The sequence below is a fragment of the Lathamus discolor genome, chromosome 3, assembly GCF_037157495.1.
Source record: "Lathamus discolor isolate bLatDis1 chromosome 3, bLatDis1.hap1, whole genome shotgun sequence".
In the NCBI taxonomy this organism is placed as follows: domain Eukaryota; kingdom Metazoa; phylum Chordata; class Aves; order Psittaciformes; family Psittacidae; genus Lathamus; species Lathamus discolor.
Window position 1 is genome coordinate 21,330,079 of NC_088886.1, and position 229,277 is coordinate 21,559,355.

A 229,277-nucleotide genomic window follows, 5' to 3' on the forward strand; every position below is an offset into this window, starting at 1 on the left:
GCCATCCCACACACAGATGGAGCAGGAGAGATCCTGAGACCAGCTCCAGCCCCTGTATCTCATCTCCTTCTAAGCCCTCATGAGCCCAGGAGAAGGTCATGCCCCATCTCTGCACAGACATCCCAGCACACGCATCCAAATGAGGAGCACAGGATTATTTTTCCCCCCTGCTCTGCAACCCAAAGAGTAACCCGATCTACTCAGCTGGAAATGGAGCTTTTATTGCATCCCAAGTCATTTAATGTTCCTTTCTATAAAACCAATATTCTTCTTCCCCAGTTTAACAAACTTTCAAATTTCTGCTCTCCTGACGTGCCAAACCTTTCCAGCTTCCCTGACCTTCCTCCCCATCAGACCTGATGGAAAGCAGCATCTTATCAGGCCTGCTCCAAGGGTACCACTACAGAGAAGCGCCACACCACAGCAATCCTCACCTTCACACATTTCACCTCCAGGATGACACAAACCTTAAAACAGTCCCTTGGCAATGGCAAGATGAGGCCATCATGCTCCATGGCAATATTCCCTGTCCATGGCACATCTCTCCATGCCCTTGCTGTGCAGCGGAAAGCTGTCTTGAGAGCTGAAAACCATTGAGACTGTGACTGCAGGCTTGGACAAGCCAAGAAAACCCAAACCCACAAAACTCTGGCTGAGTTCAAGCACTGTGAAAGTGCACTGGCTATTGGGGGTTTTCTGATGCTCAACATAAGGAGCCAAGAGGACACTGAGCAGAGCTAGCAGCATGGAGAGCCCAGTTATTTTTAAATGAGAGCTCAGATTTTGCCACATATGAAATCCATGATGCCTTCAGCCGCACAAATATATCAAAGAGTCTGGTTACTTGAAGTCCCTTTGCTCAGTTCAGTAATAGTATTGCACAGTGGCATATATGGGGAGCTTTCAGTATAAAATGGCCTTCTTTCAATAATTATGTCAGCATTTGTTGTAATAGTAATTAGTAACAGTTAATGTAACTGATAGTAAATACCAGATTTCCGTTTAATAGTGTTAAAACACAACCTATAAAACATGTTTGTGCAACTATACTGATAAATTTCCAATCAGCAACAGAGATAAAATCTGTCCACAGATCCTTACACAAAACTGAGAAGATCCCAGCAGTCAAAAGCAAAATCTGCAGAGGATCTCTGGGGGCAGAGCACAGTGCATCTCGGGAGGAAGATGGTCACTGACTGCAGAACAGCAATGATAAGGACTTGACATCCATCCTGCCAGACCATCCTTTAGCAGCCCCCACTTCCACACTGACCTCTTGAATCCATGCTTACCCACACCTGAGCAAAGGCAGGTGTGGTGCTCAGATGGGAAGAGCATCCCAGTGCTCCACAGGAGCTATTCCCATCCCAAGCCAGTGACCTTAACACACCTTTGTTCTGAAAGCATTTGCTTTGCTGGTACATCCAGGTGTCCAGATGGATTTCACATAGGGCTGGGATACTCCCCAGTTTAAGGATGGAGAAAGCAGTCTTACACCGAGATATACTCCCCTTGACTTCATATTTAAATAAAATCACTAAAGTACTGAAAATGCCCCACCAGCACTACTTGGAAACGCAGGGTGAGTTTGGTTGAATACTTGGAGCCCAGAAGAAAACAAAGCGTTTTCCTCAAGGATTTCCTCCCTCCTCCCTGCTTTAAAATAAAGCAATTTAATTAAAAATAAAGAGTGTTTCTCAGGAGGGCCAGCTCTCTCCCTGGCAAGAGCTGAGGCTGTCTCCTTTCATTGCAACTTCACTGACCTATACCAGATGCACTCAGGCAGCAGCAGATCCTGGAGAGTCCCTTCCTGGGGCAAAGAGGGTGGTTAAACAAGAGCAAACACCAAAAGCATCCCATAGGACTGCTGCAGCTTGGTAAGGCTGGTACATGCCAGCATCTTCTCTCCTTTCCAAACAAACTCTGACTTTCTCCCTGACCATCCAAGGCTTGCATGGAGTAGCCAGTAAACAAACGGGGCAGAAACCAGCTAGCACTTACAATCCAGTACCCAGCTGCACACGGACACAATTGGAGTCATCTGTAAGTAATTAGAAAACATAAACACTCACAGAAAAACTTGGGTTCCTATACTCAGCAAGACCTTAATGGGCTTTTCTTCAGCCAGAAAATCCTTATTACAGCAATAAATTATTAGGTTTTTTTTTCCTAAACCAGCATGAAACATTACAATGGAAAAATGACAAAAGGAGAAACATGCCCATTTTTGGCAGCACTGGCAGGGAGGAGGACAGGGCAAGGGAGCAAGAGCGAGCTCAGCACAGCAGGCGGGCAGGACAGAGCAGCCAGGAGGCTCTTCCCCAGAGCACACTCTTCCCTGGACCCTCAGCCCCAGGCAGCCCACATCACCCATGGGCACAGCAGTCAGCACATGCCAGCATGTCCCCAAGCATACAACCAGCCATGCCACAGCTCAAGCAGAGCCCAGCACAGTCACGTAGGTTCTCTGCTGGATAATATAGCTGAGCTGGGCCCAGGAGTCCCCTGCTCTGCATGAAGGCAGCTTCCTGCCACCCCAGAAACTTGCTGGCTCCCACATCTCTGCCAACTGCAGCCCTCTGCTGTGCTCACCTGAGATAAGTCTCAAGCAGCAGCAGTGTACACAGTCCTTGGGAAACCAAGTTAACAAACTCAAAGTCAGTTCTAGGATAAAGACTGTCAGGGAACAGAGAGGGAGAGACTGCAGGTGGGTCCCTCCGAGCTGTCACAGTCTGGACAAATGGGACTAGGATATGCTGGAAGCTGTTGATGCCTTCACACACATCCCTGCCTGGGCAAACCAGTGCTCACTCTGGCATTGCCCTACAAGTTTGTGTAAGATTGCACATGCATGAGGTCAATGGAAACTAGGAAGGAGCTGCTGTGGTTTGGCTCCCAGAGGCATCCAAAGGAGTGTGATCTTCACTCACCCCAAACAAGTCAGAGAAATTCATGAGAACAGCCTTTCTTGTGGGTTATTCTGGCAGTGGTGGGGCTGGACAGGACCAGAAGTGAGACGACACAGGGTCAATAAAACATGTCAGAGCAGCAGCCGCATGATGCGAATCTCTACGCTGGGCACTCAAGCCTGACCACAGCCTGAGTCAGCCCATGGCCACCAACCTGCCTCCGGCACACTCCCAAGCCTTGGCCTAGCAGCCCAGCACCATTAACCGTCTCCAGCCTGAAGGAGGACTCATCATCTTCCAGAGTGCTTGCACTTGTGCTGCTTTTGGGGGGACTTGCCTGCTTTCAGGTGCAGGCAGCAGCCCCCTGTAGAGCCACCCGTAGGCCAGCAGCCAACCCCAGAGCCCATCCCAGCACCCAAGCAGTAGAGATGCAACAAATCCCATGCAGCCAAACACCAGCCATCCCCCAAAAAGCACTCAGGGAGCCAAACCTACTCCCTGACCCGTTCCTTTTGGCCTGAGCCCATCCTACAAACCTCTCTCCTGGAGAGGCGAGTCTCACCCAGGGTCTACAATTACTGCTGGTCCCATGTGTTAAATGACAGAGCACTTAATGCCTTGTCTTTGGGGCTTCATGCAAACGAAGAGAACAAATGACTGCCGGGGGAGATATGGTTTGCATCATTTAATCACCATTTCCAATAAAACGGTACAGCGGCTCTGCGGAGGGTAAGACAGCAGAGTTCAGCAGATTTTATCAATAACATCGCAGGATCCCTACTGTGCGGCTAAGAGAGTTGCCATGGTTATTATGACAGATTTACTATCACTGTAACTTAATGCACCATAATAAGTATCTGCATAGTTATTATTGTTTTACAATGATAACTATAATTCAACCGCAGCTTTATGACTAAATTTGTAACATTACTACAATGTTCTGGGAAGAATTGGAAGCAGGGTAATTCACATGCTTTCTCAGAATATAGAAAGAAAAAGAGCCCCGGTCGGTGCCTTTTTCTTTCCTTTTTGACTGCTTCTTTGAGAACAATTTTTGTGGGCTGGTTACTGTTGTTTTGGGAGAGGGTACTCTGTCAGTCAATGCACAGAGGTAGCTGAAAAATGGGATTTTTCCACTGCAGAATTGATGCTGGGGAAAAAAAATGTAATCCCAAAAGTCTTTCAACACAAAGTTGCTAAAAAATTCCCAAGCACCGCCAACAGGGAAACAGATACAAAGCGCTGGCAAGATGAACAAAAATGGTCAGGTTTTGTTCAAAGTGGATGACCAGATTGTCATAAAACGTCACTGAAAGTGACCCTGGTAATCAGTGGAAACAAAGCACTGCTGGAAAAGTGTCTGATAACCCCAGGACAGAGCCAGCTTTGTCTCAGCTGCACACCCTCTGCTCCAGAAGCATGGAGAAGGCTCACCACCACCTTGGAGCTGGCATGGGCAAACACCATGGAGCAAAGCCAAATGGCTTCTCCTTGCTGTATGGATGCAGCCCCATAACCTGTCCCATTGCATAGCCCAGCCCACCCCAAGCTCCTGGCAGCCCCATGGTTACACAGTCCCTGTGCCACAACTCATCAAGCATAAAGTACTGCAAAAAACCTTAAGACTGTGTTTACTGGTGCATTAGCCTGCTCAGACATGGAGCGATTTGAGGAACCAAAGCTTCAGAGAAGGACACTTTGGGAGTTCCCTGGGCATAGGACCCACACCAGGGGTCCCCACACCTGCATCCCCAGCTGCTCCTCCCCAGGATGGGGAGCAAGTCCCACCTGGGCTGGAGCCACACAGCAGCTGGTCTCCAGGGGATAGCAAAAGAGAATGAACCTGAAATACAACCAGGGTTTCCAACAGGCTTCTTGCACCCTCATCCCAAAGTTTTCCCCTATTGCAGGGCTTAGCTCCTTCTTGGGTTTCATAGCAAGTGCAATGCTGCCAATTACCCCACGAGTTTATAGGGAAGTCTGGGACTTTATATCCCTCTTTCATTCTGCCCATGCAGCCCATTTCCCCAGGGGCTCTGGGGATGGTTAACTCTCCCTGCATGCCAGAGGCACCTATGCTGCCTAGGGTGAGCAAATTAAAGCCGAAAAGGGACATTTTCCCAGCCCCTTCTCATTATCCACTGAGGAAGGATCCTGAGTCTTTGCCAGTAAGGTAAACCAGCCTGTGCCACCCATCTGGCTCTCATGGCCAGTCTTGAGCTCACACCCCCTGCATACACCCCAGACAACACATCATCCCAGCTTCCCACTATACTTCAGTCTTTCAGAGCCACACTAACGCAGCATGGACAAGTTACACCACTTCTGCTGGCCAGAAGCTGGCCCTGCTCAGAGGAGGCTTAGCTCAGCAGTCTGTGCTCTGGGACTTGGACCCTTTTGGGCTCCCAGATCCATTGCTTCCCTGAGTCATTTATGGTCAGTTCCAATTTCTCATCCAATTTGACCAGGGTTGGAGGCTTCCATATTCTCCTATCCTGTGGGTTGGGACACCAGAGAGGACAACCCTCACCCCATAGCATCAAGTGCCTCTCCCCAGGGCTTCTCAGGTAACAAGCTACTTTTCTTCCACAGGGACTTCAGAAGCGTTCCGTTCTGCACGGTGTCCTGGGTTCAGCAATAGCAGTCATTTTTCTCCTTCTTAGTAGCTGGTGCAGTGCTGTGGTTTTGACTTTTGGCCTGGGAACAGCGCTGATAACACCGAAGGTTTTAGTTGTTGCTCAGTAATGTTTACTCTGACCAAGGACTTCCTGAATCTCATGCTCTGCAGGGAGGAGGGGAAGCCAGGAGGAAACAGAGACAGGACACCTGACCCAAGCTAGCCAAAGAGGTATTCCATACCACAGCACGTCATGCCCACTATATAAACTGGGGGCAGTTACCCGGAAGGCCCAGATCACTGCTCAGGTTGGGCTGGGTATCGGTGAGCAGTTGCATTCTCTTTCCTTGTTATTTCCCTTATCATTACTGTTATTGGTGGCAGCAGTAGTGGTTTGTGTTATACCATAGTTACTGAACTGTTCTTATCTCAACCCATGGGAGTTACATTCTTTTGATCCTCCTCTCCATCTCTCTGGGAGCAGGGGGGAGGAAGGGGGGGAGTGAGCGAGTGGCTGGGTGGTTCTTATTGCTGGCTGGGCTTAAACCACGACACATGGGGAGCCTCAAAGCTTCCCTGCATCATCAGGAGAAGGTGGAAAGGCTGGGAGAGGCAGGACTGATGCTCACATGCCCTCCTTCCCAGCAGTGATGTGTGTCAGACTGGGCTTACATCATGCTCCCCCACCGCCACCATCACCTTCTGCTCCCGTGGCTGATATATGAGAGTAGATATAGGAAAATCTACTCATAAAATTAATGGAGGCTGCATGAACTCACAGATCATAAACTCAGAGGGGTTTGCAGCTTGCCTGTCAGGGAGGGGGGAAAGAGGTGGGCTCAGAGGCAAATTAGCAGAGGGGACTAATTCACAGCAGCTGCCCCATCACATCCCGCACCCCCTCCCCATGCTCGGGAGGATTTAAGGGAGCACAGAACTGAAGTCTCACAAACAGTGCTGGAGCTGGCATCCATCAGCTTGAGGTCAGACTCAGCATGGATGAGACATTTGGTCTGCTCCCAGCTGAAGGATCTTGGCCAAGCTGTGCTCTTAGTGACAGGCCTCCTGCCCGGACCATAAATCATGGATGCTGAAGGCCAAAGCATGAGTAGATCCATCCCATGCTGTGGGGGTTGCAGACAACATGACACTCGTGGGTGGCAGTTTGTAGAGCAGTAGGCAGAGAAGGTCTCCCAGGGTGGTGAAGAGGACTGTGCTATGGTCCAGCAAGATGGACCCAAGTTCTTCAACACACCAAGCAGTGGGTACCACATTGGGTACAAGGCTGATGGTGCTCCTCTCCAGCCTAGCTTGGGAATCTCCATCTGAAACCCTTTTGATACAATCAGGGATATTTGTGGACAAGCTACTGCTGGCTTCTCAACACTTCCTTAAAAGCCATCCAGAGATCCCAGTGTGGATGGCAGTCAGCTCTCCCAGAGCAAACACCAGTACCAGGACCCTGTTTCTCTCTTCATCGCAATTCAACACCAGCACAGAAGGCCTTTGGCCACTGCTTGGACCTGAACCACCTCCATGCAGACCTTCACACTCCTCCACAGCACCAGCCCTGGCACCAGCAAGGCCAGTCCCTGCATTCAGGCACAACTGCTCTATGCTGGGTTATTCCGTGCATGTCTTGTCAGGTTACCTGGGCTTCCCGCCACACAGCCAACAGCTTCTAAGGGAAGAAAACAACCACTACTGCTGGAAAATCTTCCCCCACTTCCCATTTCCTCTCCAAAACATTGACTTTGCCTGGGGAAGGGCTAGCCCCATGGATAGAGCAGGTCTCCATGCATCCACCAGCCTAGCAGCAAGGAAGAGGAGGAGGAAGCCCTTTCCTGCACCAACACCAAGGCAGCCTAGGACTGTCCAGGCACTAAGACCTCCTTTGGTCATTAGCCTTCAGTAGGGAATAGAACTGTCCCCTCCCATCCCATTGGCCTGATCCTGCTCAGGTTTTCTCTCAATGCCAAAAGCAGTTTTTGCTCCTTTCTGTCAAAAACCATCTTGACTCCCAGCTGCTGCTCCAGCGGCTCCTATGACTCACAGGCTCTGCTCTAACCTCAAGGCTCCTGCTTGCCTCCTCTGCTGACTCAGGCAGCCATGAGCACCAGCCCTGGCACCTTTCAAGTGGTTTGGAGATCCAGATAGGGCACCAAAGCAAAGGGAATCAGGCACCATGATTGCTGGAGCACCAAGCCAGCTGCCAGCCTCAGGCTTACAAGGCTCTAGGACACCATCCGGTCACCAGGCTGTCTCACCTCTGCTGGCACAGGGGCCAATCACTAACCAGTAATGGGGTCTAGGCACATCACCTCATACACTTTCTACCTCTAATGCAGCCAGCTGTCCTCTTCAGTGCAGCCCCACTTCACACACATGCATCCTTGTGGCACTGTTGGATCACCCCTGCCATGAGGTGCCCCTTCTGTGTCCTCCCTGACTGGCTGAGGGGGCTTTCAAATGAGAGCATCTCTAAACACCATATCTTCTTCTAGAAGGGCAAAGCCCACAGGGAGGCATTGGAAATCTCATACAGTCCCTAAGCAGGGTGCTCCCCACCCTGGGGATCCTGGCTGCAGCCCTCCTCACCCAGCCCTCACCAATGATCTATCTAAGGAAAGGCAAGTGTTGCTCCTTCCCCTTTTATATCATCCCTTAGGTGGCTCCACCAGCCTCTCCCTGGTCCCTGACTCAGTGACCATCCTGCTTCCAACCTCACCCGCTTTACACAGAGTTTATTTACTTCTCAGGTGAATTTGAATCTCTGGATAAGCCTCTGGGGCAAGGGTCTACCCATTACTCTGGGGCAAGGGTCTGCCCATGAGCTGTGGGTCCCAAAAAACATAGGTGAAAGAGGGCAGGAGGGCATGGCTAGCTCTGAACTGAAGCTGGTGCTTGAACAGAGAGACAGACTTATCGCTTCCCCAGACAGAATCCATAAAGCTCTGATAAATGTTCCCCAAATTCCCACCATCTCTGCTTGCAGGGAAGGGGAGCCGTGTTGCCTCCTGGTTCTGGACAGCGGTGAAGTTGGTGGGGAGACATCTGTTCCCCATCCAGTGAGCAGTATCTTCCTGATCTGCCTCTTAAAAATTACAAGGCAATTTGGAGTTTCTATTTTGTACTTTTGATTTGCCCAAACACCTGAAACATGAGCTCTCAATCCAGGATCAAAGGCTCTCTCTGCAGCAACACAGACGGCTATATCCACTGCCGTATTTATGCATGATTAGGAATGCCTGCATTGGAGAGGAGATTTGGCACGGGTGCGTGTGCTGCAAAGCCTGAAAATCCATCCCCTCCAGAGAGGGAGAAGGGAGGGAGAGAGAGGGTGATGTCTCAGCAGGTCAGGGTTAGTGCCAGCCCCTTCGGTGCAGGGCAGCAATGGGGCGACACCTTACAAAGAGGGTGGCTTGCCTGTGTTAGTTGTCCCCTGTTACTCCTGCCCAGGTCTCACTCCTGCCTGTAGGACTGAGACCTCCCTGCCAGATGGGATCCTTGCTTTGCTCTGTCTCTGGAGGTGGCTGGGTAGGTGGATGCAAAGGATGCAATCCTGGATGCAAAAGGATGTTCCAATGTGGATGCAATCCTAGCACTGTAGGATGAAAAGCATTGGGGATGACACCAGGACAAGTAAAGGGTTAATGGTAGTTAACACAAGTCATTAATGAGCTGGAAGGAAGGGGTCTTCCCAAGCTTTTTTGCTCCAACTTGTCCTACTTTGAAAAATCCCAGACCCTGCACCCCTGTAGACTGAGATTTTGCACCATTTACACTGGAAGAGGTTCAGGCTTGTGAACCGATGGGCCCAAATAACTGCTCCTGTAAATGAGCGTGGCTGTGTTGCTGGTCAATAACCAATTTAATGGCAGAGGATCTGCCCCCTTGTCCAATACCACTGGGATGAATGGGGGCAGACCTGGCCCTTGCAGGGACCCTGGCTCCAGATCTGTGGCTCAGATGGGTTTCTGCTTCTCACCACCGTGAACTGCTTCAGAAGAGCAGGATGGAGTTCCCAGGGTAAGCAAATACTAGGCAGGGCATGTTGTTTATGGGCAAGCCAGGATGTAAAGAAGCCTGCTCCTACACAGGTAGCAGGCCAGAAAACATCCACATGTGTCAGACAGAGGAATGTCTTCCCTTTTCAAATCAATTCAAAACATAGGGAAATGTAATAAAATTCCAGATGCCTCTATATTATGGACATAATAATTTTTAGAAAATGTGTAATGAATCAGCTCAAGTCAAAGTTACCTTAGCCTAAGGCTAAGATACCCTTAACTCTGCCTGTTTAGGTGAAAGCCTCCCTCTGAACTATTCACTGTTCGTAATGAGTGCACAGTCAATTTCTGTTGTGTGGAGGTGTGAATCAGTGCAAATACAGGGTACATTAGGTGGCCCATGCATGACAGAGTCATCCCAGGGCCATCTCAGCAAATATTACCCTCTCTCCCTGCCCCAGGGATCTGTTCTCTGCTGCAATGGAAGAGAGCAGCAAGCCACCCCATCACCCTTAAATGCAAATCCCAGGATGGGCAGGGGCACTCAAGACAACATCATCTCTGTGAAGTCTTTAACTTCTAAGCAAGTCAAGCTGATGGATACAAGTCCCACTTCCCATTATACCATATCTCCACTTATAATCAGTAAATCAGTCTGAAAGTACATGACACATCCTGGTGCTCCTTTATTGGGAAATCTGTTGTTTCGTTGAGGGCTTTTTTGCCACAGTTTCTTCACACATTGAGGGACCTTCAGAGAAGTGCTGGGAAAAGGCACCCAAGAGCTCTGCAAATCATGTCATGCTCATGCCCTGTCAGTTCACAACCATCTTGCATTGAGAATGGGCTGGGAAGAAAAATTGCCACAAATATTTTCAGCAAATTACAAAGTCTTGGAAAAAGCAGATTTTGGTTCTACTGAGAAGTTGCTGTTTTGACAGATGTTTTAAATATTTTTTTAAGAATTTTATTTTTTTATTGAAACTGAAGGAGGTCCTGAAACCAAAGACTGGGCCAAGAAAAAAAACCTCAAAAACATTCTGCTTTGAAAACGTCTAAACAAAACGTTTCCCTTTTTGCCCTCTTCCTCTATTCAACAATTTGGGGAACGGAGATGAATTCACAGAACTTCACCTTCTTGGAATCCACCCTTTTTGTATGGAAAATGTTTTGACCAAGAAATGCCTTTCACGCCCCATTGAGTCTAAGTCCTTTGAAGGCCCTAGAGTGAATTGGTCTTCCACCTCCAGCATCCTGGTGTGGTTTCCATGTAAATTGTCTGAAACCAGAGACTTCCGGAAGGTCATAAATTATAAAACCTGTGTGCTACCAGCTTATCACATGCAGAGCAGCACCCGGGACAGTGGGTGCACCCATGCCCACCATCCCTGGAGCAAAGAACCAATTACAGAGCCCCCCCTCCACAGCCTGTCTCAGCCCCAGCTCACAACCAGGCAGTTCAGTGGCTGTATCCTGCACCCCAGCTTGTTGTAGTTTCTCATGCACTAGTTTGGGGTTCTGGGGCCCAATAAAGATTCGGAGGTGTCAGAGCGAACCTGCCAACTCCTGAGCATCCTGTGGTGCTGTGGCACCTCCTGTGCTCGCTGCCTGCTCAGTAGCATGGCACATGTGCTCACGAAAGGAAGCATTTACAATCTGCCACTGGAAAGTGCGCGGTGTTATTCAGTGGGTAGCTGCCTTCCTTCAACGGGCCATAAAAATCCCATTTGGAAATGCAATTGCCTTGCTCCCCTCCTGCATCACACTGCTATTTAAAGAGGGCGCGTCCGACACATTAAAGCACACGCACACACGCAAAGAGGACCAGGATCTACTGAACCTTAAACCAACCCATACGCCTTCCAACACTAACATTATTCTAAGATGCAGGTAACATGTGACACATTTTCTTTTTCTCTCCAAAGTACAACACCCTTCCCTTCTTCTATCCATCCTTCCCAAATATCAATCATCAGCAAAGACAAGGCAAATGAACTTTTAATCAATAACAGCTACTGTTTCTTGTACCAGGACTGTTTATGATTTAAAAGGGGAAAAAAAATTAAATCAATCCTGATGTGAACATTTTCCCACTTGGAAGAACAGCCCAATCCTATATCAAAAGGTTGGGGGTTTTATATGTTTTTAAAAGGTTTAAAAGCTAAATTAATTTTAAATTGTTTTTACATATCTTGCCTATAGACAGAACCACATCACATGACGAGGAAGGGTGGTCCATGGTTTATTAATGTTCCCAGTAAGTACTTTAGCACCAGTCTGTCTGCTTTACACACATTTAATACCGTTGCCATCTAAAAATCAAGACTACTTTAACCACAGTGTGTCTGTCCAGGCGTTCTAGCTGGCAGTCTGTCCCCTTTCCGTCCAGACCAGGTACAACAGACCACTTCTGGTATGTCTGCAGTCAAACTCCACTGTCTTCATACCAGCAGGCAGCACCCAGGGAGTACCTGAGACTAAATGATGGGGTTTTTTAAGAAAGGACCAAAAAACAGCCTAGTCCTCCTGGCTGGGTGTTCCCTGGTCAGCACAATGCTCAATATATGTCCTAAGCAAACAAAATGAAAGATGAAGCAGGAGCTCATTCCAGGATTAAGAGTCCATTAAAGCTCCCACAGGAGATGGACTTCTAACATATCTACATGGAGCTGGTCCCTAAAAAAAGGCAAGACTGCAAGTAAGGCTCCTATTCCTAACTTTCCCCCCACCTCTGAATAAAACCTTGGTGATCCCAGGGTCTGAACAGACAGGAGACTCATAGTTTGTTTTCATCTTCATATGCCACAGCATTTGCAGTAGCTCAAATGGCAGCGTGCTGGCTCTGATTCAGCTTCATCTGAACATGAGACACGAACCCAAATGGTATAAGAAATGGCATCCTAGCTGGGTTCATTTTGGCCCCTTGCAGCAACAGACTGATCTGCTTGCCAATTCCTCAGACCTATTTGTGCATTAATCAGCAGAACCATGCCTTCCCTGTTGTCCCACTTTCCCCATCTGAGGCAGTTTGGGGGGTCCCATTGCTTCTTGAGTGTTGAGAGATCCTGTGGCAGTTTCTCCCTCACCTCCTCCCACGACTGATTCCCCCAGGTTTGGAACAGTGAGAGGAGAAGTCTCGTTTCATCAGGGTGATGGAGCAGTCCAGATGTGACTGGGTCCATGCAAGACAAGCCAGGAGCCGAGGATGCAGCCATAGGGACAGCAAACAGAGGGAGGTCATGTGTAGATATGCCTGAAGCAGAGCTGCACCAATGGTGGAGGAAGGGGCAGGCTTCCGCCTCAAGAGGGTGAGGCTGCATCCCAGGAAGAGGACACTTCCCAGATGGCTGAGGGGAAGCGGCTCAGACATGCATTCCTGAGGGCCTCTGAGTCACTAGCGGGGGATGTCCCAGATGGAGAAAGCAGGAAGTGGCCAGGCTGGCCTGGGACATGCAGTCTGTCCTGCCCATGCCAGCACTGCACAGCTCACAGCCCTCCCCACTCACTGTGGGCACGTGGTGATGCCTGGACAGAGATCCTGTCTGGGCAAGGAATATTACTTGGTCCCCCCATGTCACTACAGATATAAACCACATTTCCTCCTGGCTTTACTAAATAGATCCCCTCTGTCACAACCCTTACACAGTATTTTTTGCCCCCGCTTTCCCTTCTGGATGTGTTGGCGGATGGGACGCATTGGTTGCAAAGGGACACAGAGGCACATGGGGCTGTGGCCACATTTGAAGCCCCCTCTCACCCCATCTGCAAACCAGCCCCAGGAAGGTAGGAATGTCCTTTGCTTAGTTCATGCCCAAAGGACAGTCAGGAGGGAAGACAGAAAGGTGGATTCTGACATTTCCCATGGTACCTTGAGATCAGTGGCTGAAACAGGACTGGGACTTGGTGTTTCTTCATTTCCTGCTTCTTCCACGAGGCCTCCAACCTTTGGTGAACATCTCACACTCTTCTGTTCTCCAGTACTCTCACATCATCCCCATGATGAATGCAAACACCTTCTAGTTGTGCACCAAGGTGAGTACCCATCATGTGCCTATCCCAGCCGAGAGAAGACATCAGGCAACTTTTAGTATTGGAATGGAATAGAATAGAAGAGAATAGAAGTTTCTCCACTTACAATTTTGCCAGACTTTAAACGAGCTCCAATTTTCCATGCTGGGTTTCTGCCTCAGGCTGTGTTTTGTTTTGTATTTTTCAAAAGATTCCATGACTCCATTTCCACCAGCCCTTTGAACAAGGTTTAGGGAGGTCTTTTTTTTCTTTATTTTTTCTTTTGCCCGTGTTAAAATATTATTACAACCATTTTACTGAGAAGCAGCACTGCCTCCAGGCTTGGCAAGAAGTGTCCTTTGAGTGAGAATATGGGCCTTTCTCCATCCCCGTGACAGCGCCCGAAGGCGGTCAGATCACAAGCCTCTGAAACAGCAGAGGCTGGTTGGAGTTTGGTAGATGGATGAAGCACAAAGTCCATCTGCACTGAGTGCTCTCCATCTTCTAATGGGCCTCAATCAATGGTTTCACAACAACACGTTGGCCAACTGCGTAAACACAGGGTACGGCTTAAATATAGTCCTTGCTTTGATGAACAATCAGTCCTGAAAGAGAAAAGTATCTTATGCAAACAAACAAAGGCCCTGCAGAGCTCAGTATTTGGACCAAGGTTAAAGGAGAGAATTTGTGATAGGGGAAATTAGTGAACCTAAAAGCACACACAAGTTTTCAGATACGGATTTTTTCTGCTGGGAAGTACTAATTCAAGTGGACTGGACCCCTCAGTGGCTTTGGGTTGATTCCAGCAGATCCTAGATCCAAACTGTTGCAACAGCAGAACAGACAAGGAAACAGGGACGTGAGGAAGGCCAAACCAAAACGCTTTGTTTGGGGCAAATCGATTAACTTGAAAACTGTTTTTGTTTGCTTCACTGGGAAGATGGATGTGTTCTGCTGGCTTGGCAGAACCTTTTCTTCTCCAGGGCTTTGGCTCTGCTGGTAGAACAAAAAAACCCCGTGGTTATTCCAGCGGCTGCAGCTGAAGTGCAATCCAGGTAACCTTCATGCCTGCAGTAACTTCAGGCTGCTGTGGGACCATCAGCAAGGTCTTGTACCCACAGATCCCTAAGCATCATATGGAGCACCAGCAAAAGCCTCCCAGGTCTCTGGGGGTCAAACCGCCTGGCATGGCTCTGCACAGATCAAGAGTCCACTTGTAGCTGCAGAAACCAGGGTCCAAAATTAGAATTGCCTGGAAATATATGACAGAGAGGGAGAAAAAGGCGAAAGCAGCAGCAGCAGACAAACCAACCCCCAAAACCCAGCTTGGGGCTTCAGGAAAAAATGTGCCTGCTTGAGGAAGGCTGAGCATGGGAGGGAGTGGGGGCTCTGAAAAAGCCAGTCTCCACCCGACCTCTTCCAAAGGGCTTAGTGGTGAACGGAGATGCTTTGTCATACCTTGGCAACTGCTGGGCAGGAAAGCCTCAGCTCTGGAGAGAGCGTCCTGCTCAGCAGAGAGCAGCCAGGTCCCAGAAAGAGATGGCATCCTCAGGCAACAGGCCCCCTCCTTGGGGCTGGGTTTTGGTCCAGATGGTCCTAGCTGCAGTCCATATTTGACAGTCACAGACAGGAATAGTGCTCTGCTCTGCTGGAGAGGTTGTGAGGTGGCCGATGGGTAAAACAGCTGCAGCTTTACACCGCACAGGAACAGGGTCATGTCTTGCCTTTAGAGCAGATTAAATTTAAGACCTGTCAACCTTAACAGCATCTAGGTCAGTTTTCTTCCTCTGCATTGATGGGTAACAAATTTGAAGCCCTGAGGCGTCATTTCTGCACATCATGCTTTTGAGTTGTTCCCATCCCTTAGCATGATAGACCTGTTCCCTTCCTGAGGACGATCATTTTTCAGCCAAACATGTGGTCTTTCACATTCCCAAGTTATGGAGCACACAGCTCACCAAGGGAAAAGGAATTTGGTTTCATGTCCAGCTGACCCCCTGAATGCATCACCGAGCCAGATGGTCATGGCCACTAGCTCCCACAAATGACAATGCTCCAGGCCAGGCCATTCCCCAGGGAAAGGGGGTCACCCCCAGGGAGATGCTGTCCTGGGTTAGTTACTTTCTGCCTACCCAGCTTTCCACTTGCTCCTAAGGGTGGGTGGGTGTGCTCCAGCCATGCATGGAGTGGTGTTCCTACAGCATCAAACTGCTGAAAGCTCCCAGGCTCAAAGGCACTGTGTAAAAGCTGAGCTGCTTCCTAGCCTGACCTTCTCCATGCCCTGCAGGGTTGTTTAGGTCTCAAGAAAACCCCTCAAATAGTAAGTTGAAAACAACATAGCTAGAATAATTGGGCTCTCGGCTTCACAAAACATTTGTTCCGGCCTTTGAGCCTATACTTCAGGGTTCAACCTTTTGATTGTAAATACCGCTGTTGTGGAAACTTGGCTGAAGGGAACAGACAGACTGTCACACACACTGAAATAGAGATGATCATTATCACAGCTTGAAAGAATAAATGGGTATGACTGGGAACAGCTGGTTTTGAACTGTGGGGCAGTTCTGGGAAGGATACACAGTGCTTGCTATCGCACACACTTTCGCTCTGGCTTATAGACCCCTTTGTTCACGAGCCTGAGAGGTTGCAGGGAGCTGTGTTGCTCTCAGGATCTTAACAGATTTGCTGTGGTGCCAGGTGGTCAAACCCACAAGCTTCAGAAGACCCCGCATGCAGCTGGGTTAAGACACGTACTGTTGAGGGGAGTCCTCCTGGCCAAGGAACCCAAGCTGTGCCTAGATGAGGTTATCCCAGAATGCTTCCCAAATCTCAGATCTGGAGGCATGCTTTGGCTGCGTACCAACTCCAGATTGGGTATGTACCAGCAACCCCAGAGCCTCAGTTTGCAGACAGCAGAAACCCAGATGGGAATGCTGGCGCATCTCAATAGCCCCCTACCCTGCAGGGGCTGAAGACCAAGACACAAGGACTGGTTAGCATAGACAGAGCTCAGGTGACCTGTCTGGCCACGTAGAGCTTTACCCCTTTCCTGACTTTCTGCTCATTTCTCCAGCAATAATCAATCCCTCTTATTAATCACAGTCTTGTAAGGTCCCGTAAGGAACTACCCCACCAGACAACATCTCCAAATTTCCAACTGACTTGGTTATAGAGCCATAAACCCCAACTACATTGGTTTCATAGAGGAATGATATTTTTCCTTTTTTTATTGGGATGCCATGAAGACGTAAGCCAAGCACCATGGAAAAACCTAAGTGGATGATACCATCTTGTCACTTAAGGTTGTTATCCCATCACAAACAGTAAAAAGGCTCTATTTTCTGCACACTGCAGCTGATTGACGTTAATTATGTGGCATACTGTGAGTCCATACGGACTGTGTTCCGTAAAGACATTTTTCGATCAGTCTTTCTGGATCCTCGTCCTGCCAAACATCACTTGTTTTTTCACATTGTATTTACTGCATTATTAGCCCAGTGTTAGATTTTTCCCCTGGTCCTCCGGAACTTCCCCAGAGTTCCCAGATTTGTTTAAAAATCAAAAGTAATGGTTCAGAGAGCTCTCAGGCCAATTTGTTTATCCTTTGATGCAAGTTATCTGATCCTGCAGAATGTCTAATTTTAATCACTGCTGTTCAACATGCAGTTTCATCACTGGTAGAATACAAAGTGTTTTATTATCTCTGTAAAGTATGAATGTGTCATCCTACTTCCTTCCAAAGAGAAAAGTAAATGTTGAACCAATAACTTTGTCTCTTCTACTCACACGATGAATATTTTCCCATTATTGTCTGTGATATCATTATAGGATTTGGCTTTTCTTGGTACATTTAAAAAACTCCTTAATATCATCAACCCTCATGACCACAGATCTTTCACTCCTGCTTTTAGCTTCTCTTCCCAGGTATCAGCATGTTCTAACTAATTTCTATCCAGTGCTATCAGATTCCTCTTTTTTTATTTGCCATTAACATGCACCCACATCAGTGCCACCAGCGCCACATATTTACACCTATGATGCTATTTATCTAAATATGTATGCATGTTAAACCTACAATACCACTGCTTCCACCTTCTCTCTTAGCTGGGCTTGCTCATGCAAAACAGCGTCAGGCTTCCAGAATCACAATTACCTTACAGCATCTCACAAGATAGCCTTAAACACTCCTTGATTATCATCCATTCAATTTTGTTTATGTAATTCCTTCTACTCCTTCATTTTACTCCCAATTATTTTCAGCCCAAGGAAGCTGCTCTTTTTCCAGAATCAGGGGCTAGAGCTGGGCACCTCTGTGCTTTTAAAAATATGGTCCCTTATCACTTATAAATACCACTGGCCAGAGCTCTTCTGTGTTTGCACATAGCGTCATGCTCACTGGCAGGGAGACAGCCTGGGGATAGGTTATGGAGTCCTTGCCCATCATGAGACCAGAGAGCTGCATACCTAAAAGGCAAAGGAAGCTGGTTTTGAGTTATGGGGGTGGGGAGAGAGAGATATCTATCCCTCCTCTGCTCCCAGGCTCAAGAAGAGGGGGAAAAGCCACTGGGGACCAAAGACAGCTTTCATCAATTGGGATGTTTTATTTTGTGTTGGCTTTTTTTCTTAAACATCCTTTGTTTTCTAACAATAAATCATATCCTCAGGCAAAAAGCCTTTAAAGGACCGGGCATGGAGTCTGCTTCCGTTCCCTGGCTGGCAAGGCAGGCCACCAGCTGACAGCGGTCATCAATCTGCAACTCAGCGATCAATCCATCTTTATCTGTCAGCACAGGGCCCAGCGAAGGAGGACCTTAGCTGTGCCAGCCTGTGAACCCCTGCTGGCTGTGGGAGCACCCCAGGGTCTCACCAGCGCCGGACCCAACCTCCCTCAACGCCCTCAACGCCTCTCCCCTGGTGCAGGCGCCCACTGTCTAGGGCACCATGCCCTCATGCTCCCCAGCATGTGTTGCAGTCAGAAGGCTGAGAGCACATAGGCTGAGCTGAGCTCATCCTCGGCTCATCCTCCTGTGATCTATCAGAGTGGGCACTCTGCCTCCTGCCCTTCCGAAAAGCCAACACTTAAGAAGGTAAAAGCCAACACTTTAGAAGGTTTGCTATTTTGCAAACCGAGGGTATGACCAACGTGTGGGTACACCCTCCTACGAGGCTTCAGAAATCCCAAGCCATTGTGTTTTTGCCATCAGGGGCTATTTCTGCCTCCTGTTGTTTACTGCACAGGCTTCTGGATTTGCTTTTTAACATTCGTGCTGCCAGGACTCAGCAGTTTATGGTGGCGCCTACGTCTTCTGTTTACCCTCTTAATACTGTTCCCCAAAGATGCTCCATTAAAGACCTTTTCACTGCTCTACCTCACTGGTTATACAGAATATTGGTTGCTCTCCCAGACAGATGGAAGTGGTCCAGCTCATATGCCCCCTCAGGAAGCGGACCTGATGCTCCGTGACCTGAAACACCTTCATTTTACCTTCATTTTACACTTTTTCCCCTTGGTGGTCTCCCTCCCTGCCTGCTTTTGCTTCCAAAATGCAAGGAGGGAACTTGCCACCGCTTGTCTGAACTTTCCTCTCCTTCAATTCCCTCCTGAGATCCCCAAGTTCTTGCTGATCTGAGCAGTATTTTATGAGGGAATTTTGTTCATGCCAAATGTGTCATAACCAATGGATCCCTGCCTACAGTCATCAGAGCCCTGTTCAGCCTCTCGGTGATATGTGTTGCACTGGAGCCAAGAAGACAGCACACAGGCCCGTCATCTTTCTGTCCCCTCTTGCATCTGGCTGGGCAGAAGATCTGTGTCTGCATGCATATGTTTGCTCCATTGGCCGTTAATCAAGCTCATACTCCCCTTGAGTTGCTGGGTCACCCTCTAAAGGGGCCATCTGAGACAGTGTCTTTCTGATGCTGGTGCAGTCCCCAGAACCACACTTCAGCACCTCATGTCTTCCCCACAAACCAGCACAGGCAGTGCCTTGGCCTCTGCCCACAGGTTTCCATGCAGCAGGGAGGACATGGTGTTTCTCCCTGGATCGAAGTCCCTGCTCATCCCCCATCCTGGGGAAATGGCCTCAAAGCTTTGGGCATGTTCCCCTGCTCCCTTGCACTGCTTGGCTGATGACACCTATGCAGCCATAGGAGCCAGAGCCACCATCTGAGATGTGTCATCCCCTGTCTTGCTGCAGTTAGACTGCCAACATCGTGTTTGCACCTCGAGGCCATGCAGGTGTGGGCTGGAGAGACTTACTGGCCCAACAGGGGAGGCCTACCTGGCCATGCCTGCTTGTGCCAAGCTCTCTGCCCCTCTCCTTACTTGGCCAGGAGAAGGTACAGCCTGTGGGCAGACACTGGTTGTTTCGGGAACCAAACACTGTAGCTGCTGCCCTTACCCTGGGTTTTGTGCCTCTGTGTGTTCCTCATGCAACCACGGTGCCCTCTATCACAAGGTGGGGGTCATGTCTTGTGGGGTGGGCATGGAGTTTGTTCTCACAGCTGGAGGCTGCCCGCCTGCCCCACCACAGAGCAGTGAACCTGGCAGGCATCACCCAACAAGCAGGTATGAGATAAAACCCTGCCATGAGTACCCCCAGCCAGCAGTGCATGTCCTGGAATGTCAAGGGTAACTGGGAGCAGATGCTGCCCCCAGGCATGGCTATGGCAGAGGGACTGCCGTGAATCTTTGATATTACCAGCGATGGAGATACATCCTTGCAATCCTCAAGGCTTTCATCCTCACTGGAGCAAGACTGTGTCCCAGGAGAGGCTTTTCCTGCTGAGAGCAGATGAGAGGTCTGCCCTATCTCACAGCCCTAGGAAAGGGATGAGGCCACAATGAGGTTTCCTCCAGTGTTTGCTCTGTGCCAGGGTTAGAGAGGATTTCAGTGTCACAAAAGCACCTGGTCAGGGTGAACATTTCAGGGCTGGGGATGGTGGAGCAGAGGCTGCACAGGGATGGGAGGAGATGGGGTTCCCTCGAGGAAAGGAGAAACCTCCAGCTTGGAACCCTTTTTGCTCCTGCTGGTACAGTTTGGGCCAGGCAGTGGTGGGGGGGAAGATGTGGTGGGGTCTTGACACAGAGCCGCCTGGAGCTGATGTCCCAGCCTCTCTTAAAATGTCCTGGAACACTTGGATTTGCCTCAGATTAAGTCCAGTTGCCCAGGCTGGCGCATACCCATACACGGGCTAAATGAGAACCACCCGTAGCACCTCCTGTCCTCCCTCTTTCTCTCCCGTGCAGGTTCATTAAGGCTTTCCCCAGCGAAAACAGGCTGTGTTTCGGGGGGAACGCTGAAGCGTTTGATATTTTCCACTCTGCGTGTCAAGGGCATTTACAGTCGGCGTCAGGCTGTTCCGTCAGTCTGAGGGAAGCACTTTGAAGTGTTTGTGGTAGAGGCCACATGTGCAGTCAAGATGTGCTGCTGCTCTGGGCTCCCTAGCCTCTCGCTCCCTTTGCATTCCCAGCACCATGTGACAATCAACAACATGCTTAACCCTTTCGCACCGCTGGCTCCTCCTGCTTGGAGATGGGGGACAGGGTCCTTATTGCCTCGTGCATCTTGGTGGCTGTGCCCAGGAAGCCTGCAGCCACCCTGCTTCATTTTTGAGACGCGGCAGCACAGCTTGGGCAAACATGGCTGGTGAAGGTGATGGGGTGGAGCTGGGAGGCCTCGAAACTTCTGGTCCAAACAGAGGATCTGACACTTATCCCCACACATGCTGCCAGGGGTCCTCCTTTGATGATGAAAGTAGCATCACTTGCCACAAGCAGCTGCAGAGCTAGCTCCCACCCTTGCCTGTCCCACAGTGGGACCCAGGAAGCCACATGGAATGAGTCCCAGTGGCTGTGACACACCAGGGATGTCCACAGTGACATTACTGCCAGTTCCTCCAGTGTGATGGATGGCACGCAAAGAAATGGGCAACACTTGGGCTGTGCAGCTGGTGCCCTGGGTCCTCTGGGCACAGGGTTAACAATTGCAGCAGCTTTGCCTTGGAGGCATTGGTGCAAACTGGCAATGTTTTTGAGGAGCTCTGTGCAGGGGCAGTGGTCAGGGATGAAACTAATTTCTTTGTGCAGGACTTGCACAGTAGTCATGTTGCGCTTTGCCATAGCTACAGGCTTTAGGTTATTTTCACATGCCCAGAGAGCATCCTGTAGAGGAGCTCACATGGAAATGAAACATGGGGACTAGCAAGCACAGCTGCTTTTTGAGGGAAGGAGAGTAGCAGCCTCCCAGCCATGCTCTTAGGCTCCCTAAACAGAGTGCCAGGATACAGTGGAGAAGTTCAAGACACATGGTGTCACTGAGTGATGCTTCTCTGCTGCCCAAAAGGCATCTTCTCCCCTGGCTATCCACAGCCCTCCCCCAGACAGGAGAGTGGGCTTCTCCAGAGAGCCCCCCGCCAGGCTTCAGACCCTGCGGGTGGATATTCCATCTTCTGTTGGGAGCCCACGGCTGGTTACTGGGAGCTGGGCTTGGCTCCTACCTTTGGAAGTCCCATTAGGCAGAAACTCAAACTTCACTGCCCCACAAGCCTGTCTCTGCCAGGGGATAAGCTGCAGCCATGGGTTGGTTTTAATTCTGAGCAGATTCAGTCTGATCCATGCAGCTGGGACCCACTGCAGTGATAAAAAGGACATGGAAGGCAACAGAGGAGGAAGAAACACAGTGGAAAAGGCAGAGGCCTTTCTGTGCAAGCTCAGAGCTCAGCAGCTATGAGCTAAGGGGACAGCGATGTGAGCTGCGGAGAGGCAGCTCCCACCCTTTGCTGCTGCCTCCAGCACAGCAGTGGTTTTTGGAGGCCAACAGAGCACTGCCCCATTCACTCAGCCCTGCAACCATGGAGCAGGGAGCAGAGTTGAAGCAACAGGCACATTCCCCTGCAGCACTGCCAGTGTGCCATGGCAGCACGGATCCAGTACAGAAGCACTGCTCCAGCAGCCGCAGTGTTAATGCATGGCACAGAAAAAAATGATCTTCCTTTTCAGTTATTGCATTACAGAGAGTGGAGGCCTGGGGGAAGGGTGTCATTGTACTGGCCCTTGCTGGCAGGGAAGAGATGTCTTCTGGGCTGCAGCTTCCTAGAAAAGTTGAAGCCAAGGCATTATCCAGCATAACTGACCTCTCCTCCTTCCATGAAATCCCCCCTCCCTGGAATTAATTCGAGTCCTGGAAACCCCTGATTTCCTCCCTGATTTCCCAGCCCACAGCAAAGTGTCTAAGTCATCTCTCTCACCAGTTCTCTTCTGTACCAAAATGACTGACTCTGTCACCCAGGGAGGTCTGCGCTTTGCTGTCATCAAGAGGGTCCATCCAACAGCCCCATCTTTGCATCTCAGGGTTTGGGTGTGCATGAGTCTTTTAATGTGCTTTTTTGCTGAGCTGGCACTGGGAGGAGAGGTGGCCTGAAGTTACAGTCTGCTCTTATTCGTCAGACCACTTTGAAATCCTAAATCCTCTAAATCTGACAGGTCAGAATTAGACAAGTGATTCCTAGTGCTGCCCCTGGAGCACCATTCATGCAACCTGATAAAAGTAGGACACGTCCACAAAACTTCAGCCATCCAAACATCACCCACTTAGCCCAGGTTTGTCATCAGCTTGGTGGTGAGAAGAGGGAAGGTGGGAACGGCTGCCCAATACAGCCATGCAATACTGGACAGCTGGAGCAAATGCTGAGCTGGCTGGAGCCAGCAGAACCATGCTGGGATGCCTGGAAGCTTGTGGTGGCTGTACATGGTGGAGATGGTCTCTGCCGTTCATGGGAGCTGCTGCTCACCAAGGGGCTTCAATGCTGAGCCAAAACAAAGCTGAAACTGGGCAGGTGGTAAGGGGCTAGATGGGTTTTCAGGCCAGTTTCCTACAGAAACACCAGTGATGCTCTAACCTTCTTCCTGGGTTTCCTAATCAGATTTGAATCGGTTGGTAAGTTTTGAAACCCATTGGGTCAAAGGGGCAGACATCTCAGAAGCAGTAAATTAATGACAATAAAATACCAAATGAGGGAAAGAGATCCAAACTGGGGGCCCATGTTAAGGGATGAAGAATAACCTCACTTGCATTAGACACCAGCAGGTAGACATAGGAAAAGCTGGCTTCATCGATTTCACAGACCCACTTGCTTTTATAGCTTTGCTTCAGTGCAAAGGGTAGGCTGAGTTTCAAAATCTAACCAAGTTAGTAAGTGCGGATTAGGCATGTTGTATCATTCTTTTTCCAACCCTAAGCTCATCAGGGAAGGAGTCAGAGCTTCCTATGGGTCTGGCCAAGAGTTACCCGAATCACACAGACACAGGGATGTATCCCCTTCTGGGCTGCCCTCCTGGCAGCAACCCCAGAGCGGTCCAGGAGCAGATGCACAAGCCCAGAGAGCAACTCTGCTCAGGGCAGCTCTTGGTGCTGGGAGCCAGCAGTCCCCTGAACTTAATCCTGCCCAGGGGTCTACACTGCTTTCCAAGTGGATGTTGTCGACTCAGTGCAAGGCTGATGAACTAAACCCAATAAAAGGCAGGGACACCACATGAGCAGGAGCCAGTCATGCCTGCGGCACATTAATTTTTTGTAGTTTGTGGGATCTTTCTGATTAGGTTTGTTTTCCATTTCTGCTGGAAATACCTGGGATAGAAATCAGTTTGTCTGGAGTTCTTCTTTTGCCTCCCACATTTCCCAAAAGGTTCACTCTGCTGTCAAACTCATGGCACCAAGGGCAGGTGGATTTCCTTCCACTTTGCAAACCCCATTGAGACTGGTTTTGTAAGACCTGAATGTGCCACGGACCCCAGCTGTCTGTCACGCACCCTAAGATTCATCCCCGTCGGCATACCAAGCCAAGCTTTGATGCCAAGGATATGTGAGATAATTCTGGTTTGGGTCACGGTTGAGGAATGAAGAAGACAGCTTCTCCTTTCTGTGCTCATGACACATTGTACGCGCTTACAGCCCAAAAGGTGCGCACAGTTGCAGTCTGACCTGGTCACAAGTACAAGGTCAGCAACACTTGACCCTTGTGTAGACCCTTTACTCAGAGGATCACAAAGTGGTTTGCAAATGCTTACTTATTAAACCTCACAACAGCTCTGGGAAGAAATAAGAGACACAAGGGAATCGCCTCATTTGCTATGTAGAGGGGTCACTTTCTGGCGTGAAACAAGTATTTAACAGATGAGAACAGTGCTGCTCAACATAACACACCAGTCAGAAATGAAATGAATTAAAATCGTGGTGAATGAGAGGAACTTCAGGCAGGAACAGTGATTAATCACAGTGAAACTTGGCTAAGACAACGGCAAAAGGCGCCATGTGATTTTTATCAGGCTCTGTTAGTGCTCCATTTGTACGCCAGTGTGACAGGTAATACAGCACCCCAGGAGAATGGGACGTGGTGGTAGGATCAGTACTCAGCTTGGGAAGGGAAGGGCTGGGAAAAACTTCCAACGACAACAGTGTGATTGGGGTTGTTGGACATGACCCACTGATGCCCATCACGCCTCAGGCAGATGCCTGAGTGCAGCACCTTTACTGATTCACCAGCTGTGAAATTCTTGCTCCTTGTGAGGGCAGAGACACGTGGCTGTCAGCCCATAACGCATGATACTGTTGTCACCTGCAGTTCATGTCACACATCCCCACCCCTTGCACTGAAGTGCTTTTTGCTTTCCTGTTGCTGAATTTATGTTGTTTCAGGCAGACAAGATGAAGTCTTTACATGCAATTTTGTTTTCTTATGTAACCCCTGCACCTTGAACTGCCCACCTCTCTTTGAACCTAATTTAGAAAGGTCCTCAGCTCAGCCATCCCCTCCAGTAAGCTGCACTTGCACCTCACTTGCACAACATCAGAGGCAGGCAAAGCTACATAAATCCTCACTACTGATGAAGCTCGAGGTGTTTTACAAATAACCCTGAAACTATTGTCAAAGTGGGATTATCTGGAAAGCAAACTCCACACAGTTGCAAGATGTACAGTGCCTGGTCCCCTAACCAGGAACATTCCAGATGACAATACTGGCAAGGAAGAAAAGGTCAGCTTGTTTGCACTCCAAGATTTCACCAGACATGAATTTGCCAATCCTTCCATTCTAACAACTCATTTCAGAGTAGATTGTACAAGACTGAAGGATAATTACAGGGACTGGGAACACTGTGTAAACTGTTGCACCATTTTGCAAATGCTACCAAATAAACTCTAAATGATGGAAGGAGGTGGAGGATGAGATTGTATAACTTGAATAAAATGAGAGGTCACAGTCTTCTTTTTTTTCTATGGACACTGATAGCTCTAGCAATTACCAGTGCCAGCTCATACAGCCCTGTGCCTCCATCCAGCCCACATACCACTCTGAGGTGGCTTTTGTATCCTCATTGCAATGAAGTATTTTATCCCACTAGGGTTTATTATTCTTTTATAGACCGAAGGGCTTCAGCCTAATCTTTCAACAAACAAAAGGAATCTTTCAACATTTCAATGCTGTTGTAATTGGCTCCAAAAATAGCACATTCAGAGACACATTTCTTAAACTTCTCAAGTCCAAGAATTAGCCTTTTTTCAGGAAAAAAAATAATATCCAAAGACCATCTTGTATATTTTTCATATGGCAAATCAAATAAACAAAAGACTAAAATTTGGAAATCAATCTATAGTAGCTTTTACTCCCCCCCATTTTGTTTGCGTGCTTGCTTCTGTGGCTGTCGGAGGGGAGGACAGAAGGTTTACTATTGTTTCGTGAGCCACCACTGGGTGTTTTATAGACCACCAAAGGCCCATGGATCACAGTCTGAGAAACACTGCTTTAGAGATAAATAGGCTCGTCACAGGAGGCCCTTGCTCTCTGCTCTGCTTTCTGGCTCATGCTGTAGCACACTGTGTCATTTTGTCTTCAGTTCCCTTACCTTGCCCACCAAAGGGCACTGGTTGTTCCGCCTGTGGAGTGGGTGCTCTGCACTGCCCAGTTCGTGCTGTCCTGCCCTTGTAATTACTGTGCATTCAGTTCATGCCCCTGGATCCACGCCGTGCTCATGTACTCCATCGAGGTCAGCACCATGGCACAGTACCATTGCTCAAGGGATGCAGAATAATGCCAGCCTGGTCTGCATTTTAAAAAAGACAGTACGTGTCCTCTTGGAGGGGATGAGCTGTCTCCGCTGCTACTCTGTTATCGTAAGCAGCTTTTCTTGCCAGGAAAGCTGGCCTCAGTGAAGCTCTCTCTACGACCCCCACAGCTCTCTCCAAATTTTGCAAGCAGACACCTTGGCACCTCCAGTTGCCTTCAGACTCTGTTAGTGTTGGCTGGCTGGGACTGATAGCTTCCATCTTCTTTCTCCTTGTTTCATTTACTGTCACATTGGGGGTTTTGATCTTCCCTGGAACCAAGTTCTGCCAAAAGCTTTACTCCACTGCAGTGCTCCATTTCACATAATTGCCAGAGAAAGCTGTGCAGTTGGTAACGACTAAGGTAAGGAAACATACTAGATGCACTCAGGATATGGCATTCACATATTGTACTTTCATAAAGGTATAGCAATGGAAATGTTCCTTATTTTGATTGTCCCAAAGCCACAGGAAAAATGGAATTAAGGGAATTGATATGTCTGGGATAGATGCCAGTTCTGATTTACTCACATTTTTACCCTGATCTGAAATACCTTGGTCAGAGATGGAAAAGTTTTATAGAAGACATAAACCAAATCAGGCCCTGAAAGCGCCGGTATCATAGTTAGGGTTGGAAAGGACCTTAAGATCATCTAGTTCCAAGCTAAGAGCTATCTCACCTGGCACAGTCCAAGAAACATAAAAACAAAGGAACTGAGAATCAAGTCGGCAACAGCAGCTCTGTCAGAAATTTCTGCTCTTACTACAGAGGGTTTGGACTTTCCAGCATCACCATGGCTAATACCTGCATTTGCAGTCTGTCTTTTGACCACAAAGTGCCTAAGGTACCAGAACACCAGTGAGTTAGGATGCAGGAGCTGGCTTGGCTCCTGGAAAGAGGATGTGCTTTATCATCGAATCCCAGCATGACTGGGTATGGAGAAGCACAGAGCAGTCAAGGCAGAGTGGTAAGCCCAAAACAGGGTTGCCTTTGGAAGTGGTATAAAAAGAAAATATCCTTGCTAACATAACCTCACCTTCTAGTTTAACCTCCATGTTCCCTCAGAGAGTGCAAACATGCCTGCGCGTATTTTAGGCACAGCAACCCACTTAGGAAGACTCAGATGTAGTGTAAGTCCAATTAAAGCAAAATGGAATGAAAGTCCCAAATTATTTCAATGTGTCAGAGTGAGGAGTTTGCAAATCCACTGTTTATTGCAAAGTTGTTCTGGGAAAAATAATGTATAGATTCCGTCCCACTTTGCTGAACTCCATGTGAGCTTTGCCATCAACTTCAATGGGAGAAGGACCAACACATATAAGCAAGCTTTAGTCACACATTAATTAATTGTGCTTCAGGCCAAATGCATTTGCATTTGTGCCCCTATCCTGCAATAAATTTTCTATAGGAAGATTTCTGTCCCTACAGTGGTATCCATTGAACTCACACCAGCAAAGTCTAACTGCAAGATCCCACCTGACTGTCCAGAAACCCAGAATATGTATCTGCATTAATCTACTGAGATTAATATGAGTTCAATCAAGAGCAGAGTTTGATGAAAATATCTCATTACATATCAAGTGGGGAGGTAGAGCAAAGCTTTTTTTTTAGCTCACAAATGAAACAAAAGATAAATAGCACTGGAGAGGAAGTAGCTTGCTTCTTTGGGATGGCTCCCTTCTTTGGAAAGGTGAATACAGAAACCACAAAATTATTACTGCAAAAATAATCAAAACACAAAATTAGGCAAATATTTAATGCAGGATATTATCCATAATTCTTTTCTTTGTTAAAATTCCCGAACACCAGTGAGGATGAAGTTCTGCCCGCATCACTCACCTCCAACCTCTGTTCAAAACAAGGAAAACAGTGAAGAGCCCTGCTTGACTTACGAAGCACAGTTTCAAAAAAATTTCACTTCTTTCTTTTTTCTTTTTTTTTTTTTTCCATGTATTTGAATATTAAGAGGACGTCAAAATTCTGGTAGCATAAACTAGATTTACACCGGCTCAGTGTGCCACCCCAAAGAAGTGCCCTTGGTCCCTCTAAGGTTATGCTATACACTTCAGCTCTCTGCTCTTTAAGGTTTTCTAGCACAGAGTTACCAAAGGGCAGATACTGGCATGTTTTCTTAAGTTTACTAGAAAGCCAGTGCAATTTATATCATTCAGCTAGAAAGTTTGTTTTCAGTACAAAATACTTTTTAATCACCTCTGTTAAGTCTTTCTACTTCATCCCATATGGTTCCTATGGAAATCACAAGTCTTCCAGAACTGCAAATTCTGTTTCCCAGCCAATGTTAGGAAAACTGATTTTTCCACTACCTTCTCAGATAGTATTTGCATATAAATACTGCTCAGATCTCAGAAAATATACTTGAAATTTTTCTTATTATTCATTATACTGGAGACCTTCCATGTTTCCATAAGCAGCTGTTTTATTTTCTCTCCCTTTCCACATAAGCAAAAAAAAAAAAATCTCCCATTTGCTTCTTCATTAATCCCCAGCTCCTTTTTAGATGCAGTTCTTCTGCACCAGAATTCTTGTTACATTAAAAAAAAAAAAAAATCAAAGAGAAAATAATATCAGCACCTTTTTGGCCAAAACAGCACTGCCCACTCTTGATCTATGGGTGGCTGGCAAGGTTACAAAAGTTCTAGTTGGTCTGAAGAACCAACTATTTTTAAAAACTCTCTATTCAAAGTTGAACAATAAAAATGTAAGTGCTCCAAAAGACATAACGAAGGTTGACAGGAATCTTTGCCACGATTTGGGAACCTCTGTGTTAAGGAAGAGAGAAAGAGTTGCATGTCTTTTCTCTGTGTGATAAGCTACAGTGAGCTGAACAAAAAGTGATGGATTTCCTCACCAGGGTGAATATCTCACATGTTAATGACAGGTAAAAAAGACCTACTGCTTGAGTCAGCAAGAAATAGTAAGGCTACTCACTGCTCCGTATTTCACAAGTGGACACTGATGGTACTGCGTATGCATTCACTGAACTTCCTGGGCTTGTTGCTGGTGCTTTTTTCCACTTCTCCTTTCTTTCTGCTGACCCTCTCTCCTGTTTTGGGGCTCCACCTCACTGCTGTGTACACACTTAGGATAAGTATTCACTTACTTATAAGATGAGCCTGAAACACAGGAATAGACAACATTATCCATTAGGCAGTGCAACTGCAGGACATGACTACAGATGGGTAACAGCACTGTCCATGAAAGTAATGTGCAAGCCTCTGCTTCCAAGTCTTGTGAAGAACCATTATTCACCTGTACTTGGAAGAAGGATGCAGAAGGGGAGTGCAGATGGAGCAATCTGTTTAGCCTGGGCAGGGAGAAACACAGAAATATTCTTGCTCTCCCCTATATGGATCACTTTTGAAATTCCCACTTGTTCTGAACACTGTCCCAGACAAGGAGCAGGCAGACCACAGCACCAGATGAGAGTCACCTGCTGAGATCAAGTGGTGAAAATCTTTTCTGTGTCTGCATCGCTCCTGCAGGGTACCTGAATGCCAGAGATTCATGAACATTTGCAAAAGATTTACTTTCTCAGCGTGATCATTCTTGAGGCTAGCATAGAAAATTAACAATAACATAAATTTCAGCTGTCCCTTTGTTACCTTCTCATGCACTTCAGGATTCTTCAGGATCATCTCAGCTGTTGACAAAGAAGTTCTCCTTTAAAAGAGCAGAAAAATATGGTTTGTTATTGTCTTCATCATGTTGTGAGATAGAAAGAATTCCTGAGAAGATCATCCCCTCTATCCGTATAGCTATAAAGCAGCTACAGCACTAGCCAAGAGCCTGTGTCTTTTCATCTGCTTCATTAGCTAAATTTTAGGAATTTTCAAGGCTTGTTCAGCTAGGAGATGGCTAAAACAGTGCTGGGAAGGGCTGTGGTCTATGGGTTTTGCAGTTGCAGCACCCATGGAAATAATACTCAGCACAGATGCTGGCAGTCATGGGTGAACCTTCTTTCAGAGGAAATGGAGATGCGCTGGGAACCTCCCAAGAGAGCAAAAGAATGCTTCCAGACAGTCAGGTGGAGCAGCCTGCTGGCTCCATCAACCTGATGGACTTGGCAACCTCTCCTGCTCCAGCTGGCCAGGATCCTGGAGTCTGCAAAGCTGAAGGCAGAATTACTGAATTATGGGGAGAAAACAGATAGCTGCATAAGCTTATACACAGTGATACATACATACGTATATATATACACCCACACACATATATTTATACACATCATGGAATGAGCAGCACCTCCTGTAGTAAGCTTGCAGGATATACGAACTCCTAGGAGGACTTAAACCCCTATGCCTTATCCTATAATGACAAAGCTGGTCTCTGTGTTGGGCATATTAACTCTGCAGGAGAGCTCTGACATCTTCCTGGAAGAGATTTAAAGATGTATTTTTATTAGTATTTGTAGAAGAAAGACTGACTAAAAGCTCCTATCTGAAGCTAGCCCAACAACCTCACATTCCCTGGGTTCCTCTAAGTCTGAGTCCTCAAAGTCTTTCTGTAGCAGAGGCCAAATCCCACTTCCAGCTCCATTCTGGGCGCCAGGCTTGCTTGCTAGGCTCCCAACTTCTTCACCCAGAGCAGAATTCCTGCTTACGTCAGCAGTAGTTGGCCAAGAGAAAAAGAGAACAATACAGCCTTTATAGATTAACAGTATTTCAATTTACTATGAATTATGCAGTATATAACATGGCTCAGAGGAGTAATTTGTCATTCTCAGGGATCCTTACTTTTTCTAAACTTTCCTGCTCTTCTTTCTCCACCTTCCCCTTTTTACTTCTCTTCCACTTTGTTTTACCTCTTTTTCTCCTTTCTGCATTTCCTCCCTTCCAACAGATTCAACTCCATGGCTCCACTCCAATCCCTACCTCTATGTTATCTGCTAAAATCACTAACAACAGAACATCTAAGGGGAGATGTATTCTAGTGTCCTGGAAAGGGATGCATAGTGCAAAGAGAGCAAGACTTGAGTAGCATGAAAAATGGGATTGCAAGAAGAGTTACAGGCAGGAAAGGCCTGGGGTACATACACTGGTACAGGAAAAGGAGAGAGCTCCCCCCCTAGCAATGGCTGAAATAATTCTCGACAGCATTTCTGCACGGAACAGTCTGTCCAACAAAAAATATATTTTATAGTCAAAAGGAGAAAAATAAATAGAAAAGTGTTCCATCTTTGGGGTGTTGGAGATTTGATGTTATCTGGAATGAGTGTGTGTGTACATGTGTGCATATGTCACTGTTGGTTTATTACAGAGTGCTGTTATGAAACTTCCCTTCCCATTTTGCATAAATCTTCTTTTTCAGACATGTGGTCACTGGTTTAGGGAATATTTACTGTTAAATGCCTCAGTTTTTGCAGACCCAACTTCTCTTGGTTTCATTCTCAGGACTACTCAGCATAACCAGAGCCTTTGCAACAGATGTCCCAGACGCTGCTCTTAAAAAATTATCCTGACCAAAATTGGTGCTTTGGCTTGTGCGAACTGCTAAACATCATCACAAAGCAGCAATTAGGCTCTAAGTTACTTACAATCTTTGCCTCTTCAAATCTTAGTTTTAGGTCACATGGAAGAATGCAGTTTTGGACACAAGAACAGCACTCACAGGTTGCCTTATTTGTTCAAACTAATCTTTGGTTCTCTCCCAAAAGCCAGCCTCCCATGGCTGCTCATTGTACCAAGATGCCTTCTCAAGGAAGGAGAAATTCCTTCTCCACAGCAAGCACAGGCCTCCTTCACTCCAGAACCTGAGCCTCCAACACTCAGGAGTCAAACACCACCAGTGTTGTGACACCAAGGAGTTACCTGTCCCACGCCAGGACCCAGAAGGTGCTGTGTAACCTGACAAAACTTGACTCACCCAGCTTAATTTCTGTCTAGCTACCAGAACATAGATCTTCTCTTATTAAGTTCTTGTCCTGTCAAGGTCACCTGACAAACAAAAACTTTGTCACTGCTGTAACAAAAAATGTGAAAAAACGGAGGTCTTTGCCTCATCTACCTTGTAGGTCTGACTGTGCTTGTGCATCTTGTTGATCCTGATCCTGGATGTAGGAGGGCAGAGGTGTTCCCTATCACCCATGGAAGAAATCAGATCCAGGAGGTGGTGCCTAGGTCCTCCTTCCTGCAGTGTGCTTATCCTGCTTGCGGAATGCCAAGATGGGAAATTTAAGCAGCCACGCTGGTCCCCATCACAAAATCGTGATGACCTTGTCCTTCAGGCCATTTTCTCAGATTAGAACTGACTATAGGCAGAACTGTTCATGACACAAGCCACCTTATGTTTTCTCCAGGACCTTTTAGAAGACAGAAACAAGGAACCATGTCAAAGTAAAGTTACAAGGAACTTCATTTCAGCCTCATTCTTCCTAAAATCACTGGACTCTTTGTGCCAACATATTTTGACATCATGCTTCTTTTCTTTACATTTTTCTGTTCAGCATAAAGTGATAAGAGAGCATAGAAACCCATTACAAGGACCGAAGATAGTGAAAACCCTTCTGAATCATCTGTTTCAGAGCAGGTCTCTATCTATCCCCCAGTTTTCACTTGCTGGAAAGTTACCCAGCCATATGTTTGAAATTAAAGTCTCAGCTCCTCACAGGCTCATGGCAAATAGTCTGCTTCACCTGGGTCACATCTCTAAAGGGAATTTCCCCAGACTGGATTTGCAGGCCATATTCGGTGGCAGCTCTGACACAGGTATTAGCCATAATGGAATCCATGTCAATTATGAGTTCATCCATTCATTTTTCTGTCCAGGCCTCCCACTCAAATTTCAGAGATCTCCTTCTAAAATGCAATTTGACCCATTTTGGAATGGAGAGAGTTCCTTATTCACTCCATTTGAGACCAATTAGGCTGTTTGATTTGGGATCCTTTATCCCTCAGCACTCTTAGCCTGTCTTTTCCAATAAATGTTGCAAAAAATCCCGTGTCTAAAATCCCTGCATGCTTCATGAACCCTATTTCCTACCCAGTAACTGCACTCCCTTTACTCCTCTTTCACCGACCTGAGTCAATCACAGACTCTGGGGTTACTTTGTGCGTACCAGCTCCATCTCCTCGAACTGCCCTTCAACTTTGTGCCTGTGGAGGCTAGGAGGATGAGGAGGCGTGATTGACTTGTAATGCTTTCTCCTGGCTGATGAGCTGAAGCAATCTCTTTTGTGCCTAACCCACAATGTGAACATACTCTCAGAGCTCACTTTTAATTAACTTCACTGATTTGCTTGAAATATTGATCAAATCATAGCTGCTTCCTTTCCAACTGTCCAATGGACAGTCCAGTGAGTTTGAGAATTCCAGCTTTCAACCCAAGGTGCAATCAGAGACTTGCAGTGACTATTGGAGCTTGAGGTTTTTGTTTTATGTGTTGTTCCCAGATGTTTCCAGCCTCTCACATTCCTGTAGAACAAGCCAATGGTGTGGATTCCAGGCTGATAATGGAAACAAGGTCACAGGTTGTGGGAAGACATTTACCTGTTTTAATTCAATAGTCTTTAGAAGTTCTCCACGTGTTCCAAACCAGAATAGCCTGCAAGGTTTCTGAAATCAGGGTGCACCCACAGTACAGAAATAATTTAAACCTAATACAATGTAAACCTTTAAATGAGGAATGGGCCTCAGCACATACTTAACTGTCATCACAAAGAAGACAGCTTTCCTCATTAGGTGCTCAAATGAATTGTTACAGTAGGTCTAAGACCTGTCAGAGGAAAGGGATGGAATTGGCATTTCCCTCCTGAGCCTCTGGGAGTGAGCCTGAACTTTCAGTGAAGGAGGTTCAAGAATCCAAACCTGAACCTGACACTGAATTTGGCCACTCACCCCCTCTTCCATGAGGCATACCTAGCCCAGCTGAAGGCTTCCATGGCCTCAGGCTACACACGGAGTTCAAAATCCAGATCTGGATTTTGCAGCCTGGGATCATCTCTGACTTTCCCAGCTTCAGAACCGCAATTCCATGTGCTTTACGTCACTTGCCTGTTTGCTTTGGGGGAAGAAAAAATATCAAAAAACCCCAGCCCAGTAACAATCCAAAAGACAGCAGTGTTCTCCCAGCAACATTCCTCGCAGAGCAAGGAAGAAGACAATTAAGCCCAGCAGTACCCACATCCTTAGCCCTTTGGGCTTCACTGCATTTTCTCACTCTTTTCTCTGTCTTTGTTTTGGGGGTTTTTTTTCAATTTTTATCACTTTGGCTCGTGCTGCCTGAGAGGCAGGGGACCTCAGTAGTGTCCTTGAAGTGTTTGCTTAAGGTTGGAGAACACCCAAGAGGTGGTTTTCAAGGCCCCCACAAGCCTCTGAACCCCCACACCATGTGGCATGTGTTGCAGAGGGGGATGGCTGCAGCTGGCTCTGCAGAATTTACCCTTGGGGACAGGTTTGCCTGCTAGTGACGGAGAGGTGCTGGGTGTAAAGCACGTCATCTTCATCCTCCTCCTTTGTTGGTCCTGCTCTGGTATTTGGCTGTGGAAAAGTCGTTGTGCTTCAAGCTAGGCTCTGCCCTTATTCTGGATGATCTCCAGCAGCGCACAGGAACAGTGCTCCTTAAGTTTCCTGAGCCTACAGCGCTGCCTCCTTCAGGGGCCCTCCCTGCACATCCTGAACTGAGGAGCCCTGAAACCACTCCATAGAAATCAGACCTCTGTGTCTTGTTTGCACTACTAATCAAAGGACGCATATCCCCACCTCTGCAGCCTTGTAGAAGCTCTAAGTTAGGGATCATCTCTTTGGTGACAGATGACAGTCAAAGCCCGTGACATGCAGGCTTTGCAAAATTTTTAGCACCGTTACTTTTTATGGTAGGTTGCATAAAACTTACAGATAGATCCAAACAAAGCAACTAGATGACTTTTAAGGTCCCTTCCAACCCAAACCATTCTATGATTCTATGATAATACAGTGTTCAGCACATCCCCATCTTCCTTACCATCACCATTCTTGTACAACCTCTTGAACTTGGGTCAAGGCTTGTGGACTATACAGTCATCCTTTTATGCAGGACTTCATACCAGGAAACCTATCCTGCAGGCAGCTTCATCCTGCTTTTCTCCATTTTTAACCTTGGTGGTTCTTCTCTGAATGCCCTCTGTTTCCTTCCTAACAACTCTTTCTTTTCACTGCCACCAGCCTTCCTCTTCTTTCTTGTCTTCCATTTCATGAGGTTTTTCATGATTTTGAATTCCTTTGCTCTTCCAGAGGGGGTAAAAACATTTTTATATTGGTGATAAGGTAATATTTTGAAAATGAACTTCTTATAGTCATAGAATCATAGAATCACAGAATAGTTAGGGTTGGAAATGACCTCAAGATCATCTAGTTCCAACCCCCCTGCCATGGACAGGGACACCTCACTCTAAACCATCCCACCCAAGGCTTCATCCAACCTGGCCTTGAACACTGCCAGGGATGGAGCACTCACAACCTCCCTGGGCAACCCATTCCAGTGCCTCACCACCCTAACAGGAAAGAATTTCCTCCTTATATCCAATCTAAACTTCCCCTGTTTAGGTTTTAACCCGTTACCCCTTGTCCTGTCACTACAGTCCCTGATGAAGAGTCCCTCCCCAGCATCCCTATAGGCCCCCTTCAGGTGCTGGAAGGCTGCTATGAGGTCTCCGCGCAGCCTTCTCTTCTCCAGGCTGAACAGCCCCAACTTCCTCAGCCTGTCTTCATACGGGAGGTGCTCCAGTCCCCTGATCATCCTCGTGGCCCTCCTCTGGACTTGTTCCAGCAGTTCTATGTCCTTTTTATGCTGAGGACACCAGAACTGCACACAATGCTCCAGGTGAGGTCTCACAAGAGCAGAGTAGAGGGGCAGGATCACCTCTTTCAACCTGCTGGTCACGCTCCTTTTGATGCAGCCCTTGGTTGGCTTTCTGGGCTGCGAGCGCACACTGCAGCCGGCTCATGTTCATTTTCTCATCGACCAGCACCCCCAAGTCCTTCTCTGCAGGGCTACTCTGAATCTCTTCTCTGCCCAACCTGTAGCTGTGCCTGGGATTGCTCTGACCCATGTGTAGGACCTTGCACTTGTCGTGGTTGAACTTCAGAAGGTTGGCATCAGCCCACCTCACAAGTGTGTCAAAGTCCCTCTGGATGGCATCCCTTCCTTCCAGCGTATCAACTGAACCACACAGCTTGGTGTCATTGGCAAACTTGCTGAGGGCGCACTCAATCCCACTGTCCATGTCAGTGATGAAGATGTTAAACAAGACCGGTCCCAACACCAGTCCCTGAGGGACACCACTCGTTACCGGTCTCCAGCCGGACATCGAGCCATTGACCACAACTCTTTATGTGCAGCCATCCAGCCAGTTCTTTATCCACCGGGTGGTCCATCCATCAAATTGATATGTCTCCAATTTAGAGAGAAGGATGTTGTGTGGGACAGTGTCAAACGCTTTGCACAAGTCCAGGTAGATGACATCAACTGCTTTACCCTTGTCCATCAGTTCTGTAGCCCCATCATAGAAGTCCACCAAATCGGTCAGGCAGGATTTCTCCTTAGTGAAGCCATGCTGGCTGTCACCAAGCACCTTGGTGTTTCTGATGTGCCTCAGCATGCTGTAGAGGAGAACCTGCTCCAAGATTTTGCCAGGCACAGAGGTGAGACTGACTGGTCTGTAATTCCCTGGGTCTTCCATTTTCCCCTTCTTGAAAATGGGGGTTGTATTTCCCTTTTTCCAGTCATTGGGAACCTCACCTGACTGCCATTACTTTTCAAATATGATGGCCAGTGGCTCAGCAACTTCATTCGCCAGCTCCTTCAGGACCCACGGATGGATTTCATCAGGTCCCACGGACTTGTGTGAGTTCAGATTTTTAAGATGGTCTCGAACCAGATCCTCTCCCACAGTGGGCCCAAGGTCTTCATTCTCACAGTCCCTGTGTCTGCCTTCTAAGACCTGGGTGGTGCAGTCAGAGCCTTTGCCAGTGAAGACCGAGGCAAAGAAGTCATTCAGAACCTCAGCCTTCTCCAAATCCTGTGTAGCCAGTTCTCCCGAGAGCTTCCTCAGGGGGCCTGTGTTGTCCCTGCTCTGTTTTTTGTTTGCTACGTACCTGTAGAATCCCTTCCTGTTATCCTTAACATCCCTGGCCAAGCTTAATTCTAACTGGGCCTTAGCCTTCCTAACCTGGTCCCTAGCTTCCCGGACAACATCCCTGTACTCTACCCAGGCTGCCTGTCCTTGCTTCCACTTTTTATAAGCCTTTTTTTCCTTTGAATTTTCCTCAGCAGCTCCTTATCCATCCAAGGAGGTCTCCTGGCCCTCCTGCCGCACTTCCTTCTAGTTGGGATGCAGCACTCCTGAGCTTGTAGCAGGTGATCCTTGAATATCAACCAAGAGTCTTGGGCCCCCCTGCCTTCCAGGGCTATATCCCATGGAACCTTACTAAGCAGGCTCCTGAAGAAGCCAAAGTCTGCTCTTTTGAAGTCCAGGGCAGTGAGCTTGCTACACGCTCTTCTCACTGTCCTGGGGATCTCAAATTCGACCATCTCGCGATCGCTGCATCCAAGGCTGCCCTGGAGTGACACATTCTCAACAAGATCTTCCCTGTTGATGAGCACAAGGTCAAGCATGGCACCTCTCTGTGTTGGCTCCTCTATTACTTGCAGAAGGAAGTTGTCTTCCACGCAATCAAGGAACCTCCTGGATTGCTTGTGCCGGGCTGTACCCTCGCTCCAACAGATGTCAGGGTGGTTGAAGTCCCCCATGAGAACAAGGGCCTGCAAGCGTGAGGCTGTTCCTATGTGTCTGTAGAGTGCTTCATCCGCAGGTTCTCCTTGATCAGGCGGCCTGTAACAGATCCCCACAGTAATGTCTCCCATGGCTGTTTTGGACAGATATATGAGCACACATGTTCCACTTTGACACTGATTTTGAAACATTCCAAAAATATAACCAAATACATTTCATATTAGAAAATATGAAATTTCAGAACATTCAAAACCTTTAGAAACAGAACTTTCTCACATTAGAAAAATGTTTAATTTTGTGAAAGACTGGTTTTTCTTTGCTTTTCTGTTCTCCAGTAAAAATACTCAAAACAGGTACTTTTTAGTGTTTGCACAAAAAAAAAAAAACATGTCTTGTTTAAAAATCTTCTAATGAAAAATGTCCAGTAGGTCCCAGAGCTGGGTTCATTCCATGGTCACAATGCCTATTGATGGTGGTGAGGTTAGTTACGCTTGGTAAGAGATACAATGAAGAACTAACAATCGTCCTTGCTGGTTTGTGCTTGTCCCAGCTTTCCTCCATTGCAGGCACCCCACTGCACCCTGATCTGTTGGTAGGAGGCAGCGTGGTGTTAGTTATTTGCTTCGCACCAACCATAACCTCATTTGTTACCCACCAACCATAACCTCATTTGTTACACAGTCTCCCAGGACAATCCTGGGTTCTTATGTGCAAATGAAATATGGCTCTGTTGGTGCAGGCTGACGGGCCCTCTCTGTGGGCAGCTTGCAAGGAAACTCACCCGTGGCATTCTGGCACCATTTTGAGCCCATTACCTCTTTTCCTGCTGCTTCTGCTTCCTCTAGCATTTTCAGTGTTACCGTGGAATGAGGAGTGAGCCCCAGAAGAGGCACATACCTCTTGTCCTGCTGCTGCTAATAACTGTTGACACTTGGTTTTCCACACCTCCATATAGGTGAATTAAGCTTTCTTTGTTGCACAGAAGAGCTCATGCCCAACCATCCAAGCAAAGAGAAACCAAATTCTGGTGATATGTGGATCCAAGGCTGGAGCTTCACCTTTGATACCACAGCTTAAAGCCATCTGCACAAACAGTCTTGGCTCTTCTCACATTGCAGTCTTCTATGCTGCCAAACCTCAGTATTGAATCGGGAGCCAGGCATGGAAAGGAAGAGAAGTAAGAAAAAAAGAGAGAAAAGAACAAGAAATGTGACATGTTTTTACTGGTATTCTAGGGTTTTTTAGGCTTTCAGGTACAGTTGTCTCATTGTGTTAGATTTTTTTCTGTAATCAAAAGCGCTAGGAATATAATCATAGACTCATATATATAATCATAGAATCATAGAATGGTTTGGGTTGGAAGGGACCTTCAAAGGTCATCTAGTCCAAGCCCCATGCAAAAAGATGGGACATCTGAGAGCTTTGAACAATCACATACTACCAATGACTGGTGCCTCATGAAGAGCCCCAAACATGATAATGCATCTCTAGTTAGCAACATCAGGATCTATAACATTTCCCAATCACAGCAGTGAAAAATCTTTCTTGTTTGCAGAGTGAACTTACGTCTCTGAGATAAGCAGCACATCATAACACAAGAGTTCTGAAACGCTTGTCAGCAACCTCTCTTTTAAATAGAAATCAGCATGTTGCAGCAAAGGCCACAACCATCTTGCTGAAAATCGAAGTGATTAATGACAGTAATATGTAATAATTAAAAAATACTCATCGAAGGGGATTGTGAACTGTTCTTGACTAGTGTAAGGAATTGCCCAGCTGGATTGAAAATCTCTGGGATGTTCTTTAGGGATACAGCAAGGGACAGGGGGTCCTGGCCTTTGAATGAGGCTCTATGACTGTATGGTAACAACGAAACACCACAGAGTAATCACACCTCAGCAAGAGCTCTCGTCTTCTGGCCAGAAACACTAAAAATCCTGAGTGCCAAGATCGAATTTCCACGGTCACCTTGCATCAGCCTGACTCTGCTCACACTGCTAAGCGAGTCACTGGTGGTGGGAAAAACAGGCTGTGCTTCTGAAAATCCCCCCTCGGATTTATCTCAGACTGCTATAAGATGTTTCTTCAACTCATGCATCAGCCTAAACATCCATTCTTCAGAAAGGCTCTGTTCTCCATTCAAACTTTGTTTCCCAGCCATCAGAGACACAGGACCAAAGTGGTCTTTGGGTATCCCAGCCAAGACTTTGCCTCACAGCAGATTCCTTACTCCACCATTAGGCCTAAGCAATGTCTGTTAATGCACCATGCCCGAGCCTCTGGTCTCTCTTGCTGGTCTAAGTAAGTCATTAGAAGTCCCCTGCTTTCCTCAGGGCCAGGATTTAACACATTGTATTTAAACTACCAGTGAGTTCAAAGGCCATTCCTGTCAAGGTCAGGACTAAAGCCCTCCTAAAGAAGCCATGAGCAGTGCTAGGGAAACTGAGAAATCTCAGCCTTTGCAAATTTAGCGGAGGAATTTTCCCTTAGTAACAAACCCCTTAGCATCCTTTGTTTTGGAAAGTATGAAAATGTTTCCATATAATTTTTTCCAAAATGCAACTCTCAGGATTCTTACATTGCCCTGGTGCTGAGAAATCCCTCTGCTCACCCCAGCAAAAGGGGGGGAAAAAAGACGGCCCACAGAGTGTCTGAAAGATGGCAGCATCCTCAAGCATCCCTAGCCTTGGGGTAGAAAGCCAAGCCATGTTATCCCTGGTTTTGTCCCAGGTTCCTAGTGCTTCTTGCCAGGTTGCCAGGGGTCTGGCATCTCTAGGGGTTTTGTCTGGATTCTGGGGCAACACTCCAGGTGTCTGTGGGCTTCCTGTCCAACGGCACGATTGAACGCAGCACACAGACCCCAAGCCCTGGAGAACAACACAGCTGGCTGGCAGGAGAGCAGGCTGCACTCCTGCAGACCTGTGGCTGGACTGGGCTCACCAAAACAGAACTACTCTGGAGGATTTCAGCAGTGATGAGGGATGATTTCCTGACAGCAAGGAAATCTGTCCATTAGGAATGCCCCAGACAGTCCCAACCCAGAGGCAGCATGGTGCTCTGGTGAGATGGAAAAGTCCTCTGCACAGCCCAGAAGCTACACCATGAAAGCACAAGGCTGAAGAACCTGCCCCAGGGCTGCTACTGGGCAGACTGTGACTCTTTCCAACCAGCTTACTGCCTATCAAAGCCCTGGGGTTAAGTACAGAGTTATTCTGGCTCTCTCCGCACCTCTGGGCAGGGATGCTCCCTCCTAGGAAATGAATCACACCCTACAGAGAGGCTGAGAAACCTTCCAGAGGTGCCTGTGTGCTGACTCAGAAGGAAAGAGGCTGCATGGGTCCACCAACACAAAACGTCTTAACCAGGGGCTCTGCTGGGGCAGCAGGCTCATGCTGTGTTGGCCCCAGGTGAGCCTTGGGTGCCCAGCCATCCAGCCCACAGTGTAACAGCTTTCCCCACCTCCGCCTTTTTCGCACCTCCCCGTTTCCTGCACCTCAGCATGTGCTCGCACATAAACAGCACGGACAGTGGGTGGGTCCCCTGACTACAAACAGGGCCAGACTCACAGCTCGAGCTCATCACAGATGGCCTCCACGCTCTCCTAACAACAAGGAGAGCACACAGGCAGCGGCCACCACACAGGGCAGGGAGTTTGCTTCACAAACCCAACAGATCTCCAGTAACAAAAAGTGACAGGCCAGGAATCCCTCCAGGCACCTCGCGTGGGTTTTTAATGCAACGTTCAGGCAGAATCTTTGTGCCAGGTTTTGCTTCGAGCTGATTTCTTAAGCACATACACATCCAAGCCTCGGCCTCCAGCCCCCCAACTTCTGCAAGAGCTCTTTCGTATGTAAAGTCCTAATGTCCATGTTGCAGAGCTCTTCTGCACTGTACGGTGGGCTCTGCACAATGCCTGTCAGAATGAAATGGCACAAAATCTGTTGATAAATCATCTGTGGAAGGCTTGAACTCCAGCCAAGACAGATAAAAATAAAAGAAATTAAAATAGTTGTGTGTGTGTGTTTTATGAAGGGAACATTTATATTTTTAAACTAGGAGTAATTGTATTCTGTATCTGAAATGGCATCTGAAAGTGATTTAGTTGAACAATGTGGTTTCTGATTGGTGCTTGAACTAGTTCCAGAACATTTTTTATAATAAGCATCATAAAGATCCCAATTATCTGATCCTTTTTCCTAACATGGTCAGAGAGGATGTTTCCAAAGAAACGCCTTTTGGGTTGTTTTTTTCCCTCTGTGGCACTGATCCTGCAAACGTTTACATGCACATTTAATCCTGTGAGTAGCCCCAGAGAAGTGAACCAAGGCAGCCTTCAGCAGCAGAGCTAGTAGGAGAGTAAACTACTAATGTTCAGATTTGCTAATCAGGGCAATTCATAGACTTTCAGGGAAACGTCTGCTTGTTATTCTGAGAGCTGTTCAGGATGCATTTACGATTCAATAAAGGAGGCCCCAGCATTACCAAAATAATTACTTACTCAAACAAGCCTGTAAAACTCAAGGACTGCCCCAAATAAAAGGAGACTTCCCCCCCGCCCCTCCAGTTTAATGACATAAATCTAGTGAAATGCATCTTGCTGCCATAAAACTGGTTCTACATGCCTTAGCAACCATTGATTTACTAAGTGGGCAGGGAGGTCAGATCCTGCTAGGAGGGCTGAACATATGCAGAGAACTTTTAAATCTGAAAGTTTTGTCCACCCAGAGAAATGGAAAGGAGTTTATATCTTCCACTAACTTCACTCTGCAAACTAAGACCCATAAAGGCAACAGGCAATGCTACTGATTAAAATGGAGCCATTTTGATGATCACTCAGTAAAAGGGATAAATAATGACCCTAAACCTCACTGTCTGTCCCAGGGGGGATTGTCCCTGACTGCAGAACTCGCTTTGCGTTGGCAGCATCCCCCTTGCGCTGTGACCCTGCAGGAGGGCTAGCTGTCACATCCCGGGTATTGCCTTTCTCAAGCATCCCTCAGCAGGCTGCAGGCACAACTCCAGCATCGTGCAGGACACCAGACCTCCTGCCATGAGCACTGAAGAGCAAAACCAAGCATGGATCAGGATGGCAGCAGTTATGTAAGGCGGCATGCTGGCAGGAGCAGCAACAGGGCCTGCTATAGGACAAATTATTTCCTCCTGGCAAAGACAAGAGTCTCTGCCTTCTTCATAACATCTCTTACACTCTTCAGCCCACAAGAAAAAACTGTCCTGAACTGGCTTTGGCTAGGTCCTTCCTGCTACACACTGCAACAGGGGAACCATAGGCTATCCTGGACACCAGGTTTCCTTTCAAGCACCACCTCAATTTCCCTCTGTTTTGAGCAACACAGGTTTTAATGTGCCGCAGAAGACAGTTGGTTGTCACCCCAATACCCACAGATGGCAACTAAGAACCTGCAGAGGTTCTTGTGTTAAAAAGGGCTATTTGTGACATCACCCTTTCTCCACCTTGTTCTCTTCTGGAAGAAGGAAACTCTCCTTTATGTAGCAAAGAAGATACATCCGAGAAGAGGGCAAGGGGAACTGCCAGGCAGTTGTCCTTGTTCAGACTATCTACTATTATGGGAACGTGTGATGGATTAAGCAGCTTGTTTAGCCCCACACAGCAGGGCAGCCAGAGCTCCACCAGTAGGCTTGCATTTGTAGTCAAGAGGAATAAGAAAACAGCTTTAACAAATGCCAACTGATTGCTTGTGGGTATGAGCTGATAGAGACCATAAACCATTCTTCGCAACACTGTTCTTTGCTCTCTGCAAACTCACACTGAAGCCTACTGTGGTTTTGCAGTACTTCACACCTATCCGGCACCCACCTCACCTATAAAGTGTTGTCAGACCAATCCTGGAAGGTGCGCAAACCCATGTAACCCCAAGCACTAAGCAGGGGTAATTACCCTGAGTGTTTGGGTGGGCCTGCAAGTGTCACCTAACTGCAGCAGCACCTAACTGCTCCTGGTTGCTTGGATCATGTTCGGACGATGTGTGAACACAGAGGTGGCCAAAAATAAATAATAGAAGACGCCTTACTCCCTTGAGCACTGAGGTGCTCGTGCCAAGAAGTATTCTCGCTTCTTGCTGTGTCTTTTTGTGGTGGTTTTCCTGAGACTGAAAACACTCTTCCACTGCAGAAGATGCAAAAAAATTCCTGCTGACCTCAGCACTGAGCTTCATCTTTTTGAAGCTTTGTTGCGCCTCTAAGATAATTTATGAGGTGTCAGGATTTTCCAACCACAAATGTCTTGGACGAAAACCGTTTTTACACTACAGATGCCATGAAAGAGAAGCAATGTTGGTCTGTTTTTTCTACAGCACTGTCTGTGTCCACAATGAAGCATGGGTTCAGAGCTCCTGGAGATTATTTGTGTAAGAGTTGTCCGGGCCAGCACTCCACTGAGGCTCAGGCTGGGTTTGATTCCCCACCTTTGCCTCATTGCCCTGATCTTCTCTGTTGGGAGGGGAACTCCCATTTCCTGGTGCTGTGCCACGAAAACATGAGCTTGCCAAGTTATTCTGTGTATGTGTGTATGTGCGCATATGTGTCAAACAAGCCAGAAGTACCAGAAGTAAAAAGATCCATTAACAAACCACATTTTGAAACATCCGCAAGGATCCCCAGATTTCTCATCTGTGGATTTCTTTTCCCCGTGCTTTAGATTTTCGAGGGGAAAAAGGAAACCAACAAAAAACCCCAAGAACCAAGCTTAGCTGCCTCTAATCCAGTATGCACCTCAGTCTCCATGAAAGTGTTCTTGGGACGACAGCAGTATTTCCCTTGGCTGGGATGCCCAGCCTCCTGGCTCCTCTGGAGCTGCAGAGCTGTAGACATTCCGCTGAGTAGTTTGCAACCCTGCCTGCCAGGAAAACCCAATGTCTCCACGGAGAAATCTCAGCGGAGGAGTTTGATACTCAATCAGGGATGGAAAAGAAGGGAGTTTATGCCTCCCTGAGACCAATCCCTTCCCGAAAAAAATGTAAAAGCAAGAGGAAAAAAAAAGAAAAAGAAAAAGAAAAGGGTTCATATTCTTACAGTCATGGGCCTGGACATGACAGCAGCACTGGTGTACGGTGTATTGTTTTTTGTCCTGATGGGCCCAAGTCACGGAGGCTCAGACCAAATGCCTGTTTAGGTCAGTGGGAGTCTATCGACTTTGAATCAGGCCTAAAGTTTGTATCTTAAGCTGAACTTCCAAAAGTCTGGGCACGCTTGCATCTTCTGGTGAGAGGAGCTTGGTTTGGCCTGGCTTTGAGATAGGAACCAGCTGCAAATGTAGGCCTCCAAACGTGTTCTAGGAAAGAGGTTATAAAAGAGCCCCTTCTTGCTCAGTGCATTTATTCCCCGTGGGCCAGATTCTGACATCTTCATTAACACTGAGCAGAACTTTGCTCCAAGAGCAGTCGCATTGATTTGAATAGGGCTATTCAAGAAGTCAGCAAGTACCTAACGTTACCAAGGGTAGCACCATCTAAGGGTCACATCTGTTTGCTTCACTGACATACGAGTTTTTTTCTTCTTCCTGCTCTTAGCACACAGCCACAGAAAAAGCACCTGGGGTTCCCTTCTTCCTGGCATCTCTTCAGCAAAATGCTGTTTGGAGATTCTTCCTTACTGGTAATGTGGTAAGGAGCAAAAAGTGAAGGAGCTCAGCTTACAGCTCTAACAGCTAGAAAAATGTTCCTATAATAAAAAGGAAGCTGTGATCAGGTGGTCAGAGCTCCTTCCTGAGCATTGCTCTAATCATCTTTTGTCTGCTTCCCCTTCCAGACTGAAAAATAATGCCCCCATGCGAAGGCAGAAAGACACTACTGCCTACCTACACCTTTTTGTAGCCATCGCTTCCTAGAAGTCACTCTCTTGTGAGCCACTTTAAGTCTACTGTTTTGGATCACTTTGACAGAACGAGGTAAGGGATCACTCCTGTGACTGTGGATAAAGGCAGCTACCCTTCCAGCACTGTGCCTGTGATGGATAGCATGTATCAGCCTCAAGAATTTTCTGTCGTGCTACCCTGAGTTCCAAGAAATCTCTGAAAACCAGCTTTGAACTAGGCACTTAGACTATTAGAGAGCTGAAAAAATCCCAGATTTAGACAAATAGGTGTACCTGATTCACATGACTTGGAAACACCTGATACCTGAACATTTGCTTTTCTTCCTTCCAGGACAGTGACCAGCTCTTGGCCCCACCTGTTTCAGGGAAGACTAACTGCAGAAGAGCAAAGCAAAGCAAACTCTATCTCCTCTGGATTCTCACACCATTTTCTCCATCAAGTTACCTCCCTCTCATATAACTAAGGTTTGTCCCAGGTAGATTTTTTTTATCCTTTTCCCACGGAGGTGAGGGTATTTGTACTGCGATGTTAGTATAAATCCTCATAACTATTTGCATTATACTCCCTAAGAAACAAGGCTGCTTATACAGAGTGGCTGTGTCTGTAAGGACAGGCCAGACAGTGTTAAGAGTCTCCTTCGAGTTATGAAGAATGCTAAAAGTGCAGCTCCAGCAGGTTAGGATTTGCAGAATAAATGCACATGATTTGCTAGTGTCAACAATGGTACCTGGTAGTTGTGCGCAGTGCTGCAGTGAGCCCAAACAATCCATGGTCCCTTTACCGAAAAGGAGGCAGAAAGTCTCCACACTTATGATAGCCAGCTTTCCTCACCACTTCGAGGAGTTAGGATGAATTTTTAACTAATTTGTATAAAACGACTTCTTTCCTGCCAGTTTTTCTTAGACTTACTCTACAGAGTGTTCTCAGATATTCCAAAGAGTTATCCAAGACTCTGCTGCTTTTCCTCCAGGCATTTACAGATTTTATGTGGGCAGCAAATTCAGTTTCCCTGGTCTCCCTCAGAGAACTAAATCACCAGTGTAATGAGAGTAAGTGATAGACTGTTGTTTGTCAAGAAAGAGCTTCTGGCAGAGGTTAAGAAGAGGATAACCTCTGCTCTTTTAGGTTGTACTCTGAACGAACAGATGAGCAGAAGACAGTTGCCAGTCCATGGAAGCACAAGGTCTGAAATGGAACACTTGAGTTCTGGAAAGCTGCATGCAGCAAAACTGGGATTATTGGTCATTTATAGGTTGGAAGGGAACATAGTGGCAGGACTTGGAAGTTGGCGAAGTAATTCATTTGCATACACTTCACATGCAGGAATGATTTTTACATGAGCCAAATATCCTCAGGAGATGGTTCCTGCTTAAGACTTGAGATCTCTCCCCACTTTAGAGAATGTGGAGGGACAGGGCTCTGGTGTTAAGTCCTGGCCTTACGCTCCCACAGCCCAAAGGCTTTGCAACTCAAGTTCCAAATGTGCTGGAGACTAATATATGTAAACACAAGGAGTACTGAAGCACTTTCTGGAGAGGGAGAGCAGGTTAAGTTGTTTTGTAAGATACAGCTAAAAAAACCATTGTTGCCCTGAGGAGAAAGGAAGGGAATTACATTATTTATGTATTACAAATGCAGCCACTAAGGCATAAACAAAGCAACTGGCACACAACCAGGCAAAGGAGGTTGCCACAAAGTCAGCAGTTTCAACTCAGGTTTCCTGTGTCGCAAACTAACACTTTAATCATCTTCCTTCTCTGTGAGGGAGAAATGAGTATCAGAGAACAGAGTGAGTCTCCACATTTTTCTAGCCCAAGAAAGAACTGTGTCCATTGTTGGGACTAACCCCCTAGGAGGAATTATTTCTATTCAGCTTGTGTGTGTCACAGCCAGATAATGCACTGGGTGGTATTTCCTTCTCTTCCCCCAATCTTTCTCTTTTATGACCACATGACTTCACCCCCTCGTGTGAGTGACAGTACCCATTAGACTAGACTCTGATGCAAAACAGCTGTATGGAGAGAAGGGGAGGAAGGGAGTGGGGAACAGCAATTTGGAAAACAATTAAGAACATCAATTCCAATTCATTTGCTTGGCCAGGATAAGTAATTTCTAAGAGGTAACTTGATCTGTAGTGGACCGAGATTAAAGGCGAACTCCATTATCTCTAGTTTACAGTCTAGAGGAATTTGTTTTAACTGGTTACCAAGGAGGATGCCTGAAAAAAAGGAATGAAAAAAGAACCTTTGCCTAAAAATGTCTAAAAAATCCTCCTGTTTTCTTCTTTTAAAGGACACGCATGGATTTATTAACTCTTCTGAGAGTATGGTTGCGCTGCCTTGCAGGAGGAAGATTTCAGCTTTTGAAAATAGAATCCCTGCCTGCATGAGCTTTGAGATTCATTTTATCAAAATCAATTACACCAGCTTTAAACTGCTGTTAAGATTTTGGTGTAAAGATAGACTAGAAACATGAGACACAGGGTTCAAAAGCAGATTCAGCATTCCACAGAGAAAACAGCGGGGTCTGGAGGAGAACACAGTCTGCTGAGCACCAGGTAGCCCCAGGTTTTCTCCTTCTGGCTTTGACACTACCACATTCTCTTGATGTGAAAGATGATTCCCTGCAGTGCTTTACCACTGCTGTGAGCAACATAGTGGTAAAGTACTTGGACACCTCTCAGAGGTGCTGTGAGACTCCATAACTAAATACCTCTAAGTCCCTTTGAATACTGAGAGTCTGAATGAAGGCACACCATAGCAAGGGGTTGTGACTCAGCGGACATGAACTCCTGTATTCACATTAGCATATGGGATGACACCAACAAGTGAGTATGTGAGCGGGACAGCCACTGCTTTTCTACCATGGAAACCCTAAACTCCAGAGCTCTCCCACTTCACCTTCCTCAGCTCTCAGCACTTTGCTACAACCCTGTGTCTCAGTCTTTACCCCAGCTCCTACAGGCTTTGATCCCTCATCCTTGTTTTGCAAAATATGGTATTGTCAAGAAGCCAAGATATCCTACAACTTCAGACCATCAAAATGCTTCTCAGACCATTGGAGTTATCACATGGAGAGCCCTGGTACTCATTCTGGGCATTTTTCCTGGGAACCCAGAAACAGCAGCTGTTGTGCTTATAGGACCATAGAGGCCACATGAGTCTCTGGATCTGATGTGAGAAGCTAAAGGGTGGGATAAAAGCAGACATGGAAAAAACCATCCATGAGCTGGCCTGAAGTTCAGAGTTGGCCTTGGATCTGCATTTCACTGGCTGGACCCAAACTTCTACCTCTCATGTGCAATTTTGTTTGTCTTAGGGACAAACTGCATTGCTGCCATCATGAAATGGCCAGCCTGCGCTTTATACAGCTGCATCCCTGTTAGCTAAGACTCCAGGGTGATGTAATCGCCTCATTGGAAATAGGAGCTGAAGAATGTGATGTGACGAATTTTCCCGGACCACCAAATAAATTAAACAGTAGGCTCTAAGCCCAGAAAAGTTACCCTCCCAAATAAACACGTCCCAGTCTCTCTTCCTCACACACACTTACCTTCTTCCACATCAGGAAGCTGAACTTCTCATAGACTCCATTACAGACCCAGAATTAACAGGTTCTTCCAGCCAGTCATCATCTCCCATACAGTAATTACTTTGGTATGGGCATTTGAGAACAAGACAGAACTGTATTTACTAGAAATATTCTCTTAGCATAAACTTCTCAGTAGACTTACTTTTGTCTTGTTGCCAGGAAATGTATCTGGGGCCTCTCACTAACTTCACATTTCTTTGATTAGAGGGCCATGAGCAGTTTGTTCTGATAGTTACAGAGAAAACAGTGATGAGAAGAACAGAGAAACTGGAAAGCTCTCTTTAAGCACATCCCCTTTACAACAGCATATGACCATCCTACTCCACAATCCTTCTTGTGACAGCCACACTTCCAAGGGTTGGAAACAAGCAGGGGGAAACCCATCTTGCAAACATGCTTCCCCAGAACAGGGAATGTCATGGTAGATAACCTGAAAACATTTAAGCAACACAGTGCTTATTGTGAGCTCCAGGGTGAAAAAAGGGCCATTCTACAACCAACAGCAACAAGCAATTTGGGGCATCAGCAGTCAAAACTGGGTGGGTGGGTGGGGCAGGAATTTAAGAAACCAAGAATATAGTCAGCCAAATTGGAGTGCAGCCAGGAAACATGAGAGCACCTTTCATCTGCCAAGGACCACCACCAGGTCTGCAGTGACAGCGAATGGCCAAGGATTTGCCTCATGATCTGCTCAAAAACCTGCAAGGTGGGACATGCATATTTCGTGCCCAGGTCAGGTCATGATTACTTCATGGCAGGAGACAAGGCACCTAGCTTCTCTTGGCCTCACTGGTCTGTGTGCACAGCTCCCTGGGTTAATACTTGCCTCCCTCTGGAGGCTCAGTAACAGTTTGATAAATGCCGGGTTCTTTTAAGAGGCAAGGTGATCCAGACAGTGCAAAGTACTTTAGCTTTGTCCTGGAGAAACCAGCTTCCTTCAGAGTCTCAGTCATTAAGACAGCAGCCGTGGTAATCCAAGCTCCTTTGATGGAAGGGGTAAGCAGGGAGATTGCCAAAGGAAGGATTAGCTGATGGATGTTTTGAGCTGCAAGGGTGTCTCATATGGATTTGTGCAGGATTTTCACTTCAGCTGTCCTGGCTGAAATTCCTGTCCTACTGTACCAAGACACTCTCCTTACAGGCCCTGCTCTGCTTCTACCAGCAGTGAGGGCTGGCTGATAGCTGTCATTCTAAGCTCCGTTGTGAAGGAAAGGTACAGAGCATGCCAATGAAACCCAAGCCTCAGCCTGTGGAAAAACTTACTTGTTGCACTCATAGAGAAGTGGCAGCTTTGTCCAGAGAAAGGATTGATTCAGGTGGGATTCCCAACTTGGCTACTCAGTGATACAATACTCTCAGCCATTGTCTTCCCTTCTACAGTAGGGATTACCATATGCTCCTCTCTGCACTGCACCCTTTGAGACCTATGAATGAAAGTGCCATAAGCTCTTTCATGCTTTTAGGCCTGACCTTAAGTAAACACATTTAGAAGGCACAGTTCCAACACATATTCTATGGCAAAAAGTTTCTGACTATTCCTCAATCAAAAGGAGGACCACGATCCTTGGTTTTCTCCTGTCTGTGACTCTGCTTCATCCTTACTAATTACCTTTGTCTTGATCTTTGATTTCTGCCACTCTCTTTCTATGGATACATCAGGCTATTTGTGTGCACTCATTGTTATGGGACAGAAAGGAAGGACAATCTGACAGGCAGGTTAGACTCACTTCTACATTCTCTAGTTACGTGAGAGTTTTCATTTTGAGAGAACTTTCTAACCTTCACGGTACACTTAAGCCTCAAAGGCTGTTAGCAACAAATAAGATTATTATTTCCTAAAATGTCATTATTTGAAAGACAGTCTCACAATCGGGTTTTTGAGGATGAAAATACTCCAGCCTTTCAAGTCTCCTGCTTTCTATGTCAAACATCCTCTTCTTTCCTGCCACCATCTTTGCAACTCAACACATGGTCAGCATGGGGCCACAGCTTCGTTGTGGCTCCTGATCCCAGCTGCTAGATGCTGCTCTGTCCACTCTTGTCTGACAAGCAGGGCGCAAAGCTAGAGTGGAGTATATGCATCTCTCTATGTGCTGCCAGCTGCCTTAGATTTTCTTTATCGCACAGGATTACAAACCCATCTGTAGGTAGGTGTCCACTCTTCTGTCACAGCACCCAGTGAAGCAAGGTCCTGATTGCAATGTTATTGTTAAGAGGCTCTATTGGGTTGGTTTTAGCAGAAATGTGAGTTGCTTGTTTTCCAGAAGAGGATCAGTTACAAAAACAACACTAAGGAGAAAGGCTTTTTTGAGAGCAGGGGCTCTGTTTACCTTGTTAATTTCAGGGAAAGTCATTTGGGAGGAGGGAGGAAGTAGTTAAATCCTTGTTTACCACGCTGGAAACCCATATTCCCTCAGTTTACACAAACAAGAAAGAAAATGGCTCAGTGGTATGAGCACATGGTTCTGACTAACGAGAGCTGGGTTTGTTCCCTGCTCTAATGCATACAACTAAGACCCCTCTTCCCTCAAGGTGAAATTCAGCTCATTTAACATTAGGTATATGGTCCCAGCTGAAGACCAAATCACTAATCAGCAGAGAGAGGATATTTCTAAGTTCAGATTAGCCCAATAGCACTGGATGTACTGAAAAGTCTTGCAGAGGTACTGGCCTTGCTTCCCTGATTATTAGGCAATTGTAATAACTACTTGGACTAAATAGATGAACACAAGATCAATGTAATTTTGCTTTCTGGGGTCCCATGCACACAATGAAACTAACTAGTCCTTGCCCACCTGACAGTGGGGTGGAACGGATTGATGTTGTAATTATTATCACATGCTGAGATTCTGGAGGTCCTAAACACCTGAGTGTAAGCAGATCTGTTTACCTGAGAGGGCAGCAATGGAAAGCAGTCCATGGGCTCCTAAATCCTTTCTGTTTGGTATGTGTACCTGTCCTACTGGTTTCATGGGCTGGTTTGGATCCCTGCAGTGTGCTCAGCCATCTTTTGTGAGGTGGTATTTCTCTCCTTGCAGCAGAGAATGCAGTCTGCTGGGGTAGATGGGCTGTGGCTGTCTGAAAAAACTGCCTGTGCTGAAAGAGCCCAGGAAACGAAGTAATTAGTTACTGATCTCAGCTAATAAGGGCAAAGGCAGGGCTTGCTCTGAAATCAGAACTGAAGGCCCTGTCAGACAGCAGCTTGGGAATCTGCAAGACTGAGGAGAACAGAATGATGGGGACTAAATCGGACCTCAGCAGTAAACTTGTAGGGTGAGAAAGTACTCACTTACTCAGGTCCTTCTGCCTTGACATCTAGACAGCTAGGGATGATACGTAGCCTAATCACGGGCAGGGAGTAAGTCAGACAGCAGAGTGGCTTTACAGACACTATCCAAACAAGAGCCTCTTCAATGGCCTATGTTTTGCTTTTGGTTAAGTGGTCAGGGCTGTCTCTCTCACCAAATCAAGGCAGCCGAAATATGGTTCCTCTGGGAACTTTAATGTTTTACTGAATTACTTAGTTTCTCTTGATGACAGCTGCTTCAGAGTCTCAGTTGCTGGATCCCAGTGGGGATTTTGTTGATGGGGGTTTATTGACTTCTTGTTACCTTGAAGTTACTGCAGTGGTGGGAGTACCAGGTAACTCCTGGAGTCTGTTTATTTTATGGGTTTGATTTTTAAGAGTTTGCCAGTGGTACCCTGAGAAGCCACTTGTTTGTTTAGCAATGCACTCACATTCTGATCCACAAATAAAACTAGCGTGTTATCTCATAAGACTCAACAGAGGGTCAATCCTGGCTCATTGGTAAACCAATCAATCTAGAGTGCAAAAAGAACCCCTTAGGAAACTTGTCATGGCAATCTGCGGAGGGGTGAGCCAAACATCAGTGTAATTTTGTACTCCACTGGGTTTTCAGGTGTACGCATGCCCGTACCTTCTGCAAGGAAAAGGCTTAAAGGTGGCATAATTTCCAGCAACCTTCACTTTGGTCCTTAGTAGAGGCTTTCAGAGTTGTAAGATTTCTTCAGCTGGGGCTGAGCATAGAAGCTCCTCATCTGTGGGAGAAAGAACAGACTTGAATGCATTGGAGACTGGTCTCTCAGCAGGGTCTATGAATTCCTATATGCTCGAATTGGAATTCATCCTACCTCACTTACACACCTAAAAATTACTTGTCTGAACCTGAAACAGTCATGTAGGGTCCTTCTACAGTTGAGATTATGGGATAACCATCACAGGAGGGAAGAAGCTTTCTGGAAGGAGCTGATGTCTCTTTAGTGGTGATCATGGAAAGTCTTGACAATTACCTTAATCTCAGACAAGTGTCTCTTAGATGTACAGATTAGGTGAGAAGCATGTCTTGTGTCCCCTGTGATCATAGAGAAGTGTGACACAAAATCATTTGGTTATCTTACCTGATCCTATGTGCCACATTACAAAATCCTCCCATGCCTGAGAGGCTTAAGATATAAGCAACCTTAATTCAAAGAGGGTGGGGCAGATCTGAGTGGGTTTTACAAGTGAGACATGCCAGGTGTCACCCAAGGGATCCTGCCATTGAGTCCTGGGATAGAGCCAGATTGAGCAGATGACATCCAATGCTGATCCAGCAACAGTTCCCTTGCAAATGGTGCTGGACCATTTCTTTGTGTGGCTGGGTATCCAGATTACAGAGCAGCTGCTGTTCCACTGCAGTAGATGCCTTGAGAAAAGGTGGTAAACCACACATATTCCAAGTACCACAGGTCACCTCGGCCAATACAAGCAGCATATATTCCACATTACATGTATGCGTATACATCTGTGAAACTGTTAATCACGTGTAAACACAAGGAGAGAAATCTTCTAAACAAAGATTTTGAAGCTAGAGCTGTGATTTTTGATTTTCTGCAGTTGATGGTGCTCTATGTTTGTTATTCTGCTATTGGAGGAGGGTGGGAGGACTTCCATGCTGGAAGTGGCAGCGGGAACTGAAGTTGCTACCAGCAGGCTGCCTGTGTACATAGAAGGCTGCTCAGAAAATGTTGCATACTACTTTGTGGAGGCTTACCAGCACTTGTGGCATGTGTGCCACAGTCTGGGAATCTCTGCTACAGATCTGGAAGAGATAGTCTCTGAATCAGGATTTTACATTCACAGAGCACTGTCAGAGGTTAGGGAGAGGGGAACAATTAGTCATAATATACCAACAAATCAGTTCAAATCACTGTAAAGTGGCACAACTGAATGTAGCTTTCAGAAGGACTTCTCTATTGCTCGGATCTTAATATATATATTTAGAGTGAGATGAACGCATGAGCCAGTTTTTCTCCACTACCTGCAAAGAGAGGCTATACAATTATCTTACATGAGACATCTATATTTGTTTCAAATCAAGTGAGATTATTTGTACTTAAGATGTCTACATCTCCCTGAGAGATTTACAAAGACATGCTGATGCTAAAATTTGATTGAATTGGCCAAATGCTTTAGAAATCCCTCTAGATGCCAACCTCCACTGGCAGGCACTTAAATGCTTTCAAATTTGGTCTCCTAGATAATTCTGAAAATGTAGTCATGTGTGAAGCTGAGGTTCCTACAAGCCAAACCTTCAGAGACTTACAGGCACGCAAAGACACCAATACGTAAGCCACAAACGCACTGACAGGACTTCCACAACTTCAAATGCCTCCAAAATCCTTAGCCTCAGGAGCCTCAAAATAACACAACAGGTTAAAATGCTTTTAAATTCAACATCTTTTGAAAGAGAGCTACAGGGAAGAGAGTCTTTCCAGCAATTTTCTGTATTTTTGCGGCAGGCACACACCAGCACTTAGTGCTTTGAAAGGAACAGAAGCTGTATGCTCATGAGCACAGTTCAGCCTGAGCCTTCTCTTTGCAGGACATACTGGGTTGGCCTAATAAGCAAGCTAACCACAACCATGCTGTTTCAATCTGCTCCAAGCACAACCAGAATAAGTTTATGTCTGCCTACAAAACACTCTAGTTCCTGTCATGGCCTCATTTGTGGAGGTGTTAATCACCCACAGCTACCACTTAGGTAAAGCTGTAATGTGAGCCAGATCACACTTCTGTGCCTCAGTTTCCTTATCCAGAACACAAGGATAATGCATGCTTCAAGGTTTAGGGATGTATAGTGTTATACAGATATTGTCATTTATGGTGATGATAAGAAAGTGAGCTTTGTTTGGAACAAAGGTCTGGGAGTGCCTACTTGACATCAATTGAAAGAGACAGGTATTAACCTGTATGTTTGAAATGACAGCCTGTTGTTATTGCTCTCAGATAAACAGAATTACCTCCTCTTAAAATCAAAGGTAATCTGTTTTACTTCAGTGAGATGTGGTGATGTCCACAGAGAACAAATCATTTTTGGCAAGTGGAGGAGGGATTTTCTTGGCAAGTTGGGAGAAGCATCAAAGGAGGAGAAAAGGGATGCAACACAACTGGTTTTAATCACACATAACAGTCAAGTTCCTCTGGACAGGCCTACTGTCTGATATGTCATTGTAAATGCCCTGGGGAGCCTGGATTAAGAGAATGGAAAAAACAGGTGAATGGCATGAAGGTACTCAGGACATTCAGTGCAACAATTGGCAAAGCTTTTGTCAGTTGGCATTATGCAGTGATATACTGCTCCCATTAATATAGTGCCCTGGTACCATGACTTTGATTTTTAATGGGTGTTTGGTTATCCAAGTCCATGCCTCAGATCACACTGCACTTCTGTTTGACATTAACAATGAAGATGCTGAATTGGTTATAGCAAGGATGTATTTTCATTCCCACTGTACAACCACCAGGGAGAAGAGAAACTCTCATATTTCAAGTCAGTTCAGCTCTGAGGTGGTCCGAATTGCTCTGGAGGTGCCAGTTTCTTCTCCTTGCTGTCAAAGAGCCTAAAGTGGCTGCGCCCTAGACCAGGCACACTGCAGGCTGCCTGCATGGGTGGGATACATCTGGAGAAAAAGAGATTGGGCAAATAATTCTTGACAGTACTGTGCCTCTTGAAATGGCTGTTTCCTCTGGAAACTGCTGACTTGTTTCACTATATTTGGGTGCAGTGAAGGTACTGATTTTATTAGCATATTCTGTAGAAAACAAATGTTGTACTTCAACTACTGCAATACCATATAATGTATTATCATCTTACACAAAATGGTAGTTTAGGCTAGATTATATAAACATTCAAACAAGAAAGTCAAATGAAAATTGATATGATCACTTTGGTATTTCTGAAGCAAAATATTTTAGAACACCTGTTCAGCAATATGTCTAAAAATGATGACTTCCAATCAGGAATGAAAGGACATCGGTAACATCTGAGTTGCTTTTGGAACCCGAACAGCATGAACTTTGATGGTTGCAGGATGCACAGTTGGAATCACTGTTCAGCCAGCTGTAATAATCGCTTTCTTACGTTTCATTTGGGTTGCAGTAGCATTTGGAGGTCTACTGTCAGGATACGAGGATCTCTTTTGCAAGGAACATCACATTCATATAATAAAGGTAATAACTGGCCTTCAGTCAAACAGGATAGATGCACTGGACCTAATACAGGGAAACTGAGCATTACCAGGAGTTCTAGTGCAGAAGCAAGCTTTTCTGCACTTTGGCTAAGCATTTAGCTTAGCCACTTGAGCAGTGGTTGCCTGGGAGAAACTTCTGATTGAAGGAGTAATTAGGTATTTTACTAATTACCTGTCAGTGGTGAATGAGGACTTGAGCTTGGAGGACCCTAAGTGTTCTGTGAACCTTCCTTCAGCCAGGGTCTCAATCTTGGATTAAATTTCTGGTAACATTGAGATTGGGAACATCTTAAATGAGCACCAAACAAATGGGATTCAAACTCCCACTGCAACCTGATCAGCTAAAGACTTCTTTAAGTGCATAGTTTAAATAACCTGGAAGTTGAGGCAGAGCAACTGAGTTGATTATCCAGTCCTTGAACATGAAAGATCAACTGATACATACATGATCTCTAAGCAAGATCCTCTCCCTGAAATCTGTGATTCATTATCATTATTATTGTTATTATATACTATGGTAAAGTCCAGAAAGCCCTGATCTTTTAAGCCAAGAATGACCCTTACCCAAATTCATGAACATTTAAGGGTGGCCTACACTGGTTGACTTCTTGAATTAAAAATATATCTTGGAAAAGTGGGAAACAAAATATTATTCAGTTTGCAGCAATCTCATGTATGTAAGCCCTGGAGGGCTTGTGTGTCTTTACTTGAGGTTCATCATGTCACCAGAAAAGCTTTAACATTTTACTGTGGAAGCAACGTGAAACATTAATTTCCAGGAATGTGAGAACCATGAAATATGTGTTTTTCTAGTAAATTGCGATTTCATTTGTCTCTGTTCTCACATAGTTAAGAGACCCAATTTTCATTATATGCTTAAATACATGTATTCTGGAAATTCGTATAGGAAAGATGTACAAAACACAGGAAGACCATTTTTGCCTTGAAAACTGTATTTCACTGGTAACAGTACCAGTCATTTATATTCTACGTTTCATCCTAAACCCCTTTACGTTCCTATATCCATCTTGGAACCATATCTCTCTTTACTGAACGGCACCCACACTGGTGTGTAAGTGAACATATAATATATTCTGCCCTTTTTAGATTTGCATAAAATTGTTTACTTCCTACTTCCACAATGCCATTCTCTCACCATTGTAGTGATCAACATCATTCAGATATGCCTGGCACAGGCACAATTGTACTATGATCTCCAGCAATCCCCAAGTATTCTGTACCATGACAGATAACTCTGGCTGCAAGAAAAAATTATTAAGGGCAAATTAATGTGTAATCCATGTAAAGGCCTTTTAAATATTCTCCTGTTATTGCTAGCCAGTGTTGCTAACTATAGGACTGACTCCTCTTTCCTGTAAACCAAATGACTGGATTTCCTTCAAATTTTCCACATACTCATATGTACATGAAGACCACACCAGGTTTTAGCAGCCTCAGCAGAATAAAAGTATTACAGTAGCTTAAAGGGAATTTGAAGTACTTAATTCTGGGGACAATTCCAAAAGGTAAGTGTTCACCTAAGGTTTTTACCAATGTTATATACTAAATTTACATCCATTACCAGTTGATTAGAATGGAAAGATTAGACAAAACATTCCAGAAGCACCTGTGTCATGGGAACTATAGGTTTCATGGTTATATGACACACCAGAATATTCACCAAATCACCGGTGTTGTCTTCCTTAATGCTACAATTAGTGATGCCACATTAAGAGGACAATCACTGGATAAAATTTGATGGCAGGAAGCCCTCTACCATAAACTGGAAATTCTCAACATATGCAACCATACTGCTAGAGAAGATGAGTTATGCAATTAAAACCAAAACTGGAGATTTGTTATCAAAGGATGGCAGAGTATTCTAAAATCCAGCTGAGAGGTTCCTTGATCTTGTTATCTTCAGGCTTCTATATGAATTAATCTAACACAGATGACAATACTTAACACAGACAATTGTGCCTACAGTCATATGGAGGATGTTTTATAGAACCCCTTTCCACCAGAACATGGAGGTTTGTCATAATGCAACTCATTATAAAGGCTGGTTAGTTTTGCCAGAACAGCATTTCAGAAGAATAAAACATGATAAAAATTCTGACAGGGTCAAAAGAGTCCATTCTAATGTCATAATTCAATTTCCAGAATTTTGAACAAGCCATATTTAATTTGCTTTTTACTGCATTTAATGACATTTTAAGTGCAAATTATTTTAAGAGTCCAATTCAAGATAAACATTTGATTTTGTCTGAATGGAAAAGTCTGCGGTTGTGTGGTTTTCCTTTGAAATTCTCCCTTCTTGTCCTCACTCAGAATGAAGCAGAATTTCAAATTCTGATTTTATTTGCAAGATGAACTTCTGCCCTCCCACAGCAGTTTCTGTGCCTCCATGAGGAGGATGAGAAGCTTAATGTGTAATTTCTGTGAACCATAAGGAGATAGTATTTGTGTTAGCATTTTCAAATCCAGGCTTCCAGAGCTGCTGTTTCAATATAAATCATAGATGGTTTTGGGTTACACTAACACCCTCTGCAGTTTAGTACAGTTGTTAATTAATACAATACTGTATTAGTTATTCTTACAGTCTTACTAGTAACGCCCCATGAAATTCCATTAGCTGCATATGGTGCCAGACTTGTTCTGAATGTGGGAAAGCAAGAAGTTTACAGTGGTATGTATAATACAGAGAAGCTTTCAAGTGGTTTCCACTGTGAACATTTTGAAAAAATATTTTCCAGAATGTAATTTGTGGGGCAATCTTTTCACAAAATTTCAATGCAAACATACATGTATTTGTCATCTAAGTTTTATCCTGGAGTGTAAAAACCGTTATACGCCACTATTGTTCTATGGCAGAAACATCAGGAAAATAAAATAGTTCCTAAATGGAACTAAAATGTAAAATTAATCAGGTTAATGGAAAATTAGGCAGGCTGTCTTACTGTCCAAACTGACAGAAATGCAAAAAATCAACCAAACAAAACTCCCCCCAAATGAATATCTGATGCCAACAAATGGATAAAACTTTTCTTATATTTTTTGTCTAAATAATTTAGAGATAGTGAAGACAGTAAAAATTTGGGTTAGGTTTTACGGAAGTATTTTAATTTCTTGCTTCAGTGATCTGATGATAGATCCTTCTTAAACTCCAAGAAGATTAAAATGCCATAGTAAAAATCAGGCTCATTTGTTAACACCTCATACAGAACACTCCAAAAGGCATTAGCCACTACAGAGACTTCAGACCTAATTATTTTCTATTAGTTTTGTCCAGTATTAACCTCTTAATGAAAGAGAGATCTGACAAGAAGCTCTTAGAAAGGCTTTCAAAAATGGAGAGAATGATGAAGCAGACAGGATTTAGAAGTAGACTATCTGCTGGAGAAGCTGGCTCAATTGTAATTCTCTCCTGACCATTTAAGAGTTGCTGCTATAGAGTTGTAGTAGTAGCAATGCATGTTAGGTGGATTCTAGTAGATGCTTTTCTCCTTCCCAGTCTTGTGGTTCATCCATAGTCCAGTCTCTGCAGTCTCACTATACAATCAGGAATGGCCAGGGCCTTTCTGCATGGCCAGCATCCAGACAGGGACACACTGCTCAGGGAATCCCTCCTGCCTCTCCTCTCGCAGGATGGTGAGTCCACTCATTTCAATGAGGCTGTGGAGGATGTTCAGGTCTCGGATCACACTACTATCCAGACAATCCAGGATACAGCCCTCCCTGGCTACATTGTCCTTGAGAATGATAACACCATTATCCTTCAAGCCATTCTGGCACCGGATAAGAAACTCCAGGAGATCTTTATCAGTCAGATATCCTACAGATGAAAAGATGGAAAATAGATCACTATTAACCATTTAAATTTCCACTTTACATATCAGAATGATGCCTTATTCTGAGTCTCCATACTCTATTTATCACAAGAGAAATTCTAGTCCTGCCAGATTTAATTATGAAATCTTGGGCAAATCAATGAGATCAACCATTACGAGCTCAAATCAGCATTTAGGATCCACATTAGTAGCAGCACCACATGTGGACAGAAGTCAAGGGGAATAGTGGAGAAAATACTGTGTGCTGAAACGTTCTTTAATCCGGTGGTTAAAGTCATAATAAGAATCCGTGGCAGGAAGCTGGAACCAAAGAAATCCATATTGGAAATAAGTGACAACTGTTTGACAGTGTAAGTAATTACCCATTGGAAACTACCAACAGAAGTGATGTTTACCACTTCTTGAAGTCCTCAAATCAAGCGTGGTTGAATTTCTCAATGCATGTTTTAATTGAACACAAGCTATTGGGCTCAGTACAAGGGTAAAGGAATGACTATAACCACTTGTGATACAGAGTAGGTCCAACTAGATAATGTAACAATCCCTTCTGTCTTTTAATGCTACAAATCTCTATAACTTTGTGTAACATTATGTACCCAAAGGAGTTCTTGATCAAAGATTCAATGTGGAATGCCAGACCTTCCAAATGGCCAAATAAACTCTTTATATTACCTTCTACTGTTGTGATTTCTGCATATACCATGTACACTTAAAAATAATAAATTTTTCAGTATGTTATTGGGATTGTGGTTTTTATCCTTCCTGCCCAAAGATCAATACTTCTGTTACGTTGAGAACAGTAGTGCAGGGCCCTGAGAAAAGCAAAATGAGAACTCTCACATGTGAAACATCTAGAATGAATTAACAAGGACAGGTGGTCAGAAACGGAATGATTTTTTTTTTTTTTTAAAGTAATTGTTTGCATTTTCTAGTCAAAATATTTAGTTCTCTTGATGGAAGATTTAAACTTTTATAAATGGAAGTTGTCATTTCAAAACCACATTTTGACATAGCATGTCAGGTTTCTTTAACCACCCCTCCCAAAAAAAAAAAAAAGAAAAAAATCACCAAAGCCAAATACCTTTCAAGCTGAAGGAAAATAGTGATTTCTGTATGAAATGTAAATCTGCATTCTTATTTTTTCATAAAATAACAGCCTGGGCTCAAAAACTAATTCATACATAAGATAAATCAAGATGATTGCATCAGCAATATTCATTGAAGCTCTTGTACACCTAATTTGGAACTTAATGTTTTCTTAACTTAGCTTTTAGCCTACTTTCCTGACAAAACGAGATCTTCATGGTGTTGCTCTCTACAAGACAGTCCTGCCCTTGCTCCACCAGAAAGCATTGAGCTTGTTGGCATATTCCAGCCAAATTCAAGATAGAGGTAGAAGTCTAATTGATACTTAGATCACTATGTATTTCACTGAAATTGATGAAGGAAGCAGATTCAGATCTATTTCTGTGCTAAAGAAAAGGCATATGCTCCCTTTGGTAGAAGCTACATAGCTGATAAGCACAGTCTCAGACAAATCTTAGCTCATGTTGACTTGGATTTGCTCAAAATATAAGGCAAGAGCTACATTTACTGCAGTGATTGATTATTCAAGATAAGCAAAAATACAAAGGAAAATAATACTGTTCTGAAGCAGCTACAGCTATGAAGACCTGTTCTAAGAAGCTCAGTTTCATTACTTTTTAAGACTATGTGTAGAGGACAAGAAAGTGTTCTTGAATAAAACCACCTCCTGTGCTAATCTCTCAACTTTTATCTTTTTGGGTTTTTTTTTTGCCTAGCAAGAAACTTTCACCAGGCTGTTGAGGAGGAGGAGTTGTTCAGGCCTCCTCTTACACTTTAGAATAATGACTTCTTGCCAGCTGAAACTGCACCGTGGACACTTATGTTCACAGATTAAGAGAAAACCTTTTTGGAAGGACAGTTAGGTACTGCTGCAGGTTTTCTAGAAAAAATTGGGAGTGGTTGTGTTGGCTTGGAAGCAGATACTTCTTATATGAAGGGTACTGTGACACATAGCTAAGTAAACCTGTTTGATAAGCATCAATGCATGTATAAGACATGATCTTGTATATAGATACTGGTGATTTCAACTGTGGCTTTTTTCAGATTGTTTCCTGAAGTACCCCCAAGACATCAGATTAAGAAATCCCTGTTGGTGAGGCCAACCCCATGTCTGCAGCACTGGCAACAAAGAAGGAGCATTCCTGTTCAAGAAAACCCACAGGTAAGACCCATTCCTCAGATGTACCTTAGCATGCAGACTACTTGAAAGAGCATGTATGTTCTTCCAGACCTTAAAAAACCCAACTTGATTTGTATAAACTCTGCATGTGGCTGGGGAGAGCTCTCAGGAGTCTCTTGTGAGTTTTAGGAAGCAGTCCCAAAGAACTGAATCTTATTTTACAGCTGCATCATTCTTTTAACATACACTTTAGGCCAGGCTGCACAGTTCTCTCAGATGCTGGGCTGGATGAATCATGCTGAACTAACCTGAAACCCACTGAATCCAGATGACATCATATCTTTGTGGGGCTGGAGTGAATTCCTGGAGGCTTTTGCAGTAATACATCTCTACTCTGTCCTCCTTGCCCTGCAAGTAGTTCGGGACCTCAGCCAGAAAATTCTCCATCATATCCACCAATTCCACACTCTTAAAAACTGGTAAGAGGACATGCTTGCTGATACGACCTATTCCAGAGCCACAGTCCAGGGCGCGGTTGGTGCCAGCTTTCCCCACCCCCTGTGGGATACAAGAAAATCAGTTGAAATCTGAAAAATACCACCTGAAAGATCATAGCATCTCTGTTAACTTCTATGGCCTTTAGTACACCAAGCCCAGTGTCTTGTTTCCTTATTTGTGCAGAGCTGTTGCAAGACTGATAAGAACATGGGACAGTATCAATACAGCTTTGGGTACCTATGTTTGAGTCAAACTGGGCTCCTGTGTGCTCCAGGGTGCTTTTGATGGGACTTCCTCACTACAGCCATGCGTTTATTACTGCACAGTAAGTTTTTGCTTGGTATAAGAAATTACATATTCCGTCACAAACTCCTAGCTTTCTCAGAAGATCCACTGGTATTTGTAAAATCCTTGCAACTTTATCTAGCAAATATTCACACCTCACAATCAACTGCATGGCCAGCTAAGCTTCATTTTGAGCCTTGTAAAGGCCTAACAAAAACGTAAGCATATACCAAATACTGCATGGAAGAAGTAATTTCTGCAGCAAAGAACTCCCGAGCTACCCATGGACATCGCTGCAGATTCACAGCATCCTTGTGACCAGGGTGCAGTTTTCAAAATAAGCTGTGTTTGAATGAAGATGTTGAAGTTGTAGGTAAGTTATGACAACTCAGAAAGTTTGGACTGGAGCATATACAGAATTTCTTTTTTAAGCGTAGAGACAAGAAAGATGATTGAGTAGATTTTGCATAACTGTTCTTTTTTTCTTCATAAATACAATCTCTGGACAGAGATCAGGCATGAAAAAAATGTGGCACAAAGGCTATGTCTATGAAAAAATAATGAGACACTGTAAAAAAAGCTTTATAATGACAGCTGTATTTCACCCCTAAGGCTTCCATTCTAGCTATAAAAAGTCTCTTAAGAGCCTGCTGCTGTTCCGTAAACCAGAAATTTTAAGTAAGTCTGTACATGCACTGATTGTGGGATTGGAGCTCCCCTGGCCAAAGTTATCTGTTAAACAAATATATAAAATGCAAATGTAAACACCTTTTCCCTGTCCCCTGGAACTGAGTGTTGAAGTGAAAGCTACGGGCCAGAGTCCCTGCTGCAACTTCACTGCTCTTAAAGGAAATAAGCCCAGGTTGAGTCTTGCTCTTCCTGTTTACTGGGAGACCTCCTCTCTAATGATCAAGCATAAATCATGTAACTCACCACGTTTTTTGCCCTTGCTTCACTGAATAATTCAGTAGATTATTAAGGTCAAAGGACAGTACCATCAATGACATGACTATGAATAGCCTGGCTGAGCATCTGATTACATAAAGTAACTGTAGAAAGAGCACAAGGACCTCAAAGGCTTTCACCAATCTCTGGGGCTGCTGGTCCCAATTTGTATACCTAGGAAGATTAATCTCCTGATGTGTGCAAGAGTCCTCAAGCCCTTAACCCTACTACCTGTTCGCAGTTAGCCAGAAAATGTGAGCCATTCTTCATTTATAGGCTGCACTTAGAAGCATGTGGTTTTTACTGATGCCCAGTAAGTTACTAAGCTGTAACAAGGATTTTATGAAAGGAGAAGGAACTGTGTTTGGATCATTTGGATTTCCATATTGTTTGCTGGCAGATACATACAGGCCTACACTGATGTGATGAAGTAAAAATCTTTGAGAAAGCTGGTGTGAAGACCAGGATGATCTACAGAAACAATTAACAGGATTAAACAAAAAGCCACAGAACTTCTTTGACATTTGTGTTTCAGAGAACCTATAGCCACAGTACCTCACTCAAAACAGGGAATTCATCTCCCATGATATGTCATGGCAAGCACCTCTGATAACACATCTCCACTTGCCATGGAGGAGGAAGAAAGGGAACAATCATGGGAGATGAAGCTTGATTCCACACTTTTGCTGAAAGGGAGCAAGAGCATGAGGCAGTCAGTTGAGAAGCCCTGTGAAGCACCACGGCTCTGTTTGTAATGAAAATGTTGACATAAGTCCATGTTCAGCTAATATATTCTCAGTTTGGAAGTGCTCAGAGCTTTGACAGGGTATTAACATTTTCTTTGGAAGGCAATCATTTTCCCAAAAGCCTAACTGAGTTGAAAATCAGACTCCTTATTTTAAAACACAGTATAAGTGAAAATTTAAGCCAGAACAGGCTTCAAAATTTAACATTGACTGCTCCTCTGATAACCTGCTTCCCATTACTCAGAATCACTAGCATTTAGGACACATACACACCCAAAAATTCTTCTGTAATGCTAAATAGGGCACTCACAAATTTCCTTAGGGATAAGAGAGCTGTGGAATATGTTCCTGATGCTACTTCAAGTCTTGGAAGGGCAGGAAGGCAGTGTAGATATGCAGGATAAAAAATAAATTAGAGTTCAAGAAATTGATAAAAATCACAGTGGTTTTCCTTCTATTAAAAATATTTTAAAAATCGGGTTTTCAACAACATCTCTTCCATCTCCCTGATCAAACAGAAGAAAATCACTCTCAAGAAGCTTTTCATTCAGCAAGTAACCAATCAGGCAGGTGAACTGAGGGCAGAAAAGGAGAAAGGGTTTAGGGCAGAAACGGAGCTATAAAGTTAATATAATCTGTATTATTTCACACTCACAACTGTTTATCAATTAATGGTTTGTTTTCTTTATTTCTTTTTTTACACATTACCGCTGGATTAGGCACTTGAAAACACACTATGTGGATATCAAGGCTTTAACTGGAATGGACACATTGCCATAAATATGCAATGTTCATTTCATAATATTTATCTGCTGATAACCCTTCAAGTATGTCCGTACCTAAGACAGCCTATAGCTTGTCTGTACAGCACTGCTGGCTCAAGTAATGTTGCTCTTGGTTTGAGTTCTGCCCACATACACATAAAACCTCTTAACTTGAGCACAGTGGCACTTTTAACTCAGTTTGACTTGCCTGGGAAGGAGACAGGCTAAAATATAAATCCTCTCCAATCCCACAATCAGAGCATGTGAAGTCTTTAGTCTTCTCTGTAATTCCTTCCATGTACGCAGGCAAGATAAATTCTCCAATCGTAAAGAAATCTGTAGCTCAATTTACAGTGGTGCTAAGAAATCATGCTAAGAAATTCCACACCTGAAGGTATGCAACATCAGTCATGTAAGGGAAATGTCACTGTGTGGCATTTCCATACCAGCCAGACTAACTCAAGACAGGTAATTTGAGTGGAACTGGGCAACTGTTTTTCAAGGAGCACTAATTTTGACAGAAAATAAAGTTTTGGAAGAATAAAACTCTCTGCAAAATTCGTATTTCAAATCTAGAGAAGAGTTATAGCCAAAACACATGGGAAAGAATGCCAAAAATGTCAAGATACTTCTATTTCACAACTTTCAAGGAAAAAATAATAACTTGTCAACTTTTCATTTCTAAAGAGCATTTTTCATTTTAGAACTGACTTGAACTCTTGAAAAAAAAAGGGAGAAGTTTTTCATAGGGGAAAACAATTAAAAATTAAATCAAAAAGTTTAGTTGATCTGAAACTAATTTTTCTATTTTCTGATTTTGTTAAACTTCTCTTTTAAGAAGAAAGTATAGTTTATATATTATAGGTGAAGCAAGCTGCTTTTTTCTACTTTGATCACCTTATTGGAAAAAAAAATATTCGTAGAGCCATAAACTTGGGAAGACATAACTCAAATTATTTTTACAATAAAGTCACTACTACAGAAAGCCAGCTAATATCTGAGTCTGATTGAGTAGGATTCAAATTGCAGTAGTAAAAAAGGAAAATAAACCATAAATAACATAACCAATTGACTGTATCTCAACAGAGGACAGACTTTAACATATTAAATCAGAATTAGCAAAACATGCAGAGTCCTTTCTGGGTTTGGGGTTTTTTTTCTTGTTTGATCTTGGCCATTCAGAGTATCCTTTCTATCCCTGGCTAATAGCAGGAGTAGAAACTCTGCTCTGGAGTATTCCATATCTGTCATCACACCTGATGCATTGGGTACAACTTCTCTTTGGCATGTGAAACTGCTACAGATTGTACTTCTTTCCTTTTTGGGTCTTGAAGATGAGAAAGCATAATACTGTGGTATAAACCTTCCGTTCAGGAAATGGCATCTGTATGATATCTAGGAAGTGTAAAATGCTTCCCTGAGTACAATCTTATGCACCACTTGCATTCCACAAAATATCCTTAAAATAAGACTTAAGTAATATTTAAGCCAGCAACTTAAAAGTTGCATTTCATTTTTCCTGAAAATGCCATTTTACCATCAGGTTCAGCTGCCTTGCTGAACTTCCTTTGTATTTTTGTACTTTCTGTTTGTAAAAAGCCTGATACAGTTAGGCTTTAAAATGTTTTGAAGCCTTTTTGTATTGGCATTACTACAAATTACTGTAAATGAAAAAATGTAGCTGTTTATTCATGTTTTGCGGGCTCACTGCCCCAAAAGCCTCCCTCTATCAGGTACAGGAAACCTTGCCATCAGTTGCTCTTTGCTGCTATACAGGATTTCTATCTGTTGTTAAGCCACACTCATTTTACATCTCAATCCATTTAAACTGTGCCCTTTTCTATATATAACATCTAATTAAGCTATTGAGCTCTTTTTCCATAGTGGATCATTGAGACTAAAAAAAGGTCATCTGGCTATCCCAAATTTGTACATTTGAGCAGAAAATGAAAGATTTATGGTAGCATTATAAAGAACAAGTCATTTTGTGAACAGGAGAACTTAAGAAATTTGTTTTCCTGTGGCTTTGTGGATTCTTTAGCATCTAATACTGTTGTTGAGCTAATTTAGTAGGCTTTTCCCCTGGGAAGAGGAAAGAACAGTCAGAAAATCATCAGATCACAGCTTTAAAGATTCACAGATTCCCAAAGACATCAACAGGGTTTTCAGAAACCTAAGTGCTAAAGTGCTATTGCTATTGTAGGTGATTTTAAAATCCCACTTGGCATCTCTCTAGATCACAGGTCAAAGCAGACCTTTGAAAATGTTTACAGAACTTTAGAAAACTGCTTGCAAAGGTCCCCAGTGACACTGAAACACTAAAGAAAAAAAAAATTCCTAATGGGTAGCTTATTCTATATACTGCTCATGTTTGGGGTGGGGAGGGGTGGCACAGGGGGGCTGGGTTTTGTTGCAGTATCCTCAGAAATATCTATAAATAGGCACAACAGAAACTTGACATTTAGTCTCAGCTACTTTCCCAAATGGACTGCAGGAATTTGCACAGATAAATCTCCCACTGAAGCCAATAAGGATTTTATCATGAAAGGTCCCAGTCCTGCACTGAAAATTAATCTCCCACGCAAACACAGATAAAAGAACTTGTCCAATCCTCTTTGCAGCTTTGGAGTTTAAGAAAAGGATGCAAAACAGGTAAATAATGACATAAGTCCAGGCAAAATGTATATTCCTGATGATACATGAGCTGGCAGAACACATTACTTGACCCAGTGACAGTCAGTTATAACCTGTGATTGCACATCAAATATGACATATGGTACCATTTAAAATATATCTGATCGGGTATAGTGCATGTCATTTATGACACATCACTACTGTTTCTTGCAGAAGATGGGATTAAATGACTCACCCCAACAAACTTCCTGAGAAACTCCTTGGAAGATTCAATGTCTGTATTGGAGAGCTCAATGTAGTCTCCCATCATGCCCTCTTCTGTGGCTGGCACCTCCTGGTAGAAGTGTTTGGCCCTGGCATAGAACTGCATCTCCCCATTGATAACTTGACTTGTCAAAGCGTAAAGTTTCACTGCAAGCAGATAAATCACTATATTACTGTTAATGAAAGACATTTCTGGTTTAGTTTATTGCTCTGGAGACACAATGGTGAAGATCTATAAAGTTAAATTGAGCCTTCAAACCACCAAACCTCTGTTTCTAAAGCAAACATGGAAGGAAAGGTGCTGGATTTAATCCTGCAAGACCTTGAAGAGACGCAGTCCTCCTTGGGCAAATTCCGTGCCTCTCAGGCTCAGACATCATTTCTGTCATCACACTATCTTTCATGTCAGTGAAAAATCATCTCAAGTTTGAAGTGAAAATGCATGCCTAAGGGAGCAAGGGGCTTGATTTGCTCCCAGAAAAGCTGTGGATGGCATTTATTGCTCTACAGGGTCATCATTTCCGCTATCACAAACCTAACTGTTGTGCAGATTTCCATATATGCTTTCTAGCCATTGACAGCTGCATGGAGAGCACATCAAGAGAGTGTATGAATGAGGCACTCCCTCTGGTTTATTTTTAGTGATACTGTACAATCTGTGGCACTGCAAGTAAGATGAACCAAAGAGCAGATGGTAGTCTCAGGCCTACAAGAGTATAGAGGCGGGGAGACCATTCAGAAGAGACAGGACTAAATTTTCATCTGTCAGATCAAGGAGCAAGATAATCAGTCGGTCCATACACTGGAAAGTTCCTGTGTGCCAGAGCTTAGATGTTTCTTTTCATTGGTTGTCTATTTTGCTGGTAATATACAGCTATTGTAAGTTTGAAGCTGTTTTATTAAAACCTGCCAGCTTTGCTGGGTAAAAGATTATTATATATACTCTTTAAAAAACTGATGCCTGTCCTCCACATCCTGGGTTTTTCTGTACTCCGTGTGCATCAGCATATCAAAAGCAGTTAGTTTTGCAGCTTAAAAGTCTGGATAGAGGCAGCTCATAAACAGTTTGCTTGGAAACCAGCACCCTTGACTATCCTGTGCACATGCAAGTGTCCAGGCATTTTCCTGTGCGTATGACAGGCTTTCCAACAAAAACACAATCACAGGCTTGCTTGTAAAAGCCAAGCAATAAGGAGGGATGGAGTCATACTGGGAACAAGTCTTTGCAAGCACAATCTTGCAGTGTGAGACCAGCTCTGCTGCAGATTCCCACTGTGCTCAAAGAACTGGAAATGATCCAGCAGCAAACACCTTTTGGGTTAATAACAGTAAAAAGGGAGAGCTCCCTACTGACTGCCTACATAGAAGGACTGGGGAGCAGTACTTTGTCACTGCACCTTTTAACTTTCATGGGAGCGCTGCCGGTTGCTGCTGGGAACAGGCCATGCCTTGCTTACAATGGTTGGGGACAGGAATTATGCCCTCCACACAGAGGACGAGAGCTGGGCCAGAGACCCTGAATATAAACCTGGAATGTATTTATTGAGGGCAAGCAAGCTCAGCAGGGAATGATAAGTGTGTGCCTGCCCATCCTCAGCAGGAGAATGACATTTTGGAGGCAAATGAGGGGGGGACAAAGGAAGTAGGATGGGGAATAATTACCACCAAGGACCACTCGAAACAGAATAGTGCTATTGGGTTACACATAAGCAGCATGCCTGGCATATCCTTCATCCAACAAAAGCAGCATTACCAGCCCCTCTTGTCATCACCTGCTTAAGTCAACTGCTGAACGGATACTATTAAAGCTTTAATCCATTACACATTTATGTTATGCCTAAAATTTATACCACAAGAAGCACTGAGCCCAGCAAGGGTCAAACCTGGGAGTTTTACACACTCCACTGATTATATTCACATACTTAGAATAAACCATTTAGTTGGAGAAATTAATACAAAGGGGGCAGCAGCCAATCCCCAGCACAACTTGGCCAGGGTGACTCCCAGAGCCTGGGAAAAAAAGACTCCATCAGTGGCTGTGATTCTTCCAGTAAATGATCTCCATCTTCCCCCCTGGGAATGGCACCATCTTGTTTTCTCTGTGTCTCTATTCTCTGTTTCAGATGCCAGCGTGTCTGGTGAACAGAACTGAATCACTGCATGTTAGATTTGCTAGATCTTCTATGTAAGAGTCCAGTGATTATTTCTAAGCCTTGTTTAATGGACCAGTCAAGGGACAGTGATTTATCCTGTTTTACCACATTGAAGGGAAAGACATTTACAGACTGTCTGCAGGCAGCTGGCAGCATGAACAACAAATAGTCAGAGTCCTCATACTGAAAACATGAGCCTGACCTGAGGCAACACATGGGGACGATATGCTATTCAGGATATCAGATCTGTAGTGTGTGCTCTCATATTTCTCACTCAGAACTAGTATCAGGGTTGCAGAATGCCTGCCGGGACTTGCGTGCATACACCAGCTGACTGCAGCTCCTCCTGGGCCTGCTGGGGCCCCAGAGCTCTGCCTTACGTGCTGGCATTCAAAACCAGCTCTGGGCTTAGCATCCAGAGGGTCTTCTCTATGCATCAGTCTTTGCCAAGATCTTTTTATGCAAGTCTTCCACCTGAGGGCATGCAAGTAATGTAAACAGTAGCAATGTACCCAATATCTTCTCCTGGGGACCCACAGTCTCACTCGTGCTCCCTCAGGGTTACTCCTCCCTCTAATGAATTTGCAATACTGCCTGTCATCCCAGTTCACAACCCAATTTTCCTGATACAGCCAGTTAACCTCAGATCTGATGTGCCTTGCAGCTATGCTTGGCTGCCTCTAGTGGCAGGACCAGAGGGAGAGGGAGGTCTGCCAGCTTGCAGGAACCTACCCTAAAAGAGAAGTGTGAGGAGGCACACGTCCTTGGTGGCAGTTAGTGTTGCAGCTCTGCTCCATTGTACTTCCCTCTCCATCACAGGACCTGTCTGGCCTGAGGCATCTCCCTTCCCATGACCCATGTGGGACTAACTCTTGCATCAGGAAATACTTGTGATGTCTGTTACGGATACACAGTCTGATTTTGGCAAACTTTGTAAACTAGGGCATAGGCACTATAGGATGATGGAGACTGCAAGTCTTTCAGACGCTGCAGGCGGCAGCTGTCTTTCACAAAGTTTTCAGTGTTAAGGCAGGTAACTTGTAAGATTTAAGGTTAGAAATGTGTTTTTAGTAAAGCAAGAAGAAACTTTTTTCACGGTACACTTGGTCTCAACTGATCTGCTGGCAAGTCCCCCAGGTGGAGATGGCTAAAACAAACGCACTGCAAATGCAGGCTCAGAACACGAACTGGCTCCCTAAAGGTCACTCCACAGTCATGAGACATTAATTTTAAGTCTCTTGCCAACACAGTCAGGGTGCAGAGTGGTAATCTATAGCTGAATGCCAATCCCTGGACTAGACAGAGAGTATCTACCTAAGACCTTTTGCCCTGCAAAGTCCAAAATGTTATCTCTAATATTTTGTAATGGATCTGTTCAAAATTTTGTTTCCCAGTGCATCTGGTCTAAAACTCTAGAGAAACAGAACACTTACTACATGAGGCTGGGTGCAACCCCAACCTGCAGTAAACTGTCTTGGTTGTGGGGTTTACTCAGCTAAATTTCCCTGGCAGAAGTAAATGCTGCAAATAATTTTTTTGAAGTTTTTATTTGTGAACAGTATTTTGTGGCTCCAACTACATTCTGCAAGATACTGAACTAATTCCAGTCTTGATGAGTATTCCCTTTCACATGCAACATCTGCTTTGTGCATCAGTTGAAAAACAGTTATCTGGGTGCAGGGCAGAATTCACCTCTCTACTGTGGTCCAAGAACCATTTAAGTTCTGTTTTATAGAGAATGAACATTAGCTAACCCCCAAAGCAGATATTACTTAAAGACACGTGCCTCACACATGGGAATATTTATCTCTATGGACTGATCATCTAAGTTTTCCACCACAAATCTCACCCCACTGGCACCAAGTCCCACAGCCCATGTAAACACATGCATAATTTCCAACATCTGAGTAGCTCCATTAAAGTCCACTGGGCCTAAGGGTATTCACAAACATTTAAGTACATTATTGGATCAGTGCCTAAAGTTACTCATGTCTTTTATTTATTAATGTTACCCTGGTCTGTAAAAGTGACATGTTTCTCTTAACAGGCTGTGATACCAGATATGCTCAGCACATAAGTAAATATGCCTAATAGTGTTTCACCACTGAGCCTAGCAATGGAGTGGAGGAAGCATGGAGCTAGAATAGCTTGAAGCAAGCTTTCTACCTTGCTGGCCCTGGACAGCACTGAAAGTTTCAATGTGAGGCTTGATTCCAGTGTTCTTATTCACATTCAGGGTTAAGCACACTCTTAACTACCTGACTATGTCACAGCCTTGCTGTTGTTTCGGTTTAATGCTGTTTACACAGAGATATCCAGATGTAGTCTTGAAGCTTGAGAAGTTCAGTTCATTTCTGCTCACTTCCACTCTGAACTGAACTGGTAAATGTCATTCTGCAGAGATATTCAGACCTGCCACATTCTGTTCTCTGCATCAGAGGAAGTACTGGTTCACAGTATAATCCAGATTGGAAGGGATTTAAGAGGGCTGTAGTCCAAATTTATGCTTAAAGCAGGGACAGACATGAGGTCAGAGGAGGTTCATCAGGACTTTAACTCAGCTAGGTTTTGAAAACCTCCACTGATGGAGAATTGCTCAACTCCCCCTGGGCAACTGTTCCAATGCCTGACTGTCCTCATAGGGAAAGAGTTTTTCCTTAGAGCCAGGCTGAACCTTGTTTATTTCCATTTATGGCCACTGTGTCTTGTCCTCTTGCCTCACGCCACTGTGCAAAGCTCAGCTCCATCTTCTTTATGATCTTGTAGGTATTGTCAGGCTGACACTTGGTCTCCCTGAAACTGTCTCTTCTGGCTGAACATGCCCCATTCTATTTGTGTCTCTTCATAGGGCATGTGCTCCAGTTCCCTCACCACTCTGGAGGTCATTCAACTCGCTCTGTGTCATTTCCTGCATTGGGAGTTCCAATTGTCCATGCATATGGTCTAATGATTGTTGCATAAAAGGGGATCATTATTACCCTTGATCAACTAGCTATGCTTTTGTTAATACAGCCGCCTTTGCTGCCAGGACACACTGCTGGTTCATGTTCAGTTGCTATGTACCAAAGCCCTAATAGTAGGGCTGCTCCCTGGCCACCCACTGCTGCACTCTTGGTCTTGTTGCCAAAGATTCTTCCTTTCCAGGTACAGGACTTGGACTTTATCTTCGAATTTTGGTGAACTAAAATTTCACTAGGTTCCCACTGTCTTTTTCCTCCAGCCTGTTTAGGTGCCTCTGGATGGTAATCCTGACCTAGAACTTGTAGACAAGTCCTGCCAGTTGGCCACAATATGCCAATGGGATAAGCAAGCACTCCTTCACCTTCCCCAGGTTATTGATAAAGATGTTAAACAGGACAGGTCCCAGGACAGACTCTTGCACTATTCTTCTGACATCAAGATTTGACCATGACTTTCTGAGTCTGATCACCCAACAGCATTTAAACATCTGATTGTCCACCCATCTAGACCATGACATCCTAGCATGCTGTGAAGTTTCTTGCATGTGTATTCACAGCGTGCAAGCTACTCCACAGTATCTGTCCTTATGAACACTTTTACTTCATGACAATAAGCATGGAGTAACAGACATGCTATATGTTCATATGAAGGCTGGATTTATAGTACCTTTTCCATGGAGTCAAACTAATTTGGATAAGATAGTAATTTGGATAATTTGGTGAGGCACTGGAATGGGTTGCCCAAGGAAGTTGTGGATGCTCCATCCCTGGCGGTGTTCAAGCTGAGGCTGAACACAGCCTTGGGTGACATGTTTTAGTGTGAGATGTCCCTGTCCATGGCAGAGGGGTTGGAACTAGATGATCTTAAGATCCTTTCCAACCCTAACTATTCTATGATTCTATGATTCTAAGATGGCAACAAGCTTGGAAGCTCTTTAGCTAAGTTTTAATGATGTGGCTCATGAAGAGCCTGGCAGAGGGGGGAACTTTAATCTGGTAAGACCATTTTACAATGTTTGTTGGCTGGGAATGGAAATTCAATTAAAATTTAGACTACAAAAAGAATATATTTTTAGAAGAATACAGCAGTTTGGCCTGGAAAAAGCTTAATGCTGGACTGATGGATTCTCAGTCATTTGCAGTCCTTAAGCCAAGGTATTATTGCCTTCATAAACATACACTGTGATCCAGTCATACGTTGTAAGCATGTTGCATGAACCTTTACATGAAATTCTAAGCTAGATGTTTATACTGGTACCTTCTAGCCTTAAAATGATCCATTAGTACTTACACTAACAGTTAACACTGTAAAAAATCCTGCTCAGTTTCTAGTATGTTGTGTTTATTTTCAAAACAAATGGAAGAATAACATTTTCACAGACTTCTTGAGATTCCATCAACCTATAGTTGACTTTCCTTCCTTTCCACCTTTCCTTCCTTTCCATCGTTCACAGCTACCTACCACTAGGGACAGGAGTATTTATCTTCCATGTTTCATTTTAAATAGCTGCAGATATTGCTTCATTTGAAAAAACACATCAAAAACTAAGATAACACAATTTTTTTTTTTTTTTTCTTTACAGAACTCATGAATTCTACCTTCTTGATCAGAGTTCTCACTGGGGTCTGTGTAATTTTGAGCAATCAGGTAAAATAATCCACTCACCTAAAGGCATCATTCAAATAGTGAGGAGGCCTCAAGAATTCATTGCGAAGAGTAGTTTAACAGGTTCACAGAATCATAGAATCCCAAGGGTTGGAAGGGACCTAAAAAGATCATCTAGTCCAACCCCCCTGCAAGAGCAGGGTAACCTACAGTACATCACACAGGAACTTGTCCAGGCGGGCCTTGAATATATCCAGTGTAGGAGACTCCACAACCCCCCTGGGCAACCTGTTCCAGTGCTCTGTCACTCTTACAGTAAAGAAGTTCTTCCTGATGTTAACGTGGAACTTCCTATGTTCCAGTTTACACCCATTGCCCCTTGTCCTATCACTGGATATCACTGAAAAAAGCCTAGCTCCATCATCCTGACACCTACCCTTTACATATTTGTAAACATTGATGAGGTCACCCCTCAGTCTCCTCTTTTGCAAGCTAAAGAGACCCAGCTCCCTCAGCCTCTCCTCATAAGGGAGATGTTCCACTCCCTTAATCATCTTTGTGGCTCTGCGCTGGACTCCTTCAAGCAATTCCCTGTTCCACTGACACATCCTTTCCATCTTAAATTCCTACATCCAATTCTAATATTGAGTGTAGGCTGAACAATTCTGCTTAAAAAGTGACATGCTAATGTAATACAGACTCAAGTAAAATCTGCGTTTTAGCTATATTGTCCTGGGGAAAATTTGTTTCTTATTCAGGACTAAATTTTCATGAGAAATGAACACTCATTTTCTGCATCTAAAAAAAATTGTCTTGGCATCCTGGACCAGAGGCTGTCACTGAAATTCAGCTATAAACAAACATTCTGGAAGCACTTTCCTTCCAGTTAACAAACAGGAGGTTAGACAGCTTGCTGCAGAGATAAGGATTACAACGACACCTGAAAAAAAATTAAATCATTACTTTTCAAGCACTTGTCCAAAACAACGCAAAAGGTAAGGCTAAGGACACACTGAATGACAACAAAATCAGTTATCTGGCAACAGAAAGAAGGCATGTCAGCTCTGCTAGTTTCGCATTTGTCCTTCCAAGTTCCAAACAGGTCAATGAAAGTTTTACTTAAATGGTCAGAAAAAAAGGAACCATCAGCTAGAAACCCAACTTTACTTCACTCTTGGGGTCTTTCCCTCCCCCTCCTCTAACAATCTGGGGAGTATTTAGGTAAAACAGCAGCGTACTGAATGAGTCAGAGCTGAGAGAGACTACCCAATGGTTTAGCTAGTACTGTCGTCTCTCTAGCCAGGCTTCTCAAAACAACTAATTATTGTCATTAATGTGCCTGCACTCTACCATCTAACATTATACGCCTTTCTGGAGCACAGTCACACATGTACACAGACACTCCTACACACCAGCTACTCACCCAGAGGAAGCTTTTCCAGCAGATAAAGGTAACTCTGAAAGAAGTCATTTTGGATTGCTTTATGCAAGACAAAGGACATACTGTGCCGACAGAGTTCTTCGTCTGTCTTGTGCCAGCGCGACTTAAAAGCCAAATGTGCTGCTTTATATGCCATGATGAAGATGTTTTTTGCAGGGGTGGACAGTTTCTGTGGCTGGTGCTCTCTGGAGGGCCTGTCCTTCCGAAGAGGCAGAGGCAGCGTTGTTTAAATTGTGGCAGTGTGCTGTCATTCTATATCAGGGTGTGTGTCCAGAGCAGTGCAGGGGGTGGAGGAGGGAGTGAAGGGAGTGAGAAATGCTGGCTGTTGGCACTGACTCAGAGTAATCTCTGGAGTGTCGCCTTCTGAAACAAGCAGGTGCTGATAGTGATAAAGAACTCAAGCAGGAAATTGCTCAGCCGGGGTAAAAGTATATCTATTCCAAGAAAGTGGCTTTAATTCAATTACACTTTTCCTAATCTATTCAGCCTTCACTTCAAAGGAACTCTGATATTATCCAGGATCTCCCATCTCCTTCTTTTATATCTCACAGGGTGATTTTGTTTCTCTCTCTCTCCCTTGCTATTTGTTTTTCAGTCTGCAGCACTCAACAGGAAGGCCAGAAGACAGAACATGGACATGCCTCTACAAACACACTACCATGTGTCCTAATAAACTGTGATTATAGCAAGCAAAGAGAAAGCAATAGATTCAGTTTCATGCTTTGCCGCTGTCTACAGCCAGGGCATGCCATTCTATATACCAGGTTCATTTAATCTGTTTAAATGGTACAGACTATCTCATCAGCAAAGGCTAGCTTGAAGAAATTACTGTCTGAGAGCACAGGTATGATAAAGCCAGGGAAGGGTAACAGCTTTTTTGCTTCAGCTAACAAAATCAGAACAAAATGAGGTAAACTGCCCTTAACAAATTTAGACAAATATATTGGCTGGCAAAGATAAGGCGGTTCAGAACACTACATGAAGGGGGATGTATATCCTAAGCATATCTCATCCCTGAGGAGTATCAGGCTCTCAAGGGACCAGGAAAGACAGGTATTGCTTCAAAACTTTTTCTGCCCCTTGGTAGTTCAGGCACTCAGTGTGGTACAGCTTCAAGCCTCCTGAGTTACAAAGGTACCCAGCAAGGGGACGAAGGTTTTGTATTGACTTCACTAACCTCCACACATTGCACCCATGACAGTATCTGCTTTACAAGCTGTTTATTCCAGCTGTCTGCAGTGTAAGCACACTATAATGCAGCAATGCATGATCAGAAAGTTGGATGTTTCCAATACAAAAGGGCTGCCATATGTCCTGAGCAGTACTGAAAATCCCAACAAACATCTGATTAAGCTTCTGAGAGCAGAACAAAGATGACCTAGCCTCCACTGAGGAAAATCACTAGTACTTCAGCTGCACATGAGGCTAAGCAGCATTGAGAAATGCATCAATTAAAGCATATTTTCCAACATGACTTGCTTCCTTGGAGCAGTCAATCTCTGCATCTCTACTTTGATATTACTTATTAAAAGTACTCAGGGGAAAAAACATTCTTGTGTATTACTGCCTTTCTTGTCTCCCCAACTACCATCCTGTACTACTCATTCTCACCTAACTGCACTGGCACGCTGCTTCCCCAGAGGTTTCAATCCACATGACTGTGCAAACGTGCTGGTGAACAGATCTGTGAATAAATCTTATTCAGAAAAATATACTTATTTTTCTTTCAAGTTGGATTAGTTCCCCAGTCCAGCCCACAGCTGACATAAGGGAATTTTTCATGTGCTACAGTACAGGGGCTGAAACAGCTTCCTGAGATGGCAGTGTGGAGGAGGTAGCCATACAGTCACAATACACAGCGGCCTTACCAATAATGCAGACCTCCCCCCTGTCTCCTGTCAGAGAGGTGTGCTACAGTGGGTTCCATGAGAGCCAAAAGTAATCTAATTACTAAAAAATACATTTCTACGCTTCCACCCCTCCCTGCTCATGCATTCCCACTTCTGGGGTCTCTGCAGAGCCACTTCAGCTTGATACATTAGTTGGCTTTTTTTGTCTGGCCAGCAGTGTGAACCAGTTCAGCGCAGAGCTTAACAACTGCCAGAGAAGTGCAGGAAAGGAGGCAGAAATGTGCAGTTGAGGATGGGTTGGGGTGAGTGTGATCATGGCAATGGTAAGATCAGTTCTACTGCCAAAGTTTGAGCCCTTCCTTCAACAGAGGGCAATGTTCTTCATGCAACCTTAGACATTTCAGCCATCCCTTGAAATAACTCGGTTTCAAATTTCTTCTTGGTTTATCAGAGAAACATCAGGCTCTCTCCAACTAATTTTGCAATATCTGGGCCCATATTACAGTCCTGGGGGTATGTCTTGGTTTTCTCACAAATCTGGCCCTTTGTCTTTGCTTATCTATTTTCAGACACTTGCCAGTTAGTACACCAGGAACAGATGCATCAAGACAGCAAGTTAATGCTTTGGAAAGACATTGCACAAGCTCACTTTGTCACCGACAAAAGATACCCCTAGGAACTCAGAGCCCACCTGTTCTGCATTTGACACCACATTTCGCCACGTTTCAATTTGTCATGGCTGTAGTTTTGGCAATGTCCATTGTATAGCAAAGTGACCTCTGCTCAGAGATAGCAGTGACTCCAAAGATGAAATCTAAGCCCTGATGTGTCCTAGTGGAGTCAAACGCTGGCACAGCACTGTGAAGGGTGCTGGGACTGCAGCTCCAGGGCTCCCCATAGCTTTGAAACTCATGAGATCCACAAGGGGTGGGTTTCTACATTCACTGGAAGGATGTGCAAAAGCAGAAAAGAACACTGTTTCTCCAGCCTTCTGTGCACAAAGTGGAGCTTAACTGTCTTTGAAGTTGTGCATTTGGGTTCCCCAGTGCTTACAAAATGCCTGAGTTACTGTGACTCTAGTGAAGCTTTCTCAGTTTACATCCTCTGAGAATCTGGCCGATTACAATGAATACATACACATGGGAAGCCAAGCACATTTCAGAGTCACTCCCTATTATTTTAATCCCCTGCTACTGATTTCGTAACATACTCCTAGGCCACTTTCCTTAGGAAAAAAGATAAGTGCCGTCATTTTGTGTATGTCTCTATGACAGTCTCATCTTGGTGTCACTCAGCAAATGGAGTTTTGCTCCTCTGAGACACCATAAAACTCATGAGGACAGACAGGCATGGGTACATATCCACCTGTCTTTCCAAGGTACCGTTCCCAACCATCCAACACAAATGTGTCAGAAACAACAGTCCACAGGATTAGTTTTTCAGGCTCTCTGATAACTTAGTGGTGGTTTTGACTCAGAGTAGTCCTGCCCCACAAAAAAAGGGTGAAGATCTACAGAAAGCATCATAATTCTATTTATTCCATTTGCACATGATCAAGACTGTGTCCCTCTTCCAAACAGTTCTATAACCTAAAAGTTAGTGTGAACACACACTTAGGCCTCATACACTAGTGCAGCTAAGTGGGAGAATAACAGCATGAAGCCTTCTAAATCACTTTCAAAGCACTTCCTATTGCTGTCAAAGGTTAGGCAAAAACATAGATTTGTGTTCAAAAGTGCCTGGAAAAGTCCATAGAAATACCAGTTGGTTTTGTTTTATTGTTTGTTTTTCCCCAAAAGTGGATGGTATATTCTCTGCCTATTTGTTGTCAGCATCATCTTAATGTCTTCTGCTAAGAACAACTCACAACTATTTCATATTGTCTCCTAACCCCATGTTCTGAACAGGAGTAGCACTGGTCTACCCAGAAGCTGCAAACAATTCAAGCACTATTATATACCTTACATCTCCATTAAAAAGAAGTATGGAGCTTGAGTATGTGCAAAATGGCACCCATACTACTTGCAGGATCACTGCTGAATTGTGAGTAAACTAACTTCTCAACTTTAGTTTCCCTTCCCAAACAGCCATCTGATCTTTCTGAAGTTGAAGCCAGCTAGCCATCTTTTTTGTTGGTAGCAAGGATGCTGGAGAATATGTACATTTGGGTAAACCGAAGCCCTACACTAAAATTACAGTAGACACAGTCATTGCCTCGAAAAGCTTCTGGTCTAAAGTAAGAATGTGTTTGAATTTATATGGGCAAACAAATAGTTCATATTCTTCCCCTTGAAATCAGTTCTAGGACATCACATTCAGCATAGATAAAATGAAGGATCAGCCTGAGTGGCTTCTTGTTAAAATACCTGCAGCTGATCTTCACTTGGGAGTAGCAGGTTTACAATAAGATATCAGATGGCTTATAATGAGTCACTGCAAGATCCAAGGTAGATCTATTTCCTGGAACATCAAGGTATTTAAAGATAAGTTTGGATTACTTTTATAATAGTAGGTAACTACCTCTCTGCAGATCTGAGCTGCACACGCTACTTCTGAAACACATCAGCTGCAAAGAGAGGGAAAACATGTGCACTAGCTCTATGTATCAAGCAGGTCACAAAGGGTCAATTTTGCCTTTAAATTACTGTGTCCTGCTTAGAAAACACCTGGTATGCAATCTAAATTCCACACGGACAAGTCATCAGGATTGCTGTAAGATGTCTCTTTATCTTAAAAAGGCTTCTATATTCATTCTTCTCCCTCACACTCACACCTGGCATATGCTGTCAGGAATACATCTGGTTAAAGCAAGAAATTTTTATCTTTGACAACAAGTTTTTAAAAGTTCCTGAAAACCACAGGGTCATGTTAATAGAAGAGGCACAGGCTGAGAGCACATATGCAGTTATGAGGGTAGTGAAGAAAAGCTGCAGGTTGGATGGCAGGTGGTAACCCTTACAACCGACTTTGCTGCAGCCAGAAAAGCAACTGCCTGTATTGTTCAGACTGCAGCTTCAGTGGCTTATTCAGAGCAGCAGTGTACACCAGTATCTGGGTGTCAAGCTGAGAAATAGTAATATGACAATGGATGCACTAATTGTCTGACTTGTTGAAGTCCAGAACTCTTAATTACACTCCTCACCCACCTAACTCTGCACATGGGTCTAATTAGACTCAGCAGTCTTCAGAAGTATTACTGTGGAAATAATTTGGTTTTGAGTTGAGTATGAAATTGAGAAAAAACAGTGTTTTGGGTTGACGAGAAACTGAAATATTCCTCTTTTCCCACCCGAAAAAAAAAATAATTGTGTCAGGCCAAACAAAAGGTTTTGGTTTTTTTTGCAGAGCTATTTGTTTCCCTTCTTCCATTTCTTTATTTGTTTACTTGTAACTAAAGTTAGGTAAATTTGGTTTCAGTGTCTTATTTACAAGTGCAAACAACAATAATGTTGTTGTCACCAGTAGGCTAGTCAGTCTTGCAAAATCCCTCTGCAGCAAAAGGACTCAAGGAAATGCAGAGCAGAACAGGTCCTTGGGCAAAGACCCAACCTTGAGATAGGACTTCTGATCTCTCAAGAGAAACCTTGCTTTGAGCCACATTTCCAAAGCAAAGTTCACTGTCTGCAGGTCAGGATGACTCATGTCCTTCAGGGCATATCCTGCACAATTCCCCTGTGCTTTCACGGGTGCAGTCACAGCAGCAATCTGTTATCATTTATACAACTGGAATATAGCAATCTGGAATTCCATCTGAAGCAAAAAAAACACAGCATGTGAGCCCTATGGGCAAATACATTATAATTCATGTAAATGAAATTGGCCAGAGCTTTATCCCGACAGAAGGAATACACAGTTCTTTCCCTCTAATACTTGAAGCTCTGAAGCCAACACTGAATTACATTTTTGAGTGAGTGAAGCCACTCTTAGGTAGGAGTGGGAGCCTGTCTCATCATGCCTCAAGTACAGCGACAGTCACAGTGGGACCCTGATTTGGAGATCCATAAACAGTATGCTAATGTAAATAGCAATATCTGGGGAGGACTCCTGCATGCTTTGGACATGAGGATTTTATTTGGTCCTACTTAGGGACTCTCAGTAGGGCTGGGGCTGAAGGGAAGGAAGGGCAGGGTTCCTGATGAAACTGCAGAAGGGGCTGCTCTGTTGTTCTTGATAAGAAGCATGACAGCTGTGCCCACAACATCTGGTTTTCATTGAACCCTAGTGAGAGTTCCTTGCTGAGTCTCTTCCACCCCATATGTGGTGGTTTAATTGATGGAGCCTGAGAAGGTTTTAGGTCCAGCATGGAATGCTGCCTTTCACTGTGATATGTGACTCCAGATACAGTAAGGGCTGGGCTGCTCAGAGTCATCTTTTAATTGCATTTCTTCTCAATATTGAATTTTGCATATATTGCCCTCTGTTGGTTCAAGCACATGGTAAAACTCCCTTTCTAGGTGGAAGCTAACAAAAATCTCCTTCTGGCTGAGTGGCAGGGTTTGCGGGTTTTGGAAAATGCAGGATCAAGTTAGCCGTAGCCTTGTGCATGTGTGTGTGCATAGTTCATATCCCCCCATAGCTCTGTGTTTAAGAATGCAGGCACAGCTCTTTAACCAAATTGGAAGGGGGTCTGGAGACTGGCTGTCTCAGTCATTGTGGACTGCACATAAGAAGAGAGTTTTAAGGAGTGACCAGAGGGGATAGTGGTTTGCTGAGCCAGGATAAAGAGGATGTTGCGTACTCAGGAAACAGCATGAAAAACAATACAGAAAAGCCTGTGGGAGAACTGGGCAAGTGGGAGATAAGTCTTAATGTCTTTCAGCTCTGGCATGCAACTGCCAGAAATGCTTTGGTAAAAAGTCTCTCAAGGCTTTATTTGTAATTCCAAAGCAAAAGAAAGATGGCAACCCACACCATCAAAGCTCCTTCTGCACACAACACTGACAGAAAAACATGCCTTTCCACTTCCTCTCAGCTGGATTCTTCCTACCTAACGCATACGATTGACCCATCTGCTCAGACCAAAAATATCCTGCCCAGTTATCTTGTCTCTGACAGCAAAGAGCCACAATAAACAGTCTAAACCCTTTAGCTAGGAAATATCCTTTGGCTGGTTCTTTGCACTTACATACTGCTCCCGCACAGAGCCAGACCAGGTATTTTCTTGGAACTCTTTGAAGGCCCAGACATGAAGGCCCCCATCCTAAGTATACGGGCACACACTAATGATGTGACATGCAAGTGGTGATGCCAGGAGAGGACAGCCTTTCTCTGGAGTGTGAACATCAAGACAAAACAGACACTCTGAGGAAGTAGAGGGTGCAATGGGTAACACCAGATCTGTAGAAAGAATTGATATGGGTAGACCATGGGTTAGAGAGACCATTTAGCCTTCTGCAATACGCCTCTCATATTAGAGAGACTGAGATATAACGATCCAGGCTTTCAGATCTCGAGCTCTGTGGACCCCTCCTTGCTGTTGGCTAGGATGGCAAATACGCTGGTGAGGTGGGTAAAGACCCACACTGGACAAGAAACTGCCTGTGCTGCAGGTGGTCTGGAGCTCTGGGACGGTTTGGCCAGCCTATTCATCTGTGCTGTCTGGATAGCCTGTGCACAGAGAGCCTGACTCCTCTCTGCTGCCAGTGAGCTGCACTCTACTTAACTCTCCCTCAGCACTGTCCCTGTCGTAAGTCTCTCTCATCTACCTGGCAGCCAGAGCACACAAACTCTTGAAACTCAATTAACTTTCAAACTCTGCACATCTTTCAATGGTGACGGCACTTGGCCAACAGATCATAAAGTTATTAGAAGGAGGAAGAAGAGACCTGATGAATGCACGGATAGGCAAGGCAAGATAAAGCTAATTTTCTGAGAAAGCCAGAAGAAACAAGGTGAAAGGAAAAAGAGAAGTTGACTCTGAGTACAAATCTGACAAGTGACCTCGAAAGGCCTCTTCCACCTTTAGCTCCTGACAACAAATGGTCTGGTAGAAACTGGAGGTGTGGGGTTGCACAGCAGAGAAATTGCAGGAGGTCAGGATCAGTAAGGAATGTTTTTAGTGGATAAGTATCACAAGCATACTACCCCCTGCATTTCAGATACAGTGTATCTGTGACATTGCTTACTTCCATAGCCTCCATCCTTAATTTGTCTCTGATTTGTATGGAGTTTCACAATACCAGGAATTATGCAGTTAAATCCAGTGCATGCCTTGGAACATTAAACTCAGTTTCTGGAAAACTAAGTGGTAAGTACCAAGAGGCAAGAAAACTAGATTAGGCCCAACCCCTGGACAGCACAAACACACAGGGACATGGGTTGCAGAGATTATAAACACACTTCTGATGAAATACTGCTCTTACACAGTGGAGTGGCTCAAAATGTGCAAAACCCACTTTGTTCTGTACTGAAAGTAGAACCTTAAATTACCAAGGCTGGAAACTATTTGCTTTGCATGAACAATTTCTATCTGAGCCCTCAGACTAGAACCTTTCAAAAGCCAAATGTATGTGTGCTGTCCTTTGGAACCAAAAAATAATCAAGACATGAAAAGTTTGAGATGGTTAAATGTTTCCTCCAGAGGCTGCAGATTAGAAGTCTGGGCAAAGGAGGGGAAAAAAAAAAAAAAAAAAAAAAAGAGTAAAATAAAAGAAGAAACTCTTAAACGACCTGACAAGGGAAATTTAAATCTTATTTTTAGGGGGTTTGGTTATACTAAAGCTCGAAAAATTAAATCCACAGCTGTCTCCAGAGGGCTATATCTCACTAAGAAAGCTTCAAGTAAGTTTATCATGTATCCAACACCTAAACATTGGACCTCAGGGACCACTAGGATAATATTTCCTCTGGATTAGCAAGAAAGCTAGCAAGTGACATTTGTATGAGATTAAGTTTAAGGGGGTTTCTTATTATAAAATGATAAATGAAGAATGAGCATGCTGGGAAGGAAAGTTCTTGCAGTTTGTAAATCTAACACATCCCCATTATTTCTTAAAAAATGCACTGTTATCTCCTAAATTAGTTTTATTTGGTGACATCAGTAATTTGATGTTTTTATGTCTATCATCCTCCCAGTGAGGATCAATGTGTTCTTTATGAGCAATATTTTTAATCTCATAATCCCCTTTATGAGTAATGCTTTTAATTTCAGAGACCATGAGCACTGGCATTGAGACAATATAACATATATGAAAAAACTTCAAGAAAGAAACTATAGGAAACACAGGATGGATCTGGCACAATTACACTGCTTTTCTTCTTCTGGGATTCTTCACTACTAGCCAATAAACCAAGGATATGTTGGAATGCTACTAATTAACTCACCTCGCTGTGCCTTGCCATGACAACTGATATGCTCCTCGGTTCCAGGGAAATCTCATGAACCATATGGGATGGAATACTTAGCTGGGGCTGGGTGAACTAAGGACAACTTCAGTATCTTAACTTTGCAACTGGAAATCCAATAGCAAATTGAGTTATGTACAGAAGGCACAAAATAAAACTTGAACATCTACACAAATGCCAATGCTGAAATTTTGTAGGATAAATCACTTTATATTAATGTATTTCACACTTTTTGTGTCTGTCTAAAATACACATGTGAGGAACAGACCACAGGTCCCCACAGCAAAATGCCTACAGTCTGTAGATGGGCTACAGAAATCTAGCATTATCCTGTTCAGCCCACAAAGCACATCAGTGACAATTGTGTCTTCCAGTTCTAAGGAAAATCCAGAGTTACACACCTGTGTCCTACTCTGTGCCCATGCAGATGCATATGTAGGACATGTAATGAAGAAAAGGTATACATAGCAAAATTGAGGAAAGTGAAATGAAGGGAATTACTTAAACAGCTTACAGATGGTAACTAAATTAGTTGAAAGCTGAAGGATTGTTTTTTCAACACACAGCTCAACAGCATCGTAAAACTTCCAGTATTGTAACCCAGAAGCTCATGAGAAATAGTAATTACCACAGCTGAACTCCTGGGCTCTTGTATTTTCTTACCCACGGGCCAGCCAGACAAGCCCTTGATCCTTCCTTACCCCAGTGCTTTCCAGACTTTTGGAAAGTACAGCTGCTCCTTTACACCTCTCAGGTCTCCTGTTGCCCATCATACACTTTATTTTGAACACCATCACCTTCCTCTTCTGACTGTGTCAGAAGGTGCCCCATACGCTTTGTTCCCATTCCTTCCCTGTGTCTCATAGCCAGCAACCGCTCTGTTTCTGTGCTGCGCCAGGACAGCACGTGGAACCCACACTGCTCCAGAGCTCAGACTGATGGCAAGTCACATCCACTCTTTCAGAGGCATTCTAGAAAGCTCATCAGAAAAAGGAACTGATGGCTTATGTGGAGTATGAAGCTAGTGCTAGGCACTAAGTGCAGCCTTAAGGCTCTCCTAACTGCGAGGAAAATGCAACCACAGCTCCCATGATAACTCTTCACCCTGCATCCTGTCATTGTCTCCCAGCTGACTGTCACATAATACATTTTTTCTTACAACTGCCTCTGTTCTACACACTCTTCCAGTTTCCACCCCAGACATGTTGCCACAGATTGTCCTGGGAAGACCAAGTGGAGTGAAGGGACAAGTGCACTAAATCAAACTGAAGTACAGCATCTGCTTATGTTCTTGATGAGTCTAAAACCGACTCACCATCCACCTGACCCAATGTACTACTTTCTCTATTATTATCAACCATGATGTAAATAAACCAAATTAGCATAAGAACAGAACCCATGAAAGAATTAACTGTACACTCATCATCCACATTTGCTTTCTTAGATTTAAAAACCAGAGGGACTTCCATGACCATCTAGTTGGCTCTTCAGCATAATACGCATCAGTCCCCCATCCCTGCATCAAGACCAGCCTTATCACTACCAAGGATAAGGATTACTTCATCCCCATAAACAATATGAAGTCATCCTTCTCACCCATTCAGCACTGGAAAGACTTCAGCTGAAGTACTGTACTCAGGTTTGAGCATGGCTCTTCAAGAAAAGTAAGGGCTGACTGAGTAACTCTGATAGAAGAAAGGAAGGGTTTTCTTGGAATAACAGCAATTCAGTCCTGGAATGGATTCTTTAGGAAGACTATAATGCACATCACTGAAGATGATATTAGTGATAGGAATAATATTAGTACAAATTACTTGGCTTGGGACAGGGAGATAGACTGAAAAAGGTTGCTTCAGCACAATTTGCTTTGAACCTCAGTCTGTTTGAGCTGGAGCATTTGTTTCACAAAGGCATCTACTCCTGACATAAAGATTGGTAGTAACGGGGAAGCATCCAGACATAAATCCTAAAGTAAGTTATTCCACTGGTTAAGTGCTGTCCTACTAAAATTTTGTGCTTGATTTCAGGTCTGAATTCATCTAGCTTACATGCCTCTCCTTGTGCTTCCACTCTGCTACACTCCTCATGTGCTTTGGTTAAAATTAAGCGAAAACAAATACACAAGTGCTGCTATCTGCAAAAGCAGCACGATTTGCCCTGGTATGAAGAACAAGGCTAGTGGTGTCCAGGACAGTTAAAAAACTTAATGAAAAATATTTTGGCTATAAAGTGTTGCGCAAAATTTATTTTTTTTTCCTAAGGAAATTACTGTTGTCTGAGATATTTATAATCAGTTGTTGAAAAATGAAATTTACCTTTTGAATCTGTTTGAAATAAGTACTTTGTTTTAAGTCAAATGTCTGAGGACACCACTTCAGCTGAGGTACCGATTCCTTACTCTCCCTTTGGGTTTTCTTTTTACAAAACCTGAAAAAGGACATTATTTTGAAGCAAAGTAGAAAAATTTGATGATCACATGCAGAATTCTTTTCTTTTGGAGGGAGGGGATGAGAAAGAGGGGGAATTCCTGATTTATGATCAAATATAGACTTGTTCAAGTGTAAAGGAGACCCCTTCTTGAAAACACTTAAGCTGGCACTTAACTTTTATTACTGTGGCAAAATTAAGCATGTGCTTGAGTGGTTGCAGAGTCTGAACCATAAAATGTCATAGCTTTTATAGCATTGAGTCTGCTTTCTGCCTGCTGCATCTAATAAACATTAAGAGGTGAAATTCTGTCCCCATTGGGGTCAATGGTAAAATTCTCATTGACTTCAGAAGAATCAGGATTTAGCACAAAAAATCTCCATCATTGTCACTGCAGCCCACAAGATGACATTAGCAGAGAGAGGCCATCTGTTCACTCTTGTATGGACACTTTTATAATTTAATCTTTCTGGTTTCCTTAGCTTAATTAAAAATAACCCAAATGGGAAGCACATCATTGGCTCTTTGGACAGCGATACTTCATTTCAGGCTGTTTGTTGGAAAATAAGCAGAAATGAAATAGTGCACCGTACATACTGAGTACACACACACAGAACATACTGATATGCATGTGGCACTTAGGGACACGGTTTAGTGGTGGACTTAGCAGTGCTAGGATAACAGTTAGACTTGATGACCATAAAGGTTTTTTCCAACCTAAATGATTCTACGATTCTATGAAAATACACGACATAGCTGTTCTGTACTCCTCACAGCAAAATTCCCTCTTAAAAGGTTGGTTACTTAAGAAAAAAGAAAAAAAAAGAAAAGAAAAAGCTAATGTAGCACCACTAAAGTACTTTTTATACCTTCCAACACTACTTCGATCAGCCTTGCTTAGGACATGAGTAAACCGGTATTTTTTCCGTAAGCAGCAACCCTAAAGTATCAAGTCAGGTGCTGAAAGTCCAGGTAGATGGTTGCTTTGCCACATCTTCAGCTGAGCTTGGGTACTGTATTCCTGCCTTGCAGCTGTACACAGGCCTGCATACACAGAGTTTGTAACACACCAGCTGTGGAGGAGCACTGAAGCACAAGATGGCAGAAGTCAATTTACCACCAGCTGGATATATTCACTCAGCCAAGTGAATGAGAGTACAAGGCCATCAAACAAGATCACTTTCATAGAAGTGAGCAATTTTGACTTGAATAAGCCAAGGGAGAAAACAATATACCCTTTGCTCTATAATGTCTAGTTAAAAGTTCTGCTTCTCTATGAAGAGATCTGCTTCTTTTCACATCTTCATTTTTTTCTTTCTACATATGAAACAGTAAAACCCTATAGCTAATTTTCTTTACTGGTTTAAATAAACCTCAAATTAATGCATTTAGTTAGGTCAGTGTGCAGTTAGATATATTATAAAATTCAAATCAAGCTCTCCATAGAGAATCCTGTTTTCATGTTTGTGAAGTTTCATGTCCAAGGATAACAAGAGCACCCTTTATTTACCAGCACAATCACGTCATATTGAAAATGCCCTTCTCTTGCACAGATGTCCCTGTCACTGCTGATCGAAAAGGCATTCAAGAATCACCTTGATCTGTGTCCCAAGATTAACTTCATCCAGAAGAGTTTAGCCAAACTTTGCCTTTGCATATCAGATTTTACTTTGCCTCATCTCCTTCTTTCTTCCAATATAAACCTTTAAGCCCAGGGTTTATTACCTCCATACCTCAAACACTTACTGTGTGACGGCACATCAGAACATCAGCATCTCCATCCCCTACTTGTCCAATCATTTAAAATGTTTCTTTGAGAGTCATCCTTTCAGAATGTTGTAGTTTATTTTAGCTAGTAAAAAGCCTTAAGCAGTTTCATACATAGTTCATCCTTAAAAGGACTAAGAAAATACCCTGTATGCACTATTCTTCCTTTGAAATCCACTCATGTTCTTTTATTCGTGAGAGTAAGGCTCAATCTTAGATGGAGAGATTATAAATCTCAAAATTGCTTTGGTTTCTTAATTGCACAAGACAGAAATTAACCTATTACATTTTAACAATTCTCTCTTCTACAGAAAAGCAATGTTGCTTATTCTGTTTGATTTTTTTTCTTCCACAATAATATAAAAAAAATTGTGCAGGACTCAATGAAACTTTGAAGAAATCATTTTCAACATATAGTCTTGTGGTTATATACCAAGGGCCCATATAAAGCTCACTGAAGACAAAGGAAGCATCTTTTTTGACTTCAGAATCAGGGTTAGCTCTAGTACTTTTCAGTCATAATTAATTTGATTTATACTAAGAGAACCAATAGGAAAAAATTATCAAATTACAAAGTTACCATGAGACAGTATGGTGGGTGTTGCTCTGATGTCATGGACAGCATTCTGTCAGGTTAAGAACACCTGGCCACATCTTGAGGAAAGGAAAAAAAAAACCACCTCAATTTTCTGCATAAAAAGGGTAGGGTTTTCACATTTTTAATGCAAACAAAGAACAAAAATATTGCTAATTTCTTCACCTATTCTACAAAAATGTTTTTGTCCATTTCTTCTACACACATTCTACCATATATAGTTAACTTGAGAACACTACACATTTCTTTCCTCTTGTTCCATTTAACCACCTGCTTCACTCCTCTCTCACCCAACTTCTCTTCATGCAGCTTTCTCTACCATTCTCTTTCTATTCTGCCTTTCTTTGCAACTCCCATGTTCTTTTCCACCCTTCTTTAAGTTCCCTCACTAAAAGTCTTTTCTTCTACTTGATTCTAGAATAGTATTTCTTACAACTGCTTTAAGAAAAAAAACCAACACCTAAACAAAAGAAAAAAGGAGAAACAGAGAGGTACCGCATATTCCACCTCCTCTTTGCAGCCTGATTAGTCTTCTGCCTCAAATACCACTCTTTCATTCTCTTTGTGTATGCTTCCAACATGCAGGTGAGGAGAATCTCCAGGGTCCTATGGTAATACCATGAAGCTCATTGCAGTATAACATAAGGGATGTAAGAAATTGTGCAAAGCAACATCAACAGCTCAGGGAAAGGCTGTAGAACCAGACCTCAGGAAACATTGGGTTTACAATTTAACTTTCAAAGAATCTACTGTGTAATACAAGGTTTTTAGTGTGGTTTTCTAAACCTAGCATCAACTGGTTGTCATTGACAAAATTATCTGATCTTGGCACTGCTTATGCCTCAGTCACTGCAAAGCTGAGGTGTTCTCATCTGGCCTCTGTCAGGCTGAGACAGGCTTTGCTGTCCTTCCAGGCCTTGACAAACAGCCAATTTTAGCTCAAAGATCGTGGCACATTTAACTGCAATAAATGTTCCTTTCCTCATATTTTTCAGGTCCCACATTCCTGTGTATCATTCTCATCTTGTAATCCTTGACCTACTTTTTCATAGGTGTCTAAAACTGTTCTCCATTTGTTATCATATGTGGCCAGATTAAAAAAAAGAAATTCTCAGTGAAATAGATGGAGACTGTCAGGTACTTCATACTCAGGAAATATTAGACTATTTAGTTACATGACTTGAGAGTTTAATGTTTGGCTCATGCTTATCTGAAGAGCTGCTGAAATCACTGAAGAATTGTGGCTCTGACAGGTAACTGTATATACATTTTTCTTTATGACAATCATTAACAGATGACATATTACCATAATAAAAAAAATGACAGTAACAAAAGTGTTATGTTCTAGCAATGTTTTGTAAATTCATTGCTCTAAGGTAGCACTTTATATTTCACAGGGTACTTTTTTTTTTTTCTGTTTTTTGGTAAACCAGAGGCAGGACACAGTATGGACACCATAAAATATTTTTTGCTGCCCTGTTACAAATTCTGAATTTTTTTTTTTTAGCATATATAATTTTTTTTTTTAGTGTTTAATAGGATCAGTAGACATTGAGCATTTATTCTTTATACTTTGTCACAATAAAAACAAAAGCTTAGTTACCTGACTGTTATTTATTTCTATATTACCCCTACGACTCTGTGTAGACAGCCATTTCAGTTGTATGTAATGGGGCTGTAGTACAGCAAAGAGCATTCCAGAAAACACCACATGCATGGATTCTGCCTTCCATCTTATATTCAACTACTGTTAGTTGCTATGGAGTGTTACTGTCTTTTCCTCCTGAAACCCAAACAACTATCCCTGTTCCTCAAACAATTATTGAAATAAACAATCTCTGCCAATTCCACAGAGTTTTATTTTTATAAATACAAGCAGAAATGAAACCCCTCTTTTGAGAAAGTACAGAGAGTTAGTCGGGTTAAAGACAATAGAAAGGGCTTCTTCAAATACATAGCAAATAAAACTAAAACAAGAGGCAATATAGGCCCACTGCTGAACGAAGTGGGTACCCTGGAGACAGAGGATATAAAGAAGGCAGAGGTGCTGAATGCCTTCTTTGCCTCTGTCTTTACTCCTGCAGACTCTCCCCGAGGGCCCCGGATTTCTATAGCCCCAGAAGGAGTCAGGACAAAGGAGGAGTTTGCTTTGGTAGATGAGGATTGGGTTAGGGATCAGCTATGCAAACTGGACATCTGTAAATCGATGGGTCCGGATGGAATGCACCCACGGGTGCTGAGGGAGCTGGCGGAGGTCATTGCTAGGCCACTTTCCATCATCTTTGGTAAGTCGTGGGAAACGGGCAAGGTGCCTGAGGATTGGCGGATGGCAAAGGTCACACCAATCTATAAGAAGGGCAAGAAGGAGGACCCGGGTAATTATAGACCTGTCAGCCTTACCTCCATCCCTGGAAAGATGATGGAACAACTTATTCTTGACTCCATCACTAGGCATATCAAGGATGAGGGGGTCATTAAGAACAGCCAACATGGTTTTATGAGGGGGAAGTCATGTATGACCAACCTTATAGCCTTCTATGAGGAAGTGACTAGGTGGAGGGATGATGGTAGAGCGGTAGATGTAGTTTTTCTTGATTTCAGTAAGGCATTTGATACTGTCTCCCACAGCATCCTCATAGATAAGCTAAGGAAGTGTGGGCTTGACGATCAAGTAGTGAGGTGGATCGAGAACTGGTTGAAAGGAAGAAGGCAGAGAGTTGTGGTCAATGGCGCAGAATCTAGCTGGAGGTCTGTGACTAGTGGAGTTCCTCAGGGGTCGGTGCTGGGACCGGTGCTGTTTAATATTTTCATCAATGACCTGGATGAGGGAACTGAGTGCACCCTCAGCAAGTTTGCTGATGACACAAAACTGGGAGGAGTGGCTGACACACCAGAGGACTGTGCTGCCATTCAGCGAGACCTGGACAGGCTGGAGAGTTGGGCGGGGAGAAACTTGATGAAATTTAACAAGGGCAAGTGTAGAGTCTTGCATCTGGGGAAGAACAACCCCATGTACCAGTACAGGTTGGGGGTTGACCTGCTGGAAAGTAGCGAAGGGGAAAGGGACCTGGGGGTCCTGGTGGATAGGAGGATGACCATGAGCCAGCAATGTGCTCTTGTGGCCAAGAAGGCAAATGGCATCTTAGGGTGCATTAGAAAGGGAGTGGTTAGTAGGTCAAGAGAGGTTCTCCTCCCCCTCTACTCAGCCTTGGTGAGGCTGCATCTGGAATATTGCGTCCAGTTCTGGGCCCCTCTGTTCAAGAAGGACAGGGAATTGCTTGAAGGAGTCCAGCGCAGAGCCACAAAGATGATTAAGGGAGTGGAACATCTCCCTTATGAGGAGAGGCTGAGGGAGCTGGGTCTCTTTAGCTTGGAGAAGAGGAGACTGAGGGGTGACCTCATCAATGTTTACAAATATGTGAAGGGTAGGTGTCAGGATGATGGAGCTAGGCTTTTTTCAGTGATATCCAGTGATAGGACAAGGGGCAATGGGTGTAAACTGGAACATAGGAAGTTCCACGTTAACATCAGGAAGAACTTCTTTACTGTAAGAGTGACAGAGCACTGGAACAGGTTGCCCAGGGGGGTTGTGGAGTCTCCTACACTGGAGATATTCAAGGCCCGCCTGGACAAGTTCCTGTGTGATGTACTGTAGGTTACCCTGCTCTTGCAGGGGGGTTGGACTAGATGATCTTTTTAGGTCCCTTCCAACCCTTGGGATTCTGTGATTCTGTGAGAGAGTTCACAAAGCTGAAAAGACACTGCTGCCTCTAGTTCTACATGTTTGTTTCTACCTAGATGGACAGCAGGACTTTAACGCAGTGGGGGATAGGCCTGCTTTACCTCCATCATGGATATTAGAACACACAGCTTGGAGCAATTTTCATTCCAGACTGGATGCTGCTCTTATACACACGACAGTTTCTTGTTAGTTCAACTACAGTCCATTAATATAGTTTCTGATATCACTTGGATATGATGCTGTTTGGTTGTTCTTTAGAGTGGCTGGGATACAAGGTAAAGAGGCAGAGGATTTAGGTGCTGGCTCTACAATTTTGGATTTCCAGCCACCTTCCTAAGGCTGGAGCCCCATGTCTCCTGGAGCAACAGCGCTGCTGATCCAAGAGGAAGGCTATGTTTCAAAACACCTTGCTGACCAATGCTGCTTTAAGGCTGGGCTTAACTATGCAATGGTGCTGAGGAAAAATGGCAGCTCAGATCACCATAATGCGGCAGGACACTACAAGAGCCCTTCTTCAATACTTCCCTAAATACCACACTGAGAAACATAAAGTCCCCTAACCCATACTGCTCACAATGTCCTGAAATACCAGCTATGAAAGAGATGGTATCCTTGTGTAAGGGCACAACTATTTCTCGACTCCCTCAGAGCTAAAGGACCTCTTTAACCATGGTGGCCATGCCGTACATGGGCATCCACTTTCCTCAGCACCACCCGCAAGCCCTATGTGAGGCCTGCAGGCCGCCATACCCACACACCTTCCCATGGTGGAGAGGGCAAACCCTGAGGCTGGACACTTCGGAGAGCCTTGGCTCTCAGGGGGATCAGCTACACCCCAGGTCTGCGAGGGTCCTCGGCCGGGGATGCTTACCTACCACAGCGGCCGGCGGCCGTTACCCATCCCTTACACCCTGAGGTGGCGCTGGGGAGGGGACACGGCACGGCCGAGCCCAGGAGAACAATGGCTCCCTCACACCTGCAGGGGGCGCTGCGACCCCCGCTCGCGGCGGACCCCCGGCACAGCCGGCCCCCCGAGGTGGAGCACCGCAGTGCGCATGCGCGCAGCTCCCCGTGGGCCGCGGGGGCGGTAGCGCGTGCGTGCTCCGAGTGCGCGGGGCGGGGCTGGCGCTCACCCTGGTAACAGCACCGCTGCGGGGCCGCGCCCTGCTGAGGCCTTCTCTAGCTTCTGTCACCATGCAGGGCGAGGACGTCCGGTACCTCAAGAGGTAACCTGGGGGGCTTGTCTCGGCGGGGAGGAGAGAGATGGTTGTTGTAGGTCCGAGGTGCGGCAGGTTGTGGGGGTTTGGGGTGGAAGGGGGTCGTGGGGTTGAGGCGCGGCAGGTTGCGGTGGGGGCTGGGCATGGGGCTGTGGGGCTGAGGCGCTGAGGCGCGGCAGGTTGTCCCGAAGGGTGGTGTGCCGTGCCGTGCCGTTGTGTGGAGAGCTGAGGGGTGTGCGAGGTTGTGGTGTGGAGACAGGTGTTGCAGGCTGTCGTAGGGGATGGATGGGAGGTTTTGGGTTGGGGGAGTACGAGGGGACTGAGATTACGGGGCTGTGGCATTTTAGCCTGTGGTGAGGGCTGAGTGGGAAGTTGTGGGATAAAGGGGCAAGAAGGGGTTGTGGGGTGGTGATGGGAGTGTGGAGCTGAGGTGCTCTGCGGTGAGTGGTTTGGAAATGAGAGGTATATTAGGGGCAGGCTGAAAGGTGGCTGTCTAGTCTGGTGGGCAGGAGGCTTGCGTGGGTACTGGAAAGCTAGGTAAGGGATGAGTGATGGTTATAAAGTGGGTTTAGGGTGTGCTGAGAGGTGGGATGGGTGGCATGCTTCTGGTAACTGGTTGAAGAAGGTGGTAGATTGGAGGGATGCACTGCTTTGAGGCTGACTGGTGGCATTTTATGATATGCATTTGGGATGGTGCATTGAAGCACCAGCAAGTTGGAAGAATATAGTTGCTATTAGGAGTGGGGAGGGGCATTGCTGTGGCAGGTGGTTGCTTTGGGGAACAAACAGGCTAGGGACTGAGAAGGGGGTATTAGGCAGTAAGTGCAGGTTCAGGGTGCATCTGGAAAGATGAACTGATTTGGAGGAGATATTAGGGCATGGTGTGGGAGATTGTGGGAGGGATGGGACAGGTAATGTGGTGGGATGAATGCAATAGTTTGGAAGTTGAGATGGACCTGAGAGGTAACCATGGGTATGAAGTGTGCGATCTGAATTTGATGTTAAAGATATGATGAATGAACGGTACCTCTATCTGTCTACTGGCAGTGGGACCAGTCAGCCTAATAGGGTCTGAGTAGGCAGCTGTTGGCTCTCCATCAGTTTTTTCAAAGCAGAAGTGCTAGCAATCCCAGAAGATGTCAGGACATTGCATCCTGAATCCCATGGAGTTTTGGGTTGTGGGGTTTTTTTTTTTTTTTTGTTGTTGTTGTTGGGTTTTGTGTGGGTTTTTTTCTTGGTTTTTTTTGGGGGGGGAGGTGAGAAGTGATTTTTTTTTTTTGTTTGTTTGGTTTGCATTTTTGGGTGTTTTTTTCTTTCTTTTCATATGCCACATATCAAGATTCATAATTAGAAACAGTGGGGGGGGGAACCCCTCTTGATAGTCTTTGAACATTAATTCTGTCATATAAATGCAATAACAGGTAAAAACAAATGGCCACTTGTAACTAAATAAGTAGCTGTAACTTTAGAGCACTGCCTGGTTTTGGCTTTGAATATTCTGTTCATGCCATCTTAGGTGATTTTTGGAACACTGTTCTTTATTTTGTAGTCATCCCTGCAACAAGCATACTTTTCTCTCTTTTAAGGGAGCACAAGCCAAAACCATCCACAGTGCTGATTAACAGGGCTAGGTTGTGTGCAAGTCTGGTACTCCTATGGTCCTTGTTTCCCTTTGTCATCCTCCTTGAGCAGTCTCCCTCCCACCAAGTCTGATTTGCTAGGATTTGTTATTGGATTTTCAGCCTTATCCATGTGTGCTATTTGTGCCACTTGTGATTAGGATAGTTTAGTTTTGCTTTTTCCACCTGAAGGAATTAGTTGATAAAGGTTATTCCCACACCAGCTTTGGTTGTGTGAGTTCATCTAGAATAGCTTTTGTCTGTAGAAAAGGCCTTCCTCTTTTAAACCTCTAATAGAGCAGGATTCTTGTTGACAAAGCAGGCAGTGAAGTGAAAGGACGGGTTAATGTGCGTGAGAGGTCCCCAGTGCATTGCTGCTTCTATTAGTTACAAGAATGTCCATTTTAAAATTTTTTATGAATATATATTTGAATATATTTTTGAATATATATGAATTTTATGAATATATATATAGATGCATAGAAAATCAATAAAGTAGATGTTTGTGGATTCAATGGGGAAGGAGGGATTACAAGATTTATTTTTATTTTTTTTTGTCATGCTGGCAATCTGAATGCAGTGTTTTCCAAATGGAAAACAGTTTTAGTGGCTGTATAGTGCATTTTAGTGTATGTCTTCAAGCAGTTCACAGGTAAAATGTTTCAGATTGGGACCTTGAATGTGAATTGATTTGTGACTCCCATTAGCTAGGAAATAGCTCACATAGTGAGAGTGGTTATCAATGTGAGACGGCAGAAGATCTCTGCAGCTGTATATTTTTCAGCTTATTCATCTGTCTCTTTTATAGAAAAAATTACCTATGGAAAATGCTAAAACTGTTTAAGCAGTCTTAGGCTGAGATTCTGTTGGTAACTAAGCTCATCACTGCTTTACTGCTGCCAAAAGGAGGAGGTCTCACTCCATCCTGTTTATCCCTGCTCGTAGATAGGAAGTGTTATTCTTTCTCTGTAGAGCACTTTAATTCAGTAACACATTAAAAAACTCCCTCTGCCCAAAACATGAACAGTTTTCTGTCAGATTGCTGGAATTGGTTTTGAAAGGTTTTGATGAGCCCTCATGCTGAACAAAGGTGACTGCCAGGAGCAGTTAAAACATGGGAAGATCTAATCCTTCTGGCAATGATGAGCTGTTAGTTCAGCTTAGTTCTTGTAAAACTGTGCCACACTCCTTCAGGCCCACTTGTTCTCTACCTGTCCTTTTCTTTATATCTGTAAATATTACCAAGCTGTCAATTTACAGAGGTTTGCCTGTCATGAGGAGTATTTGTGGTTGGGATCTCCTGGTAGATCTAAATATGGGGGAAATACTGTTGGGGGTGAGGAGCAAGAAGTGGTTGTTTTCAAATAGATTTGTTGTAAGCTTTCTGCCCTGCAAGGCTGAACCTTGTGAGAACAGACTGTACTAAAGCATGTGCTCTAAAATACTGTTAAAGGGAAGAAAATGCAGGTTTCTTCAAAAAATCTGAAGTGGTAAATGGAGTTCTGCTACAGTCTCAAGGAAGATGTTGCTTTTAGCAGTGAGCTACATTTGTTTGCCATGTAGCTTTATGTCCTTGTAAGTCTGGTATTGAACCAGTTTGTTTATTTCCCACAGCAGACCTTTCTGTGATTTGTGGGGTTTTTTGGGCAGTTTTATCTCAGGAAAAAGCTAATTTTGTGCTTGTATTGGGCAGAAGGGGAAGCACCCGCTGTAGTAGCTGGGTAGCTAGAGGCACTCATTTCTAATATTTTCTGAAGAGAGCGCTTACATTGAAGGCTGCATATGGATTTGCTGACATTTGCAGCTCTGTGAGGCTGAAGTAGTTTTCCCTGGTCTAATTGACCCAATGCTATAGCCAGCTGTTCTCTCATGTATGCTGATACAGCTACTGGTGAAGCCACCTGTAAATCTGGGGGGTGGGATTTTTTTGTGTGGATTTTTTGGTATGTTTTTGTTGGTTGGTGTTTTTGGTTTTGTTTGTGTTTTTTTTTTTTGTTTGGTTTGGTGGTTGGTTTTGGGTGTAGTTTGGGTTTTTGGGGTTTTTTTTTTGTTTGTTGGTTTGTTTTTTTTTTTGCACAGATTGTGCCAAGAAACCAACACCCAGACAAAACCCCAAAACAAGCAAACAACCCACACATGCACTATAAAAGCCATTCTCTGGATGTAGTTTTGCTATCACTCAAAATCAGAAATAATATGTATCTTTGTGGCCTTTTATCCATGGCCTATTCTCATGATCCTTGTATCTCCATGTGTCACAAAGTAGGAGAGAGCAGGACAGGTCCTTTAGGCAGTGGCATTCCCAGAGTGCTTTTCTAGAGGATGCTTTTCCAAAATATCTGTAGCTGTAGTAAAACATGTAGACATGCTTGATTTATATCTGTTGATCTGGTAGTTCCCCAAGCCTGGGAACAGACACAGTGAGGTGAAGAACAGTATCAGACAGGTTTGTGCTTCAGGAGAAAAATTATTTGTAATTCATTCTTAGTAGGTTTTTAACTGTTAAGATTTAGCTAAGAAATTCTTAGAAGAATTTCCATTTGTAAACAACTGCACTTAATCAGTGTCATTAGCAGAAGATTTCTCAATACTGACATAACAGGGAATCAGCTGGGAAATTCACCATCTCTGTCAAGTGCATCTTTTTCCTGACTGTAGTTCCTAAAAAGAGCTGGGAGACATAGAAATCAAAGATTTATTCTGTTTGTTTCTTACTTGACTTCAGTGACTAAGGCTTGACCAGTGATTTGAGTGTTTCTGGTTCTAGTAGACATAATAAGTCAAGAATATGCCACTAGCACTAAGCTTTGGTACAGCTGGGTGAAATGAAATGTGGTACAGAAGGAGGACAGTGCTTGGGTTAAGGAGACAGGTCCTTGTTACTTATCTGTTCTGATGTGTTCTCTGAACTTTTCAATAATTTTTTTCTTCTTCATTGCAGGAAGGTAAAAGGAGGCAACATAGATGTACATCCATCTGAGAAAGCCCTCATTGTCCACTATGAAGTGGAAGCAATGATTCTCGGAGAGATGGGAGACCCTGTGCTGGGGGAGCGCAAGGAATGTCAGAAAATGTAAGGTCATAGCAAGTTCTGATAGCTTTTTCCATTTTTTCCTAGTCATAAATTCAATAACTCAAAGCATCAGTAGCCTGTATGAAATCATATATTCCAATATTTATAGAACTTACGCTAGTTTAGTGGAGGGTTTAGAAGCTAGGGAAGTTAACATCTAAAACACATATTGTAAAGTGCTCTTCATCCATGTACTTTAAGGTGGTTTGTAAAGAAAAGTGATTACTCCCACTTTATATGATGGGAACTTGAGATAGAGAAGAGTGAAGTGATTGGTTCCTAATCAGATGGTTAATGTTGGAGGAAGTAATGCTGTTGAACCTTCTGACAGCCTTATACTCTAGTCGTTGTCTCTCTTCTTGTTTTCATCCATCAGTCCTGCTAGCAATTTTACTATCGTATCTGCGTTTTACCTGGTATTTTTCTTTTAAGAGCATTAAAATATTCCCCATTGGAAAAGCCCATAGAACTATTATGACTTTAATTTCCAAGATGCAAGTTTGGACCTTTCCTAGGTTTGTTTTATCTCTATACTGAATTCTTTTTGAAAACTTGAGCTGAAGTGGCTGCATGTGTAAATGCATGTACGAAGAAGAATTGAGGAAGAAAAGGAGAGTCTTTAAATTATCTCAAATTTCTGAGAGTATCTGATTTCAGATAAATCAGCATAACTTGCACATGCAATGTAGTGGAATTCCTTTTTGCTCCATCATGTTGTTATTTTTTGTGTATGCTGTACTCCTCTGCAGTCCTGTGCATATTTTTTTAGGTGTATTGCAAATAAATTATTGGCTGCCATGTCCGAGATGGTTATAAAGGATCTGTTTGTGCAGCTGCGTTTAGTGTTGCTGCTTGACAGCTGATGGACAGTTATGCTCTGTAAAATCTGTTTGACAGTTACTTGCCATTTGGAGTTGTAGAGAGCCACTGCTTTGACATTATGTTCGTAAGTCATGGCACAGCCATTGGTGGTATCAGGATCATTTCTGCTTCAAGAAGTTCATGACTGTGTAAACATAAAGAACAGAAGATGGAAAAATTTAGAAGCTGACGAGACACCTATCTCTGTTGCAGCATTCGACTGAAGAGTCTTAATGCCAATACAGACATTGCTTCCCTGGCTCGAAAGGTGGTTGAAGAATGCAAGCTCATTCACCCCTCCAAACTGCCGGAAGTAGAACAGCTGTTATACTATCTGCAGAATCGCAGGGATGCCTCAGCAGGGAAAGGTAAATAATACAGGAACAAAGTAGCTTGGGGCTGGGTTGCTTCAGCACTGAACAACTACTGTGTGAGGTTTTTCTAGCTGAGATTCTAACTTGCTTAATCCTAACTTATGAGTCCTCTGGAGATGAGAGCGGGGAAGATGTATATGTAAATCACACTTGGGAAAGAATAAAATCTTGGAGCGAGACTGGTGGGAATTATCTTTTTAAAACCAGAGCTCACCTTTTTGGTTAGTTGATCTTAGTGTTGATGGCTGCCTTGTGTTTTAGTAGGACTTGAGAGGTACAGATTCTGTTATTTGGTGTAGCCTTTCCTTGTTGCATCTGCACATGCAGTGACATCAAAAGACTGTATGTTGATCTTCCTAGAAAGATGTCATTGTTGCAAGGGTAGATAGTGTTCCTAGGCTGACTTTGCACTGTCTGTATAGCTGGAGTGAGGAGTTTTCAGAGTATGGCAAGCTTTGGTGTATCAAAGAGCTTGGAATAGTTGTATTGTCATCTTAAGTTCCTGGCATCTTGATGATCCTATTTCTGTTTTAAGTTCATCTTAAACTTTCTGCTCAGGGGACAATTTCATGTTTAACGCCCAGTCCTGCATTACCTTGTGGCTAGCTAGGTTTCTTGCAGTCATTAAATGATTAGCTTTGTTCTCAAGTTGGTTTATTATCTTTGTGGGATAAGATTAAAACAAAGATTAATGTTATTTGTATGCTTTGATTGTAGGTGCTTTGGGTGTTTTACCCTCTTCTGTATAATGTATACATGCAGGGGGTTGGAACTAGATGATCTTAACATCCTTTCCAACTTAACAATTTTGTGATTCTATTCTATGATCTTGTGTTGGTGTATGTTATATATATGTATGTATACACATATATGTATGCATTACACATACACACATGTGTATATATATATCTGTGTGTATATATATGTCTTGGTGTATCACAGGGCAGCTTTGCCACAGTGCACAAGCAGAATCAAAGCTGCTAATGTATTTCACTGTGGAAGTGAGTTTTGCCACTGGGCTTTCACTAATGATTATTAGCCTTTGTCTCCTCAGCTGACTGGGCAGCAACTGATCATTTAGTGTAAGGAGTCAGAAGGCATCTAAGATTTATTTTACTTCCTGTTTGCTGTCCAGCTTCAGAAACCCGACATATCTTAGCTGTGTTAGTCTGACAGGTCAGCATGACACAAAAGGACTTTGATCTTGATTTAATCAGAATGTTTACTGTGAGAATACTGGGCTTTTTTTTTTTGTGTGTGTGTGTGTGCACATGCATAGTCTAACTGCAACCCTGTCTTTTTCTTAATAGAAAAGAAAGAGAAATCCAGTAAGCCAAAAGATCCATCCCCATTTGAAGGAATGGAGGTAAATATTGGTTTGTTTTGTTTTTTTTTGTAATTAAATCTCAAATTTCCTGGTGTTCATTGGCAGTTATTCTGGGTGCGTTGATTTTTTTTTTTTTTTCCTTGTATTTTATTTTTTCCTAAGATCTTAACTCAGAGCTGTGCACTCTTCTGGATTGAATAATGTTGTGATTGATTGTGTTGAATTGGCATAATTTTCTCTGTGAAACCGTCACTTATGACTGCTTTCAGATTGATGAAGTTGCCAATATCAATGACATGGATGAGTACATTGAGTTACTGTATGAAGACATTCCTGACAAGGTGCGTGGCTCTGCCCTTGTCCTGCAGCTGGCTAGGAATCCGGATAATTTGGAAGAACTGCTTGTCAATGGTAATTTTTAAACCCAGTGGTAACTTCTCTTAATGTGGTGCTTTCTTTTCAAGGGAAAATTAGTTCACCTTTAATTTGGGATTTTTTTCTAGTTAGATAGGCCTTGCTTCTGAGTACATAAGCTGTATGTCAAAGCCCAGCTGGATCTCTCCACAAATGGATGCTGTTCTTAGGTGGGCCTAACACAGGAATCTTCATGGCCTCAACAGGCTTCAGCTAGTTTGCTTTTTCTTTTTTTTTCTGGTCCTTGTTATTTTGATGCAAAATCAACTTCAGTTGGTATTGCTGTCGAAGATGAGAGTGTAGAGTTGTATCGTGAAGATCAGGAAACTTGCTTTGAAAATGGGATTTGCAGGCTGACGTAAGTATAGGTGTCCAGTTTTCAATAGGAAGGAAGAGTGATCTGGAGAAGAAAAGTATGACAACAAATATAAACCAAATTATTAAATAATACAAAGTTGCTATGGGAAAAAAAAGATGGGTGAAACAAAGATGTGGATGAAAAGTGATGCTTCTCAATGTAGCATTTAAAGGGCATTTGGAAACTAAAGCGATGATGTTTTATGTAGGGCCCACAGAGTAGTATGGAGCATACAGCTGGCATGGGCCACAGGATGGTAAGGTTAGTGGTACTTTCAAGATGACCTTTGTGTTCGGTTGCAGCTCTCTTGTGTGTGGCCTCTTCCTAGGGTTTGTAACTAGATGACCACCCAGGGTACTCTGTTTTAGTACCATCTCCAAGCATAAGCTGTAAGCAGTGTTATATGTTAAAGTGAGATATCTCTGAAAATCTTTCATTTAGAAAACTGATAGATGTAGAATGAGGTATATCCAAATTCTGAACCTCACAAGGCCAAAGGAGGGAGGTAAAATGCTGATGGTCATCTAAATCCTGTTTCACTTCAGAAGCTGCCCTGGGTGCCTTGGCTAGAGTGCTGAGGGAAGACTGGAAACAAAGCGTGGAACTTGCTACCAATATAATTTATATTTTCTTCTGTTTTTCAAGGTGAGTGCAGCGTCTGTGTGTAGGGACATCAGGAACTTCTCTTTGCTTAGTGTTTTTGAGTTTGTTTTCTGCACTGCACTACAAAACGTCACTGAAACAGGAAAAAAGTTCGCTGAGATGGAAACACATTTCTCATAAATGACAAAATTGAGGCACAAAAAGAACCCCCACAGTGAGGCAATGTGTAGTAGAGCTGAGAAGAAACTAGTAAGGGTTCTCACCCATAGCTTGTAGGCTGAGCTGCCACTTTTTTATTTCCTTCAGCATTCCTACAGGGAAGAAGTGGTATTCAAAAGTGAAGCAGGTTCTTGTTCTTGTTTAGCTAAGCCAGTGTTTCAGCATACCCTGCCTAGAAATAATTCAAATGTAATTTGCATTGCAACTTGATTTTAGGCCTCTATTATATGTCTGGGAAGTAGGGATTCCTCTGAAGCATTTACAATATGGAAAGTGGGGCTGATTGGAAAACAGTTTTCCTTTATGCATAAAAATTGGAATGTGTTCTTTATTTTGACTTGGACAAACATGCTATTGCTTTCCTTCTGCAAGTTTGGAAAAAATATTCATGTTTACAGAAACTGTCTTTTGAAACAGTTTTTGAATAGAGGAATGTTATAATGGGGCAGAGAATAATTTTTTTTTTTTTTTAATTTTTTTTTTAATACTTCATGTAGTGTGATGTTGGGACATTGCTACCATAGATGTCAAAACAGATTTGGGATGGTTTGCATTTTTCTTTTTCCTCACAAGTTGTTTTTTCTTCAATGTAGTTTTTCTCAATTTCATGGAATAATCACACACTACAAAATTGGAGCTCTGTGTATGAATATCATAGACCATGAACTGAAGAGACATGAGCTTTGGCAGGAAGAACTTTCTAAGAAGAAGAAAGCTGATATCCTTTTGATATGCTGGGGCAGCTTGATGGCTTCTGACTTGCCTTGATAGCTGTTGTTGATTTATACAAGATGAACATACAGCAGCTTCTGTGAAATCAGTAGAATTTACTATTTCTAGTAAAGTGCAAAATGTAATATGAAAAAGACCAAGATTGAGAAATTTGGGCTGCTGAAGACATTAAGTTATAGTTACTAAAACAACAACAACAAAGTTTATTTCATCAGTAGTATGTTTTAGGAACATTTGTCCTGAGTATTAGAATGTGATACATCCAGGATGAGGAGGAGAAAAAAAAAATTATGCCATAGATTACAAGTATAGCAAGATGTTGCTGAACTAGTGTGTTTACACTGGCTATTCCACAGATCCCTTGCTTTTTACTAATGGTTGAATAACACCCTGTGGATTGTAGTCATTTAGGCTATTTAACTTTTATTTGAACTTAACTTCTGCAATTTACTTGATGAAGATCCTGAAAATCAGACCCTGAAAAAGGACTATGAGAAAACTTACAAGAAATATCAAGGGCTGGTTGTCAAGCAGGAACAGCTACTCAGAGGTACCAAATCGAAAATGATTTCCTTGTTGATGAATGTGGGTAGTGGGTTTTATTAAGTGCTTGTTACAACCAGGATGCATTAAACATACTGAATGTGTGGATAAATACGGAAGAGCATTGCCAAAGAATAGGGAGAAGATGAGTGCTTAATCAGATTGTTTGACAGTGTACTAACAAGTTTTTAAAATGATCTGTGAGTCTTAGAGGAAAAATAGCAAAAGTGATTCGCTTAACTTTTCTTTGCTCATAATTTTGGTTTGGGAGGAGTTTGGGTATTCTGGTTTTGTACATCTGATGGGGGGGTGGGTATTGGGGGTGTGGGTGTTTGTTTTATGTTGGGTTTTCTCTTTGGTTTTTGTTTTTTTGTTTTGTTTTCTTTTTAACTTGGCCTGTTGAAGAGCTTTCATTCTGTGTCAGTTTTTGTACTAAAGTACAGTTAGTGTTAGATTGAAATGATCTGAGTGGCAAAGCTTTCCCAGGAAGGGCTTTTTAATAGTTCCCATTGGAATTGAAAGAAAAAAAGGTGTAAAAAGCTTCTAGTGATCATATTTTTATTTTTATTTTTTTTCAAAACCACTATTAGAATTCAGTTTCTTAATACTTCCTAAGCAGGGATAAAAAACGTTCATGGTCAGTTTCCTTCAAAATGCATTGTGAAGGTAGCAGAACACTTCTGAAAGTCTTAAGCAGTTAATGCATATATAGAGACTTGTTTAGTTCTCTTGTCTGTGATCTCATGATATGATTTGTATTGGACTTTGTTAGTTGCGCTTTACCTGCTCCTAAATCTTGCTGAGGATACTCGCACTGAGCTGAAGATGAGAAACAAGAACATTGTCCATATGTTAGTGAAAGCACTGGACCGTGAAAATTTTGAGCTGCTTATGCTGGTTGTATCTTTCTTGAAGAAACTCAGCATTTTTATGGAGAACAAAAATGATATGGTAAGGCTCAGAGCACTCATAGCACTCTACTGCAATATTAGAAAAGTATGGACTGTATGGTTGGAGGGAAGAGGGAGACATTTCTGTCCCCACCCTAAATATCTGTAGCACAGATTATCTTCTCTGTTACTGGTAAAATGAGTAGAAGTGCAACATCCAGCCAATAACATATTGCAGCATTTCCTGAAGAACTGTTATCCCTAATGATGAAGTTACCTCAAAATATGATACATGAAATTCCAAATTTTGAAGACAGCACCCTAGAGTCTTTTCATACCCCCTCTTCTGGAGATGCCCATGGCCCTGCCCCCAGACTAGATTCTTTTGTCAACATATGGTTGTCTCTGCAATTTATTGCCTTGGAAAGAAAGATAGTTACCCTTTTGCAGCTTGCTAGACTTATTTCCTAGGCCAACTTGGTCTTCAAAGGCACCTCACAATTTTTCCTTCGTGCTGCCAGTAGCTCCTATGAACTGCGGGCGGTGTTACTCTTCGTAAGCATCTTTTAGGTGAACTTTCAAACTTCTGAAATCATAGCATATTTCTGTGTGTGTGTGACTTTAAGCTCTAGCCAAGCATCTCCTTTAGTGATTTTTCTAGCGGCTTTTAGTAGCTACATGCCTTAATTTCCGTACCTTTATGCCAGCTTGTTAAATGAAAATGATAACTTTTCCTTATCCAAGAAGTAATCTGAGATTAATGTTACACTTAAACAGTGAGATGAAAAGATCTGTGTAAATGCAATAGAAAATTAATTGCATCTTTGTTACTGGAACTGTCATTCTCATGCATATGCACTGAAAAATGTAAACGAGGTATCTCTCTTATTTATATATGGGTATCCTATTTCTTAACAAAAGTCAGACACCAAGCATGTGTTTTGAGGGAGTGTAGACTGTTTATTAGGTGATTGGTCATTGATTTAGTTTATACTTGTGTAGTGTCCTGAAGGACTTTATTAGGAAAGTAAGGATGATTTGTTGGCACACCTTCTGCATTCCATTGATTTAGAAGAAAGAAAAATGAAACAAAATTGTTGAATTAATTGCAGAGTGTTTTTAACAGCTTTGAAAAAACTTTTGGAGAGGTTTGTATGCTTCAGGTCAGCTGTCCGCTTGAGCTTTCCTTACTGGTAATAAGGATGCTACTTTTCTCGGCACAGTATTATTAAAGAAGGCTACCAGTGAAGGAGAAGGTATTTTAGTATTTGTATCAGGCAATAACACAAAAATATCAAAGGCAAAATGAACCAAGATTAGTTGTGCAATGCCTGATTCTAAGTAAAACTGAATAATCCATGTATATTTTTAGCACACTCTTCTCTTTGGTATTCGAATAGGGATATTTATTAATTAAATTTAGGAATTTAATACTTTTATTAAATTCAAAGCTGTGAAATAATAGTTCTTGCTGTCTGATTGTTTTTGCTCAAAGTTTTTTGATTATAGTCAGCTGTTTGATTATTGCAGTAAGCAGTGTGGGCAAGCTGTAGTTTCTTAGTATTCGTTCTCTGTGTATTTATAACTGGAAGGCTAGTTACATACATGCAAAAGTTTGAAGAATGCAGAGTAATTTTGTGTGCCTCCTTCTGGCCAAGGAGGTTCTGGGGGAAAAAAGAAAATGCATTTAAAAGATTATGTCAAATAAAAGCAGAGAAATTATGCTTAAAAGACGATAAAAACTTTTTAAAGTTTTGACAGTCAATGCTCAGATGACTTTTCTCTGGCTGCTAAAGTGAACGTGATCTCAGAAACTGATACCACTTCTAGGTTCCTGGATTACACTTTTCAATTTGGAAGTGATACATGTTTCAAGATGTCTTTCATGCTTTTATTAAATTAACATGCAGGACACATGCCTCTTCTGAAAGCACATCCAAAGTTCTGTCTAGAAATTCAATTGAAATTCATAATGAAAGGTCTCAAATTCTTTTTGAATGCCAGCTTTCTGTCTGTCTTGGTTGGGTATCTCTGACTTTAACGTCACTTGTTATAGAATTGCTTGTGTTTACATTTAAACAAGTTGAATCTAATCTTGCAAGTGATGTCTTGATCACATTCTTACAGTGTTCCAACTGTAAGGAATATTTCCAAGGCATCTGAACTGTTTGGTTCAAAATCTTTTTTAATCAACGTTACCCAGTAGCCCAATCTAGAAGTCTTCAACCACAAAGACAGAAGCAAAGCTGCTTCAGATGAAAATGCATCGACATTATGGGTATTATGGGTACAAATTTGATATGCATTTGCATATGTGTGTATGTAAATATATGACACTGAGAGGGCTTTTACATTGAAGACAAATCTAAGTTTGGATGGATTATGGTTTTTTCTTTTTCTTGATATACAGGTTGAAATGGATATTGTTGAAAAACTTGTGAAAATGGTACCCTGTGAACATGATGACCTGCTGAATGTCACTCTTCGACTCTTGCTAAATCTCTCCTTTGACACAAGCCTGAGAAATAAAATGGTGCAAGTTGGTCTACTTCCCAAACTAACTGCGCTTCTAGGTATGTGTCCTGGGTTCAGCAGTAGCAGTCATTTTTCTCCTTCTTAGTAGCTGGTGCAGTGCTGTGGTTTTGACTTTTGGCCTGGGAACAGCGCTGATAACACTGGTTTTAGTTGTTGCTAAGTCATGTTTACTCTGACAAAGGACTTGCAGAGTCTCATGCTCTGCCAGGGAGGAGGGGAAGCTGGGAGGAAGCAGAGACAGGGCACCTGACCCAAACTGACTAAAGAGATATTCCATACCACAGCACATCATGCCCACTATATAAACTGGGAGCAGTTACCCGGAAGGGCTAGTTCACTGCTCAGTTGGGTGGGATGTCAGTCAGCAGGTGGTGAGCGGTTGTATTCTCTTCCCTTGTTATTTCCCTTATCATTATTATTATTGGTGGTAGCAGCAGTGGTTTGTGTTGTACCTTAGTTACTGGACTGTTCTTATCTCAGCCTGCAGGAGTTACATTCTTTTGATTCTCCTCCCCATCCCTTTGGGAGCTGAGGGGGGGGAGGGGAGGAGTGAGAGAGAGACTGTGTGGTTCTGATTTACCTCTGGGCTTAAACCATGACAGTATGTGTTCTTCTGTTGTAACATAGACATTTCAGAAGGGATGGTGAAGCTGTTCACATCATGATATAGTGTGCCTGAAAGTTGCTACATCACTTTTCTCTTTGCTAAAGAGCTTCCTTCCTCAATACTCTCATTTTTTTATTATTTGGCTTGACAGTCTGTAACTGTTAAGATCATGTGAGTACTTTGGATACAAATGAAACTTTTTGTTGTGTGTAGGGGAAAACCAATAAGGAGTGTGGAAAAAGCAGGGGGTTGTCAAATTTGGTCCTTCTTGTACACTGGAGTTCTCAGGAGGAAGGTTTTACTGCTTTTTGTGTGTTCTTTGGCTGATACTATCTAGAGGCTGCTCTGGTAGATATACTAAATGTTTAGCAGGATTTGACCATGAGCTGAGTGCTCATTTTTAGGTGGAAGTTGAGGATCTTATATTTGGAGACCTGAATGTATGAGACATTGATGCAAGATCTTGTTAAGTCTTTCTGAGTTATGTTGGGTTTGGGATGTACTTAATCCAGTGCTGATGGTGTATCCAGGTATGATTGAAAACAACTGGAATGCAATAGTGAATCTATGTGCTTTCCCCCCTAGCTTTGACTATAGTCTCTTGGGATTGGTTGTCTTCTCAAGCTTACATTCACCCTCAACATGAGTGTATTGCTGTTTAGTATGCAAAATAATGCCACGAAAATTTACACTGCTCTGGAAGCTTTGATCTTGTTGGTGATTAAACTAACAGCTACCTGATATATCCTGAAATGCCTCAGATCTTTTTATGCTTTCTGTCCCATAACCGTGTTTGCGCTTGATATCCTCCTTTGGGCTGAGCTAGGAGGGAGAAGAAAAATGGCACTTAGAATCCCTCATCTTTATACTTTTTTCCTCAAGACAGTGATATTTGGAAGTACACTGAGAAGTGGAAGCTGGTCAGGAAATAAATTTTCTCTCATTTGAGAGAAGATCGGGTTAGGTAGGCTGGCTCAGCTTGGGTTGTAAACTTTTTGGAGCAGGAACTTACCTCTTTTGTTTGTACAGCAGCTACCACTGTTATCTAAACTTGGGGCTTCTGGGTGCTTGTCACCCCAAGCAGTGGTGCAACACAAATCACTGAGAATTCCCTGCTCCCCATAATTCCCCATTTAACATTAAAGTCAGAGTAAACTCATCAGTTAAGTATCTGCTTTCTAATGTCTGCTAATGTGAAGAGGGGAATTTATTTTCAAATGCTGTTCTCTCAAGCTTCTAAGTAGGCCTGTGCAGAAGGTTGTTTAGATCAAAAGAACTGGCTGCTAAAAGTGCAGTCTGTTCCTGAAGTGTCTGTTGGGTAATGTACAGAAAGTTCTAGTCCTTCCAGAAGCTTCACTGTCTGCTTGGTTCAGTGAGTGGTGGCTCTTTCCTTGGCTTGGATGTTTGTCTAGTTTTGCATAGGGCCATGTGCTGTTTGCCATAGCTCCTCCCTCTAGAATTCCTTGATACTTACTTATTTTGCCATTGTTTTAGTTAGAAAATGTAGGCAGATTTATTGTCTATTACTTGTTTCTTAAGACAACTTTGTGATTCTTGATATGGTGATTCAGTTCTCAAATACATCACTTTGTGTATCGTGTGTCAGGGAAGCTTGCAACCTTAATAAAATAATCATGTGTCAGATACCCCTTTTATACAGGTTACTTGAGTATTAAACACACATTATTCAAGTCAGTACCCTTCAGCTTAAATTTGTGGGTTACCTTAAAGTGCTAACACACCTCAACAGCTGTTGACAAGTTACCATACAGCTCCTAATGCCAAGAGGTCAAGTTTATTGACTCAGTCTACTGATATTTAACATTTGTGCATGCTCTGCCTTTGAGTCTTTAGCACTGGGTTTGAGATGAGTATAAATTAAGTGTAGTAGGTGTTTAAAGGAAGAGCTGAGATTGCAAAGAATTAAAGGACAGGATTTGTCAGGCAATGGTTTAGGGCTGAGCACTGAGGTGGCTGCAGTCTGCAGTTCTGGAAGATGTGCCATGTTCCCAAGGGACACTTTGTGACTTGGGAGCAGGAAGACTCTAACTGTAGGTGGAGACTGGATACAGAGGGCGTGGACTGGCTTCAACTGAGCTATTAGGAATGGACGAAATATGGCATGAATATATTTGAGAAGGACCATTTTCTTTATTTCCCTCTCCAGAGTGTTGAGGCTGCTGTTGAAAGCATGGACATGAGAAATTCTGCTTAGTCTTGGTTTCCATTTTAATTGGCCTTTTCTTTTCAATAGTGCCAATGTCTGCTTCCCCATGTAGCTTTGCCAGTCAACACTACTTGCTAGTTTTCACGGCTTCTCTTCACAAGTCTGAAGTATTGTATACGACAAGACTCCTCTTGTTTCCTCCAGGCACCCAAGTTAATAAATTACAGCTGAACTTTGTTATGCTCTGAATCTCAAAGAATTGGGTGGCGTTGAGGGAAATTTGCCTTTAGACTTGAGATCAGAAGCTGGAGCAGAGCTGTGGAGGTCTATGAGATATAGCCTGCTATATTGAGGATTTTTCATACACAAGCTTCTCAAAGAGGTATAAAAGGAGATTTTGTTGGTTTGTGTGGCTTCAGTTCTTTAAGAAAACCTTGTAATGTTAGATTCAACAGGGTCTTGGGGATAACTTTTTGTACTGATGGCTTGCTTTAAAACCTAGAAACTATAGTTATCTTCCTTTTTTACGTTCTCTGTGTGAATGCTTTATGTGCCAGTATATGTGAAGTATGGGTTCAGTGAATTAAGATGAGAATTCACATGAATTTAGCAAGTGGTTTAAGCTAGAAGTTTGTCTGAAATGTGGAAAACACAGATACAGTGCCCTCTAACTATCACCACAGAAGGAGTGACCAAAGCAGTGAACTGTAGACTATTCTGTGGAGGTTTGCTTCATTCTTACAGTGCTCTCATATTGTTTTGGCTGGCATAATTAAAGTGGAGTAGAGAAGTGATTTGCTGCAAATACAGTAGAGTTTGGTGGTTAGCATATTCATTTCTGGAAAGTATTCTCGCTGAAAGAGGGAAACTGTTTCTGAAACTGAATCTGTTTCCTTGAAGTTCAGCTTTACATCTTTTATCCCTGGACATGCTCTTGTACTGTTGGATGGAAGGGAAATATTACCCTTTTTATAATTCTTGCCCTGGATATGTGATTGGTTTCTGAAGTAAATGCCCTGGCAGCAAATAGAAGAAAGCATTGTCCACAAGGAAGAATAAAGCCCCCCTCTCTTCTTGTTTGGACCAACTCCACTTTGTATTTGGTTTGGCCAGTTAACTGAAAGACAAAATTTTTTAGTACAGCTCTCTTAAATATACCCACAGCTTGTGATTCACCTTCTTCTAATAAGGGTGCTGTTTTGTGTTTTCTTAGCCTTTGTGAAGCGAGACAAATAGTTCTCCATTCTCCATGAGAACAGCAGGCAGTTTGTACAGCAGAACCAGCAGAGTACTGCTGTGTATGTAATGGCAGGCTGCAAGCAATTCTTGGTGGCTGCAAGCAATTCTTGGTGGCATCTTGTTCAGAAGGCACTCCTGGCAGTATGCAAGTGTGGCAGGCAGGACTGGGGTTTCTGTTTCCACCCGTGAATGAGTTATTCTTCTCAAAGGATCTAAATTATATAGTGCAAAAGCTGTGCAGTGGGGACTGGGTTGCTGCTGAAAGGGTAGGAGTAGGTCTTGCTTCATACAGGGAGCAAACATTGTGGTATGTGTATTCATCCTTTTGAGCTGCTGGAGAGTTCTTAGGTGTGCTGAATGCATATTGTAATGTCAATTTTCTTTTCATTCTCTTCCCAGTGAAAGCCATGCTCAAAGAATGAGAATCCATCATGTTTGGAAATGACACTAAAGTGTGTCTTTTTGGTTGACAAAATTACTAGCTACTTTTAAAAATCGAGGACTGATTGAAAACAGGTATTGGTGAGCTGAAAAGTGGGCAGGTCACAAAACAGCACCAGTTGCAAATTGGGTCCAAATGGGACATGATGTGTAGAAGGGTTGTGCATATGGCTGTGAAAGTGTTACACAGTGCCAAGGTGTTCAACCTCAAAAAGGTTCTATGATTCTATGATTTTAGGTGATGATGAGCATCTTGGGCTATATTTTCCAGTACTGACTGAAAGAAAATTGGTTTGGTGGATTGGTATTCAGCCAAGAAGATGAACATTTTTTATACTGTATTCTGAAATACAGTGTGATCAGTCCCAAACAGCAGTTTTCCAGTCATGGTATGTATCAAGCCTTAATGCCTTATTAATGGGAGCATCCTGGCCTGATATTCTTAATTTCTCAGTGTTTCAAGATTTAGTGTCAGCACACTGAGAAGCAGTAGCTGCCTAATCTTATGGAGAAGTCTAAGTGCTGTGCAACTGGTTTTGGCAGTATGATTTAGCCCTCCTGAGGAGTCTGCCTTCACTAGGTTCATTGATAGAATTTTTGGGAGTTTTATTATCTAAAATCTTTTCTGGGAACTGCTGGAATTCCACTGATATTTTTCTGTTCTTTACAAGTTAGGTTTAATGAGCAATCAAAGCATTGCCAAACAGTTGTATGTTGGGTTTCTTAACAATCAAGTCTCGATACGGTATGCAGCCAAGCAGGCTGTTGGCTGCTGTTTAAAACTGAGGTAGTACTTTGCTCTCTAATTAATGGAGGGCTGTGGGTTTTTAATGTTCTATTCCTTTTATGAAAGTTTCTTTTAAGAAGGCTTAAAGTGGATGTGTTCTCTTTATGAGTTCACTTGGCCTTTTTGTAATGAACTTATTACGGAGCTTCACACATCTGTTGAAAAATTGAGCTTCTTATAGGCTGCTGCAGTGTTTTTTCTGACTTTAATAGGCCTCGTTTATCCTATAAAGAAACATACATTTTCTTACCTGATCAAGTGAGCAAACAATAGGGGTCAGATGTGGCAAAGACCCTAACAAAAAGCACATGTCCAGCCATCAGGGTGAGGTAAAGTCATATCAGGATTGCTTGAAGTTATTAATGGCAGTAAAATTTATGCTTCCTCCTGTTTTCCCAATTAAATTGAGAAACCTTTTTTCCTAAGGTGGCTCTGCAGCAGCTGGTTCCAATACTTGTTGTGTGAATATTGCCTGGGGTGTCTCCATTCCTTTATGGTAGAGGCTGGCTGAAGCACATTAAGTAACAGTTCAACTACAGGGACCAGTCTGTTGGAAAGCAGTAATTATTAAAGGATTTATTTTAATGGTAGGGTTTTTTTATCATTTTTGGTGAGTATGGCCAAGGCATTAAAAAACCCTGAACCAGCAGCAACAACAAAAAAAGCAACCAAAAAACCCACAAAACCAAAACAAAACCCCTTGTGAAACAAACACACAACAGCAAACAAACAAACAAATATCCACCAAAAGAAAAATAAAACCATTTACCATCTTTTAACATTTAACTTTTAAATCCTTACTAGAAGTGCAAATAAGCCTAGCATGTCTGATATAAGGAGAGTGCTGTGTGACAATGTTTTAGAATCCAGCACTTACTTAGATACTTTAACTATGGATTAGACAGCAAACTTTAAAGAAAAAATTACTTATGATGTTGAGAAATAAAGAACTCTAAAGTAGAGACATGTCAGCATTGATAATACTGTGTTTGAAGCAGAAATAGAATCCCAACTAACTTCAAGATAAAAGCCTTTGCCATATCCCAGCTTTGTGCTACTGGTACATTGTAGTGAATTATCAGGAAAGGACAATTGGAATTCGTAATTTCATCTTTTTATACAAGTTTTCAAGTTTTTGAAGTCTAGTTTCTAGTAATTTTCTGACTCCTTTAACACTTTCCAGAGTTGGAAACAGTTTTTCCATTTTGTAGTTGTTACTGGTGGATCTTTGCTGATCTGAACATTCAGCCTTTCATTGTTCAGGTGAATGAAAGTTCATTGCTGCTCACAAGTGCACATGTGTATTTAGCTATGTTACTAACTTCTTTAATGAAAAGGGTAGCTTCGGTGTAACACAAGGAACTTCTTTAATGTTGACTGAAAATAGAAAGGGTTATGGCAGCAGCAAGGACAGAAGTGGAGAGATGACAGCAATCTAAAGATGAGGGAGCTAAGATGTTGGGAATTCACTAAACTGCTGAATGGGCAGAATCCCACTGAGCCACTATTTCAACTGGAGTTTACAAATGTGTGTGTAATTAATTTAATTCCTTTGTTTGCAAGAACAAATTAATACTTTAACAGTAAAAGGTAAATCTAGTTTTCCACATGAACTCACAGCTTTACTGGGCATAACTTGGATGCCTAAAGCATGACAAAAGAGAAACAACCAGCTCTAATTTCTTGGAAAACCTCCATAAGGAATGAGTAGGGCACTTCTGCTAGTCTTCGTAATCTGTTGTAAAATCTTCATAAAGCCTGTATGAAGGTCAAGGTAGAAGAGGGAGGAGCACCTTTTCCAGAGCCCCTGTGAAGCTTGGAGGCAGAGGGATTGTCTTAAAGGATCACATGGAACAGTTTTGCAGGTGTGGTAGTCCCATAGATCTTGAGGCTTTTACAGTTTCACATGTAAGGGAGAAGGTTACAACCAGCTTTCCTTTTTGGAAATGTGGAACCATATTCAATCACAGATTCTGCTGTTTATTGAAAACTTACTTAGGTGGTATTCTCCAGTGCAGGACACCATCTGCAGATTCCTCATGTCTGCAGTTGCCAAGGTGAGAGATATTTTGTCAGTTGGTGTCTTCAGACACTTTGAGCTGATGAGGGGACAGATACGCTTACATAAAAATTTATTGCACTACAGTGTGTGTAGTGCTGGTAAATATATATAATCAGTTTTTGTTCCTTTGGTCTCTGACATACAGATGCTTTGCAGGATGGGTTATTTTACATGTTTGAGTAATTTCATTGCATAAAGTGAAACTTTTATGTGAGTCTGGGGCCTCAATGTCTTTATTCTTTTTGTAAAAGCTGTCAGATCTGTGAGAAACTTGTAGATCCTCAATGAATGACATTTTAAACGACAAAACTGTGATCTTTTCACAATAAGAATACAGTTGAACTGTTTACCTTTCTTCCAAGACTTTGCTAGTTAAGAGTATGCTAGTGCTTGTGCAAGAACAGTACCTCGTGGGTAAGAGCTTAATTCTTTTTCTCTTGAAGATTCATAAGCTGAACCAGTATTTAACTCTGCTTTTTTGGGCTTATTAGATTTGACCCTCAGCTTTGTACTTCAGCTACTTCAAAACATGGGTAAAACCAGTTGACATTTCAATGTGGTGAATCATCCCTTTTGCCAAGTGAAAGGTAGCATCATGCGTTTAGAATGGTGTCTGCTCTTCTGTGGAGCTGTGCACCCACAGAGCCAGGAGCATGGAAAGTTTCTACCTATTTCCATTCCCACTGAATTCCAAACAAGATTGGGAGGGTGTTCTTAGAGCAGAGAAGTTAGAATATTTTCTAGTAGTTGTAATTGGAACAGTTAATGTAATTTAATGAAATATAGTGCAGATATGGCAAAAATTATGCATGTCCTATAAATTTGCATTTAATTGTATAGCATTTAATTTGTGTAGCTTGGTGGAGACTTCTGAAGGAACAGCTTTGTATGGAATTATTTCCACCTACTTTGGAAGTGGGCATTTTCTTAGTTTGATTCAAATTAAGAACTGCCTCTTCTAATTTCCAGTTTGCTGTAATAATGGTAGCTAATTTTTTTTGTCTCTTACCTTCTTCCTTGGTCACAGCCTTACTAAAGTATATTTCTTTTGTGAAGGAGAGAGAAACAGCTTTGTCTTCTTCCTTGAGTGATAATCCTGTTGTCTCCTGTTTTCTCTTTAATCTGGATTTATAATTGACTTATCTCTGGTTTGTGCAATATGTAGGATATTACAACCAATCAGCTTCTCAATTCTCGTGTGAATTCACATGAGGTCAAGTATGGTTGATTGTAGGACATCCTAAATAACAGAGATGATTTTTTTATTTTATTTTTTTTTTAATTCTCTAGGAAGATCAAGCTTCTGAAAAGGACTTATCTAAATTTAGCTGTATGTTGTCTACTGAGTGGCTATGCTTTGTAGTCTTTTACAAGTGTCAATGCTGCAGAGACGTTTTTACTGTATATTTTTCCAGTCTTTCTTGCCTAGAGTTCCAGGCAAAGAAATTGATGCTGGGGCTCCAGATATGCAACTTCATTTTTGTCTATGTGAATGCTCCATCCCTGGTGGTGTTCAAGGCCAGGTTGGACGGAGCCTTGGGTGACATGGTTTAGTGGGAGGTGTCCCTGCCCATGGCAGGGGGGTTGGAACTAGGTGATCTTGAGGTCCTTCCCGGTCCTAACTATTCTATGATTCTATAGCGGTAACATTAACTCAGTCTAAATTAGTCATTTATAGGCCCTTTGGCTTAGGATTTATCATTATAATTCCTTCTTTGTTTCCTAGAAAAAAAAGAGGAATTATATCCATGTTTCAGATGTGGCATGTACATAGTTCCTTGAGGGAAGGAAAAAACCTCCCAAAACCACCCAAAAAAACCCTAAAACAAAAGCCACAAACAAATTTAAAAAACTCACCCAAACACAAAACAACCACCCAATCATGGCAAAACCAGGGGTTTAAGTTAGGCTTATAGTATGAAGACAGTTTCAGTTAACATAAAGATGGCACAAGAGGGGTTGTTAGTATGTAATTAATATCATAATGTATTATTTATAATGTCTAGTCTCCTTGAGTGTGAGCAGATTTGAAAATTCTTCCTGATTCTCTTGATAAAATGAACTGATATATGCAGTATGATTTAGACTTACATGTGTAAATCAAACCAGTATGTGTCTAGCCACACATGGAGTAACTTAGTCTATTTCCAAGCTGGTTACAAGTAATAATACAGGGTGGAGGTAAGCAGAGATACCTTTCTATCCCTTTTTTCAGCATAATCACTGCTAATTATGATACATGTGAATGAACTCTTGATTTCAGTGTTTCCTGACAGCTGTGAGAGACAGTGTATATAGATATACTCAGTTTGTGACATTCTTATCCATATAGGTTTCTTATGTACCTAATTCTACAGGAGGTTTGAAACAGAGTTTGAAACAGAAATGAAGATTCACTCTGCCATTTTAATAGATATTTACCTTTGTTTGTGTTCTGTTTTTGATTTAGTGTAGTAAATGTTTTGCACATGAGTTGGATAGGGTATATTTCATATTTAATGTGGAGACATTGGTGATTCCATTAGAAATGATGACTACTTGAATTACTGATAGTGTTACATTTGAATAATTTAGTCCATAACTTATATTCTCATTTTTACTTTAGCATTTGAAAGATGAATGCTGCTGCAACTCAGATTAGGATTTCAGTTTTACAGCTTTAGGATTTCTCTTTTGTTATCATGGAGCTAATGAAGAATTTTTTCCTTTTAAGCTCACAAACTCAACCAAAATGTAGGACCTGAGCTTGTGATAAAGAAATATAAAGATTATTTTTTTCCTTTAGTTTCTGCTACTAGTATACCATTTAGATCTTTACTCTTAGTAAGATCTAGACATGGAATTCAGGTGTTGGTCTACAAAACTGGCATATGGCTTCTTATTAATGTTCAAAGGCTAAAAATCTGAAGCCATTTTGAACTCAGAGCCCATCATGTATTTATTTCCCTCTCTAATTTGCAGAAAACTAGTTGTGAAAACAGCCCGAGGGACCTGATATTTTTCCATCCCAGCTGCTCCAGCTGAACTACAGCTGCAAAACAAAAAAAAACAAAAAAAAAAAAAATTTAAGTATTGTTTCTGTAAACTGTTGAGTGCATTTTATAACAGAATAATTCCCACAAAATCAGTAACTACAGTTAATGACTGGTTTGTTAAGGCATTAACTGCACTCAGCTGGGAATGACCAATTTCTCTGGAATGGCTGTGTAAGAACTAAGGATAATTCAGTAACACTTTCAAATAATTATTTGGTTAATTAATGGTAAATTCTTGTGGAAATCCTATCAAAGTACTTGTGACCCCCACATTTAATATCCAATGAGTTCATTATGATTCATGTTTTATTGCCATAAATACCAGAAGAATCCATAATGAGTAGGCCATTATTTTCCAGGGGTGCCCTTACTGCTTTAGGCCATTTGGCTTTTCCACCTTCAGTCATAAAACGCTTGATGCTCAAAACTACCAGCATTTGTAGGCCACAACTTTCTGGCACCCCACCAAAACTTGAGTGATTTTTATGAACACATTTGGCAGAGATCTGTTTTCTTTCTCTTGCTTTTCTAGTTAGGGAAATAATTGATGCCTACTGTACCAAGTCATAAGGAGGTCTTCCTTGCAGTGTCTGCTTTTTCATGTGTGACCTTCAGTAATGGTCACAAGTAGCAGAAAAGGTATCTCTTCCATGCTTTTGAAGACTGTTCTTCAGCCCAGTTACTGGGCAGGGTTTGAAAGTTTTTCAGCCAAGTCTGTAAACGATGACTTAGTTTATTCATTAGCATTCAGATGAGTATAAAATAATAATAATTATAAAAAGGTAAGCTTGGTACTGGCATATTTAAGTAATATGTCAAGTAATTATTGACAGTAATTACTTACTGTCAATAGCTGCCAGTTTACATGGGAGTGAAATCTCTGTTTCATTTGGATGGCAGTTGGCTTGGTGGATTTTTCAAGCACTCTGTCACTTTTTACCCTTCAGCCTGAAAGAAGATGCTTAGTGTTTAAAATGCTGTAGCTGTTGAATCTGTTGCCCTTCTAATCTTTGACAAACTAGTTATGCATAGATTCCAATCAGTTTCTCAATAGGCTGTATCCTTCTTAGTTGTGCATGAGAGTAACAATTGCTGTGCTTAAAAACAACCACCTTTTCTTGATTTTCCTGAAGTGCTGGTTCTTTGAATCATGAGTTGCCACTGTTTTGTGTGAGAACTGAAAAAAAGTCTGGAGGTTCTGGTTTTTCTCCACCAAAATGCTTCCACAGGGTAAGTGAAACAGTGGAGCTTCCAGACACCAACCTGAAATTCATTCCTTTCTGGGAAATGAGAATGAAATGAAACTTTAAATGCATACACCATTAAATACTTAAAAGCTGGTTTAGTTGCATACTGTTTTCTTTAACTTCAGTTCTGTAATTTATTTTCTTCTTCAAGTTAGTAGAATTCAGGTGGGGTTTTTTCCTATTTACTTGCAAGTGAAGAATATTTCCTTGCTGTGCCAGTGCAATATGTGCCTGTGACTTAAATGCTCTAACCCATTTTCTATTCCTTGTATTGACAGTAGGACAGGGGAATTCTGGGAAAATGGGTCAGTTAACTGCACAGCAAGGAGGAACTTGAATTCAACTCTTTGGAATTGTAGTTGTCTTTGCTTTTTGTGTGTCATGAAATCTGCCAGATGGAATGTACTTTGGGAGAATTTCTGTGCCAGTCAGTAAAACCAAGTCTTTCAGAGTTTAGGCAAGTAAAATAAACTTGAATTCTAGATATTCCTTATATTTTAGGTTGAGTTTCTAGGTAATTTTGATTATTTTTGGTAGTTTGGAAACAGAGGCAGTGCTGTCATTCAGCACTGATGATACCTAAGGTCTTGTTCAGGCATCAGAAGGGTTATTGTGATAGACTGGACCTTTGAAAAAAGGGGAGAGAAAACTATGCAAAGAGTTTCTTCTCAAAAAACAGGTGGCCTTTGCTGCTATAGTAGACTATTTTCTTGAAAATAAGCTACCAGTATTGCTGAATACCAGGAAACAGCTTTTGCTACCAAATGTAAGACTGTATCTTAGCGTATGCTTTATCTTAGCCCAAATGAAGCTTGCAGAAGTAAGGAGGAAAAAAACCGAACATGAAGGACAAAGGTTAAATAGATATAAAGTAGCATCATTCTTGTCAACTGCCTGCCAGTTCATACCTGTTGAAGATCTGGTACAGCTTCACTCCAGGTTGTTTTACCTGTTGCTGTTCTGGGGTGCCAACTTTCCTGCCTTTTATATTGGCTTACCTTTCACTTCACATAGACTTGCCTGCATTGTTCAGCAAAGCATAATTGTAATTTGGGTCTTAAATTTGAGTCTTGGTGTTTGAGTCTTAAATAGATGCATGGGAAGAAGTATTAAGAGCAGTGTAAATGGATTCTTTTTCCCCCTAGCACCCTGAAATTTGAAGGCATAACTTACTCTTTAAATTTTTATATTTGCTTATTAGAATCCTTTTAGCTGCATGTATGGGAAGTGTTTTTTTCATGTAATTATTTGATTTACAATGTCACTGTAAGTGGATAGGTAGGTAAGATGACCAGTCACAAGAGAAGCACAAAAGATAATAGATGCTTCCTTTGTTTGCTTAAAACACAGTGTATATGCTTTAGCAACTACAGTATTGTATGTGCTTTTATTTTACTAGTAGCCAGAGTAGCTATCAGATTTGGGGATTATCCTTTCTCCAGCTGTTAAGTGTGTGGAAGGTTGTGGTACAAGTCACATTTATTTTTTTCAAACAGGTAAGAATCCAGAAGGATCTGAAAGGTCTGCTTTGTAGCTTCATGAGGAAAGCTATCGCATGGGGAAATAATACTTCACTGTTGTATGGCAACTGCTAGAAAGGCTTCATGGGTCTTTTTTGATAATTCAATTTTGAAAAAAAAACACAGATGTGCATTTTCAGGATAAAGGCATCATGTCCTTGCTGATTAAAGGAAATATCAGCTCCCAGTGATGTAGGCATAAATAAAATTTAACGGTCCTGGTTGCTGTTTGAGGTCTTGATGCTTTGCTAAAGTGTTAAACAGGTAAGTTCTAATTTAGCCTAAATAGAAGTGGGAGGTAGGATATTTCTGATCAGAACTGTAATCTCCGAGTTGGTGACCTTATTACATCCTATTCGGACTAAAAACGTGCAGATGAATATTTATCTTGTATATAGCCAGTATCCTCTTAATGTAGGGCTAGAGGAGAGCTCAAGGAAATGCTCAGTGCAGATTTCAGCAGTGAGTCAGGATCAAATTCATCTGTGTTGTTCTTAAACATTTGTACGTTTGTCTAAGATGATTTTATAGAACCTTTCAGTTTAATACTTCATAGCCTACTCACAAAAGCTTCTCTAGTTTTTCTTGAGAACCTTTTTCTCTTGGTAAGAACTAATCTGAAAATATACTAAGGTTGTCTTTGAAATGTAAGAAACACAAAAGGCGCTCACAGGGTCATATTATCATTTAGGATAATAAAACAATCAGTGTGTGACTTACTTGAAAGGCACTGGATTCCTTCTACAACACTTTGTAGTGGTAGTTCTTATTTTTGTTTGGCATTGGTACATTCTTTATCATTTCACTTTGAGACACGCTTGTTGTTTCAAAAGGAATATCCACAGCTAAATTGGTGTTACATTTGTTATTTAATTTTCTGGTTAGAAAATGATGAAGGCTTTCTCTGGATGGCCTGCCATTATTCAGTGTTCCTGTCACAAAATATATTCCTTTCCAAAGGGGGGTTAAGGAAGTGTTTTGAGATGCTGGGGAGAGGGGGAGTAGTTAGCATTGCCCTTGTTCCTTCTTAGCACAAATACAGTTCATTTGGATAGGCCAGGCAAGATCCTTTCGTTAATGTTGCATTTCTGATGCAGGTTTTGCCTCTATTAGATAGGATTTTTGTGCTTTTTGTTTTCCTGTTGTCTATATTTATGACACCTAAAATACCAGGCTTCTATTAATATGGATTTATTTTTTTTTTCCTTCTAGCAAATGAAAGCTACAAACAAATAGCAATGTGTATTCTGTATCACATAAGCATGGATGATCGCTTTAAATCAATGTTTGCATACACAGACTGTATTCCACAGGTATGTGCTTTTATGTAGGTCGTCGAGGTGGTAATTTACATCTTTGCCTGTGCATGTCTTTTCCTCACTCATAGCAGAGCTCGCACTGACACCCACAGGTAACAATAGGAACAACTACGATACTTTCGAGTTGATAAGTGAGCCACCAACTCTGACTGTTCTTGCTGTCTTTTAATGGTCCCCAGAAAACGGATAAGTGACATGTTCTTTTTCAGTGCTACTAATGCTTCAGCTGCATCAATGAATTCATAAAAATACAGTTGACCTGGTGAATTTTTGCAAGAGATTGGGAATACTTGAAAGAGATTAAAGCTTGTTCACAGAAGGTCCTTAGAGGATCTTGTGGAAAGTATTTCATTTACAGTTTTAGAAGGCATTCTTGCCTGCTCCCACTGGGTATCAAAATTTCAATGTCTCCAGTATTACAGGATATGAACTGGAAAGCAGCCAAGCAGTGTTATGTTGCTACATGACAGTTCCTTTCCCAGCTACAGGCATGTACAACAGGGGAGAGAGACTTGAAGAGTAAGGAAGGCTCTTCACCAATTATTCAGGCTACAGTTTGTTACATAACACTACCTGCAGTCATAGTCTTTGGTCCAAGCACAGACAAAATATCATGGAGTTTGGGATTTTGTGTGTGTGTGTGTGTTGTGTTTTGTTGTTTGTTGGAGTTTGGTTGGTTAGTGGTTTTGGTACCAAATCCTTTGTTACTGGTAATTTTTCAGTCCTGATGAGGCTGGAATTGAGAAAGCTGCATTGCATAAGTGTGAAAGCTCTCGGTAGCTTTTTCAGAATTGCACCACAATATCTTCTTTCCTGCCAAATGTGTTTTTAACGTCAAATGCATCCAGAGTTGGAAGTTGCCATGGAAAGCTTTCAGAATGTTTCTGGTCATTATCTCATGAAAAAATGGTGATGCTTTTCCAAATACAGGAGGATTTTGGACAATAGAGAGGGAGAACTGGTGGAAATAACTAGTATATGTTACAAAATGATCTTGTAAACATCCTGCTGACTGCCTTTTCTGCTACAAGAAGCAGCTATATATAAAGCCGTTTGCATGATATAAGGACTTGCTTTGTTCTGAGCCATTATCAGCCAAGCCAGAACTCACGCACTCTGTTTCGGGTCTCGCTTATGACATGATTTCAGGGAATCTTGGCATGGCTTTTGGATTCCCAGTGCCAAATGTGAAGAGATGTGGTAACTTCAGCAGCTTCATACTCTGAGCTTCGGTGAACATCATTGTTCTGATAGACAGCAGCTGGTCAAATGGATGCCCACAGGGCTGTATCCAAAGACTAGTGAAACAAGCAACAAATAAATTTGCTGCCCTCATTGGGTTTTGTCTAAAACTACAGAATTCAAAGGATACCTATCTTGATATATATTGATGCTTTATTGGTCAATGTAATTATTCACAGATCACATCTCCTGGCTGTTCAGAAAGGACAAGATGGACAACTAGAGCTTAAATTTTATAAATGAATGTCCCAATTGAGGACAGTTATTAAGGAAGACAGATGGCAGAAAACATTTGGAAGTGGATAAGGCACTCAGGAGAAGCCTGAGTCCTTTTAAAGGACTCCCTGCTGTCTGATTCTATCTTGGAAAACCAAACTGTCTTTTCAGTAGTAGAATGTGCCCTTCTGGAGGTTTGTTTCTTTTTGAGGAAACTGGCAAATACTCAATAATGGATGTTTAGCTTTTGCAGGAAGTGATTAGAAAATCAGTCCCTTGTTGTCATTTTGAACAGGAGAAGTGCTTGACAAGGGCTTGCGCGTGCTGTCCCAGGTAAACATCCTTGATTGCAGGAGTTAGTGGGTGCTATTCTAGTAACAGTTAAAAGTGAGTATTAACAGTTCATTCTTGTTTAGACCCCAGCAATGCGTGTTTTGTTTAAATAGGTGCAAATGCCATCCAGATGCTTATAAAAGCCTTTATTGGTAATAACCTGACCAATCAAAGGGCATGGTTAGGCAGTGATGTCATGGTGATATTTAATATTTTACCGCAGAGCAGTGTGCAAGGTTCTCTGCAGCTGCCCACATGTTTTCCACCACGGTTGTCCTGTTTGGCCCCTCTTTGATCTATAAGCTTCTTTTCAGCTTAATGCTGGTAAACGTCCTCTCTTGACAGCACCCTTTGCTCCTGTCCGCCATTATCTGCTGAAGTTCAGAAACCAGAGCATCACTTCAAACAGCAGAGTTAGGGAGTAGCCGGTCAGGAGAGATTCCTGAGGCATGCAGTTCTGGCATAATCATTCAAAGATGTTTGAGCTGGGCTTGGGGAGGGGGTTGGACAGAGGTGTATGTGAACAGAAAGCTGTGGGGGTTGGCCTCTGGTCACTGGTAAATAAGTGAAGGCAGGTGCCAGAGAGTCTAGACACAGTGATTTCAGTCCTGGTCTGTGGTATCTGATACTCAATATGGGACTTGTCTGATTGAACACTACTGCCTCTTCATTGCACATGCTGCAGTCTTTTTACTGCCTTCCTGTTAAATCAGTAAAAGATGACAATGGACATAGTAAAAGCAGAACAAATTTAATTTTAATATTTCCTATTTGGCAGCAATTACTCTTCCTTTTGAAGTGGCACAAGAAGCAATCAAATTAAATGAAGACATAATGGGAAACATGGAGCTTGTACAAAACTATTATTTTAAGATTTGAACAGCTTTAATTGAAACTGGATATATTTTTTCTTTTTATAGAGAAGTAGTTCAGTAATTAGCAGTGTAATCCCATCTTGTTAAACAACTAATTTCCACAGATTTTGTATTGTGTAAGTAATGTGAATGTTTCCCTTGAAATTATTTGAAGGGTTTAAAAATCTGTTTTTAAAGGTTTTGTGACAGAAGAGTTGCAGGGGGAGATTTTTGAATACTCGTGTTCCACTTGTTAAGTGGCAGCTTTCTTCTCTGGTTAATTCACTCTTATGTGACTGTCGGGCTTACGGATTTAATAAACTAGGGATTTTATAAGTTCTTAAAGCAACCTAGGGAGTTCTGATTCTACCTTTTTAAGAAAGGGAGGAGGATATCAATGATAGCTTTTAAAATCTGTATATGAAGGTTCCAGAAAAAGAGATAAAGAGCTATCTTGTAACTTTTTTTTTTTTTTTTGGGGGGGGTGGGGGTGTCTATTTGGAATGACAGCCTGTAGTACAATACTTTGGAGTGAAATTCCTGCAATCCCATTGTTCTTGCCCCTGACCCCCAAATGGGTTTTTCACCCACTTTCTCTAGTTTTTAATGTATTACAAACTGTCTTTCCACCAGGTGGCAAGCACATAACTATATGATTAGTTGTTGCTTTCCTCTCACCTTCACCCCTTCTTGACACAAACAGGGCTATATTTTTGTACCTTGTATTCTGCTTATCTTTAGGCTCAGTTGTTTCTACTCCTAGTAATCCCAGCCTTGTCATCATGCTGCTTTGCATTGTAATCTTGACATGTCTTATGAGCTGAGCAGGTTTTAGGAGCAAATAGAGTTATGTTGTGCAGCCTCTCATTGAAAAAGCTGTGCAGCTTGTCTGCCATGGTTGGAAACAGAAAAAGAAACTTACGTATTTGGCTCATGTTCGTATATTCAATATGCCTTTCAAAAGTGTTCATATTGAACAAAATGAGACCAGATAGCCTGTGATATAATGGACAATACAGGTGCCAGATGTATAAAATGATGGCAATCTGTAGGTTATTTGCCTAAGGAATTATGTAGTAATTCACTGATACCTACTAAACGGTTGGAACAGGATTATAGGTGATTGTCTGCTTACGTTAACCCAGATTGTTCTGTCCCATTACCTAAAGAATAGGACTTCTGTGGAGAAGTCTCTGGTATATAGCAGTGTTCAACTCTAGCAATGGCAGCTGCAAAGATAAAGTACATTTCTGCAGATACAGCTGTTTATGTATCAATGGAGTAATCTCAAAGCAAAATAGTAATAGAATTATTCTGCAATTAAGTATGTATTTGTAGTCATGATCTTATTAAATAACCAGGTAGTAATCTGACTTGCTGTGAAATTAAGTTGTGGGGTTTTTTTCCCCCGTATTAAGTCTACCTAAACTTTTTTTCAAAACAAGTTTGTCAATTCACAACTTTATAAAAACAGTAAAAATAAAAAATTTAGTGGTAGCAATAAAATGTAACTAACCCGTATTAATTTAAGGTGATGATCGACTGCCATTTTTTGCACGTTATAAGCATTGTTCTTCCCAAATAATGGAACTATGTATCTTGTGCCTTTGACCTTTATAATTTTACTGTTTCTATAGAAATGTTGAATATTAATTTTTGAAAAAAAAAATTAAAGCTACTGTAGTCGACATCATAACATTGCTCTCTTAATGCTTTGGAAAGGTTAATGACTTAAGCGTGGTTGTCTTTCTTGGCAGTTAATGAAGATGCTTTTTGCATGTCCTGATGAGCGAGTTGACCTGGAACTTATTTCCTTCTGTATTAACCTTGCTGCTAACAAAAGAAATGTACAACTTATCTGTGAAGGTAATTGTGCTGAGATTTTACTGTTTCCTTGGAGATGACACTTCAGATATGTATTTTTATATATATATATACTTACATATATAAATTATGTATATTTGAGTTACTTACAAATGTGTATATCCTCAAAAAATAAAATGCACCCATTTGGGTAATGATTCCTCTCTCGAATTCATCTTGGTGGCATAAGTGCTACTGAGTAGCCAGATCTGCTCACATCTGTCATATGTAGTTTTATAAAGCACACTGATGCTGACATTAGTGTGGGAGTATTACTGTGCAGTAGCTATGGCTATTACATCCAAGACTGTATAGAAAGATCAAGATTTTTGTTTTACTTAAATTCCATCTGCCTAAAATTCATCTGCAGCTAATCAGTGCTTCACCTGCCGGTACTAAATAAATAATACAGTGATGTAATTTAGTTGCATCTTTCCATTAAGTTTTATTCTTGAGTATATTTTGGGTTCTGGTATTATATTACATAGTATAGATGGGCTCTGCATTTTGTTCAATAGCTCTCTAGGTTGCTTTTAAAGTTTCTTTATTTTCATACTGGTGTTAACACTAGCATTTTAGGTGGAACATTATTATTTAGTAGCTCTAATTTTCCCGTTCGCTCAAAATTTTCACTATGAATTACTGCTATAAATTACTAGACTTTAAAAGGGTCAGTTGCAGTCAATGTGGCCAGCCATTCCACTTCAGAATTCTGTGCGTAGCTCTATAGAAGGTGTAACGGGGAGATACAATTTTATTTTAAAGGCACAAATGAAATTCAAGCTAGTAGCACTTACTAGATAATAAAGTGATCTTTTGGAAACATAATAGCATAATTTGAAAGTGATCTTTTGGAAACACAACAATGGGACTTGCTCAGTGCAATCAAGTACTTAAGATACGTGTGTCTGTTCCCACGATGATCTACGTAACTCGTAAATAATCTTTTAGAACCATAACTGTATTTATTCTGTTGAGTGGAGAGAGTTGTCTCTGAGTTAGTACCAACAGTGGTGCTGCATCTCCACTAACTTCACTCAATGATAGGATAACAATTTGCATATAGAACCTTTCTTCATCTGAATAAATAACTAAACACACTTGAAGCATTTAACTAGTCATCTCACTTTTTAAGTGTCCCACCAGTACATAAGGTCATCGTAGCTGTTACAGAATTTATACAGAGAAAGACTTTTCTTTTTCAACTTAAACTTGAAAGAAGAAATAGTTCCTGTCCAGATTCTTCACTTTTCCCCTATAAAGGTTCAAGCTGGTCTTGTGTGTGTTGGTTTTTGGTCAGCCACTGCTTTCCTTATTTTTAATTTTATGTGATGGATTTCATTTGCAACATTTGAAGTGTTTGCTTCATTTCAGGAAATGGCTTGAAAACACTAATGAAGCGGGCTTTGAAATTTAAGGATCCATTGTTAATGAAGATGATCAGGAATATTTCACAACATGATGGACCAACTAAAAGCCTGTTCATTGTAAGTACTATCTGTTACCTAATATGATCTCTGATTCTTCCTACTAGAAAAAACTGGCTGTGGAGAGCTGCTGTGCTTTGTCTTTACATGGTGTCCAGATTAAGTTTTCTTGGCTGCCTCAGGTTGTTTTGTTTTATAAGGCTACCTCATTTGGTAAGACAGGGTTTGAATCCTCACTACAGGGAAAAGAAATCTTAAGCTGTATCCAATAAGTCCCTGTTACAAAATAAACACACAAAATGAAGCAAATGCCAACAGCAAAAGAAAAAAACACCCCTCCCCCCCTCAAACCCCAACTGCTGTGGTGCATGTCATAATAATTAACAGTTAACAATTTCTTCCGTTATTGCTAGAGGGCAATAAAGTGTGGGGTTTGGTGTCCCCCCCCCCCCCCCCCCGTATCCAGTGTTTTGTATAAGTGAATATTTTAAAATTTTGAATACTTGCCATTCAGTTAATCATGTAAAGCTGCCCTTTCAAAAGGGAGGGAAGGGAAACACAACATCCTAATTGTAGAAATTTTAAATGCACTGTTAAAATGTGGATTGAATTTCAAATTGTCTTAAAGCAGTATAGAATTAGGAAGTAGAATCCATGATTCCCCTGTTCATGTCCCCAGAATATCTTGTAATTATTCCTTAAAATCTATAGGAAGAGGACTCTTACTGTCACTAATGCAGTATGGTGTTCACTGTCTTCTTTCCCTTATTTCCTAACTGCTTTCTCAAGCCATGTGTGTAATAGCTACTTTTGGAACATCTGAACAAATGATCCACATTTTTTAAAAGTGAAAGGATGGAGCACAAGAATGCTGAAATGTTTTCTTGGATTATTCTTCAACTGAAAGTGCCTTATTAGCCTTCATTTAAGGAGAAAAGTCTTCTGAGAACTAGTTTTGATTTTGACCGAGTTGTGAGTTCTTCAGAACCCCAGATTAGTCTGTAGTTATGTTTGTTGTTATGTTTTCTCTAGGATTATGTTGGTGATTTAGCAGCTCAGATATCAAATGATGAAGAGGAGGAATTCGTGATTGAATGTCTGGGGACACTTGCAAATTTGACCTTACCAGATCTTGACTGGGAACTTGTGCTGAAAGAGTACAAACTGGTTCCATACCTCAAGGATAAACTAAAACCAGGTCTGTACAAAGTTCTGTTGCTCTTTCAAAGTAGAGTCTTTCGAAGAATTCTTAAAGTGCTGTTGCACTTAAGTTTGGGGAAACTTAACATGTAAGAACAGAATCATATCTAGAGATAAATATACAACTGCCACAAGATTAAGGATTTCCGAGAGGTAATACTTTCTGCATTCTGACGTAGCAGGTTCTGCAGAAGATGACCTTGTTTTAGAAGTCGTGATAATGATTGGAACAGTTTCTATGGATGACTCCTGTGCTGCTTTGCTGGCTAAATCTGGAATCATCCCTGCACTAATTGAGCTTCTAAATGGTATGTTTGCCATGTTTGACTTTAGTTTTGTTTTTCAGAGAAGTTAGTTGATTTAGTCATGCTGTAACTGAATGCACATTCATTTTCTCTTGCAAGGCAGGAGTAGGTGTTTCATATATGAAAGGCAGAGCAATTACTTGGTTACTGACAGAAAGATATGGACTAGTAGCAGTCTGATAGATTTGACTTTCTCCTACGCCTCCGCTAGTCCTGCTGTACTCTGTGGTCTTTCTGCTTGACTGGAGGAGGAAAGATGTTCATTTGGTGTTGTTGGGAGATGAAATCTCTTGCATACCACTGAATTGTCTAGCTGACATGTAAGAGCTGGGTGTTCTCTAAGCCTCACAAGCTTCTGGTTGCAAGATCTGAAACTGTGCTTTTTTGTTTTATTTTGTTTTTTCCTTGCAGCTCAGCAGGAAGATGATGAGTTTGTCTGTCAGATCATCTATGTATTTTATCAGATGGTCTTTCACCAAGCCACCAGAGATGTCATTATCAAGGAAACACGTATCTTTTTAAAGATTAAATATCTAAAATTGCAGCAATTAATTTGCCATCACTGCTGTTTGACCTGTATTTATCTTCCATAAACCTCCTGATCTCAGAGTTTTCTTTGTAAATGGTTTATTTCAGGTGAAGGAAAAAGCCAGGCAACTTAGGCATGTTAGAGGGACTGCAAGATTAATAAGAAAGATGAAAAGTTAGTTTGCTTTGAAACAGGAAGGGAAGTAGGAGGAAGATCACTGGACCAGGTGACCCATTAGTTCTTATGAAAACTGAATTACTGCGTTAATTTGTTTTGCAAATCATAGTTCATAGAAGAACCTACATAGAGCATAAACAAACCAACCTCTTGCACTGCACCATTAAACATATATTTTGCGTAGTCTGAAGTTATGTGCATTAAAATAATAGCATTCTTTCTTATATCAATCTAGACAACAAAAATAATGCTTGCCTTGTTTTTTTGTCCACCTGATTGTTCTTTGAACTTTGTTTGATGTAAGTCTTCCCTCTTCTTCCCACTATGGAGACTTTGATTCCTGTTCCTGACTTTCCTCTCTGTTCTTTTTTCACCTGTCTGTTGATGACTAAATCTGTTCTTCAGTTTCCTTAGGTTGTGAATCTGTTTAATTTTTGGTTTTGTATGGTACTTACAAATCTTATTTAGGCTTTACTGCTTATTGTCATTATTGTTTGCATAATAGATTGTCTTCAGTATTTTTGAAACAAATACACTGGAAGCCTTTTTTAAAACCAGAAACGCCTAAGGGTTTCAAAGGTAGCATATAAAAGATTAAACCATTCCACAGAATCTGAACCTTATGAAATAACACATCGGGTACATGGATTTCCAGTAACAGATCAGAATTTTCTTTGAAGGGGCATGTAATTTCTTTTCAGCAATTTTGAAGAATATTTGGGTACTTTAAAATGTCATTTCAAAAAAACCAAAAAAGCGACTGGGGGAAGGCTGCTGACCCATGTGATGTGATGGAAAATTCCTGACTATGGTTCTTAATGAAATTTGCAATTGGACGAACATAGAGCTGTGGAGAAAAAAACAAAACAAAAACCAACCAAACCAAAAGCTCTTATCCTTAACAGTTTCTTTCCAGAGGCTCCCGCGTATCTCATTGACCTGATGCATGACAAAAATGCTGAGATCCGCAAAGTCTGTGACAACACTCTAGATATTATAGCGGTAGGTCTAATTATTTTTTTTTTTTTATCCTCTGTCCTTCAAGAACCTCTTTACATGAGATAATTCTAAAATAACTTGCAAATGGAGATATTTTTCATGCACAACTTTCTAATCGCAGAGGTAATAGATCATTTTCATGGGACAACGACAATCATTAATCCAGGTTTGTACCAGATTTCTGAAGAGTTCATATATATACCAGTTAGCTTTACACTACAGACACTTTTAAGAGAGTGCTTTTGTACTTAAATAAATGAATCACATTACTCAAGTATGCCAAGCTTTATTTCTTAGTTCTCCAGACAAATGGCTCTTGTTACCCAGCAGCTTTTACTCAGCTTTTCTGCATCACTTGATGCCAGTTTTTGTTTCAGAAAGAAAATGCAGTCAGCAATCCTGAACCTGGCTGTTTGCTGCTGGGGGAACAGTCAGTATAGTATTGAACTTTTTAATAGTGTCTTCAGCTCTTGGATAGGTTTCCTTTAGCTACATGACTTAGTTTGTCAAAACACAAAAATTTCAGCATTTTGCAATGTCTTAGGATTGTAGACTGTACATAATGTTGGATGTAGAGTAGCTGTCATGAAATTAAATCTTGCAGCCAAAGGAACTTCATTATGAGTCAAGGGTGGTGTCTTTGTCTACCTTAATGCTTTTCCTGTCACCTCATTAGTTGAATTACACGTATTGCGTTTTGCTCTGTGAAAAGTTTAGTATAGTGTGAGACCTAATTTTGGCTATTTTGTTGTCTTCTGTTACACTCATTAGTAATGCCTTCTAATTTAATATTTATCTAAAAAAAGAAGTAAAATGACACAACATTTTCTGTGTTGGAATTCTTTTTATCTGGCTCTAGTTTTTGCTTGATAGAGGTACTGAGTGAAAATCCTGATCCACCTAGTTAGTGGCAGAGTTGCTGTTGACATTCTTGAAGGGCAAAGTTTTGAGTAAGATGGATATGCAGTTAGTACTTACGTATGATGGGCATTATGTTCGGTTACCAAGATCAGTTATTTCCAGCGGCATCTCCAGTGGAAACAGTTCAAATACTTTCATCTTCTGGGTGAGGCCAGACCATCAGGGTGCCTCCAAGGCTTATTTTATCTTGGGGCTAGTGCAATTTTCAGGTGCCTCAGTTGTTGATTTGTTCATGTTGGGGAGCTTTACAATGCTAGTCGTATCTAGTCAGTTAGCATAGTAGTATCTAGTTACTGAAAAATGTTAGCAAAATTATTAAGCAACATTAATTTTATAGAATCTAGAAAAATAAGATATAGCTTCATATGCAATATTAACATCAGAGTAAAATGTATTGGGCTTTCTTTTACTTCTTAAGAAGAGGTAATCTTTATGCTAGCTGTGAGTAAATGAGGAGGGCTATTATAATGGATGGGTAGGGCTTCTCAACTTGCAGGAAGCACTGGACAGGACTTCTAGGGCCTTGAGGAAGAATACAGGAAAGAAAGTATGTGGTACTGCTGTTACTGAGGGTAAGGGAGAATATAGCAAGCACATACTCAAAGCAGTTTGCGTGGAGTAAGTTGTTATTTTCTCTGCTTGTGGATCAGTGCCACACTTAGAATGGTGTTCACTGGTAAGTTAGTAGAGTTCCCTTTCTAAGAAGGTCTTTTTAGCTTTATTATCTAGCTGCTGAGTTATAGGTTGCAAAAGTGATAACTAACACCATGCCCCGTTGGGAACAGGAAGCACAAATACACCCTCTTTTCTGGAAGAAAGAGAATGCTGCTATCTGATTGCTTTCTTGTTAATGTTGTAAGCTGGCTGCACTCTGTCTCCCACTACTAAAAATCACAGGCAAAAAAGGCATCACATTCTAGATGGTGGTGGGAGAAAATTTGAAAGAGTAATTTATCAGAATGTCAAATCTTTATAGGTGTTTTGCCATTCAGCTCAGAGGTGGAGCAGCCTGTAAAAACTGAGGTATTTAGTTGTGTAGCAATTTTTACACAAACAGTGCATTCCGAGTTGAGCAGACATGTTCTTTAAGAATGGTGAAACTTCTTATCTGTGCTAAACCCACAACAAGAAAAAATGAAGTTTTCAGTCTTGTTGTTCGATACATGCTGACAGGATTAGTTCCTCCGATGATGGAAATCAGAAACTCAATGTTAGAGAATAGAGGTTTGAAAGTAATGTCTTCTCAGGAAGGCAAATGCTTCTTTCACTCATCAATAAGCTCTATATACTGTGATTGAAGTAACACTGAAGAAAATCAGATGCCTTATAAGCCTTAGGGGAGATATGCTTTCTGTAGTAAAGTAATTGTCACAGAAATTATGGAAATGTTACACTAGTGATGATTTGTTTAATATAGCTTGGCTGGACTCTGCCTTTGAACTGAAACAGATGTGCTGCTTTAACATAGTATGCATTGGAGTCTCAGTTTTGCACTGGTAGATTCAAGATATCCCTTTTGTCGAAAAGAAAGTCTGCATTGATAATTTAGAAATGCTTCAGTCTTGTGTCATGTGCCGAGTATTGACACCAAGCAGCTAGTTTAGTGTACTTGCACAGCTAAAGCAGGGCAGGTCTCGAGGCTCTGCTGACAGCCTGGAATCAACAGCTGCTATAGGAGTCTTGAGCAAATGAAGTTCCCTTTTCCTCTGCCTCAGAAGCCTGGACGTCTGCAACTCCAACCTTGTGGAAAGAAGTGTCAGCTGACTTGAGATGGTTTTACTCTGTTCTCCTCGAACAACATTATTGAGAGCTCACAAGGCTATTAATCTGTTTTCTCATTCTTTTTCTGCCCCTAGCTCAGCCTTATTGCAGTTAAATTATTTTCCTCATTTATTCAAATGATATTTAATTAACCATAACCAGATTCTTGGACTGTGTAGTCTCAACCTTTCCCTTCCATCGTTTCCCCCCATTTTCCTATTCAGTGATTTTACAGCTTTGAATCCAGATCTGCTTGTTTCTTTTATGATCAAGAATGGATCATTATACTTCCTGCAGAAGTAAACCATCTTATAGATAGCTACAACATTATCCATGTGATTTGAGGAAGGACCTCATGCCTAAAGTGTTTTTCCAGCTCTTATTCTTTGCCCCAGGTATTTGTAATGAATCCCAAATAATGTTTGCCTCATGTGCAGAGCTATATTAATGAACAGTTTGCATCTTTCCCTATTAGCTAAATGCCCTGACACAAATCCTTCATGTTGGGAATGCTGGAATGTTGCATAAGAGGCCAGAATGTGCTGTGAACTCTGAGTACTCTGGGATTTAGGGTCAGCTGTGCAAGATGTTGGCCAGCTCTCTTAGAATCAAGAAAGACCACAGGGATTTGGTGTGTGCTTTATTTGAATAGGCAGCATACTCTTAAAATAGATAACCTTTGACTCCAGCTTGGTGTCCTCTTACCATGAAGAGTGCTGTAATCACTCCAGGAAAACAGATTCTCCCTTCACTTCTCAAGGCTCTCGCATTCTGTAGTGTCTCTTGTTCCCCTGTTATCCCCTAACAATCATGAATACAGAGATGGGACCAGAGTAGCAGCTAGGGTATGGGGCTGCAGGCTGAACTGCAGAGATATGTTTTCATTGACCAGCTTCTGCATTGTTAAATTTGCAATCAGTCTACTTTGCCACAAAAAGCTACCAGCACCAAAGAGCATGCACCTAGCAGGAAAGGCTCTACCAGCATAAGAAGAATAACCACACTGGAGGAAGCATTAGACCGGGCAGGCTTGTCCTAATAGAGTTACGAGAAGACAAAACTGATCTTGGACAGATTTCCTTCTAGGATTGGTGCTTGCTCTTTGGAGTTGTAAGAGTAGGAAGGTGAGCTAAACCACTGATCTCTGTTAACTTTCATAACAACTTGCCAATGAGATAAATACTGTATGCTCCTGCAAAGTAAAAAAAAAAAAAAAAGCTTTCTCTATTCAGCTGTTGACAATCTAGGAACCCTGTGGATGGCATGCATGTTAGGCAGGCACCTAAATTTAGGGGCTGTGTTTACTCTTTTTCTCTGCCTTGCTTTAGTTTCATATCACAGGTTTCTGTTCATTTCCCATCAGAATATACTTAGTATGAACTTGGTTGTGAAGAAGTGACTGGATTGCACAGGTGTGTTAGAAGGGAGTGTTTTTGGTCTGTGAATGAATTGCCCCCTGGTGGTGCTTACACTAAGGTAGGTGTTGTATACACCTGCTGAAGGTGATCCATAACATCTGTTTCTCTCCTTGGTTTATAGAGGCATATAGTTCAAATGGCATGCCTCCCTTTTGGATAGCCAGACAAGATAAATCCTTTCTTTCTTAATAAATGGTTAATTTAACCTTTCATGTAAATTGTGTGTTTTAGGGATGGCTAAATAATGAAGAATGTAACACATAACCAAGTACAGCCTTGAACACGATGAACATTCTATTTACTGTATAGCAGCTTTAGTTTAGTATGAGGAATCACATCAAATGAACCCTATTACAGTCCCAATTAAAGGGCAACCACATTAAAGTGAAAAGGAAAATCTGTTTTTCATCAGCTGTGAGAGAACACAAAGCAGATCTGTGTAGCTCTATGTTATCCTATAGTGTGTTAATCAGATACAAGGTGTGACGGAAGCCAGTGACAAAGGGGACCCCTGATAGGGAACAGACACGCTCTGATAATAGGCCAGTTAACGCTTCATAATATTTCAATGGTTCAGTAGTAAACAAAGTTGGAAGCAGAACTTCAAAAAGGATGGCACATTCCTCGCAAAGTCGGACCATACATCTTCTTTGACACTTTTGGATTTATGGAAACCGAATGTTAAAAACAGTGATGTCAGGGAGCTCCAAAGATAATAAAATCAACCTTCAAGATTCCTCCTTTTATGTTTCTGAACATGCAGTGTTGGGGTTAGAGAATAGGCACATTCCTTTTATCACCTTCTTGTTGCCCCAGACACAGCTTTTCTAGTAGCTCAACGTTTAAAAGGACTGAAGAGCACAAAGCTATGTTTGTATCTCTGTGATGTTTAGTTTTCTGTTTGAATTTGCAGTAATTCCATAGCAAAAAAGGTGTCCTTCATGTGTTTAAAAAAAACCCAAACAAAACACTTTTGATAGCTCAAAATATAATTACTGGAAGACTTGCTGTGTTTTAGGGAATTGTTTTGCTCTAAACTGCTTTAATTTGGCTTCTTTGTACATTTGGATGTGTTCCTGCATTTACAGCTTTTCTTCCATTCTGATGTTATTCCATTAATCATTTATCCAGTGGTGTTTCTGCACATTTCTGTGGGAAATGTACAGATATATTCCTGATCTAGCAGTACTGAAATAAACTTGTTGTGCTGAGGTTATATAAGTTGTTCTAGTTGATTGCAAATCATCCTTTTCTCTAGGATTGCTGCCAGAATGACACTCTTGACAAAACTGATCATTGATCTGATTCTGGTGCTGTCACTTCTTCTTTCTTGTTACTCATTCATAATGAAATACAAAGGTACAAAGTAACCAAACTGCTTGAACAGGTAACTTGTGATTTTTAAGTAACCTGCAGATATGGTCAATCTTACAACTGCTAATTTACCATTCAGTCGATAATCCTATTTTCCAAAATTTAGATGAATGATTGAGGTAAAATACCTGGGAGTTTTAAGCCTCTTAATATAGGATGGAAAGTGTAGAAACACAAGTATTCTGCCCTGTTGTCATTGTCTGAAGAAAAAGTCAGCATCTGAGAAATTTTAACTGTTTTGGTTTGGGGGGGGGGGTCCTTCCCCTCCCCCCCACCTTTGTTTTTATTTAGGATGGTACAAAGAGTTGATGTGTATTTGTGACAGACATTCAGCATGTTCAGAGTGGAACAGTGTTGTCGGGCAAGTGGGAGTCATGTGGGTTGAAACTTTGGGAAGATCAGCATGTTTTCAAAGTGCATTCATGGTTTATATGAATTAGGTAATTTAGCTGATGGATTTTTGAGAACTTTTAAAGGTAAACAAGGTAAGAGGGATTCAGCTTTCCCACAGATTAATCTAATTTGCTGTTTGTTAAATTTGTGTATTTTTCCCTGCTTTACAACCATGGTTTCTGGGAATAGTTTTCTTAAGACTGCAGTATGATTTCTGGCAATTACAAGGTGTTTCTCTAAAGGTTGTAAGTAATTCACAGCTGCTGGAGGCTGACATAATGGCCAACAATTTAGCTCTGGCAGATGCAGTAAAGGAGATGCTTCCAAGATGCTGGTCAGATGTCATCATTGAAAGTCATGCCCTTTGTTGGGTTTTTTTTATGGGTCATTTTATAAATCCCAGTGATGAGCTTGCTTTTTCCAGGGCTACTCTTGTTTTGCACTATTGTTTCTAGCCTTTTAACCAAGAGTGGAAGTGGGGAAGGAAAGATCAAGAGGCAGAAATAGCACGAGATGTTCTTTTACCAAACAGTATAAGGCATAGGGGTATGTGTGATGTTTTGGGGGTTTTGTTTTGTTTGTTTTTCTGTCTCTCCCTAAGGACGCTGCATTGCTGTCAGAAATCTGGAATTTTAGTTGAGGTCACTAGGCACCTGTTGTGGTTTAAACCTTGAGGTTTTTGGACAGGACTGCTTGCATGCCAGGATGGTGCAGAGGGGAGTTAGAAGGGTCTAGTAATTGGTGTGGATCAGAGGTGTAATTGGAGAAATTTAGAACATTGCTGCAGACTGAGAAGAGCCCCACATCTACAGGTACTTGCATGGATGTCCTAGCAAAAGGGAGTTTACATTCTGCTGTAAGCCAAGAGGAACAAACTTTCTATTTCCCCAAATAAAACAGTTTTAAAGCCTACTACCATAGGATAAGGATTTGTGGTTGCATGGCATGACTTGACATCCCATGAAATTTTAGATGCTCTAGATACTCATTAGGAATGTCAGAGCAGCTCCTGCCAGAATGACAGGGCCAGCTGGTTATTGTATTATCAGCCAGTCAGAAGGATGGAAAAGGCACAGGGTAGAGAGTGTCTTACCTGTGCCAGGCTAGAAGTAGTAAAGACAAGGTAGGTTGAATACTAAGTCAGTTTAAAAACTCAAGTTCAGTCTGTAGGAGTTTTGGAAGTTTAACCTGAGCTAGTTAGCCTGGTTATCCTGTCTTCACTGCTATTTTTTGACTTCCAGTAATAAGACACATTTACCTTTGCATAGCTGGAGCAGTTCAAGAAATTACCACTGCCTAAGCCAAGGCATTCTTGCTAATTGTGTGAATGTTTTTCATTCCCTTCAAGGCTAAATAAAACAGATTTTAAAAACTTTCAACTATTCCAGCTAGATCTCCAGGGAAAGTCTGTCTAGATCAGGTGTTAATCGATGTGAGAGTTAAATGGTTTTCAGTTTTTCTCTCCTTTGTAGCTTAGCTTTAAGACAGCAAAGTGAGACCTGTTTCCCAAGAACATTTCTTCCTACAATTAGAAACTCTGTGGTTATGAATGTTGTTCCTGTTCACAATCCTTTGATTAAAATATTACTACCCATGGTGCATTATTTGTGAATCCTCCCAAATTGATTCCATCTGCAGATTTCATATTGATGAGTTTCATATAGTTAGCTGTGGCCTATTTTTCCAGTAATATTGAGAAACTTAGTATTATCCACAGGTTTGTGTTCCCTCAGTGGTAATCAACAGCCCACATAATCTGGTCTGTTTAGAAGAGTCTTCTAAACAGCTGATTGCAGTGTCCAGAGGCTATGTCACTTCCTTATGGTGCCTTTCTATATTGAATATCACATCGCTTGAGTGCAATTAGGCTGTAATCCAGATTGAAATTTCATGCCTACATTTTGTTTCCATAGTGGTTGGAACCTGTGTCCTGTTTTCCTCAGCTTTCTGGGGAAGCTCCTGTCAGATTTTAGTGTTGTATCTTGGGTTCCTACATCCTCTTTATTACAAATGTTGTGCACCATTTTTGTGGGTATTTAATATTAATCATAAAAAGCCATTATAAAATTTGACACAAAGTTGAAAATTAATTCCTGTCTTATTGGACCTCATGAAACAAAATAAAAAGTCATTGGTTTTATCAGAACTCTTGTGTTTTCTAGTATCTACTTGTCCTAATGAACATTCCCCTAATGAGGTATTTGGTCAGTGTTAGTAATTAAGTACTGAAGAATTGAAAATTGGCAGTAATTGGCTCTTCTTGATGAACCTAATGACGAGACTGTGATGATGGAACTTCCCCGCTCAAAGTAGGATATTTTTCTGGGTGGTGTAAAGTTACAAACCATGAAGGGAAGATTGTACTGCTGCGTGTACAAAACCAGAATAATGTCTAATGCTTGCAAAATCATTCTCTGTTTTGCTAAAAGAACTCTACAAACTGAATAGAGGATTTAAGTCACTGAGCCCTGAAACTTGCATCTTTTGCTGACATTAAATTCCTCTGCTATTTCCTGTTAAACCAAACAGATTTGTCTATACCCCATCCTAAAATACTGTGTGGTGATTTTTAACAGGAATATGATGAGGAATGGGCTAAAAAAATACAGAGCGAGAAATTTCGATGGCACAACTCTCAGTGGCTGGAGATGGTAGAGAGTCGGCAGATGGATGATAGTGAGCAGTATCTGTATGGTGATGATCGTATTGAGCCCTACATCCATGAAGGGGATATTCTGGAAAGACCTGACCTCTACTACAATGCAGGTAAGGCTGCATATATTAGTATTCAGGACTGGGATTGCTACTTCTGTGGAACAGGAGCTTGATCTGGGGCTGTAGGGAGAATTTGCTGACTCAAACCAGTCAGAGAGTTGCCCGTCTGTGTCACTGGGAGCAGCACTGATGCACACTAGCCAGGGATGGACGTGGCCTTGTTAGGATGTTAATGATGGATTGAGTACTGTATATCCGTCATCTTATAAAGTGTTACAGGTCTTCAGAAGTATGAGTAGACCTGTCTGAGAGGTAATGGATTGTGATGACTGATATGAATAAATGTGGCCCAGCCTTGTTCTACACACCTATTTCTTGTGTCCATAGCTTGTTTGCTTTGCAAACACAAACCTTTTTTTTCATCCCTGTTAAATTCACAGCTATGGGATTTGATGCTGAAGTTTGTTTTGCCTTTTGTGCTAGTCCTGTGATGGATTTTTATATTGCAGATCTTGATGAAAGACTTCAGTTGAGCTACATCAAACCTGTAGATTCCTTAGCAGAGGCAATCATTGTGTGACTTTCAGCTGATCTCTTTGTGTGATTTTTGCTGTCTTATATAGGGAATGTGTGAATCTCTTCTGTAAACACTTTTATTTTTCAGTTCTTCATATGAAAATGTTTTATTACTTGATAATTTGAAGGCGTTTGTTTAAAAAAGAAAAAAAAATTCTTAAGGGTAGTCGTGTTCTTATTTGAGATGAACCCAAATACATGCACGGTAGTGCATAATGACACAGTTTTGGGGGCTCTGAAGTGGAATCTACCCTCTCTGCTTATGTAAAGACTTTATAGTTACTAAGAAAATAGAAATTACCATACTGGATTAAGGCAGTGATATATCTAGTCCAATATTGCCAGCTGTTTCAGAAGATCATGAGATAATTTGCCCACCGGATAAATATCTTCATAACTTTTCATAACTCAGAGTTGGCTTACGCTCTCAGTTTTGTGGTTATATCCTTTTCAAAGTCCTGGATGACTGTGTGCTCATGGATTTATTTTTTATTTAATTGCCGGTTTGAGTCTGGGGTTTTTTTATTTTCCATATAAGTGTCCAGTCCTTTGCTATGATGCATGAGTCACAAAACTGCCTCTATGATGAATTTGCAGGAATAATAATAACAAAAACAAAACCACTAAACCCCATAAGCTTTATTTGCAGTTGCTGTGAGAAAATAATTGTGCAAGACCTCAGAACTGTTTAAAAAATTATCCTCAAAGGGTACCAGAACTTAAGGATTTTATTTTTCTTCTACTTTTGATTATGTATGCAGCCAAAGCAACCTGCCTTTTTAGTGGTATGTTTCTCCTTTTTGAATCCTGTAGCTTTATCTTGCTCTGCTAGACCTACAAGGTTACCAGTGTGAGCCATGTGTTATACAGTACTTTTATTACATCAAGTCTGCTTTGGGCTTCTGAAGTTAAAGATGTGCAGCGTGCCTGTTGTAGTCTTCCCTTTACAGGTATTAATAATAAATTTTTGCTTATTTCATAGGGCCATTTCTCTTCCCAAGAGTGTGAGCTAAACAGAGTGGCACCACTAACACTGAATTTCCTGGCTTTTAATCATTTATGTTACAAGCTGAACATTATTTGAACAAACATTTTTATACTAGAATTGATATTTGACTGAGAAGGAGACGCAGATTTCCAGTGATATGTTCTGCTGATGTTTGAAAAGTGCTTTTGTTTTTAAAGGTATAAGAGTAGGTGATTATATTAAAAATATAGATTCACCTCGTGTTCCTTCCAACAAGTGCCAGCAATGGTGTGCTTCTGAAGTCTGCTAGATTTATACTTTTGAGATATAATATTCTTTTGAAAAGGCTGCAGATTATTGTACCAGTTAGAGTAGGCATTTGGGTGTCTGAAGGACTTAAGTCAAAAAATAGCAGAAATACAAATCTTTGTGCAGTCAGAAATTAAATACTGTGTTTCAGTCTGATTTTAGAAATGACCTGCACTGATGGTTGATGCTCAGTACAAGTCCTCCCTTAGCCATAAAAGTTCTTGAGTTCACTGATGGCAAGATGATACTTACTGCGATGATATGCCAACATCTCTCTTGCACAGTAACTTGAACTTACATGAAAATCTCTGTAGGATCTCTGAAGTCACCTTCATAAGCTCAGTGTCTCTCTTGCTCTGAAAGTACATAACCCTAATTTATGTTGAAATGTACATAACAACAGATGTCCTTTAACTGTAATCATATTATGCAGCTGTTGCTATCCATGTGCTTTCATTTTTCTATAAATTCATGTGAACCATAACTCGAGTGTTATGGTTTGAATGTTAGCAGTCTTGATTGAAGACACTTTAAGTAGTGGTACTTCTAGTCTTAAAGTTAAAATGTAGTGCTTTCTTTATTAATATAAAGATAAATGTTATTTTAAGGTCTCTCTGCTTTCAGATAGGTTTTAACCAAACCTGACTGTTTAAAATACATAGTCACTTAAATTGATTGGTTTTGATCTGAAGTGCTGCAGGTATATAAGTGCTAATGTTCCCCCTTATTTATTTTCTGTGAAAAATACAGCATAGGTGTTAAGTAAGGAAAACTTGGCACAAGTGTTAATAATAGGCATTTCAACTTTCTTTCCTCATTTTTGGTCATTTTACATCCATATAATATCACAGGGCACTCATGTCTTGGTGAATATGCTGAAATACAGTAATGTCTGTGTCAGATTACTTGCTTGTCAAATAATACTCTTCTACATACTGTATACACATGTATACAATTAGAATATATCCATGTACAGCTATCTTATGCTGCTAAAATGTAGTCTGATCATGGCTAGAGTTTTTCCTTTACAGTCTGTTGCATTGTATTCAGTCACTTTCCCATGAGGTATTATCTTCTAAATGAATCACTGTAGCACCTCATCAAATGTCTGTTAGAAATCTAGATATGTCAATTCTATTCCTTTTATCATTTGTCACTGTATTATCTTCAAAAAACATCAGGTAAATTCATAAAGCACTGGGAGATTTGTTTGAATGCCTGAGTTGTCATCTTTAAGCCCTTGTGTCTGTAAGTAACTTTCCACTGCTTCCTGCACAGGCAGTTTTAGTAGTTTCAAAACCACAAAGGTTAAGCTAAGTGGCCTGTGACTCCTTGGATCTTATCTCTCTTTAGAGTGGAATGGCATTTGTAACTTCCTAGACATTAGGAATATCTCTCTTTTCTGTTGAACTATTAAAGTATCAGTCTGAATGTACCTGTTTCTGCTGTTTTCTGTACTACAAGTCTGGGATTGTTTTCATACAGTTATGGAGACAAACTGATGTAGGGTCGGTTTTGATGAAATAAGTCACTATCTGATTAGAGCCTAATACTAATTACCAAGTAAGAGCTCTGTCGTTAATATTAACAAGAAATGTTTTGTGAATGGTAACAAGAAAGAGTTAAGCTGGGCTCTCATTCAGCTGGGGTCAGTTCACTGACTTTACTTCAAAGGCAGTCTGGATTTACACTGATATAACATAGGGAAAACGTTAGCCCCCGATTTTCTTCTCTTCTAAAGCAAGCAGACACTGTGAAGCCTTCAAGGAATACTAGTGACTTTACTGCATCTTCACATGCCAGTGCTTTAATATACAAGAAGCAAAAAAACCCCAAAACCTTTAATCTATGTTCATGAGAGGATATCATGTGAAAAGACCACCTTTTAGGAAATAGCTAGGAGACATAAAAATATGGGGAGAGAAAAAAATAGATTTGAAGTTTTTGAAGCTTTCCCTTTTTTCTTGATTAGTTTTAAGAGGTACAGTGGTAAAGGATAGAGTCTGAGCAAGTAAGACCTTTGCTGCTTTTCTGCTTTTTTGTTGCTGGCCAAGATTAATATTTGACCCTTCTCACTACTTTTTCTCTGGGCTCACTTTCATGATGGGGTAGACAAGTTTGGTGTCAATATAACCTTTACAGGCCTAAGGAAGAAGGGGTAAGAGAGTATTTCTTAAATACAACTTTTCTTCAGAGTAGTGGGCTGAGCTACCTGAAGTCCAAGTAAGGTTTCTTGGAATTGAAGTTGCTGTTTTTCAATATTGTTGTTGCTTTAAATTCCTCCAAGAAATACTGCAAGTTGCTAATGAAATCCTAAGACAAGCACAGATTGTATTACCTGCTTGCCCTGGAGTCCTGCTGCTTCATACAGTCACTGTATCTTTCTTGGTTTTATAGATGGTTTAATAGCCCCTGATGGAGCAGTGAGTCCAGATTTCTTCAGTGATTACCATCTTCAGAATGGAGACCTCATTGGGCAGCATCCTTTCTCTAGCAGGTAAATTGATCTTCTTAGAGAATGCATAGAATCTAACAATGGCTATTCAGATTGCTTCACAGGGCTTCATTTGTTTTGCCCTCATAGCAGAGGGAATGGTTTACACTGACGAAGAAGCTGTCTGAATTACATGCTGCTTTTAGCATATTAACACATGTGTTGTAATAGATTCATAAAATCGTAGAGTAGCTAAGGTTGGAAAGGACCTTAGCTGAACAGAAAAGTAAAACTAGAGCATACAGTTATTTACCTGTTAATGACAATTGCTCAAATACTATTTAGACATTGTTTGGAAATATCTAACAAGCTTGGGATGCTGATTACCTAGGAGACTAGTTTCCAACATCCTTAAATCGTTAAAAATAAGCTTTATTTAGCTGCCAAAACTATTTGTGTGGGGTTTGTTGGGTTTGTTTTAGGTTGTGGAGTTTGGTTGGGTTTTTTGCTTGTTTTGGCTTTGTTTTCTTTGGAGGTTGTTTTGTGTGTGTGCATGTTGGGTGTTGGTGTTTTGTTCATTTTGGTGTTTTGGGGTTTATTTGTTTGTTGGTTTGGTTCTGGTTTGGGTTTTGGTTTGCTTGTTTGTTTGTTTGTTTTTCAGTAAACCCAAGTCTTCCCAAGGTATTCTCATTTAGATTATCAAGGGCACTTTGAAAATTTGCTAGGTGAGCAGAAGATGTGGACTTGACTTTTGGGAAATGTTTCTCTGAATTCCTCCTCTAGTCAATAACCTCTCCTTCTCTGAATGTCAACAAGCTGTTGCAGTTTGAATTTCTGAGTAGACCGCTCCCACAGATTCAAAATAGAGAAGACTTATCTTAAAGAATGGAATCTTCATAGATCCTGTTGTGTTTAGGAAGTACCTTTTATGGGCACTCAGTAGGAAATATTTAAAACACTTTACAGTAGTGGTACAGAATTCACTTCAACAGGATGCTATCTGGACTTGCCCAGCCATGTGGTTGAAGTTGTTCCTTTCCAAAAGAAGAAAGTTATTTTCCCCACTTGGAACTTTAGTCATCATTTGTAAAATATGATTAATTCACCGTATGTACAGCTGAAGCAAAAAAGATTTTTCTCCTTTACTTTCGCTTCTGGTAGTTGTTAAAGGACAGTGGATGGTTACACTTGTTTGTTTATTCTACCTGTAATGCACCAGAAAGCTGAACATTTGTCAAGGGTGGAATGGTGGTAACATTTTTAACAACAAACTAAAATAACAAAAATGCTCAGATCAGAAAAAAAAAGTGTGACTTGAGAAATAGATCCTCTTGGGAAAAGGAAGAGTTTATAATCGGTAAAGATCAAGTTCAGATTAGTGTGTAATCCTTTGCACTGAGCCTATATTTGGGAAGGGAATACTGGAGTTTATAGCTTCCAAATGCACCTTTGTAGGCATCACCAGGAGAAACTGAGAGAAGTATGAGCTATATGCTACCCTTGGAGTCTTACTATGTGACTTACCATTTTAAACTTCAAAATAGACATGCAACCCAGGAGATGACAGATTTCTGTATTAACCAGAGTACTGTATGGGTATGTGTTCCCAACAGCCTTCATGCCCCCTTGAAGACAGGGGGAAAGGTGTGTAGAGTGTAGCTCGTGGACTCCTTTGTTTCCAATAAACTTAGGTATTGCTCCAGTCAAGATGCTTTGGTTTTGCCAGAAAGCATTCAGCTGGGAAGAAAAAAATCTTGAGTGTCCTTGGGTAAAAGTTAAAGTAGATCACTGTACCTAAACTTGCAATCCTTTATCAGGGAGCTACATTAGTAAATTGATTTTTTTAATCTGATTGTATTCCACCTAAAATTAGTAGCAAAATACATCTAGTATATACCTAGTTAAATTAAGTATTTGTAGAATTTTCTTGCAATGTCTCAAGGCATTTTGGAGCTCACCTTGAGAAAGAAAACAGAGAAACTGCAGTTTGGGTAACGACTAACTTGGTAATTGCCTGTTGAAGATAGATAGCCTCTGTAAATATTCAGATTTCTCACTAGAATTCTGTTTTCTAGGAAAACTTATTTTGATATGATTGCTCCTTGGATTTATCTGCAGTCCAGACACGCAGTCTAATTGGAAACAGTGTAGACTGCTGCAAATGTTCTCTCCTATTTGTAACAGAGCAGGACTGAATTGTTTGATAGAATAGATACTGGCAGTCAAATGGCGAATCCTAGTTTTCAGATGTGTGTCATTATCGTTTTGAACTTCTTGGCGCCAGAAGCCAGGATTTCCTGATGCTTAGAGCTAATGTAAAATGCATTAGTGCTCCAAGGCATGAGCCATGGAATTGCCAGTCCCATGAGTTTGAAGAGCCAGACCTTCCCTTTTCCCCCAATCTGAATTGGTGTTGGAAGGTAAAACCATACGTGCTAGAGAGCCTAATTAAAAATAATAGCAGCAAGTCAAGGCTCTTTTTATGTGTTATATAGTGTACATTTCATCCATACCAAAACATAATTCTGGGGCATTTTTATGCTTACAGTTTAAAGCTAACAAGAACCTTATGTCAAGGATTTATTTTTAACCAGTTCCAGCTTTTAATAAATCAAGATTTTTGTTATAAAAATGGTTCATTTTTCTATTATTGATGTTTGGAAATGTTTTCCGAAACTTTTTTAAAGCAAGCTGAGTTATGATTTGCATAGACATCTAGCAAGTTAACAGTAACATTTTTTTGTGAGTTCAAAGAGGAATGACCTAATAATGAGTGTATTTCTGATCTTTTCATTTGTTGCACTTTTTTTGTTACACAATTATTTGTTGTGTCTGTGTCTTCTGGCCTTGGCCTTTAATATTAAACTTTTTAATACTGTAATAGAAACAGTTGTTTGTTAAGCGATGAGGTGAGTTCTGAAGAAGTCTCTTCTTTCATGTGAGACCACCCTGTGAAGTTTGAGGTAGGTGACAATCATGAGCTGACTCCTTGCTACTCAACTTTGAGTAATCCTTTCTTCTTTCTGAATTGCTATGAGGAAGACTTAGGATATGTTAGGTCTTTAATGTCTCTGAGGTTTTTTCCTATTCTTGCAATGTGCTTAGACTGGATCAGGACTTCTCCTTGCCTCTGGGAAAGCCTTAAGAAGTCAGACAGAAAGACTCACCTTTTTAGTGTGTGAATGTCACTGAGCTGAGCTGGCGTTGAAACAGTGTTGGTGCCCTCAATGCATTACCAGGGCTTTAGTGTGTTCTTATAGCCAACCCTGGTTTTTTGAAGCCAGAGAAATGGTCTGTGAGGAGAGGTTTTCAAGGATTGCAACCAAATTCAAGTTGCCTTGACGATTTTCACTGTAAGCAATACTTCATAATATTTAAGGCAGCTCAGCCCACAACAGCTGTCATATATTAGGTTGTTATACCAGTTACACTGCATTGAGCAGATAGTGAGAACCATGTGCTTCCTTGGTTGTAGGATGCTAGTTCTTAGCAGAGGTCTGGGACAGCCTCTGCCATTACAGTTCCACCAAGTTACATTCAGGAGAATTAAGAAGAGTTGGGGCAGTGGCAGTATCCAGATGTGCAGTTGATGAAGTGGTTGACTTTCCTGTAACTTAGTAGGGGGTATAAGAACCATTTCCTGTGGAGTCCCTGTCCCAGGAGATTCTGGACCTACACACCTAGATCTGCACAGTCTCAGGCAGGTAGGAAAGTCCTTTTTTTTTTTTTTTTTTTTTTTTTTTTTTAAGTCAGGTAAAACGTAACTTTAAAAAAGTTAAGGTATTTATAGGCACCTGCTGGGTTAGCACAGAGGGGTTTTTCCCCCCGTAATTTTTTAAGAGGGAAACGTGGAGTAATAGTATTAGCAGTAAGAACTTCTCTACATACAGCAGGTTAGGCGGAGTATCTTAAGTACTGCATTTTTCAAAGACATTGCCTTCCCTTCACAGGGTTTCTTGGACTTTACTTTGAAACTTAGAGACTGACTACTGTCAACAGTTGAGAATGCTATTCTCCATTATTGATTTCTGCATCATGAAGTACACAACAACTTTGAATGCAATTGTAAAAGTATCTACCCCTAAGTTCAGTTTGCGATTTGCTTGCACGTTTGCTATTCTGGACGTATCCTGAAGCAAGCAGAGATAATTGTTGTTTCTGGTACTTGTCAGCATAAAGGAGAAGCAGCACATAATAAAGATGTGGAAAGTTGCCATTTTTCTAATGCTGCCACCCTCACTTTAGGGACTGAAGGCATTATTAGCAATCAAAATGCTTTTTCTTGTAAGCTAGTTTGTGTGTTTTGCAGCTTTAGTTTACAGCTCTTACTTCTGAACTGTATTCTTACTGGAATTTTACTGCTGTGTATGATGCCTATAAATAGAATTGTTTCAGAATATAATGTACACAGAAGCAGTGATAAAATACATAAACAGCATCTCTTGTTTTCCTCAAAAACTGGGAGCAGAATGCAAACAGATTGTAAGGTATGTTTTCCATTCAGCAGAAAATACATGCTGAGGAGGTTGTTTTGACAGCTTGTATCCAGGTTTTTTCATTGGCTATGAAAAGACTTTTGTGATTAGATTACCAGCTTTGAATCATCTTACTGTCTTTGAGAAACAGATGGACATTAGGCATAGATTTGAAATTTTCATCTGTTATTAAAATCTATATTCAAGGCTCTGGTTCTGATAACTCTTAATAGAGAGTGAAAGCTTTATGATTGTAGCAAACAAAAAGTCCCTCACCTTTGGCTGATGTGATGACAGCTTAGTGTCTGAGCTGCAAGGGATAAAGACCAGCTTAAAGACATCTTCAAGAATCTGTTGCTATTTGTCAAATTTTAATCACCTTCTTCAGACTAATTACTTTAAGATACAAACATAATAATGATGGCTAAATAGCTTGTAATAAAGATATCCACAGTATTTTTTTACCCTTTGGGGAACAGACCACTTTTAACCTGTCCTGGCAATAACTAGATAATGATATAAACTTTAAGTGCAAAAGCCAATTTTTTGTTAATATCTTCATCAGAGTTCCCAAATACTTTCTCTGTAGCTTTAGAAAGTTTAATAGTTATGAATGCTGAAGCTAGCCAAAATTTTTTATTTCCCTCATCCTGAGTAAGTTTTCTCCTGTACAGAATCCTTGAACCTCTGATGTAGCAGGGCTGCCATTGCCCAATCTTTGTTTTTTACTAAGACAAGGTGTTTCTGTGTGTGTGCTCACATCTCTCAACAGAGGTCTGATTGAAACTTCTTCCTAGGAAGCAGTGAGGTTTGGCATGTCAAGCAAAACCAGTTTTATGGGGTGACTGTCCTTGGTGGAATATCTCTCCTCTTGGCTGGATTTACAGCCTAAAACTGTAGCTACATTTCTTCTTTTTGCCATGGCAAGGTCATTGTGATATTTTGTGAGCTAAGTATATGGAGCCAGCACCTTGCAGGCTGCTCTGCATTGACTTCCATTAAGTTGTGTCTGTCTCTGGGAAGAATAGGCATGTATAACCAAGCTGTTGTGTCTTGGGTTGACGGAAGCTGCGGTGATGTGGGCTTCAGTAATACATGGCTGTAGGTCCTGGAGGGAGCACAGGGAAGGCTGTTACTGTGACTTACTTTATCTCTAATTACATTATCCATGTGTAATATCTGCCTGTGCTAAATGGCCACATTCAATGCCAAGAATAGTCATATGCACAGACTTTTTTGCTTGAGTACACTGTTGAAAATCAGATGTGAATTTTCAAGGGGAAAGACATAGGTCTGTAGCCTTCCATTCCTGTTGACTCCTGCAAGGCCATGTGAACTCTCAGTTGTGAGCTACAGCTGAATAGCTTCTGTTCAGGTCGGGTACAGGAACAGCATCAGGCACTGGCAAATGCTCACTTTGTGAATGCTTAGCAAAATGTTTTTAAATGGTTGTATCTGTAACTTAAATTCTACATCAACATTTGTAGCTATCTTACATGTAGATCCTCACCTTCAGTTATGTTTGCTAAGAGCAGTCACATGTTGTACTTCTCAAGCATTGAGGATTTAATCTCTTCCTTGTTTTAGTCTTTAAACCATACAGGATATATTGCTGAAATGAAGAACCTTCTTAAGGACTGAAAGAGTTGGTGACCCTGTTCTGGAGTATTTCTCATCCGTGTCACATTTTCAGTGATGTGCACAGTTTATTTAGAAGTTTGCACATTCCCTTCCCAGCCTTTCCGCAGTTAAGTGCTATCTTGAAGGCTATCTCTGAAAGTGAAAAACTAATACATTAGGAGACAGTAAAAGTGAGCTGCCTCAGGCAACCCTTTACAGCTTTCAGTGGTAGAAGAAACTTTGTTTCATGGTTCTTGGGAAAATTTGCTTAGATAAAAAACATCATCTCATGTGGGGTCTGTGCTGCTATAGATTTGAAGGTATCCACATCTCTCTCCTCATCATTTGAATAAAGGCAGTAATGCTTTCCTGTCTAAGAGGTGGATACATAGTGAATCTAAAATATTTTAACTAATAGAAAAAACATAATAAAGTGTAAGTTATTATGATTCTACTTTTAAGCATTTTACCATAGTGATATTTCTTACAGTTCTGTGCCTTTTTTTCTTTTTCATACTTAATTTTAAAACAAAACATGAAAACTCTTTTGCCTTTGCAATATGTTCAGCAGAGTTGTACTCGGCTTCTACCATTTGGACAGTATTTAATTTGCATTTCCCAAGAGAATTGAATTAGGTTTTATTAGTAAATTGGGCCTATAACCTCGTAGGCAGGTTTTATTAGCTTATCACACATCAGTATTAGCAAATTGTAAATCCCACTGAAACAAATCTGAAAAGGACTTAAAGAGAAGCCCAGAACCAATGAAGTTTTTGGAGACAAATAAGGGTGTTTCGGCTTTGTTTTGTGGGGTGTTTTCTTATTTTGTTGTTGTTGTTGGTTGTTTTCCGTTTTGTTTTTTAATCCCACAAAAATGTTGTTAGTGGTAGCAGTCATATCTTCTTTTTAAATCATACTCTGTTGTTATAACTGCCTACATGTTTCGTTTTAAATAAGTTAAACTGAATATGGTCAGCAGGATTCCCCTACATTTCTAATACGGCTTTATATGGCTTGATATAACAGGGATAAAGCACACTTCTCATTTGGACAATACAGCATTTACTGACTATTTCTATGAAACAGGCAGGTAAGTTTCTTTTTGTTCATCAGTCCGTGTTCAGGTGATAAATGTGCTTGGCATTAAGATCTTGCAACTAAAATATAGTAAGAAGGAAGCAGGAACTGCTGCCTTTTGTAGGGTTTTGATCGAAGTCTGGAACAAGCTTCTTGAAGGACTTCATCTGATTTCTTCAGATCCTGGATTCTGGCCTAAGCCAGAATTCACTGTATAATTGTTTTCCTTCAGTACTTATATGTGGGAGTGGTGCTTCCAGAACATTGCTAAGAGCTCTTGAATGTGAACTTGAGTTTCTTCATTTCTAGTTTGTAATAATTTGTTTCTGCGCCAGTACTAAACTAGTTATCTCTTTCCCTGGGTTTTTTGTTTGTTTTTTTTTTTTTTTTTTTAGGTAGTGGTCATATTCCCTGCTAACTGTCGTTTTATTTTTTTCTTTTCATGCTGTTTTCTCAAAGCAGTGTTTATGAAATGAAATACTGCAACCTGATCATATTACAGTCCAGTTTAGGTGTCACTAGTTTAGGTATTTGACCAAATTATGCTGTTATGATGTGGACAGCTTTGGTAGCATTTTTGAAGACCAGGAGTCTGATTATTCAAGGGGAAGATTTTTCTCTATGACCCAGATTAACCAGTGAGTTTTTCCTGGAGTTTGAAGGTCTATGCGTACTGCACCACCAATGGATTTGGGTCCAGCACTACCTGTGATTTGCGCATATCCAGAAGAGGACAATATTCTTCATATCCAGTATTCAATATATGGCAACTTTTTTTAATGTGCTTGGGTGTTTATTATTATTATTCTCTACTTGGACTGTATCAGGAGAAGCTTCCAGGCAGCTCTCCTTGTATCCCCCAACATGCAGATGATGTCCGCAGTTGCAACACACAGAGCTGATAGTCAAGATGGGCAGGGAACCAAAGTCAAGGAGAAGTGTGGTTACTCATCCAAAGTCAGGTGCCAGAACCTGGAATTAGAGCAGTGCTCTCCTGTTGGTGCTTGCAGTGCCGCAGTGACTGGACCACACCACTTTTCAAGGTGTGTGGTCTGTATCATGAAGGATCATGTTGCACTTGTTTCATTTGCTGTAAGAGCTGTTGAATTGCTCTGAACAATTACACTAGTATGCCAAGAGATGAAATAGCTTGTTTGGGAATATTTTTAAAGGTGCAGTTTTTTCAGCAAGTTGCAGATGCCGTTTGGGAAAAGTTGGCGTTGAGGTTTTAATGCACTTCAGCTCTTCTGGAATATAGGATGCTTGGGCCTCTTTCACTTGCAGTCACTTCTTTAACATTTTTTTTTTTAGTTGATTTTTATTTTACTATATCCCACCTGCAGTTGGCCTCATTTAACTAACATGGTTATGGCTATATGTGGCTATTAAGAATTTCAAAAGAATACCAAAATGCTGCAGCAGTTAGCTCAAGTCCTTTGGAATGTCTTAACCGAAAAATACCCCAAACCTGGGTCCGTCTCTTCTAAAATGTAACATTAATTAATTCCCACGTTCTGTCTTCCACTCTTAGTCCCTCCAGATGTGCTACTAGAAATAGACTGGCTCCCTGGTTACAAGCCATCTGGGCTCTGTAAACTGATTTGCACTTATATTAAACAATAAGTGAACAGAATGCGGAAGAGTTATTAAAGCATATGTACATTACTTATAAATCTCAAAGTAAAATATTAAAACACAGTAAACGGGAATGGAATGTGCAAATGAAGACCTGCTTGTTTTAATGAGTTTAGCTGTGACCTTCTCAATTTCATCCAAAGAAAAGAATTTTATTTTTGACTTAAAAAAAGGGGGGGGGGGGGAAGGAAAAAGAAACTATAAAACTGCTTACAGAAGTATCTGAGACAAAAACAAGGAAATATAATGTTCTAAACTTGACTGGTCCAAACCACTCAAGCTGCTGTGACAGCTCATAAAACTGAGAGTAGTTTTTAACTGGACTCTGTTTTACATTGCCAGAGTGAATTTTCCTTGCAGGAAGTAGCCAGAAGGTTTATTTAGTTTCCAGACTGCTGCTTTGATCTTTCCATTCTGTCACTTCTCAGGTTACATAGCCCTTTTTCACTGCAGTAAATCTGCAACAGTTAATGAGAATAAAATTTCCTCCTTCTCACTGATCGCATGCTGTTAAATGCCAAACCACAGCCAGCAGCATATTTGCAGAATTTGGCTGCACTGTACAAAAACAGCACAATCAGTTTAATCTTGTTGGTTTTGTAATTCATTTTATTGAGCTTTCCTTTTTCAAGTGACCTATTTTATCAAGACAAGTGGTTGCAAGGCCAGACCTGGAAGAAAGATTTAAAACTGTAATAAAGCAAAGGGTGTTTTGTATGCTATGTATAAGCATGCTCACAGGATTCAAAATTAAACCTACAATAAGTAGTTTTAAAAAGTCTTGTGTATCGGTGGGATATTTCTTATGGCTGTTATCTGAACTGAGTATGTGCTGCAAACAAGTCTCTAGTATAAAAACTAATGCAACGTATCAAATTAATTTCTTTCCCAAATAGTTAAAATTGCTTTCATTCTAAACTTTAACTCTCTGAATCTGTGCTGATCAGGTTCAGTCATTCAGCTATGATGACTGAACCACCCTCTTCCCTTCCTTTTGGAAAACTGGAAGGTCTGGAGTGTTTCAGCCTTCTAGTTAAAGAGTTTATTTGCCTTCTGGGGTTTGATCTTTTTAAGCTTTATTTTTTCCAAGACTCCCTGCCCAAACCTTGGCCGGGAAACATTTTATTTTTTGCTCATTTAAGTTTAAATTTTTGCATGATAATGCTACTCCAAGGTATAGATCACCAAGAAAATATTCCACATCTGTATCTGGCTTGTGCCCTAACATGTCAAGTGTTTGCCCTAAGAAAGCAAGCAGGAAGAGACATTGAGATTTACTTCCTTCTTGGTTTAAACTATAATCATTACTGATTTGGAGTAGATTTTGACAAGATTTCACTAGGGCCCTATGTTGCTATGTAAAAGTGGTTGAAATCTGGACAGTCATTTGTGGCGGTAAAAAACATTTAAGGTTTATTCATCAGTAATAATGCTCCAACTGCATTTGCTGTGTGCACTCTAGTAAGCACTGCAAATCCCCCAGTAATGTTAACTTTCAGAAAAGACTTTGAAAGCTTTTATTGGCTGCAGCTGTAAGTCAGAGTCAAAGCAGAACAGATTTTTTTGACTCTCCCTCCCTCCAGCATCTGGATTATCATGCACATTGAGTTGCCTGGTTCTTGGTGCTGAGTGCAGTAACCTGTTGGCATGGCTTTTCTGGGCATTTGTACACAAGAGGGAACCTTTTCTTCGCCACTTGGTCTGAAGTACGGAGCTGAGTTGCAGTGCTTGGACTTGATGAGCTTGTATAAATATTTAAAAGGAATAATTCTCCAACGAGGAGCCCTTCAGTGCAGGGCCTTAAAGATTGTGTTTCCGCTTATCTCTGAGTATATTTTCACAGCGGCCCTGCTCTGTAACCTAGCAAAGGAAGCAAGAAACACTTCTTGTCTGGAAGGCTTGTGGAAGACGTGGGCCAGATCCTGAGCTGATGTAGTCAGTGACCCCAGTCACCTCTATGAAGCTGACACTTCACGATCTTACTTACACGATCTGTGCCCAACACAACACTGACACTGCTGGAGCTCAGTGAAAGAGATGCTTGAAACTTTCCCAAGCCAGACTTACTATAGTTTAAGGCAATGTTCTCCTCAGTTTATGGAGTTGACAGAAATAATTTGGACTGTGCAAGGAGAGTGGGGGAGGAAAGGACATCTTTATTGCTTGCTTCTCAGGGCTTTTTTATTTGTTTTAGTTCATAATTAATTTTTAAGAAATGGATGGATCTAATCAGTGGATATGGCCAGTTGTTGAGCCAACAGCAGAGATGTTTCTGTCAGGCTTATAATGGAAAGTCAGAACTCTTGGTTTCTGTTCCAGCTCTGACTGTGCACTTGACCTTTAAGAAATCCTGTACAGAATAGCTGAGAAATTCCCCGTCCGTGTGGCAGAGCTGTGAATGAAGGAATGCTCGTGAAACAAGATGGCTCTACAAAACAACTTGAGTTGCTGTTTTGCCCACTGACCATGTTCTGTTGGTTGCTTTTATAGGAGATCAGAAAAGTTCTTTTTTCCCCTTTATGGGGGATGTTACAGAATAAGCAAAAGTCTTTTCTATCTATGTCAGTCTAATTTGAGTCTTCTCAGTACTGTATTTTGTCACTTGGCTGTCTTTTAATGTCTGGGGTGTTTTTTCTTTCAATACTCCAATGGGAAACTGAGGTCATGGAGAAAAGGAGCAACTTGTCCAGGATCGCACAGCAGGTAGCTGACAGAGCAAGAAACTGAGCCCATGTCCTGAGCTGCTTTTACAGAGCTTGGATGGCAAGCTCTACAGCTTTCAAGCAAGGCTCTTACTGAATTTGGCAAAGCAAGGTCATTTGTTTTTAGTTCAGTGCTGTCTTACTATTCAGTTGGGAAATACATATTTTATTATTTATTTTTTTTAAATGCTGCCTCCCCACCAGTGAATTCTGGCATGCTTATTGCTTGGTGCATAGCTGGGGCCTGACACAGACGACACAGTGCTCATTTCTCCACAATTGTCAGATTTGCATTTGTTTATAATTAAATGGCAGAAACAGCAGTATTGTGCTGAGATACAACTGGGCACCAAGTCCAGAGCCACTGGAAACTTTAAGTCATTAAGTGGACTAAAGAACGCTGGGTCACATGAGAGACATCATATCCTTAAAAGCTGTATCATGCACAAGGGAGCTAAAGTATTATTGCACAGGTTCATTCTGAAATTGGCTATCTTTTGAGCAGATACAGTATTACTTCTTAAGGAACTTTAATATTCAGTGCTAATGTAGAGATGGACTTGGTATTTGATGCAGTGTGCACAGTCACAGTCGCCACCACAAAACTCCCCTCCCAGTGGAGCTTGAGGGATAGAAAGCATGGGAAAAAAGCTTCACAGATAGGGAAGAAAAAGTCAGGGCCATGAGAGGCAAAATTTAAGAGACTTGTGGTTTGGCGTTTAACGTCATTACCAGTAGTGGGAGAATCTACAGTTACAGGACATTATATAAAGAAACATTGTTTTTTCTAAGGCTTCTCAGTGTATGCTGTTTCTCCATAACCCATGGTTTGTGCTTTTACTCTGAAGGACAGAAAATTTATGGTCAGTGAAGCAAAACCAGAGGTAGCTGGCATGCAGAAGTAAGTAGGATCATCTTCTCAATCACTCAACTTTAACCAAGGGAAAAGGCAACCAGCTTTATGCTACTTTCTGATGCTCTTCACTCTTTCATGACTGGTGTCATGAAAATGGTATCTCATCCAGTGGTTAGCTGACAGCATCAGCAGAAAGGCTAATCCCTAATTGGGGGAGCAAGACTGCAGCCTCTCCCCATCACATATGGGATTATACCACCCTGCAGTGCAGCTGTTGTCTTAGACCTACAGTCTAGCACCTTTTGTCAACACTTTGAAACAAACAAACTGAAATATTGAGGGGAGAGAAAAAATACAGACTTGCTGCTGGCAAACTCTGTCTCTTGTTGGCAAGTATTACAAACAATAAACTCCATCTCAGTTGTGCATCTCAGTTGTACAGGTTATAATTCTGTGCTTCTCTCAAAATTAGAGACTGGCGTGCAACTTCTACGGCTTAGGTACCTCCTTAGACAAAAGTACAGCCTTCAGTATTCATCTGAACGTAACTTGTTTTGTCTCTTACATACAGGAACCTGATACAGCATTACAGATTACAGGGGTTTATGGCATGTGAGTTTATCGGGCAGTATAGGATGGTAACTGTACTGTATGTTATCAATGGTGCCATCACACACAAGTAGACTCAGAGGAGGGGGAAACATTAGGACTTTGAGGATGTACTGCATGAAATTCTGAATGCCTGCCTGGGATGAGGTAGGTGATGTTTTCAGAGTGAAAATGGTGTATTTTAGAAACTGTAACGTAAGGTGTATAAAGGGAGAAGGTACAGAGGAAACAGTGGAGTTGCTATGAACTGTACTGATGTCAGGCTTCTGAAGGGTGCTCAGAAACCTTCTGGTTCAGATCCTGTCCTCTGATACTGAGGAGGAATTTTGCAAAGCTGCAGGAACAGTCAATGGCAGCAAGAAGAGATGTCACTGGGGCTGCATATTAATGCCTGCAGTAAACCCTCTCAGCAGCTCACTTAACCATGTGGAGAACTTCGGGTGTAATTCCTTCAGTTAGGACTTGGTTAGGGTTGCTGATGAGTTGAGAGCTGTAGGCAGTGTCTGCTCGTCTTGCCAAGGTCAGAGTACCCAGTCAATTACAAATTTTACATTTTTTTCCCAATAAAATTATAAAACTTGTATCCTCGCTGGGTAGCTGGGAGCCTCAGATGAGGCTGACATAAGCCTTGTTGATGCAGAGTAAGGAAGGAGGATTGACAGGGATTTAGAACAGGTTCAGGATGAAAATGTAGCTGAAATTGTGGCTCTGGTGGAATCACTGTGTGTGTTTAGCTTGGATTTCATTTTTAGTGGGCAGTGATTTTGGGGTGCTTTAATTTTGGGTTACCAACCATGAAACTGATGGGCAGAAAATGATTAAATTTTGTCCCTAAAGTGTAAGCTCATAAACTTTAACCTCTAAGGTGAAGACTTTTTCCAGGCCACCTTCATCAGCACAGGCAGTCATGGTCTTTTATACTACAGTCCATACTACAAGTAATCCTTGCCATGCTGCTTCATGCATCTCTTGTGAGTGTGCAGGCCTGTTTCTTGCTGGGATTGCTCAGAGATCCATGCGTCCTATGCAGGGATTTCCAGTTGGACTTCAGGGGATTACTTTTACCAAGAATTTCTCTGGTGACCCAGGACTTGCCTTTCTGAGGCTCTGCTTATGCTGGAGAAATTAGTGCCCACTTTAGAACAACTTGTCAGCACCAGCACTAGTAACAGTGTGAACACTAGTGTGGACAGGCTCAGGTGTCTATTGCATCAGGAAAACTTACAGAAAGCAGCCCTGCTCCATGGCCAGTCTGCACCCAGGTGCTAATTACCCTAGTTCAGAATAAGCTCAAGAGCCTCTCTTCCTGTACTCTGCACTCTGGGAATCACAGCAGAGGGCTGCTGGCATAAGTGCATCCTGTCTGAGCCTGCCAAGTTTTCCGGACATACCACAAAGCGTATCTAGTCTCTGAGGCTCGGAGTGCAGGAGGGAGTTAAGGAAAGGAAGCATTTTGTGGACATAGTGTGATGGTGGCTGGCATTTCCTGCTTTGAGGGGAGCACCACTGTTGGTCCTTACATGTTAAATTATGTCAGGGCACCTTGGATCCTAGATGGGTATATTAATTTGGATGTTACGAATCAGAGTAGGTATCAGTAAGTAGAGCTGTTAAGAAATCTCTCCTCACTCGTGCACATCAGGAACATTTTCATCTTCGGCATGTGTTCTTCAGCTCCCCAGCAGTACAAGCAAATTGGAAAGTTCAGCTGTCATTTGGAGAAGGTCATAGATCACGCTAGCAGCCTGAGTAATCCAAGAGGTTTTAAGTATCCTAGCATTTAGTTTAAAGTGAAATTTGCTCTGACAGGGGCTGGCAGACCAATAGGAAAAAGAAATATTTGTGCTTGGAGAAGTGCTTGTGTAGAGACCTCGAGTATAACTGATGGCTAGAAGTGATTTCAGTCTAAAAAAAACAAATCATTAAGAGAGTGCATAGGGGTAAAATACACAGTTCATATTTTAAAGGGTCTCAAAATGAACCAGCAACTGGGGTTAGCAGTACATAGTAATTAGCTGTACTGTTCCCTGTTTAACTCCATCAGCCCCAGGCATGGTGGTAAACTTTGCACAAGAAAACAGTCGTGCTTTGATGGTGTGGATAGTGAGCACCAATCTGCCATTTTGAGTCAGAGCTGCCTTAAATAACTTGCAGATTAAGGCAATGGCAAGAATCATTTTTCTTAGGAGCTTGTGTGGTGGCGCATGATCTGTATCTGTTACACAGCTATTGGGATCACATACGCTTCTGCTAGGTACCTGCTGGAACAGGACTGACTAATGGGGAGAAAAAATACCAATTTGGGGATACGTATTGTTATTTCAGTGGCATAATTATGTGTCCCTAACTTTTGGTGAAGACAGGCTGACACTTGCTCTGCGGAGCATCAACTTTCCCTGTAGATGAGGTATAATAAATAAGGCCAGCTTTTTCCTAGGAGGAAGTTTCAAAGTTAATCGCTGGTGTAAATTGAAAAACATGTGGCACAAGTCATGATCTTGGGCAATTGTTACCCAACAAGTGTTTACAGCTGAGAAGCTACCACTTTTCCTGGCTATACCCTTCTGCTGTTCTTGGCAAACATGGCAAGGATTCAATCAGGACTTGGTTTTTAAACTGGTCTCCACCTCTGAGGGTCATGCTTGCACAGTCACTGCCCTTGGCCTGCCAGCTGCACCAGTACGCCAGACTTCAGTCTCCAGCCATGTTTGCTGTTTTGTTGCCCTACCCCTCAGTTACCTCCTGGGTTCAATAGCCTTTCCTTCAACTAAGAGGGGAAGCGTCTTGCTACAGGCTGCCAGCACAAATAATCAAATAGGCAGAGCTGGTATATTTCAAGAGCACTAACATGTAAAAATGAAGCCAGTTTTTTCTTTTTTTTTTTTTAAGCATGGACAAGCCTTCATTTGCTTCACAGAAATACTTCGATAGGAAAGAGCAGTGATTCGATCAAGGTGTTCTACTGTGATTTTTCTGTTCCTTTTTTTTAACTGTCTAAAGTAGTTATCAGCTGATTCATCTCTTCCAGTTTTCTTCAGGACACTAACATATGTCTGAACCATTTGGAAATAACTGATACTCCTCAGAGTTTAAACTCTGGGGATCTTGACCTAATTACTTACACATTCATTAAAAAAATACAAAAAACAAGATTTCTGAGAATGTGATTGAAACCATATTTTCCCTGCTCTTGTTATCAATTTAAATACATTTACAATTTCTTTGAATAGGGATTACTAAACTGGAAGTAGCTGCAAGAGCTCTGCCTGTAGTAATAGAGGCCCACTGCCACCTTGTGGTTCAGCGTCGTTATTACACCTCGACCCTACGTTCACAAGGCTTTCCGCCACGGCATGGTACTGGCTCCACGGCTACTCTGCTTCTCTGCCGTGCTGAAGGGACTGATCAGACGGATGGGGCAGGGGCATTGCCAATTCGAGAACAGACAGACAGACAGACGTGGAAATAGCAGAGCACTTTGCGTGCTGTATTTCTCAAGATATCTTCAGGTGAAACGGAATGGCGTGGGTTTTTTTCCTGCAGTTTGGCTTATGACTGTGTCCGTTCCCTCTCAGAGGACACCTCTTTGCCTCAGAACTTCCACCTTCATGTGATTATCAGAATATCCCATCAGTGAACTAGTTTCCTGAGAAACCAAGTACCAAAGACCCTTTTCTAGGACCTCATGGAAGCACAATCCGAGGAAAGTGTTTTCGCAAGGACAGAGTGGTGGGACACGGTCCCCCACCACTTCAGCTGAGCCCTTTCAGTCCAACCAATTCAGGAGTGCCAGCTTTTTGCTGAGCCAGGGCCTGGGGCCCACCCATTGTACATATTCTGGATGGGTCATTCTTTCCCAGCCCTGACTCTTGCATAATCCATGTTCCATATGTATAATTGGCAGTAATGAGGTTCAGCTTTTCCCCACTCCAAAAGCACTCTGGTTCTTTGTGTTCTGACAGTATTCAGAGGGGAAGTTCAGCTCCTTTCAATGCATCCTTAGTCAGGCAATAAATCAGAATCCATTTGTCCTACTGAAGTGGAAGTTAAGCAGTGACATAACTATAAATAGGCAATAATCCAGTATCTTAGGCGATGTTCCTTCTTCCTCTACCTCCTGCATGAGAGTTATCATTGAGTATGAATATGTGCCACTTTTCCCTATGCAGTTTTTGTGCTTGAGTGTCTAATCCATTGCTGTGGGACTTTTTAGGTGTAAGGGGTGCTGTTCTACATGACAAATTAATTTTCTGTCTCATTAGTATATAACCTTTCAGTATATGATGAATTCTTTCTGCCAGGCTGTTAACCTTGTATCTCACCAGAAACAGTGTCCTTTACTCAGCTATGTTGATGTGCCAGATATTCTCACTTCTTCATTTCTAGCAGGTTATTTTCCCAGGGGCTTCAGAAATGTACTGAAGGAAGGAAATCAGATCATTCAGATGTACGCTGTAGGGCTGGGTTATCAGTGGGCTTTGCAAGAAGCATGCTTGAAGCCTTTCCTGAAAGACAGGTTAACTTTAATGTGCACAGACTGAGTCGCAGAAGTGCTTTGCCAGTAAATCCATAAAGGATAGCATATTTCTGTCTTTCCGGGACTTCTGTTTTACCTGAAAGCCTGTACTTGATAAGAGTTGTGCTGATTTATCTGCAGCATTTCTTTTCCCATCAAGGGAAGAGGGGAGAGAGCAGTGCTGGCTAGAAGGAAAATATGGCTTGCAAAGTTGCCTCACTAAATTCTCTCTCTAGCAGGAAGAGTTGGAGCCACCAATGCTAGCACACCTTCCTCACCCTACAAAACCCTACATTCTCTCTCTGCTCTTTCATAGCATTGGAGTTGATGGGTTTGGTCAACCACCAGGAGTTCCTGGCCGCCCAGCAACTGCCTATGGATACCGCCCGGATGAACCTTACTACTACAGCTACGGAGCACGATAAAACAGCCCACTCTGCACTCCAGGATGCTGTCGTCTGCCCTGGAAGAATGTGTGTGTGGCTGGCAGCAGATCTGTCCCTTGATAATGCATGGTTGTACCACTATGGGTCCATTGTTATGTATCCTTTGGCATGTGTAGCTCCAGATAAAGCTAGCCTTTCTCAGTCCAGTGTTCCAGTGAGTGTTTGTTCTTTGGTTGCTCTTAGTTATAATTTTTGTACAGTATTTGCTCTGTGACTTGAAAGCAAGAATTGGAAAGCTGCTGGATCAGAAAGTGTCACATTATGTATATTAAGCTACTAATTTAATTTCTATTAAATACAAAACCTATGTGGCCAGCGGCTGTGAATGTGTTTCTAACCAATGTTTTGTTTGTTTTACAAGACATTTAAGAAGAACGCTTCATGTGAAGTGTGTTTAACATGGACTGTTTCCTGCTAACACTTCAGTAACAGGAACACTGTTAAGCCCCAGCATCTCCTGGCACTGCCGTAACACAAGGTTACCAAAGTCCAGTCCTGGGTCTGAAGGCTTTAATAATGGAAAGATGGCACAGATTCACTCCCCTGGAGCTTCAAACATTTACAATCAAGTTTAAATGCTTGAAAGCACTTAAAATTAGAAACTACACTACAACAGAATACCTTTACCATAGTGTTTAAATAGACTTCTGTGGGCTGAGGAAAGACAGCCACATCCTGAGGACTAGCAAGAGAAGAAATCCCATTAACGTGGTTCAGAATCCAGATGCAGAGCCTTACCCCCCCCCCCCCCCCCGCTTCCCTATCCTAAAATACCAAGGCATCCTGCCCTGCTTGTTTGCAGACTGTGCTTTGAACATACCTTTGAAAGCCTTTCTTTATCTTTCAGAAGTGTGCAGGTACTTTTATATGCCCTGTTACTCTCTATGTGTCATGCTGCTTGACTGGAAGTGATTCTAAAATTAGCCATGGCATTTCTTACCAGTTCTCAGCCTCCTCTGGCTGGCTTCATGTCCATAGCTTCACATACTGGAACAGTATTGCCACGATTGACTAGTGTTTAAAAAATAATTTTCTATTATTTTTAACTGATTTTTATGCAGTTTCTTGGAAAACGCAAGATCTTGCTAAAACCACTACACAACACTTGAATTAAACTAATGGGTTTCCAGTGTTGTACCTTTCTAGATTCTTTCCATTGGTCCAATCCCACCCTTTATCTGCCCGGCAGTTGTGCTGCATTTGCTCAGAAGCTTTCAGATATTTTTATATTTATAGCTGTGAGAGGAATTACCTGACCTGCACAGTCACACACAGGCTTTTCTTCTGAGGCTGGCACTCGCTCGTCAGGCTTTTCCAGAAAATTAGTGTGAAGTTATTTAAAGCAGTTGCCCTTCTCATGGAATGTGTTTTGGGGGAAAAAAATTGAAGTAGGTCCTTGGAGTATATGCAAACTATCAATGAAACTGGAGGAGCCTTTAATTGGAAGCTTCAGGTTAACGAGGAACTACAGTTGAGCTTCAGCAAATGGGTGCGGGTCTGTAATTGTAATACAGTTGTGAGCATGCTGCGAATAAATGGCAGTGGAAAATCTCTGGCTGCATTTTTAGTATTCAATGTTAGGAGTTTATGAGAAAAGAATAAAAGATCGAATATTTGTAGCTTTGCCTGGCAGCAGCTAAAAGAAGAACATCATTTATCTGCAAGCAGAGCTTGGTAAAAATTACTCAGCACTTAGTAGCCTGAGGATAGAGCTTGCTAGCCAAGATGAAAACCAGCTGTGCCACTATACTCTCTAAGGCAGGAGAGAGGCCGATTTTCCCTTTAATTACAGTTCCTGAGCCAGAAAGGGGGGGAAAGATAGGAACATGTAGACTTTTCAATCTATATCACATTTCCTGGGGGTGCCAGAGGGAGACTGGAGTGTCTGACCTGTAGGGTAACTCTTTAATTATCTGTATTTATGGATTCAGTCCCCAAGTACTGTATCCTGCATAATAAGGGGTGAGGAGGGATCTGCTTGCTTTTAGCAACTTCTACAACTGCTGTCCTTTCCTTCTTTTCTCATTTCCCTTTGTGTAGCTCCTCTTCTTTTCCTGCCGCAGCAATCCCAAACCGTCCCATGAGTATCCTCTTTCCCAGTCTGCTGCTAATTCATTAATGAGTTTGGTTAGGCAGGTGTTTGAGACATAATTAGGCTGTAAAGTTAATAGCACAATGAAATAAGCATAGGCTGAGAAGTTCGTATGTCTGTTAGCTATTATTGAGGCTTTCTGCAGATGTACAGTATAATTTCAGTGAGCAATATACTCAATGCAGCAGCCCAAGATCTTGTTTTAAATTAGCATTTGTACCACACAAGTACTTAGGAGCTTACCAGGGCAACAGGGTGGGGAAAAGCAAAAGTAAACAAATATCCTTGGCCTGGATTGCTTACGAAGGACCTGACTCAGTGTTTTAAGTATCAGTGTATGCCTGGAGCTGTCTGGTAACAGTTTAACATGTGCATTTCATTCCAAAGTAAGACTGCCATGATTTTGTTTAATTTAATCCACTCTGGATTAAATGAAACAGGAACAAGATGTATCTTCTTTTGGAGTAAGTAGGACAAGCTCTGTTTATATACAAGAGATTTCAAGCCTCTCTGGCAGGTTCCTTAATGGAAATCCTCTAATGCACCACTGGTGAGCTCAGCCATCCAATCTGCATGGGAGAAGGCTGAGAATAGATACAACCGTCATTCCTTCCCTGGCCATCCTCAAGCAAAAGAAAATACAGTGAAGCTAATTTACTGGTGCAACTTACTCTGCAGCTGCAGCCCTTAAAAATAATCCTGATCTGGTCATTTTTTCTTTATGAGGTTAAGGAGAGAGCTCTGAGGCACCAAGAGAGGTACTGGGGTTGCTGTGTGGACAGCGGAAGACAGTGCTGCACTGCATGGAGTGCACAGGTAGATGGTGACATTTGCAACCAGTCTAGAAACCCACTTGAATGAGAACATGGACTTTTCTGGAGTTGGTATGTTGGGGTCTCTGCCCCCTAAAAAGAGAAACCTACTTCTGTTTACTAAGAAATTGAGTGCTTGACAAATAGCAGCAAAAGGTGACTATAATGTAGTTGTATCTAACATGATTACAACAGGAGGACATCATTGGGGGAGCTATTGATGGCAGCTCAGGTCAGTGCAGGGAGCCACCCCAGCCCTGTCTCTTCCCTCTGCCTTTTCCAAAGGCCCTGTGGCCTGCAAGAGGAAGCGCTGGGGGACATTTCTGCAGTGCTGAGTGCGACTGCACCAGAGTCTGCTGGTCAGTGCTCCCAGCTCTCCTTCTAGACCTTACAGGCTCTGTTCCATAGATGTGCTTCTTGCTCACAGTTACGAAGCTGTGTCTCTCCACTTTGCCAATCTTTTCTAGGTCAGTTGACTTAAGTCCAATTACAGGCCTAATAAGGCACATGCTAAGAGGTCTGTAATCTTGCTAGTTCCCTGTCTACTATTTCTTCTACCTTTGAAAGAGAAGGCAGAGGTTCACACCTCCCTCGTTGGGTCCTGGCTACTGTCTGGGGGAGCCTACCTTGGCTGTTCTTGGGAAAGGCAAACTGCAAAGCTTGCAGGACAGAAGCCCAGCTCATGTGTTTGTACAGAGCCTGCCCTGAGCAGTGTGCAGCCTCAGCACCTCTTCAGTTCATGTGAAACAATAGACTCACACAGTAAAAGCAGATAAAGGGAGGGAGTGTGTCTCCACAGAGGCAGTCCAGCAAATCAAATACACTATAAATGATGCAGAGCAGCCAAAGTTTGGGTTTTTTCCCTACCAAGAGCCGCATGAATTACACCACAGCCTGAGGCTGGAGCTAAGTGCTGTGAGTAGAAGTCAGTTCTTGCTTATTAAGAATGTTCTGGTTTTACCTGCAGCTCTTCAGGTCTCAGTCTCCTGCCATGCACACACAGAGGACATACAAACTCACCCTTAGGCTCTTGAATAAACTGGTGATGAATTTCCACAGTTTCCCTGTTTCGCACATTGGGGCCGTGGTTTTTTGCCATGGCTATCCCATTTGGGCTAGAGGCTTCAGATCTTTTGTGCCTTTGAAAGATGGAGGTGGTATATCTGAACTTCATTTTCGTTTCTGTTCCTGTATGCATTATGTTACCCCATGATATGTGATATGATGATACCCCATACATGATACCCCATGGTACCCCATACTTTGCCTCGCACACTGTGTATGACCTATTACACTTCCCTGCATCCTCCTCCTCCTCCCATCATCTCTCTGCTTTATTTGAAAAGATCCAGACCATCCAGCTGCCGATACACCCCTCTGCCAGGGGAGTGCACTCCTCCTCGCATTCTGCCCCTCTCTTGACCTGGACATGCCAGCTTACAGACCACCCAGTGCAGGAAAAGCAAGCCTTCCTCCTCCCTTGCCTAAACATACAATGAAGCTCAGTGGAACGGGGTTTGGATCTGAGGGGATCCCTTCTTCTGTCCAGATACCTGTGGCTTTGTTGTGCTGAACGGACTCCAGCATAAACAAGCCACTGGCACTGGCCAGCAGACCTCTGTCTCTGGGAGTATCGGCACTGTTCATGTTCCGAGCACATACAAGAAGGCTTCACTAGTAACGGGAGGGGGAAGTATATTGCTAAAGAATGCAGTCTGCAAAGTTCATGCCAGACTGGAGAGCACAAAACTTAATGCAGGCTGAACTGGTGGGGCTCAGTTACTAAAGAACAGCGAGGCATTAGCGCAGCTTAGACCACCTTTGCTCAACACGCTGCCACTGCCATTAAATCTTTGTCTAGACGCGACCATGGGATTGGGGTGTGCTGCCGGGCGCTCAGCGTTGGGTTCACAAGGACTGAGCAAACCACATCCTAACATCCTGGCGCTGCATGAAACTGGAATAACACTGGCGAGATGAAAATAGTGTGTGAAAAGCCCGGACCTCCCACGGCACTGTAGGAACTCCTTTCAACGTTCCTTGTGCGGGCCAAAGTACTCACACGAAATCTCTCCCCGGGGTCACTTTACTCTGCAGCAAAGCGAGCAATTAGTTTTAACGGCGTTAAAGACATCTCCTTACGATGCGCGGGCCCCAGGACCAAAGCGGGCGCTCGGGGCCGGCGCGGGGGGTGTCACACAGACCACCTGCCTCGTGCACCCCGCCTGCCCTGTGTTCAGCCTGCCCGGGAGCGCGCTGTGGGGCCGACGAGGGGCTGCCGCCGGCAATTAGCGCGCTGGAGGAGCCCGCTGCGGGCTCGACCGAGGGATGCCGCACTGCCCAGGTGCCCTAAACCAGGCAGCACGGCCCGCCCGGCCGCGGGCCCCTCTTGCCCTCCGCGGCACGGAGCGGCGGAAATGGCGAACGGGGGTGGCGGGGAGAGCCGCGGGGCTGCGGCCGGGCCGGTGGCGGTGGCCGCCGGGACCCAACTGCCGCGACGGGGCAGGGTCGGCCCCCGGGGACACTCGCCCATAACCAAGATGGCCGCCGCCGCTTCATGGGCCGCGCCCTCGCGCAACATGACCTCACGCGCGCTTCGCCCCGCCCCCTCCGCCCGCCCCTCCCGCCGCCAGGGGGCGCGCAAGGCAGGTGGCGGCGCTCCGCCTGCTCGGTTCTACGGCGCGGCGCTGCCGGAAGCGCGGGCCGGTGGCTGCCGTGTGAGGGAGGGAGCGGCCGGCGGGGCCGAGGCGGCACCTCCGCGGGGCCGGCGGGGAGCAGGTGGGGAGCGGCGCGGCAGCGGGGTGCTGGCGGGCCGGGGGGGCAGTGCGCGGCAGTGCAGGGGGGGACCCGGCCCCCGCTCCCCCGCCTGCCCCGGGGGGCCCGGCGGCACCAGCTCCCCTGGCGCCCGGGCAGCGTCGCCGGCGGTGCCCGCGGGACGTGGCACCGCGCCTGGGACCGGGGCTGCTGCGGCGGGCCGCGGGCGCTCGGCACCGGCCGGCGGTGCCGCGGGCCTCGCTCGGGACAGGCGGGTGCTGCAAGCGCGGCCCTCCTTGCGGGTGTTTGCTGCCGGCGGGGACGGGGGCTGCGGTGGGTGGGTGCTGCAGGAGGCGGCTTTGTGCGCGCAGCTGGTGCTGGGCTGGTGCGCTCTGGGAACCCTCCGCGTTAAAGTCGTGCTCTTCCGCCGTGCCCGGTGCCGGGCTGTCCTTCGGCGGGTGCAATAAACCCAGGCTTCCTTTCTCAGTGGCTGTTGCCTGTTGATCGCCCACCTGCCTGCGTTTCTGGCACCACAGGGGGCCAGTAGATGTTGCTATTGCCGGTTTGGGAAGCCTCTGCTTTGGGAGCAAAGCTCCCGTCACTCGTGACAGCAGCTCCCGGGAGGCTTTGCTGGCACCGGAGGTGGCCGCAGGGCGAGTGGAACGTCGGGAGGTGCCTGACTCGTAGCCGCGGAGTGACGGGGGTTAGCGGCTGTGTTTCAGGTGGATGCCCCATACATGGTGTCGTCACTCCGCAGAGAAGCTAACCTGACATCCCAGCTCTTAACACCGTTTATGGTAGCAAACCCAAGTTGTTCTTAACGACCTCTGGCTTTCTCTCCTGAGCTCCTCTCCACCTCAAGGTGCGCTGTGTGTTGCATCTAATGTTCATGTTTACAATTAATTGAAAATAAGATATTAAAGGGTTATAACATGGGTAATGCTTTTATCTCGTGAAACATGTGTGATCCTTACATAGTGTAGTTGTGTGATAGTTTATTAGCACTGGAAGAACTCTTGTGTGGATTTTAGCCACACTGAGGCATGTTTTGGAGTGCTGTGAAAAAGTAAAGAAGCCAAGCAACAGTTTTGCAAAGCTGACATGTTCCTGAAAAGTGTGACTCGTGTCTCACTGGCCGCTGTTGCCCCTTGGTTGTTCAGAGCTGGTTGCTTGACAGTGCTTGGTGTTTGGTACTGAGGCTTGTTGGGCTTCTGAGAGGCGGTTACCAGGAGTGGGGGGTGCTTGTTTGGCTGTTGTACAGCGGCACCCAGTACATCAGTTACTTGAATGACTCCAACGTTACAATATTTCTGAGCCATGGGCCTCTCTGAAGCCAAATCTGTAACCAGTGAATGTGTCTGTGTGTATCTGGAGGAGCACCAGCACAGATACTTTGAGCTGTCTGACACAAAATCTGGCTGAGAAGTAACTACAGCAGAGCTACAAAACAAACCAAAGCTGAAAAGAGCCAAGAATACATGTCCTCAGCTGTGCTGCAGCTCAGACTCCTATAGGTTTCTTTCCGTTTCTTAAAGGTCATGTTAAAGGAATCAGCACTGAAAAGGTGCAGTTCCATCCCTGACACCAAAAGGGAAACATGCATGATCTGTAGCTAATACAGTGTTAGATTTTGGGTGGATCGGGACACAGAAGCTCAGTTAAAAACCCACCAAACCACAGTTTTAGACTGTTGTGGGTGTTGTACACTCACTTGGTACACTCTGGAGCGTGTTTACATCAAACAGGTAAGCACCATAATGCGTTCTGGTTCCCATATTCATAGAGTTCATTCCTCCCAGCAGGAACCACATCTGGAGTTGTAGTTACCTGTTTGTAACAGAACAGTTAAGTGACAAAGGTAATTAAATGAAGTGTGAGCAAGGATTTGTATGGAGCCTACTAAAAAGGCAGCATTCTACTCCTTTGCAGGGCTCCTGTTGACTAGTGGGTTGTGCAATTGGCATATTCACATTTAATATTCACATTGGCTCATAACATGTTTAAATATAGGACAGTTTGGCGAGAGAAGGGGCAATCTTTTAGGTAACTAATTCTTAACGGACGCAGTGGAAAGAAGTCAGGAAACTGTAACAGAGCAGCTCTCTCTCCAGAAGGCCCCACCACCGCTGACCTCTGAGCTCCTGGCAGGGCTTGAACTACAGACATGGGTGCGGGGCCAGAGCAGCAGCTTTGCTGGAACAGCTCTGTTGGAGAGCTGAGACTCCCATGTTGTTGCCTCCTGAAGCCTCAGGTCACAGCTGGAAACAGCCACCATAAAGCAGTTCTCCAGTTGCAAAAAATGCTTGGGGGTGGGCAGTTTTTTCCACGCTTTTCCTGAAAACTGAGGTTTTCGCTCTGTCCTCTCGTTACTAAAGATCATTTGCTGACTTCCATAGACAGCCTGGTAGTGAGGATCTCGCCCCTAGCCTGTGATTGCAGCCTGCTACTGAGGATCTCACCCCTAGCCTTTGATCACAGCCTGCTCACAGCACATACATATGCTCAGTGTTTTCCAAAAGCCTCTGCAATCACTGTGTTTGTTTTACTGGTTTTGTATGCAAGGAAGCAGCACAGAAATCTGTGTCAGCCTCTTCCTGACAGAGGCTGTGGGAGGAAGGAAGGGTTGGCAGGCACATGGGATATTTGTCAGATGGAGAGAAGGTAATCTGGGGGGAAGGAGCATGCTGCTGGAGGAGGTTACCTGACATAGCTTCATTCTGTAGCTTGGAGAATTAAGGAATGGCTGCTTTGAAGGCAGCTAGGGGCTCCTTGTGTGTTAAGGCAGTGGTTGTCATTATTCCTAACTGCTGACTGTGCTTAGTCTGGATTAAGCCTCTGGAGTAGGTATCTGCATGACTGGGGGTACTGGGGGATCCTGGGTTTGGTAGCCAGGTCAGGGACTAGTTGTAGAAGCTGTACTGTCTGGTCTGTTTGTGTGTCAGAGCTGTGGTGTCTCGTGGTGATGCTGACACAGATGCCGATGCAGTCGTAGGGGTTCCTGTTGATCCGAACCCTTTTGTGGACATACAGTTTCCTTTACAAAGTAAACAATGGGGATTTTACCCTTGTCCTTAAACTTAAGGAGAGGATCCTGACAGAGGGAAGTTCTTCATGGCTTTTTCATGCTTTGCAGAAAATGCTCTGAAGGCAAACTGGACAACACCTGCTGGAACTAAATCTGCCCAAAAAACATCTTCCTTCACCCTAAGGCCTGTTTGTCAAAAAGAGGGAACCTCTACAACGGCCAAACTCTGCAAGTGATGGGCTCGGAGAACAGCGCTTTAAAGAGCTACACACTGGAAGAGCCACCATTCACACTGCCAACGGGACACACGATTTATCCAGCTGTGCTGCAAGATGGCAAACTTGCTTCGGTTTTTGTGTACAAGAGAGAGAATGAAGATAAGGTTAATAAAGCTGCCAAGGTACTGTGGAGAGTGGGCCTGGGACAGGCTTGTCAGAGCGGTCCCTCCTTGGAGGCGTGGGAGTCATTTCATGAGGGTCAAAGCCTTGGGGAGTAAAGAGCAGGAGAAAAGGTCGAAGTTGTCGCTGGCTGCAGAGAGCTGCCATGCAGGGGGACAAAAGGGGTGGCAGCCACAAAACTCAATGTGCGCTGCATGATGTGAGCAGCGATGGGGAGTGCTGTTCAGACAGCAATACCTTACTGGTCTCTTCCTGCAGATGTAAGTTGGAGAGTGTTACTTGGGTACATCTACCCAAAATACTGTATTAATTCTGTGTAAGACTGACTGTATTTAGGTGTGTTTAAGTTCTGGAATGAGTAGTTGTGCTGAGTGCTTGGCCAGGAGCAGGGATGTCAGGGCTGTCTGAAGGCAAGCAGAAACCATGGCTAAAAGCACAAGGCTAAGTAAGCTCTGCAGCAGAGAGGTGCTTTGGGTGAGACTTAACAGATGTCTTTGTTTCTGGAAGCACCTGAAAACCTTGCGCCACCCTTGCCTTCTGCGCTTCCTATCTTGTACTGTGGAAGCAAATGGGATCCACCTGGTCACAGAACGTGTGAAGCCTTTGGAGATGGTCCTGGAGACACTCTCTTCTGCAGAAATCTGTGCAGGGATCTACGATTTGTTGCTGGCACTCATCTTCCTCCATGACCGGGTAGGTACCACCAGCAGAAGTCACTAGGCTCTAGTGGGAGCCAGACAAAGTGTGACAGGAAAGTGTTGTACCTGGGCTTGCCAGGATGACTGTCTCATTCCTGATCCCTCAGAAAGACATACACAAACACCCCACAGTTCTTTTAGGCTGAAGCTGCTAAAATCATTGGCTGCTTTGTAGGAGGAAGGGTCATTGAAAATGGATTTGGAAATAAGGGAGCAGTTCTCAATTCATGAATTGACATCTGCTTCCAGTGCTGCTTTAGGGAAACGGAATTGCTTGGACTTGGCATTTGTTTACAGCTGTTGCCACATGTCAGAGATTGCTGTCACCACTCCCCTGTTTTGGCACTGTGTGTTAATCCAGGACTGCATCCAAATCCTGGCTCAAACTGTAACTTTTAGGCTTTGTGTTCATAGTTGGAGGGCTTCTCTGGATTAAGAGTTGCACTGCAAGGGCTGTGACAACTAGAGCTTTGTCTGCTCTAAAAACCCAGCCCTTCTGCCTCATACCTGCAAATTCCTGAACAACCTTCAGTATTGTGTGCTTTTTACAGCTTTCTCTCAGCTCCTCACAGTTCCTAATAAGTGCTGATTGAGATTTTACATCTTCATCTATTCCCAAGTCTGTTATCTTTTTATGTTTTAGGGAAACCTAACACATAACAACGTCTGTTTATCATCTGTGTTTGTAAGTGAGGATGGGCACTGGAAGCTGGGAGGAATGGAAACAGTCTGTAACTTCAGTGAAGCCACCCCAGAGGTAAGAGCCAAGAAAATACATGCTCTGATGCCTGAGAGAGGGTTCCTGGCCTGCTGAAGCTGGCCACCTAGCCAAGAGAAGGCTCAAGTCCTTCCAGTTACCTGAATTTACTGTTAAGTGTGTTGGCTTGCTTTCACCTTTGGCCTGCACCTTTCCTCTAAGAGCAAGGTAACTATAAACCACAATGTCTATACAAACAAAAACTAATTCCCCATTAGCCAGAAAACAATTACTTTTCTAAGGGCGACTGCTGGCTGGTAGGTTAAGATTGAGGAGAGTGAGAAATCTTTGCTCCTCTGGACTAATTTAAAACAACCAGGGGGTTAAAATAAAAAAGCTTTAGTGTGAAGCAGGAAGATCCAGATTGAAATGAATCAATGAGGAAAAGAATTTCAGTGATGCCTTAGCTTTCGCTGCTGGCATCTTCATTGCTTGCTAGTGGTCTTAGAAAAATTCCTGATTTGATTTTTGCTGCATGCTGTGCAGAGTCATTGCTGCAGCCTGGCACTGCATTGTAAATGTATATTGCCTTTTCTCCCAGAGGATATACAAATCCTTCACTACCTGTACTGAGTGTTCCTGGCATGTATTGCCTTCCAGAAAGGATTGAGCAGGCACACAGCTGGCCTGCGTCGTGGTGCACAGCAATGCAAAGAGCACAGCAGTAAGACTTGACTGCTAAAGCTCATTAAGACCTTTCCTGTCCAGATGGGTCATGTGGGACAGTAGGACTGAGGACTAAAGGGACAAGCTGGCTGTGATGCCCTGAAGTTGCTGTCAGCTTGGTGCTTCACACCTGGTGCTCTTGTGCTTCCCCTCCGGGCAGAGTGAAGTGCCTCCTGAAAGGGCAGGGGAGAACATGCTGCTGCTGCTGGGCACAGGTCAAGGCAGTTCATGTCTCCCCTCTTCTCCTTCTAGTTCCTCTGCCATGTCAAGTCGGTACGAGACCCATCATGCATCCCTTGCGAGGAGATGGTGAGTAACATCACTACTTGGAGGGACTTCTTGCTGGCAACAAATAAAATGGTGATGTTCAGCAAATAATCTTTATTCACACATTTTGTTTCCATATACCTGAATAGGAGGTTGGCTATTGGATAGTATGTAAGGTTTACTCTCTTCCTTTTTTCCCCTTCTTCTATCCCTTCCCTGTTTTGGGAATTATGTTGGGCACAGGAAAGTGACATTCTGCATGAGGAGTGATGGGGACAGCAGTTTCTCGTAATATTTTTCAAACACTTTGTGTTGCAGCTTTAATGCTTCTGAATCACCAAAGCTTTGCAAAAATTAGAGCAGTTGCTGAGATTGCCCACATCACTGTGGTCTCACTGTTGTGTACTTTCAAAACAGCCTCTTCTCACTTGTTAGTCACCTCCTATCCATTAAGCATCCTCTGAGCTGCTTATGCTAAAGGAGCACTCTTTCTCTCTCCAATTATCACCTGTCTCCATAGAAATGCTGGAAGCTGCTGACCTGCAGGTGCTGCACGCATTCACTGAGGAATTGTTTCATCATGATGAAGTTGCTCCTTTGGGTTATGAATTCCCCCATGGAGGTTTTTTTAGCAGAATATTCTACTTGTAGGGTACTCAGTGTAGCTTTGGTGCTATAAAAAAACTGAAGAGTGCATATGGTGGGGTGTGGGAATTAAAACTCCTGGAAACTCCTGAGCATTTCATAAACTCCAGCTTTGCTGATCTTCTGTGTTTGTTTTCAGTCTGCAGATTTCAAAATTCTGCCCAGCAGCTACGGGCACGCGAGGGATGCCTTCGCGTTCGGAACAACAGTTGAGAACCTCCTCACAGTCCTCAATGATCAGGGTGAGGAATGACAAGTGTTTATTTTGCTATCCACAGGGCTCTGTAACTTACTCCTTGCGTTAGCTAAGCCATTTTGTTGCAGCTGGCAGATGTGCTACACGTTCAGTGGCCGTTGGTGTTCTTTGTGTTGTTTGCTGAATTAAAATGCAGAGTTCAGCTTCTCCTGTATTCCCCTTTCCCTGTGTTTGGACGTACTCAGATGTGACTGGAGGTCACCAGCTTGTGTAACATGAGCACTTACAAACCTGCTCTGCAGCAGTCAGCTCACCTGGTCATGCCCCACCAGCCACTTCACCAAGGGTTATGGATGCAGGAGCATGGATGTTGTGTACTGCAGCTGAGCAGGGACCCTATAGCAGGGAGGGAACAGGAAGCTGCTCGGGAAGACGGTAGCACTCCTTGGTGCCCCAAAGGCCAAGCAGCTTTGTAAGAGAAATAGAAATGCTGTTTTCCCTTCCTTTAGGCCAGATATGAGCAACTTTGCTATCAAATAATAGAGCTAAAAATTATGGTTTGGGGAGGACGGCGGACTACTGAACATAGCTTGTTTAGTGTTGAGAGAGGAATTTAACTGTAGGTGCTCTGAATTTCAGTTTCAGCAGATATTCTCTCCAGCTTTCAGCAAACCTTGCACTGTACATTGCTGAATCCAGATCCAAAGTGTCGTCCACCACTGTCCAGCTTACTGTCTCATGAGTTTTTCAGGTAAGGAAAGGAATATCCTGCTTCTCTTGATGTGTCTCGATACTGCTTGTTTCTGCATTGCAAATGTGTTCATTTTGTGAAGGTGTGTTACTTTTCAGATGGGAAGTGCGGACTTCATCTCTGCCTCTTACAGAAAAGAGACTTCTTAAATTAAGAAAGCATTATCAGCCTTCCAAATGAGGTGCTGAGCTGGCAGTGGTGGCAAAAGCATGTCCCTTAGTCACATGCAGTCAGTTGGATATCCCCGTGCTCATGGCAGGTAGTGGGAAATGCTGTAGATCATAAAGTCTTTAGCAATGCCGCTGGAGCAAAGCAGGCTCTGAGATAATCCACAGAGGCCTGTGCCTGCTGTCCTCCGAGTGCTTCTCTAGGCGGTGGCATTCGTATAGAATGGCACTTGGTTCTCGTCATTGGCCTGGCCAAGTGGTCAGAGGTGGCTGGTGCCATGCTGTGAATTGCTGACTTCAAAGTGCAGCACTGTGCAGAGGCAGCTTTTATGTGATGGGTCACACCTCCGTGCTGATGTCCTTGGTCCACTGGCATTTGACTTGTATCCCCCTGTCTAGTTCTGTCTGCTAAAAGGAGGATGGGGATTTGCAGTCTCTTCGTTGTGAGCAGTTTAGTATCAATAAGGATCACGCTTGACTGCTTATGTTTTTGTACTTAGGAATGATTTTCTGGAAGTTGTGAATTTTCTTAAGACCTTAACACTAAAATCTGAGGAGGAAAAAACGGAGTTTTTCAAGTAAGTGAAGGAACTATAATCTGGAAGCTTCTTATTTCAGGAATTTCTTATTTCAGAGTGTAGGAGGCCTGGGAAGACTGGGAGCCAGAGAGGTAGTTACGTGGGTGATTTTGATTGCTTTGGCAGAATATTTTTTGCTCTGTAAAATTTTGGGTACCTGAGCCAAAATAATGTTTGCATCAGGAGGAAATTTCACTCCCTCCTTTACCAATTTCTCGTGAACAGTTTGGTGTTTGGGAGGAGCGATGCCTGCTGGGCTCTGCATCATTCTGATACTCGCCAGCCTCTGGCGTAACACTGTGCATAGCCACATGGACAGTGGAGTTTTTACCTGCCCCAGATCAGTTGCTGTCAATGGAGAACCAGTCAGAAACTGGACTGTAGTGACATGTGCCACTTCTGGAGTGCTTTTCTGAATCCTGTCTGCTTGCTAGCAGCTGGGTTGAACTCTACAAGGCCAAGAGCAGCAGCTTTCTCAGGAGTACAGGCATATGAAAAGCAAAGAATTTTTCCATTGTCCGTATTCTAATTGAGATAATGCACTTTGTGGGGCATAATACTGATGGTATTAGCAGAAGTTAAATTATTCAGGTTCCTTTCCACCAGCTTTAGCTGAGCTGTTCCATGGCAGAGCAGGAATCCTTTTTAAAGCCGATCCATATGCTGTAGTGTTGCAATAGAAGAAAGAGGGTGGCCTAACAGTGTCTCTGGCTCCTGTTTTGTGTTCCCTTTGCCTGAAAGCCTCAGGCACAGCAGAGCCTCGTCCCTCTCTGTTAGAGTGCACACAGAGTGAGAAGCTGCGAAGGGACGCTGTCTCTAGATGAGGCAGGCACAGAAAGAGGGGAAAGTGATACTAAGGGAAACAATCATAAATGCATGAAGGCTGCCTTGATACTAATTGCTGTCTCCTGGAACACAGATTCCTGCTGGACAGGGTGGCTGGGCTGTCAGAGGAGCTGATAGCATCGCGGCTGGTGCCTCTTCTACTCAATCAGCTCGTGTTTGCAGAACCTGTAGCTGTCAAGAGTTTTCTTCCTCATCTGCTGGGTCCAAAGAAAGGTGACCTTTAAATACTTTCTCTTCACAATTATTACTGACATGTTTGCAATGAGTTCAGAGTGGTCATTCCATTCAATCAAGGGAATAGTGGCATTTATTGAACCAGAACAAATACCATAACATACAGAACTGGAAAGGACAGTTACGTGTGCTTCTCCATTTGCAGTACTTGCCACTACTCTGCTGATGCTAGGAGGAGAGTTAGGAATTGCTTGGGCATTTTCCCAGGTTTAAATGTCACCCCACCCTCCCAGTCCAGGTTTTCCTGGTCACTCACTGCATAACACTCTTCCCACTTTTCCCTTACCCTAGCTGCTCCTCTTTCTTCTGCCACTGCACTTTCTCCTGTAATGGGTGCTCAGTCTCTTCCCCTTTCCTCTGTAAGAGGTGTTCAGCATGTCTTGCTGGATCCCCAGCTCTCTGTCCTGGCTCTTTGCCTCCTCTCTGTTAATGCTTTTCCTAAATAGCTGTGGGCGTTTCAGTCAAACATTACCTGTCTTGTGACTGACATTCAGTGTTCAGAGTCATGACCATTGAGCAGTGGACATTGGCACTGGCCTCTTGTGCCTCCCATCTCTGACATCCCCAGCAAGCTGTGTTGGCAGCTGACAAAGAATCCAACCCGGCAGTGAGGTGACACTGTAGATATTGGCTCTGATGGTTTCCCAGCGAGTAGCTTTTGTGTGAGCTGTCACTTGCTGAAGCAGACTTTTCCTATCTTCACCTCTCTTCCCTAGAGCAAATTGGAGAAAGCCAGACCAGCTGCCTCCTCTCTCCAGCCTTGTTCCAGACACATGTCATTCCTGTGCTGCTGAAGCTGTTTGAGGTTCATGAGGAGCACGTTCGAATGGTGTTGCTGTCTCACATTCATGCCTATGCAGAACTATTCTCTCGGGAGGAGTTGAAAAACATCATATTGCCACAGGTTAAGGACAGCAAAACAATAGGTCGTATATCCTAGAATATGGGATTTCTATTGCTTGGCTTGGCTCTTAGCTTGAAATTGGGATCTCATAGTTGGCCACAAACAATTTGCAGCCTCCTTTCTATGCAAGCCCCAGCCCTTACACCCCATCCAGATCTGGACTACTGGTTTTGTAAACCCAATGCCCTCTGAAACATACACCACTTGTGCTGGTTACTGTTGGCCTTGACTGGCAACCTAACAAGAAGAGACTGTGTTCCTGTTTCACCCCACCACTGTCAAGGATGGAGGAGCGACAGGTGTAAGCTTGGGGTGCCTTGGCCTTGCGGTCAAACACTTATCAGGCACTACGATCTGCCACCCACCCTTTTTAGCTTGTCACACAAAGCGGAAGGCTGATTTTATGCTGCGGAATAATGTCCAGTATCTGCTGAGAGCTGTGGGAGATGGTAGAAATGAAATGTGCCACCAGTATAACATTTTAAGGGGAAAGAAGTGAAAAAACAGTATTTTCTGTTCTTGGTCACGTCGTACTGTTCTTGGTGTAGGTATTGCTGGGCCTTCGAGATACCAGTGACTCCATTGTTGCGATAACACTGCACAGCTTAGCAGTTCTTGTCTCCCTGCTTGGGCCTGAAGTAGTTGTGGGTGGAGAAAGAACCAAGATTTTCAAAAGCTCTGTACCAAGCTTCATGAAAACTGCGGATCTCTCCCCGGAAGGTAAATGATGCAGTCAGAGTTGGATTCTTGTCTATCCTATCCAAGCAACATGGGGGGAATTTCTTGGAGGATTCATCTGTTGCTATTGACAGAGGAATCATGGCGGGGAAAGGCAAGCTAATCTGCAGCTAAACTAATTCTAGATTAGGTGCTGTTTGTGGATACAGAATTGGTATCAGAAGTATTTTAAATGTAGGAAATAGATGAAAAATTTAAATCCCTTCTTCATTTAAGAATCTCTGTAAGTAAAGGAGATTGTTAAATATGTTTGGTGGAAAAACTATACTGCCCCTCTAAGGGACTAATGGATTTATCCAGATAGTTGTTTAATATTCCCTCCATCCTTCATGTTCTGAAAACTAGTAAATGTCATCCTCTTCCCCCAATTTCTATCCATAGATTGGAAAAGGAATACGAACTTCCCTATTTTCTCAGCTCTCTGGAGACTTTTCAGCTAATCCAAATGAAGACAGTAGTCCCTACACCTGCTAGATAACTTGGAACCAAGCGTACTAAGGGAAAGCTTTTCTGGATATTGAAACTAAGAATGCTTGTAACTGGAGGGAAGAGTCGGCATTTGTTGTACTTTAGGCATATAGATACCAAATGAAATACATGATAGAGATCAATTTAAGTATAAATGTTTTCTTCCTGATTATGTGTGTACTAACAGCTACCACCCTTTATTAAAATCTGTGGATGGCTCATTGCATTACTGTTCTTTACATTATTTTAGTAGACTATAGTAAATAAACTCTAAATGGATTGCATGGTAAAACCAGGTTTATTTTTCAGAATATATTTGAAATTAGACGTGATTTAAGTTTAGACAAACAACAAAAGAACCCATCTTTGTCCTCAACAGTGAGTGGTGATCTGCAAAAAACAGTACTAAAGGCTGAACCTGTGAGGCTGCTTAATCTGCTTGTCTAAGCCCTGAGAAGGACATACCTTTTATCAGGGGCAGTCTGGGGAGGGGTGGGTTCTGTATATTAACTGCCATCCTCTCCAGAGCCACAGGCCACGTGTCTGGCTGCACTGGTAGCTCCCAGTCCACGCAGGTGTAGCTGGCTGGGAGCACAGGTAAGCTGTGTGGAAGCAGATGCAGCGCTGACATTCTGGCCATGCTGTCCTGAGGTGGTGGCAACAGGGCCTCATGCAGCCAAGGCATCATCGCCACCACTGATCATACGCTGCAACTCCCTAGAGTGAACAAGGTGCTTGCCAAATGATTATCAGAAACAAACCTCCCTTCTGCAGCTTCAAAGCATGACACTGATTGCCTACCACCCCACCTCACCTCGGGCGTGGTGAGGGAGGCTGTCATGCAGCCTTCCTTCAGGGTAGGGACTCAGTACTGTAAGCTGCCTTGCTCATGCCCAAGCATAAAAGAGGGTTTGTGTGGTTGCATGAGTTTGCTTGTGCTTTGAATTGCTGTGGCTATCAGTACTGTTTTTTTATGAGAAGCAGGTAGCAGGGGATTTGTGACACCATTCAGTACAGAAGCTGGTATTTTGGATGCAGCCAGGTGGCAGGCAGCATTTTTTAAGCCTCTGCTCTGATCATAATCAGTTTGTTCATTGTGTAGTTCTTGAAAGAACATACCAGCAAAAACTGACCCTTTAGAGTTGTCTAAACTTTGTACTGGCAAGAGCTGCAGATGGCAGGAACAGAGGAGTACTGTTCTAGATACAGATCAAGAGGCACAGCTGTTGGGTTGCTGCGCCCATCTTCAGTCAGTATTCCTTGTCAGTGTTGTAAATAAGAACATTCCAATGCTGCGAGCAGGTTCAACTAAGACTGATACCACACTTTGTGGACTTGGTATCCTCTTTTCTTTTATCCCTGCAGACTCCCCCAGTCATGTTGTAAGCAATCAGAGAAATCAGACCTCATGGCCCTTGAAGAACAATTCTGGTGTGTTTCCCATCTCTGGAAATGTACCTCTCAAGAAGCTTTCTGTGCGACAAGACAATCCACTGGCTTTAAAGACAGGTAGAACTTAGCTCTAGCTCTTCCTTTCTAGAAATCAAGTGTTCTACAAATGAAATGTTGCTTGAGAAGATGTTAATTTCCCCCTGTGCTCATCTGAAGGGTTCAGTGAACCAAGGAAGGGAACAACAAGGAAGCAGAGTGTGATCCTTGACTTTCTAGGGAATAGTTACTTGTGAATTTGATATAAACATTGCTGCCTGGCCAGCCTTGAATTTCTGTTTCCTTACTGCTGGTTCTCTGCTGTGCTTCCCTCCCACCCCGTCTCCCACGACTTGGCAGATAGATACACCAGGTTTACAGGTCACTCATTCTCTGGCCTCTGAAGCTAACTCAGTTTACTTACATGGTCTTTTTTCAGTCACCTATTGCTTATGAGAAGTCAGCTGTTACTGCTCCAGGGCACTGAGATGAATACACCTCCTTTACAAGTAGAAAGGGGCCATGCTCTCTAATTTGAGAGGAGCTTAGCACTGAAGCGTCTTTTCAGTCAGCATTACTGGCTTATTTCTATGCCAGGTGCAACCTGTGATGTAAAGGAGTTTTAGGCACAACTCTTTCTCCACTTGCTTTCTTGAAATAAGCATGTAACACCTTTGTCTTCCACAGGTGAACAAGATATTCACTCCCCACTGAATGGAATTCCTGGAAGCATTAATATGCTGCGGAGCAGCAGGAGCTCTTTGACTACCTCCGAAAAGCCAGCAGAGGAGTGGCCGGACTGGAGTGAGCCAGAGGAGACAAACACTGAGAAAACTGTGAACATTCAAATTCAGCCCCGAGAGCCACAGGGCAGTGTGGGACCTTATTTTGCTGAACACGATGTAGATGAGAAGCCTTGGGATGACTTTGAGCCCAGCAGCCCTAGTCCTGAACTGTCCTCAGGAAATTGCCTCGCTGTGACCCAAGCTGATGCAGTTGAAATGCCAAGGTCTCTGCACAGTGCCCCTCAGCTGAGCAAAGAATTCAAAAGCCTCAGACTGAGTCCTCCCGCAAAGTCCTGCCCCGGGAACAGCTGGAGCAAGGACAAGTGGGACCAGCAGGAACAACTGGGAGAAACTGTGCTGCCAAAAATGACCATTCGAGAGAGGCTGAAGTCTTCAGCAGAGTCTGGCCTAGGAGAAGAATTCACAATCAAAGTGAAGAGGAAACCTGTGCATGACCCAGAGCTGGACTGGTTTGCTGACATGATCCCAGACATTAAACCATCTTCAGCTGTCTTGATTTTACCTGAAGCGAGAACAGAAGGGGTTGTTTCTAGTCACTCCGGTGCAGTATCCAGCAGAGAAGGTGCCTCCCAGAATGTGCTGTTTTCATCCAAATTTGCAGCAGCTGATATCATTGAGGTAAGAGGCTTAGGCAGTGGAGCTTAAATGACTGCACACTCGAAAGGATCCTGAAGCATGTACATGGCACAGCACACTGTTGTAGCAAGCACCAGCTGGCTCCCTAATCAGATGATGGATAACCTGAGGAAGTAGTAGCAGCATATGCCCATACAGTTGAGTCTTTACATGTGAATACAGGATGCTGAGCTCAGAATGATGCATCTTATCAGGCACCATGTGTGCCATTACTACAGCAGTAAGAGAGCTCTGTGAATAAACAGTGAGGGAACGGACTTAACACAGAATCATAGAATAGTTAGGGTTGGAAAGGACCTTAAGATCATCTAGTTCTAACCACCCTGCCATGGGTAGGGACACCTCACACTAAACCATGATACTCAAGGCTCTGTCCAACCTGGCCTTGAACACTGCCAGGGATGGAGCATTCACAACTTCCCTGGGCAACCCATTCCAGTGCCTCATCACCCTTACAGTAAAGAACTTCCTCCTTATATCCAATCTAAGCTTCCCCTGTTTAGGTGTTAACCCATTATCCCTTGTCTTATCATTACAGTCCCTAATGAAGAGTCCCTCCCCAGCATCCCTATAGGCCCCCTTCAGATACTGGAAGGCTGCTATGAGGTCTCCACGCAGCCTTCTCTTCTCCAGGCTGAACAGCCCCAACTTTCTCAGCCTGTCTTCATATGGGAGGTGCTCCAGTCCCCTGATCATCCTCGTGGCCCTCCTCTGGACTTGTTCCAACAGTTCCATGTCCTTTTAATGTTGAGGACACCAGAACTGCACACAATACTGCAAGTGAGGTCCCTCAAGAGCAGAGTAGAGGGGCAGGATCACCTCCTTTTACCTGCTGGTCATGCTCCTTTTGATGCAGCCCAGGATACGGTTGGCTTTCTGGGCTGCAAGTGCACACTGCAGCCACCTCATGTTCAGTTTCTCATCAGCCAACACCCCCAAGTCCTTCTCCACAGGGCTGCTCTGAATCTCTTCTCTGCCCAACCTGTAGCTGTGCCTGGGATTGCTCCAACCCAGGTGTAGGACCTTGCACTTGGCATGGTTGAACTTCATAAGAGTGGCATCAGCCCACCTCACAAGCATGTTGAGGTCCCTCTGGATGGCATTTCTTCCCTCCAGCTTATCAACCGAATCACACAGCTTGGTGTCATCAGCAAACCTGCTGAGGGTGCACTCAATCCCAATGTTGAACAAGACCCGTCCCAACACTGATCCCTGCGGGAAACCACTCGTTACTGGTCTCCAGCCAGACACTGAGCCATTGACCACAACTCTTTGTGTGTGGCCATCCAGCCAGTTCTTTATCCACTGAGTGGTCCGTCTATCAAATTGATGTCTCTCCAATTTAGAGACAAGGATGTTGTGTGGGACAGTGTCAAACGCTTTGCACAAGTCCAGGTAGATGACAGCAACTGCTCTACCCCTGTCCATCAGTTCTGTAGCCCCATCATAGAAGGCCACCAAATTGGTCAGGAAGGATTTCCCCTTAGTGAAGCCATGCTGGCTGTCACCAAGCACTTTGGTGTTTTTCATGTGCCTTAGCATGCCTTCCAGGAGAATCTGCTCCAAGATTTTGCCAGGCACAGAGACGAGACTGACTGGTCTCTAGTTCCCTGGGTCATCCATTTTCCCCTTCTTGAAAATGGGGGTTATATTATCCTTTTTCCAGTCATCAAGAACTTTACCTGACATGTACACTACTACAAGCACTGCTGGAATTTTAACTCCAGCTTTTAAATTGTGCTGCTGTTTCCTGGTTGCAGGACCCTACACTATGCTAGAGAGAAGGTCGGTTTGTTGGACAGGTAGAACAAGGCTGGAATCCTGTCTGCTGAACAGGCATGGCACTGTGCACAAACAGAAGGATGTTCGGGATTTAATTCTACTCCTAGCTCTTCTAGGAAAACCAAATAGCATTGTAAATAAAATACCAGGAAACCAGAACTCCAGATTGCAAAGCAAAGCTTTTAGGAGACTTTTTTTTTTGTGAAAGAATAGCTGAGACATTTCTCCACTTCAGAGAACCAGGAAGGTGATAAAATTGCCTTTTTAAGGAAGCAAGTAAATCCCTCTAGTCCCATCATTGAGACTCTGGAGACTGCTTCTGTTTAGGAGGGATGGTAGCACTCCCAACACCCAGTTGAACATACAGCTCTGTTAGGGAGTAGGTGTTGATTTCAAGTCGTTTTGCTAAGTAAGCCTCAAGAGAGCTACTGCAGGGGTAGCAGGTGTTACGGGGAGAGAAACTTGAGATGTAAACTGAAGTTGTTTATGACATTTGAAAATGGTACACTGTTTCATAGTGACAGAAGCACTGTTTTGGGAAGGGGGGGAGGGAACAGTCAACCACTGTAGCGCAGAAAGTGCTGTGAAATAGAAGAGCAGCTGTCAGTGGGCAGGTGAGATCAAACTCATTGTGCTAGAATACAGCAGGACAAGGGCTGTTTCCTACGGGGAAAGACATCATCTAGTTTACAGCATCCTGTTCTTAATGGGAGGTGGTTTTACTACAGACAGTTCCTGCTTTAATTTTAGGAAAATTATGTAAGACTCTCCCTATTACCTTCCTCTTGTCTTTAAGATGTTTCCTTTTGTAGTTACAAGTTCATTAAGACAGAAAGCTGCAAGTACTGGCATTTAATTTTTTGCCTTATGAGGGGCTTTCAGCATTCTGGATCAATGTCTTGTTCTGCTAGTACAAGCAGCACAGGCTACAGCCTGGCACCTGTGCTGTGCTAAGTACAGAAGAACAGTACATGTGCCTTAATGTTGGTAATTTTATGTGATTCTAGGCTGAAGCTGCAGGCTGGGGTGAAGAGGAGGAGTTGAACTGGGAAGATGATACTAACTGGTAATGGGACTGAAAGAAAGGCAATTTATGGTGTGCTGGATTCTGTAAGAGAAGTCATGGCTTCCCCACTATAACGGATAAGTACCTCAGCACTGCTTTTGCCAGAAGGCAGGCACTTGCTGCAGCAGCCAGCAAGATCCTGTGGGGCCTGATCTCTTGCCATGGATACTCCTTTCCAGTCTGTGCCAAAAACTGCAGGGGTGAGGCCTGCACTCAAGCAACATGCTCAGCTGTGGTGCATGCTGCTGCTACCAGAGAGGAATGGTGTGATGGGTGTGTTGGTGCCGACGTGCTATTGGAGGCCAAGAGTGGTGTAAGCAACTGTTCCAGAACTCATCCCTGCTCTGAAAAACTGATGACAATAAATGAAAGTCACACTGAGTTCCCTGGTTAATGTGTCTTATTTTTCCTCCAGAAAACTAAAGCTCTTAGAAATGGCTCCTTTCAACTTTCTAGCTAAAAGATGTTTTTAAGATAAATGTACAATTTACTCTTTTATTTCTGTTTGTATAGTTCTGTCATTGTATGGCACAGGAGGTGCTAGGAAGCGTGCAGTGAAGGACCACTGAACATAAACTACTTAAGCACTACATTCTTTCTCCTCGTAGCTGTGATCAATAAAGATTGTTTTTAAAAGATGACCCTAGCATGGAGTGGAACCAGCAGCAGAGGCATATGTTCAGAGAACAGCAGAGAGCCTTAAATTGTTATACTTGAATGTATTTTAAAATTAAGATAAAAACATCTACTGCCTGGTCACTTGTACAGGACAACAAAGGTAACTTACACCAGGGTCAAACATCTTAGTATTCAAAATACAATCTCATGAAATGGTTAGCACCATACAGTAGCTTAGAAAAGCAAGCTATACATTGGCAATATACAAAATCACAGCTCAGAGGCATAGTAGTGACCATTAACATATATCAGTCCTTCCAGCCAGTTGTGAAAGACAGTCCAACATCTCACACCCCATTTAGTTTTGGCACATTAATTGAGACACAGCAGCACAGTAGAGCATTGCCCTGTATCATTTTTTTCTTCTTCAGAAATTGTGGTACAAGGGCTTCTCTTCCTTATGAAGGGGAGCTGAGCTGTTTTATTATCTCTAATCCCTATTGAGCACACCTTACCGTACACTGTCTCTGAGGATGGCTATAGCTGCGTGTAGAGCCTCCAGTTTCACTGCAAGCCAAGCAGGGGGTGATCCCTTCTGGAGCAGCAGCTTCACAGCCTCCACTGCCCCCTCCATAGTGCCTATCGCTGATTTATACTGCTCCTCAGAAGGTGGGTGACAAGGTCTTTTTGCCAGAGGCTGCAGATTTAAGTAAACATGAGACATTATTTATAAGCCTCTGTACAAGTGATCAGTCGTCATCTAAATGCAAGAAACCCTTTAGATGGAGAACAGCTGCAAGAGACTACCTTGTCTTGCAAGAGCTCTTGCTGTCTGGCAAGCAGTACAGAGCATTCAAGCATAACACTAAGGGCCAGGAGTGCATGCAACCTTTTATCTTAGAACATGGAGGGCAGCAAGACTATCTTGAACCTCTTTAGGTACTTCCTAGAACTCACAAATCAACAATAGAGCCCAGACAGTTTAAAAGTGCACATACCTCTCCTGTTGATTCCAGTTCTCCACCCATTTTCATCAGCTGTACACTGCAGGTAATCCCTTCTTGCTTCATGCGTTCTGTTCGTGCTTCTGTTGTCTCTTCTACCTGCCTCGTCTAGGGAGAATGTCACAGGAGAGGTAACTAAACCAAGGCAACATTACCAGCCTTCATAGACTCGATTTATGTACCAGAACAAAAGGGTAGGAGAGATCTTAACAAGCAGTTTGAAGTGAATCTAATTTCTCACACACTTGTGAGCAGACTGAAATTATCTACAACTCTGGTGTAGCACCAGTTCTGGCAGCTTATTAGTTGTTTTGCTAATTACCTGCTTGTCAAATAGTGTTCATCCAGATAGCCCTGTCTTAGCTTACAGTATGCTAACCACCCTCTCCTTCCCACTATCTCTGTTCTGCATTAATAGCCATCTGCTCTTAAGGGAATTTTTTCTAACATGCAAAAAAGACGGATATGTTTCATACACATTCATTTGGCTTTCAGAAACTAATCCAAGAGAAACAGGGAAGGAAATCGCACACGCTAAATGATTAAATCCTTGTCTTCTTATCAGATAACTTATCTGCTTACAACAACTGTTTCATTTGATTGATTGTTTTGTTCAAGGAGGGAAAAGTGAAGCACTTAAAGTTGGGACATAGTAGAAGAGCAGCATGCAGAGGAATGGCAGTTGTTAATTCTGCTGATTAAGGCAAGTAGGAAAGTTCAACCAGATCAAAAATTTATTTTAGTTACTTATTTTATCACCGTGCAGATAATGCAGGTGTAGACATAGGCTGTGTACTGTGTATAACAGATGTGCACAACATCAACCAAGAAAGCAGTAAAGTGGTTCAGCAACGTACATACCTTTCCCAGAAAACTAACAACTTTGTTCTTAGTTTCTTCAGAATCAAGGCACTGAGGAACAACATCTTCATGGCTTGTTTCCTGTCAAAAATGTTGAGTAATCATTGTCCAGTACCTTCATATTAACAGAGGAATAGACAAAGTAAAAAATGTTTCCCTGACTGTCCGTTTCCTGTTGCAACCAGTCTAAGGAACCAATGCTTTATCTTCCTTCACTTCCAGGTTGTGAAATCACTTGCAGCTGCACTAGGCCTCATTACTTTTGATGTGCAATAGCATCTGTAATACTGAGATCCAAGCTAGTCATGGAAGAGCAGCAAATATTCAAGACAGAAGAATTTCTGTACAATAAAAATTAACAGAGCCAAATACACATATCCAGATTTCTGCTGTACTTACCTCTGCAAAATGTGTGAATGCCTCCAATGCGTGCTGATGAATCAGCCAGGTCTGGTCAGCCAGCAGAGAAGCAAACACACATGACAACTGGGGTACAACTTGCCTCTGAAAGAGGAACAAGTATCTATCAGTTCTGAAGAGTTAGTTGTGCAGATGTTACTATCATGATTTGTTATTAAATAATTGCTCCAAGGTCAAGGGACAGGTTTGTGAAATGAGAGTGACTGCCTTGTCTGGCAAAAAAAAACAAACACTCTAAGGAAGGTGACATCTTCTTTCTTCTTGGAGGGTCACTTGTCAGTCCTTTCTAACTGGTGGGAAGCAACAAGCAAATGAATAAACCAAGCACTTTGCATACACTCAGCATGTCTTAATGAAAAACGGAACTACCATAGGCCATTAATAAGTCTCCAAGATTATTATACCCTTGCACTCCTGTATGTAAAGAACTTGATCCTCTAAATAAATATCTTTTCATCCAAAGTCTGAAAATTATTTCACTAAGGCCACAATTATATTCACCTGTGCTTCTTGTGGTATAAACACCTTTCCCATAGAAGAGAGAAAATCCACCATTGCTAGACGAACATGGTCTGGGGGATCCAACTGGAAAAGGGAAGACTGCAGGGCAAATACCTGCCGAAAAGGAACCCAGTGAAGCTTCATCACACAGATTGCAGGTGAAAACTGTTCTGTCTCATCTTTAAATCTTAGGACATTGATTTTAGAAAACTGGACTGAAAACAAAAGGAATGCTACACCTTCAATAAAACTGGCTAGGATAAAGCTGCTGCAGTATGCACTTCAGAAAAAAATTAGCATGCTCTATAGCATATCCATAGATCTCAATTGTCTTACAGAGTAATGGGATTCTCAAAAACAGTGTTCACCAGAGTGCCGTATACTTGGTTTAAAGATCAGGAAAGTAATCAAGGAAGAAATAAAATTAGGAATCTCCATGTGTTAAGAGTAGGTCAGACCATGAAATAACTCATTTGGGATTTCATTAAATCACAAAGACCTTAGTTTTCATGAAGTAATTTATTCACAGATAGGATTTGTTTTGGTGTTTTACCTGAGTAATCAGGTGAGCATCTAATGCTTGGATGAAAAATTCCAAAAGGTGAAGTAATAAACACAGTGTCTGCTGGAGACATGGCTCATCTGAGACCTTTAACACATCACAACATATTAGTAACATTGCATTCTTATGGAATAACTACTTAAGAAAAAATTTAAAATTATGGTAGAATTCCAAACTTCTTAGCTAACTTTACACAGAGAAAAGAACACATCATAAGCAGAATAAAGTATTAAAATAGTCATATCAATATTTGTAGGTAGTCACACTTTAAAAGACCTTTTTCTTAGATTTTTGTTTTTGTATTAAAAATATTTATTACCTATCCCTCAACACCATTCTCCACTCACTAATATAAGCACCTAACGGTTATATGAACTATTTCTTTTCACTTCTCATTTGCCAAATGTCTTCAAAGAATGGCTGAGGTTGGAAGAGACCTCTAAAAGGGCACACTGTTGGCTCTTCTTCACCCCCACTCTCAAACTTTCATTTTTAATCCTTTTTTTCTTTACTGCAGCTGCAGACATGAACAGGTATACAGTTGCAAAGGAATTGGCTTACCCCTTGTTCTCAAATCTGGGAGGAAGGTTGCTAGCTCTATGGGTTTTCATGTGTGTTAAGCTATGCACTAATTAAATAACCACAAATTTTGATCACATTCTCAAGAACATTAAAAACAGGCCAATTCTGTAACTGGTATGAATCAGAATGATGTATTTCAGGCTTCTTGTTACGCTAGTCTGAATCTGACACTAAATAACAGATGGAGCAACAAGGAATGTTGCTCCATGTAATGCTCAGGAAAATTCAAACTCTTCCCAGAGTACATGCCTGTCTAATACATAAAGCAACTGAGAGCAGATGGGCAGCACAGTTACACAGCTTTACAGAAATGGTCCAATCCAAGTAAAACAACTTAGTAACAAACACATAATGAAACAGCACCAGCCTCTCAAAAACATCATGCTTTCACAATTGGAGCAGCAAATTCTCTTACCTGCTTAGCATGGAGAAAAGTCCAGAACTGACCAAGCACCCCCAACACAGATGTCTGAAGCTCTGCCTCCAGAGTGTCATCAGCAAAACCGCAGGCAGCCAGCAGCACAGAAAGGGCAGTATTCTAGTAGGAAAAAATGTATAAGATTGACCAAAAAAACCTACATGTAAACCAAACCAAAACCCCTGGCTCCTATTAAACATCTGAAATGATACAAGATGGCAAGAAGCCCAATGTGCTCTGTCAGCTGTACAGTACAGCTAATCCACTGGGCCAGCAGCCAACAAAGCTTCCAAAGCAAGGAGACCATCCGTTCCTTCTGTGAGTTTCACATGGTGCTGCAGTCATTAGCTGCATTGGCAGGCAAAAGCTGGCAGCAGAGAATTCATGTGAAAGTCCCTGGTTTCTCACACTCCTTTCCAAGGAGACCAGTGAGCATCTTTTAGATTTGATGCTGCATTAAAACAGCCAAGTTTTTAAAACTTAAAAATAATTGTATGATGTAGTATAAATCAGAAATTCTAAAGAAAAATACATCTGCTTTCCTAGAGAGCAAACCGTATCTAAAGGAGTAAACCATAAAACCTCCAGTGTCACCCTCAGCATAGAGGCTCCTAAGGTGCTGTGTACTAGCACAAAACATTAAAAAGAGAGTTCTTATTCATGCATGTGGCAGCTAGGCATGGAAAAAAGCTGTGCAACACACAAACACACAGAAGAAACAGAATTGGGGTGACAGCAACAGAACCCTTATAGTTTGGAAATCCAGAGTTCCCACATTTTCACAAAGAGAACCAAATCTCCCTTACCACACATCGCAGCTCTCCTAAAGCACGCCTGCTTTTCAGCCATTGCCTGCACTGTGCGAGCCCAGTTACACAGAGCTGACATGCCACTCGTTTCCTAAGATCAGGATTCAGGGCCTTTAAGGATATATGCTGCCACACAGCCAAGTTCTCCACCTCTTCTGGAGCAAACTTATGAGCAAATTCTACCTGCAAACAAAAGTTAACATGAACTAAACAGGCCAGAAGACAATTTGATAATTTCTCAGAAAGCTGAGAAACCAAAAAGCACTATCAGTTTGCTTTAGAAATATTACATGAAAAAAATTGTGTAAAACCTTTTGTTTAACTAAAATTGAACTTACTGCCACCTCTCGTCACATATAGGGCATGAAAATGACTAAGCAACTTACTTTCATCTGCTTGAAACAATGGCTCTCTAGCAAGTAGAAGATCGAGCTTTAGCCTCTCCAAGGTATATAGAGGCACTAACAGAAAGGGATGCTAGTCTTTGTATCTCATGGCATGAGAAGACTCATAAACACCGACTGCAGATACAATGACAGTTTCAGCAAATCTGGGTGATGTGCCATTTTTGTACTTAGTCAAAAAAAGGACTTCAGTGCTGCCCAGTAAGACCCCTCTTAGAAACATGTCAGTACCTTTCTTGGTAGAGCACATCTGTACAAATTAGAATCCATTATGACAAAGTAATAGTAAGTACAGTATCAAGTACAGCAAGTGAAGAACTCAAAGAGGATATTTTAACATAGGCCAGTGATTCAAATCTCCTGTTAAAGAGAGGAAATGCTGTGCTATACTTGCCTGATGATCTGGAGCCATCAAGAAGAGCATACGCCTCAGCAGAACACCCAAGGCAGAGACCTCGTAACAGTCACTGGGCCAAGACTTTATCTGAATTAGGATAAAAGGGCAATGCATCCAATTAAATTGAGAAAAAAATCACCACTCAGCAAACTAATTCTATACAGAATGTTCTGAGAGTCACAGTGTGTGATCACAGCAGTAATGCTCTACATAAAAATGCAGGACATGTTGGAAATAGTAGACATTGTTTTATATTTTCACATTACTGCTTGCGCTAATTATTAACCCAATTTGAAGTTTTAAAGCAATCTCCATTTGTATTTGGCGAAAAAAGAAAAAAGAAAAAAAAGGAAAAAAGAAAAATTCCTGTCTTTGGTCATTTAGAAAGTTTGCTGGTAGAACTAGGATTAAAACTGGTGCCAAATTGCAAAGATCACTGTGGTTCTTACCAAGTGGGCAATCACAGCAACGTGGTGAGCGCACAGTTCAGCTGTTCCATACCTAAATGTGAGAGACAGAAGCTTGTGAGTCTGTACTTCCTACTTTTTTACAGACTAAATATTCTAAATCTTGTCTGAGATGGCCATTTCCTCTAATATATTTAAACTTAATACGCACAGAACCAATTTACCTGTGAGAACTGTTCCAAAAAAAATTCTCAAATAATAGGAAAGGTATGTTCTCCTTTATCACATGAATGTAAAAAAGGGTATGCCATTTCTGCTCCTCGTTTTCAAAATATGCTCTATATCTGATAAATAATCCAATTCTGGGACAATTTGCCTTTAAAAATACCCCAAAAAACCCCGAAACCAAAACAACAAAAACCACTTCAGAAATTATGTACAAAAGAACTAACTGGATCTGTGGGGAAATCCTGCTTCACCTGTAATAAAAAACATCTTACCGGGCAAGGAAGCACCACGAGTCCATTGCTAGCAAAGATGTGATCATACTAGAACCCAGCACAGCATCCAGCAGAGCATACTCCTGAAGAGAAAATACATACACAAATTCACACAGACTGCAGCCTTACTATGACTTTTACTCCAATAATTAGCCTAAAATCTAAGACTTTCAGCTTATCTGATTTAAAATGGTCTAAGAACTCATTATCATACTCTCTATTCAGCTACACCATCAAGCACACCTTCAGTTTTGCACGCTTTGAATGCGCATGTACAGTCATTTCAATGGGCTGAGGATCCTTCACTTTTCAAGACATTCCATCATGTGCATCCCTTCTTCACAAGGCAACTCTAATAAATTTTTGGTTTGGTCTTTTTTAAAAATCATTTTAAAACCAATGTATTGCCAACTTTCTTGCCAGCTTTATTGGCAGCTCACTGAAAACCAAATAGAACGTCTTCTCCTGTAGGAACACGAATTTTATCTGAAAGAGGAATATAGCACTCAGAAAAAAGAAAAACTAAATTAGGGCTATCATTGCTGTGTGACAGAACTTTACGAAGGTTTACATTTATCTAGAAGTTCTTTTGTAGTAAAAAGTGTAGAACTTCTAAAACTTTATATAAAGTTAATCAAAGCCCAGAATTTCTCTGAAGTAGAAAATTTTGCTTATTACCATTTAATGGTATATTCTTAGCTGCAATCACAACAATATTATCTACTCTAAATATTAAATTCCACTTTATTACTTCACAGTATAGACTAACAAAACCAGGTGAGCTTCATACAACTTGAATACCACATCAAAGAAAGCACTGAACTTTTTTATAACAACTTGACCTTCTCACCCCCAAACAGAACAGAGATTTCCAACACCACTGATGTTCTCTAGAACTTGTATGAAGCTTTATTTTCCCCTTTTCTACTACTGACATTTAGTGTATAACTGAAACCCAGTGATGTAGTTGCATCATGGCAGCTTTCTACATTATCACTTCATACCTAAGCACCTCTTTAGAGCCAGATCATTAGAAAGAGCTCATTCTTTTTTAAATAGTACCCATGCATCATATAGGTGAAGAGATGATAAGCAAAAATAATCTTACCAGCTGAGGAAAGTGTGATGGGAGTGTGGAAGCAATGAAGGAGCACAGATGGACACAGACATAGTGATAGAGGGTGATGGGAGCAGCCAGTTGTCCTGTACTGATCACCTCTGGCAAACACACAGGGAGAGAAAGCTCACCAGAACATTGCTGGAAACTGAAGAAGAGAGCTGAAAATAAAGATAGGCTGCAAGTGGAGAAACAAAAACAAAAAAACAGTTGGGTTACATACATACGTGAATTGCAAGCCTTGTAAGCCCTGCAAGCAACATCCGTACTACAGAAACTTTGACCAGAAATAACAGCAATAACTTCAGTGCTTTTAGATCAGATTTTAGCACCTGACTACTTTCCTCTTTTACAAATTCAGGTGACTATCAGCAAGTTCAAGCATAAAAACGTAAGATTTTAACTTCGTGAACTATCAACAAATTACATATGTCTCTCTCTTCTTACCCCTTATCTCTCTTCTTATCTCTTAGTACTTATGGAAGTACTCTAAATACCATTTCTTTCTTTAAAAAACAAAGACATTTCTGGCCTTCACTCCCTGTACCACTGAATGTCAGATCCCATTTTTTCCCAGTGTAAGGATGTAAATCCATAGAGTCTGACAAATTTTACTACTCAGCTGCAAAGGAAACTCCAACAGCTGAGCCCCTCTGCCTGTACAGACTGACCACTGTGGTGAAGAGCTACAACAAAAACCTTTTTAGTACCTTTTTCCTGTGTTCCAGAGAGTTTGCACTTCTTCAGGCTGAGAGGACAGCTTGTCCATTATGGTAATGAGAATGAGACACTGAGGCAGATGCTGCTCAGGAGGCAGACCTGTAAAAGTTGGGTTGTTTTTTTTAACGTGCTGCTAGTTGGTAAACATATTGCATGTGTAAACTAGCTTTTAAGCAAGTGACAAATGATGAACAACTGGTGAAACATAGAAGTCCCCGGTAAAATAATAAAAAGTTACTTACAGACACAGCTGGGAAAAAAGAATGTATCATCATGAATATTGTGCTTGAATGAAAAATAAACACAATATACTGTACCAGCTAAAATCTAAAATACTCCAGTTCTGAACTACCACTGCAAGATACTGCAAAGGATTTACAATCTGGATGCCTCATGCTTCCATTCTTCTTGAAAGCACTAGATGACTCAAATACTGAAACCAAAGTTTTCTTGTAAGCGGATAGGCCAGGGTAACCACAAGGCCAGAGTGCACACATGAGAAAGAAGTCAAGTCAGCTATCTCAGAATTATGACATGCTGGTCAGGGCAGAAATGAGGGAGCATGGAGTGTTATAACAAAAAACTGAGCATTTTCCAGATTTAAGGCATTCTGCTTTCCAGAATTTTTAGGAAAAAATAGCTGTCTTCCCCCATCAACAGAACAACAGAAAAATTTCAGCCTACTTTGAAAGTTTGTGACAAATGTGGACTGAAATGATGCAAAACTAATACTAATACTTCAGACTAATACTGAATTTATTGTGAGTAACTCTGGAAAAGATGCATTCAACAGCAACATGAACTATCTGTTATAAAATTCATCTGAGCTAGGATGCAACCAAGCATATCATTGTATTTTTGGAAGAACTGGAGACAAGCAAACCATGCAGAATATTGCCTGTGCTCCAGAAAGTCAAAATACCAATCTTGATCCCTTAGAGATGCTTGCACAGTACTTACAGCAGTGGTAGGTGTATTTTAAACCCACCTAGCTTTTTACTTAACACTTGCTCCATAAAAGGGCTAAAGGGAAGAAGCTGATTGATGAGAGGGTCCAGAGCCACAAGAAACACCCGGAATATTTCATCTCGGTGAACTTCAGAGATCTCTGGAGCATAGAGACTGGGAGGAAATTTGCTGAGGGGGGGACAAAAAAAAAAGTTAAATATTCTAGTAGCATTTGCAGTAACACTACTTTTGAAAAGAGCTACAAAAAGACAAATTAATGGTTTCCTTGTTATTCTGAAACAAAAGGCAGAAACGGCTCCGCATTTTAGAACATCTGTTGTAGCCTGAGAGTTACAACTCTGCATTCAGCCTTTAAACTAAGCATCACAATTCAGTATTTTACTAAACACTGAAAGAAAACCTTACACGCTCATGGAAAATGCAGGTAAAATACATAAAAAATATAAGAAGAAATATACCAAATCTCAAAAAATATCATGCAATGGACAGCCAAGAAAATACCTGGATACACAATTTGACAGTCATAAATGTGACAGCACTAATTTAACATGACACCAATAAAAAGTATCACAATTTCTTTGAAGAATAAAACAAACCTGGCCAATAAAAGAAAAAAGGATGTAATACAAGTATGGAGCAAAAGAGATCATGAAATGAAAACCTACTACTCTTGCAGTTTTTTTACAGTCACTTTACGAAGTGACTGTAAAAATGCTATCTTCCTACTCAAAAATCCTGCCCAGTTTTCTGAGTGAATAAAAGTTTACAACCTTCCACTTGAGAAAGATCTACAAGGTAAGTAAAGTTAGAAGAGGAAACTCATAAAAATACATTCACCCAATCTTGTAGCGTAACATGCAGCGAATTCATGCACACATCTCACCACAGAACCTGGTTTCAATTCCAAAAGAATGACTGAAATCAGCCCACTATGGCAATGGCCACTTTCCCCTATTCTTCTCCCCACCGCTGCAACAAATAGAACAAAACTTTTGGAAGAAAAAAGATAAGCTGCTTGCAGACTGTTATGCTTTATGAGCATAACACTAAAAAAACATTTGCTTCCAGGAGAACCAGAGTCCTTTTGTGAGTTTTCACAAGACCAAAAATGTAACAGTAAAGCTGTAGAAAATTTAAGGGTACTCTCTGACCCTCTCTCCCTTCAGGACAAATGTTTCCATACATTGTCTTAAAGTAGAAACAATTTGTCAAATGTTGCTGCTGACACCTACATTGACATCTGAAGGCTGCATGGAGACTTCATAGCAGCCTTCCAACTTCTGAAGCGGGGCTACAGGCATGCCAGAGAGGGACTCTTCATCAGGGACTGCAGCGATAGGGCAAGGGGTAATGGGTTTAAACAGGAGAAGCTCAGGTTAGATATAAGGAAGAAGTTCTTCGCTGTGAGGGTGGTGAGGCACTGGAACAGGTTGCTCAAAGAAGTGGTAAATGCACCATCCCTGGCACTGTTCAAGGCCAGACTGGACAGAGCCTTCAGCAGCACGGTCTAGGGTGAGGTGTCCCCGCCCATGGCAGGGGTGCTGGAACTAGATGAATTTAAGGCCCTTTCCAACCCAAACCATTCTATGATTTTCTATGATTCTGTCTTGGATTTTACCTCTCACTAGAATTTTAGACAGAAAATAAATAAATAAATAAATGTATTTTTTTAGTTTTTTTTTTTTTTTTAGTTAGGCTGTTTAGTTATATATTAAAGAGACAGGAATTAGGATTGCTAGGGAATGATAATTCCGAATTGTCTTGACTGTGCATGATTTGACTTGCATCACACTGTTTGTTTCAAAGTGGAAGATGCACTGCTGGGTTGCTCTGATGTAACTTGGCCTCGCTGCTTCATTGCAAGATGACCAAAGGGTAAATCGTACCTTCAGGAATTGTGATTTTAGGAACAAGAATTTTCAAATGAACTCACATAAACAGAACCAGTTTTCAAGACAATCAATCTGCATATTCTATACATAACTCAAGAAATGTTGACATAAGTAATGGCAACAAAGTTGGTGGCTTGTCACTAGCACACAATAGCAGCACTGCTCAAAAATGGGGTTCAGGTAACTAGTATCATACAAAAATACCCATTTAAAAGAAAAACAAAACAAAACAAAAAAACACCTAGATTTCCATACATGAAAAAAAAAACAACAAAACAACAGCTCTGGAACAAGAACTATATTTTTTACACCACATAATACTTGTAAATTTAAGAATGCAATATGGAGATGTTATTAAGATACTACCAATAATCAACTCTTTCTACTTCTCTTACCTGTATATCTGAAGAAAGAGCTGATGTAACTGAGAACACGAATCAGAGAAGAAAGAAAGAAATTCCTGCAAAAGCCATTAATTTTGAATAGTACTTTTAACATAAAATGCATGATCAAATACACTTTCTGTTGTGCTATACTGGTGCGTAAAATACTACACTGGAAAAACTTAATTCTAACAATCCCCAGCACAAAGCAAGTGCAAAGCAAACACTAGAAGTATGCCTAAAATTAATTACACTACATATATACATATTACAGGTAAAACAATTAAATCTATAAACTTATTTAAAAAAAATAATAAGTATGGTTGTAATAGCCATGGAGAGCTGCACTCTGAAGTGGTCTCTTACATGCTGTAAGGCAGTTTTATCCTTTCACAAGGCTATTCATTTTGTGTCCCCTCCCCACCATGGGATAGAACAGATGCAGAATATACCATCACTGCTGTTCCTAGAGAGGAATTTTTTTCACATACATTCTTAAAATGGGTAGATTTACAGCATGCCTTCTAACAGTGAAAAGATAAAACACAACAAAATGAAAGGGCCAGGAAGAGGAAGCTGGTGTCCGTGCTAACAGTACACAGGCATTTCTTCTTATTAACGTGCCACACTGTTTTAAATTGTTGAAATAACAACTCTGAAAACTTGGCAATGGGTTTCATCTGCTTAATTCTTCCAGATGAAGCTACTACTGCATTGACTCAAGGCTGCCTGTAGAGGCTGGACATCTCCTGCCAACTCCTCAGTGATGACACTGCTTGTAATAGCTTATTATTTATCTGTTTTCCTGTTAAACCCCAGCAGTAAACCTGCTTAAGCTTGTGAGTATATATGGGCAGAAGAACTACAAGCAGGTTATGCATGGATGTTAATTACACCTCCCATATGATATAATTATTAAATTATTAACATATTACACAGTACAAAATTATTCCCTTTGCAGGACAGAGGCTTAAACTTAATACTAACTTAGAATACTAACATAGAAGTATTAAAACCTACCTTGGTGTAGTGTACCAGGGAATTAGCAAAGAACCTGCACAGTTTGACTGTCTTCTGGAAAAGCCTGAGGTCAGTGCCCTCCTGTCCCAGAAAAAAAGCAGTTCTAAAACTTAATACACAGAGTAATACAGTAAGAAAGAAAGTTAGATTGCTAACAATGTTCAAACTTGATTCTTTACAGACTCTGCAGCTATGGGGGAAAAAGATTTAAAAATGTATGCTTCAACATCTTTAGAGCAACACTCAATTGAAATGTTTTGACTGACCTTGGGATATTGCCAGTTTAGGAAATGAAAAAGAATAAAAAAAAAAAAAAATCCCACAGAGCATGGTGGAAACTGATTTTCAGTGCCCCAATCTAAACAAAGCGATGGCCTCATTTTCACATGGTTTCAAAAGAACAAGGTGTTCTGCTACCATATTAAGCAACCCCCCCAAAAAAAAAAACACACACCCTCCATAAAAAACCCCAAAACCTTAAAAAAAACCCACACCACTCCAAGCAGCAATACAGCACAAATAATTTATTCTTCTCAAGTTAACAGCAGCTTTGGGAGCTTTTTAATTCACCTGTATCTCTGACACCTTCATTTGCTCAGCCAGTTGCAAACAGGAGTGAAAAGAAAGGAGAGTGTCATTGCACAGGCCACTGAGGATATCACCATGTTTTAGATGGCACTGCAGCAGAGAATGATGCTTCAGGCTTTGCCTAAAAGACAGACATATAATCAGATATTTTATCGTCAGAAGTGATCACACCATGACTTAGCACAAATCCAAGTAACTGATTTTTCTATTTAGGCTTTTATACAACACTAATTGGTGCAAAACCTGTGTACACCGAAACCAGAAATTTAGAGAGAACAACCTTCTTCACAGCCACATACAAACACAAAGGAGAGGCAGGATGAAAGTGCAAGACAGCACAACTCAGGCCAAAACCACCTACAAACCTGCAGGGTCAGACCTCTTAAGATTATTTGTTCAGACAAATTTTCCAAGTTTTCTTCTGCACTGTGGTATAAAAAGTCAAGCTTCTGTTACCTTTGATGCACGATTCCTACCTGCCTTCACTGACAGAATCTTTAAAAGGTTCTGCTCACTAGGTAAACTTAGAAATTAAATTTCTAGATTTACTTCTGGCTAAATCGGATTCTCTAATTTCAATAGTATTTGAAACTCTGAACATAAAGCTATTGAAACACTGACTATTTAGAATTACAGTCTGTTTATCTTACTATAAATCCAAAGAATTCAATGACATACTTGATGATGAACTTCCACGTATTGGCGTGAAGAGCATGGTCCATGTTAGAAATGACAGAGCATATCTCCAGCACAGTGTGGATTACTAAGGAGGAATAACAACAGCAACAACTGAGTTACATCAGATACATGAGTTCACAGTTATGCTACTCTCCGAGAGCACTAATATTACCACATTGACATCAAATCAGAAAAATAGTTCAGTACTTAGGTGCTGCTCCTTTCCTACAAACCTACACAACATGCTCCATTCCAGAGAAAGTTTCAGGAGAAAAATGGAAATATTTACAGCTTCAGAATGCTGCTTTCTGGGAGGCTGATCAGGACAGCAGGAACTGAGCATACTTAGAACCCTGTTTTAAAAATTCAGGCATACTCTCTATAGAAAAAAGACTGAGAAAACTAAAAAAAAGTGTTAGATCCACATATACCTGACACCATATCTGTGATGTTATCTTCAGTAGAAGCAGAGCCCACAGAAATTTTGTCAAGCAGTTCCATCAGCTGCTTCTGAAGAGAGTAAGTTTCCTTGAACATAGCTTGTAAGAGGTCAGAAATCAAGTGAAGTTGCCCACAGTACACAGATTCACTGTCCTGTAGGAAATAGAGAAGAAGAGGTTTAAAAAAAAAGTTCAGGAATCACAGCCTGATTTTTCATGTGCTGAGCTTTGTCCAATGTTACACTGAGGAAAAAAAAGCAAAGACATACCTACTGTAACTCAATATACAGCCAGGTCTACACATTCTGCTACCAACCCCTGTTTGTTAAATACAAAATGCTATTCACCTGCAGCCTCCCTAACAACTAATGTTGCAGGGGGAGTAATGTCATCCTGCCCTGCTCTAGGGAGTTTAACGAGGCTTTGGATTCAGCCTCAATATACAAACCTACGATCATACTTCTGAACAAAACAGTGCAATGTTAGCAACAAAGGGAGCAGCATACCAAATATTCCCCAATACTTTCAAATTAGAATTGTTAGATATTTGGCACTAGAGTTCAAGTCCTGACATGGAAAACTGATGTAAATGTTTCCATAAAAAAAGACAAATTGAAAAGTGAAAATTAAGGCTATTGTGTCCTTATGAAAACCTTGTTCTATCTTCACTGTTCTAGAAAAAATTACTGTTGCATTGTGTAAACCATTTAACAATTAAATTTAAATTAAAAAAAAAAAATCAGCAGCAATATTATTTCAAAATAGGATCATCTTACAAAATGCTTCCTAAAAGCCAACCAGTATAAGAATTTCTCTCCTTCTAACATGGACCTACCTTGCAGTGTGTAAATGTGTTCTTTATTACATAAAGTACAGAGGCTGGAAGGGTGCGGATGCTCTCCAGAGGCACACACTCCTGCAGCATGCAGACGTATCGTACACAACCAGTCAGAGTCTCCAATAGTTGCACCAGAGTCTTAAAGCAAGAGTAAACAACAACAATGAATGTTTTCACTTCTGCAATGATTTCAAAAGCACGTTTCCTTAGCTGAATTGCACCTAGGGTTTTATGGCATTTAAAGTTCACTGATATTTGCATAAATTAGTTTGTTAAGGATGAATGAAGCTCTATAAAATAATAAAAGCAATTCCAGAGCCTTTCTCCAAAACTATATGCTCTTCATACTTCTGTTGACTGATGTTCTCAATTTACAAACATTTTAAAATTCAGAATTAAACGACTGTATAAATAGGTGCCAGATTCACTCTTTAAATACAGAGAATCACATTCTATTTGCACTAGAAACTTGAGCAGAATTTGAGATTTAGGATTTAGTGGTTTTAAATAATGGTTAGCATCACAAGCTAGATGTAATCAAATCATGCACAAAATGTTAATTGAACTTCAACTGCAAAGGATGATCAAGTTACATTTTAGCTGCCTGGTTAACAGCTGGCAAAAAATATCCTAAAAATCTTTTAACTGTTTAAGTAAAATCAAAGAATAATTTAAATATTCCTTTGGTAACATATTTCACAGGACTTGCCTGTAGAAGGCTCCTCACAGTATTGCATAACTCTGTATTCTGGCTGGTTAATCCTTTGGCCTCACTGGATAATTCATACATCAAGTTATCAAATAACTGTAGAGTCTGTCAAAACAAACCAAACATTTTATTTAGAAACACACATGCAAATACCAATACCATTCTGTATCTACTTGCTTCCTTGGCAGGGAGTCACAGGCTACTGACATAAGACAGCAGAAAATAACACTTTCTAGCGCTGGAATCACAAAGCACTATATACCAAGAAGTACAAATTGCCTTATGGTTTTCCCAAATTACAGACAGAAGCTACAGGACCTGTTACTTTTTCTAAAACCTATTAAAAGACAGAGTTCACAGCTAATTCACTTGAAATATGTACCTCATCCTACCAAAGATTTTTTTTTTACTTAGTTAGTTAAAACCATATCATTCAAAAAACTTTTCATTTTGTTTCAGATTTTTATTTTTTGAAAGATTATTAAATTTTTGAATACATAAAAAAATAACACTATAATCTACAAACAACAATAATTTCTCCTTTGGTTGAGGTCTCTGGATATTTGATGAGTGCTACTGCTGAGACTGCAAAGACACTGAGGTGCTTCCAGACATCAGTGGGACACTACATAAGCTGGTAGGGTACAGTAATCCTTTTTCAGAATATGCCTGTTTTGAGGCATTTTTCTTGTTATCTCCAAAATTTGCTAAAGGACATAAAATAAACAAAATGGAAAACAAGTGGCCATTTTTACAGGCTTCTTAAAAGATACAAGCTGAGGCCTGAAACTTAAATAAGGAACATAAGTAAATTTCACATTTATTCATTATATGTAAGCACTGGATTCTTCAGTTTATTTGTCCTGAGAGGCTACCTCATGTAAAAATTCTCCAGCTCATTTTATAAAAAGCCCAATCTTTTCAAAAGAACAATTCAATTACTGTATCTAGAAAGCGGAACACTGTATGTTCAACCCTCTCCCCACCATGAAGAGTGGCAACAATCACAAAAACAATCCCTTGTGGTTTAAACCATGACACAATCCAACAAAAACTGCTGGAACTTTTAAAAGGTAAAATTTCAATTTGAAGTTATAACATAGAGTAGCTAGTAGTGAGGAAAATTCCACATTCAATTGAAACTGTCATACCTTTGGTAATACTTTAGAGAAAAATGTTTGTTCCAGATCAGCGAGGCTGATATGGGGCAAAAACATTTCAGTCAGGATTCTTAAAACACCTGCAAAGCAAAATATTTAAGCATTAAAGAAAAACAATGAGATTATCAGAATTACGTAGCAAGCTACCAGATGAAACAAAGAACCGCATCAAGCAGAAACAGATCAGGTATTTGATTTTGAGAGAGTCAACACAATATTTGCCACAAATGCATTATCTGAGAAATAACGGCTCCAACATGCATAAACACATCAATAATAGCATCACACCTGACTACACTTAGTTGAAGGCTAAGCACAATTGTTTGCCCATGGAACTACAATTTCCCATACTCAAAACTGCAGAGAGATGCACATTGAACATGTTAGTTGGCATTAATACACAACAGCGAATGTTAGCGAGACTCCTGAACGTTTACATATCAGCCACATTTTCTTATCACTATCAGGTGTTACAGGAGTTTTGCCACTTGTAAGACAGCAACCAAAAAGACAGTGAAATACAAGATTAAAAGCACCCTCATTTAAAAGATCTAAAAATCAGTAGTGGGAAGGAAAAAGCAGCCTTACATGCATAGGTTCTTTATGGGCTTTTATAAAGCTTATTCAACATGCTATTCACATAACATGCAAGATCCAGCAGGACTACTGAAGATCACAAATGTCACTAGTTACAGCATAAGCATTTTTAAGTAGTGCAGAATTTACAATGCAATTGCAATACAGTGATCCACAGGAAGAAGAGACACTTCTTGTCACTACTTACGAATATGCTCATTCCAGTCTTCAGACTCTTGATACATAGAGTAAGAAAACGTTAAAGAAACTCTCTGCCATGAAAGTTATGGTTAAAGCTTCTGCAGAAGCCACAGTGACTTCTCTCACACTGCTCCACGTACACTTCATTCACTGTATGAGATTGGTGGGGATACTCCATAACCAGTACAGGTACCTCAGTACCTGAACAATCAACACAAGTACTTTTACAGTGCATTGGAGAACAAGTCTTGGAAGTTTCGGGATGGGGGAAATTACATACAGTACTTAATTAACCTCACGCTATTTTCTACCATGCAACTTTTATTTCAGTGAAAGGCTGCACTCGTTTCCAGCACAACAGCCGGCACACAGGTTTTCTGTCCTGTGTCAGCCCCTTACGAAGGTGCAGCACTTTGCCTCCCAGGGATTTACCTGCTCAAACTGTGCTGCAGGAGGAACACCCTCACCCCCCTCCCGTAATTTCGGGGTGGCTCCCCCGCAACCACCCAGCAGCCGAACCGCTCTCCCGGGAAGGATATAAGGAGGCGGGGCAGGACGGCGGGCAGCTCCCTACGGCAGAGGTCCCAGTCCCAGCCCCCCAGCTCCTGCAGAAGCGACTCAGGATCTGCTTGAGACATGGCGCAAGCTCCATTCACCTCAGGACAGGGCGGCGGGAAATGAAATTACCTCCGCTATCCCAGCATCCTCCGCGCTCGCCCTGCCCCCTTTATCTTCCGCGGGCGCGCATGCGCTCAGCGTACGCGGAAGCCTATCCACGTGGGGTAAGCGGCGGGGACTGCGGGTAGGGGTCGGTGTGGGTATGGGGGCCAGGGACTCTGCGAGGGAACACGGGGTGGATAAACTGGGCAGAATCCTCCTGCATGCTTCAGCCGGGGTGCACGGAACGGAAGCTGGGCCTTAACAACCTCTGCCTATACCCACATTACATCAGAGATGTGGTCACTGGTAACTTCTTATACATTTCAGTGTTTGGAAGGTGGTTTGGTTTGTTTGGTTTGTTTGGTTTGTTTTGTTGGGTTTTTTTAAATGAAATTTGTTTGTACTACTACTTGGCAGTTTAATGATACGTAGAACTATTTATTTCCAGATGTAATTCACCCGATCATTGGCAAAACATCCGAGATTCTACCTGCAGAGCACTCTTCCCCATAGCAGTAACTGCGTAAAAACATCCTCTGCAGAAAAACAGAAGAAAAATAATGTTGGTTTGTATCAGCGTTGCTTTTAGATGACTGTTTCTGGCTGTAATAAACTAAGCTGACTGCTGTTTTTGTTACTGCTGTTCCTGAAAATGGCTTTTCGATTTAATTTTTCTATTGATGAATATGACAACAATGAAGCAGACACTCATGATAAGATGGACTTACAGCTGCACTCTTCGAAACACAAGCAGAAATCCACAGAAAAAACTAGGCAATCTGCTGATGCTGTAGGAGACCCCAGCCCAAGGCTGGGCACCAATAATCACCAAGATGAGAAACCATCACAACAAAAAAGGTGCTTTAAAGTTGCCAAGGAGCATCACATACCTGAAGATCTCAACAAAGTACTGGAAAATAAAGTCATGGAAACAGTATCAGGCCTGTATTACGTAAACATGTCTGCAGTGGAAATTACATGCTCGGGTAATGCTGACGAAGAAGGCATTGTGTCTAAAAGTGTTTCTTCTCATTCTGATCTCATCCCAGGAGTCTATGAGGGAGGACTGAAAATTTGGGAATGCACCTTTGATCTTATAGACTACTTTTCCGAGGCTGAAATACAATTCACCAACAAGACCGTATTGGATCTTGGCTGCGGGGCTGGTCTGCTGGGAATAGTTGCTTTAAAGGGTAAAGCTGAAAAAGTCCATTTTCAGGACTACAACAGCACAGTGATTGACAAAATAACCATGCCTAATGCAGTGGCTAACTGCATAAGGACAGGCAGCAGAGATGACACTAAAACTAGCCAGCCTCCTTCAAAGAGGCCCAAGAAAGCAGAGCATCTACCTGATGTGCTCACTAGATGCAGATTTTTTTCTGGAGAGTGGTCTGAAGTCAGCCGGCTCCTGTTAAGCAGCAAGAAACCCTTTTCAAAGTACGATGTAATACTCACATCTGAGACTATCTATAATCCTGACTACTACGGTGCTTTGCATGACACACTGGCTCAGCTCTTGGATAAAAATGGCCGGGTGTATTTGGCAAGCAAAGAACATTATTTTGGGGTTGGTGGTGGTATCCCTCTCTTTGAGAAATTCATTGAGGAGAGAAATGTGTTTAAGACCACCATAGTTAAAACAATTGATAAAGGACTGCAGCGGTGTATTATGGAAATGGGCTTTAAAGAGTACAGTTAAAATTCAACCACTGGTCCTTGAGAAATATGTTAAAGACGAAATGTTTTATTCCTCATGTCTCTGCTTTTTCCTCTCTTGAGTTATCCTGGTTTGATAGATTAAGGATGGTAGTTATTGAGATGTTTGACAAATTCTGATGTCTGACTAGAAGTGAAGGACTGTTCTGAATCTGATTTTGGAGAGAAAAGGAGTTCTGCTTAAACCCACATCTGTTTATGCCAATTTATTATCATTTACATGTATTTTAAAATGAAGCAAGTCACTGTCCCCTGTCCCTGACTCTAATGCTTTGGCAGTGCCAGAACTGGAAGTCACAGGAGCGGCTGCTGAGTGCAGCCTCAAAGAGATGATTTATTAGGGTGGTGAGACACTGGAATCGGTTGCCCAGGGAGGTTGTGAGTGCTCCATCCCTGGCGGTGTTCAAGGCCAGGTTGGATGAAGCCTTGGGTGGGATGGTTTAGTGTGAGGTGTCCCTGCCCATGGCAGGGGGGTTGGAACCAGATGATCTTGAGGCCCTTTCCAACCCTAACTATTCTATGATTCTATGATTTATCATCATCGTGTGGTGGGAGAAGCAGCTCCCGGCAATCAGGCTCCCAGCTCTGATACAGTTTAACTGCAGCATCAGGATTCCAGACTGGACTGCATGCCTGTGTGGTCTGCTGCTTTGCCACCAGAGGGGGATATGACTGTATTTATCATTTGGCTTCTATTCTGCTAGCAATTCCACGAATCTTTGCGATGTTTCCATATATAACACACACGATTTTTATTCAAGCCTTTGAAAAACTGTACCAGAGAATATTTACTACTGTGGTCTGTGAATTTTCACGTTCATATTTTGACATGCCACTCTAAGAAGATTTCAGCAAATAATTGGGAAAAGCTGTACTGTTTTCAGAAATAAATAAAATGTTTCTATTTTAGAAGCTGTGTTGAAAGAAGATTCTGTGAGAGAGAAGTTCCTTACAATAACCAACAAACCTATACATGCAATCCAGGGAACTGAAGGCTGACAGAACCAGGCATTAGGTGACAGCTGGGAAAGGAGATAAAGTGTGCTGCTACAGCAGATTGCTAACTAGATTGCTGTACTGGGTTTTTTTTTTTTAACAATATTTTTCCAGAAATTAATTGCCCGTACACTATGACCCATTTTCAAGACGTGGTGGGTGGGGAGGGAGGGTACTACTGAACACTAACAGCTCTTCACTCCTTCCAGCAGTACAAGTCATGGGTACAAGTCATTCCTGTGTCCTAGGCTGAAGATGGTGATGTTGCTGAAGGCATTCTAGCCAAAACTGAAAAAACCCAAAGAACTATAAAACCTGATCCTGAGCACTTGGTGTCACCAACAATTCACACACAAAAAAACCCATTGTCTTGTTTTGTCTTAACCAAAACTGGACAACAAGCTATTAGAAAACTCGTAACATGTCTGTCGAAGATACTGCTTATCATGATGCACTGCGTTATACAGTGCCCTTGCATAAATACAAACTTAGAGACAGTCAACCACTACAGTGGACTGGATCTGTGGATACTGAGTGTAGGGGAGAAAGGACAACAGCCTGACAGGATGGAAAGAAACTTACAACAACAGTTACCTAAATAGCTTTAGTTATTGCAAAAAGTTCCTGTCACTGAAGACTCTGAAAGTCCACTGCAGGATTCCTATTTTGTCCATGTTTCTATTACAGTAGAGTCATAGAGGATTTCCTGTACTCTACAAAAGAGACTTAACTACTATTGTTTCAAAACCAACTGCAAGTAGACCATTCTAAAGGGATGCTTTGGAAACTACCGAGGTTGTTTTATAGGTGAGAAGGGAAAAAAGCAGTCAGTTGTGCCACGGGTGTGATTGTGCTTTAGGATTTTTCTGCATCAACTCTAAAACTTAACCAATGATAGATAACTGCTGACTACAGACTGAGGGAAAAAAAAGTAGCTTTAGCTTTGTCAGATCAATACAGTACTGTTAACAGTTCTTTTTGTCAAAACTGGAAACAGTTGGAAACAAAGCCACTAGCACTTGCCATTTTTTCAAACCTCAGTTGTAAGACAATTAGTGGCTTGTCCAGTGACTGAATAGCTTGTTCTGCACCTGCCAGGTCTAATGCTGTTTCAGAGAACAATACCTGCAGCAAGACATGTTGCCCACTATGACAACAAATATAGTTAAGAACAAAAATCTAGTGTATTTTTTGATGAGTAAATGAAGGCACTTGCAATCTCCTATGTTTCCTCTTGAAAATATTCCACAATCAAACTCACTGGTTTTGGTTGAATATACTACTCCTTTACTAGCTTAATCTTATTCTTGGATTGCTCAAGCATAGCTCTCCTTTTGTACAAATACAGAATCAGATTTGTTAGGATCTTCAAGTGAAGAGCCACCATCTCACAGTGACTGCACACTTGCAAAACAGGAAACCCCACACAGTATAAAGTTCCCATTTCAGAATTATAGATGAGAATTAACATGAGGATGGGGTTTTTTTTATCAGGTGAAATCAGCAAAATTAGCATTGGGATTTCCACAATTCCAGATGAGTTCTATTCTAGTCTATAATTCAGCAGATACATGCTGAGAGGAAGCCAAATTCAACACTTAAGTTTTGTAGACTAACGGATGTTGGAACACCAAGAGAACAAACACCACTAGTTTCGTAAATCTACATTAAGGCTTTCTCTACCTGCCAAATCATCACCACCCTAGTGACCAGTTTCCTGCTTCTCTTCATGATCTGGAAAAAAAAAAATTCACTCACTGGTAATACTTGCACATATTACTTAATAGCTAGGGAAATTAGCCTTTCCCCACACTGCATTAGAAAACAGGCACCATTTTTTATATGAAGAAACAAAGACGGAGGTCAGCTGGTAACTCAATTTATTAGCTCATTGCAAATCATCACGCCTTTTCTCCCCTTATTCCACCCCCCTGCTCTTTGAAAGAGTCATCACAATAGGAAATCCAGTCTAAATTATGTCCTTCCCGTAACTATTGTAGAGAGAAACATTAAAATCAGTCATAAAACACCTCAGGAAACTAAACTTAAAAGCTTGTTTGTTTTAACAGGCACTGTCCCTAACTGATGACTTCCCTTTGAAGATAATTTGCTAGTTTTGGGAAATGAGGCTATTAAAAAGATCAGTTTTGTATACTGGCAATTACAGTTATTTCACTAAACCTTAGGGGGAAAAAACCGTGAGGAAAATCAAAGTGGGAAGTGCCTAATTTGCAAATTATTGACTTGTATGCTATTCTTGGTTACTAGGTACACAGGCATTTAATCACATTCTGAAATCAAAATCTTGTGGAGAAAAAACAAGCCTGTGATCAGTGTTACGGCATTTGAAGTGGTGCAGCCAGAAGACTATTTACTGCACAAGAACATAAAGAGAAGCACAAACAGCAGATGCAAAAGCACATAGGGGTGCTGGAGGCAAAAGTCCAGGCTGCTTGTGGGGGGAAGCAGGTGCCAACCACAATACCTGTAACACCAGGTTCAAGAGATCCTGCTCCCAGGTGACTGAGATGGAACTCTTCTAATGATGAATGGACTGAAAGGTTTAAGAACAAGTACAAGAAATTTTGCCCAGCCAGTCAAAACAAAGACACAAGGGTGACATCTGATGCATTAGTAGTGTATTAAGGTAATAACAGGATTTATTTTTTTTTGGTGATAGAAACTCAACTAAAGCCTCTCAAATTTCATAGCTTGTACTTGAAGAGTCACATGCACACTGAAAAGAAAAAGTTGCTCTATACCACCAGATACTGGTAGATAAGTGTAATAGGAAATAGCAAAAGGAAGGACTGGGATTTAGATAGAAATACCTCTTAAAGACTGCAAGTCAACAATGTAAGCATAAGAACAATGCATATTCCCTTGAAATCTACAGCAGCATTAAAAGACAACTGGCAGAAAATAAAAAAAGTGAAAACTGTAGCAAGTAACATAACAACAAATGAAAGGCAAAGTGCTGCCATGACACATGTAGTAAGTTAATTCAGGCACTGCCTAGGTGTACTGGCTCTGGAAGGAAGGTAGTTACCTATAAATTAATTATTGCTATAAAAGGAAAAAAAAGTATCATACAGGGAATAAAAGTACAGAGGAATCAGTATTGTCAGAATTTGACATTGCCATCAGTCTACTATAGGTGAGAATCGCACAGGAGCACAAAAGATCTCAATCATTACTTGTGTGGAACATAAATGCTGAATTTTCAAAACCATAGAGTAAATCAAAGCTTTACATCACTGGTGAAGAACTGTAATAGTCAACCCTCCCCTCTCCTTCCTCCCCCAGTTTCTGTAAATTTGGATAAAAGAATTTGAAAAGCCTAAAGAGCAACAGAAAAAAAGGAAACTGAAAACACTGTGGTCAAAAAAAAAGGGAACAGGTCCGGTCCTGTGGTTTTAGTTTAAGTTAATGGCAAAATCCTGATTTATCCTACAATGTATCAGACAGCACTGGATGAAAATAAACTGGAGGTAAGATGCTGTGGGAGCATTTAATTAGATGGCACATCAAAAGGAGAAGAAAAAGGCTTAGAACTGCAGATTTGCACAAAGGAATGATCTGAAAAGTAAGAGATATCTGGGGTTTACTAACCCTATTATAAATCACAGCAGAGTCCAGCTACTCCAGATTTATGGTAAGACACAGAAGACATTTGATTTTATTTATTAAAGTACAGCTCGCAGAGTTACCAGCTTGTGTTGTGTAAATAAATTGCCAATTTATTTCTTGTCATCTGACCATGTAATTTCATAATCTGGATATGCTTTTTTCAGTATCTCCACAGTCACTGAATGATCTGCTTTTCCATAGCCCTGCAAGAACAAATGCTTATTAGACATATACAGAAAGTCCACAGAAACATTCAGTTCTCGTTGACACAAATGATCCAGTTATTTGACACTTCAAGTAGTTCACATACAAATACAGGTTCTAAAAGTTATTCTTGCAGTATTGTGTTTTATATAACTCTTGTCCTCTCCAATCCCCCTCCCCAACCTGAGATGTAAAAAATAAATGAGATGAGATCAAGCATATTCTTCACATCATGGTTTCTCCAGCAGAAAACTCGTTTTAAAATGTTCCCAACCTCACAACCACCATATTTACAGAGATTACACTGACCACTTTAATGAGTGACCATACAAACATCTGATTTGGCTCAGCTGAAAGAAAAGGGAATAAGCCACCACATGTGTAAACATTTGAGTAATATTCTAGCCACTAAAGAAATAACAGTCTTCATGTTTTATTTATTTGGAATCTTGCTTTAGATGGTATGGCATAATTTTAAGTATCTGTGCTCTTTAGCCACTGCAACACCAAACTAAGGCAAGGTCAGATGACTCATGTGATTAACCTTCCTTTAAATCACTGATCCCATTGTTACTCTTTCACCGAAATTTAAGACAGTTGTGGTAGAAAGTGCCTTTTCATTACTGTCTTATATGACTGGAGTCGATTTCTTATTTTAGAACTACAAGTAGGTTTTTGCTGTCAAAAAGCCTTCGCTACACAACAGCGCAGCCTACTGACAGAAAGCCGTGATTTACAGGTCACCTTTTTCCAGCAATATTTCATGAGAAACTTAACTTGGAAGACTGAAAAAGAGAGCTCAAGCTGGCATTATTAAACAAAACATGTACTCTTACTCATGACTGACTCTGCCCCAAGAGAACAGTTTAAGTAATCAGCATTTAAACTTTACAGATTAAAATTATTGATGCATTATAAAATGCAAACTTTTCAAAAAGACCAGATAATATGTCAGAAATACTGCAGGTTTATCCTGTCAGTTGTAAAGCAATGGACTCTTCATCAGGGACTGTTACTCTTCATCAGGGACTGTAGTGATAGGACAAGGGGCAATGGGTTAAACTTAAATAGGGGAGATACAGGTTAGATCAAAGGAAGAAATTCTTTACTGTGAGGGTGTTGAGGCACTGGCACAGGCTGCTTAAGGAAGCTGTGGCTGCCCAATCCCTGGCAGTGTTCAAGGCCAGGCTGAACAGGGCCTTGAGCAACCTGGTCTAGTGGGAGAGGCCCCTGCCCATGTAAGGGGTTGGAACTAGATGATCTTTAAGGTCCTTTCCAACCCAAATCATTCTGTGATTCTGCAGATTACTCTTTCCTTGATAATCACTTTGAACACCTTATCCAGTTTTGGAAATAATAGCACAGCATCAGCTTCAGGAGAACAATGACTATTTCCCTGGTTTTCATAAAACACCAGGATAGTTCTGGTTTAGAGTCTGACAACAAATCTCCAAGTAGAGAGAAACATTAAACCAATGTAATTAATATACTCACTTCTGACCTGCTACTGAGGTCTTCTCAACCTCCAGGTCTCTGCCTGACAGAAGCCCTCAAGGTAATAAAACCCTGCTTTTACATGGTGCTTAGCTGTGTCAAGGTATTAAAGCAAAGCAGCACTGTATTTTCCACAGACATTGCATTACAAAAATAGGAGTTGACTACTGCCTCTAACACTAGATTGGCAGTTGAGTAATACAGGTGTCAAGTCTCATCTAAAAAAGCAGTTCACATGAGGGCCTACAATCACAAGAACTTAGTAGAATAAGCATTATACACTGCCTTCCCGCCCCACACAAATCTAGAGTGGGTTTGGTTTTTTTCCTTATGATTCCAGGTGGCAAGAGTCATCTTGGAACAAAAGCAGCACTGGCATTCAGAAACACTTAATATATTCAAGGCCCAACCTCCACTGTTCACCTAAGGTGAGCAGATTGGAAGTAACCACCACTTTCTATTAACAATTAACTTAATAAAACTGTTTTCTTTTGGGCTAGAATCTTTACTTACAGTATTACTACAGAAACAGCTATGCCTCATCACAGAGCAACACCAGAAACAGGCTATAGCATGTTCCCTAATTTCAAGAAATCGTTATCACTTACAGAGTCTTTTTATAAACAGAGTTTACACAGAACAACAGGTAACAAAAATGCTCTAGCTTCCATGTTCTTGGAAATTACTTTTATTCCCACAAAATGCATTTAAGTGAAACTACATCTTCACCTATTAAAAATTAACCACACCTAAACTGGGTCTATTCGTCTCATCCAACACATACACAGAACAATATTCACAATTTAGCTGGTCACTACCAACCATCATTCTCATTGGCAAATAAAGGTTGCATAATAGCTGGATCAAGACCCAGTGGCTACAAATGGTCTCTTCCTGATCTAGCACTAAAAAATTCTGAGTCAAGAGAAGCTAATTTCCATTTTTAGTCTGGATTATAACTTAATGTAGGTATTACTCAGCATTAAGTTATCTATTATTTTTACTTTTTAATGGCAGTCTCCTGCCCTTAAAACTAGTGCTTTTTTCTAATTTATCTCATAAGTGTGCCAGGCAAATTTTCCAATTTTATTTACACTGCGACTCAAATTTGCAAAAGCCACAATACTATGAAACAAAAAACCTGAGAACATGAGAGACAAAACGATCTGAAGGAATACAAGAGATGCACTTACTGTTGAGAGCCCAAATACCCTAATTTTCTTGTCTTTGCTATTATGATCAATTTTCCCTCCTCCAAGGCACTTGCACTCATATCCCAGCTTTTCCATCTCAGGATTTACTTTTTCAAAGATATGATCTGCACAAGAAGAATGGTTAGAGCCATCAGAATATGCACCCAGTATCAAATACTCAAGAACTCTTCAGCTATTTTCCACTCATTTTCCTCCAGTGCCCTTCTTTCACCTGCAAGACAGGGAGGTTTCTCTTGACATAGAAAAGCTGTAATTAAGGTTCTCTATTTCAGGCTTTTTACTTAGTTAACACCCCTCATTCTCCTAAACGAGGTTTATCAGGTTCAGAAATAGCATCTGGCAGAGACATTGCTTTTGCTATTCACACAAGGCACCTATGAAGGTTACAAAAGGGGCTTCAGAACGACGCCCGCTGGCAGCAGCCACCGCAGGCTGGGGCCTCTCCCTCCGCCTGATTCGCTTGGGCACCTGCGGCCACCTCCCGCACTTGAGGAACGCTCTCGGCGCGGACGGGGCCTGGTAACAGTCGCTCCCCTCCCGCCGCCCTCCACCGCCGCGGCCTGTCACCCACTATGGAACTCGGCTGCCTTGGTGCCACGGACGATGTCCCGCGGCTCCTGGCCGCCCGGGCGCTGCAGACGGACCAGGATGTACTTGAACGTGCCCTCAGCGTCGATCTCCACGTCCCGCACCGCCGCCATGGCGATGCCCCCAGTCCCAGCGGGAAGGCGCCGCGCGCTCCGGGGGGCGGGGCCCTGGTGCCGCTCGGTGGGTCGTCGTGAGGCGAGCGGCAGCGGGGCCCGGGCAGGCGGGGCCGGGCGGGCTTCTCCTCACGGGCTGCGGCGGGGCGCACGGGGAAGGCGGGCGTTGCTCCTTCCAGCTGCCCGCCCAGGGCTTAGGGGTGCGATTGCCTTCAGCCGCCGTGCCGCCTACCCCCGGGTCCCAGAGCCGGGCCTTGCACCCGCCAGCGTGGGTCTGTGGCAGGACAAGGCGTCTATAGCGGGGGGAAGGAGGGTCGTAGAGAGGCAAGTAGCTTTATGCCCCAGCATTGTGTAGGATACGTTTTACAGGTACTGAGTAAGAGAGAAATTCACCTCCCGTTTGCCTTCTTTTCATAGGTTCCACTTGATGGGTTAGGTAAGCTCCACACAGATTCATCAGGAAGTCACAGGTGTCTAAAATGAGTAAGGTACACCAATTCACTGAAGACTAAATCCATTATGAAATTAACTGAAGGAAAATAATAGTTTCCTTGCAGTGCTGAAGTGAGCATAGTCCAAAAAGAAGGAATACTCACGTTAAAGACGAGAAGTTTTGGCATAACCACATCTTTCAAGTGCTATGTTGTAGGTCACTTTCAACCAAGCTATTCTTTTAATACATAGAAATAGTAAATCATAATTGACATTCATTTCTTAAGTTCTTTTTAGTTCTTGGATGCCGACAGTGTACTATATAAACTAATAATACATTAAAAAACAGTAAAATAGAGGAAGAGTTCAGCCTATAGAGGTGCTTAACATTTGTTTTATGATTATTTTTTTTTAATGCTATTCATTAGCTACTTCATTAGCTGTCCTAAGCCTGAATAACGACTAAAGCATCAGTAAGATAAACTAAATTCTTACTGGTTGAATTGTTATAAAGAGATGGGAAGAGCTTTAAGTAGAAACACATCTCAGCTGTTCTGGAGTTACCAAGGTAGGCAGGGAAAGTGATAAAAGCTGTCTGTGTAAGATGCCCTTTAGGATCATAAGGCTGAGGGAGTTTTGTGGGGTTGAGGTGTTTGCTCAAGCTTGTTTTGTTCTATAGTGAAGGCCTCTAGGGTTATTGTAACATCTGTTCTTTTAAGTTTCTTTCAAACACTCTTGAAGGTATATTTTTGTTTTAATTGCTTTTATGGATGTAGCTTTTTGTCTAATAGCCTAATGTTTTATGTTCTTATTTATCCCTTGTTGGGGCTATACCATTAAAAAGGTTTTATGGAGCTTGCTTGTTTGAGTGAGCCTTGTTTTTTTTATTTTAACAAGAATTGTGTATTTCCCAAGAATTTCCTTAATCGCAGAAGTCTATTTTATGGCTGTGGAAAACTTTATTGACCCATTTCACTTACGATGTACGGAAGGAACTAGCAACAAACAATGGTTGCCCTGATGAGCAAGAACAAGGATGGCAAAGGAAATCCTTGTGGTGTGCTTCAGATAGAAGCTGAACTTAAAAGGAATTTGGCCTTAACCAGAAGAGTAGTCATTTGGCTTGATTTGACAGGAGCTTGACCTTAACCACCCAAGTCTGTGACTTGGTAATAGGTAAAGCACAACTTTGTCCTGCTTTTCATAATATTTTTGTCTTCCTAAGCACCCACCTTATCCAAAAGTAGTTTTCTGTGCTGAGCTGTAGGATATTTCTGTTGGTTTTTAGGCTGAAGAGAAAAATCCCCTGCTCTTCGTGGTAACTGTTAGTGCGTCACTTTGTGGGTCTCAGGGGTACAAAGAGGATGGCACGGGGTAACAGGGTCTTAAAACAGAGACAGACTGTCTCCAGTAAAACTGCATGGAGGGACTTTCCTTTTGTAATGAGCTTACTCGTATTTAACTGTGCCCGTGAGTTTGTCTCTACTTTCTAAAAATTAAGGGTTTTTTTTTAAATTATTTGACCAGGTGACACATTGTCTCTTCACAGTTGTGTCCTAAAAACTGTTTTTCTGAGAAAAAGTATTGTAAGTATATCGAATTAGGTAACAGTGAACTGATGTGGCAATAATTAGGATAGTGTCTATTTTTCTTGAGTAGTTACGGCCAGATCGTAAGTGTTGCCATTGTTTTTTACTCTTCTGTGTTACATATGGGGCTTGTTTTCCATTATGTTTTGCAGGCTTTGGACTGGACCCAGATTGACTGTGAAGTTATATTGTTGTTTATGCCCTGCTTATCATCAGATTGTTTCAATCTATATGGCCTTGTGAGATTCATCTATTCTTGTGCTGTGCCGATATTGCGATGTATATTGCAGTGGATTAAACTGTTAGTGTAACAACATGTGTGGTTAGGCTGCTGTTAGGCTGGATCTGGGGTACGGTAACCAAGTTACTGGTTGAGCTAGTGCATCTGAACTTGGTCAAACTTCTCTATATACTCTATCAATCAGGGAGATTAAAAAGAAATAACAACCTGTGGTTCATGTGACATGATGAGATAGCTACAACAGTGTAGCTACCCCAGTTCGCTTTCACAATGTATGGTATCTCCTGGTAGGTCATTCTTTTACCTTCTAAAACCACTTCCTGAGTGTCTTGGGAGAGATAAAGCAGACAATAGCCTTACGTTCTATATTGCATCTCTTATAAGAGGGTTCTGTGACTGTGCTTTTTGTGAGTGTTCCTTCTGAGGGAATGGGTTCCTCTGTACTGTGTGAAATATTTCGGTGATGGAAACTGCTGATGGGGGACAAATACATTCTCGTTGTCACACATAACTGAATTTCTGCTGGACTTTGTGGTGGCATTAAGGCTACACGATATATATCTTTATTTAAAGTAACTTTCTAGAAACATTTTTCTTCCATATTATGTGTTCCCATCCCCCAAGAAAGATAGCTCTTTTCAAGTGTATACAGCTACTGAGTATTGTTTTAAAATCTTTTTCCTAGAGTTTCATACTTTTGGGTTAGTGAGGTAGACAAATGGTCTCAAATGATCTTGGAGGAGGCTTCCACTTGAGTGCAGTGCCCTTAAAAACTAGATCTTGAGTGTTTACTAGAATTAAGCAGTACCTTGACACATCGAAGTACAGCTACTATATCTTGAGTATTTATATCCTTTAGGTGTATACCATTCAGTAGCTCAAACTACAATTCAGATCAGTATTTTCTTTTGAAAAAAAAATAAAATTGGAAACTCTGGCTTTAATACATGGATTCTTACATGAATATGTTAAATGCTAGTTTTCCAACAAATAAAGGTTCTGAATGTAGTTAAAGAAGTGCACCTATGTGCCAATATCAAATCTAACAGCAGATGAATATGCTAATGTCATGTTAAAAATAAATTGGTAATTTAAATGTGTTATGAGCAAAGCATAATGGGTATGTACCTCCTGTATGAAGATAGTCTGAGAAAGTTGGGGCTGTTCAGCCTGGAGAAGAGGCTGTGTGGAGACCTCATAGCAGCCTTCCACTATCTGAAGGGGGGCTATAGAGATGCTGGGGAGGGACTATTCATTAGGGACTGTAGTGACAGGACAAGGGGTAATGGGTTAAAACTTAAACAGGGGAAGTTTAGATTGGATATAAGGAAGAAATTCTTTCCTGTTAGGATAGTGAGGCACTGGAATGGGTTGCCCATGGAGGTTGTGAATGCTCCATGCCTGGCAGTGTTCAAGGCCAGGTTGGACGAAGCCTTGGGTGGCATAGTTTAGTGTGAGGTGTCCCTGCCCATGGCAGGAGGGTTGGAACTAGATAATCTTAAGGTCCTTTCCAACCTTAACTGTTCTATGGTTCTAATATAAATGCAGCTGGACTTTCTTACTATGTATTGGCAGTCCAGCTAGAGCGTGTGTAGAAAATCTGCAATATAGCAGATACAGTACTGTAGTTATGTCAAGTGATAGGTTCTTAGGAGTGCCTGAGGCATAGGTGCTAGCAGAGCAAAGCAGGTGTTGTCTTATTAAGTAAGGATTTTTGGAGCAGTTCTGCCCAGTTGTCCCTTTCTTATGTTTGACCTCTATCACTTCTTGCTCTGAATATACCAGAGATGGCTGTTGTAGGAGTCTCATTTACTAATAAGATTCCTAAAACCTTTGCCATAAAATCAGAAAGGTTGAATTTCTTATTAGCCTTTCCTTTAATCATCACTGGAAACACTGTGCATGTAAAAACCAGCGCAAATCACTGGAAGTTCTCAAGGTGTGATGGGACAGGGTGCTAGATCATCTCATCTAGGCTGTGTTTCCCATGAAAGGTTGGCGCAGGTGATCTTTCAAGGTTCCTTCCAACATGGGCTATACTATAAAATTCAAATGTTAAGATTATACTGAAAAAGCAAGTTTGGTTGTTTGTTTACTTCAGGTGTGTGTGCTTATGAGTGTGTAAATGGACTTCCCACTTCATTCTTTGCATGCTTGAAGACATCTGATCTTCACTAAAGATAATTGTTGTGGATAGAATGTTCATAGCTTCTCCCCCATTTCTCCGCATCAGTTTTGTGTAGTCAGCAACAGCATTTTTCAGTCAGACTTGAGCTATGAGCCTACTTTTAAAATTCATGCAAAGCACTTCATACAGTATTTCAACTCCTCTCCTGGTCTGAATGTCAGGAGTCCAGCTTTAAGACTAAATTACCTTTTGACTCACACTGCAACATTCAGAGAGGCTGAATACCTGACTCCTTTCCCCTGCATTATGTTCTGTGTTTTACAGCCTTCAGGTAAGTCAGTAACTGGAAAAGTTTAGTATGTCATTACAAAGGAAAGCCTTTTGAGTAACCCAGTAACAGAAAGGATCCATGAAAAGCATGGATTGAAAGCCCAAATGGATTAGCCCTTGTGCATGATGGTTTGAGATTTTCTTATTTGTAGGTAAAAGCTAATTTGGCCTTGAAATGAGATTTTTTTTAAATTAAGGATGAGGAAGAGAAGATGAGGCTGTACTGCAGTTGTATATGGAGATATCGAAATGAGTTGTAATTTAAGAAGTTCAGGTAGCGGAAGCCATCTGGCTGTAGAAAAACAAAGTTCAGATCCAGCTCGCTTATCCTTCCAAAACCCAGAATCCGTTTACTGTGCAGATCTCAGACCTGGTGTTTCTTGCTTGTTTTCATTGCCCGGACTACACTACTTAATTTGCATGACATCTTAAAAAGAAGAAATTGGATTGCAGCTCAAGATCAGATGTAACATTTCATTTGAGAATAGGCAAAAATCCTGTGAGGCAGCAATATCTTAATTTCAAATGTACTCTTGTTTATTTTGCTATTTATTTGAACAGCAAGTGACTAGAAAAGGAGTATTAGTATTTTGCAAATGTGTTAAACACACATTGTGCTGCAGTGAAGCTCATCACAGGATTCTCTCAAGCTATTAGGCCAATCCAGGTTACCAAAGTCAGGAAAAGGGAAACAATCAACTTGAGCTCCAGCTTTATAAATTTTTCCTTTTATTGAGCTCTTTGACAGCAGAGGTAAGGATATGTTTGGCCTATTGTTGTATTACAGGGGAATATTAGGAAAAGAATTTTGAAGTAGGGAATTTCCATTGCATGTAACTCACACAAGAGAGAAAATAAAATGATGGTTAACTTTCAGCTGTACTTGCTTTTTTTTTTATCGCGGAGTGAGGGTACACCCATGAGTTCAGCAGAAGAACGCATAATACACTGGTGCAAATGAAATACACTGTTGTAAGTCATGACTGTTGTGTACATCAAAGATCACAGGTCTGCTTTGCTGCTTGGCCCACTCATTTTAATAGGCTTCAAATTAAGATTTTATTTTTTTTTAACAGCTGTTGATTAGTGGCTCCTCAGATTAGCAAAGAAGCCAGAACAAATGCAGTATAATGAAATTATCTGTTTTGGTGTTAACATCTTTTGGATCTGCGTGTGCACAGTCAGTTCAGAAGCCAGAGGCTTGGTTTGTGCAGATGCTTAAGTATCCAAGCCAGCCTTCAGGATGCAGGAGTGTAAAGGACTTTTACTGGGTCCTTTATACCTTGCTTTCATTAATAGTGTTCTCATATGATCCCTTTCAGAAACTGAACAAGATCTTAATGAAAACCAGGTTTTATGTTTTGCTCATAGAAAGCAGTTTGATAACCTCATTACTCTGCTAGCTAGAAGTTCCCTCCTAATTTCCAGTCTACATTTACTCACAGGTGGTTTGTGTCCATTTGGGGGTTTTGTACCAACTTTATGCCTTTATGTACAGAAAACTTCTGATCACTTTCTTTGTTCCTGATACTTATGAAGAGTCTCATATCCTTTCTGAGCCTTCCTAGCTGCTTCCTCTTCCCCAGACTTAAGCACAAATTTCTAGTAATCCCCTGGAAAGGTATTTCTTTAGAGGGGACTTCATGGAATATTTCTGCTCCTTGAACAGTTTAAGAGTTTTCTATCAGGAAGAGTCTTTCTCCTAACTCTCCCAAATGACCGTCAATATCACCTGCCTGTCACAGGATTGCAAGTTTAAGTATTGAACACATGCTCCCCTTTGAATCCCCTTGGTTAGTAAAACCAGTCTGCTAGGTTTGTTTTCAGGGCTCTGCTGTCCTTTGGTTGTCCTTCCCTGCCCTTAGTGTCCATGTTTGCAGCATATGCAGGTAATGTAACAGCTGGGACTCTGGAATCTTTCTAGTCTGTAAAGATGAATAGTGTGAATGAGTTGTTTAACTGATTAGAGTTCATTTGTGTGAAATATATGACCACCTGAATGTAGGGGCCTTTCAGCTGCAGCTGCTTTCTTTCAGGATAAACTGATTCATGGCGCAGAGATATGAAGGTATTTTGAATGGTGGTTTTAGGGCTTCAGGTACCCAGTGGGGGAACTGTCTCCTTCCTTGGTAATCAGACTGAAGAAGCAAATGTGGATGGGTAATGCCTATTATGAAAGTAATCTTAGCTGATATTACTTCTGTGGTCTAACTAACCAGACTTTACTACTGATTGCAGTCATGTGCATCTGCAAAAGACGAGTAAATGTGTGTTGATAAATGAGAGGAAAAAAACCCAACTAATACGCACCAGGAAGGATACATACAGAATCATAGAATCAATCAGTTAGGTTGGAAAAGACTCTTAAGGTCATAGAGTCAGGCCATAAAGGTAACACTGCCAAGTTCACCACTAAATCATGTCCCTAAGCAGCTGAATACCCCTCAGGGATGGTGACTCCACCACATCCCTGGACTGCCTGTTCCACTACTTCACAAGTTACTTTGTGGGTTGCTTTTTAGGCTCAAGCATGGAAGTGCAGCAATTTCAGGGTGGAAGACAGACTCATCCTTCCTGATAAGTCAAGAAATCTGGAAGTGTCAAAGAACAAAATTTTCGTTGGAAAGTTAAAGTACTGTTTTCAGGCCTAGGAAATAAGGAAAGTCCTAATGATCTTGATGTCAGTTAACCAGAATTTTAAAAACACTCATGGTGCTGGCTTTTTGGTTGTATTGTTGTTTGGTTTTGGGGTTTTGGTTTTTTTTTGGGTTTTTTTTTTGGTGGGGGGATTCTGCTGGAAAATGATAAAATTGAGCAATTTAAAACCCTTTCAGAGTTAATGATGAATTTATTTGTTGTTGAAACAATTACTTTAAGTACCCTCCACTAATGATCTTATGTTAAACATGTCAGACTATGAAATAAACAGAAGTTCTTGAATTAAGCATTCTTTCAGGAGCATTCTAGCCACTCCAGCACAAGTTTGCCACAACCATATCATCCACAAATTCCAAGAAAGCAGCTTATTTCTATCAGCTGGATAAGTAATTGCTTTTTACAACAGACATAGAATCATGGAATCATAGAATAGTTAGGGTTGGAAAGGACTTCAAGATCATCTAGTTCCAACCCCTCTGCTATGGGCAGGGACACCTCACACTAAACCATCCCACCCAAGGCTTCGTCCAACCTGGCCTTGAACACTGCCAAGGATGGAGCACTCACAACCTCCCTGGTCAGCCCATTCCAGTGCCTCACCACCCTAACAGGAAAGAATTTCCTCCTTATGTCCAATTTAAACTTCCCCTGTTTAAGTTTTAACCCATTACCCCTTGTCGTGTCACTACAGTCCCTGACAAAGAGTCCCTCTCCAACATCCCTATAGGCCCCCTTCAGATACTGGAAGGCTGCTATGAGGTCTCCACGCAGCCTTCTCTTCTCCAGGCTGAACAGCCCCAACTTTCTCAGCCTGTCTTCATACGGGAGCTGCTCCAGTCCTCTGATCATTCTCTTGGCCCTCCTCTGGACTTGTTCCAACAGTCCCATGTCCTTTTTATGCTGAGGACACCAGAACTGCACACAATACTCCAGGTGAGGTCTCACAAGAGCAGAGTAGAGGGGCAGGATCACCTCCTTCGACCTGCTGGTCACGCTGCTTTTGATGCAGCCCAGGATACAGTTGGCTTTCTGGGCTGTGAGTGCACACTGCTGCCTCATGTTCATTTTCTCATTGACAGCACCCCCAAGTCCTTCTCCGCAGGGCTGCTCTGCCCAACCTGTAGCTGTGCCTGGGATTGCTCCAGCCCATGTGTAGGACCTTGCACTTGTCATGGTTGAACTTCATAAGGTTGGTATCAGCCCACCTCACAAGTCTGTCGAGGTCCCTCTGGTCTTCCCTCCAGCATATCAACCGAACCACACAGCTTGGTGTCATCAGCAAACTTGCTGAGGGTGCACTCAATCCCACTGTCCGTGTCACCAACAAAGATGTTGAATAAGACCGGTCCCAGCACCAATCCCTGAGGGACACCACTCGTTACTGGTCTCCAGCCAGACATTGAGCCATTGACCACAACTCTTTGTGTGCGGCCATCCAGCCAGTTCTTTATCCACCAAGTAGTCCATCCATCAAATTGATGTCTCTCCAATTTTGAGACAAGGATGTTGTGTGGGACAGTGTCAAATGCTTTGCACAAGTTTCATGTTTCAGTGCACTGAATCACACTTTGCCAGTGCAAGTGATCCCTGGCCTCAGTTTAGATTCTTGAATGTTTATTTTTGCCTGTTTGGAGGAAATTGAGCAGTATGAATCACACTAGAGAGTTCCCGAAATGAGAAGTGGAGATAAGATTTTCTGGCTCCTAGGGTTTCACTCCAGACAGAGTGGAGACTGTCTTAGGCAGCCTGAGAAATTCCAGCTTCTTTGTAGCAGTGGTATTGCCTACCTTATTTACACTTAATGAGACACAGAGGCAGAGGGATGAGTACATTTTTAGAAATTATCTTTTCTTCCCATCTAGGCCTCGGGGAAAACTTGTGCCTTAGACCTTTTGTCTCTTGAATTTTTAAAGAATTAGTATTTCAAGCTCTTCTCCAAACAGGAAACACCTTCACTGCTGGCACCAGAGCTCCTTTTCCCTTCAAGGCTGGCTAAAACTCTTACTTGTACTCTCCTACTGACTGTTACTATGGATGAAGCTGGAGTTTTTTACAGGACTTCAAAATTTCAAGTAGTTTTACAGCTCTTTGCCATGGGATAAATATCTGTTATACAAACTATTTTGAGTAAAATATTCTTGAAGTATTTTAATTCAGGAATGACAGATACATTTCCTAGAAGAGAGATGGAACTGCATTACTTGGAAATACTTAATTATTTTTGTCTGTTGATATAAAAGCGTCATTAAAATGTTTAAAAGGGAAAATTTGGAAATAGGTAGATGCAGATATAATCTTATAATGTAGGTAAAAAAACCCACTCTTAAAAAAAAAAACATGAAAAATTTCCCTCTGTCTCTTTCTGCATTTACGTATGTACAGATGTTTATATTTTGGTTACCTGAGATCTCATCATATCGTGTGTTTGTTTTATTTTGTTGATTGCAGCAAGTTCAACAAAGAATTTTACATGATAAAAAAATAATTTCCCACTGCATCCCACTTTCACAAGCTACTCATAAAGATATTGATGAGTGTCTCTCAAATCAAGGCTTAAAAATCTCCAGCAGAAAGCTGGACTCTACAAAACTCCTGTTTTAGCATTTCATGGCTTCCCTATTTAGAAAAATACCCTTTCAAGCTTTGTCACTACAAATTAATCCAACCGCTACTTGCTGTGCACCAAGTGGACATAATGAATTGTTGATCATGTGCCTCCTGAATACTCTAAAATACCTTTTAGGTTTTAGAAGATTGCATAGACTTCTTTCCTCTATTGTCCTTTACTGCAGTGGGGTAAGAATTAACCAGTTAAATGACTTGGGTGTTTGCACATAAAGCCGTGTTTTCTGGGCTTGTGTTACTTGAACTGTCATCTGTGGAGAGCTAGTAGTTCAGAAGATTAGATCACTTAGAGTCTCCTTATGTGTCAGACAAGCATTCATATATGTTTTCAAGTAAAAAAAAAAAAAAAAGAAAAAAGAGTGTTCATAAGGAATAAAATCTTTTTTTCAATTAAAATAGTGCAGGCTATCAAGATTGGATGAGATGGTCCTAGTTTCTTTTACAAAAGAGAATAAGCCTTTAATCTTGTTCTACATAATGACTGTGTTGGTCAGGATTCAGTTGTATTTTGTCAGCCTGTAGCTTTCTAAAATGGTAGTACTTAAGATTAGATGCAGTACACCAGATGAGATTTGGCAATGGCAGATTGGATGGAATAATTGCAAATTTGGTCTTAAATGAAACATTCCTGTTAATACATACCAGGAGAACACTGGTCCTCTGGTACTCTTGCAGTTCCTGAAAGCTTGATGTCATCTGCAAGTTTTCGAAGCATTTTAGATGACAATTTGTTATCTACTATAAATTAGCTCAAATTAGTTCAGGACAATCCCTTGTAGGGCTAATTTATATAGTCCTCTCAGACTGACAGTTATCTTTGAAAAACTGCCCTTTGAGTAGCGGTTACCCCTCTTGCATACTCATGATTTTTTCAGCTAAGCACTATTGTTTTCTCATAAGAATGTCTCATGGGACACTATTAAAAGTCTTAATTACAGCAAAGTATATTGCACTATTGTTTCTCTGTTGCTCACTCAGCCTTGAAGTACAAACTACATTGATCTGCCAAGAATAAATCAATCATATCAATGTCCTTGACAGCTTAGTAGCCTTCTGCTGATTTTTCAATTGTTTTCTTTAAAAAATGTTCACCATGGTTCTAGTATCTTTTCTAGGTGCTCATATGTAAGGCTTCTAATTACTTTGATCTTCCTTTCCTAGATACAGAAAGGCAATATTTGCTTTTTTGTCAGCCCTCTGACACCTTTCCCCATACTCTCAAAGGTAATTACTGAGGGTTTGGATCCTTAAACAGTAACCTGGTTGGCTGTAACTACCCTAAATAGTTTTCACTTCTGTCTTGCCTTATTGTAACCTGTTCTGTTTTCCCAGTGCATAACACTATTGCAGTGTCTGTTAACTTTTCTCTGTACAGAAAGAAATGACATTTGACATGTCTTCTGTCAATTACTATTCTTTAAATAGCAGACCTGACCTGGTTTTGTTGTTCTTACTCCTAATGTGTTTATATAGCCTTTTCTTACCTTTTATGTCTCATAGTAGCCTATAAAGTAAGCCTTGCAACTGGAAAATTAGTTGCTGCTACATAATCCTTGTTAGGCACATTTGTTTGTAAGGGAAGAGAGGTCATGTGGAGTACTCCCATTCACTTGTAAAAAGCTGGGCTTTCGCTGGTGCAAATGAAGGTCTGGAGTGGATAGATAGGAACAAGAAGCGTTCAGCATTTCTAGAAGTTTGACTTGATTTAGGTTTGGAGTCTCCTGTGTTTCTGGCAGAGAGGAATTAGATTGATTTTAAGGAACTGTATCTGTGTTCATGCAAGAGTGGACAGCTGCACGCAGCTCAGAACAGCTCAAGAAACGAGGCTCTTGTATTCTCAAATCTACTGGCAAAGGAAGAACAAAAAGCATAAATGTGAAATAACTGGGAGGATAAATCGGTAACATAGAAACCAGCTAAGAGGCAGGCTGGATGACTTTTCTAGCTTCAACATCTGCAGTTCAACCTAGTAACTGTATCAAGTATTTTTTGTGATAACAGATTTGAAGTTTTTATGTGCCTTTGACTTTAAAAAGGTTTTAACCTCTCAGTTTTGTGCTTTTGAAAATGCTTTTCAGGCTTTCTCTTTTTTTCTGTAAACTTTGTGTTTACATTCATCTTCCACTATGTTAAAAGGCAATAAAAATAACAGGTGAACGTCAGAATTCCCTGGGAAAAACCACAGAGAGCCCCATGTCAGTGATGCATAGGGGAATACTGCCAACAAAAAGAGTCTATATTTAGGCTGGAGTTTTTACAGGCATATTGCTTTTAGGCTTTGGTGGTTTTGGTTATGGGCTTTCTTTGTATGTGTGTTTTTTTATCTGCTGCAGACAAGAGGTCTGAGACAGCCCCTGTGAAGGAAGACTATTGTAAATTCTGAAATACTCTCTTCCTTCCTCCGGAGATTCCACTGGCATAGCGATTCTGATAAAGTTTTCTCCACTCAGCTTCAGAGCTTCTGCCATGACAGGGATGAGCACTTATGAGCAGGAAGCTCATAAAATGACTTGAAGAAGTGAATCTCCAGGAAAAGGTGTAGGATTTTCTTCTGCCTCCTGGCTCCAGGGAGGATATAAACTGTTTTGGAGTTGTCTATAATTTTCCTG

At 42.2% G+C, this 229,277-nt stretch overlaps 6 protein-coding genes across 13 annotated transcripts; 3 read left to right on the top strand and 3 right to left on the bottom strand.

The window, feature by feature from the left end:
- Window positions 1-59,344: 59,344 nt before the first annotated feature.
- On the bottom strand, window positions 59,345-77,847 carry NTMT2 (N-terminal Xaa-Pro-Lys N-methyltransferase 2). Of its 2 annotated transcripts, none has more exons than XM_065672602.1 (4): window positions 77,679-77,847; window positions 69,508-69,701; window positions 63,709-63,958; window positions 59,345-61,178 (listed from the first exon to the last, which is right to left on the bottom strand). In XM_065672602.1, exons 1-4 carry the CDS (start codon window positions 77,830-77,832, stop codon window positions 60,904-60,906), a joined length of 873 nt encoding a protein of 290 aa, XP_065528674.1. In that variant the 5' UTR covers window positions 77,833-77,847; the 3' UTR covers window positions 59,345-60,903. The 2 variants fall into 2 exon arrangements, with proteins under 2 accessions (XP_065528674.1, XP_065528675.1); XM_065672603.1 differs by having other exon boundaries at window positions 69,508-69,683; window positions 77,679-77,832.
- Window positions 77,848-96,512: 18,665 nt separating this feature from the next.
- KIFAP3 (kinesin associated protein 3) lies at window positions 96,513-164,885 on the top strand. 4 transcript variants are annotated; one of them, XM_065673985.1, is made up of 21 exons: window positions 96,601-96,647; window positions 101,199-101,330; window positions 102,405-102,559; window positions 103,876-103,931; window positions 104,162-104,303; window positions 105,210-105,309; window positions 106,080-106,204; window positions 106,670-106,768; window positions 107,534-107,712; window positions 110,062-110,224; window positions 124,504-124,604; window positions 129,013-129,121; window positions 130,493-130,605; window positions 131,578-131,743; window positions 131,925-132,053; window positions 132,462-132,560; window positions 133,673-133,758; window positions 142,199-142,388; window positions 146,587-146,686; window positions 153,745-153,808; window positions 164,430-164,504. In XM_065673985.1, the coding sequence occupies exons 1-20, from the start codon at window positions 96,616-96,618 to the stop codon at window positions 153,785-153,787; spliced, it is 2,319 nt and encodes a 772-aa protein (XP_065530057.1). In that variant the 5' UTR covers window positions 96,601-96,615; the 3' UTR covers window positions 153,788-153,808; window positions 164,430-164,504. The 4 variants fall into 4 exon arrangements, with proteins under 4 accessions (XP_065530059.1, XP_065530057.1, XP_065530056.1 ...); XM_065673987.1 differs by lacking the exon at window positions 153,745-153,808 and having other exon boundaries at window positions 96,513-96,647; window positions 164,430-164,885; XM_065673984.1 differs by lacking the exon at window positions 153,745-153,808 and having other exon boundaries at window positions 131,928-132,053; window positions 164,430-164,885.
- Window positions 164,886-170,115: 5,230 nt separating this feature from the next.
- Window positions 170,116-187,654, top strand: SCYL3 (SCY1 like pseudokinase 3). 2 transcript variants are annotated; one of them, XM_065673988.1, is made up of 15 exons: window positions 170,116-170,241; window positions 170,940-171,079; window positions 173,351-173,642; window positions 174,148-174,333; window positions 174,982-175,095; window positions 176,014-176,070; window positions 176,813-176,915; window positions 177,509-177,620; window positions 178,288-178,365; window positions 179,285-179,424; window positions 180,162-180,349; window positions 180,898-181,069; window positions 182,921-183,064; window positions 183,671-184,407; window positions 187,215-187,654. In XM_065673988.1, the coding sequence occupies exons 3-15, from the start codon at window positions 173,478-173,480 to the stop codon at window positions 187,275-187,277; spliced, it is 2,259 nt and encodes a 752-aa protein (XP_065530060.1). In that variant the 5' UTR covers window positions 170,116-170,241; window positions 170,940-171,079; window positions 173,351-173,477; the 3' UTR covers window positions 187,278-187,654. The 2 variants fall into 2 exon arrangements, with proteins under 2 accessions (XP_065530060.1, XP_065530061.1); XM_065673989.1 differs by lacking the exon at window positions 170,940-171,079.
- A 318-nt stretch (window positions 187,655-187,972) lies between these two features.
- FIRRM (FIGNL1 interacting regulator of recombination and mitosis) lies at window positions 187,973-206,732 on the bottom strand. 2 transcript variants are annotated; one of them, XM_065673983.1, is made up of 24 exons: window positions 206,587-206,731; window positions 206,055-206,094; window positions 205,262-205,350; window positions 204,111-204,215; window positions 203,399-203,539; window positions 202,555-202,717; window positions 202,124-202,208; window positions 201,428-201,566; window positions 200,858-200,938; window positions 199,850-199,914; window positions 197,582-197,730; window positions 196,584-196,692; window positions 195,865-196,051; window positions 194,757-194,839; window positions 194,299-194,350; window positions 193,847-193,936; window positions 193,046-193,231; window positions 192,237-192,359; window positions 191,231-191,326; window positions 190,678-190,791; window positions 190,156-190,260; window positions 189,757-189,837; window positions 188,890-189,003; window positions 187,973-188,588 (listed from the first exon to the last, which is right to left on the bottom strand). In XM_065673983.1, exons 1-24 carry the CDS (start codon window positions 206,683-206,685, stop codon window positions 188,403-188,405), a joined length of 2,682 nt encoding a protein of 893 aa, XP_065530055.1. In that variant the 5' UTR covers window positions 206,686-206,731; the 3' UTR covers window positions 187,973-188,402. The 2 variants fall into 2 exon arrangements, 1 of the variants encoding a protein (XP_065530055.1); XR_010611449.1 differs by lacking the exon at window positions 187,973-188,588 and having other exon boundaries at window positions 188,986-189,003; window positions 189,757-190,043; window positions 206,587-206,732.
- Window positions 206,733-206,742: 10 nt separating this feature from the next.
- Window positions 206,743-209,355, top strand: METTL18 (methyltransferase 18, RPL3 N3(tau)-histidine). 2 transcript variants are annotated; one of them, XM_065673991.1, is made up of 2 exons: window positions 206,743-206,829; window positions 207,156-209,355. In XM_065673991.1, the coding sequence occupies exon 2, from the start codon at window positions 207,360-207,362 to the stop codon at window positions 208,407-208,409; it is 1,050 nt and encodes a 349-aa protein (XP_065530063.1). In that variant the 5' UTR covers window positions 206,743-206,829; window positions 207,156-207,359; the 3' UTR covers window positions 208,410-209,355. The 2 variants fall into 2 exon arrangements, with proteins under 2 accessions (XP_065530063.1, XP_065530064.1); XM_065673992.1 differs by lacking the exon at window positions 206,743-206,829 and adding an exon at window positions 206,865-207,013.
- A 3,716-nt stretch (window positions 209,356-213,071) lies between these two features.
- LOC136011733 (14 kDa phosphohistidine phosphatase-like) lies at window positions 213,072-216,772 on the bottom strand. Its single transcript, XM_065673993.1, has 3 exons — window positions 216,536-216,772; window positions 215,944-216,068; window positions 213,072-213,255 (listed from the first exon to the last, which is right to left on the bottom strand). The coding sequence occupies exons 1-3, from the start codon at window positions 216,663-216,665 to the stop codon at window positions 213,163-213,165; spliced, it is 348 nt and encodes a 115-aa protein (XP_065530065.1). The 5' UTR covers window positions 216,666-216,772; the 3' UTR covers window positions 213,072-213,162.
- Between the last annotated feature and the right edge of the window lie 12,505 nt (window positions 216,773-229,277).

Coding starts and splice junctions, on each gene's coding strand:
- NTMT2 (XM_065672602.1), bottom strand. CDS start 77,832: ATGGCATATAAAGCAGCACATTTGGCTTTTAAGTCGCGCTGGCACAAG. Junction 69,702..77,678: donor GCTGGAAAAGCTTCCTCTGG/GTGAGTAGCTGG, acceptor ACAGTAATATAG/TGATTTATCTGCTTGCAGTG. Junction 61,179..63,708: donor CTGGATTCAGTGGGTTTCAG/GTTAGTTCAGCA, acceptor TTTCATCTGTAG/GATATCTGACTGATAAAGAT.
- KIFAP3 (XM_065673987.1), top strand. CDS start 96,616: ATGCAGGGCGAGGACGTCCGGTACCTCAAGAG. Junction 110,225..124,503: donor CAAACTAACTGCGCTTCTAG/GTATGTGTCCTG, acceptor TTTTCCTTCTAG/CAAATGAAAGCTACAAACAA. Junction 133,759..142,198: donor ACACTCTAGATATTATAGCG/GTAGGTCTAATT, acceptor GATTTTTAACAG/GAATATGATGAGGAATGGGC.
- SCYL3 (XM_065673988.1), top strand. CDS start 173,478: ATGGGCTCGGAGAACAGCGCTTTAAAGAGCTACACACTGGAAGAGCCA. Junction 178,366..179,284: donor GAAAAAACGGAGTTTTTCAA/GTAAGTGAAGGA, acceptor CCTGGAACACAG/ATTCCTGCTGGACAGGGTGG. Junction 179,425..180,161: donor TCTGCTGGGTCCAAAGAAAG/GTGACCTTTAAA, acceptor TCTCTTCCCTAG/AGCAAATTGGAGAAAGCCAG.
- FIRRM (XM_065673983.1), bottom strand. CDS start 206,685: ATGTCTCAAGCAGATCCTGAGTCGCTTCTGCAGGAGCTGGGGGGCTGG. Junction 194,351..194,756: donor TCGTGGTGCTTCCTTGCCCG/GTAAGATGTTTT, acceptor TCTCACATTTAG/GTATGGAACAGCTGAACTGT. Junction 190,261..190,677: donor TTATACCACAAGAAGCACAG/GTGAATATAATT, acceptor TTCCTCTTTCAG/AGGCAAGTTGTACCCCAGTT.
- METTL18 (XM_065673991.1), top strand. CDS start 207,360: ATGGCTTTTCGATTTAATTTTTCTATTGATGAATATGACAACAATGAA.
- LOC136011733 (XM_065673993.1), bottom strand. CDS start 216,665: ATGGCGGCGGTGCGGGACGTGGAGATCGACGCTGAGGGCACGTTCAAG. Junction 216,069..216,535: donor CAAGGCAGCCGAGTTCCATA/GTGGGTGACAGG, acceptor CTTCTTGTGCAG/ATCATATCTTTGAAAAAGTA. Junction 213,256..215,943: donor GGGTATTTGGGCTCTCAACA/GTAAGTGCATCT, acceptor TTGTTCTTGCAG/GGCTATGGAAAAGCAGATCA.